This window comes from Salvelinus fontinalis, chromosome 17 (assembly GCF_029448725.1).
Source record: "Salvelinus fontinalis isolate EN_2023a chromosome 17, ASM2944872v1, whole genome shotgun sequence".
NCBI lineage: Eukaryota > Metazoa > Chordata > Actinopteri > Salmoniformes > Salmonidae > Salvelinus > Salvelinus fontinalis.
This window is the reverse complement of record NC_074681.1, coordinates 44,765,193-45,020,261: the sequence shown is the minus strand read 5'-3', so window position 1 is coordinate 45,020,261 and position 255,069 is coordinate 44,765,193. Positions and strand designations below refer to the sequence as shown.

At 42.2% G+C, this 255,069-nt stretch overlaps 1 protein-coding gene across 3 annotated transcripts; it reads right to left on the bottom strand.

The window, feature by feature from the left end:
• Positions 1 to 52,501: 52,501 nt before the first annotated feature.
• adcy8 (adenylate cyclase 8 (brain)) lies at positions 52,502 to 242,635 on the bottom strand. 3 transcript variants are annotated; one of them, XM_055867574.1, is made up of 18 exons: positions 240,583 to 242,635; positions 179,732 to 179,881; positions 161,127 to 161,257; positions 149,763 to 149,874; positions 148,876 to 149,003; positions 142,379 to 142,537; positions 135,438 to 135,705; positions 119,610 to 119,807; positions 112,799 to 112,899; positions 111,988 to 112,189; positions 101,123 to 101,212; positions 94,975 to 95,147; positions 86,993 to 87,071; positions 60,701 to 60,859; positions 57,050 to 57,196; positions 53,954 to 54,046; positions 53,518 to 53,632; positions 52,502 to 53,239 (listed from the first exon to the last, which is right to left on the bottom strand). In XM_055867574.1, exons 1-18 carry the CDS (start codon positions 241,450 to 241,452, stop codon positions 52,749 to 52,751), a joined length of 3,666 nt encoding a protein of 1,221 aa, XP_055723549.1. In that variant the 5' UTR covers positions 241,453 to 242,635; the 3' UTR covers positions 52,502 to 52,748. The 3 variants fall into 3 exon arrangements, with proteins under 3 accessions (XP_055723549.1, XP_055723550.1, XP_055723551.1); XM_055867575.1 differs by lacking the exon at positions 119,610 to 119,807 and having other exon boundaries at positions 240,583 to 242,632; XM_055867576.1 differs by lacking the exons at positions 111,988 to 112,189; positions 112,799 to 112,899; positions 119,610 to 119,807 and having other exon boundaries at positions 240,583 to 242,633.
• Between the last annotated feature and the right edge of the window lie 12,434 nt (positions 242,636 to 255,069).

Below are 255,069 nucleotides of genomic sequence, written 5' to 3'. Positions count from 1 at the left end.
CTAATATATGCATATTACTATTACTATTGGATAGAAAACACTCTGAAGTTTCTAAAACTGTTTGAATGGTGTCTGTGAGTATAACAGAACTCACATGGCAGGCAAAAACCTGAGAAAAAATCCAAACAGGAAGTGAAAATTCTGAGAGTGGTCGTTGTTAAAGTCATCGCCTATTCAATTTTGTGTAATATATGGATCTGTTTGCACTTCATACGCCTTCCACTAGATGTCAACAGTCAGTAGAACTTGGAATGAAGCGTATGCTGTGTTGTGGAACCGGATGGGAGGGGAATGAGTCAGTGGTCTGGCAGATTGCCAGTTCTTGGTCACGCGCTTTCCTCATGATATCGTCATGCGTTCCATTACTTATAGAGACTGAAAAGAATGTTGGAACATTATTGGATATATATGATAACAACATCCTGAAGATTGATTCTCTACTAAGTTTGACCAGTTTGAAGTTTTCGTCCGACGTTTGCCTGCATCTGCGCGAGCGCTTGGACACGTGTACTACACATGCTACCAAAATTAGCTAATTGGACATAAGTAATGGACATTATCGAACAAAAGAACGATTTATCAAAGGTAAGGGAATATTTATGATGAAAAATGTTGTTACTATCTGAGCGCCGTATCAGATTATTGCAGTTTATGATGAGTATTTCTGTTATTTGACGTGGCTCTCTGTAATTACTCCGGATATTTTGGAGGCATTTCTGAAGATGGCGCCAATATAAACTGAGATTTGTGGATATAAATATGCACATTATCGAACAAAACATAAATGTCGTGTGTAACATGATGTCATATGAGTGTCATCTGATGAAGATGTTCAAAGGTTAGTGCTTCATTTTATCTCTTTCTGGTTTTTGTTACTACTATCTTTTGCTGGGAAAATGGCTGTGTTTTTCTGTGGCTATGTACTGAGCTAACATAATTGTTTGGTGTGCTTTCCCCGTAAATCCTTTTTGAAATCAGACATGTTGGCTAATTTGGTGTCTTTCATGTGTGATTTCATGAAAGATAGATTTTTATAGTAATATATATGAATTTGGCGTGCTACCTTTTTTCTGCATTTTGGCCAAGTGGAACGCTACCGTCCCACCTATCCTAGAGAGGTTAATGAACATGCACCTATGTAACGGTCGTTAAGACACTAACAGCTTACAGACGGTAGGCAATTAAGGTCACAGTTATGAAAACCTACGACATCAAATAGGCCTTTCTACTGACTCTGAAAAACACCAAAAGAAAGATGCCCAGTGTCCCTCCTCATCTGCGGGAATGTGCCTTAGGCATGCTGCAAGGAGACATGAGGACTGCAGATGTGGCCAGGGCAATAAATTGCCATGTCCGTACTGTGAGATGCCTAAGACGGAGCTACAGGGAAACAGGACAGAAAGCTGATCATCCTCACAGTGGCAGACCACATGTAACAACACCTGCACAGGATCGGTACATCCGAACATCACACCTGCGGGACAGGTACAGGATGGAAACAACAACTGCCCGAGTTACACCAGGAACACACAATCCCTCCATCAGTGCTCAGACTGTACGCAATAGGCTGAGAGAGGCTGGACTGAGGGCTTGTTTGCCTGTTGTAAGGCAGACATCACCGCCTATAGGCACAAACTCACCATCGCTGGACCAGACAGGACCGGCAAAAAGTGCTCTTCACTGACGAGTCGCGGTTTTGTCTCACCAGGGGTGATCGTCGGATTCGCGTTTATTGTCAAAGGAATGAGCGTTACTCCGAGGCTTGTACTCTGGAGCGGGATCAATTTGGAGGTGGAGGGTCCGTCATGGTCTGGGGCGGTGTGTCACAGCATAATCGGACAGAGCTTGTTGTCATTGCAGGCAATCTCAACGCTGTGCGCTACAGGAAAGACATCCTCCTCCCTCATGTGATACCCTTCCTGCAGGCTCATCCTGACATGACCCTCCAGCATGACAATGCCACCAGCCATACTGGTGGCATTGTCAAGACAGGAATGTCAGTGTTCTGCCATGGCCAGCGCTGAGCCTGGATCTCAATCACATTGAGCACCGCTGGGACCTGTTGGATCGGAGGGTGAGGGCTAGGGTCATTCCCCCCAGAAATGTCCGGGAACTTGCAGGTGCCTTGTTGGAAGAGTGGGGTAACATCGCACAGCAAGAACTGGCAAATCTGGTGCTGTCCATGAGGAGGAGTACTGCAGTACTGCAGTACTTAATGCAGCTGGTGGCCACACCAGAAACTGACTGTTACTTTTGATTTTGACCCGCCTTTGTTCAAGGACACATTATTCAATATCTGTTAGTCACATGTCTGTGAACTTGTTCAGTTTATGTCTCAGTTGTTGAATCTCGTTATGTTCGTACAAATATTTACACGTTAACCTGTTTTGAAGGCATTTCCCAACGTCCTCAGGACATAGATAAACATCCAATTTCGACATCAATCTTGAACGACTCGGCTGGGTGAATAATGAAACAGGGCACCAATTTGTGTGTCACAAATTAAGTTTTAAGTTTGCGGAAAATAAACGCAGTTGACAGTGAGTTGACAGTGAGAGGACGTTTCTTTTTTGCTGAGTTTAGTTGTGATCCGCGGTAGATTGTTCTTTAACATTGTTCCACATTTTGGATGTTAATTTAATATTTTGTCTGATGCTTTGTTATGTACTGCAGGAACCTGATGCAGCATATAAGTGGGAAAGGAGGATGGTGATGTTTGTATATTTAATGTGTCTTCAGATTTTGTATCAACCAGTGCTGTATTTTCTGATTTAGGTGGAGGATAGTCATACATGGTGGCATTGATGGGTACAGCCGCCTCGTTGTGTTTCTCCGTGCTTCCAGCAACAATCGCAGCAGTACTGTAATGGATTGCTTCATGAATGCTGTCTCCAGATATGGCGTTCCCTTCAGAGTTAGGACGGACCATGGAGGAGAAAACAGCACTGTCTGCTTGTTGAATGTAATACATAATGAAACTATTATTTAAAAAATAGAGCTACATGCATCCTTAAAATGTTTTCTTGAGCTACACATTGATTACATTCTATAGTGAGTGATGCATGCGGCTACATTTTTTTCTGTAAATCCTTTTCAGAACTCAATCACCTCATGTTTGACAGCTTTATTGCTTTCTCCATGTTTATGAAATGTATAAGCCTTTAAATTACTTTTACAGACTACTTCTACAAACGAGGCTACACTATGGGGGCCTTGACGGAGGGACCCAGGAGTTGTTTAGCGGCATCCTTAACGCAGACCGCGTGGTCGAACACTTTTTCCCCCCATCTTCTGCACCACTTCTTGTGGTCCCACCTCCACCAGCGCAACTTCCTGTGCCCCCCTCCCTATACCACCCTCCTGTGGCCTCCCCTCCTGTAACGATCGTCGTAATCCTCCTCCTCGGACGAGGAGGAGAAGCGAGAAGGATCAGACCAATATGCGGAGTGGAAAGTGGTAATCTTTAATTAACGTAGAACAAACACTTATACATAACAAAACAACAAACGTGACAAACCGCAAACAGTCCCGTGTGGTACAAACACAGACACGAGATACAACCACCCACAGCCACCACGTGAATCACAGGCTGCCTAAGTATGATTCTCAATCAGGGACAACGATTGACAGCTGTCTCTGATTGAGAATCATACCCGGCCGAACACAAACAACCCAACAAGAAAATAACACCTCGACAACCCACCCCAACTCACGCCCTGACCAACTAAATAAACACAAGAAAAAGGAAAAACAGGTCAGGAACGTGACACCTCCACCATTTCCTGAGGCTTATTGTCCACCTTCACCACACTCGTCTGTTGATGTTGGTGATGATGATAACGAGTAAGTCATCCCTGTAAATAATTCAATGTCTTGTTATTACAGATCAATTGTGGGAAGTATCTCGGCTTTGTTATTCTGAATGTCTCTATTTTTAGTGTTGACCTCCAAACACTGCTGAAGTTAACTTCTTGTCAATACGGGGGCGCTGTTTTCACTTTGGAAAAAATTGTGGCCAAATGAAACGGCCTCGTACTCTGTTCTAGATCATACAATATGCATATTATTGTTACTATTGGATAGAAAACACTCTCAAGTTTCTAAAACTGTTTGAATTATATCTGTGAGTAAAACAGAACTCATTTTGCAGCAAACTTCCATACAGGAAGTGAAAAATCTGAAAACGAGGCTCTGTTTCAGGGCCTGCCTATTCAACTGGCTTTTATTTATCAATGTCACGTTCGTCGTTACGTGAAAGAGAGGACCAAGGCGCAGCGTGATATAAATACATTCTTCTCTTTATTAGAAGAAGACAAACGAAACGAACACTATACAAACTAAATCAAAACAACAAACCGACGACCGTGAAGCTATACAAAACAATTAAGTGCAGACACTGGCAACTTACACATAGACAATCACCCACAACCTACCAAATGACTATGGCTGTCTAAATATGGCTCCCAATCAGAGACAACGATAGACAGCTGTCTCTAATTGAGAACCAATCTAGGCAACCATAGACTTACATAAACACCCACAATGAACACAACCCCATGAACTCTACAAACATCCCCTAGACAATACAAACACCCTAGACGAGACAAAAACACACAAACATCCCCCATGTCACAACCTGACCTAACTAAAATAATAAAGAAAACAAAGATAACTAAGGCCAGGGCGTGACAATCGATATGCATGCACTTCATACGCCAGGCAGTGGAAGGTGGAATGGGGTGTCTAGCTTGATCTGAGGCCGAACAAGAGCTTTTGGAGTGACAGGTCCGGTATTTTCTTTGTGTTCGACGGCGCGCGAGGGACCTCGACATTGTCTTCTGAAAAGCGGTCGATATACACGGCGAATATCTTCGGCTCTGATTTTATTCTATACATATGATAATAACATCATAAAGTAGGTTTTTTCAACCGAGTTTTATCAGTTTATTTAACGTTTATTGGGACTTTTGGAGTTTTCTGTTCTTTGCACCAAGAGAGGATGGGAATGTTAGCAACCTTGGCTAGCATTGTGACGCGAATTCGACAGAAGAAATGGACATTCTAAAACCAAACAACGATTTATTCTGGAAATAGGACTCCTTGTACAACATTCTGATGGAAGCTCAGCAAAAGTAAGACAACATTTATGATGTTATTTCGTATTTCTGTGTAATATGTTGATGTCTATTCTCCGCTGTGTTGGTGAGCACTGTCTCACAATAACCCAACCCAAGCTGTATGTTGTGGTAAAGTTATTTTTTTAAATCTAACACAGCGGTTGCATTAAGAACCAGTGTATCTTTCATTTGCCATACAACAAGTATTTTTATGTAATGTTTATGATGAGTTCTTTGGTCAGATTAGGTAAGTGTCCAAAATATCTCCGGAGATTCTGGTGAATCGTTGCTACGTATTCACAATGTATAACCAGGATTTGTAGCTATAAATATGCACATTTTCGAACAAAACATAAATGTATTGTATAACATGATGTTATAAGACTGTCATCTGATGAATTTGTCCAAAGGTTAGTGATTAATTTTATATCTTTTGCTGGTTTTTGCCAAAGTTACCTTTACGGTGAATAAATGTGTTTGTGTGTTTGGCTATTGTGGTAAGCTAATATAATTCTATATTGTGTTTTCGCTGTAAAACACTTAAAAAATCGGAAATATTGGCTGGATTCACAAGATGTTTATCTTTCATTTGCTGTACACCATGTATTTTTCCTAAATGTTTTAGGATGAGTATTTATGTATTTCACGTTGCTCTCTGTAATTATTCTGGCTGCTTTGGTGCTATTTTTGATGGTGGCTGCAATGTAAAACTATGATTTATACCTCAAATATGCACATTTTCGAACAAAACATAAATGTATTGTATAACATGTTATAAGACTGTCATCTGATGAAGTTGTTTCTTGGTTAGTGACTAATTTTATCTCTATTTTGTCAGTTTTGTGAAAGCTACCTATGCGGTGGAAACATGGTGAAAACATGGCGTTGTGTGTTTGGCTATTGTGGTTAGCTAATAGAAATACATATTGTGTTTTCGCTGTAAAACGCTTAAAAAATCGGAAATATTGTCTGGATTCACAAGATGTTTATCTTTCATTTGCTGTACACCATGTATTTTTCCTAAATGTTTTAGGATGAGTATTTGGGTATTTCACGTTGCTCTCTGTAATTATTCTGGCTGCTTTGGTGCTATTTTTGATGGTGGCTGCAATGTAAAACTATGATTTATACCTCAAATATGCACATTTTCGAACAAAACATAAATGTATTGTATAACATGTTATAAGACTGTCATCTGATGAAGTTGTTTCTTGGTTAGTGACTAATTTTATCTCTATTTTGTCAGTTTTGTGAAAGCTACCTATGCGGTGGAAACATGGTGAAAACATGGCGCTGTGTGTTTGGCTATTGTGGTTAGCTAATAGAAATACATATTGTGTTTTCGCTGTAAAACATTTTAAATATCGGAAATGATGGCTGGATTCACAAGGTGTTTATCTTTCATTTGCTGTATTGGACTTGTGATTTCATGAAAATTATATTATATGATATCCCTGTCCTGTTAGGCTAGGCTATGCTAGTCAGCTTTTTTGATGAGGAGAATCCCGGATCCAGGAGGGTGATGAAGTAGAGGTTTGAGCAGCAAGGTTGACTCTGCTTTTGCCCCTGATTCCAACCAAATTAACATGATGAGGGACAATGTTTATGATTGTGCAATGAGGCTTTAAGAGAGCCCGCTTTAATCCGGAGGCAAAAAAAGACATGGTTTTTAGGGATGCTGACGGAAAAGGGGCAGCTGATGAGGGTGGTCCCTCAAGAGAATTTCTCCGGCTGCTAATGAGTGCCATCCATTCCTCTGAAATATTTGAGAGACCCGATTGGGAAAAATGCCTTTCTTGCAACTCTCAAGGTGAGTTACACTTACACCAACAAAGACATGTTTGTTTATGTATGTCTTGAGTAAGACATTTGATTTTTGCATGTTATGTAATGTGTCCTTTATTTACTGTTTTGTCTTTTGTGTGACAGCACGAATGGCGTATACAAGCAGGTGGGCCGCATGATTGCTGTCTGTCTGGTACATGGGGGTGCATAGCTACAATTTATTTCAGAGAGGCTATACAGGCAAGTGTGTGTCCTACAACCTCCTGTGCCAGAACTGAAAGAAATTGCGGAATATGACTTCAGAGAGAAGTTGGAGGAGGTAAGTATAGTTGAAGTCAGAGGTTTACATACACTTAGGGTGGAGTCATTAAAACTCGCTTTTCAACCACTCCACAAATTTCTTGTTAACAAACTATAGTTTTGGCAAGTCGGACATCTACTTTGTGCATGACACAAGTCATTTTTCCAACAATTGTTTACAGACAGATTAATTCACGCTATCACAATTCCATTATTGCTACCATGTGCTACACGTTCCAGTTTTCAAAATCGTCATCGACTGGGCTGCAGTGGAGACGGTAAGAAGCTTAAATATCATGGGGACCTAACTTCTAACATCCTTTCCTGGAACACCCACACAGACACTGCAGTCAAAAATGCCAACCAGCGGCTCTCCGTCCTACGGTGGCTGAAGTTCGCCTGACGTCAAACATTAACAAGTGTCGGATTGAAGTGTCCGAAAAAATGTAAACACAACCATAATAGCAGATTCCTTTTTTTATAATCTTTACTGGCACAGTGGTTTTGAAATAATTTCTAAGTGTAGGCACTTTCAATTGATTCATTGACTCGAAGAACCATAGATTGTTTGTAGTTCATAACATTGACACACAACTGACGTTAAACGTTGCTTGACCGTAGATTGGGTTACATGTTTTAATAACATTGGATATTTGATTGGGCTAAATGTTGAATACCTTGCCGTGTTGTGCATGCCAACCAGGTGAGAATTACCAGAATTAACTGTGATACTTGATGAATCAGGTCTTCTCTGCTGCTTTATCAGCCTCCCCTTGCCCACTCCAAGCTCCTCTTCATGGTTCCCTTCTGCAAGACACAATTGTGTGAAAATAAAGCAGAAGGAATCGGAACCCTATTCCATTGAAGCAGTACTATATAGTACTGGGTATATGCCTGAAGTTATTTTACCCTAATAGGCTTTTATGGAATGTCAATATTCCAAAAACGAAGTGATCGTGCACATTAACGTCTACCGTGTTCGAAAGCTGATATGTTGTAGATGTTAGGAAAGGTTTTACATGGTTGTCACTGGCCAAATTTGCTTTGTGAGCTTTTCAGTGTCTTCATGGTAGCGCGGCTAACTCTAGCATTGAAATGACAGCCAGTCAGGCTGAAGAAGTTGCCTACCTTCAGCTGTTGTTTTGCTTAAATACAAGGCTTTGGGCTAAAAGCGTAACTCAAAAACATGTCCTGCTTCAGTACTAGCTGATAAATCACATTTAGGTAGCTTGTCTTCCTTTAGTCAATAATAAAGCAAAATAGAGACAACATATTCCCAAAATCGACAACTACCAGGATTTTGAGCAGGATGTTATTGGAGTATCTCCGTTGTCTAATCTATGTACGCCTGACCCTGCATTCAAGCAACAATCTTGCTAGTATGTAATTTATCTTGTTAGTTTTAATATAGTCCAATGTGTTTCTGTGGCTGTTTACAGTTGTGGAAAAAACATGTTTTTTCAGCAGGGCTTTTAATAAAACACAAGATGGCGCCGTTTACTGCGGCTAGCAGTATGGCCGGGCAGAGTTTGAGGCTAACTATATGATATAATATGGCCGGGGTTCATTAGCTAGATTAGCTAGCCAGTATCTGACTTAGCTTATGCTAAGCACTGCTGATCCTGGTGCTAGATGAATGTTAGCTGAATTTTATAGCCAGTGATGAGAAACAGGTCCTTCCACTGTAAACTAGCTGATAAACTTTATGATTCAGTAACAACAATTTTCAAAGACAAAACCGTTACCTTGTGAAGGTTCATACTCTGCTTACAGTGGAAAACTGTGAAATCTGGTTGAAAAGAGGAGCTAGGGAAATTGGATAGTAAAATTAGCATATTAAACAACGTGTTAGCGTGTGTAGGGGTATATTTAGCAGCTGTAGGCATTCATTTGACGTGTGCAGGACCGCTTGCAGCCGTTTATTTAGCACATGTTGGACCGCCTGCAAGTACATTTGCACACGCTTATTTGACGCGTATATGCGTTAACTTAACGCGTGAATGCGTTAATTTAGCGCCTGCACTTGCTTACGTTACACGCGTTGCATTAAAAAGATTGCGTTTTGACCACATGCTTTAAGACCCAATCGGCATTCCATGTAGCCCAAATAAATGCTAACAGTAACAGACACATCTCAAGTAACAGACACATCTCAACATTAGCTGTTCAGAGGAGACTTTGTGAAAGGCACCAATAAGAAGATTCTTGCTTGGGCCAAGAAACACAAGCAATGGTCATTAGACTGGTGGAAATCTGTCCCTTTGTCTGAGTCCAAATTTGCGATTTTTGGTTCCAACCGCCGTGTCTTTGTGAGATGCAAAGTAGGTGAACGAATTATCTCCGCATGTTAGGTTCCTACCGTGAAGCTTGGAGGAGGAGGTGTGATGGTGTGGGGGTGCTTTTCTGGTGACAATGTCAGTGATTTATTTAGAATTTCAAGGCACACTTAACCAGCATGGCTGCCACAGCATTCTGCAGTGAAACGCCATCCCATCTGGTTTGCGCTTAGTGGGACTATTATTTGCTTTTCAACAGGATAATGACCCAACACACCTCCAGGCTGTGTAACGGCTATTTGACCAAGAAGGAGAGTGATGGAGTATTGCATCAGATGACCTGGCCTCCAAAATCCCCCAACCTCAACCCAATTTAGATGGTTTTGGAGGAGTTGGCCCGCAGAGTGACGGAAAAGCAGCCAACAAGTGTTCAGCATATGTGGGAAATTCTTCAAGACTGTTGGAAAAGCATTCCAGGTGAAGCTGGTTGAGAGAATGCCAAGAGTGTGCAAGAAGTCATCCTTACAAAGGGTGGCTACTTCAAAGAATTTAAAATATATTTGTTTAACACTTTTTTGGTCACTGCATGATTCCATATGTTTTATTTACTAGTTTTGATTTCCTCACTATTATTCTACAATGAAGAAAATTGTAAAAATAAAGAAAAACCCTTGAATGAGTCATTGTCTCCAAACTTTTGACTGGTACTGTATGTAATGGGGAATTGATTAAAAAAAATAAACAATCAAAGGACAAACAATTCACACATTTCAACAATTAATGCACAAGAATTGGCGGGAGACAGCTGAGCGCATTCTGGAGAGCTGAGTGCATGCATTCTGGAGAGCTGAGTACATGCATTCTGGAGAGCTGAGTACATGCATTCTGGAGAAAGACAATCCATATCTTTGCCACAACCAACCCGTTCTTCTTGTTGCAACATTTTAAATTATACTCAAGACACATTATCCTCAAACATATTTTAGATGCTTATCACTGACAGCCGCAATTGAATCCACTAGACCTATTTCCACATACACTACCTAAATTGCGGGCTTCCCAAGTAGGCATAGGCCCACACACTTCTGATTTCTTAACAAATAGCCCAATGATCCTCTGTTGCTAATCATGCTTCCTGGTAAAGTATTTTGAATGATTTTATTTAGACAGCAGTAATTATAACCTATAATTTTAGCGAAACATCAATTTACTTCCAGCATCCTAACAGTGCACTGTGCACCTGCCAACTTGGCTGAAACCAGAGATCTGTATATAATGACGAGATGCTCATGTCTCCACCCTAACAATGGAGACTCCTGAGTGGTGCAGCTGTCTATGACACTGCATCTCAGTGCTAGAGGCGTCACTACAGACATCCTGGTTTGATTCCAGGCTGTATCACAACCGTCCGGAATTGGGAGTCCCATAGGGCGGCGCACAATTGGCCCAGCGTCGTTAGGGTTTGGGCGGGGTAGGCCGTCACTGTAAATAAGGATTTGTTCTTAACTGACTTGCCTAGTTAAATAAAATTACTTATTTTTTTTTTAATCCCGAAGGTGGGAGGGCAGGCGACAAAGTCTGCATATTATGCCCATAGAAACGCATTGAGCATATTCTGGAGAGATATTGGCGAGAATGAGCCCTCTCACTTCGCCTCTTCCTATCTGCTGAAACTGTCACCGGAGAAAGCATCCGAGCCAGCGAAACAGCAACCCTCTATATGTAGCCCATGTATCTGATGCTGTCTGGACAGAAATAGTATGACATACATTACTCTTTTTGTCCAGACAGCATCAGATACATGGTCTTCACATACTGAGACAGAGGGGCGCTGTTTCTCTCGCTCGGATGCTTTAACTAAGATTGATGCATCTTTCAATATTTCTATATTTTATTTGGACGGGCAAGGAGGTAAGGTAGAGAGGACCAGGCAACCTAAGGCCCATAACGGCGGACCTGAGAAACACTTTTTTGTTTGGCTAGAGTTACGCTAATCCGTTTGCAATCCCTTTAGCTTTGCTTGGTAGCTTGCTGGCTAGCTACAGAGGTTAGCTGGCTAGTTAGTTGTTGTTGTGTTATTATAATTTTTGGCCTATTCTACCATTTGCATTCTGGCATTTGAATATAGCGCGGGAAAAGGGAACCCGGATACAAGTGGACATGGTGGACAAGTTTAAATGTAGGTATAGATGCATGATGTGTTTGGAATTCCATGATCAGAATACAAAAACGGCATTAACTGTCAAGTCTAGACATGGCCAAAGAGGGTGTCTTGTTTTGCTCCTGCATTCATCCCAGTCATTAGCAACATAGCATTAGCATAGGTACATGCCTGACATCACTGTGTGCACAATACAATTATAAATGAATATGGTCAATTTCAGAAAATGCTATATAACAAGCATACTGTTTACAAGTAGGCTATTATGTAATGGAATGGGTTAGCTTGTGTGGCAGGTTTTGTGGGTTTTGACACTTATATTTGACACACCAGCCATAAAATAATGCAATATATGTCACAACAGGTCTAAATAAATGTGTCATGACAGTGTTATGACCATATTATGACAGGTTATGACAAGTTATGTCAGCTGTTAAGACTTATGACAAATAAAGTGTTACTGCAACTCCTTACATTAAACCTCATTGATTTTAGGGAAATATGTGTCTGTTGAGTACTTAGCAAAACAAATTGGCAGGAGGGTAAAATTCATACACACAGATGGTGACCCACGGAACCCAACATGTTCATTAGCCCACACATATTCTCTCTCTCTTTCTCTTTCGTCTACCACACACTCACACACATTCATGCATGCATGCAGACACACTCACTCACTCACTCACTCACTCACTCACTCACTCACTCACTCACTCACTCACTAGAGAGAGAGAGAGAGAGAGAGAGAGAGAAAGGAGTAACACAGCTGAGCACATTATTGCCAGAGTGTTGTTGAGACCCTATTGCTGAAGCCATATTGCCTGAGTTAAATCACAGTGCATAGTAGCTGCAAGAACATGAAGGCAATCCTACACAAGTCATAAAAACACTTGTTCACCTGGTACTTGGATTCCCTTCATTATAGCTCTCTCCCTTTCCCCCGTTTTATGCTATTTCTGCCCCACCGCCCTCTTCTTGCCACAACCTCGAAGCATCGGTCATGTCTCCATGGCAACTGCCTCCTTCCCCAGAGTGGTTTCCTGGGGTGACCACAAAGAGCTGCATGCCATCTGCCATGGCAATGGTCTGAGGGATCACAGATTGACCATGCCTGCCTGTCCGCTCGCGCACGCGCGCACACACACACACACACACACACACACACACACAAAGATGCATACTGTCACGCCTGCCCCTGCTCCCCCTCCCTGGTGCTCGAAGGCGCCAGGCTCGCCAGCACTACGCACACCTGCCTTCCCCCCGTCACACACATCAGCGATTATTGGACTCGCCTAGATTCAATCACCTCTGTCATTACCTCCCCTATATCTGTCTGGTTCCCCGCTCTGTTCCCGGCTTCAGCATTGATTGTCATATGTCCTTGTATACCTGTGTGCTGACGCTGTCCCTGTCTTGGTTCATGTCTGTTCCTGATGAAATGTTTGACTCCCCGTACCTGCTTCTCTACTCCAGCGTTAGTCCTTACAATACTAACACACACACACACACACACACACACACACACACACACACACACACACACACACACACACACACACACACACACACACAGACACACACACACACACACACACGTATTCTATTCCTTTTAAATGGGCTTCTGTATAATCCCATGCTCTCTCTCACACATCTTTTACACACACACTTTTACCTCCCTGTATTGCTTTGCCATACATTCTGTCCCTTGCATCCCCACACCTGAACCCTTGGAACAACACACCCTCACAACTCCTTCCTCCTCTTGATCCTCAGGGAGATGGCTGTCAGTGTCAACGATCGGACTTCCCACTGGTCACAAACTGGTTGAATCAATGTTGTTTCAACTTCATTTGTCAACATGTTGTGATGGGTGAACTATTTGGAAGAAAAATTACAACTGAACATGTAACAATTTCAAAGATTTTACTGGGTCATAAAGAAATCGGTCAATTGAAATGAATTCATTAGGCCCTCATCTATAGATTTCACGTTGGCCACAGACACCTTAAAATCAGAATCAGAAACAGTGTCCGGTGTGACCACCATTTGCCTCATGCAGCGCCATACGTCTCCTACCGCGTAGAGTTGATCAGGCTGTTGATTGTGTCTGGTTGAATGTTGTCCCACTCCACTTCAATCACTGTCCGAAGTTGCTGGATATTGGAGGAAACTGGAACACACTGTCATGCACAGATCCAGAACATTCTAAGGTGGGACATTTTCAGCTTCCAGAAATTGTATACAGAACCTTGCGACATGGTGCCGTGCATTATCATGCTGAAACATGAGGTGATGGCGGCGGATGAATGGCACAACAGTGGGCCTCAGGAGCTCTTCACGGTATCTCTGTGCATTGAAATTGTCATCAATAAAATGCAATTGTGTTCATTGTTGGTAGCTTATGCCTGTCCATACCATAACCCCACCTCCACTATGGGGCACTCTGTTCACAATGTTGACATCAGCAAACTGCTTGCCTAAATGATGCCATGCACGTGGTCTGCAATTGTGAGGCTGTTTGAACGTACTGCCAAATGATCTAAAACGACTTTGGAAGTGGCTTATGGTAGAGAAATGACCATTAAAATACCTGGCAACACCTCTGGTCGACATTCCTGCAGTCAGCTCCCTCAAAACTTGAGACATCTGTGGCATTGTTGTGTGACAAAACTGCACATTTTCGAGTGGCCTTTTATTGTCCCCAGCACAAGGTGCACCTGTATAATGATCATGTTGTTTAATCAGCTTCTTGATATGCCACACCTGTCAGGTTGCTGGATTGTCTTGGGAAAGGAGAAATGCTCACTAACAGCGATGTACACAAAATTAGAGCGAAATAAGCTTTTCGTGCATATGGAACATTTCTGGGATTTGTTTTGAGTTCATGAAACACTTTACATGTTGCATTCATACTTTTGCTAAAAAAGTCCAACGTAAACTGTTTTGAGGGTGAAATTTGAACAACAGGATTATGTCATGGTATCCATTTTAATACAGACAAAGCTTGTATAACCTGTTGAATTTGTACCTTTCAAAAGTCAGATTCTGAACATTAAATCCACCTTCAGAAAAAATAAGCAGGGCAGCACCTCCTACTGGAGAGTTGATCTCCCATCCAAGGCTTTGACCAAGGCCAGCGCTGCTAAACTTTGGTACAAGTCCATGACAAATGTCAATGTGCTATTGTTCTGAGTACTTAGATATCTCTTACTAAATAGATTTACTGTTGTTGCCAAAGTCAAGGGTAGGTTTAACAGAACAAATAAAACCATACTTTATATCAGTTACCAGCCCTATATTCTGTAGAATTTGTTGAAATCAACAGCTATTGTTTCACTTTAACCCAGGGTTCAACTAAACAGACAATACAAGGTATATGGTTTCAAGCTTTGGTTGATTTAAAATCTAATCTTCAAGTTAATTTATATGTTGCATTCATATCTCTACCAAAAATCTAAGTTAAAGAATAAGTTAATATAACTTTTTATACAGTTACACATGTAGCATACAACACTCCTTTTAGTTTAAATATTTCTCAAATTTACCATTGATTTAACATTGAAGCCCAGCTGATATAATTTCATTATTTGAAGGACCAGACTTTGAAATTGGTTTAGAATATTTGAGGAAATGGAATGGATGTGAAGGATTATTTTAAATTGTATTTCACCTTTATTTAACCAGGTAGGCCAGTTGAGAACAAGTTCTCATTTACAACTGCGACCTGGCCGAGATAAAGCAAAGCAGTGCAACACAAACAGAGTTACACGTAAACAGACGTACAGTCAATAACACAAAAGAAAAATGAAAAAAAAAGAAGAGGCTTCAGGAGGGGAATGACAATGGACCAGAAAGCAAAAAACTGGAGCTGAAGGATCGAGGGGTTGGACTGTAGAGTGTGGCTTAGAGTCTCATCGTCAGGCCGTGGTAGTTATGCTGCTGTGGTGATGGCAATCCCCCTCAGAAGATACTTGGAAGAACCTACGAGATTAGATAGAAGGGGAGGATGAAGGATGCAAAAAAAGGCTAGTGCAGGGTTTCCCAAACTTGGTCCTTGGGACCCCAAGGAGTGCACATTTTGGTTTTGCCCTAGCACTACAAAGCAACTAATCATCAACCAAAAACATGCACCCCTTGGGGTCCTCAGGATCGAGTTTGGGAAATGCTGGGCTAGTAACCAACAGTGGCGTGCAAAGTGGCATGCACTGCAGAACAAAGCGGAGGAATGTTAATCTGGTCATGTTTAAGTGGCAGTGGCGATTACCTACAGTGAGCAGGCTGATAAGCAGATTGTGCTTTTTGAGGAACTGCGAAAATGACACTAGAAGTCATTTTGACTGCATATGAATTTCAATCTTTTTAAGGTATACCCCCCATCTGTCCTTGTCATTTCACAATACATTTATTTAACACACGTATGTTGTTAGAATTTTATTTCACAAACATAATGTCATGCCCTGATCTGTTTCACCTGTCCTGTGATTGTCTCCACCCCCTCCAGGTGTCACTACATTTTCCCCAGTGTACTTATTGCCCTGTTTCTCTGCACCAGTTTGTCTTGTATGTTCAAGTCAACCAGTGTGTTTTTTCTGTGCTCCTGCTTTTTCTATTCTCTTTTTGTTAGTCCTCCTGGTTTTGACCCTTGCCTGTTTTCTGGACTCTGTGCCTGCCTGACCATTCTGCCTGCCTTGACCTCGAGCCAGCCTGTCACTCTGTACCTCCTGGACTGTGAACTGGTTTTGACCTTTTGCCTGTCCACGACCAGTCTCTTGCCTACCCTTTTGGATTATAATAAATATCAAAGACTCAAACCATCTGCCTCCCGTGTCTGCATCTGGGTCCCTGCCTTGTGCCCTTATAGAATGTGTAATACGTAGTTAAGAGGACATGCAATTTTTTTCACCTGGAGTAAAAATACAAAATGATATTCCTCCTACAGAGTCACATGCAGGTAAGACATTGATTTCTATATATGGTATCAAATAGCAGATTGAGGTTTCCAAAATACTTACCTTTACCAAATGAACTAAATTGAAGAGGTGAGTTCTTTCAAAATTGCACTTTTTCTAAGAATAACCACTTCCATTGTGCTCCACCGGTGAGCACATGGCAGCAGATCACCCAGCTCTCGAGTCTTGGTGGTTCCAAACATATTCCATTTAAGAATGGAGGCCACAGTGTTCTTGGGTACCTTCAATGCTGCAGACATTATTTGGTACCCTTCCCCAGATCAATCCTGTCTTAGGGCTTTAGACAACTCCTTCGCCCTAATGATTTGGTTTTTGCTCTGACATGCACTGTCAACTGTGGGACCTTTATATAAACAGGTGTGTGCCTTTCCAAATCATGTCCAATCAACTGAATGTACCACAGGTGGACTCCAATCAAGTTGCAGAAACATCTCAAGGATGATCAATGGAAACAGGATCGACCTGAGCTCAATTTCGAGTCTCATAGCAAAAGGTCTGAAACCTTATTAATTGAAGTAATGTTTTTTTATTATTAATACATTTGCAAACCTTTCTAAACCTGTTTTCGATTTGTTATTATGGGGTATTGTGTGGAGATTGAGGATTTCTTTTATTTAATACATTTTTTGAATAAGGCTGTAAAATTACAAAAAGTGTAAATTCAAGGGGTCTGAATACTTGACACATGCACTGTGTCTACAGGAAAGTAACGTTACATTTCTATCACCTGAAGCATGCGCACAAGATGCATGCATACTTACCGAGCTCGTGCACGTATTTACATGGTTCTGCGCATGCTCAGGTGATAATCTGAACACACTAGAGGGTGTGGTTTGATGTGGGTTTGTTCCCATATCATACTCTGGCAGGTACTGTATGTCCCTCCTGAGTCACTGTAGCAACAACATAGCCCCTTCATCAAAATAGTCACTTCCATAAAGTAGTCAGAATTAGTCTAAGATAAATCAGAGGTCTTAGTCGCACAATTATTACATCTAGTGAAGGTGTTTGGTGCAGTTTCTCTCAAGTAAAAAAGTGCATGGAAAAACTAGTCAGTGCTGCATTCAGTATCAAGTCGGGGAAAGTCCGGCTGTGTGCTCAGGACTGATTTCTGGGAACAATAACATGTCTACAATTTCATCATCTGCAAGCTGCCAAACGATCTAAATGAAAGCACAAGCTCCATGCTGTCTATATGTTCCTATTACAACTGGAGCAGACCAACCCTGCTGTGTGTGCAGGATTCGGTTCCAGCCCAGCACTAACACACCTGCTGCAATTTATCAATCCTAATTAGTTGATATTTAAGTGTGCTTTTGCTGGGCTGGAATAGAAGTCTGCTCAGCCACTAGACAAGGGATCGATGGAGCAAGGCTGGCCACCTCTGGTATGCACTTTCTTTTTTCACCTGAAATTATGCTTAAGTATTAATAGCCAACTTGTTACTAAGATGTCTAACCTTTACATCAAATCAATTTTGTCACATGCATCGTAAACAACAGGCGTAAAGTAACAGCGAAACGCTTACTTACGCACCCTTCCCAACAAGGCAGATTGTTTTTATAATAGTAGAAGAAAATGTATAAATACAATAATAATAATAATAATAATAATAAAACAATAAATAACATTCTGAATAAATAGAAAAACAATAAACACAGGAAATAAATACTCAACGAGTAAGGATAACTTTGCTATATACACAGGTTACCAGTGCCGAGTTGATGTGCAGGGGTACGAGGTAATTGAGGTGAGTAGGGATACAGTAACTAGGCAACGGGATAGATAACAGTAACAGCAGTGTATGTGATGAGTCAAAAGAGATAAGTGCAAAGTGGGTCAATGCAGGGCCTCCCGAGCGGCACAGTGGTCTAAGGCACTTCATCACAGCTGTGCCACTAGAGATCCTGGTTCGAGTCCAGGCTCTGTCGAGACCGGGAGACCCATGGGGTGGCGCACAATTGTCCGGGTTTGGCCGGCAGGGATGTTCTTGTCCTATCGCGCACTAGTGACTCCTGTGGTCGGGCCGGGTGCAATGCATGCTGACATGGTCACCAGGTGTACAGTGCTTCCTCTGACGCATTGGTGCAGTTGGCTTCTGGGTTAAGCGGGCATTGGGTCAAGAAGCAGTGCGGCTTGTCTGGGTTGTGTTTCGGAGGATGCACGGCTCTCGACCTTCGCCTCTCCCAAGTCCGTATGGGAGTTGTAGCGATGAGGCAATTTGATACCATGAAATTGGGGAGAAAAAAAGGTACAGAAAAATATACACAACTGTTGGGGTCACTTAAATGTCCTTGTTTTCCATGAAAACATACATGAAATGAATTGGAAATACAGTGAAGACGTTGACAAGGTTATAAATAATGATTTTTAATTGAAATAATAATTCTGTCCTTCAAACTTTGCTTTCATTAATAACATTTCACAGGGAAGAGCGAGAGAACACATAACACTTTCACAACGACCTTGCTAAGAATGAGCTTGTTGTAAGGTTAGCCCAGGCTACAATCTACTGTCTCTCCTCACATTTTTAGGGCACAACTCTGTCTCTAAAAGCCTTGCCTTTCCAAATCATAATTATAACTATTGATAAATGATCCAAACAAGTGTAGAATGACAGTCTTTAGTGTTTCACTTGTGGTAATGACAGATTGGAATCTCAATGCATTCTTAGTCTAAATCGCTATACATTTCGCAGTGTGCAGACCTCCACAATCAACCTGATACCCCAAATAAACAATTTCGGATAAGCCTAAATCAATTACGAGCACAATTGACCACCCCCCCCCTTCACCGCACTCATTCTTCCATTCCTGGCATTTCATGTCCTTCTTCAGATAGTGTTTCAGTTCGTGTTTTTAATGGCACATGTTCAAAGTGGATGGCCCTTGATAATGTCTCTCACCTGAGACGACACTATCCTTTACAGTCCATTATGTCTTTGTCCATTTTCCTACAAGTACACAAGCAGCATGGGAGACGTTTGGACTGGATCTCTCTCCATGCGCACTCCACATGGACCCATGTCGCACTCCTGAGAGAAAAAGCATGAGAGAACAGGTGGTTGATAGCTTCAACTGCTTTGTACAGGTTGCTGGCTCGGACTCAGGTCTCACGGTAGAAGTGGTGAAGGACCATACTGAGCGCCATTTTCAGCCAGTTAGAGGGGGTGTTGAGGTTCAAACTCTGTTCTCGACCGAACTGTCTTTCATGCATCTAGAGACCATCTCGGGTCACCTTCGCCATAACCTCGAGAGAGGACAGACTAGAAGAATAGTTTAGAATAACAACACAGATGATGGCTTCATGAAGAAAGAAAATCATGTGGATATATTGAAGCAACATCTCAAGACATCAGTCAGGAAGTTAAAGCTTGGTCGCAAATGGGTCTTCCAAATGGACAATGACCCCAAGCATACTTCCGAAGTTGTGGCAAAATGGCTTAAGGACAACAAAGTCCAGGTATTGGAGTGGCCATCACAAAGCTCTGACCTCAATCCTATAGAACATTTGTTGGCAAAACTGAAAAAGTGTGTACGAGCAAGGATGCCTACAAACCTGACTCAGTTACACCAGCTCTGTCAGGAGGAATGGGCCAAAATTCACCCAACTTATTGAGGGAAACTTGTGGAAGGCTACCCAAAATGTTTGACCCAAGTTAATTAAATAATTTAAAGGCAATGCTACGAAATACTAATTGAGTGTATGTAAACTTCTGACCCACTGGGAATGTGATGAAATAAAGAAAAGCTGAAATAAATCATTCTATTATTCTGACATTTCACATTCTTAAAATAAAGTGGTGATCCTAACTGACCTAAGACAAGGAATTTTTACTAGGATTAAATGTCAGGAATTGTGAAAAACTGAGTTTAAATGTCTTTGGCTCCATGAACGCCCACCAAACCCGGGACGTTCCCTGGGGACCCCGATCAGAAACTATGTCCTCAGGCACCCCGTAGTGCAGGAAGATGTGAGTAAACAGGGCCTCCGCAGTCTGTAGGGCCTTAGGGAAACCAGGCAAAGGGAGGAGACAACAGGATTTAGAGAACCGATCCACAACGACCAGGATCGTGGCGTGGCGGAATATATCAGAATGTCATCTATATACGCCACCACACCCTGTCCGTGCAGGTCCTTGAGAATCTCCTCTACAAAGGACTGGAAGACTGCTGGGGCATTCTTCAACCCATACGGCATGACGAGGTACTCATAATGGCCGGATGTGGTACTAAATGCTGTCTTCTACTCATCTCCCTCCCGAATACGCACCAAGTTATACACGCTCCTGAGATCCAGTTTTGTGAAGAAGCGTGCTCCGTGAAATGACTCAGTCGCCATAGTGATGAGAGGTAGTGGGTAACTGTACCCCACCGTATTAGATTTTAGACTATAGTCAATGCACGGACGCAGACCTCCCTCCTTCTTCTTCACAAAAAAGAAACTCGAGGAGGCGGGTGACGTGGAGGGCCGAATGTACCCCTGCCTCAGAGATTCAGAGACATATGTTTCCATAGCCACCGTCTCCTCCTGTGACAGGGGATACACGTGACTCCTGGGAAGTGCGGCGTTTACCTGGAGGTTTATCGCACAATCCCCTCGTCGATGGGGTGGTAATTGGGTCGCCCTCTTTTTACAGAAGGCGATAGCCAAATCGGCATTTTCGGGGGGAATGCGCACGGTGGAGATTTGGTCTGGACTCTCCACCGTCGTTGCACCGATGGAAACTCCCACACACCTACCTGAGCACTCCTCTGACCACCTCTTTAGAGCCCTCTGTTGCCACGAAATAGTGGGGTTGTGAAAGGCCAACCAGGGAATCCCCAGCATCACTGGAAATGCAGGAGAATCTATGAGGAAGAGACTAATTCTCTCCTCATGACCCCCCTGCGTAACCATGTCCAGTGGAGCCGTGGCCTCCCTGACCACCCCTGACCCTAATGGTCGACTATGTAGGGAGTGCACATGGAATGGTTTCTCCATCTGAACCAGGGGAATCCCTAACCTATGCGCGAAACCGCAGTCAATAAAATTCCCTGCTGCACCTGAATCGACTAGCGCCTTATGCTGGGAATGGGGGGGGGGGGGGGGGGGGGACTCAGGGAAAGAAATTACCACATACATGTGACCAACAGGGGGCTCTGGGTGAGCCTGGTGCTGACTCACCTGGGGTGTCCGAACAGTACTCTGCCTGCCGTCTCGACTCCCAGACGAGCTCCTCCAACACCGGTTGGCAGTGTGCCCTCTCCGACCACACCCAGTGCAGGAGGTGGCTCCTCCTCCGATCATCCTCGCTGCAGCACCACCTAACTCCATGGGGGTTGGAGTGGAGCGCGGGGGGTGGAACCAACAGGACCCGATCCGGACGCCCGCGCGTAGCTGGTTGTCCAACCTGATGGACAAATCCACTAGCTGGTCCAGGGTGAGGGTAGCATCTCTGCATTCTAGCTCCCTGCGGACGTCCTCACGTAAGCTGCACCTATAGTGGTCAATCAGGGCCCTGTCGTTCCACCCTTCGACGGCGGCCAAGGTCCTGAACTCCAGAGCGAAGTCTTGTGCGCTCCTCGTCTCCTGCCATAGATGGAACAGACGCTCACCCATCGCTCGACCCTCAGGGGGATGGTCGAACACGGCCAGGAAGCGGCGGGTGAACTCTGGGTAGTGATTCCCCGAGTCTGGTCCACCCTAGCCCGCGTTGGCCCACTCCAGAGCTTTGCCTGACAGGCAGGAGACGAAGGCGTTCACGCTCTCACCTCCCGAAGGAGCCGGAGCAGGAAAGGGTTAGGGCTGGAGCAGGGTTTCCTGCTCCAGCCGGAGCAGGAAACCCTTGCACCCGGCAGCCGTCCCATCGTACTCCCTCGGGAGCGCGAGCCGAATACTGCTGGGGCCAGATGACGCCAGAGAGGGTGGTGGTACTGGTTGGAGTGTGGCTGGTGGAGGGGTAGGCAGCCACCCCTCTCCCATCTCTCCGTCGTCGCCATCACTTGATCCATGGCGGTCCCGAGACGGTGGAGAACGGTGGTGTGGTGTTGCACGCGCTCCTCCATGAAAGTGGAGAGCGTGTCAGCTCCTGCTGATTCCATAAGTGCTACGGGATTCTGTTACAGGAGGTGCAGGAATCAGGAGCCGGACAGCAAGGAAGTCCCAGTGGCACAATAGTTTATTCAGAAGTCCCAACTCAACAGCAACATGGGGGGGAATATGCCCAAACGAGATCGCCACACACAGGGAAATAAACGCTACACACGGAGGAGAAACCCTGTGGTGCAAACACGCACCCCTAACCAAGTAACCACAGCAAACAATCCCGCACAAAGACTAGCAGGCAGCGGAGTTAAATAAACCCACCGAAATCAACTAATAGGACACAGGTGTAAACAATACAGACAGACACAAACGAAAAGGAAAAATGGATCGGTGGCAGCTAGTAGGCCGGCGACGATGACCGCCGAGCACCGCCCGGACAGGGAGAGGAGCCACGTTCGGTGGAAGTCGTGACATTAACTGAGCTGGGATTGGGTCAATGATAAGTCATTGTCTCAACTCAGCCTTATAATGCTGTGAAAGGAACCCAAATGATTTTGTGGAGCCCAACCTTTTTATAAAACGAGAGTTTGTTTCCAGAAGGTATCAACATGGTCAATAAATGTTACACCCACAGAGTTACAATAGTCTTGTAGCCAGAGATGGAGGGCTAAAAGTCTACTGAAACGTTCAATGTCTTGATTTAGGGAGGGCACAGGACCAGATATTTTTTGGTGTTAAGCGACGACCCAGTCATTTCTTTCAAATCCATCTTCAGCTGTTCTGAGCTGCCCTTCATATAATTTCATTGAATCCCACATGAACTATTATAGACTCGATTTCCTGATCCAGGTTAAAAATGTTTGGATGCAGCTTATTGATGTCCTGTACTCATGCTCCTGGATAGCACAACGTTTTTGCTCCATTGACTGAGACATTTCTTACCCTTGAACTGCGCAATACAACGGCCTGGAGAAAGGGATGGAGAAATCCGGCCATTCCTGCCCCTCACACAATTCGTTGAACCTTTCACAGGTCCACGAGAAGCAGGATAGCATACGTCCGCTGCTCACGGCGATAGGTCCAGACCTCCCACAGCCGGCAGTGCCCTGTCAGATCCAGAGAAAGGAGCCAAACTCAACAACAAAGCCGCTGCTCGAGTCAGCGTAGTTAGAGTCAGTACAGACCCAAGCAATCCCCGAGAAGCGCAGTTAGATCAGGCACCAATCCGGCGACGCTATTCCTTATGTCAATCTGCTCCAAACCTATCGCAGACTCTCCAGTCTGCTTAGCAGCATGCCGCTGCCTTCTGTTTCCACGACTTGTGACAGGGGATTGGAACAATCCTCTTGCGGTTCTGCGTCCACTGCAAGATGGAGGAGGAGAAGCAGATGGAGACTACTTCCTTGGCAGGCAAATTCCAGGTAGCACACGCCATTCGGGTTAGGACAGATGACAAGGCAGGGATACATCCGTCAGGCACGACGGTGTCCAGCCAAAGGAGTTGAGAAATAGAAAGTTCCAATTTGCGATTTCACCATAAGTTTGAATTGAATTGAAATTTGCTTGCTAATGACAGCCACGTCCTTTTCTATAACCCTCCGCAAGAAAACAATTGCTGCATTGGAACTCCGGATTGTCAATATTGTCCCAGACAAGAATGTAAAAAACACAGCTTCTGCAGTGCTGGAAACGTTCACTAGCTATTCAACAGGGCTCCGGGCAGCCGAGCGGAAATGGGGGAAAACTCGCCTCCCTGCGGACCTGGCATCCTTTCACTCCCTCCTCTCTACATTCTCCTCTTCTGTCTCTGCTGCTAAAGCCAATTTCTACCACTCTAAATTCCAAGCATCTGCCTCTAACCCTAGGAAGCTCTTTGCCACCTTCTCCTCCCTCCTGAATCCTCCTCCCCCTCCTCCCCCCTCCTCCCTCTCTGCTGATGACTTCGTCAACCATTTTGAAAAGAAGGTCGACGACATCCGATCCTCGTTTGCTAAGTCAAACGACACCGCTGGTTCTGCTCACACTGCCCTACCCTGTGCTTTGACCTCTTTCTCCCCTCTCTCTCCAGATGAAATCTCGCGTCTTGTGACGGCCGGCCGCCCAACAACCTGCCCGCTTGACCCTATCCCCTCCTCTCTTCTCCAGACCATTTCCGGAGACCTTCTCCCTTACCTCATCTCGCTCATCAACTCATCCTTGACCGCTGGCTACGTCCCTTCCGTCTTCAAGAGAGCGAGAGTTGCACCCATTCTGAAAAAACCTACACTCGATCCCTCCGATGTCAACAACTACAGACCAGTATCCCTTCTTTCTTTTCTCTCCAAAACTCTTGAACGTGCCGTCCTTGGCCAGCTCTCCTGCTATCTCTCTCAGAATGACCTTCTTGATCCAAATCAGTCAGGTTTCAAGACTAGTCATTCAACTGAGACTGCTCTTCTCTGTGTCACGGAGGCGCTCCGCACTGCTAAAGCTAACTCTCTCTCCTCTGCTCTCATCCTTCTAGACCTATCGGCTGCCTTTGATACTGTGAACCATCAGATCCTCCTCTCCACCCTCTCCGAGCTGGGCATCTCCGGCGCGGCCCACGCTTGGATTGCGTCCTACCTGACAGGTCGCTCCTACCAGGTGGCGTGGCGAGAATCTGTCTCCGCACCACGTGCTCTCCCCACTGGTGTCCCCCAGGGCTCTGTTCTAGGCCCTCTCCTATTCTCGCTATACACCAAGTCACTTGGCTCTGTCATATCCTCACATGGTCTCTCCTATCATTGCTATGCAGACGACACACAATTAATCTTCTCCTTTCCCCCCTCTGATAACCAGGTGGTGAATCGCATCTCTGCATGCCTGGCAGACATATCAGTGTGGATGACGGATCACCACCTCAAGCTGAACCTCGGCAAGACGGAGCTGCTCTTCCTCCCGGGGAAGGACTGCCCGTTCCATGATCTCGCCATCACGGTTGACAACTCCATTGTGTCCTCCTCCCAGAGTGCTAAGAACCTTGGCGTGATCCTGGACAACACCCTGTCGTTCTCAACTAACATCAAGGCGGTGACCCGTTCCTGTAGGTTCATGCTCTACAACATTCGCAGAGTACGACCCTGCCTCACGCAGGAAGCGGCGCAGGTCCTAATCCAGGCACTTGTCATCTCCCGTCTGGATTACTGCAACTCGCTGTTGGCTGGGCTCCCTGCCTGTGCCATTAAACCCCTACAACTCATCCAGAACGCCGCAGCCCGTCTGGTGTTCAACTTTCCCAAGTTCTCTCACGTCACCCCGCTCCTCCGCTCTCTCCACTGGCTTCCAGTTGAAGCTCGCATCCGATACAAGACCATGGTGCTTGCCTACGGAGCTGTGAGGGGAACGGCACCTCCGTACCTTCAGGCTCTGATCAGGCCCTACACCCAAACAAGGGCACTGCGTTCATCCACCTCTGGCCTGCTCGCCTCCCTACCTCTGAGGAAGTACAGTTCCCGCTCAGCCCAGTCAAAACGGTTCGCTGCTCTGGCACCCCAATGGTGGAACAAACTCCCTCACGACGCCAGGTCAGCGGAGTCAATCACCACCTTCCGGAGACACCTGAAACCCCACCTCTTTAAGGAATACCTAGGATAGGATAAAGTAATCCTTCTAACCCCCCCCCCCCTTAAAAGAGTTAGATGCACTATTGTAAAGTGGTTGTTCCACTGGATATCATAAGGTGAATGCACCAATTTGTAAGTCGCTCTGGATAAGAGCGTCTGCTAAATGACTTAAATGTAATGTAAATGTATTCAAAGGTGAAGTGGGTTCCATTGCAACCTAGCTAGCTAGCTGGCTAGTTGGTAGCAGGTGTTGACACAAACAGTTATGACCAAAATAAAACAGGCCGAAACAACAGGTCGAGGTGCAGGCGGTATCCAAATTCATGACAGGAGTTAGTGGAGTTCGTGACAGGAAATGACGTCGACAGGGGAGAAGGAGAGCGAGTAGATGAAGGGAATGAGACAGGTTAAAATAGGATTTTAAAGCCTTGAGAAAATTGAGAAATGGATTGGGTATGTATGTCTTTCAGAGGGTGAATGGGCAAGACAAAAGATTTAAGTGCCTTTGAACGGGGTATGGTAGAAGGTTTGGTGTGTCAATAACTGCAAAGCTGCTGGGTTTGTCACGCTCAACAGTTTCCCATTTGTTTCAAGAATGGTCCACCACTCAAAGGACATCCAGCCAACTTGACACAACTGTGAGAATCATTGGAGTCAACATGGGCCAGCATCCCTGTAGAACGCTTTCAACACCTTGTAGTCCATTCCCCAACAATTTGAGGATGTTCTAAGGGCAAAACGGGGTGCAACTCAATATTAGGAAGGTGTTCCTAATGTTTTGTACACTCAGTGTATAAAACAGAGGGAGAGGGGAGGGAGGAGAGAAGGAGAGAGATAGGGAGATACTGAGGGAGAGAGAGAGAGAGAGAGATCAAGCTAACCTGTGGTCATGTCAAATAGATTTTGCCTCGGAGGCCGCATTCGGTCTTCAACGAGGTCCGGAGGGCCGCACTGAAAATGTATTATTATTATTGTATTTATACTCAAACCACCCGCAGGCCGGATTGGAGCCCTTCACGGGCTCAAGCTCTGTCAGAACTTCACTCTGTGACTCTGAACCCAGCTGGAAGCTGGGCAGTTCACACACACACCATTCTTTCTCTCAGATCTCATTTACAGATTTTGAAATGTTGTCGACAAACACACAACTGTCACAATCTCTTTCCTGTTGTGTACAATAGGTAAATGTACATCACATCTCACCAATGTGCATTAATTCAGTGTAGCTATTGACGGATCAGTGCATCTCCGCAGAGTGGTAAACCAGCATAGCAGCAGTAGTAGCAAGAATGTGGTTGCCATGGAGATCCGGCGGGCCAATGAAATTCACCGAATCCGAGCTAAAGACAAGCTAAAGACAAACGACGGAGCCAAAGCAGGTGGCTGCACTATGTTTGGGGAGAGAGACAGCTCTGAAGTGTAAATTATAACAATCCAGGCTACAATCCTGCTATTTTGGCCCTCCAAAACACTTCTCCCATTCTCTCTTTAAACAGTGGCCCCCTTGGTGTAGTAAAGGAAGTAAAAGTAGCTCAAATAAGAGTGGAAGTAAAATGGGGCATTAAAACTGTATTTGTCACATGCTCCAAATAAAACAGGTTTAGACCTTAGAGTGAAATGCTTACTGGGGTACAATTGATGTGCATACCAATGTTCCTAAAAATGTGCCACTGACTTTATCTGATTATGAATCCCTTGGTCCCAAATCAACCCCTACTCCCTAGGCATCTGAGAAGGTTGGGTAGATGTAAGCGACATTGTGGTAGCTCTATCTTACCCTCTGGTAGGCTAGGTGGAATTGTTGCCATATTGCAGACACCTATCCAGTCATACACATAATATGAACATGTGACTGGGGGGTCAAGGGGTTTATTTGGTTGATCACCTTTATCGTTCTAAATGTAATGCCATGTGATGCACATATGCTAGACCTACTGCTAGGCTTTCTCTTACACTGTCCATTGAAGTGTAGGCTACTTTAAGTAGGAAGAATAAAGTTTGGAGTGGCGATACAGTGCTTCTATGTTTTATACTTTTTTTTAAACACTTATAAGTTTTATATTGTTTAAGACACATATTATACCTTTAAAACGTTTTGTTTTAAGTGTTTTTTCATTTGGGTCCACGGTGTTAGTGCACACCATTTTTGGCTGGATTTTACTGTCTGCTGGAGATAATGTTAGCAGGCTAGTCCAGGCTAGGTCCGACTCACGTAGCCGGGACCGTCGTTTCTGACCCGAGTATAAGCATGCCAGACTCCTCTGATTTGGAGTCGAATCTGGAAATGGACATTAAAGCCATAAAATGCGAGACCTGTGCTATGTTCACCGTAGTGAAAGAGGGAGAATTATACACTTGGGAAGTGTACACAACTCGTTGCCTCAAAAGACTGGATAATTTAACTACTAGAGGAGAATAGCTTTAGCCTGACTCAACTGATTGCAAAACCCACACTAATGTAAAAAGAGTCCACAAAAATCCTCACTTATTGACCGAGTTCTGACAAATAGCCCGCACAAGTACTTGTCCAGTGGTGTCTATGCTGACGATTTTCTTCTAATTTTGGGTGGTGGATCTCAGTGATCACTGTCCTATTAGATACCAAACAGATGTACACTTATCCTCGTAAAGTATGTATTACTCAGACATGTCCTCTATCAGCTACCCTGAATTAGCTCTAGAATTGTTCTCATCTATTTTTATCTCTCTGGCAGACAAACACCTTTAAATAGAGCAAATCCCTGGTTTACTATAGAACTTTCAGATCTTGATATGATGAGAAATTAGCCCTGGGCCAAGCTTAGAAAAACTTGACTGATTGGCAGCAGCTTTTCAGGCAATTGAGAAATAGATGCACCTCCTCAATTAAGAATGCTAAATCATGCTACTTTCTAAGTTCTATCTCAGACTCTGCTGATGATCCGTCTCACCCTAATGCACTGAAGTGTCGAAATTCATCTCCCTCCCTGCCTAAGCAAGTTATGTCAGAGTCTAGCATCGTTACTGGAAAAAAAGGAGGTAAGTGATGCTTTTAATTAACATTTTATCTCTGCAGGCCCTTTATTTGAATTAAATTGTGTTTTATTTGACCCTGATCAGTCAATCGACTGCTCTTCCCTCTCTCAGCCTCTAGTTGGTATGATGGAATATCTGTCAAATTCTAGTGCATCTTTGAATCTCCAACACTGTGATTGGTCTAAATTTAGAACATGAGAGGAGGGCAATGAGTTTGCCGTCTCTTTAAAAAGAACAGTTGGAAAAAACTTAAAAAGGCTGCTTCTCAGCGTGTTTGTTGTGTAACACTGACTGACAAGCCTCTTTGCATTTAGTTTTTAATGCTAACTCTGTGTGAATGAGTCACGGAGAGGACAGTCTGAAACGATGAAGACCTCACCCGGGATGACAAATCCTCTTGTTGGGACTTTGAGAAAGTCACATTCAAGTCCCGCAAAATGTTTGAACGCTGTAGGGATACAAACAGGATTAAAACAATGCAAAGTCATTCAAAGGTCACGTGAAAATCTACGAGTCATTTTTAAATGTCCATTTAGCAGTTTGGTGTAATACCCTCACCCCCCAAAAAATGATTTTTGATTATTGAAAAAATATTTCACAGAGGTGTAAATGGTACAATGATGAGATGGTACAATGATTATCTATTTTGCTTGTGTATTGCTGTTTATTGCTTGCTGTGTCATATAAACTGAAATCAGGCAAATATTTTTGAATTTATGAAACTAGGAATTGCCTGAGGTGTTCGACATTTTGCTTCCTTTAAAATTGTAAAAATATGTAAAGGTGAGTTATTATGGGTGTGATGTTGAGATTGGAGTTCAACTCCCGACTGAAGAAGGGATGGAGTTGAGTTCCTCTCTATACCCCTCTGCCTCGCTCTGCTGCCTGTATCAGCCAGACCGAATACTAATGATGATGTCAAGTCAAGTGTTATTCAAATGTTAATCAAATGTTACGCTGCTGTGGCAGTACTATTATGGAAAGCCATTTTACCATTTTTAATGTCATTTTTATGTCAATATTTATATATTTTTTATCATCGAATTATTGATATCGATAAATTATACTAAAGTATTCAATGTAGTATTGTTGCACACTTTACTGTAGTATACTGTAGTATGCCTATTTACTGCAATGTTTTTGCAGACGTTACTGTAGTATGCTGTTGTGTTTTAGCGGACTATACTTACTTTAGTAATTTCGTTTAATTATCTTTGACATAGAAGTCGGGGCTTTCTCCTTGAGGAAACCTAATGGACAAATATTAAAAGAGCACATTTTCCATAACTTGTAAGTAGGTAGGTACATGTAGGAGTCTGAATAGATAGGTTCAACGCTTCTACTTTCTTTAATAACCTGTATTAAATATGAGCATCTATACAGTGTGTAGTATAGTGTTCTACAGTTTAATACAGTTTACTACAGTGTACTACATAATTCTAAAGTAAGTATTGTAGTATTCTATAGTAAACTATAGTATTTTTTACGTGGGTATGAGGGTGTTAAACATGATTTATTTACATACATAAAATGATCTTATTCATGGAATGATTTCCAGCTTTCCACTGTGACACACCCAATTTGTTCAATAGGTTCATATTTACAGTACAACACATCAATTTTGTATATGATTGTCATTGAACAGTAGAGAAATAAGTAAATAACTCATAGGCCTACCATAGTACACACCACAGTACACTATGATAAACTATAGTACGTACTTTATTTGTAGGCCTACCATAGTACACACCACGGTATACTATGGTAAACTATAGTACGTACTTTATTTGTAGGCCTACCATAGTACACACCACGGTACACTATGATAAACTATAGTACGTACTATAGTACACTATGGTAAAATTTGTTATTGGACAGTCTATTGCAATTTAGTGCAAAATTCTATAGTACAGTATGTGCTATTACAGTTTCTCAATCGTGCAGCAAAAAGAGTTCACAAGACACAGAACTCAGTGGCCTTGTGCAAAACGATAAATGCATTTTCAAAATGTAGTTGCCTTCTTGAAACATAAATACATTAATCGAAACTATATTATACCGTACAAAATAACACGACTGCCAGCAAAAATATTAACACAACCATACTTACAGATGTAGGATCTTAATTTGATCACTCTTTTGTTGCTGAGAATTTTCCTGCACAGAAGAAAATGCTAACTTGTAATATATTCAAGGTTTTAAAAGGATTTTAAAGTTTGTAATTTTCACTTTAAAATGTCAGACTTGATTTGCCCTAACGAAAACTGGATCAACCCCTGCAAAGAAATGTACATTAATTATAATCCACATAATAATTTATATTTCTGGTTTGCCGCAGGATTATTTTCCTGCTGTAGCAAACTGGTTCAAATTAAGATCCTACATCTGTATCTCTTGAGTCCAAGTAGACAAAACAGAAAGGAAATTAGTGTTTTAAAAATTCCAGGATATCAATACATTTTCTTTGCAGTCACTAAATCATGGAATAAAAATTGGAACTACAACTATTCAAAAAGGTGTAGACTTATGGGAAATTACTATTTTTTGCATATTTCACCAAACAATTTCCAACACATCAAATAAAATATTATTCCTGATATAAAATACAAAAGAAGCACATTAAGTGCAGGATTCATTCATAGGTATCATCACAATCCAATTCCAGGTATTCAATATAGTGATGCACCGATATTACATATTTGGCCGATACCGATATCTGATATTTTCCTTGCCCCAAAACCCGATACCGATAACCGATATTTACAATTTTAGTGGCCTTTTAAGCATTCTAGTACAGTTAAATAGTTAACACAAACACATGGACGCAGCGGTCTAAGGCACTGCATCTCAGCGCAAGAGGCGTCACTACAGTCCCTGGTTCAAATCCGGGCTGTATCACATCCGGCCGTGATTGAGAGTCCCATAGTGCGGCGCGCAATTGGCCCAGCGTCGTCCGGGCCGTCATTGTAAATAAGAATTGGTTCTTCAAACTGATTTGCCTAGTTAAATAAAGGTTACACACACACACATCACACTGACCAAAAAGTTATTTTGTTGGCATTTACGCATGTCCCCATTACCAGTAAAACATAATCAAAACCTATTTCTGTCACTTGCTGTGCTGTTTCGCTGTTCATTTGTTCAGTCGTTTCATTCTCAACCAGGATTTCTGTGGAACGCCGTTTGGGTCTTGGTATGTCAAAAATTATTATTTGGCATGTCAAATAACACAACATCTGTTTCAGTAGCTATAGTTAGCTAGCTAACTATATAGCTTGATGTCATCATCTAAAATAACCCTCATTTATAAGACAGTTCTTATTTGATTAATGGTGGTCGGACCCATCTATGTGAAGCTAGCCACAAAAAGGATTAGTCACAATAGTGGACTTTGCGGTTAGCCTTCAAAATAAAAGTGTGGCACAACGCTGTCAATTACATACTTTTATTTTGAAGGCAAACCACAAATTCCACTATTGTGCCTAATCCTTATTGTGGCTAGCTTCACAACACATAACACACAACACATACTTAGGAGTAACCCAAAGTTACGTAGAAGTAACCCTTCATTCTCTGACCTCAAAATAAAAATGGTAGACCTCCACAAGTCTGGCTCATTCTTGGGAGCAATGTCCAAATCCCTGAAGGTACCACGTTCATGTGTACAAACAATAGTATGCAAGTATAAACACCATGGGACCACACAGCCGTCATACCGCTCAGGAAGGAGATGCATTCTGTCTCCTAGAGATGAACGTACTTTGGTGCGAAAAGTGCAAATCAATCCCAGATCAACAGCAAAGGACCTTGTGAAGATGCTGGATGAAACATGTACAAAAGTATCTGTATCCCCAGTAAAACGAGTCCTATATCGACATAACCTGAAAGGCCACTCAGCAAGGAAGAAGCCACTGCTCCAAAACCGCCATGAAAAAGCAAGACTACGGTTTGCAACTGCACATGGGGACAAAGATTGTACTTTTTGGAGAGATGTCCTCTGGTCTGATGAAACAAAAATAGAACTGTTTGGCCATAATGACCATCGTTATGTTTGGAGGAAAAAGGGGGAGGAGGAACTGGTGCACTTCATAAATAGATGGCATCATGAGGCAGCAAAATGATGTGGATATATTGAAGCAACATCTCAAAAGTTCAGTCAGGAAGTTAAAGCTTGGTCGCAAATGGGTCTTCCAGATGGACAACGACCCCAAGCAAACTTCCAAATTTGTGGAAAAATGGCTTAAGGACAACAAAGGTATTGGAGTGGCCATCACCAAGCCCTGACCTCAATCCCATAGAAAATTTGTTGGCAGAACTGAAAAAGCATGTGGGCGCAAGTAGGCCAACAAACCTGATTCAGTTAAACCAGCTCTGTCAGGAGAAATGTACTTTTTGTGGGAAGCTTGTGGAATGCTACCCAAAACTTTTGACCCTAGTAAAAAAGATTAAAGGCAATGCTACCAAATACTAATTGAGTGTATGTAAACTTCTGACCCACTGGGAATGTGATGAAAGAAATAAAAGCTGAAATAAATCATTCTCTCTACAATTATTCTGACATTTCACATTCTTAAAAAAAGTGGTGATCCTAACTGACATAAGACAGGACATTTTTACTAGGATTAAATGTCAGGAATTGTGAAAAACAGAGTTTAAATGTATTTGGCTAAGGTGTATGTAATCTTCCGACTTCAACTGTAGCTCAAGTTGGGGAGGGGGGTTCACACCTAGCCTGGCTATTCGACAATTCTTTAGTAAAGGTTGAATAGTCTATAGTTCAGCTACTAGCCCATCCTAGAAACGCTGTTAGCAGAATTCACAGCCTGCTACTCGTGAAAAACTAATAATAATACTTTTTCTTTTTACACGTGTTAAAGATTCCAAATGATAAAGTGTTTTTAATTAAGTACAATCGGCCCCAACCCCAATAAATACATTTGGACACAGTCGATAGCGTACTGGACTTTAGGCTAGAATGTTGAGGGTTCGAAACCTGCTCCCTGCTTGTTTCATTACATTATTATGCCGGTCTCAGAGCAAATAGCCTGGATTGTTACTCCCATCTCATTCCTCGCCCTCTTCCACACATCATTTCCCGCCTGAGTGGCTCGCTTGTGGGTGTGCTGGCAGGATATGGCAGCACCTTCGGTTGTGTATCAAGGATTCAGCATAGCAAGTTTGTATGATGGTGAAAAGCAAACTTTGCTGCCCTGTTTTCAATCGTCCACATGGCTGGGAGAACCTCCTCAGATTAATGAAGAGGAAGGGAGTTAGATATGCATAGGAAGTGTAATGTACTGTTTTTTTCTGTATATATGAATTACAAATCAGCCTTTACTTAAATCATATTTCTAGTCCATTGCATAGTTACAATGTATAATCATTGATGTCCCAGGGGCGGTAAAACCTGTTGAAGTGTATAATTGTAATACATACATGCAGACACAGCATCATTCAAAGAATGGATGTCACGACTTCCGCCGAAGTTGGCTCCCTTGCCTGTTCGGGTGGTGCTCGGCGGTCGTCGTCACCGGCCTACTAGCCGCCACCGATCCCTTTTTCGTTGTCTGTTTGTTTTGTCTTATTAGTTGCACCTGTGTCTATTTGTGTGCTTGATTGGCTTCCTTATTAAAGTACTTTTACCCGCCCTTGTTTTGTGCGGGATTAGGTTCTCCTGCTCCCATCCCCATGGAGTTAGGGGTGGCTGCATCGAGGGGGACCGGAGGAGGAGTTTCCTCCTGCACCAGTTGTGGTCGGCGAGGACACACGGCCGACCGGTGCTGGGAGGGCGGGCAGGTGGAGCACTACTCGGTCACCCCAGGTGAGTCAGCACCAGACTCACCCAGAGCTTCCTGTCGGTCATATGTATGTGTTAACCTCTTTTCCTGGCTTTTCTCCCTCTCTACAGCATAAGGCACTAGTCGATTCAGGCGCAGCTGGGAACTTCATGGATCGTGGGCTCGCGTTAAGGCTAGGGATTCCCCTGGTGTCGTTAGACCTACCTTTCCCTGTGCACTCCTTAGATTGCCGACCATTAGGGTCAGGAGTGGTCAGAGAGGCCACGGTGCCACTGGACATGGTAACGCAGGGGGGTCATAAGGAGCGGATTAGTTTGTTCCTTATAGATTCACCTACGTTTCCAATGGTGTTGGGAATTCCCTGGCTAGCTCAGCACAACCCGGTGATTTCCTGGCGACAGGGGGCTCTTAGAGGGTGGTCAGAGGAGTGTTCAGGCAGGTGTCTAGGAGTTGCCGTTGGTGCGACTACGGTGGAGAGTCCAGTCCAGGTTTCCACCGTGCGCATTCCCTCTGAATATGCCGATTTGGCTATCGCCTTCAGTAAAAAGAGGGCGACCCAATTACCACCCCATCGTCGAGGGGACTGCGCGATAGACCTCCTGGAGAACGCTGCACTTCCTAGGAGTCACGTGTACCCATTGTCTCAGGAGGAGACAGTAGCTATGGAGACACATGTGGCTGAATCACTGGGACAGGGGTACATTCGGTCCTCCTCATCACCCGTCTCCTCAAGCTTCTTTTTTTGTGAAGAAGGAGGGAGGTCTGTGTCCGTGCATTGATTATCAAGGTCTAAATTATATCACAGTGGGGTTTAGTTACATACTACCTCTCATCGCCACGGCGGTGGAATCATTTCACAGGGCGCGCTTCTTCACAAAACTAGACCTGAGGAGTGCGTATAATCTGGTGCGTATCCGGGGAGAATATGAGTGGAAAACCGCATTTAGTACTACATCTGGACATTGAGTACCGCGTCATGCCATATGGGTTAAAAAATGCTCCAGCCGTCTTCCAATCCTTCGTAGACGAGATTCTCCGAGACCTGCTCGGGCAGGGAGTGGTAGTGTACATCGATGACATCTTGATCTATTCTGCCACACGCGCGGCGCACGTGTCTCTGGTGCGTAAGGTACTTGGGCGACTGCTGGAGCACGACCTGTATTGCAAGGCCGAGAAATGTGAGTTCTTCAAACAGGCCGTTTCCTTCCTGGGTTGTTGTATTTCCACCTCCGGGGTGGTGATGGAGTGTGACCGCGTTACAGCCGTGCGTAATTGGCTGACTCCGACCACGGTGAAAGAAGTGCAGCGGTTTTTAGGGTTTGCCAATTACTACCGGAGGTTTATCCGGGGTCTTGGTCAGGTGGCTGCTCCCATTACCTCACTGCTGAAGGGAGGACCGGTGCGCTTGCGTTGGTCAGCAGAGGCGGGCAGAGCTTTCAGTTGTCTGAAAGAGCTGTTCACCAATGCGTCCATGTTGGCGCATCTGGACCCATCTTTAGCGTTCATAGTGGAGGTGGACGCGTCCGAGGCTGGGGTTGGGGCCGTGCTGTCCCAGCGATCGGGCGCGCCACCAAAGCTCCGCCCTTGTGCCTTCTTTTCAAAGAAGCTCGGTCCGGCAGAGCGAAACTATGATGTGGGGGACCGGGAGTTGTTAGCTGTAGTCAAGGCTCTGAAAGTGTGGAGACATTGGCTTGAGGGGGCTAAGCACCCTTTTCATCTGGAATCTCGAGTATATCCGGGCAGCGAGGAGACTAAATCCGCGTCAGGCTGGATGGGCCATGTTTTTTACCCGGTTTCGTTTCACCATCTCGTACCGGCCAGGCTCCCAAAACACCAAAGCCGACACGCCTCTATGATACCGAGGAGCGGTCCGTTGAGCCGACCCCCATCATTCCACCTTCATGTCTCGTGGCACCGGTAGTATGGGAGGTGGATGCGGAGATAGAGAGGGCATCACGGTTAGAGCCGGCTCCCCCTCAGTGTCCAGCAGGGGCTCAGTACGTGCCGAGGGGGGTCCATGACAAACTAATCCGTTGGGCTCATACTCTACCCTCCTCGGGTCATCCTGGCATCGAGAGGACAGTGCGGAGTCTTAGGAGGAGATACTGGTGGCCCACGTTGGCTAAGGACGTGAGATTTTATGTCTCCTCCTGCTCGGTGTGCGCTCAGAGCAAGGCTCCTCGACACTTGCCTAGAGGGAAGTTACAGCCCCTCCCCGTTCAACAACGGCCGTGGACACACTTATCGGTGGACTTTCTTACCGACCTTCCCCCGTCCCAGGGAAGAAGTTGTGGATCGGTTTTCTAAGTCCTGCCATCTCATCCCGTTGCCCGGTCTCCCTACGGCCCTGCAGACTGTGGAGGCTCTGTTTACCCATGTCTTCCGGCACTATGGGGTGCCTGAGGGCATCGTTTCTGATCGGGGCCCCCAATTCACGTCCAGAGTTTGGAGGGCGTTTATGGAGAGACTGGGGGTCTCAGTCAGCTTGACCTCGGGTTTTCACCCCGAGAGTAATGGGCAGGTGGAGCGTGTAAACCAGGATGTGGGCAGGTTTCTGCGGTCATATTGCCGGGACCGGCCAGGTGAGTGGGCGAGGTATGTTCCTTGGGCTGAGCTCGCTCAGAACTCCCTCCGCCACTCCTCAACGAACATGTCCCCTTTTCAGTGTGTGTTGGGTTACCAGCCGGTCCTGGCCCCATGGCATCAGAGCCAGACCGAGGCTCCTGCGGTAGAGGAATGGGTACAGCGCTCAAAGGATACCTGGAAAGCCGTCCAGGAGTCGCTGAGACTGGCAGGTGAACGGCAGAAGAGGAGCGCTGACCAGCACCGCAGTGAGGCCCCCGTGTTCGCACCGGGGGACCGGATCTGGCTCTCGCCCCGAAACCTGTCCCTCCGCCTGCCCTGCCGGAAGCTGGGGCCGCAGTGTGTGGGGCCATTTAAAGTCCTGAGGACAATAAACGAGGTGTGTTACAGGTTACAACTTCCTAGGTATTATCGTATTAACCCCTCGTTTCATGTGTCTCTCCTCGGGCCGGTGGTGGCTGGTCCCCTTCAGGAAGGTGAGGTGCCTGAGGTCCCTCCGCCCACTCTGGACATCGAGGGGCCCCTGGCGTACACAGTACGTGGCATTCTGGACTCGAGACGCCGGGTGAGGGGCCTACAGTACCTCGTGGACTGGGAAGGGTACGGTCCGAAGGAGAGGTGCTGGGTACCGGTGGAGGACATTTTGGATCCTTCCCTCCTGAGAGACTTCCACCGCCTCCACCCGGATCGCCGGGCGCCTCGCCCTTCGGGTCGCCCTCGAGGCCGGTGGCGGCGCGCTGCGGGAGCCGTGCGTCTGGGGGGTACTGTCACAACTTCCGCCGAAGTTGGCTCCCCTGCCTGTTCGGGCGGTGCTCGGCGGTTGTCGTCACCGGCCTACTAGCCGCCACCGATCCCTTTTTCGTTGTCTGTTTGTTTTTTGTCTTATTAGTCGCACCTATGACTATTTGTGTGCTTGATTGGCTTCCTTACTTAAAGTACGTTTACCAGCCCTTGTTTTGTGCGGGATTATCCTTGTGATACGTGTGTGCGTTATTTTAGTTGTGTTCGTGTTATTGACCTGTGTTTTGGGTGGTCCATTCATTTTCCGCGCCCTGTGTTGTTGGCTTGTTTTTTGTGCGTTATTAAAGTGCACTTTTCCCTGTGGAACTCTCTGCTCTCTGCGCCTGATTCTTCCTCACACACCTAGTCCCGCGTGACAATGGAGTTTGATACACCTGGTATTGGATATGACTGAAAAAAAATATGCACAATCGATTGTCTCTACATTAACTAACATATTCTTTTCAATTGTAAATGTTTTGATTGACTCGTTATGACATTATAATAACTTACATTTGCTTCCACCGTAATGTTTTGTCAGCCATCTTTGCTGAAGAAAGTCCCCAGCAATGGGTGGCTCGCGTCAAATCCGTCATTGGAACCACTCGATATGATTAGTCATATAAAAACCTTAGGACCCAAATGCATAATGAGTGCTCTAACTTCCCCTTGCGGTGGTCTGGAGCAATGACGCCGTGACGCTGCGTACCTCTAAGTCCCGCAGTGTAAGCTCGCAACTTTTAAAGGAGGAACCACTGTATTCACGTCACCAAATAAATCATTTATTAAAACACACTGTTTTGCAATGAAGGTCTACAGTAGCCTCAACAGCACTGTAGGGTAGCACCATGGTGTAGCTGAAGGACAGCTAGCTTCCATCCTCTTCTGGGTACATTGACTTCAATACAAAACCTAGGAGGCTCATGGTTCTCACCCCCTTTCATAGACTTACACAATAATTATGACTTCCGGAGGATGTCCTCCAACCTATCAAAGCTATTGCAGCATGAACTAACATATTGTCCTCCCAATCAAAGCACTAGAGGATGAATCTAGTGTTCAAAGCATAAGCTACTGCTGGCAAGCACTGCAGGGCATAAAATGTGGTGAGTAGTTGTCTTAAAAAAAAGAGAAAGACAATTTCAGAACAGTTTTGAACAAATACCATTTTGATCATATTAGTCCAGTGCTAGCCTCTCTACACTGGCATCCTGTTAAGGCTAGGGCTGGTTTCAAGGTTTTACTGCTAACCTACAAAGCATTACATGGACTTGCTCCTACCTATCTTTCTGATTTGGTCCTGCCATACCTACACGTACGCTACGGTCACAAGATGCAAGCCTCCTTTTTGTCCCTAGAATTTCTAAGCAAACAGTTGGAGGCAGGGTTTTCTCCTATAGAGCTACATTTTTATGGAATGGTCTGCCTATCCATGTGAGAGACGCAGACTCGGTCTCGACCTTTAAGTCTTTATTGAAGACTCATCTCTTCTGTAGGTCCTATGATTGAGTGTAGTCTGGCCCAGCGGTGTGAAGGTGAACCGAAAGGCACTGGAGCTACGAACTGCCCTTGCTATCTCTGCCTGGTCGGTTCCCCTTTCTCCACTGGGATTCTCTGCCTCTAACACTATTACGGGGGATGAGACACTGGTTTACTGGTGCTCTTCCATGCCCACACTAGGAGGGGTACGTCACTTGAGTGGGTTGAGTCACTGATGTGATCTTCCTATCCGGGTTGGTTCCCCCCTCAGGTTCGTGCTGTGGGGGAGTTCTTTGTGGGCTATACTCGGCCTTGTCTCAGGGTAGTAAGTTGGTGGTTTGAAGATATCCCTCTAGTGGTGTGGGGGCTGTGCTTTGGCAAAGTTGGTGGGGTTATATCCTGCCTGGTTGGCCCTGTCCGGGGATATCGTCGAACGGGGCCACAGTGTCTCCCGACCCCTCCTGTCTCAGCCTCCAGTATTTACGCTGCAAATGTTTATGTGTCAGAGGGCTAGGATAAGTCTGTTACATCTGGATTATTTCTCCTGTCTTATCTGGTGTCCTGTGTGAATTTAAGTATGCTCCCTTTAACTCTCTTTCTTTCTCTCTTTCTCTCTTTTCTCTCTTCTCTCGGAGGACCTGAGCCCTAGGACCATGCCTCAGGACTACCTGGCCTAATGACTCCTTGCTGTCCCCAGTCCACCTGGCCGTGCTGCTGCTCCAGTTTCAACTGTTCTGCCTGCGGCAATGGAACCCTGACCTCTTCACCAGACGTGCTACCTTGTCCCGGACCTTCTGTTTTCAAATCTCTCTCTCTTCCTCAGTCTCTACTGTCTCGAACTCTGAATGATCGGCTATGAAAAGCCAACTGACATTTACTCCTGAGCTGCTGACCTGTTGCACCCTCTACAACCACTGTGATTATTATTATTTGACCCTGCTGGTCATCTATGAACGTTTGAACATCTTGGCCATGTACTGTTATAATCTCCACCCGGCCCAGCCAGAAGAGGACTGGCCACCCCTCAGAGCCTGGTTCCTTTCTAGGTTTCTTCATAGGTTCCTGCCTTTCTAGGGTGTTTTTCCTAGCCACTGTGCTTCTACATCTGCATTGCTTGCCGTTTAGGGTTTTAGGCTGGGTTTCTGTATAGCACTTTGTGACATCGGCTAATGTAAAAAGGGCTTTATAAATACATTTGATTGATTGATTGATCTTACACACCTTCTCAAAGGCTCTCAACTTAGCATACTTAATTGTCTGCTGATGGTTGCTGGGCTCCTAATTGTATTCAAACTGGTTAGATGTAGGCTTAGGCCACCAGAGCATTCACATGCCCCAATGGGGAATCAACAAGCAGTTGTCTGGACTTCACAGAGCCTCGGAGCCTTCTTTTTCAAACACTGGTGCACAAGTATGTGATACATTTTCACAAGTCTAAGCACAAATCATCAGAATGCTCATATTTCAAAACGGTAAGCACATTTTCAATTGACTGAGTACAACTGTCACGTTCTGACCATAGTTCTTTTGTGTTTTCTTTGTTTTAGTGTTGGTCAGGACGTGAGCTGGGTGGGCATTCTATGTTGTGTGTCTAGTTTGTCCGTTTCTATGTATGGCCTGATATGGTTCTCAATCAGAGGCAGGTGTTTGTCATTGTCTCTGATTGGGAACCATATTTAGGTAGCTTGTTTTGTGTTGGGGTTTGTGGGTGGCTGTCTTCTATCTTTGTGTTCATTGCACCAGATAGGACTGTTTCGGTTTTGCCACGTTTGTTATTTTGTAGTTTGTATAGTGGTCTTCTTTGTCGTCTTCAATAAATAGAAGAATGTTTTCTAACCACGCTGCGTCTTGGTCCGATCCCTGCTACACCTCTTCAGACGAAGAGGAGGAAGGCTGCCGTTACAACAACAAACAAATTCACAAAGTCACTTGTTGATGGCACCAAATCACTTTCAATTTGGATACATGTTCACTCTAAGTATCTGCAGATTTTCTTGTCATGTTGACAATAGAATTAACTATCACTTATTCAAACTGCTCAAAAACAGATAGCTACTGAACCCAAATGATGTGGTACCTAGTTACCGTATGTAGTTTGATAACTGTTGAACACTGTACATTTCTATATTTTATACCTCATAAATGTATTAAATGGACATCAATTTATGTTAATATTTTACACTTACATGAAATATTGTGCTGTTTGAGCATGCTTTCATTTATACATAAAAAAAAAGTTCATTCGCAGGTTAAATGTCAATATTAGTTTCAAGTTTCAATGTCATATGCACAAGTACAGTGAAATGCCTTTCTTGCAAACTGACAACCCAACAAGGCAATAATCAATAACAATGTATTACTAGAAAAAAAACACATGAGAAATAAGAATAGGAAATATGAAATACACAATAAAGTAAGTAATTAAGCATAGTATATACAGGAAATATAATATTTACACTGGAGTGGCAGCAGGATATCAGAATAACAGAGTAGCAGCAGCTTGCATGTGAGTGGGTGTGCGGGTGTGTAGAGTCAGTATAAATGTACAGTGGGGCAAAAAAGTATTTAGTCAGCCACCAATTGTGCAAGTTCTCCCACTTAAAAAGATGAGAGGCCTGTAATTTTCATCATAGGTACACTTCAACTATGACAGACAAAATTAGAAAACAATTCCAGAAAATCACATTGTAGGATTATTAATGAATTTATTTGCAAATTATGGTGGAAAATAAGTATTTGGTCATCTACAAACAAGCAAGATTTCTGTCTCTCACAGACCTGTAACTTCTTCTTTAAGAGGCTCCTCTGTCCTCCACTCGTTACCTGTATTAATGGCACCTGTTTAAACTTGTTATCAGTATAAAAGACACCTTTCCACAACCTCAAACAGTCACACTCCAAACTCCACTATGGCCAAGACCAAAGAGCTGTCAAAGGACACCAGAAACAAAATTGTAGACCTGCACCAGGCTGGGAAGACTGAATCTGCAATAGGTAAGCAGCTTGGTTTGAAGAAATCAACTGTGGGAGCAATTATTAGGAAATGGAAGACATACAAGACCACTGATAATCTCCCTCGATCTGGGGCTCCACACAAGATCTCACCCCGTGGGGTCAAAATGATCACAAGAACGGTGAGCAGAAATCCCAGAACCACACGGGGGGACCTAGTGAATGACCTGCAGAGAGCTGGGACCAAAGTAACAAAGCCTACCATCAGTAACACACTACGCCGCCAGGGACTCAAATCCTGCAGTGCCAGACGTGTCCCCCTGCTTAAGCCAGTATATGTCCAGGCCCGTCTGAACTTTGCTAGAGAGCATTTGGATGATCCAGAAGAAGATTGGGACAATGTCATATGGTCAGATGAAACCAAAATATAACTTTTTGGTAAAAACTCAACTTGTCGTGTTTGGAGGACAAAGAATGCTGAGTTGCATCCAAAGAACACCATACCTACTGTGAAGCATGGGGGTAGAAACATCATGCTTTGGGGCTGTTTTTCTGCAAAGGGACCAGGACGACTGATCCGTGTAAAGGAAAGAATGAATGGGGCCATGTATCTTGAGATTTTGAGTGAAAACCTCCTTCCATCAGCAAGGGCATTGAAGATGAAACGTGGCTGGGTCGTTCAGCATGACAATGATCCCAAACACACCGCCCGGGCAACGAAGGAGTGGCTTCGTAAGAAGCATTTCAAGGTCCTGGAGTGGCCTAGCCAGTCTCCAGATCTCAACCCCATAGAAAACCTTTGGAGGGAGTTGAAAGTCCGTGTTGCCCAGCAACAGCCCCAAAACATCACTGCTCTAGAGGAGATCTGCATGGAGGAATGGGCCAAAATACCAGCAACAGTGTGTGAAAACCTTGTGAAAACGTTTGACCTCTGTCATTGCCAACAAAGGGTATATAACAAAGTATTGAGATAAACTTTTGTTATTGACCAAATACTTATTTTCCACCATAATTTGCAAATAAATTCATTAAAAATCCTACAATGTGATTTTCTGGATTTTTTTTTCTCATTTTGTCTGTCATAGTTGAAGTGTACCTATGATGAAAATTACAGGCCTCTCTCATCTTTTTAAGTGGGAGAACTTGCACAATTGGTGGCTGACTAAATACTTTTTTGCCCCACTGTATGTGCATATTATGCGTTAGTGAGCAAATGATGGAGTGTTTGTGTGTGTTGGACTGACACTGTCAGGCCCTTGTGAGTGCAAATTTTGAAATAAAAGGTCAATAAAGACACAAGGTTAACTTTTGGAGCCACTTAAACATATTATTTTCTTATTTACAATAAGAGTGACTCTAAAATGACACACGACATTATTTAACATTAAATTCCATTGGGCACAAAATAATCTGAAAATGCATCCAACAATTTTGTAGAGTCACAAGCTTGATTTAGTCATTACATGCTAGGACATACTAAACTTAACAAAATGTTGGCTTGTTTTTTGTGCGTTATTAAAGTACACTTTTCCCTGTGGAACTCTCTGCTCTCTGCGCCTGATTCTTCCTCACACACCTAGTCCTGCGTGACAATGGAGTTTGATACACCTGGTATTGGATATGACTGAAAAAAAATATGCACAATCGATTGTCTCTACATTAACTAACATATTCTTTTCAATTGTAAATGTTTTGATTGACTTGTTATGACATTATAATAACTTACATTTGCTTCCACTGTAATGTCTTGTCAGCCATCTTTGCTGAAGAAAGTCACCAGCAATGGGTGGCTCGCGTCAAATTCGTCATTGGAACCACTCGATATGATTAGTCATATAAAAACCTTGGGACCCAAATGCATAATGAGTGCTCTAACTTCCCCTTGCGGTGGTCTGGAGCAATGACGCCGTGACGCTGCGTACCTCTAAGTCCCGCAGTGTAAGCTCGCAACTTTTAAAGGAGGAACCACTGTATTCACGTCACCAAATAAATCATTTATTAAAACACACTGTTTTGCAATGAAGGTCTACAGTAGCCTCAACAGCACTGTAGGGTAGCACCATGGTGTAGCTGAAGGACAGCTAGCTTCCATCCTCTTCTGGGTACATTGACTTCAATACAAAACCTAGGAGGCTCATGGTTCTCACCCCCTTTCATAGACTTACACAATAATTATGACTTCCGGAGGATGTCCTCCAACCTATCAAAGCTATTGCAGCATGAACTAACATATTGTCCTCCCAATCAAAGCATTAGAGGATGAATCTAGTGTTCAAAGCATAAGCTACTGCTGGCAAGCACTGCAGGGCATAAAATGTGGTGAGTAGTTGTCTTAAAAAAAAGAGAAAGACAATTTCAGAACAGTTTTGAACAAATACCATTTTGATCATATTAGTCCAGTGCTAGCCTCTCTACACTGGCATCCTGTTAAGGCTAGGGCTGGTTTCAAGGTTTTACTGCTAACCTACAAAGCATTACATGGACTTGCTCCTACCTATCTTTCTGATTTGGTCCTGCCATACCTACACGTACGCTACGGTCACAAGATGCAGTCCTCCTTTTTGTCCCTAGAATTTCTAAGCAAACAGTTGGAGGCAGGGTTTTCTCCTATAGAGCTACATTTTTATGGAATGGTCTGCCTATCCATGTGAGAGACGCAGACTCGGTCTCGACCTTTAAGTCTTTATTGAAGACTCATCTCTTCTGTAGGTCCTATGATTGAGTGTAGTCTGGCCCAGCGGTGTGAAGGTGAACCGAAAGGCACTGGAGCTACGAACTGCCCTTGCTATCTCTGCCTGGTCGGTTCCCCTTTCTCCACTGGGATTCTCTGCCTCTAACACTATTACGGGGGCTGAGACACTGGTTTACTGGTGCTCTTCCATGCCCACACTAGGAGGGGTACGTCACTTGAGTGGGTTGAGTCACTGATGTGATCTTCCTATCCGGGTTGGTTCCCCCCTCAGGTTCGTGCTGTGGGGGAGTTCTTTGTGGGCTATACTCGGCCTTGTCTCAGGGTAGTAAGTTGGTGGTTTGAAGATATCCCTCTAGTGGTGTGGGGGCTGTGCTTTGGCAAAGTTGGTGGGGTTATATCCTGCCTGGTTGGCCCTGTCCGGGGATATCGTCGAACGGGGCCACAGTGTCTCCCGACCCCTCCTGTCTCAGCCTCCAGTATTTACGCTGCAAATGTTTATGTGTCAGAGGGCTAGGATAAGTCTGTTACATCTGGATTATTTCTCCTGTCTTATCTGGTGTCCTGTGTGAATTTAAGTATGCTCCCTTTAACTCTCTTTCTTTCTCTCTTTCTCTCTTTTCTCTCTTCTCTCGGAGGACCTGAGCCCTAGGACCATGCCTCAGGACTACCTGGCCTAATGACTCCTTGCTGTCCCCAGTCCACCTGGCCGTGCTGCTGCTCCAGTTTCAACTGTTCTGCCTGCGGCAATGGAACCCTGACCTCTTCACCAGACGTGCTACCTTGTCCCGGACCTTCTGTTTTCAAATCTCTCTCTCTTCCTCAGTCTCTACTGTCTCGAACTCTGAATGATCGGCTATGAAAAGCCAACTGACATTTACTCCTGAGCTGCTGACCTGTTGCACCCTCTACAACCACTGTGATTATTATTATTTGACCCTGCTGGTCATCTATGAACGTTTGAACATCTTGGCCATGTACTGTTATAATCTCCACCCGGCCCAGCCAGAAGAGGACTGGCCACCCCTCAGAGCCTGGTTCCTTTCTAGGTTTCTTCATAGGTTCCTGCCTTTCTAGGGTGTTTTTCCTAGCCACTGTGCATCTACATCTGCATTGCTTGCCGTTTGGGGTTTTAGGCTGGGTTTCTGTATAGCACTTTGTGACATCGGCTAATGTAAAAAGGGCTTTATAAATACATTTGATTGATTGATTGATCTTACACACCTTCTCAAAGGCTCTCAACTTAGCATACTTAATTGTCTGCTGATGGTTGCTGGGCTCCTAATTGTATTCAAACTGGTTAGATGTAGGCTTAGGCCACCAGAGCATTCACATGCCCCAATGGGGAATCAACAAGCAGTTGTCTGGACTTCACAGAGCCTCGGAGCCTTCTTTTTCAAACACTGGTGCACAAGTATGTGATACATTTTCACAAGTCTAAGCACAAATCATCAGAATGCTCATATTTCAAAACGGTAAGCACATTTTCAATTGACTGAGTACAACTGTCACGTTCTGACCATAGTTCTTTTGTGTTTTCTTTGTTTTAGTGTTGGTCAGGACGTGAGCTGGGTGGGCATTCTATGTTGTGTGTCTAGTTTGTCCGTTTCTATGTATGGCCTGATATGGTTCTCAATCAGAGGCAGGTGTTTGTCATTGTCTCTGATTGGGAACCATATTTAGGTAGCTTGTTTTGTGTTGGGGTTTGTGGGTGGCTGTCTTCTATCTTTGTGTTCATTGCACCAGATAGGACTGTTTCGGTTTTGCCACGTTTGTTATTTTGTAGTTTGTATAGTGTTCTTCGTTGTCATCTTCAATAAATAGAAGAATGTATTCTAACCACGCTGCGTCTTGGTCCGATCCCTGCTACACCTCTTCAGACGAAGAGGAGGAAGGCTGCCGTTACAACAACAAACAAATTCACGAAGTCACTTGTTGATGGCACCAAATCACTTTCAATTTGGATACATGTTCACTCTAAGTATCTGCAGATTTTCTTGTCATGTTGACAATAGAATTAACTATCACTTATTCAAACTGCTCAAAACGGATAGCTACTGAACCCAAATGATGTGGTACCTAGTTACCGTATGTAGTTTGATAACTGTTGAACACTGTACATTTCTATATTTTATACCTCATAAATGTATTAAATGGACATCAATTTATGTTAATATTTTACACTTAAATGAAATATTGTGCTGTTTGAGCATGCTTTCATTTATACATAAAAAACTTCATTCGCAGGTAAAATGTCAATATTAGTTTCAAGTTTCAATGTCATATGCACAAGTACAGTGAAATGCCTTTCTTGCAAACTGAAAACCCAACAAGGCAATAATCAATAACAATGTATTACTAGAAAAAAACACATGAGAAAAAAGAATAGGAAATACACAATAAAGTAAGTAATTAAGCATAGTATATACAGGAAATATAATATTTACACTGGAGTGGCAGCAGGATATCAGAATAACAGAGTAGCAGCAGCTTGCATGTGAGTGGGTGTGCGGGTGTGTAGAGTCAGTATAAATGTACAGTGGGGCACGCATAATATGCACATACAGTGGGGCAAAAAAGTATTTAGTCAGCCACCAATTGTGCAAGTTCTCCCACTTAAAAAGATGAGAGGCCTGTAATTTTCATCATAGGTACACTTCAACTATGACAGACAAAATGAGAAAAAAAATCCAGAAAATCACATTGTAGGATTATTAATGAATTTATTTGCAAATTATGGTGGAAAATAAGTATTTGGTCATCTACAAACAAGCAAGATTTCTGTCTCTCACAGACCTGTAACTTCTTCTTTAAGAGGCTCCTCTGTCCTCCACTCGTTACCTGTATTAATGGCACCTGTTTAAACTTGTTATCAGTATAAAAGATAAAGTCCACAACCTCAAACAGTCACACTCCAAACTCCACTATGGCCAAGACCAAAGAGCTGTCAAAGGACACCAGAAACAAAATTGTAGACCTGCACCAGGCTGGGAAGACTGAATCTGCAATATGTAAGCAGCTTGGTTTGAAGAAATCAACTGTGGGAGCAATTATTAGGAAATGGAAGACATACAAGACCACTGATAATCTCCCTCGATCTGGGGCTCCACACAAGATCTCACCTCGTGGGGCCAAAATGATCACAAGAACGGTGAGCAAAAATCCCAGAACCACACGGGGGGACCTAGTGAATGACCTGCAGAGAGCTGGGACCAAAGTAACAAAGCCTACCATCAGTAACACACTACGCCGCCAGGGACTCAAATCCTGCAGTGCCAGACGTGTCCCCCTGCTTAAGCCAGTATATGTCCAGGCCCGTCTGAAGTTTGCTAGAGAGCATTTGGATGATCCAGAAGAAGATTGGGACAATGTCATATGGTCAGATGAAACCAAAATAGAACTTTTTGGTAAAAACTCAACTTGTCGTGTTTGGAGGACAAAGAATGCTGAGTTGCATCCAAAGAACACCATACCTACTGTGAAGCATGGGGGTAGAAACATCATGCTTTGGGGCTGTTTTTCTGCAAAGGGACCAGGACGACTGATCCGTGTAAAGGAAAGAATGAATGGGGCCATGTATCTTGAGATTTTGAGTGAAAACCTCCTTCCATCAGCAAGGGCATTGAAGATGAAACGTGGCTGGGTCTTTCAGCATGACAATGATCCCAACACACCGCCCGGGCAATGAAGGAGTGGCTTCGTAAGAAGCATTTCAAGGTCCTGGAGTGGCCTAGCCAATCTCCAGATCTCAACCCCATAGAAAACCTTTGGAGGGAGTTGAAAGTCCGTGTTGCCCAGCAACAGCCCCAAAACATCACTGCTCTAGAGGAGATCTGCATTGAGGAATGGGCCAAAATACCAGCAACAGTGTGTGAAAACCTTGTGAAAACGTTTGACCTCTGTCATTGCCAACAAAGGGTATATAACAAAGTATTGAGATAAACTTTTGTTATTGACCAAATACTTATTTTCCACCATAATTTGCACATAAATTCATTAAAAATCCTACAATGTGATTTTCTGGATTTTTTTTCCTCATTTTGTCTGTCATAGTTGAAGTGTACCTATGATGAAAATTACAGGCCTCTCTCATCTTTTTAAGTGGGAGTACTTGCACAATTGGTGGCTGACTAAATACTTTTTTGCCCCACTGTATGTGCATATTATGCGTTAGTGAGCAAATGATGGAGTGTTTGTGTGTGTTGGACTGACACTGTGTCAGGCCCTTGTGAATGCAAATTTTGAAATAAAAGGTCAATAAAGACACAAGGTTAACTTTTGGAGCCACTTAAACATATTATCTTCTTATTTACAATAAGAGTGACTCTAAGATGACACATGACATTATTTAACATTAAATTCCATTGGGAACAAAACAAACTGAAAATGCATCCAACAATTTTGTGGAGTCACAAGCTTGATTTAGTCATTACATGCTTGGACATACTAAACTTAACTAAATGTGATCCCTTACCCGAGAAAACAGGCTTCTGGGCAAACAGTTGTGCCAAGCTCCTATTTTCACATGCAAATTAGTTTTGTGGCAAACTGTTGCGGTACACTTTGCGGCAACTTGTGAACTTCTGGCAAACAATTCTGTATGAATATGCAAATGTGTTCAGGTTTTTGGCTACTATGTGTTAAACAACATTGAAATGTATCTACATAAACTAAATCACATACCTTTAAAATAAACATACTTTTTAGAGAAAAACACTAAACACACTAAATGTAGTAAATATACTAAACAACATGTATTCAATGTCTTTAACCGATTAAAATGAATCCAATACAATTTGAAATCATCAGCATGGTAATGAAGAAAATACTGGATATTTCCCATATAAATTGTTTAAGCTACAACATTTACATGACAGAAATGTGAACAGCATGGGGATGTTGACCTTTAATAACCCCTTAAGGTCCCAATGCCGGGACAGTTGTTGCTAACGTGCGCTAATGTGACTAGAATGACGTTGTAAGTTACAGCAATCAATGCAAGGTGTAACCACGGCTACAGAGTCATTCAGAAGAGTTGACTCACTTGATGGATTCAGAGGGATGGGAAAACACAAGGTATGTTTGAACAATGGCTTTATGGGCTTTTTTAGTGAGATGAGTGTGTACCATTGTCATAATTAGGCTACTTAATAATATCCCAATATGGAGATATTGAGATTGATTGACCTGAGAGAGATTGACCTGATTCGACTAATTAGCTGCTCACCAGGACTTTGGTTAGCTGAAGCAAGTGTATCTACTCCTCAGGTCCCTTCTCTGTCGGCTGTAGCTTGTGGAAAACAGGACATTTAGGATGTAAGAGAGGGCATTGGAGTGATCATCTACTGCCATCTAGTGGAATATTTAGGGTCCCCCTTCAGAATACTTCAGTGCTACAGGAGAAAATAAACTGGCATTTGCTCCCCATCATTATATATATCTGTGTATGTAGTAAAATACTGTATTACACTTGGAGTTAACACTTAACTACAAACTGTGAAAATAGACCATAATAAAGGAGCGGAGACAAGGCAAGGAAGCCACTTGAGATTGAACCGTAGACACCCAGACTGTAATAACCTTAGACAGCAAACCTGCATCAATAAGCTTACAATCATTGAGTACATTTACATGCACACTAATAATTCGATATTAAACTGATTATGGCAGTTTTCCAAATATTGAAATAACCTTAATCGGCGTAATTTCAAAATTGAAATAAGCATACGCTGATTAAAACACCTGGTTTTCTGAGCAATCTTTAAAATTTAAAATTATTAGGACATGTAAACAGTATATTAATCGGTGCTCCAGCAGTGTATTTGATTTGCGCATGTGACCAGCTTCGGTAGCGCAAGCCTCCCTCTTATGCATGAGTGAAGTATATTCAGAAAAACTGAAAGTAGGCATCTTACAAATAGTTTTCACATACAAACGTTTTCTGTCCGGAATCAAATAGCCTTCGCAAAATGAACATGGTCACTGTGGTAGAGCATTGATTTTGAATACCGATTTTCTTCATTTATTTAAGTCCCATCAGGTAGCTTCATTTCAGATGTGTCCATGTAAACAGGATTATTAGGGATTTTTGCAAAGCATGTAAACATTTTAAACAAACTATTACATTCATCTGACTATCCACAACACTTTTATTATCATTGAGCTGAGAATAATGTTCCCTGTGCACTCCTCTAGTGCTAGAATTTTGAATAAAATCAAGAGTTATTTCCCACTGGGAAACAGACAATTTAATGTCTATTCCACATTGTTTCATTGAAATGACGTGGAAACAACGTTGATTCAACCGGTGTGTGCCCAGTGGGTTGGGAGGTGATTCTCACAGGACTCATTTGAGTTGTTAATTTCCCTCATCACAATGAACTAATGCCTCACTATCATCAGAGACACAGCACAAACGGAACTCATCTATCCAATAGGTGGCTCAGACAGCAGCAGCCTCTTGCACTCTACGCCTCTAAACTAATTTGCAATGAAGTGATTGATCCTAGATCAGTTAGCCCCATTGCAGTGAATACAATTTGTGTTTTTAAAAGCTCTCAAAGCAGTCAAAACAATTAGGAGATGATATTTAGAGCCCCGTTTAAACCTGGTGCTAACAGGCACAATCAGAATGTGGACCAGGAAAGGTCAGAAGTTAGAACCAGGTATAAACAGGGATAAAATAAGTAACTCCAACATGCCAACTTGCAAGTGTTTCTATTTTCTATTGAAGTGATGTTTTGATCTTACCACCATTGTCAGACACATATTGAAAACCTGAACATTTTGGCAAAGAATTTTAGCAAAGTTAACGGATTTTTGCAACTCTAAATTCCTCTCCACGTAGCCAACACTCCTGGGAGATGGGTGTCATGCAGGTACACGGTCCAGCTACTTACGTCTGAGCAGAAAATAAACTACAAGGGCAAGGATTGTTGTATGAATGTCGAGCACTGACAAAATAAAAAAAGTCACCAGACACAAGTTATCTATAAAAAATTAAACTCCTTTATTGTGTTCTCTTATATAAAAGAAATACAAAACAGAAACATTGACACCAGGCAAGTGGTTAGGGGGTATAGTAGGCAGAACATTGAATTGTCAGAAGGATAGATAGATGGATGGCTGGACAGCTGGATGAATGGACAAATCGATGCAATGAGGGCGGATGAAAACAGAAAGCACAGTCCTGTCAAGTCCCCTCCCTCCCTTCCTTTTTGCAGCGGGCCTCCTCAGGGCAACTCAGTCTTATCTGCCACTTCGGCATGGCCAACCTCTGCACCCCCAGGGGCCAGCAACGTCCTCCTGTTGTAGTGGTGATGGCCCTTCATGATGCCCGAGTTGTTGTTCTCGTTCAGGATCTGCTTCTGCTTTTGTCGGTTGAGCGACTGGACCAGGCCCAGCACCACGGCCGCCAGCGAGTACTGGCCCTGGAGCTTGCGCGGCTGCATGATGAGCGGGTTGGGCTGCACACGGCCCATCAGGAAGTGTGTGCGGATCTTGCCCTCCTGCTCGCTGATGCCTTTCACGTAGATCTCGCCACGGTACTCGAAGGCGAAGCCTCGCTCCTTCAGGATCAGGTAGGTGTCCTCAGGCACCTGGATCTTGCCACTCACGCCTGTGCTGTCCATGCGGCTCGACAGGTTCACTGTCTTGCCCCAGATGTCGTACTGGGGCTTCTTGGCGCCGATCACACCCGCCACCACCGAGCCGTGTGCCATGCCTGAGAAAAAGAAGGAGGGGGAAGATGACGAAAATGAAGAGAAGGGGATGGAAAAGGAGGAAGAAGAAGAAAAATGGAATATGAGATGATTGAGTGGAGAAGGGAAATCGAGAAGAAAAAAGGGGAAGATAAAGGAGAGGAAAAGAAAGACGAGTGAGAGTTTTAGAAGAGTTAGCTCCACCTAGTGACAAAACTACAGTATGTTAATGAATTTCAAACACTTTCATAGTCTATTCATTTTGAGTGGTTGCCTGGGAGGAGCACATGGGATTTCTTACCAATTCTTAGCTCAAAGTTGTTGAAGGAGTGCTTGTTGATCTCCTGGATGCTCTCGTTCAGGGCGATGGCAAAGTCGGCCAGCTCACACAGATGACCCCACTTGTCCTCACATTGCTATGAACACAGAGAGGGACAAGAATCAGAGTGACATCAGAAAGAACCCAAACCAGATCGACAGTGAAAACTGAATCACAGATTGAGATTATCGTGTTACCAGTGTCAAATAGAGTCAGAATTATGCCACACATGATGATGTACAGATAAACTACCCCTTTTAGAAATAAGGGTCATGTTCTGCGTTTTTTGTCTTGTTACACCTTGTGCACAAATGTTACATACCTTTCTACTGCACCTACACATACAGCATGTACAAGGTACCAGCAAGTCAGGATATGGCCACGAATTACTAAACCACAAAATGTTGATTTTGCTCACTTGTTTTTCTGGTGACAGTCCGGAGACTGCCATGTAGGTGCTGCCGATAGTCTTAATCTTCTCAATGTCCTGGAATCGTTCCTCACCAAGCAGCTACACAAAGACAAAGACAAACAGGGGACAGAAGAAGCACAAGCAGTCCATTGTTAATTAACTGTGCTCAATATCGCATCACTACTACAAAGGGGTAAACAAGATTTGGTCAATCAATTGCGTGATTGATTGGCACAGTAAGCAACTCATTATACCAAACAACCCATTAGCAACTTATAAAGCAAAGCCATATCACATAAAAGTGTTTCTTCATCCATCCACTGTGCCACTCTGCAGCTGCTACCTAAGTATGTGCTGTATCTTGGGGCAAGTTTCAAGTCGGGAAAAGGCACGTCTATTCCTGTCCAAAGAGGCGAGGCATTAGTCGACTGCAGCTGGTTTGTGTCTTGTTCTGGCTTCGTTTGGTGACATTGACACCGTCCGTGAATAACACGGTTCTATGGCAGATTTAGAACAGAATCTCATTGTCAGATACCACCCATTCCACCAGGATACTCTGTAAAACGATATGCATAGTTTAGTGAAAGATCTCACACTAGTTTTTTTGTACTCTGTTGAAGCAAAGTGATACCTCTAATTTAAAACATTTCATACCATTGCATCTGACTAGCACAACTGTCAACTGTAAAATCACAACAACATTTTTGAGTGTCTGGCCTTCCCTGCTTATTTTGATAGTTTGACTAGTTTGATAGTCATCCAATATGTCATTCTGATGAGTGATTTAAATAAAACATATACAGTATGTTAGTGGGATAAAAAATGTGTGTGATATTTTTTATATATTTTTTTTATATATATTTTTTATTGCAAGCTGCACCATGAAGACCAAGGACCTCTCCAAACAGGTCAGGGACAAAGTGGTGGAGAAGTACAGATCATGGTTGGGTTATAAAAACAATCTGAAACCTTGAACATCCCACGGAGCACCATTAAATCTCTTATTAAAAAATGTAAAGAATATAGCACCACAACAAACCTGCCAAGAGAGGGCCGCCCACCAAAACTCATGGATCAGGCAAGGAGGGCATTAATCAGAGAGGCAACAAAGAGACCAAAGATAACCCTGAAGGAGCTGCAAGGCTCACAGCGGAGATTGGAGTATCTGTCCATAGGAACACCTTAAGCCGTACACTCCACAGAGCTGGGCTTTACGAAAGTGTGGCCAGAAAAAAAGGCATTCCTTAATGAAAAAAATAAGCAAACACGTTTGGTATTTGCCAAGAGGCATGTGGGAGACTCCCCAAACATATGGAAGAAGGTACTCTGGTCAGATGAGACTAAAATGTAGATTTTTGGCCATCAAGGAAAATGCTGTCTGGAGCAAACCCAACACTTCAAATCACCCAGAGAACACTATCCCCACAGAGAAGCATGGTGGCGGCAGCATCATGCTGTGGGGATGTTTTTCATCGGCAGGGACTGGGAAACTGGTCAGAATTGAAGAAATTATGGATGGCGCTAAATAAAGGGAACTTCATGAGGGAAACCTGTTTCAGTCTTCCAAAGATTTGAGATTGGGACGGAAGTTCACCTTCCAGCAGGACAATGACCCTAAGCATATTGCTAAAGCAACACTCGAGTGGTTTAAGGGGAAACATTTAAACGTCTTGAATGGCCTAGTCAAAGCCCAGACCTCAATGCAATTGAGAATCTGTGGTATGACTTAAAGATTGCTGTACAGCAGTGGAACCCATCCAACTTCAAGGAGCTGTAGAAGTTTTGCCTTGAAGAATGGGCCAAAATCCCAGTGGCTTGATGTGCCAGGACATACAACTGTAATTGCTGCGAAAGGTGGCTCTACAAAGTATTGACTTTGGGGAGGGGAGGGGGGGTGAAAAGTTATGCACGCTCAAGTTTTCAGTTTTTTTGTCTTATTTCTTGTTTGTTTCACATTAATTTTTTTTAGCATCAATCAAATGATACAAACACCAAAAAATCCATTTTATTTCCAGGTTGTAAGGCAAAAAAATAGGAAAAATGCCAATTGATTGGGGTGAATACTTTCGCAAGCCACTGTAGGTGTTCCTTTTTCCACTTTTTTATTTGCTGCTTGCGTCACTTTAAAAAATACATGTAATCCGTTAAACACTTAATACAATTTGTATGGCCTCACGTGTGTTTGTTGGGAAAGCAGTTGGGCTATCAACTTACCGTTGAGAGTTTGAATAGTAGCATAGCATACATCAATTATGGGATATTGCAACTAAATACTGTAGATGCTGGTCAGCCTTCCAAGTAAACACTTCTAAGGTAAGATAAGAAGGACTAAAATAATGTGCGTGCTAGCTTCAGCTGTTCATAAATATTTGTATGTTAGTGGGATAAAAAATACACATTAAAAATATATTTTTATTTGCATTATAGAAATGTTTAGTTAAAGCTACAATATGTACATTTTGGGCGACAAGACCAAATTCACATAGAAATGTGTTATAGATCATTCATTCTCATTGAAAGCAAGTCTAAAATGCGGTCGATCTGTTCAATGTGCACTATTTCCCGTTCTTACGTTTCATTTTTGCATCTTTTACTTTCGGTTTTGTACACCAACTTCAAACAGCTGAAAATATTATATTTTTGGTTATGGAAAATATATTTCACAGCAATTTAGATGGTACAATGATTCTCTACACTACTGTATATTTGCTTGTTTTGTCACATAAACTGAAATTAGGCAAACCATTTGAATTTTTGCAACCAGGAAATGGCAGAGTGATTTCTGTATACTGCAGCGCAGAGTACCTGGATGCGCAGAGTACCCTTAGCTGTGGTATATTAGCCATATACCACAAACCGGCGAGGTGCCATATTGCTATTATAATCAGGTTACCAACAAATTTGTATTTTTTTTGTCATACCCGTGGTATGCGGCTTTCAGCCATTCAGCACTCAGGGCTCGAACCACCCGGTTTATAATTAAATATATAGTCTCTTCACTCTGTCTAGCCCATTTACGATCAATGAAACAAAAAAAACAAAAAAAAACAAAAAAGTACTTTTTTGCGGGACAGTGAAAAGGACAATGTTGCAGTTCCCCACCTCATCAAAGTCGGCAATGATCTCGTTGAGGAGGCGCAGACACTCCACTCCTTGGTTGTTCATCTCTGTTTGGGAGTAGAAGTCGGCAAAGCCCGGGATGGAGGCGAACATCACACCCACAGCATCGTAAGACTGGGAGTAAAGCTCCTGTGGAACAAAACGTGGGCAATGTATGTTTAAAGAAAGTGGGGCAGGGAAAAAGCCATTGAACATTACATATAATGGAATTCTAACAACGTCAGGTAGTCATATACACTTATTTGGAAAAGGTCAAGGATGGAGGGGACATGTGATTTGCTCATATGATTTGAAAAACGAATCAGGAGTAGGCAGCACCATAAGTAAGCGAGTAAACTGAGATATGACTAAGGGGTTGATCAGGGCAATTTTTCCATAAATAGACTTTTACAACGGTAGAATTTTAATGGCACGTCATGCCTAAAAAATGGCTGTGGTGGTTCTTGTGTTAACATTTTACTGCAGTGGGTTAAATCAGGGTCAATCAGGGTTTCTTGGTAGTCTTCAACAAATCTACTTTGAAACAAAAGTGTAAACCTCACACACATGGTAATGGACTTCAAAAAAATAAGACACCCGTACCATGTCAGATATAGAGATATATACTAATTTTTGAGTTTGCATCCCAATATGACATTTTATATACATCACAGAAGACTGAAATATAACAAAACCGTTCGACAATGAAACACTGGATTTGTAATCATTATAATGATTAATTATGAAATCATGAAAAATATGAATGACATTCCACCCATGAGGCGATTTGGTGATTTGACTGCAGGAAAGAGGTCTAAGTTCATTTTAGTTAGTCTTGTAGATTAACAATACTTAGTCACACATCTAGGTCTTTTTTTTAATTTTTTTTTATTTAATGTTTAAAACATACAATATACTTGCAGTGAAGCCACTCAACAACTACACATTAGTCATCTAACAGACTATCACATTAGTCATCTAACAGACTCCCATCCAGAGCGACACACAGAAGCAACCAGGGTCAACGCCCAGCTCAAGGGCACGTCGACACGTCGAGGGAAAAAAAAAAAAAACGGGGACCTGAACCAGCGATCCATCAGCCACCGGCCCAAGCTCCCAACCGCCAGCCCTCCAAGATCCCCCCCCACAGTTCCACAAGAGCTGCCCCTCAACCATCCGAGCCCCCCCCCCCCCACAGAAGAAATACAAATAAATAATAATAATAATTCAAAAAATATATTCCATTCCCCACCCCCAAGACCCCCCCATGCACCAACGACCAACATTTTGTTGGTGGCAAGAATTCTATTTAATTATTTTAGCTGAAAAGCACGAAGTCTTGAATCTTGCGTTGTTTTATATATCAACTCATACTCATAAAATATCAACTCATAAAAATGTAAGCGTACCATGGAATCGGTACATCAAAAATTTATTCCCAACTATTTTGCTATCTATATGGCACAGCCGTCAACATCCTGGTCCTCAAATTAAACTGATATACTTTCCTATTTATGCTATTTTGTATTTGGCCCACCGACCATCCGCTCAAGAAAGAAAATTGTCTCGTGGCTGAAGCTAGTTGATGATCCCTGTTGTTGACCCATGCTGAATTTGACTATGGGAAGTAGCCTATACAAACTGATCATAACCAAAGATTATCTATGTATTGCCATAACCAGAATGTTATAACCTTTGTGTGTGTAGAGGTTTCGATGCATATTAGCTTTTTTGATTGAGTTTGCACAACCAATGTTAATATGTTAAAATTGCCAAAAAATTGCCGTCTATGACCCCCAACCTGGTCTCAGAGCATTTTGTATGATTCTGTATGTAAATCCGAGACACTCCATTTAGTATAATATGTTACGTTTCGTATGGTATGTATTATTTGTGGATGTTACAAATTACAATTTGTATTATATGTTACGAATTTACAAAACATACAATACGTTACAAATCTGGAAAACTTACAATATGTTACGAATTTGCTAAATGTATGATATGTTAAGAATTCTAGCTAGGTGGCTAGGTCGGTAACGTTAGCTAGCTCGCTAACTTTAACTAGGCTAGGGGTTAGGAGTTAGGTTAAAGGGTTAGGGGAAGGGTTAGCTGAAAGGTTTAAGGTTCAAGGTGAATGCACCAATTTGTAAGTCGCTCTGGATAAGAGCGTCTGCTAAATGACTTAAATGTAAATGTAAATGTTCGGGTTATCTAACATGCTAAGTAGCCTCAAAGTAGCTAAAGAGTAGTAAGAAGTTGAAAATTGCTAATTAGCTAAAATTCCAATCTCCCACCTTTAATTTTTGCCTTAAGTAACCATTTTATGTAACCATATGTAACATAAAATATATTAAATGGAGTGTCACAGATTTACATACAGAATGATATGAAACGCTCTATGACCAGGTTGTATGTGTTTATATGTATTTTTTTGTATGTGTTTAAGGTAAAAATGTAAGCGTGAATTCAGAGGTAAACCCTGTAAATAAATAAAAACGTATCTTCTTCAAAACTTTCCTTTCACATTCGGAAGCCTTCAAAACTGAGTCCCTGACTCATATATGGGGATGTGTAGAACAATGGGTTATCTCCCACCAACTGACATGTTATTACCATCAAATTAAAAGGAGGAAACATTAATAAAAGTGTCTTGTTTTATAAAGCTTTCAGGCTGACTGAATCTAACTCTCTCTGCACTTCGTGAAAGCATCCTGAAGGCCGACCGTTCATACCACCGCCACCCTCTTTCCACGTTTCGGTCTGAAGTTTGTCGGAAAATCCATTACGGCTCTCAAAGGGCATATGTAATTAGCATACGTTGAGGTTTATGGAACCGATTGTGAAGAATGTTTGACGACAGCTCTTGATAGGTAAATATGTCAATAGTGTCATTTTGGTTGAGTAAAGAAGTGAAAAGTCCTCTTAATGCTCCAAATCACAAATGTAACGTAACTTGAGTTTGGTTCAAGTAGAGGTAAAACAAATGAAACTGGGTTGTGTATGACCCCCAACACTGAAATAATATATTAATATAGATGCCATTTTTTTCAAAAGCAATTTACAGCAATGCTCTGCATATATTTTCATATGAGTGGCCCCAGCAAGAAATGAACCAACAACCCTAGCATTGCTGTAACGACTCCCACCAAAGGTGGCTCCCCTTCCTGGTCGGGTGGCGCTCGGCGGTCGTTGTCACCGGCCTACTAGCTGCTACTGACTTTTCCTCCCCCTCCCTTTTTGTTGAGTAGGTGCACCTGTTTGTGGTTAGGGTGATTTGTGGGGCTTTATTACCCAGCAGCCCGGTCTGTACATTCTTGTTGTGTCTGGGTATCGTGTTGGTTGGTATTTTCAGTGGTTCTCACTCTGTTTGGGGTGAAGCATTTGTTTTTTGAGTAGCGTCGTGTTTGCACCCGTGTGGGTAATTAAATTTTGAACGCTACTCTGAACTCTCTGTCTCCTGCGTTTGACTCCTTGTTCATCCACTACACCTCGGGCATTACAATTGCAAACACCATGCTCTAGCATCTGAGCTACACAGGACCACACAAGCCATTAGTTATTAAAAAGACCATAAATACGGTACATTATTAAGTTGAACATATCCCGAACAGTCTATCAGACGAAAATAAGGTAGATATAATTCCAGCTGACCTCATTATCCCGATCCTTCTCCAGGAAATGGCGGGCAACGTGACTTGGCAGAATATTCCGGAGCATGTTCTCGTTGTGTTCCCGGAGCTCCTTCATCTCGTTGATCTCCTCCTTGGCCTGGACACGCCAGAGGAAATCCAGCCGGGCAGTGTATTCCAGCTATGGGGTAAAAATATAAATATCAGGGCCACAATAGGTACAATGTTAAGGAAAGTTCAGATAAAATCACAAATTATTCTGCATCTTCATCAAACCTTGAATAATATTTAGCAGACGCTTTCATCCAAAGCGATTTACAGTACTGCGTGCATACATTTTCATGTGGGTGGCCCCAGCGGGAATCGAGCTCACGATCCATAACAGTCCATTGTTGCTCTACCAACTGAGCCACACAGTACCACAACTGAACTGAATTGTATTGAATAGAAACAGACTGTCTCCTCATTCTGTCACCATTTAGAAGGGAAAACTTGGTTTGTGGGGTTAGAGTTAAGGTCAGGATAGTTAGAATTTCATGTGATCATGCCATACAGTAGAACTGTGTTACGCCTCAAGAATACAGAATATCACAGAAGCCAGAAAAGAGGACAATATAAAATGAGAAATCACTATTAATTTGTGTGTGCAGACCTTTATGTAAGGCAAAGGTAAAGTGGATACCAAAAAAACAATTCAGGTAAAATGAAAATAAACATTTTAGGGTGACCCAAGAAATTACAGTTGAAGTCAGAAGTTTACATACACCTTAGCCAAATATATTTAAACTCAGTTTTTCACAATTCCTGACATTTAATCCTTGTAAAAATTCCCTCTTAGGTCAGTTAGGATCACCACTTTATTTTAAGAATATGAAAGGTCAGAATAATAGTAGAGAGAATGATTTATTTCAGCTTTTATTTCGTTCATCACATTCCCAGTGGGTCAGAAGTTTACCATACACACATTGCCTTTAAATTGTTTAACTTGGGTCAAAAACGTTTCGGGTACCCTTCCACAAGCTTCCCACAATAAGTTGGGTGAATTTTGGCCCATTCCTCCTGACAGAGCTGGTGTAACTGAGTCAGGTTTCTAGGCCTCCTTGCCAGCACACGCTTTTTCAGTTCTGCCCACACATTTTCTAGAGGATTGAGGTCAGGGCTTTGTGACGGCCACTCCAATACCTTGACTTTGTTGTCCTTAAGCCATTTTGCCACAACTTCGGAGGTATGCTTGGGGTCATTGTCCATTTGGAAGACCCATTTGCTACCAAGCTTTAACTTCCTGACTGATGTCTTAAGATGTTGCTTCAATATATCCACATCATTTTCCTGCCTCATGATGCCATCTATTTTGTGAAGTGCACCAGTCCCTCCTGCAGCAAAGCACCCCCACAACATGATGCTGCCACCCCCGTGCTTCACAGTCAAGATGGTGTTCTTCAGCTTGCAAGCCTCCCCCTTTTTCCTCCAAACATAACGATGGTCATTATGGCCAAACAGTTCTATTTTTGTTTCATCAGACCAGAGGACATTTCTCCAAAAAATACGATCTTTGTCCCCATGTGCAGTTGCAAACCGTAGTCTGGCTTCTTTATGGCGGTTTTGGAGCAGTGGCTTCTTTCTTGCTGATCGGCCTTTCAGGTTATGTCGACATAGGACTCGTTTTACTGTGGATATAGATACGTTTGTACCTGTTTCCTCCAGCATTTCACAAGGTCCTTTGCCGTTGTTCTGGGATTGATTTGCACTTTTCGCACCAAAGTACGTTCATCTCTAGGAGACAGAACGCGTTTCCTTCCTGAGCAGTATGACAGCTGCGTGGTCCAATGGTGTTTATACTTGCGTACTATTGTTTGTACATATGAACGTGGTACCTTCAACTTAGTGCATGTAAACTTCTGACCAATTGGAATTGTGATGCATTGAATTGTTGGAAAAAATACTTGTGTCATGCACAAAGTAGATGTCCTAACCAACTTGCCAAAACTATAGTTTGTTAACAAGAAATTTGTGGAGTGGTTGAAAAACGAGTTTTAATGACTGCACCCTAAGTGTATGTAAATTTCCGACTTCAACTGTAATTGTTATTTACATATTTACGGCCCGATTCTGACTTAAGAAATTATGCCTTTCTTAAGCATGCCTTTCCTACGCACTTCTCAGAAGTTGGTATTCAGACTTACCTTATGAAGGTGTGTCATGGGCCGTGTCAATGTAATTTAACCTCTAAAAATTCTCCTAGTTTTCATTCAATAGGGTTGTTTATTTTAAGCCATCCCTTTAAATATGGTGTAAATACGGTGCATTGAATCAGAAGGCTCATTCATCACACAACCCAATGATAATACTTTAATGATTTCTTCATTGGCAAGATTAGCAATCGTAAGCATGACATGCCAGCAAAAAACGCTGACACTACACATCCAAGTATATCTGACCAAATTATGAAAGATAAGCATTGTAATTGTTTATTCATACTGTGAGTGTGGAAGAGGCGAAACAATTATTGTTATCTATCAACAATGACAAGCCACCGGGGTCTGACAACTTGGATGGAAAATTACTGAGGATAACAGTGGACGATATTGCCACTCCTATTTGTCATATCTTCAATTTAAGCTTACTAGAAAGTGTGTGCCCTTAGGCCTGGAGGGAAGAAAAAGTCATTCAGCTTCCTAAGAATAGTAAAGCCCCCTTTACTGGCTCAAAAAAGCCAACCAATCAGCCTGTTACTAGGGCTGTGGCGGTCACACAATTTCATCAGCCGGTGATTGTCAAGCAAATAACTTTGGTCGCATGGTAATTGACCGTTAATTAACATAAATACGTTTAGCATCTCCTGGCTTCCACACATAGCCTACAAGCCTACAAATCCATGTAATATAGCCTACTCCTTCACAATAAATCCATTATTTATTTTAGACAGGTCTAAAGAAGCATGATATGAAGAAAATGTAGTCTATTTCAGAAGAACATAATAGCATACTCTGAGTACTGATGTGGCCAAATGGCTGTGGACTACACTAGTTAATTTAGCAGAAAATATTTGCTTAGAATTCCGTGGCATTATTTTATAGTATGAAGAATACAACTGAACAAAGCTGAATATAATATAAATATTTTCTCCAACCGATTTGAGGGAGTGTGCATTCTGTATTGAGCGGTTAACAAAGAAATAGGTACTCCAATATGCTCAATTTAGAGTTATTAATGAAACTTTAGCTGTTCTACAAATTATTAGATATATGTTTTGATTTTTAATACATTGTAAGGCTGCAGGATGAGACTAACGATGATTTGATTAAAGTCACTTGAAAGGCATGAGCCCTGCTTTGTTTTTTTTGCAAAGGCTCTACAGCCTTCAATTGTCTCTCATTCACAATTTGACAAGCACTTGATAATGCCTCGAATTTCACGGCAGCATCCCCCTTTTGGCCGTAATGCACCCTACAAAAATCCATGCCTTTTGCGGCCCGGAGTGCTGCATTGTGCCCTTCTCCCTGAGAGCTGAGCAATCCAAAGCGCCTCTCAATCACATGGCTCTCCATCACGTGATCGGTTCTTTCTCACAGGCTACAAGTGAAGACAGACACATCAGGGACGCAACCAATTCCGAGGTGCATATTAAAGATATTTACTTTTTGTCAGCCAACAAGATGAGTAGGCCTAACCAACAGCAAAAGCACCAGCTTATGTCAATCTACTATCCCCCATAATACAAAAGTCAACCTATTCTAAATCTTGATATGAATAATTCAGAAATTGAGCAAGTTGTGGTGACTAAACTGCTTGGAGTAACCCTGGATTTTAAACTGTCATGGTAAATACAAATTGATACAACAGCAGCTAAAATGGGGAGAAGCCTGTCCCTAATAAAGCGCTGCTCTGCCTTCTTAACAGCACTATCAACACAGGAGGTCCTACAGGCCCTAGTTTTGTCGCACCTGGACTATTGTTCAGTTGTGTGGTCAGGTGCCACAAAGAGGTACTTTTGCGATATTGCGAATATTGCGATTGACTCAGAACAGGGCAGCACGGTTGGCCCTTGGATGTATAAAAAAAATATTGGTCAAAAGGTTTGGACACAGCTACTGATTCAAGGATTTCTCTTTATTTGTACTATTTTCTACATTGTAGAATATTAGTGAAGACATCAAAACAATGAAATAACACATATGGAATCATGTTTTAATCAAAAAGGTGTTACATCAAAATGTCATTTTTGAGATTCTTCAAAGTAGCCACCCTTTGCCTTGATGACAGCTTTGCACACTATTGGCATTCTCTCAACCAGCTTCAACTGGAATGCTTTTCCAACAGTCTTGAAGAAGTTCCCACAAATTCTGAGCACTTGTTGGCTGCTTTTCCTTCACTCTGCGGTCTGACTCATCCCAAACCATCTCAATTTGGTTGAGGTCGGGGGATTGCAGAGGCCAGGTCATCTGATGCAGCACTCCATCACTCTCCTTCTTGGTAGAATAACCCTTACATAGCCTGGAGGTGTATTGGCTCATTGTCTTGTTGAGAAACAAATGATAGTCCCTCTAAGCGCAAACCAGATGTGATGGTGCATCGCTGCAGAATGCTGTGGTAGCCATGCTGGTTAAGTGTGCCTTGAATTCTAAATAAATCACAGACAGTGTCACCAGCAAAGCACCCCCACACCATAACACCTCCTCCGTGCATTATGTGGGAAATACACATGCGGAGATCATCCGTTCACCCACACCGAATCTCACAAAGACACAGAGGTTGGAACCAAAAATCTCAAATTTGGACTCTAGACCAAAGGATAAATTTCCACCGGTCTAATGTCCATTGCTCGTGTTTCTTGGCCCAAACAAGTCTCTTCTTCTTATTGGTGTCCTTTAGTAGTGGTTTCTATGCAGCAAATACACCATGAAGGCCTGATTCACAGTCTCCTCTGAACAGTTGATGTTGAGATGTGTCTGTTACCTGAACTCTGTGAAGACTTTATTTGGGCTGCAATTTCTGAAGCTGGTAACTCTAATGAACTTATCCTATGCAGCAGAAGTAACTCTAGGTCTTCCATTCCTGTGGCGGTCCTCATGAGAGCTAGTTTCATCATAGCGCTTGATGGTTTTTGCAACTGCACTTAAAGAAACTTTCAAAGGTCTTGATATTTTCCGTATTGACTGACCTTCATGTCTTAAAGTAATGATGGACTGTCGTTTCTCTTTGCTTATTTGAGCTGTTCTTGCCATAATTGGTATTTTACCTTAATAGGGCTATCTTCTGTATACCCCCCTACCTTGTCACCACACAACTGATTGGCTCAAACGCAGTAAGAAGGAAAGAAATTCCACAAATTAACAAGGCACACATGTTAGTTGAAATGCATTCCAGGTGACTACCTCATGAAGCTGGTTGAGAGAATGCCTAGAGTGTGCAAAGCTGTCATCAAGGCAAAGAGAGACTATTTGAAGAATCTCAAATATATTTTGATTTGTTTAACACTTTTTTGGTTACTACATGATTCCATATGTGTTATTTCATAGTTTTGATGTCGTCATTATTATTCTACAATGTAGAAAATAGTAAAAAAAATAAACAAAAACCTTCAATGAGTAGGTGTTCTAAAACTTTTGACTGGTAGTGTATATTTAACCTTGATTTAAACTAGGATGTACACAGAGGCCTAACGTCAAAGTCAATCTCTCTTAGCTCAAAGTGAAGGAGAGATTGACTTCATCGCTACGTGTATTTGTGAGAGATATTGACATGTTGAACTACTGGGACACAGCTCAGACACTCATGCATACCCCACAAGACATGCCACCATAGGTATCTTCATAGTCGCCAAGTCCAGAACAGACTATGGGAGTCGCATACTACTACAAAGAGCCATCACTACATGGAACTATATTCCACATCAAATAACTCATGCAAGCAGTAAAATTAGATTTAAGAAACAGATACAAATACACTTTATGGAACAGCGGGGACTCTGAAGCAACACAAACACAGGCACATGCATACAAACACACAATAACATAAGCACTATACACATGGATTTTGTGTTGTAGATATGTGGTAGTAGAGTAGCGGCCTGAGCGCACACATGTAATGTGTTGTGAAATCTGTTGTGAATGTATTTTAATGTTTTTTTAAATTAAATTAATTTTGCTGGATCCGAGGAAACGGCTATCCATAATAAATACAAATACCTTTGTTAGAATATTGTTAACATACTTAATAGGATATATTGAGAGAACGGGTTCACAATATTAGGGATCAATGAAAGAAAGACATTGAAAAATATACATCTTCTTCTCCTTTTCAGCATCAACTGGTAGATTTAAAAATAGTAGAATCTTGTAGATTATTTAGAGTTAGGAAAGTATTTATGAATCAAAAATAACTGGTTTAGAGTGCCTTTACGTATGAAAGAAAAACAATAGTTTGATTCATTCTGAAAATAGCCACATTCAGTTACCCATTATAACGTTGGAAGAGTATTGTACATATCATTTATAATAGGGATAATAGTGGTCAATAGTAGGCAATACCCTCGTCTATTGCCTGCACTAACCATGGAACTGTGTGATGACGCAGCCAAGTATTGCGCCATGTGTCGGGTTCAAACTGTTACGGCTTGGTTCTGCGCTCCACTCCATAGCAATTTAATTCGCATACATGTCTTTTTTATATGATCAACTCTTACTAATGATCCTCAGCAACAACCACATGGCCGTGATTGCTTTTACAGAGGACGCATATGAAGGGAAACAAAACATGTTTTTAAATGGAATGATAATGTAGGCCGGCTACTCCCAAACTGGGGGGAATAAAAGGGGTACGCGCAATGCTGTCGGTGGTACGCCAAATAAAAATGTGATTCACATTTTCAAACAGTCCATTTAGATTTTCCAACGGGCCTATACATTTGGGTGATGTTTTTTCCACACCTGAGTGTCATCGTTTCACTGCCAAAAATAAATTTTAACCATCTAGTGTTCAGCAAAATAACAACACAATGTCAATTACTGTTAAGGCTGTCGCTTTCCTCATCCTCAGATGAGGTGAGGAGAGAAGGATCTTCAGACCAAAATGCGGAGTCAGGGAAATAAGCCATCTTTATTACAAATACGACGGCCACTAAACAAAACAAAACACTTTCAAAACTTACACAAAATAACAAAACGTAACGAACGGAACCTGAACATAAACTTACATCGACAAACGGAAACTCACGAACAGGAACGTTACATCGAAACGTACGAACAGCCAAACAGCCCCGATAGTGAATAACATCGAACACAACGAAGACATCACAGGAGACAATCACCCACAAACAAACAGTGAGAATGCCCTACCTAAATATGACTCTTGATTAGAGGAAAACGCAAACCACCTGCCTCTAATCAAGAGCCATACCAGGCAAACCAAAACCAACATAGAAACAAATAACATAGACTGCCCACCCAAAACTAACGCCCTGACCATAAACACATAAAAACAACATAAAACAGGTCAGGACTGTTACAATTACAGGTAGCCTAGTCAAATAATTAACATCCAATCACATTAACCGTTACTCTCTCACGGGAAACCTTCACTCTTGCGCAGACATTTATAAATGAAACATGCCAATTTGAAAAATAATCCACGGGAGTTTTTGGAGTGAGAATTAAGATGACTTTTGAATAGTAAGACATGTATAAAAGCAACAGATACCATTAATAAGAAGGGGCTAGAAGCGTCTTATATGGTGAGCTACAGAGTGGCTAGGACAGGCAAGCCCCATACTATTGTGGAGGACTTAATTCTTCCTGCTGCTGCGGATATGGCTGAGACAATGCTGGGGAAAAAGGCCCAAAAAACTATACAGACAATGTCTCCATCAAACAACACTGTTTCACGAAGCATCAGAGGTATGGCAGGAGATGTTTTGAAACAATTACTGCTTCGCATACAAGCCAGTGAATTCTATGCGTTACAGCTGGATGAGTCAACAGACATGGCGGGCCTGGCACAGCTCCTGGTAAATGTCCATTACTTTTATGGGGGATCAAATAAGGAAGACATCCTCTTCTGCAAACCAGGACAGCAGGAGAGTATATTTTTAAAGTACTGGACAGCTTTGTGACATCAAATGGACTTTGGTGGTCAAGATGTGTTGGTACAGTGGTTCTTCTAAAAGTTGCGTCATACTGCAGAATAAAACCTTGCGGGCTGCTGCAGCATTCTATGGCACGTTATTTAATTGTCAGAAATATTTTACGTTAATGCAAGTTAGTTCTAGTTTGACCACCAGAGGGCATCTTTGAGAAGCATTTGATAGTCTCCCATATTGGCATTACTAGAGAATTTAAAACCTTTTGTGTAACAACATAGTACATAGGATTGATTTTAAGAAATTTGGCTGAATAAATTTGATGAATATTATGGTGCTCCTATTCTGAGAAAAATGAAAAAAGGAAACCCTCAGTGTTGGAAAATATGGAGCTGTACAACGTGATGGTTGGGAGTAGGCTACAGCATAAGAGGATTGGAGGATTATAAATTGTTTGCCTTCATTAGACAACTTTGTTCCAATATTTCTGTAAATCAGTGATATTTAATCCCATAGTAATTCGTTATGGATCCATAACTAAATCAACATCTGCATATTGAAAGAGTATTTTTATCATTATTTTATTAACGAAAGCATAAAGATGCTGATGAAGAAATACAGTACTGTACAGTATATGCTTTTACATTTGGATAATAAAGCATTTAAAGCCTTTTGAATATATATTACAGTACTGGGCTATTTAGCTAAAGAATCCCGTGTCGTGCGGGCAGGGCACGTGGGAGACCGGGGTTCAATTCCCCGACAGGGAGGAGGGAGTAGGCTGTCCTTGTAAATAAGAATTTGTTCGTAACTGACTTGCCTAGTTAAAGGTTGCACTAAGAGCATAACATTTTTGCACCCTAATTTTCTAATGATAGTGTAATACCCTTGTTTGAACTAGGTATTGAGTTTATTCTTGTTAAAACCAAATATTGAGTTTATTTGTTATAATTATACTTCGCTGAGGGAATTAACCAGGTCAACACTCCCATTGGCTGCAGCTTAACAAGCAACCTTACTGGTCAAAACTTAAACTTAAAAGTAAACCAACCTATTCGCGTATACATTAAAGAAATATTTATTCAAAAGAAAGGCATTAACAACATTACAATTCGGGAGTAATCCCATCACCTTTTAAATCTAACACCAATTAATTATAACAAATAAACTCAATACTTGGTTCTAACAAGAATAAACTCAATACTTGGTTCTAACAAGGGTATTACATGTGGAAAGGTAGATACAAATGATTTGTTGCAAGTTGGGGGGGTTCACACCTACGGTAGATCAAGTTGGGGAGGGGGGTTCACACCTAGCTTGGCTATTAGACAATTCTTTAGTAAAGGTTGAATAGTCTATAGTTCAGCTAATAGCCCATCCTAGAAACGTTGTTAGCAGAATTCACAGCCTGCTACTCTTGTGAAAAACTAATAATAATATTTTTCCCCTTTCCACATGTTAAAGATTACAATAGATAAAGTGTTTTTAACCACAATCGGACCCAACCCCAATTAATACATTTGGGCACAGTCGATAGTGTACTGGACTTCGGGCTAGAATGTTCAGGGTTCGAAACCTGCTCCCTGCTTGTTTCATTACATTATTATGCCGGTTTCAGAGCAAATAGCCTGGATTGTTACTCCCATCTCGTTGCTCGCCCTCTTCCATATGTCATTCTCGCTTGTGGGTGTGCTGGCTGGATGTGGCAGCACCTAAAGTTTGTGCGTCAAGAATTCAGCATAGCAATTTGTATGAAGATCTGGTTATTCACATATGCTCTAAACCGCTCTGGTGACAAACAAACTTTGCTGCCCTGTTTTCAATCGTCCACGTGGCTGGGAGAAACTCTTCGGATTAATGCAGATGAAGGGAGTTAGATATGCATAGGAAGTGTAGTGTACTGTTTTTTCCGTCTTTATACAGTGGGGAGAAGAAGTATTTGATACACTGCCGATTTTGCAGGTTTTCCTACTTAATAATTACAGACCTCTACATGCTTTGTATGTAGGAAAATCTGCAAATCGGCAGTGTATCAAATACTTGTTCTCCCCACTAAAACAAAAATCCAGAATATCACATTGTATGATTTTTAAGTAATTCATTTGCATTTTATTGCATGACATAAGTATTTGATACATCAGAAAAGCAGAACTTAATATTTGGTACAGAAACCTTTGTTTGCAATTACAGAGATCTTACGTTTCCTGTAGTTCTTGACCAGGTCTGCACACACTGCAGCAGGGATTTTGGCCCACTCCTCCATACAGACCTTCTCCAGATCCTTCAGGTTTCGGGGCTGTCGCTGGGCAATACGGACTTTCAGCTCCCTCCAAAGATTTTCTATTGGGTTCAGGTCTGGAGACTGGCTAGGCCACTCCAGGACCTTGAGATGCTTCTTACGGAGCCACTCCTTAGTTGCCCTGGCTGTGTGTTTCGGGTCTTTGTCACGCTGGAAGACCCAGCCACGACCCATCTTCAATGCTCTTACTGAGGGAAGGAGGTTGTTGGCCAAGATCTCGCGATACATGGCCCCATCCATCCTCCCCTCAATACGGTGCAGTCGTCCTGTCCCCTTTGCAGAAAAGCATCCCCAAAGAATGATGTTTCCACCTTCATGCTTCACGGTTGGGATGGTGTTCTTGGGGTTCTACTCATCCTTCTTCTTCCTCTCATCAGACCACATGACCTTCTCCCATTCCTCCTCTGGATCATCCAGATGGTCATTGGCAAACTTCAGATGGGCCTGGACATGCGCTGGCTTGAGCAGGGGGACCTTGGGTGCGCTGCAGGATTTTAATCTATGACGGCGTAGTGTGTTACTAATGGTTTTCTTTGATACTGTGGTCCCAGCTCTCTTCAGGTAATTGACCAGGTCCTGCCGTGTAGTTCTGGGCTGACCCCTCACTTATGATCATTGATGCCCCACGAGGTGAGATCTTGCATGGAGCCCCAGACCGAGGGTGATTGACCGTCATCTTGAACTTCTTCCATTTTCTAATAATTGCGCCAACAATTGTTGCCTTCTCACCAAGCTGCTTGCCTATTGGCCTGTAGCCCATCCCAGCCTTGTGCAGGTCTACAATTTTATCCCTGATGTCCTTACACAGCTCTCTGGTCTTGGCCATTGTGGAGCGGTTGGAGTCTGTTTGATTGAGTGTGTGGACAGGTGTCTTTTATACAGGTAACGAGTTCAAACAGGTGCAGTTAATACAGGTAATGAGTGGAGAAGAAAAACTAACAGGTCTGTGAGAGCCGGAATTCTTACTGGTTGGTAGGTGATCAAATACTTATGTCATGCAATAAAATGCAAATTAATTACTTAAAAATCATACAATATGATTTTCTGGATTTTGTTTTAGATTCCGTCTCTCACAGTTGAAGTGTATCTATGATAAAAATGACAGCCCTCTACATGCTTTGTAAGTAGGAAAACCTGCAAAATCGGCAGTGTATCAAATACTTGTTCTCCCCACTGTATATGAAATACAAATCAGCCTATACTTAAATCATGTTTCTAGTCCATTGCATAATTACAATGTGTAATCATTGACGTCCCAGGAACGGTAAATAATGTTGAAGTGTACAACTGTAATACATACATGCAGGCACAACATCATTCAAATAATTGCGTTTGATACACCTGGTTTTGGATGTGACTAAAAAAAACTTGCTAAATAGCGATTTTCGTAAATTATCTTTATGACAAAAAAATATGCACAATCGATCGTCTCTACATTAACTAACATATTCTTCTCAATGTATTTTTTTTGCTTGACTCATTATGACGTTATAATTAATTACATTTGCTTCCACCGTAATGTTTTGTCAGCCATCTTTGCTGAAAAAAGTCACCAGGGACGGGTGGCTCGCGTCAAATTCCTCATCGGAACCACTCGATATGATTGGTCATATAAAAACCTTGGGACCCAAATGCATAATGAGTGCTCTACCTCTTCCTTGCGGTGGTCTGGAGCAATGAAGCCATGACGCTGGGTACCTCTAAATCCCGCAGTGTAAGCTCGCAACTTTTAAAGGAGGAACCACTGTATTCACTTCACCAAATAATTTATTAAAACACACTGTTTTGCAACTGTACTGATGGCGCAAAAGCTATGACAGGGAGACATAGTGGAGTGGTAACGCGTGTGCAAACAGTTGCTCCTGACGCCATTTGGGTACATGCAGCATCCACCGAGAGGCTCTTGCTGCCAAGGGAATACCTGACAGCTTGAAAGACGTTCTGGACACTACAGTGAAAATGATTAACTTTGTTAAACCAAGGCCCCTGAACTATCGTGTATTTTCTGCATAATGCAATGACATGGGCAGCGACCATGTAACGCTTTTACAACATACAGAAGTGCGCTGGTTCTCAAGGGGCAAAGTATTGACATGTTTTTAAAGTTTTCTTTACTTACCGATATCTGAACAAGAGAGCCTCATCGAAATTGCAACAAGCAGTTCTGTGAAAATTGAATTTAATCAGAAGCCACTGCCAGATTTCTGGACAGGGCTGCGCTCAGAGTTTCTTGCCTTGGCAAATCGCACTGTCAAGACACTGATGCCCTTTACAACCACATACCTATGTGAGAGTGGATTCTCGGCCCTCACTAGCATGAAAACTAAATACAGGCACAGACTTTGTGTGGAAAATTATTTAAGACTGAGACTATCTCCAATACAAAACAAACATTGCAGAGTTATGTGCATCCTTTCACGCACACCCTTCTCATTAACCTGTGGTAAGTTATTCACAATTTTTGATGAACAAATAAGGTTTTATATGTAAGATTGCTAAATAAAGAGCAAAATTATTGATTATTATAATATTATTATTTGTGCCCTGGTCCTATTAGAGCTCTTTGTCACTTCCCACGAGCCGGATTGTGATAAAAACTCACACTCATTCTTCTGTTTTAATAAATGTATCATATAGTGTGTGTGTGACAGGCTTACAATGATGGGTCTAGAGTTTCAAGTTACTTGGTGTCCACATCACCAACAAACTATCATGGCCCAAACACACCAAAACAGTTGTGTAGAGGGCACAACAAAACCCCCTCAAGATTTGGCATGGGTCCCCAGATCCTCCAAAAGTTATACAACTGCCCCATCGAGAGCATCCTGTCCGGTTGCATCACCGCTTGGTATGGCAACTGCTCAGCATCTGACTGTAAGGTGCTACAGAGGGTAGTACCACTGGGGCCAATCTTCCTGCCATCCAGGACCTATATAAATAGGTGGCGTCAGAGGAAAGCTCATAAAATTGTCAGAGACTCCAGTCACCCTAGTCATAGACTGTTTTCTCTGCTACCGCACAGCAAGCGGTACCGGAGCTCCAAGTCTAGGACCAAAAGGCTCCTTAACAGCTTCTACCCCCGAGCCATAAGACTGCTGAACAATTAATCAAATGGCCACTAGACTATTTAAATTCACACCCCCCCCCCCATTTTTTTGTACACTGATGCTACTCACTGTTTATTAACTATAAATAGTCACTTCACCCCTATCTACATGTACAAATTACCTAATTAACCTGTACCCCCGCACACTGACTCTGTACCGGTACCCCCTGTATATAGCCTCGTTATTGTTAGTTTATTGTGTTACTTTTTATAATTTTTTACTTTAGTTAATTTGGTAAATATTTTCTTAACTCTTCTTGATCTGCACTGTTGGTTAAAGGCTTGTAAGTAAGCATTTCACGTAAGGTCTACACTTGTTGTATTCGGGCATGTGACAAATAAAGTTTGATTTGATTTAATTAAACTTCTGCATAATGGAACAGTATTTCATGAACTCTACAGTGGAATAAATAATATGTTGATATGCTTCAGTTTGCTGCCATATGACTGGTTTTACATTTGTCTCTAGCAATATTAAAGGTACAATACATCTATAACAAGTGTCATTTATATTTACAATTCCCTTATTCTAACAGATTACTCATTTACCTAGGTCTAATCAATTTATTGATTTTTTTAAATTTAGTTTACCTTTATTTAACTAGGCAAGTCAGTTAAGAACAAATTCTTATTTTCAATGACGGCCTAGGAACAGTGGGTTAACTGCCTTGTTCAGGGGCAGAATGTAACAACTTTCCTCTTTTTCTGACGAGGAGTAAGAGATATCGGACCAATTTGCAGCGTGGTAAGTGTCCATTTTAATATGTAAAACTGAACACTACAAAAATACAAAATAACAAAGTGAAAGAACAAACGAAAATCGAAACAGTCACGTATGGTGCAAACACAGCCACAGGAAATAGAACCCCCCCCCCCCCCCCCCCCCCCAACCACCCACAAAACACAATAGACAACCTAAATATGGCTCCCAATCAGAGACAACGACTAACACCTGCCTCTGATTGAGAACCATACTAGACCAAACACATAGAAATAGAACAACAGAACAAAACATAGAAAAAACAACATAGAATGCCCACACCAACTCACGCCCTGACCAAACTAAAATAAAGACATAAAAAAGGAACTAAGGTCAGAACGGGACACAGAACGACAGATTTTTACCTTGACAGCTCGGGGATTTGATCTTGCAACCTTTCGGTTACTAGTCCAACACTCTAACCACTAGGCTACCTGCCGCCCAATAGCGCTTATCAAGTTGTAAATTACAGTTAATGGAGAATGGTGTTATTTCTATTGGAAACATTTTTAGTAGATGCTTTTTCCACTTGGAACCGGCGCGAAGAAACCTTATTCATGGTTTTTTCGCGCGTAAAGGTGGTGGAAATATTAGAGAATTAAGTCAAGATCAGAAAATTGAGTATCTGTAGACACATCTCTGCCACACCTTAATTTATTAGATCTCCACCGAAAACAAATAGCAGGTGAATAGCGCGCTATTCTCATGCTAAAGTTCAAGGTTGGAATACGCATAGAGAGAAAAGTGCATAAAAAGGGAATTACGTACCATTTACACGCTCTTAACTCGGGTCGGAATCGGGCAATTCATGAATTAGTCCAAAAAAGATTTGATAAATTATTGGGGGAAAAAATCTCCAAGAGAACACAGAATTGATTCTAATGAGGAACACAAATTGCTTTTCCGAATGAACAATTAATGCTGAGTAATTTGCATTAATTTGTGACACACAAATTGGTGCCCTGTTTCCTTATTCACCCTGCCGAGTCGTTCAAGATTGATGTCGAAATTGGATGTTTATCTATGTCCTGAGGACGTTGGGAAATGCCTTCAAAACAGGTTCATAGGGGCAAATGTGAGCGCTATTACCATTGAGTAATCCAATACTCTGGATCAGAAGGTTGCGTGTTCGATCCCTGTCGTGGACACTGGTTTTACATTTTTGTTTTTAACACAAATTGTCACCATCTAACTGAGCAGCACCAGTAAGAGAGCTCCTCATAAAATGTGATTATTTTCTAATAAATTATTTAGTTTTTAGTGAACAGTTTTGGTTGTTTCTCCACATCTGGAGATATCAGTAGATTTTTTTTTTGTTGAGAAGATTGTTTAATGTTGAGAGAGATTTTGAGAGATTGATCAACCTGGCTCTGAAAGCTAGCTAATTCACTAAGGTCATCAGGGACATCTGGTAAGAAGCAACAAGGGCGTGATTGAGGGAAGAAGACATAAGGACAATGATAAGGAAAAGGGAATTGGAAGATTTCAAGAGGATTTCTAAAGGAAAGACAATACAAGGCATTAAAAAGGAAACAAACAGAGAAGCACATGAAGGTGAGGTAAGATTGTTCTGGACATTGTAATTGATGTGTGTGGTGGTGGGGGGGGGGGGGGGGGGGGGGGGGGGGTTCTATTAAACTATATGCTACATGGACTATAGAATTTTAAGACCCCTTCAAGTATCAGAAAAATATGAAACATTTTATTTGGCCTTACTACTTTTAGCTCATGCAAATGCATCTAATAACACATTCACTACATGCAACAACAGATTGTCGCCCCAAAACATATAAAAGGAAGTTTCTTCTTAAGTGTCTGTCCTATGTGAGAGACCTAAGATCAGGAAACGTGTTATTTGATTTGTACATGTATTTAACCCCCTTATTTTTGACACTACACAGTCTCTATATTTACAGTTAAGGTCGGAAGTTTACATACAGCTTAGCCAATGTAACAGTCCTGACCTGTTTTATGTTGTTTTTTATGTGTTTATGGTCAGGGCGTTAGTTTTGGGTGGGCAGTCTATGTTATTTGTTTCTATGTTGGTTTTGGTTTGCCTGGTATGGCTCTTGATTAGAGGCAGGTGGTTTGCGTTTTCCTCTAATCAAGAGTCATATTTAGGTAGGGCATTCTCACTGTTTGTTTGTGGGTGATTGTCTCCTGTGATGTCTTTCGTCGTTGTCGATGTGTTTTTCACTTACGGGACTGTTTGGCTGTTCGTGTGTTTCGATGTAACGTTCCTGTCCGTGAGTTTACGTTTATGTATGTGAGTTTATGTTCAGGTTCCGTTCTACGTCGTTTTGTTATTTTGTAAGTTTTGAAAGTGTTTGTTTTTCGTGTTGCCATCATTATTCAGTTTTGTCGTTTATAAAATAAAGATGGCTTATTTCCCTGACTCCGCATTTTGGTCTGAAGATCCTTCTCTCCTCACCTCATCTGAGGATGAGGAAAGCGACAGCCTTAACAGAATCACCCACCATCAAACAGTGACCAAGCGGTATGGGAATGCTCGACGGAGCAACAAGAACTTCTGGACTTGGGAGGAGATCTTGGACGGTAGAGGACCTTGGGCTCAACCAGGGGAATATCGCCGTCCAAAGGAGGAATTGGAAGCAGCGAAGGCTGAGCGGCGCTGGTATGAGGAGGCAGCGCGACGACGCGGTTGGGAGCCCGTGAGTCAGACCAAAAAATTTCTTGTGGGGGGGCACACGAGGAGTGTGGCAAAGCCGGGTAAGATACCCGAGCAAACTCCCCGTGCTTACCGTGGAGGTAGAAGGCGTCGTACTGGTAAGACACCGTGTTATGCGGTAAAGCGCACGGTGTCCCCAGTACGCGTGCTTAGCCCAGTGCGGGCTATTCCACCTTGCCGCACTGGGAGGGCTAGGTTGGGCATCGAGCCGAGTGCCATGAAGCCGGCCCAACGTATCTGGTCTCCAGTACGTCTCCTCGGGCCGGTGTACATGGCACCAGCCTTACAGGTGGTGTCCCCGGTTAGCCTGCATAGCCCAGTGCGGGCTACTCCACCTCGCCGCACTGGCAGGGCTACGGGGTCCATTCAACCTGGTAGGGTTGGGGAGGCTCGGTGCTCAAGAGCACGTGTCCGCCTTCACGGTCCGGTAGACCCGGTGCCACCTCCATGTACCAGTCCTCCGGTGGCAGCCCCCCGTACCAGGCTGTCTCTCCGGGTTCTCTCTCCTGCTGTTTCCTCCTCTCCAGCGCAGCCAGTGCCTAGACCACGCACCAGGCTGTCTCTCCTTCTCCTTTCTACAGAGCCATCCGTCTCACCAGCGCCATCTGAGCCATCCGTCTCCCCAGCGCCATCTGAGCCATCCGTCTCCCCAGCGCCATCTGAGCCATCCGTCTCCCCAGCGCCATCTGAGCCATCCGTCTCCCCAGCGCCGTCTGAGCCATCCGTCTGCCATGAGCCTGCAAAGCCGCCCGTCTGCCATGAGCCTGCAAAGCCGCCCGTCTGCCATGAGCCTACAGAGCCATCCGCCAGACAGGAGCCGCCAGAGCCGCCAACCAGACAGGATCTGCCAGAGCCGCCAACCAGACAGGATCTGCCAGAGCCGCCAACCAGACAGGATCTGCCAGAGCCGCCAACCAGACAGGATCTGCCAGAGCCGCCAGCGAGCCATGAGCAGCCAGAGCCGTCAGAGAGCCATGAGCAGCCAGAGCCGTCAGAGAGCCATGAGCAGCCAGAGCCGTCAGAGAGCCATGAGCAGCCAGAGCCGTCAGAGAGCCATGAGCAGCCAGAGCCGTCAGAGAGCCATGAGCAGCCAGAGCCGTCAGAGAGCCATGAGCAGCCAGAGCCGTCAGCCTGCCATGAGCGTCGAGAGCCGTCAGCCTGCCATGAGCGTCGAGAGCCGTCAGTCTGCCATGAGTGTCGAGAGCCGTCAGCCTGCATGGACCTGCCAGAGCCGTCCAGCCAGGACCTGCCAGAGCCGTCCAAACAGGACCTGCCAGAGTCCTTCAGCCGGGATCTGCCCCTTGTCCCGGTGCTGCCCCTTGTCCCGGTGCTGCCCCTTGTCCCGGTGCTGCCCCTTGTCCCGGTGTTGCCCCTTGTCCCGGTGTTGCCCCTTGTCCCGGTGCTGCCCCTTGTCCCGGTGCTGCCCCTTGTCCCGGTGCTGCCCCTTGTCCCGGTGCTGCCCCTTATTCCGGTGCTGGTCCTTATCCTGGTGCTGCCCCTTGTTCCGGTGCTGCCCCTTGTCCCGGTGCTACCCCTTGTCCCGGTGCTGCCCCTTGTCCCGGTGCTGGCTGTTTATTTTGGGGAAAGTGGTTTTAGGGTGGTCAGTGGAAGGGGTAGACAGAAGAGGGGAGTGACTATGGTGGTGTGGGGACAGCGTCCTGAGCCGGAACCACCACCGTGGTCAACTGCCCACCCGGACCCTCCCCTGGACTTTGTGCTGGTGCGCCCGGCGTTCGCACCTTGAGGGGGGGGTACTGTAACAGTCCTGACCTGTTTTATGTTGTGTTTATGGTCAGGGCGTTAGTTTTGGGTGGGCAGTCTATGTTATTTGTTTCTATGTTGGTTTTGGTTTGCCTGGTATGGCTCTTGATTAGAGGCAGGTGGTTTGCGTTTTCCTCTAATCAAGAGTCATATTTAGGTAGGGCATTCTCACTGTTTGTTTGTGGGTGATTGTCTCCTGTGATGTCTTTCGTCGTTGTCGATGTGTTTTTCACTTACGGGACTGTTTGGCTGTTCGTGTGTTTCGATGTAACGTTCCTGTCCGTGAGTTTACGTTTATGTATGTGAGTTTATGTTCAGGTTCCGTTCTACGTCGTTTTGTTATTTTGTAAGTTTTGAAAGTGTTTGTTTTTCGTGTTGCCATCATTATTCAGTTTTGTCGTTTATAAAATAAAGATGGCTTATTTCCCTGACTCCGCATTTTGGTCTGAAGATCCTTCTCTCCTCACCTCATCTGAGGATGAGGAAAGCGACAGCCTTAACAGCCAAATACATTTCAACTCATTTATTCACAATTCCTGACATTTAATCCCAGTGAAAAGTCCCTGTCTTAGGTCAGTTAGGATCACCACTTTATTTTAAGAATGTGAAATGTCAGAAGTTTACATACACTCAATTAGTATTTGGTAGCAATGCCTTTACATTCTTTAACTTGGGTTAAACGTTTCGGGCAGCCTTCCACAAGCTTCCCACAATAAGTTGGGTGAATTTTGGCCCATTCCTCCTGACAGAGCTGGTGTAAATGAGTCAGGTTTGTAAGGCCTCCTTGCTCGCACACGCTTTTTCAGTTCTGGCCACACATTTTCTATAGGATTGAGGTCAGGGCTTTGTGATGGCCACTCCAATACCTTGACTTTTTTGTCCTTGAAATATTTTGTCACAACTTTGGAAGTATGCTTGGGTTATTGCCCACTTGGAAGACCCATTTGCGACCAAGCTTTAACTTCCTGACTGATGTCTTGAGATGTTGCTTCAATATATCCACATAATTTGCCTTCCACATCATGCCATCTATTTTGTGAAGTGCACCAGTCCCTCCTGCAGCAAAGCACCCCCACAACATGATGCTGGCACCCCCGTGCTTCACAGTTGGGATGGTGTTCTTCAGCTTGCAAGCCTCCCCCTTTTTCCTCCAAACATAACGATGGTCATTATGGCCAAACAGTTCTATTTTTGTTTCATCATACCAGAGGACATTTCTCCAAAAAGTACAATCTTTGTCCCCATGTGCAGTTGCAAACCGTAGTCTGGCTTTTTTATGGCGGTTTTGGAGCAGTGGCTTCTTTCTTGGTGATTGGCTTTTCAGGTTATGTCGACATCGGACTCGTTTTACTGTGGATATAGATACTTTTGTACCTGTTTCCTCCAGCATCTTCACAAGGTCCTTTGCTGTTGTTCTGTGATTGATTTTCACTTTTCGATCCAAAGTACGTTCAACTCTAGGAGACAGAATGCGTTTCCTTCCTGAGCAGTATGACAGCTGCGTGGTCCCATGGTGTTTATACATGCATACTATTGTTTGTACAGATAAACGTGGTACCTTCAAGCATTTGGAAATTGCTCCCAAAGATGAATCAGACTTTTGGAGGTCTACAATTTATTTTGATTTTCCCATGATTGTAACGTCCTGACCAGAGTTCTTATGTGTTTTGCTTGTTTAGTGTTGGTCAGGACATGAGTTGGGGTGGGTAGTCTATGTTATGTGTTTTCTATGTTGGGTTAATGTGTTGCCTGGTATGGTTCTCAATTAGAGGCAGGTGTTTGACGTTTCCTCTGAGAACCATATTAAGGTAGGTTGTTCTCATTGTTTGTTTGTGGGTGATTGTTGCTGTGTCTGGGTTTGTTGCACCACACGGTACTGTCTCGTCTCGTTCGTTCGTTTTCCCTGTTCGTGCGTTCTTCGTTTCATGTAGTTCTCATGTTCAGGTCTGTTTAGTTCGTTTTGTTATTTTGTAATTTCTAAAGTGTGCTTTGTCATCGTTATTATTTTCTTCATTAAGTTCATTATGTATTCATCACCCGCTGCGCCTTGGTCCGCTCATTCACCAAAAGACGACCGTTACAATGATGTCAAGGAAATAGGCACTGAGTTTGAAGATAGGCCTTGAAATACCTCCAATTAACTCAAATGATGTCAATTGGCCTATCAGAAGCTTCTAAAGCCATGACATAATTTTCTGGAATTTTCCAAGCTGTTTAAAGACACAGTCAACTTAGCGCATGTAAACTTCTGACCCGTTGGAATTGTGATACAGTGAATTAAAAGTGAAATAATCTGTCTGTAAACAATTGTTGGAAAATTACTTGTGTCAGGCACAAAGTAGATGTTCTAACCGACTTGCCCAAACTATAGTTTGTTTACAAGAAATTTGTGGAGTGGTTGAACAACGAGTGACTCCAACCTAAGTGTAATTAAACTTCCGACTTCAACTGTATATTTAAAATAATATATATATATATATATATATATATATATATACTATTTTAAATATACAGTATATATATAAATGTACGGTATATATATATATATACACTGCTCAAAAAAATAAAGGGAACACTTAAACAACACAATGTAACTCCAAGTCAATCACACTTCTGTGAAATCAAACTGTCCACTTAGGAAGCAACACTGATTGACAATAAATTTCACATGCTGTTGTGCAAATGGAATAGACAAAAGGTGGAAATTATAGGCAATTAGCAAGACACCCCCCAAAACAAGAGTGATTCTGCAGGTGGTGACCACAGACCACTTCTCAGTTCCTATGCTTCCTGGCTGATGTTTTGGTCACTTTTGAATGCTGGCGGTGCTCTCACTCTAGTGGTAGCATGAGACGGAGTCTACAACCCACACAAGTGGCTCAGGTAGTGCAGTTCATCCAGGATGGCACATCAATGCGAACTGTGGCAAAAAGGTTTGCTGTGTCTGTCAGCGTAGTGTCCAGAGCATGCAGGCGCTACCAGGAGACAGGCCAGTACATCAGGAGACGTGGAGGGCAACAACCCAGCAGCAGGACCGCTACCTCCGCCTTTGTGCAAGGAGGTGCACTGCCAGAGCCCTGCAAAATGAACTCCAGCAGGCCACAAATGTGCATGTGTCTGCTCAAACGGTCAGAAACAGACTCGATGAGGGTGGTATGAGGGCCCGACGTCCACAGGTGGGGGTTGTGCTTACAGCCCAACACCGTGGAGGACGTTTGGCATTTACCAGAGAACACCAAGATTGGCAAATTCGCCACTGGCGCCCTGTGCTCTTCACAGATTAAAGCAGGTTCACACTGAGCACATGTGACAGACGTGACAGAGTCTGGAGACGCCGTGGAGAACGTTCTGCTGCCTGCAACATCCTCCAGCATGACCGGTTTGGCGATGGGTCAGTCATGGTGTGGGGTGGCATTTCTTTGTGGGGCCGCACAGCCCTCCATGTGCTCGCCAGAGGTAGCCTGACTGCCATTAGGTACCGAGATGAGATCCTCAGACCCCTTGTGAGACCATATGCTGACACATGCACAGTCAGTAACCAGACCAAGAACAACTCCTCCTCCCACAACAGCTCCTCCCCAAGATCCTCACATCACAGCCCCAGAGCACCAGCGCCAGCAGAGCCATGCCAGGAATTCAACAAAAGGCCACCTGTGGTCTCCACCCCACCATAAAAAACATCACTCCAGACACAGAGCACTCTATGGCCTTGATGTTATGAGAAATTGCTATTCCCTGGCATGTTAGTCAGAAAGCTATAGTGCCGAAACAGCAAGTGCCATGACAAGTCTGTCAAGCAACAAATGAAATGGGGCCAAACATATTATAATTCACACAGGTGCTTATGATTTGATGGCAATGAGAGGAGAAGTTGCTCCTGCAATGCAGCAAGTGGCAGCCCGAGGCGCAAAGATGCCCTTCCGCATTATACAGAGCAACAACGCTGAGCTGTCTAGAGGCTTTGTCACAGTGCTGTATCCCTCAGGGCAGTTGCCTTGGGCCGTTCCTCTTCTCTATTTTTTTACAAATGATTTGCCACTTGTCTTACATGAACCTAAAATGCTGAGGATTACACACTTTACACATCAGCACCTACAGCCAGTGAGCTCACTGAGACTCTTAGCAAGGAGTTACTATCAGAATGGGTAATTAACAATAAACTGATCTTAAATACATCTAAAACCAAAAGCAATGTACTTGGAACAAAGCATTCTCTTAGATCTACACCTCAACTGGAGTTGTGAATAAAGGGAGTTCCCATTGAACAAGTTGAACTCCTAGGAGTAACATTGGATGGTCAGTTATCATGGTCAAGTCATATTGACAAAGTTGTTGTGGAGATGGGGAGGGCTATGTTATAAAAAGATTTTATGCAATTTTGACACGAAGATCAACTTTACTAGTTGTTGGGGTTTGATCAAGTCCCATCTTAATTACTGTCATACTGTAATATGATCAGGTGCCGCAAAGAAAGACCTAGAAATGATGCAGCTGGCTCAAAACAAAGCAGCACACCTTTCCCTTAACTGCACACACATCACTAACATCAGCAACATGCATTCAGTCTTTCATGGTTGAGGGTCGAGCGGTTTCTTCACGGAAACCAAACTAAAAACAGATTTAATGCGTCGCTCAGTTATGTACTTTACAGAGCCATGTCATCGTGTAATACTCTGCCATCAGCGGTTACTCCGGCCAAAAGAAAGTTTAACATTAAAAACAGATAAAAAAAAAAACACATTGTATCACAGCGCCTCTCCTCTATTCTAAAATTCAAATTGAACAGTTGAGCTGACAAACGATTTGCACTGTTTCATTATGGCTTTAGTCATCAATATAGCAAAAGGGCAATATTTTATTAATGTAGTAGTGTGTCCGTCCCCCCTTAGAAAGCTATGACCTTTGGCTTTCACCTGGATTTGTTTGTCTGAGAAGAAAACTATTTTCAACCCATATGATCTAGTACACAATAAAAGTATAATAAAACATATACAAATATAAGGATATGATTATACACTTTTTTGGAATGAATAAACCTTTTCATACTTTATAAAATGTCCATACTGCATATAGTTAGGATCAGTGTTTGGAACATCTATTCAAAATATTTCACATTCTTGATACCAAACATATCATGACATTAGTAATAGTCTAAATTGATTAAAATTGTGAACGTTTAATAAATCAACATTTGGGCCATTTTAAACATCATGCGCCCCTCCTATAGATAAGGAGAGAAGGGCTTTGTAAAGAGCAATTTTTTTTCATTCTGAGCATAAGCAATGTGTCTGCAATGTTTAACTTCCACACAAAATGACTTTTTTATCGTAGAGCTATTAAAGTTTTATATTTAGATCTGCCTGCTCAAGACAAATTCAGTGATTGCTTTGACATGTCTGTATCGGGAAGCAGTTGAGCTGGATAAATGTTTTTCTATGGACCGCCCCTTTGATGTAACGTTGCAATGAAGCGCTATAAATCGATGTAATGATGTGGTCAACCAGAGGGATGCAAATACAAGTTTATTCAACAGAGGACCTTTAAATGGTCCTAGGAAGGTCTGAATAGCTGTCTTCTGACAAAATGGTGGGAAATCGATAAAATAGGTAATGTGAACATATACAGTGCCAGTCAAAAGTTTGGACACACCTACTCATTCAAGGGTTTTTCTTTATTATTACTATTTTCTACATTGTAGAACAATAAGGAAGACATCAAAACTATGAAACAGCAGCACACATGGAATCGTGTAGTAAACAAAAAAGTGTAAAAAAAATCTGAATATATATATTTGAGATTTGAGATTATTCAAAGTAGCCATCCTTTGCCTTGAGGACAGCTTTGCACACTCTTGGCATTCTCTCAACCAGCTTCAACTGGAATGCTTTCCCAAAAGTCTTGAAAGAGTTCCCACATATGCTGAGCACTTGTTGGTTGCTTTTCCTTCACTCTGTGGTCCAACTCATCCAAAACCATCTCAATTGGGTTGAGCTCGGGTGATTGTGGAGGCCAGGTCATCTGATGCAGCACCCTATCACTCTACTTCTTGGTCAAATAGCCCTTACACAGCCTGGAGGTGTGTTTTGGGTCATTGTCCTGTTGAAAAACAAATGATAGTCCCCCTAAGCGCAAACCAGATGGGATGGCGCATCACTGCAGAATGGTGTGTTAGCCATGCTGGTTAAGTATGCCTTGAATTCTAAATAAATTAGTGACAGTGTCACCAAAAATGTATAATTTGGACTCAGATCAAAGGACAGATTTCCACCGGTCTAATGTCCATTGCTTGTGTTTCTTGGCCAAAGCAAGTCTCTTCTTCTTATTGGTGTCCTTTAGTAGTGGTTTCTTTGCAGCAAATACACCATGAAGGCCTGATTCTCCTCTGAACAGTTGATGTTGAGATGTGTCTGTTACTTGAACCCTGTGAACCATTTAGTTGGGCTGCAATCTCAGGTGCAGTTTACTCTAATGAACATATCCTCTGCAGCAGAGTTAACTCTGGGTCTTCCTTTCCTGTGACGGGCCTCATGAGAACAAGTTTCATCATAGCGCTTGATGGTTTTTGCAACTGCACTTGAAGAAACATTCAAAGTTCTTGAAATGTTCTGCATTGACTGACCCTCATGTCTTAAAGTAACGATGGACTGTCATTTGTCTATGCTTAATTGAGCTGTTCTTGCCATAATATGGACTTGGTTTTTTACCAAATAGGGCTATCTATCTTCCTCACAACACAAATGATTGGCTCTAACGCAATAAAAAGGAAAGAAGTTCCACAAATTAACTTTTAACAAGAGTTAATTAGCAGGGGCTTTGCAAATGGTTTATTAAGCCCTGGTCTGTGGTCTTTGTGTATAAATATCCAGCTACCTTAATTATAGTGTCTAACGAAGCTGGTACATCCGACTACATTCTGTCCATATTGATTTCATCGACATGGAAGTTTATCTAGAGTTTGACAAAAGGTAATTTGATTTATTTCTATAACAATATACAACCACATACAGTATATCATTTTTCAAATACTGTTAATCTCTTTCTTATCAAAGATTCCTTTTCATTTGCCACGCAGACCACAACGATCATATGTATAACTTTACATGTGAATCCTTCCAGTTTTCCAGGTAGATGCTGTCCTGTAAAGCATCAATTCCGAACTCCCCACATCGTCTCTCTGCCTTATCCATGCATCTAAAAACGTAACAGACGCTTTGACTCAACAAAACCGACAAGGCGCTGAAATCAAAGAAAGCCATTGACAAGAGTGTCTCAATGACATTGAAGATCTTCAAATGGGGGCATTTCTTTTTTCACTTTCATATGGCTACAGTACAAAGGATGATGAATTATTCTCATCTCCCATCTGTCTCTGACCAGCGCAGACCAAGTGATGAAAGAGATCAAAGGATGCTATTCAGTAGATTGAGCTCAAAAGAAATGTGTCCTCCTCATCAGCTGCTGACTCTGTATATACCAGGAAGCACTTTTTTTTAACCCACATCTATCACACCCATAGTGCATTATTGGTTCTGTTACAAAACCATAACAGCTAATGTGTCTTTATAATAGGATTAGCTAATAACATAATGAATACATTAGTGAATATGCAACAATCATCGTACCTGCTGCCCGTGGTAAAATACAGCAAGGAGGAACATAGCCATCAGAAGCAAGGAGGTCTCTTTGGTCCCAAGGAAATTTCTGTGGAAACAACACAGTTTCTATTACAACAAAAAGTTTTCAAAATAATTCTACTGAGGGAAAAAAGTTACAGAATAGTTAAAGCAGAGTAGACAGAATGCAATCCAAGACGTATTGTAAAATAGCAAAAGAGTAGGCAATGTTCCCGACGTTCACAGAGAATCGCAGTCACAGTAAACACTATGCAGTGCGCTTCCCTACAACCCGCCTGTACATTTAGTGTGTTCACTCAGGCCACTACTCCACTATCACATATTTACAATACAACATCCATGTGTTTGTGTGTTTAGAGTGCTTGTCTTATTGCCTTATGTGTACGTGTGTCTGTGCATGTGTGTGTGTCTATTCACAGTCCCCGCTGTTCCATAAGGTGTATTTTTATCTGTTTGTTTTATATGATTCTACTGCTTCCATCAGTTACCTGATGTGGAATAGAGCCCCATATAGCCATGGCTCTATGTAGTACTGTGCGCCTCACATAGTCTGTTCTTGACTTGGGGATTGTGAAGAGACTTTTGGTGGCGTGTCTTGTGGGGTATGCATGGGTGTCTGAGCTTTGTGACAGTGGTTTAAACAGACACCTCGGTGCATTCAGCATGTAAACACTTCTTACAAAAAATAGTAGTGATGAAGTCAATCTCTCCTCGACTTTGTGTACATTTAAGGGCCAGCCATGCTGCCCTGTTCTGAGCCAATTGTAATGTTCTGAGGTCCACCTTTGTGGCACCTGACCACACGACTGAACAGTAGTCCAGGTGAACAAAACCAGAACATGTAGAACCTGCCAATCTTACTTCTCCCCATCTTAGCTACTGTTGTATCAACATGTTATCAGCATGACAGTTTACACTCCAGGGTTACTCCAAGCAGTTTAGTCACTTCAACTTGCTCAATTTCCACAATATTTATTACAAGATTAAGTTGAGGTTTTGGGTTTAGTAAATTATTTGTCCCAAACACAATACTTTTAGTTTTTGAAATATTTAGGACTAACTCATTCCTTGCCACCTATTCTGAAACTAACTGCAGCTCTTTGTTAAGTGTTGCAGTGATTTCAATAACTGTAGTTGCTGAGGGGTATAGTGTTGAGTCATCTGCATACATAGACACACTGGATTTACTCAAGGCCAGTGGCATGTCATTAGCAAAGATTGAAAAAGTAAGGGGCCTAGACAGCTGCCCTGGGGAATTCCTGATTCTACCTAGATTATGTTGGAGAGGCTTCAGTTAAAGAACACCCTCTGTGTTCTGTTAGACGGGCAACTCTTTTCCACATTATAGCAAAGGGTGTAAAGCCATAACACATATGTTTTTCCAGCAGCAGACTTTGATCGATAATGTCAAAGGCCGCACTGAAGTCTAACAAAACAGCTCCCACAATGTCTTCATCATCAATTTATCTAAGCCAATCATCAGCAATTTGTGTAAGTGCCGTGCTTGTTGAATGTCCTTCCTTATAAGTATGCTGAAAGTCTGTTGTCAATTTCTTTACAGTAAAATAGCTTAGTATCTGGTCAAACACCATTTTTCCCAAAAGTTTACTAAAGGTTGGTAAAAGGCTGATTGGTCAGCAATTTGAGTCAGTACAGAGGGCTTTACTATTCTTGGGTAGCGGAATGACTTTTGCTTCACTCCAGGCCTGAGGGCACACACTTTCTAGTAAGCTTAAATTGAAGAAATGACAAATAGGAGTGGCAATATCGTCCACTATTATCCTCAGTAATTTTCCATCCAAGTTGTCAGACCCCAGTGGCTTGTCATAGTTGATAGACAATAATTTTCCCACATCTTCCACACTTACTCTACAGAATTTAAAATGACAATGATTTTCTTTAATAATTTTATCAGTTATCTTCTACCGCCTCAGAAACCCGGGTCCGGGAGCACCCCCCACCTCCCCCACCAGTAAAAAAGCTGAATAGCATCGCTAGCATAGCGTCACAAGTAAATACTAGCATCTAAATATCATTCAATCACAAGTCCAAGACACCAGATGAAAGATCCACTTCTTGTGAATCCAGCAATCATTTCTGATTTGTAAAATGTTTTACAGGGAAGACACAATATGTAAATCTATTAGCTAACCACGTTAGCAAAAGACACCATTTTTCTTTGTCCACCATTTTTTCTCTCCACCAGTAGCTATCACCAATTCGGCCAAATAAAGATATTGATAGCCACTAACCAAGAACAAACCTCATCAGATGACAGTCTGATAACATATTTATTGTATAGGATAGGTTTTGTTAGAAAAATGTGCATATTTCAGGTAGAAATCATAGTTTACAATTGCACCCACCATCACAACTCGACTAGAATAAATACAGAGAGCAACGTGTATTACCTAATTACTAATCATAAAACATTTCTTAAAAATACACAGCGTACAGTAATTGAAAGACACAGATCCTGTGAATCCAGACAATATTTCAGATTTTCTAAGTGTCTTACAGCGAAAACACAATAAATCGTTATATTAGCATACCACATATGCAAACATTACCCCAGCATTGATTCACGGCAAAAAGAGCGATAGCTTTATCACCACCAAAATGTATTAATTTTTTCACTAACCTTCTCAGAATTCTTCAGATGACACTCCTGTAACATCATATTACAACATACATATAGAGTTTGTTTGAAAATGTGCATATTTAGCCACAAAAATCGTGGTTATACAATGAGAAAAGTAGCCAAGCTGATCAGAAAATGTCGGGCGCCATATTGGACAGTGATCTAGTCTAATGAATAAATACTCATAAACTTGACTAAAAAATACAGGGTGGACAGCGATTGAAAGACAAATTAGTTCTTAATGCAATCGCTGAATTACTTTTTTTAAATTATCCTTACTGTGCAATACAGGGTGCGCCAAAGCGACGCTACCCCAAAGAAAATGGCGGAATATGCGTTTAACATTTTTCGACAGAACAACGATTTATCATCATAAATAGTTCTTACTATTAGCTGAACTGCCATCAGAATCTTGGGCAATGTATCCTTTCCCCGGTCTAATCGTCTTTTGGTCGAAAGATGTCCTCTTGTCCCGTCGAAATGGCCACTAGCGTTCGGCATGTACTGGAAAAGTGCCCAACTCTTGGAGGTGCGTCACAAAGAAATGCCAGAAAATCGCACTAAACGGATCTAAATTGCTATAAAACGGTTTAAATTAACTACCTTATGATGTTTCTAACACCTATAACGAGTAAAAATATGACCGGAGATATATTACTGGCTAAACCTAAGCTTGGAAGGAGGCCAGTCCGACGTCCATCGTGCGTCAGGCGCAGAGAGGAAAAGAAATGTACTTCCGCCCTTTGGTCTTTTATACAGGCCCTGATTGCGCAATCAACTCCATTCAAATTGTCACCACTTACTGACATCTAGAGGAAGGCGTAGGCAGTGTTTGTATCCCCATAGCATTCACAGGGACCTTAAAACTGACCTGGGAACAGGGGCCAAGATTTCTGAAATCTCACTCCCTGTCAGGAAAAGTGCTTTAGAATGAGTTCTGTTTCACTCAGAGACATAAGTCCAACGGTTATAGAAACTAGAGAGTGTTTTCTATCCAATAATAATAATATTATGCATATTGTACGAGCAAGAATTGAGTACTGGGCAGTTTAATTTGGCAACATAAAAAAAAAAGTGCTAACAGCGCCCCCTATTGAGTAGAGTTTAAACTTGGATATGTAGTGTCAGGGTTTGTTGCTAGCATGACATGCCTAAATTTGCTAATATTGCCAATGAAAATATAATTAAAGCAATTTAAAATATCAGTGGGTTTTGTGATGAATGAGCCATCTGATTCAAAGAATGATGGAGCTGAGTTTGCCTTTATGCCCAAAATGTCATTTAAGGTGCTCCAAAGGGTTTTACTATCATTCTTTATGTAATTTATCTTTGTTTCATAGTGCAGTTTCTTCTTTTTATTCAGTTTAGTCACGATTTCTGAATTTGCAGTATGTTTGCCAATAGGTTCTGCAGCCAGACTTACTTGCCATTCCTTTTGTCTTATCCCTCTCAACCATACAATTTTAAAATTCCTCATCATTCCACGGGGATTTAACAGTTTTACAGTCATTTTTTTAATGGGTGCATGCTTATTAGTAACTGGAAAAAGCAATTTCATAAATGTGTCAAGTGCAGTGTCTGGTTGTTCCTCATTACACACCACAGACCAGCAAGTCATTTTTACATCATCAACATCAACAAAGAATCACTACAAAGCTTTACAGGAATGTGGTTCTGAATATAAACGACAACAACTCCACCTTTGTCATTTCTGTCTTTTCTGTAGATTGTATAACTATGTATTGCTACCACTGTATCATCAAAGGTATTATCTAAATGCGTTTCAGAGATTGTCAGAATATGAATGTCATCTGTTACTAGCAAACTATTGATTTCAAAAACATTGTTTCTTAAAACATGGCTAGGGGTTCCGCTAGCGGAATGTTTCGACAACATCCGATGAAATTTTAGAGCGCGAAAGTCAACAAAAAAATATTTGAAATATTTAACTTTCATACATTCCCAAGTGTAATTCACCAAATGAAAGCTTAACTTCTTGTTAATCTAGGCACCGTGTCAGATTTCAAAAATACTTTACGGGGAAAGCAAACCCCATCAAACAAACACATGACAATCATATTTCAAACCGCCAGGCACGACACACAACTCAGAAATACCGATATAATTCATGCCTTACCTTTGAAGAGCTTCTTCTGTTGGCACTCCAATATGTCCCATAAACATCACAAATGGTCATTTTGTTCAATTAAATCCGTCGTTATATCTCCAAAATGTCCATTTATTTGACGCGTTTGATTCAGAGAAACACCGGTGCCAACTCGCCTAACAGGACAACAAAATGTCTAATAAGTTACCTGCAAACTTGTTCCAAATATTTCAAACAACTTTCCTAATCCAACTTTGGGTACTTTAAAACGTAATAATCGATCAAATTTAGGATGGGATAAACTGCGTTAAATACCGGACGAAAACAAATTGAAGCGCGTTCCAGGTCACGCGCACATTAGAGTGCACTAGGCTGGACCCTTGTTCTGAATAGCCGTACTTCTTTATTTCTCTAAAGAAAAACATCAAACAATTTCTAAAGACTGTTGACATCTAGTGGAAGAAATAGGAACTGCAACCAAGTGCCACAGAAATGTAGGTTCCCATAAAAACCTAATTGAAAACACAGTGAACTCAAAAACAGAGGCCTCACAAGTCCTGAACTGGCAGCTTCATTAAATAGTGATGCTGGGATGCTGGCCTTCGAGGCAGAGTTGCAAAGAAAAAGCCATATCTCAGACTGGCCAATAAAAATAAAATTTAACGATGAGCAAAAGAACACAGACACTGGACATAGGAACTCTGCCTAGAAGGCCAGCATCCCGGAGTCGCCTCTTCACTGTTGATGTTGAGACTGGTGTTTTGCAGGTACTATTTAATGAAGCTGGCAGTTGACGACTGGTGAGGCGTCTGTTTCTCAAACTAGACACTCTAATGTACTTGTCCTCTTGCTCAGTTGTGCACCGGGGCCTCCAACTCTTTCTATTCTGGTTAGAGCCAGTCCTCGGGGGGCCTGATTGGTGTCACAGTTTTGCCCCAGCCCTAGCTAACACACCTGACTCCAATATTTGCCTAATGAGAATCTTCAGTTTAGAATGCAATTTGATTAATCAGCTGTGTTTGCTAGGAATGGAGAAAAGTGTGGCACCAATCAGGCCCCGAGGACTGGAGTTGCCCACCCCTGTTCTATGGGCCAAATCCCAAGTGGGTTGGTTCCTGTGAGCACCATAAAGTACAGGGTAAGTCCCGAAAGGTAAGCCTGAGCAGGGTAGTCCTTGCAGAGGGTAAATTCTAGGGGGTAAATCCCAGGCGGGGTTGGTTCCCTGCAATACTCGTAAGGGAGGGGTAAAAGTCCCAGCCGCAGTGGCCGTGAAGCTGTAGGGTGTGTGTGTGTGTGTGTGTGTGTGTGTGTGTGTGTGTGTGTGTGTGTGTGTGTGTGAACGTTTGAACATGATTCGTGTGTAGTAGCAGTAGCATTAAATAGATTGGTTTATGCCCTATTGGGGTGGGGAACCGTGACAGATTAGGTGGAAAAAGGTGGACAACTGTGAGTAATTTTGGTAATGAGGGTTGTTGGGAACAGTGGTATTTATTTAGAGAAATTGGACTAAAACTCCTTCCCATGCTACACATTACTCGTCCACAACTGGCTCTGGGGAATTGACAGTGTCGTCCAGCACCAAAAGTATACAGAGGAGTGACCAAATTATTGGTAGCCTAAGCTTACTACTTAACGCCGTTGGGGGGTGACGCCGAGTCAATAATAACTGATATGGTTTCTAGCGGCCAGGAGACTCCCGGAGTGGGAGTGGTTTTAGTGGGAGTGGGAGTGGAATTTTACCAAAGCATTAGAGGCACCAGCAAAAGGCATATAACCAGCACCAAGAACCAAATAAATGGTGGGGAAAATTTGCCAAATTGGACAAAATTGGTGCACATTATCCCGTAGAAGGAAAGTTTAAAACCAGCCAATAATGTATTGATGCAATAGTAGTATAGAATACTGAAATCAGAGTACAGTCCAGACCAAAATACCACGGCATTTTATCAGCAGTGGACAAAGATGGAAAAAGTGAAAAATAGAGACCTGCGAGGTAAAATGGAACAGGCAGTAGACAAGAACGAGGCTATAAGGTGACAGCAGGTCACATCTGGAGGCCACCATTATACCTTTCTCTTAAAGAGAAAAAAGAGCAGTATGGGTTGCGAGAGGCAGAGGACATGTGCATTAAGAGTCCAGATATAGTAGTCCTGTACTGGATAGTGGATCAGCATGATCTAGGAAAATCATAGAAATGTCTGCCAAGTACGAACACACGCGACCCCGGTTACATTTTATCCGGGACAAATAGTACCATGGGAGTACAACCCTATTCCCAATGATGCGTATCCCCAAGTACGGATCCAAATTCAGCATCATCAGCCACTGAGCACGAGCGAAATGCATAATATTATGAAAGACGCACCGGATCCAGTAAAAGAGGGACAGGGATTCATCAGTTTCCTGAGGAAACAGGGTAGAATTTTGAGGTTTCATGCTGGTGATTACGATCATATTGAATACTCACTTTGCCAAGAGCCGTGTTGCCAACACTTGCACAGGAATATCGAATGTCGGCTTGGTCCTCTGTACGCGAAGCATGTGACTCGGCGATAGCAAATTATGAAATTGAGGGATTCCTAACCACAGTTGGGAATATATTGTTTCGACCAGATTTGAGTAAAATTAGTAACTGTATTCAGGTTCCAAAAGAAGGAATGCGCAATTATGTGGATCAGATGGATGATGCGTTACGTACTAATCTGACAATGGGGGATAGATACGATCAAAATGTAGGAATATGTACGTCTGCTTTGATGGCAGGCTGTCAAACCTGTCATTAAAACAGCTATTGTGGGGTTAGTGGACCAACATAGGATGACATAGTACAGGCGGCATTGAGATGGGAATCGAATCCCGCTCACTTCGCAGCCGTGCTCGTGGTTAATACGGCCACAGTGAACGTCACCAACAGTGGATTCAAAGGCCAATGTAATACAAAGAAACAGAGAGAAAAGAGTAGCGAACGTGTGCTAAAACACAGGGGGTTAGCTCCCTGTTTTAGATGTGGGGCCATCAAAAGCAGTCTAACGTCAAGATAAGTCCAAGTACCACGACATTTGTCGTGCATCCATCTACGTACTGTATAACAAATTCCCAAATGGTTGGGAAAGGTACGCACCATCTTGAATGACTAAATTATTGTAGACGATGCCTATATTTGGGAGCAAACATTTGAAAGCATTTTGGTGTTAAGACACACTGTAATGTTACATCACTCACTCTGTGTTGTGGTGGACATAGTCGTAGCGTAAAAACAGGGAGGTGTAGAAGGCTTCAGTGAGCAGGGAGTAGATAGCAATCATGACCAGGAGCACGGCGAGCTTTAGGACCGAGTTCAGTCGCAGGAACACCGCGCACGTCACCATGGCGAGCACCCCCGTGAACACAAAATACTGTGGAGGAAAACATTGACACACACAACACTTAAAATGGGTAATCTGGAATTGGTACATACATTTTTGGACTTTTAAATAGATTTTATATAGCCATTAATTCTTGAAGAATACAGTATAACTATAAATGCCACATGAGCTTAGTTCGTGATGTTGTACTGCACCTCATCAAAGGGCAAAATATAAGCACGTTTTACTCCATTGTTTGTAAAAAGCCATAGCCGCGGGTAGATGTTTGGTGGTTGGGGTGCTGAGATAAAAAGCATTTTGCAGGACTAGTAAAGGCCCAGTGCAATACTTTTGTGATTAAAAAAACTATATATCATCAAATGATATATACAGTGCCTTGTAAAAGTAATCATCGCCCTTGGCTTTTTCCCTACTTCGTTGCATTACAACCGGCAATTTAAATAGATTTTTATTTGGATTTCATGTAATGGACATACACAAAATAGTCCAAATTGGTGAAGTGAAATGAAAAAAATAACTTGTTTCAAAAAATTCTAAACGGAAAAGTAGTGCGTGCATATGTATCACCCCCTTCGCTATGAAGCCCCTAAATAAGATCTGGTGCAACCAATTACCTTCAGAAGTCACATAATTAGTTAAATAAGTGTCACATCATCTGTCACATGATCTCAGTATATATACACTTGTTCTGAAAGGCCCCAGAGTCTGCAACATCACTAAGCAAGTGGCATCACCAAGCAAGCAGCACCATGAAGACCAACGAGCTCTACAAATAGGTCAGGGACAACGTTGTGGAGAAATACAGATCAGGGTTGGGTTAAAGAAACATTTCAGAAACTTTGAACATCCAACGGAGCACCATTAAATCCATTATTAAATAATTGAAAGAATTTAGCACCACAACAAACCTGCCAAGAGAAGGCCGCCCACCAAAACTCCCGGACCAGGCAAGGAGGACATTCATCAGAGAGGCAACAAAGATAACCCTGAAGGAGCTCCATAGCTCTACAGTGGAGATTGGAGTATCTGTCCATAGAACCACTTTAAACCGCACACTCCACAGAGCTGGGCTTTACGACGGAGAGGCCAGAAAAAAGGCATTGCTTAACTTCTTTCAGCTAGGGGGCAGAATTTTTATGTTTGGAAAAATAACGTTCCCAAGGTAAACAGACTATTTCTCAGGCTCAGATATTAGAATATGCATATATTGACAGATTAGAATAGAAAACTCTAAAGTTTCCAAAACTGTCAAAATATTGTCTGTGAGTATAACAGAACTGATTTTGCAGGCGACAACCTGAGGAAGTCCAACCCGGAAGTGCATTTCTTTTTTTGTATCCCTGTTCCATTGCTTGCCCGTCCTCCATTTAAAGGGGTATCAACCAGATTCCATTTCCAATGGCTTCCTCAGGCTGTGACCAGGCTTTAGACATAGTTTCAAGCTTTTATTTTGAAAAATGAGCGAGATTTATCAAAACGCGTCAGGTGTCCTTTGATTAGTTCCTGCGCAGGAGAGATGTGGCTCGACATTTTCTTTCTCTGTAGTATTGAACAGTTTACCGTCCGGTTGAAATATGATCGATTATGTATGTTAAAAACAACCTGAGGATTGATTATAAAAAACCTTTGACATGTTTCTAAGAACATTACGGATACTTTTTTGGAATTTTCGTCTGCCCTTCAGTACCGGAACAAGCTTGTGGTTTTCTGAACATAACGCGCAAACCAAATGGCGTTTTTTGGTTATAAAACTAATCTTTATCGAACAAAAATAACATTTATTGTGTAACTGGGAGTCTCGTGAGTGCAAACATCCGAAGATTATCTAAGGTAAGCGATTAATTGTATTGCTTTTCTGACTTTCGTGATCAAGCTAATTTAAGGCTAGCTGTTCTAGCAGTGATTGATACACTCACAAACGCTTGGATTGCTTTCACTGTAAAGCATATTTTCAAAATTTGACACGATAGGTGGATTAACAACAAGCTAAGCTGTGTTTTGGTATATTTCACTTGTGATTCCATGATTATAAATATTTTTAGTATTATTTTTAAATTTGGTGCTCTGTAATTCAACAGTTGTTTACGAAAATGATCCCGTAAAAGGGATCCGTGCGGCAAGAAGTTAACCTGTTGGGGATGGGGGCGCTGTTTAGACTATTTATGCTAATTTGGTAATTTTTTAAACGGCTTCCCACAAAATCCTTGATCGTACAATATGCATATTATTATTATTATTGGATAGAAAACAGTCTATAGTTTCTATAGGAGTTGAAATTTTGTCTCTAAGTGGAACAGAGCCCATTCTACAGCAATTTCCCTGACATGGATTCAGATTTCAGAAATGTTGGCCACTGTTCTGAAGTCAGTTAAAACGGCACTGATATTGCTATGACTATACGGACACTTCTTACGTCTTCCCCTGGATGCCTTTACGTGATGACGATTCCAATGGGGTCGATTGCGCGTTCACAGGCCCCACAAATGAAAAAACCGTGAAGCTAGTCATTCTTTTGGAGCTGCGTCATGCGCCTAGAGGACACCGGCCCGCTCCTGTTCCAAGCATTAGTGAAGGGGGTAATATTACTCGGGTCATGTTTCTACTCGTTATGGGAGTTAAAAACATAATAAGGTAGTTAATTTAAAGCGTTTTATAGCAATTTATATCCGTTTAGTGCGATTTTGGGACATTTATTTTTGCAACGATGTGAATAGTTGGGCACGCTTTTCAGTTCATCCCGAACGCAGTAGGCATTTCCACATGGCAAGAGGACAGCTTTCCACCAAAAGACGATTGCTCTCAAGAAAGGATCCTTTGCCCGAGATACTGATGGAAGAACAGCTCAAGGTAGGACATTTTTATTATGATAAATCGTGTTTCTGTCGAAACATTTTAGTGGCATAGGACGCCATGTTTTATGACGTAGCTTCGCTAGGCGCAAACTGTATTGAAAAGTAAGGATAAATTAAAAAATGTTATTCCGCAATTGTATTAAGAATTAAATTGTCTATCAATCCCTGTCCACCCTATATTTTTTAGTCACGTTTATGAGTATTTATGTATAAGAGTAGATCACTGTCTAAGTGGCGCAAGGACTTTTTCTTTACCAGCTTGTCTACATTTCACATTGTCTAACCATGATTTTGGTGGCTAAATATAAACATTTGCGATCAAACTCTATATGGAATGTGTAATATGATGTTACAGGAGTGTCATCGGAAGAATTCTGAGAAGGTTAGTGAAAAAATTAATATCTTTTGGCGATGTTGACTTTTATCGCTCACTTTGGCTAGAATCAATGCTGGGCTGCTATGTGCTATGTGTTACGCTAATATAACGATTTATTGTGTTTTCGCTGTAAGACACTTAGAAAATCTGAAATATTGTCTGTATTCACAGGATCTGTGTCTTTCGATTCGTGTATGCTCTGTATTTTTACGAAATGTTTGATGATTAGTAAGTAGGTAAACACGTTGCTCTAAGTAGTTTTTCTATTCCATTTGTGACGGTGGGTGCAATTGTAACCTATGCCATCTACCTGAAATATGCACTTTTTTCTAACAAAACCTATCCCATAGCATAAATATGTTATCAGACTGTCATCTAATGAGTTTTTTTGTTGGTTAGGGGCTATAAATATCTTAGTTTAGCCGAATTGGTGATGGCTACTGGTGTTGGTGGACAAATAAAAGATGGTGGATTATGCTAATGTGTTTTTAGGTAATAGATGTACATCTTTACATATTGTGTCTTCCCTGTAAAACATTTTAAAAATCGGACATGTTGACTGGATTCACAAGATCTGTGTCTTTCATTAGCTGTATTGGACTTTAATTTGTGAAAGTTAAATATTTTAAAAAAAATATTTTTTTTGAATTTCGCGGCACTGGTTTTTCAGTGGGGGGGGGGGGGGTGTGCCGCTAGCGCCACGCTGATCCTAGACAGGTTAAAGAAAAAAAATAAGCAAACACGTTTGGTATTCGCCAAAAGGCATGTGGGAGACTCCCCAAACATATGGAAGAAGGTACTCTGGTCAGATGAGACTAAAATTGAGCTTTTTGGCCATCAAGGAAAATGCTATGTCTGGGGCAAACCCGGCACCTCGCATCACCCCGAGAACTCCATCCCCACAGTGAAGCATAGTGGTGGCAGTATCATGCTGTGGGGATGTTTTTAATCGGCAGGGACTGGGAAACTGGTCAGAATTGAAGGAATGCTGGATGGCGTTAAATACAGAAATTCTTTAGTGAAACCTGTTTCAGTCTTCCAGAGATTTGAAACTGGGATGGAGGTTCACCTTCCAGCAGGAGAATGACACTAAGCATACTGCTAAAGCAACACTCACGTGGTTTAAGGGGAAACATTTAAATGTCTTGGAATGGCCTAGTCAAAGCCCAGCCCTAAATCCAATTGAGAATCTGTGGTATGACATAAAATTGCTGTATACCAGCGGAGCCCATCCAACTTGAAGAAGCTGGAGCTGTTTTGCCTTAAATGGGCAAAAATCCCAGTGACTAGATGTGCCAAGCTTATAGAGACATACCCCAAGAGACTTGCAGCTGTAATTGCTGCAAAAGGTGGAAAGTACAAAGTATTGATTTTGGGGGGGTGAATAGTTATGCTAGCTCAAGTTTTCTGTTTTTTTTTTGTCTTAGTTCTTGTTTTTTCACAGGAAAAACATATTTTGCATTTTCAAAGTGGTAGGCATGTTGTGTAAATCAAATGATACAAACCCCCCAAAAATCTATTTTAATTCCAGGTTGTAAGGCAACAAAATAGGAAAAATGCCAAGGGGGTGAACACTTTTGCAAGCCATTGTATTTATTTATTATTGTAATATTTTTATTCCAATTTTCCCGGGGTGTTAATAGCTGTATGAATTTGAAAGTCATTACATTTCTCCTACCCTTCCTTTCAGCTGTCCCAGATTTCCCCTTTAATGAAAATAATACAGTAAAAGGGCAAAAAAAACACTTAAATCCAGGAAATTATTTTATTTAATGAGCTGGAAATATATTGGGATTTTGATTTCAATGTTGTGCATTAAAGTCCTATTCATTTCCTGAGTTGAAATGGCATTGACGCAAGCCACGGACTTGAGTGATGAAAAGATAAACACTACATGACCAAAAGTATGTGGAAACATGCTCGTTGAACATTTTATTCCAAAATCATGGGCATTAATATGGAGTTGGTCCCCCTTTTGCTGCTATAACAGCCTCCACTCTTCTGGAAGGCTTTCCACGATATTTTGGAACATTGCTGCGTGTACTTGCTTCCAATCAGCCACAAGAGCATTAGTGAGGTCAGGCACTGATGTTGGGCGATTAGGCCTGGCTCGCATTCAGTGTTCCAATTCATCCCAAAAGTGTTCAATGGTTGAGGTCAGGGCTCTGTGCAGGCCAGTCAAGTTCTTCCACACTGATCTTGACAAACCATTTCTGTATGGACCTAGCTTTGTGCACGGGGGCATTGCCATGCTGAAACAGGAATGGGCCTTCCCCAAACTGTTACCACAAAGTTGGAAGCACAGAATCGTCTAGAATGTCATTGTATGCTGTAGAGTTAAGATGTCCCTTCACTGTAACTAAGGGGCCTAACTCGGACCATGACAAACAGCCCCAGTCCATTACTCCTACTCACGCTAACTGTACAGCTGGCACTAAGCATTCGGGCAGGTAGGGTTGTACTGGCATCCGCCTAACCCAGATTCGTCCATCAGACTTTCAAGATGCACTGCTAGCTATGAATTCTGAGGGTGTTTGTATGTTTAGGTAAAAATTCTAATAATGTCCCGTTTGGAATATTGGCAAGTAGAGGAGGCACACATGTGCCTACGTGGCTGGATAACATGTTATCTTAGTTTCACCCTGTTAAGTGTTCCCCTGAAATACTAAATTACTATATAATGCCATGTTAATACCATATTGTTAGTACTGTAGTTAGTGTTACTACACAGGTATAAGACCAACTTAATGTAAAGTATTACTGTCTAGTACAGTTACCTCAGGGTACAGGCAGATGTCAGGGATGGTGGTGGATGTGTTGAAGGTCTGGTTGCTGAAGGTGCTGGACTTGTCAAAATCACACCACAGCTGCAAGAGAGGAACAGAGAGAGATCAGTGGTGTACATTATTGTCTCTATAAATAATAAGTGTATGCATACTCGATCAGTGAATGAATACTCAAATACAGGCACATGCAGAGAGCACGAGCTCCTGCCCCACCATTCATCAAGTATATATATTTTGTATACCATTGTCATTGTTGTTAGGAACACACTGCCCCCAAGTCATCGTGACATTGTCAAGATCACCACCCACATCCCTACCCGGTCCTGGTCTGCCCTGAACGGAGCTCACATGCACCCGGTGTGCCTTTTTTCCCAGCTTGCCCTGTACGGAGATTACGGAGATATCCAAACATGCATGGCTTGATATTTTTATTTATTTTACCTTTATTTAACTAGGCAAGTCAGTTAAGAACAAATTCTTATTTTCAATGACGGCCTAGGAACAGTGGGTTAACTGCCTGTTCAGGGGCAGAACGACAGATTTGTACCTTGTCAGCTCGGGGATTTGAACTTGCAACCTTTCGGTTACTAGTCCAACGCTCTAACCACTAGGCTACCCGGCCGCCCCGATATGCGGTCACCGGTCAGGTGTCTGTAGCAAGCCACCTACAGTTGAAGTCGAAAGTTTACATACACCTTAGCCAAATACATTTAAACTCAGTTTTTCGCAATTCCTGACATGTAATCCTAGTACAAATTCCCTGTTTTAGGTCAGTTAGGATCACCACTTTATTGTAAGAATGTGAAATGTCAGAATAATAGTAGAGATAATGATTTATTTCAGCTTTTACTTCTTTCATCACATTCCCAGTGGGTCAGAAGTTTACATACACTCAATTAGTATTTGGTAGCATTGCTTTATATTTGTTTAACTTGGATCAAACGTTTCCGGTAGCCTTCCACAAGCTTCCCACAATAAGTTGGGTGAATTTTGGCCCATTCCTCCTGACGGAGCTGGTGTAACAGTCAGGTTTTTAGGCCTTCTTGCTCGCAAACGCTCTTTCAGTTCAGGTGATTTTAATTTGGACCCTCAAGTTCTAAGCAAAACAACCACAAAACAAATACAAAACACTGTAAAAACACCAGCAAATCATCTCCAATTCATTTTAATTTTGGAAATACGTTCAAATGTATGTGATAGTATACAAATGAAAGCAAGGTTTGACATTATTGTGTTTTTGTCAAATATATTTGTTTGGGCTTCTTGTGGTCAACTTCTTGCGGTCAATTTGCAGTTTACAAATTATTTGTAATTATTTTCAGGCCCCCTTACCATCCACTCAAGAAAAATGTTGATGATCCCAGATTTAAATCATCAATATTCGGTATGGCTGGCTGAGAGCCTACATGCAGCAGAGAGACAGAAAGACTTGGGGGGGAAATTCAGACCCGAGTTATGCGTGCGTAAAAGGAACTTCATTCCCTTTTTATGCACTTTTCTCTCTCTACACATATTCTGACCTTGAACTTAAGCAAGGGTTAACACATGTGCCAGCCAGATATTCAGTTTGGGGTGGAGTTTACAGAAATGGAGGTGTGGCAGAGGTGTGTCTACAGATATGCTGTGTTCTGACCTTGACTTAATTCTACCACCTTTACACATGAGGAAACCACGAATAAGGTTGAGTGAACCTGTTGGTTCCAAGTAGAAAAACATCTACTTGCTCCCCCCCCCCCAATATAAATTACACACACAGTAATTTATAAATTGGTAAGAGCTATTGATAAGCGCAAGGTAAATGAGTAAACAGAATATGTATTAGTTGTCCTGCTTCCCCTATTTCACCATGTTCATACTGCTTTTCTTTATTCTACAGCTACAAAAGTCTTTCTCAATCAGTTCACTGTTGAGTGCCTCTAGGCTGTAGGTGCTAAAAGCATACAGTACGTAGACCTTGCAACCTCGCAGACTAATGATGCGTATTTCACAAGCTTAGATGGAAGTAATGACTTGCAAGCAATGTTGCTCTGATCTTGAAAAGAGAAGAACATTGCCTCCAGAAGGTAAATTGGGGTCAGTAGGTTCAGCTGTGAATCTATTGCTGGGCAAAGAACCATTCGTTTAGATTAGGTATAGAAAGAGGGCCCTGTATTTCAGGATGTAGATTTGAACTGGCCCAATACCATTGAGAGATATTATCTACTATGTGAGAACCCCTTACCAAACCAGCTCTGACTGTGCTGTAAAGCTGTGATGTTGTGAGGTTGGACACAGGTGTAGAGAAGAGACCAGACAAGGAATCAGTGGTTAAGGATAAACATAAATACTTTACTGATAAACAGTAGCTGCAGGATCACAGTACACTGGGAAAAACATACACTAAGTCTTGAAAACTCACTCAGGAAACAAACACATATGGTAAACAATTCCAGCTTCTGCAAAGGAAACTAGAAAACACCTGTTTTAAAAGGGAAATCATAATGAGTAATAGGACACACCTGAGTGTCGTTAATGTCTCTAGCACGGTCTCTGCCGCCCTCTGGTGACAGGTGGAACAATGACAACCTGAGTGTCGTTAATGTCTCTAGGACGGTTTCTGCCTCTCTCTGGTGACAGGTGGAATCATGACATAAGGCATCTCATAATCACCTCTGGTTGTACTCACAATGTGCCCTTATTCTTGACCTCCTTTCCTCACTGACCTACTTTTGACCTTGTCTAGTCTGTAGACGACTTTGTGTTTTTAAAAAAAATGTTTATGTCTACCATGACCTGAACTTGTGAATCCCTCTCCCTTTCATCTTTGGTGATGTTTTTTGCCTATTGGGCACCATTGTAAATGAGATCTGGTTCCCAGTTGACCCACCAGGTTAAATAAATGAATAAAGAATTGGAAATAATCAAAAATGAATCCCATTTCTAATTGTCCTTTCCAGCACAATTCCTTCTGGGACATTGAATTTAATTTACTGGCGAACATGCATAAAGATAGAAGAATACAGATATAACATAAGCACAGAGTTTTTATACTATGGTCCGTGACATGGTTTTAATTCACCCACAAATCAGCACAATCATTTTTTTTTTCGTTTTTTCCAATCTGGAAGCTAGAAATGGGATCATGTACAGTTGTGGCCAAATATAGACACCTTTGTACTTTTCTCAAATAATTATCTTTCTTCAAAAATGGTCTCCACACCTTGTTATTGGATTTTCAACATTGCAGAACCAACTTTATTTTTTGTAAACTTTGTAAACTTAAGTTTATATAGTAGTTTTGCTCTTCTGCAGCAAACAGCTCTAATTCTTCAATGTTCGTGGGGTTCCCTCCACCAACTGTGGTTTTCAGCTCTCGCCATAGGTTTTAGATGTGATTCAGATCTGGCCATTCCAGATTTTTTTCCTGAACAATTCCAGGATGTTTTTTCTGTGTTTGGGGTTGTTGCCCTACCGGAAGACCCACAACCTTCAACAGAGACACTGTTTTTGGACACTGAATTGAACATAGCACTCCAAAATACCTTGATAGTTTGCTGATTTTATGATGTCTTGCACATCATTATCAAACCTCCCCCATAATTGATTGTAGGGAGAATTATTTTCTTTGAACTCTTCATTTTGTTGTTGGAGACACAAGAAAGCCTGATTGAACTTCTCAAAAACCCACCTAAATAAGCCTAAATCCTGGGGGAAATGTTATGTGTATCAATGAAACAACGTAAGATCTCTTTGGCATTAAAGATCAGTGCTGTTTACTGAAGACCAAATTAAGCATTCAATGAAAATAACACCTTCCCGACAATCAAACATGAGGAGGTTTGATAATGCTGTAGGGTTGCTTTTCTGCCTCTTGTACTGGGTCTCCATTGAATCTTGCGGGTCTTCCAGCAGGATAACGACCCTAAACACACATCAAAAAGCACCCAGGAATGGTTAAAAAGAGATGCTGGACTGTTCTGGAGTAGCCAGCGAAGAGTCCAGATCAGAATCGTATCCAAAACCTATGGCGAGATCTGAAAACAGCAGTTGGTGGAGGGATTCCCTCAAATATTGAAGAATTAGATCAGTTTACTGCTGAAAAATGGGCCAAATTGCCAGTAGAAAGGTCAATGATGACTACAAGAAGCGTTTGTCTGCAGTTATCTTGGTCAAAGGATGTGCAACCAAGTACTAGCTCTGGGGTGCCGAATAATTGTGTCCATGCCATTTCTCTTTATTTTCTTAAGTTTACAAAAATAAAGTTGGTTCTGCAATGTTGGAAATCCAATAACAATGTGTGGTGACCCACAATCCATAAGACTGCTGAACAATTAATCATATGGCCAACCCCCCCCCCCCCCCCCCCCATTGTTTTTTCCCCCTGCTACTCGCTGTTTATTATCTATGCATAGTCAGTTTACCCCTACCTACATGTACAAATTACCTCAACTAACCTGTACCCCCGCACATTGACTCGGTACCGGTACCCCCTGTACAGTTGTAGTCGGAAGTTTACATACACTTAGGTTGGAGTCATTACAACTCGTTTTTTCAGACACTCCACAAATTTCTTGTTAACAAACTATAGTTTTGGCAAGTCGGTTAGTACATCTACTTTGTGCATGACACAAGTCATTTTTCCAACAATTGTTTACAGACAGATTATTTCACTGATAATTCATTGTATCACAACTCCAGTGGGTCAGAAGTTTACATACACTAAGTTGACTGTGCCTTTAAACAGCTTGGAAAATTCCAGAAAATGTTGTCATGGTTTTAGACGCATCTGATAGGCTAATTGACATCATTTGAGTCAATTGGCAGTGTACCTGTGGATGTATTTCAAAGCCAACCTTCAAATTCAGTGCCTCTTTGCTTGACATCATGGGAAAATCAAAAGAAATCAGCCAAGACCTCAGAAAAAAAAATTGTAGACCTCCACAAGTCTGGTTCATCCTTGGGAGCAATTTCCAAACGCCTGAAGGTACCACATTCATCTGTACAAACAATAGTACGCAAGTATATACACCATGGGAACACAGCTGTCATACCGCTCAAGAAGGAGACGCGTTCTGTCTCCTAGAGATGAACATACTTTAGTGCGAAAAGTACAAATCAATCCCAGAACAGCAGCAAAGGACCTTGAGAAGATTCTGGAGGAAACAGGTACAAAAGTATCTATTTCCACAGTAAAACGTGTCCTATATCGACATAACCTGAAAGATCGCTCAGCAAGGAAGAAGCCACTGCTCCAAAACCGCCGTAAAAAAGCCAGACTATGGTTTGCAACTGCACATGGGGACAAAGATCGCACTTTTTGGAGAAATGTCCTCTGGTCTGATGAAACATAAATAGAACTGTTTGGCAATAATGACCATCGTTATGTTAGAAGGAAAAAGGGGGACAATTGCAAGCCGAAGAACACCACCCCAACCGTGAAGCACGGGGATGCCAGCATCATGTTGTGGGGATGCTTTGCTGCAGGAGGGACTGGTGCACTTCACAAAATAGATGGCATCATGACGCAGGAAAGTTATGTGGATATATTGAAGCAACATCTCAAGACATCAATCAGGAAGTTAATGCTTGGTCGCAAATGGGTCTTCCAAGTGGACAATGACCCCAAGCATACTTCCAAAGTTGTGGCAAAATGGCTTAAGGACAACAAAGTCAAGGTATTGGAGTGGCCATCACAAAGCCCTGACCTCAATCCTATAGAAAATGTGTGGGCAGAACTGAAAAAGCGTGTGCGAGCAAGGAGGCCTACAAGCCTGACTGTTACACCAGCTCCACTTATTGTGGGAAGCTTGTGGAAGGCTACCTTAAATGTTTGACCCAAGTTAAACAATTTAAAGGCATTGCTACCAAATACTAACTGAGTGTATGTAAACTTCTCACCCACTGGGAACCCACTGGACAGTAGAGTCTCACAACTCAATTGCTGGTTGAAAACAGTTTTCTGCCCCTCCCAAAAGATAGAATTTGTAGATAATTGGCCCTCTTTCTGGGACTCACCCACAAACAGGACCAAGCCTGACCTGCTGAGGAGTGACGGACTCCATCCTAGCTGGAGGGGTGCTCTCATCTTATCTACTAACATAGATAGGGCTCTAACTCCCCTAGCTACACAGTGAAATAGGGTGCAGGCCAGGCAGCAGGCTGTTAGCCAACCTGCCAGCTTAGTGGAGTCTGCCAATAGCACAGTCAGTGTAGTCAGCTCAGCCATCCCCATTGAGACTGTGTCTGTGCCTTGACCTAGGTTGGGCAAAACTAAACATGGCGGTGTTCGCCTTAGCAATCTCATTAGGATAAAGACCTCCTCCATTCCTGCCATTATTGAAAGAGATCGTGATACCTCACATCTCAAAATAGGGCTACTTAATGTTAGATCCCTCATTTCAAAGGCAGTCATAGTCAATTACCTAATCACTGATCATAATCTTGATGTGATTGGCCTGACTGAAACATGGCTTAAGCCTGATGAATTTACTGTGTTAAATGAGGCCTCACCTCCTGGTTACACTAGTGACCATATCCCCCGTGCATCCCGCAAAGGCGGAGGTGTTGCTAACATTTACGATAGCAAATTTCAATTTACAAAAAAAAAAATGACGTTTTCGTCTTTTGAGCTTCTAGTCATGAAATCTAAGCAGCCTACTCAATCACTTTTTATAGCTACTGTTTACAGGCCTCCTGGGCCATATACAGCGTTCCTCTCTGAGTTCCCTGAATTCCTAGCAGACCTTGTAGTCATAGCAGATCATATTCTAATTTTTGGTGATTTTAATATTCATATGGAGAAGTCCACAGACCCACTCCAAAAGTCTTTCGGAGCCATCATCGACTCAGTGTGTTTTGTCCAACATGTCTCTGGACCTACTCACTGCCACATTCATACTCTGGACCTAGTTTTGTCCCATGGAATAAATGTTGTAGATCTTAATGTTTTTCCACATAATCCTGGACTATCGGACCACCATTTTATTACGTTTGCAATCAATTGCAATTGCATCAAAAGTCATGCTATAAATTCACAGACAACACAAAAATTCCTTGATGCCCTTCCAGACTCCTTCTGCCTACCCAAGGACGTCAGAGGACAAAAATCAGTTAACCACCTAACTGAGGAACTCAATTTAACCTTGCGCAATACCCTAGATGCAGTTGCACCCCTAAAAACGAAAAACGTTTGTCATAAGAAACTAGCTCCCTGGTATACAGAAAATACCCGAGCTTTGAAGCAAGCTTCCAGAAAATTGGAACGGAAATGGCGCCACACCAAACTGGAAGTCTTCCGACTAGCTTGGAAAGACAGTACCATGCAGTACCGAAGAGCCCTCGCTGCTGCTCGATCATCCTACTTTTCCAACTTAATTGAGGAAAATAAGAACAATCTGAAATGTCTTTTTGATACTGTTGCAAAGCTAACTAAAAAGCAGCATTCCCCAAGAGAGGATGGCTTTCACTTCAGCAGTAATAAATTCATGAACTTCTTTGAGGAAAAGATCATGACCATTAGAAAGCAAATTACGGACTCCTCTTTGAATCTGCGCATTCCTCCAGGGCTTAGCTGTCCTGGATCTGCACAGCTCTGCCAGAGCCTGGGATCGGGAGAGACACTTAAGTTTTTTAGTACTATATCTCTTGACACAATGATGAAAATAATCATGGCCTCTAAACCTTCAAGCTGCATACTGGATCCTATTCCTACTAAACTACTGAAAGAGCTGGTTCCTGTGCTTGGCCCTCCTATGTTGAACATAATAAACAGCTCTCTATCCACCGGATGTGTACCAAACTCACTAAAAGTGGCAGTAATAAAGCCTCTCTTGAAAAAGCCAAACCTTGACCCGGAAAATATAAAAAACTATCGGCCTATATCGAATCTTCCATTCCTCTCAAAAATTTTAGAAAAAGCTGTTGCGCAGCAACTCACTGCCTTCCTGAAGACAAACAATGTATACGAAATGCTTCAGTCTGGTTTTAGACCCCATCATAGCACTGAGACTGCACTTGTGAAGGTGGTAAATGACCTTTTAATGGCGTCAGACCGAGGCTCTGCATCTGTCCTCGTGCTACTAGACCTTAGTGCTGCCTTTGACACCATCGATCACCACATTCTTTTGGAGAGACTGGAAACCCAAATTGGTCAACACGGACAAGTTCTGGCCTGGTTTAGATCTTATCTGTCGGAAAGATATCAGTTTGTCTCTGTGAATGGTTTGTCCTCTGACAAATCAACTGTACATTTCGGTGTTCCTCAAGGTTCCGTTTTAGGACCACTATTGTTTTCACTATATATTTTACCTCTTGGGGATGTTATTCGAAGACATAATGTTAACTTTCACTGCTATGCGGATGACACACAGCTGTACATTTCAATGAAACATGGTGAAGCCCCAAAATTGCCCTCGCTAGAAGCCTGTGTTTCAGACATAAGGAAGTGGATGGCTGAAAACTTTCTACTTTTAAACTCGGACAAAACAGAGATGCTTGTTCTAGGTCCCAAGAAACAAAGCGATCTTCTGTTAAATCGGACAATTAATCTTGATGGTTGTAAAGTCATCTCAAATAAAACTGTGAAGGACCTCGGCGTAACTCTTGACCGTGATCTCTCTTTTGACGAACATATCAAGACTGTTTCAAGGACAGCTTTTTTCCATCTACGTAACATTGCAAAAATCAGAAATTTTCTGCCCAAAAATGATGCAGAAAAATTAATCCATGGATTTGTTACTTCTAGGTTAGACTACTGCAATGCTCTACTTTCCAGCTACCCGGATAAAGCACTAAATAAACTTCAGTTAGTGCTAAATACGGCTGCTAGAATCCTGACTAGAACCAAGAAATTTGATCATATTACTCCAGTGCTAGCTTCCCTACACTGGCTTCCTGTTAAGGCAAGGGCTGATTTCAAGGTTTTACTGTTAAACTATAAAGCGTTACATGGGCTTGCTCCTACCTATCTTTCCGAGTTGGTCCTGCCGTACATACCTATACGTACGCTACGGTCACCAGACGCAGGCCTCCTAATTGTCCCTAGAATTTCTAAGCAAACAGCGGGAGGCAGGGCTTTCTCCTATAGAGTTCCATTTTTATGGAACGGTCTGCCTACCCATGTGAGAGACGCAGACTCGGTCTCAACCTTTTAGTCTTTACTGAAGACTCATCTCTTCAGTAGGTCATATGATTGAGTGTAGTCTGGCCCCGAAGTGTGAAGGTGAACGGAAAGGCTCTGGAGCAACGAACCGCCCTTGCTGACTCTGCCTGGCCGGTTCCCCTCTCTCCACTGGGATTTTCTGCCTCTAACCCTGTTACAGGGGCTGAGTCACTGGCTTACTGGTGCTCTTTCATGCCGTCCCTAGGAGGGGTGCGTCACTTGAGTGGGTTGAGTTACTGACGTGAACTTCCTGTCTGGGTTGGCGCCCCCCTTGGTTTGTGCTGTGGTGGAGATCTTTGTGGGCTATACTCTGCCTTGTCTCAGGATTGTAAGTTGGTGGTTGAAGATATCCCTCTAGTGGTGCGGGGGCTGTGCTTTGGCAAAGTGGGTGGGGTTATATCCTTCCTGTTTGGCCCTGTCCGGGGGTATCTTCGGATGGGGCCACAGTGTCTCCTGACCCCTCCTGTCTCAGCCTCCAGTATTTATGCTGCAGTAGTTTATGTGTCGGGGGGCTAGGGTCAGTTGGTTATACCTGGAGTACTTCTCCTGTCTTATCCAGTGTCCTGTGTGAATTTAAGTATGCTCTCTCTAATTCTCTCGTTCTCTCTTTCTTTCTCTCTCTCTGAGAACCTGAGCCCTAGGACCATACGTCAGGACTACCGGGCATGATGACTCCTTGCTGTCCCCAGTCCGCCTGGCCTTGCTGCTGCTCCAGTTTCAACTGTTCTGCCTGCGGTTACGGAACCCCTACCTGTCCCAGACCTGCTGTTTTCAACTCTTAATGATCGGCTATGAAAAGCCAACTGACATTTATTCCTGATTATTATTTGACCATGCTTGTCACTTATGAACATTTTGAACATCTTGGCATAGTTCTGTTATAATCTCCACCCGGCACAGCCAGAAGAGGACTGGCCACCCCTCATAGCCTGGTTCCTCTCTAGGTTTCTTCCTAGGTTTTGGCCTTTCTAGGGAGTTTTTCCTAGCCACCGTGCTTCTACACCTGCATTGCTTGCTGTTTGGGGTTTTAGGCTGGGTTTCTGTACAGCACTTCGAGATATTAGCTGATGTACGAAGGGCTATATAAAATAAACTTGATTGATTGATGAAAGAAATAAAAGCTGAAATTAATCATTCTCTCTATTATTTTGACATTTCACATTCTTAAAAAAAAGTGGTGATCCTAACTGACCTAAGATTGGGACTTTTTACTAGGATTAAATGTCAGGAACTGTGAAAAACTGAGTTGAAATGTATTTGGCTAAAGGTGTATGTAAACTTCTCGACTTCCACTGTATATAGCATCTTTATTGTTCTTTTATTGAGTTACTTTTAACTTTTATATTTTGTTTATTTAGTAAATATTTTCTTAACTCTATTTCTTGAACTGCATTGTTGGTTAAGGACTTGTAAGTAAGCATTTCACGTTAAGGTCTACACCTGTTGTATTCGGGGCATGTGACAAATAACATTTGATTTGACTTTTTTTTACTTATTTGAGAAGAAATTGAGATTTATTTAAGTAAATTGCAAATGTGCCAATACATTTGGCCACAACTGTATACTGTGCAAGTGCAGATCCTTTTTTTTATAGAACAGTAACGGAGAGCAAGCTACAATGCACCTAACTTAGGAAACAAGGCATTTGTAGTTAGAGAATGGAGGCCGGCCACCATCTTTGTGTACATCTGCTGTGTAAATGTCTGGCTAAACTCACAATGTTGATCATGGCCGCCAGGAAGTTGATGAGGATGGAGACAAAGACGATGACGTTGCGGGCCATGTAGGTCTCATTGATCCAGCAGCAGGACTTTCGCAGGACCAACGGCAGACACTTGTAGTCCTCCGCCGTGGTCACCAGGACTAGGAATGAGTGCAGGACGATGAGCACCGAAAACTGGATCACCATGGTAACCATCCTGCAGAGATGAGCAATGGAAGGTAGATAAAGTGATCCAATCGCAGCTCTGGACAATAGCACTAAGGCCGCTGAAAAATGTATGGCGACAGTATAATGTTTCAATTAAATACAGGTGAAAACAGTGAAAAGAGTTGGTGATGTGACCGTTGCAGCAACGTTGAAGGTGGGAGAGCATTAATCACATTATGGGATTTGATTGAACTATAGACGACTCCTGACAGTTCGAGACTGTCAAGACTATGTGCCATTGTCTCTTCATTCTTACTCAACCGCAGTGCCATGGGTGGAGTCATCACTCTATCTGACGTAAGACAATAAACCAGTGCAACAAACTAGAGCACGCCATTATCCAAACCAATTAAAAATTATGTGGAAAACTGTAGCGCACTTCAAATGAGTGTGCACTTATAAGTAGTGTCCTTATTCTAAGTGTATTTATCAGGAGTCGACCTCATCCACTTTCCCCCACCCCTAGGAGTTCAGTGTTGCAATATTCTGGTAACTTTCCAAAAATGTACAGGTTTTCTAGAAATCCAGATTGAACAATTCCTGGAAACTTTAGGAATGTTACCGGAATTCTGCAATCCTACAGCTGTCCCTCTATTACCTGGCAGAAGGCAGCAGGCTCTGAATGGCCGTGATGAAGATGAGCACGATGAAGGAGCACACCAGGTTGGACTTGAACACTTCGTCCCTCATTTGGGAATACTGCACAGTGAGGGGAAGGGAGTACAAGAAAAGGAAATACAAGAAAAGAAGAAAGAGGGGTTTAAGAGACACACAAGGCCATACGAAAATCTCTAGCTCCACATTTCAATGCCACGACAGACACAGTCACGTCACAGTTCCACCACAAGCGTTAGAGAGATAGAGGTAGAAATAGGAGAGCAGAAGGAGGCTAGCTGGGGATTCTGGGGATGAGGCAGAGGTTGGGGACTGTAAAGTGATTATTCAAGAAGCAAGATACTAAACCACCACAACCACAACTAGTTAAGGTCACTGAACAAAGAGGAAAACTCCATGTACGAATGGTGTTTGGATTTTGCGTGTACAGCTTGTTATGTTTGGCAATACTGTCAAAACAAACGCATTTGCAAGTGCTGTTAGCAGTAGCAGCGGTGGCAAGTGATGCTAGATACTAGTAGCATCTGCTAGCTAATATATTCCAAGCCTTCACATATCGTTGCCGGCGAGTCACCATGCAGAGCTGGCTGACATGTATGAGAAATCTCTGTCCTTTAACGACTGGATTTGCCCTTTGACATCTCGCACCATGACACCCTATCCAAGGTTATATTAGTTAACTATTAACTATACCGAACAAAAATGTAAACACAACATGCAACAATTTCAATGATTTTACTGAGTTACAGTTCAAATAAGGAAATTGAAATAAATTCATTAGGCCTTAATCTATGTATTTCACATGACTGGGCAGGGGCATAGCCATGGGTGGGCCTGGGAGGGCATGGGCATAGCCATGGATGGGCCTGGGAGGGCATAGGCCCACCCACTTGAGAGACTGTCCCACTCACTGGGGATTAAGGCCCAGCCAATCATAATGAATTTTTCCCCAAAAAAGGGCTTTATTATAGACAGAAATTCTCCTCAGTTTCATCAGCTGTCCGGTTTGCTGGTCTCAGGTGCAGATGACGCCGGGTATGGAGGTCCTGGGCTGGCGTGGTTACACGTGGCCTGAGGTCAGTTGGACATACAGCCAAATTCTCTAAAACGATGTTGGAGGCAGTTTATGGTAGAGAAATGAACATTCAATTATCTGTCAAATTCTGGTGGACATCCCTGCAGTCAGCAAACCAAAACAACTTGAGACATCTGTGGCATTGTGTTGTGTGACAAAACTGCACATTTTAGAATGGCCTTTTATTGTCCCCAGCACAAGGTGCATCGGTGTAATGTTCATGCCGTTTAATCAGCTTCTTGATATACCACACCTGTCAAGTGGATGGAATACCTTGGAAAAGGAGAAATACTCACTAACAGGGATGTAAATAAATTTGTGCACAACATTTGAGAGAAATAAGCTTTTTGTGCCTATGGAACATTTCCGGGATGTTTAATTTCAGCTCATGAAATCATGGGTCCAACACTACATGTTGCGTGTATATTTTTGTTCAGTATACAACTGAAACGAAAAATAATTTTCAAAATTTAAAAAAACAACATGTTCAGTTTAAAAAATAAACATTTATTTTGAGCAAAATTCTAATGGGGTTTTCTAACTATTTTTTGAATGGGATTTTCAGGCTTCAATCTGGCACGTCCTATTGAGATTGGACGCGTTTGAATGATAAGGCTCAAGCAACCGTCTGTAAACGAAAGTTGAGGAGTGAAATCGGGGGAGGTGCGACAGCCAAAGTCGGACACTAATGTGGTTTTCCAACAGCAAAGCTCTGAACAAAATGGTAGTGTTGCCATTGTTTATAAAACTATTTTCCCTTCTTCCTATGTCTCCAACCCCCATATCACACACTCACAAACTGAAATAATATGTGTGTACATTTTACAATCAATTAGTGAGAGGGAGAAAGAGAAAGAGACTCAAATATCATATTCATTTGTATCTATCCAGACACAATCACAAACTAAACCCTAAATCCTACTCCCTATGCACTTGTGGAGATTATTTGTCACATGCTTCCTAAACAACAGTATAGAGTTAAAGATAAAGACTTTGTTAAAATCATAATTTCTTTCCGCAATATTAAGCTGATCCACCCCTAAAAAAAAAAATTTAAAAAAAGAAAGTGACAAGGAATAAATACACTGCGAATAACGAATAACAATAACAATTAAAAATAACATGGCTATATAGAGGGAGAACCAGTGCCGAGTTGATGTGCTGTGGTACGAGGTAATTGAGGTAGCTATATACATATATCGTAGGGGTATAGTGACTAGGCAATAGGATAGATAATAGACAGTAGCAGCAGTGTATGTGGTGAGTATGACAGTGTGTGAGTGTGTGTGTGTGTAGCGTCAGTATGCATGTGTGCGCGTGTTGTGTGTGTGGGTGTATGCAGTGTGTGGGTGTATGTGTGTGTGTGTGTATGTATGTGTGTGTGTGTATAAGCAACATGGTGAAACTTCCACATAGCCTATCAGAGGGCTATTACCATATTTCTTACACCTGTCAAATCCTCTCAGAACTCCACAAGTGCAAAAGGCGTAGGGTTTAGGGGTATATTAGGGATTGGGCCCATGTCTTTGATCACATTTGCGTGGGTCAAACAAGAAAACCCTAATGATTGGTTGACTACAGAACCTCCCACAATGTAAGCCCTGGCTGCAGGATGAAGTTGGTGAAGAGCAACTGCAGAAACTTGACCTTTGATCACATGGTTTTTGTAAAGTTCATACAGTCGACATGTAGGCGCAAGTATCTCCATAATGCAACTCACTTTGAAAGGCGGTGACCGATTTGTCAAAAGTGATCTGCTCGAAAGCGCCAAATGACTTAATACATTTAAAGGTAGACTCAACAAGATGTGTCCAAGAGCAGCAAAGCAGATATTGGGCAAGTTCGAGCGGACATATTTTGTCTAGTCGGTGACCATTGTTGGTCACTGCCTTTCAAAGTGTCTTGTATTATGGGGATAAACATTTTCCAATTTGTGCCTACATGTTGACTGCATGAACGTTACAAAAACCATGTGATCAGGTCATGCCATTTTTGATGACGTCGCCCTCAAGTCACTGCAGTTGCTTCTCCACCAACTGCACCATGCAGCCAACGCCTGGTTAGTGAGCGACATTATCTGTCAAATCAATACTTAGGGTGTTTTCGGTTGACCCACGTGACCAAAGACGTGACTGAAACCGTAACCAACTTTTCTGCAATTCTAAAGCTACAGGCAGAACGGCGGATACAAATGAAATTATATTTGAGACCTCTCTCGAACCAATTAATTGTACACACATTATGTTTTCAGTTTGTGAGTGTGAGTTTATTTCTACATTTATAAAGAGCAACGTTTATAAGCAATAGCAGCGATGTTGACACTGCCTTGTTGATCCACACCTTGCTGCTGGAAAACCCCTACAGTGTCCGACTTTTGACTGTCGCAGATGCACCTCCCCCGATTTCACTCCTCGACTTTTGTCTAGAGTTGCCTTCATTTGCGTTACTACTCGAACACACCCAATGAGTTGAGCATGACACACGGCTCTCACAGTCACACAGTATCTGCGCATGTGGAAGGGTGCGCTTCGCGCCGTTACAACACGGTAGCTCCGGGACCAAGAGAGTGGAGAAGTTTAGCCTCTTACTGTGGAAATTGACTCACTACTACTGTTTACTTTGTGCATCTACGTCATCTCGCTGAGTCTACCTTTGAACCTAACCTTTGACCTGACAAATCCCCTTATGCATTACTGCCCCACAGTGGCAAGAAGTGACATCCTCAAAAAAACAAAAACACATAAATGGCTCCTAGTCACCCACACAGGCTACTTTCTGTCCCTAACACTAAAACTAAATAATATAAAAATGAAATAGATTTTTTTTTAATAAAACGTATACTAAATAAAAATGAGTAAATCAGATCTGAAAACAAAATACTTTGTAAATCTTAAAATGAATAGAAATAAAAACTAATATAAAAACACAAAACTATAATAACCTTGACACACTGCCCCCTTTCTCTGTCTCTTCCTCAAAGGGTGCTGGGGAAATTAGCAAGAGGATGCTTCATGTTTGTCACGACTAGACCAAAAATAAACACATTCAAAAGCAACTCACTGGGCATTGGGTAGATATGAACCGAAAAGGGGTGGGGACTTGAAATGTTTAACTTAAGATGGTTGCACGATAAAAGGGAAACACAGGTAAGGGGCAAAGGTCAACTCAAAGGTCAAGGGTGTAGAAAAGTGGCTTTAGTCATGGAACAAAAAGTAAGAAGGAAAAATAAACAGCAAAAAAGCTGAACATGTCAACTTTTTCAACAAGGTTTTAAAGGAGAACAGGTCCATGGCATGGATATTTGGTCATGAGTAAACTTAAGGGGATTCTTCATTCTTGGAAAAGTCAATCAGCCTTTTGGTAAAAAACACTTTAATTAGCGACCTACCCTAAAATTATCAGTAAAAAAATTATCAAGTTATTCTCTGAATTATTTAAATTAGATATCAGTCATTGATCCAAATGCACTGTAAGTATAAGATCTGTGCAGTTTAAAAAGTATTTCTGAATTAAATGTTATTAGCCTTTAGGATAGTTTTCAAATAAGGTATGCAGATGCTAGATCTGATCTAACAGAAGCCAAAATATGCCATCCTGCAAAATGAGGACTAAAGGCCTGTATTCAAACCAATGCAGATCAACAACATTGCACAGCAATTGAATATTTATACTATATCGGAAGTATAACTGCGGTAACAGAAAACCAATCCCGACTCCTACTTTCCCTGGCACTGTTTCCAAATGGAAACGTTTAAGAATTTGTGGCACAAATCCCATTCAAGTCATGGTACTGATATTAGCATATGTAGAGCATCATGTCCAAATCCTACAAAGTACCTAAAATTGATTGTGAAGCTCGACAAAATCACGTACAGATTATTTGAACAGAATCTGCGAAAAATTCTAACATCGGTACCAGGACTTGAATGGGATTTGTGCCACACGTTAGCGTTTGGAAACAGCAGTTTGTAAATTTAGGGCGGCAGGTAGTCTAGCTGTTATGGTGTTGGGCCAGTAACTGAAAGGTTGTCTGTTTGAATATTCGAGCTGACAAGGTGAAAATCTGTTGCTGTGCCCATGAGCAATGCACTTAATCCTAAATTGCTCCTGGGTGTGCTGACCTACGATGGCCGACCCTGTAAAACACCACGTCACTGCACCTACAGTTGAAGTTGGAAGTTTACATACACCTTAGCTAAATACATTTAAACACAGTTTTTCACAATTCCTGACATTTAGTCCTAGTAAAAAATCTCTGTCTCAAGTCAGTTAGGATCACCACTTTATTTTAATAATGTGAAATGTCAGAATAATAGTAGAGAGTGACTTATTTCAGCTTTTATTTCTTTCATCACATTTCCAGTGGGTCAGAAGTTTACATACACTCAATTAGTATTTGGTAGCATTTCCCTTAAATTGTTTAATTTGGGTCAAACGTTTCGGGTAGCCTACCACAAGCTTCCCACAATAAGTTGGGTGAATTTTGGCCCATTCCTTGCTCGCATACCTTTTCAGTATGCTTAGGGTCATTGTCCATTTGGAAGACCCATTTGCGACCAAGCTTTAACTTCCTTACTGATGTCTTGAGATGTTGCTTCAATATGTCCACATAATTTTCCTGCCTCATGATGCCATCTATTTTGTGAAGTGCACCAGTACTTGCGTACTATTGTTTGTACAGATGAACGTGGTACCGTCAGGCGTTTGGAAATTGCTCCCAAGGATGAACCAGACTTGTGGAGGGCTACGATTTTTTTCTGATATCTTGGCTGATTTCTTTTGATTTTCCCATGATGTCAAGCAAAGATGCACTGAGTTTGAAGGTAGGCCTTGAAATACATCCCCAGGTATACCTCCAATTGACTCAAATGATGTCAATTGGCCTGTCAGAAACTTCTCAAGCCATGATGTCATTTTGTGTAATTTTCCAAGCTGTTTAAAGGCACAGTCAACTTAGTGTATGTAAACTTCTGACCCACTGGAATTGTGACACAGTGAATTATAAGTGAAATAATCTGTATGTAAACAATTTTTGGAAAAATGACTTGTGTCAGGCACAAAGTAGATGTCCTAACCGACTTGCCAAAACTATAGTTTGTTAACAAGAAATTTGTCCAACCTAAGTGTATGTAAACTTCCGACTTCAACTGTGTATATATATATATATATTTGTTAGCTGTTACCGCAGTTACACATCTGAATCACAGGTTCACAGTCAATCGTAGTGCGATGTCATTTATCTACATTGGTTTGAATCCCAACCTATAAGACTACTGCTGTGTGTTGTACTCATCAATCCAACTTTAAGCAATATAATAATCATTGTGGCGTGACTCCTAACTTCAATTTAAATAACATTTTCACTTAGTCTCCCATTGACATCAATGCATGACTAATAGACAATTGTACTTAAAAGTAGAAGTTAAAAACTTGCCGAAATTTGAATACAAATAGATTTATTTTATAAATAAAATATTTCTCAATGTATTTATGTTGCTTTTATTTACTGTTCTCTCAAAAATGAATGTGACATGACCCATGCAAGTGTGCAGTTTTGTGTTTGTTAAGAAATGAAAAACATGCTTCTATATTAGTGAGGGATTTGGTAGGTGAAGTTCCTTTAGCTTACTCATGATAAAAATACAAATAAATTATTTGGAAATTGATATCTAGTATAGATATTAAATGAAAAAAGGAAATCTGTCTTAACCCCAGCTACCTTTTCTTCCAGGCTGGAGTCTTTAAACATCAGTGAGAAATGCTTGATATGCTCTCTTCTCAACTTATCACCACTCCGTAAGTCGATGGCACTCTCTATTCCTTTGTTAATTTCCTCAGGACCAGAGTTGATATGCAAAGCTTGTGCAAGATGGTTTGGAAGCAGATTTATAGAATTTCTTGTTAGGGCAGCCAGAGTCTAGGGGAAAGCACATGCAAATATAATACATCTACCTGTCCTGTTTTAATTTGGTTACAAAAATAAGAACATACATACACAAATTATAAAAACTCAAACTAAACCAAAATGCAACAGTCTCGATTAAATAGACAAAATCAGAAGTGAATGCATCTCAAACGCATTCATTTCAATTTTTCTGTGATGGCAACAGTTGTGACAACAACATAAAAAGCTCACGTACACACAGGTAGAATACAGTTGTCTAGAATAATTCATGATCAGTATATTGCACATAATACAAAAGAAACAAGAAAAAACGAATCTGACCAAATTAACAAAAACACTGTAAAAAAATGTTGAGTGACAAACATGAAGAGATAGCATACACACCATTCAAAACTCCACCACATTCTTTAACAAAGCTTCTACTGACACTGACTCAACATCTGCTGAATAAACTCCTACTGATACAACTTCTACTGAGAATGACTCAACTCCTAACCCTTATTGAGACCGACTCAACTCCTGCTGACTCAACTCCTACTGAGAATGACTCAACTCCTACTGAGATTGACTCAACTCCTACTGAGATTGACTCAACTCCTACTGAGATTGACTCAACTCCTACTGAGATTGACTCAACTCCTACTGAGATTGACTCAACTCCTACTGATTGACTCAACTCCTATTGACAATGACAACAACGCAATTCTTATTTAGACTGAGAGTGAACTGGTCAGGACGAGACAGACAGCTTTTCTGGTACTGGCGAAATTATGCATCAGCATCATTTTTATGGATATACTGTATATCCATAAAGGCAATCTCAACGCTGTGTGTTACAGGGAAGAAATCCTCCTCATGTGGTACCCTTCCTGCAGGCTCATCCTGACATGACCCTCCAGCATGACGCATTTTATGTACGTGATTCCCTGCAAGACAGGGACGGCAGTGTTCTGTTATGACCAGCGAAGAGCCCGGATCTCAATCCCATTGAGCACGTCTGGGAACTGTTGGATCAGAGGGTGAGGGCTACGGCCATTCCCCCCAGAAATGTCCGGGAAGTTTCAGGTGCCTTGGTGGAAGAGTGGGGTATCATCTCACAGGAGGAGATGCACTGTAGTACTTAATGCAGCTGGTGGCCAAACCAGATACTGACTGTTACTTTTGATTTTGACCCCCCTTTGTTCAGGGACACATTATTCCAGTTCTGTTAGTCACATGTCTGTGGAACGAACTTGTTCAGTTTATGTCTCAGTTGTTGAATGTTGTTATGTTCATACAAATATTTAAACAACTTAAGTTTGCTGAAAATAAACGCAGTTGACAGTAAGAGGATGTTTCTTTTTTTGCTGAGTTTAGGAAGAAGCAAGGAAGAAGCCACTGCTCCAAAACAGCCATAAAAATGCCAGACTACGGTTTGCAACTGCACATGGGGACAATGTCCTCTGGTCTGATGAAACATAAATAGAACTGTTTGGCATTAATGACCATCGTTATGTTAGAAGGAAAAAGGGGGAGTATTGCAAGCCGAAGAACACCATCCCAACCGTGAAGCACGGGGGTGGCTACATCATGTTGTGGGGGTGCTTTGCTGCAAGAGGGACTGGTGCACTTCACAAAATAGATGGCATCATGAGAAAGGAAAATTATGTGGATATATTGAAGCAACATCTCAAGACATCAGTCAGGAAGTTAAAGCTTGGTCACAAATGGGTCTTCCAAATGGACAATGACCCAAAGCATACTTCCAAAGTTGTGGCAAAATGGCTTAAGGACCACAAAGGCAAGGTATTGGAGTGGCCATCACAAAGCCCTGACCTCAATCCTATAGAAAATTAGTAGGCAGAACTGAAAAAGTGGGTGCGCGTATAGAGGCCTACAAACCTGACTCAGTTACACCAGCTTTGTCAGGAGGAATGGGCCAAAATTCACCCAACTTATTGTGGGAAGCTTGTGGAAGGCTATGTTTGACCCAAGCTAAACAATTTAAAGGCAATGCTACCAAATACTGCCTGTTCACCCCGTTACCATCCAGAAGGCAATGTCAGTACAGGTGCATCAAAGCTGGGACCGAGAGACTGAAAAATATAAGCTTTTCAAGGCCATCAGACTGTTAAACAGCCATCACTAACGCTGTGAGACTGCTGCCTACACACAGACTTTAAATCATTGGCCACTTTAATAAATGGATCACTAGTCACTTTAATAATGTTTACATATCTTGCATTACTCATCTCATATGTATATACTATATTTTTTACCATCTATTGCATCTTGCCTATGCTGCTCGGTCATTGCTCATCCATATATTTATAAATATATATTCTTATTCCAATACTTCCCTTAGATTCTTTTGTGTACTACTGTAGGTAGTTGTTGTGGAATTGTTAGATTACTTGTTAGATATTGCTGCACTGTCAGAACTAGAAGCACAAGCATTTTGCTACACTCACAATAGCATCTGCTAACCATGTGTATGTGACCAATAAAATGTGATTTGATAAGTCTGGTTCATAGAGATATGATTACTGCGTACAATAGCTGTAGGATCAGCAAAAGCATTCATGGCAGTAAGAGGGACATACATTTGGCTACTAACATTGTGTCTTCCAGCGCCCCTGGGATAATGTACATTTGCTGAAGCATTATGACAACTAAGCGACACAATGGTAGGGATTAACTGAGCTATTCTTGGGTAATTGATAAGTCATCGTCTCAACGCAGCCTTATAATGCTGTGTAAGGATACAGGAACCCAAAGGATTTGGGTGGATCCCATCCTCCTTATAATATGAGCTCTGTTTCCAGAAGGTATCAGAATTGTCATTAAATGTTACACCCACAGAGCTGCAATAGTCTCGTAGCCAGTTATGGAGAGCTAAACGTCTGCTGAAACATTCAATACCACAATTGAAGGAGGGCAGAGGGACAGATATTATGGGGTGTTTGTTGGTGTCAAATAGTGACCCAATCAGTTTGTTAAAACCCATCTTCAGCTGTTCTGAGCTGCCCTTCATAATGCCATTCGACCCCACATGAGCCGTGACAGTATTATCTCCCAGTGACTGACTCAGAGCCTCGGGAAGCAACCTGGTGATATCCTGAACTTTTGCCCCAGGAAAACAGTCTTTTCCCCAGGTACAGATATATGCCTCACCATCGAACTCCCTATCACAATAGCCGTAATGATCCGGCCTCTGCCGTGTCTCGAAGCTGACTGCGGGGCCAGAGCCACATAACTCGCCTGAGAGGAGGGCTGCTGAGACGCCGGCTGCGTGCAGGCCACAACAGCCAAAGGGACAGAAGTCTGATCCAGAGAGCGCGGCCGCCGTGGTCCAGGCTGTGCCCAGGCAGTTGATTGATTAGGACAGGGAGAGGTAGCTGGAGGAACATCCACATCCAACCCTGAGAGTCTTTCTTGGGACTGGAAATATATGTCTATTGCGCTGCACACAATTTAAACTTAGTCTTGAATGTTGCATGCCGGGCTATACCAGAGATAAGGGATTGTTGATATTCTCTTTTGTTCATTTTGTTGGTGCTTGGGGATGTGGTCTTCGGGGTGGGGACTAGGGGGGGGACTTGGAGGGCTGGTGGCCTGGCGGTTGGGAGCTTCAGCCGGTGGCTGATGGATCGCTGGTTCGGGTGCCCGTTTTTGACCTTGTGGGAGATCTGTCGACGTACCCTTGAGCAGGGCGTTGACCCTGGTTACTTCTGTGTGTCGCTCTTTATGTAGATGTTGAGCGGCTTCACTGCAAGTATATCGTATGTTTTGAATGTTACATTTTTAAAAATATAAATATAAAAGATATGAGGGGCAGCACCACTGTTTTTTATTTTTTATTTAACCAGGCAAGTCAGTTAAGAACAAATTCTTATTTACAATGACAGCCTACTGGGTAACAGGGGGTTAACTGCCTTGTTCAGGGGCAGAATGATAGATTTTTACCTTGTCAGCTCGGGGATTCGATCCAACAACCTTTCGGTTACTGGCCCAGCGCTCTACTCACTAGGCTACCTGCCGCCCCAACTGAGAAGAGGGCTGTTGTGGCATCGCTACAGCCTGGGGTTAGATCCCAGGTTGTGTCACACAGGCCGTGACCGGGAGTCCCATAGGGTAGCGCACAGTTGTCGCAGCGTCGCCCGGGTTAGCGGAGGGTTTGTCCGGGGGGGTGGCTTTAATTGGCTTTTCGTGCTCTAGCGACTCCTTGTGCTGGGCCGGGCACCTGCAGGCTGACCTTGGTCATCAGTTGAACAGTGTTTCCTCCGACATATTGGTGCAGCAGCTAACGGCGGCAGCTAATGGAGATCCTTAATAAATATGAATACAAATATCAACCGGTTGTAGAATAAAGTTTTAACCAATATGAAAAGTCAGCCAGTTGTCATTGGTTTAAGAAACAGATATATGAAATGCAACATTTCCTGTTGTGTATGCAAAATGACTGCTAACCAGGGACAGACTGGGACCAGAGATCGGCCTGGGTATTTCTGACTCTCTGGTTCATTTTCCTTAAGCCCCCCCCTTTAGACAGGCCCACTGGGCTAAAGATGGGCCAGCCTATCTTGCATTTGCCTGAATTGCCCTATGGCCAGTCTGTTTCTGATGCCAACTGCTAAAATACTTTCTACTAACTGCTGGGTGGCTCAGTAAACGACATCTGTCCTGGTAGAAAGAGATGATTTATGTGAAGTTCAATATTTATGACTCACTTAACTTCTCTAAGCACCGCACATTAGCTTTCCATCATTAGCTATCTAGAAAACCTGACAACGGATGACACCCATGAACAAATTACCTTTTGTGAAGCCATTAACGTGGTTGACATGTGGAGTCATCTCTGAGTTTGTGTGTGTGTGTGTGTGTGTATGTGCATGTGGACGTGTGTGTGTGAGTGCATGTGTGTGTGTGTCTGTAGGTGTGTGTGTTCAGTGAAACGTCTGACCAATTGATCGTCATATTCCAACAAATCCCTCATGCCATCACCGCACTTCAACTGAGTACTTGATGTGGCTATGGAAATCCATTACATTGAGAGACTATTAAAAGTTAATTCCTGGAGGCTGGCTATTGCTATGTGTTCTAATGGGCCCCATTTATTTCATAGTACCTGACAATTCTTCTCGTGACAATCATTGGCGATCATTATAAAATGACTGAATGTGTATCAGGCTTAGCTCATGATCTAAACGGCACAGACTGCATGGGCACGTAGCTGTCTAGCTATACCCAAAATGGCGTTAAATGATAGTGCTTTGAAACTTTAGCACAAAGGTGAAGATATTTGACTTTATGAGATATCCAGACACATTTCTACAACCATTATGCACCCATTCAATTCATATCATTCATTAATCGAGTCATACATTTTACAAGGTCTAACTTTACCATACAGTCGTGGCCAAAGGTTTTGAGAATGACGCAAATATAAATTTTCACAAAGTCTGCTGCCTCAGTTTGTATGATGGCAATTTGCATATACTCCAGAATGTTATGAAGAGGGATCAGATGAATTGCAATTAATTGCAAGGTCCCTCTTTGCCATGCAAATGAACTGAATCCCCAAAAAACATTTCAACTGCATTTCAGCCCTGCCACAAAAGGACCAGCTGACATCATGTCAGTGATTCTCTCGTTAACACAGGTGTGAGTGTTGACGAGGACAAGGCTGAAGATCACTCTGTCATGCTGATTGAGATCAAATAACAGACTGGAAGCTTCAAAAGGAGGATGGTGCTTGGAATCATTGTTCTTCCTCTGTCAACCATGGTTACCTGCAAGGAAACACGTGCCGTCATCATTGCTTTGCACAAAAAGGGCTTCACGGGCAAGGATATTGCACCTAAATCAACCATTTATCGGATCATCAATAACTTCAAGGAGAGCGGTTCAATTGTTGTGAAGAAGGCTTCAGGGCGCCCAAGAAAGTCCAGCAAGCGCCAGGATTATCTCCTAAAGTTGATTCACCTGCGGGATCGGGGCACCACCAGTACAGAGCTTGCTCAGGAATGGCAGCAGGAAGGTGTGAGTGCATATGCACGCAGAGTGAGGCGAAGACTTGGAGGATGGCCTGGTGTCAAGAAGGGCAGCAAAGAAGCCACTTCTCTCCAGGAAAAACATCAGGGACAGACTGATATTCTGCAAAAGGTACAGCGATTGAACTTCTGACGACTGGGGTAAAGTCATTTTCTCTGATGAATCCCCCTTCTGATTGTTTGGGGCATCCGGAAAAAAGCTTGTCCGGAAAAGATAAAGGTGAGCGCTACCATCAGTCCTGTGTCATGCCAACAGTAAAGCATCCTGTGACAATTCATCTGTGGGGTTGCTTCTCAGCCAAGGGCTCACTCACAATTTGCCTAAGAATACAGCCATGAATAAAGAATGGTACCAACACATCCTCTGAGAGCAACTTCTCCCAACCATCCAGGAACAGTTTGGTGACGACCAATGCCTTTTCCAGCATGATGGAGCAACTTGGCAAAAGGCAAAAGTGATAACTAAGTGGCTCGGGGAACAAAACATCGATATTTTGGGTCCATGGCCAGGAAAATCCCCAGACCTTAATCCCATTGAGAACTTGTGGTCAATCCTCAAGAGGTGGGTGGACAAACAAAAACCCACAAATTCTAACAAACTCCAAGCGTTGATTATGCAAGAATGTGCTGCCATCAGTCAGGATGTGGACCAGAAGTTAATTGACAGCATGCCAGGGCGGATTGCAGAGGTCTTGAAAAAGAAGGCTCAACACTGCAAATATTGACTCTTTGCATCAACTTCATGTAATTGTCAATAAAATCCTTTGACACTTATGAAATGCTTGTAATTATATTTCAGTATTCCATAGTGACATCTGACAAAAATATCTAAAGACTCTGAAGCAGCAAACTTTGTGGAAATTAATATTTGTGTCATTCTCAAAACGTTTGGTCACGATGTACATCAAGCCTCTGCCACATATGCCTGTTTTTGACTCAGACACATTGCCCTAGGCCTAGACATACAACGACAATAGAAAAACCTAAAGAAAACCTAAATTTATGTAAATGGTCATCTTTTTGCAGTTCCAAACCAGCTTCAGAAGATGTGTGACTACCATTTAGATCAAAACAACTATAACCTGTATGATAGCAGCAGCATACTGTAGCTTCTATCACAAAATACGTAATACTTTTTCACTAAGTTAGATCTCTCACAACGATCAATTTGAGCAAAATAACAAGAGTTCTATGACCGACAAAGATTTGCTAAATCAAGGGAAGCTGTTTTGTGAGGCCTCGCAGATGAAAATGTAAGTCACCAAAGTGAGAGGGATGAAGGGAGCCGATTGAGGACGGGAAAGGAGAGTGAACAAATGAATAATGACTTCTCAGTGGCACAGTAAACATGACGGGTAGCCTCCTGATGGCTTCTCTTTGATGACATTGGAAGCAAAGATGTGTAATTCAGAATACTATTCCCTAGTGTTCTTATCTCTATCTGTGCAGGGCTGCTCCAACAACTAGGCCTACACCACATCCTGTAGAACACACAACGCCTGTCAGGGAAGAGCCAATCAGACTGCAATGCACACTATAGCTGTCAGAAGCAATCCAATCAGCCAAATAACTGTCAAAGAACAGCCAATCAAAAGAAAAGAGCCAACAATATCAGTCCAATAAACTAGCAGAGCATGCAAATAAACCTCAACGTTCACCAAAAATGGAAACATAACATGTCGATGACGTGTCAAGTAAATGTAGAGCAGACTAACAATAGTTTCAGTCATTGAGCACAAGCATGACAAAAGGCTGCGTTTAGACAGCCCAATTCGGATATTTTTCTTCTTCTTCACTAATTGGCCTTTTGACCAATCAGATCAGCTCTGAAAAAGATCCCTTTCACTATTGGTCCATTACACCAACATCAAAAGAGCATTGCCAGACTCTGAAGTCAGGAGGACTTCGAGTTCGATATCAGCCAGACTACTTTTAGTCAGCACCTCTATTCAGAACACTATCTTCATTTGATTCAGCTCCTAACATTTGTGTGTTGTCTTTCTACCACTGGTTATGTTACCATGGTTGTAAATAGCTTCCCTTCCATGTCTTCTTTCTTTCACAACCACAGATCTGAGCAAACGTGGTTGGTGGCAACAAATGCATCCTGTCCTTCCTATCAAAGGCCATGAGGTAAATAAGAAAGGCAGGCAGGAACACTAAACGTAAAGCACTACCACAACAACACATCCACTATTGCATTGTTTCTCAGCGCAAAACAAAGAACCAGACAATTAGTAACCGACTGGTAAACAGTGTTTTGGTGCGCTTCTCACCGATGTGGCGGGAAACACTGGCCACCTCAGTTTGCAGTGGTGAATAGCAGGTTGTGTCACACAAAATGCAAGCTCTTTAAGGTGAAAGCCTTGTGACCGTAGCTTTCGTCACGACGAGCCAATAGAGAGGGCGAGGCATGACATAGGGCGTGGAGAGTCAGAGTCGCTCGGTCGACATCGGTGGACGGTGAAAAGGGGAAAGGAATCTTGTGTCACAACTTGGGGACATTCTTGTAGCTATCGATCCGGAGTTGTATAGGGATGTTTTGTATGGAAAAGCAAATGAGATTGAACGTAGACAAACAAAATGTAAGGATAGCCTGATAAATCTAACATTGTTATCAGCAAATATCTGTAAATGATCAGTAAATATTACAAGCATTTCGTTACATTCGCAATAACATCTGCTAACCATGTGTATGTGACCAGTAAAATGTGATATTTCAAAAGTATGAAAAACTGTTTATGTGCTGCCACTCCATAAGGGCGGGGATAGTAGACATCTTGATCATTATCGTCCCATCTCCTGGCTTTCACGTCTAGCCAAGATTCTCAAACCGTTGGTAAATAAGCAACTTTGCTCTTTTTTTAATCTAAGCATGGTATTTTGAATCTAAACCAATCAGGGTTTAGGCCAGGGCACAGCACAATTACAGCAACCACATCAGTTGTTAATGATATTGTCAATGCTTCGGACGTAAAAAATGAATTGTGCTGCCTTGTTTGTGGACCTGTCAAAAGTGTTTGATGCTGTCGATCATGTTATTTTATTGAACGAGTTGTCCTCGATTGGCCTGGGCTCTGACACCTGCTCTTGGTTTCCTGATGATCTTAGTGACAGAAGTCAGGCTATCGTGATTGATGGGGTTAAGTCCTAATTTCTTGAAGTAAATAAAGGTGTTCCATAGGGGGTGATACTAGCACCTTTTCTTTTCACTATTTATATAAATGCTATTGGTCAATCTGTAAGAAGATGTGAATGTGAATGATACTATTACGTACTGTGGCGTACAGCAGGTCAGCCACCAGGGGGAGACTCGTCGAGGCCTGGTGACAGACGGATTATACATCACGAGGCCATGGCTCCCTCTGCTGGCCATGCCAGGTCTCGACGGGCTCTCCGGCCAGGACTAATTGGGGCTGGTGAGTAATCAAGGGCTGATTTCACACCAGCTGTACGAGTCCCATAAAGCTGCCAGAAGGGCAGCACACAGGGGAGAGATTGGGGGAAGAAAGGACTCCCGTATAGCTGGTGACGGTAACAGGAGGGAGTTCAGTTTTTGATCCCCACAGGATACAGCAAGACCCGGAGCCCAGAAGACGGTATCCCAGAGAGGGTCTCATGGGGGAGACCTATCCTTTTTCTTTTGATTTATTAGTTTAATAAACACCTTTGAAACTGAGCTAATCCTACTCTGTCCGTGTCTGATCCGTGTAAACGTTTTGACCCAACCCCCTGGTCTGCCACAGTACGCAATTACCTGGCTGTGACAAGGCTATAGTCTGAGTTTGCAGTTGTGCAGGAAGACCTTACTGATTTTAAAACTCATGCGTAATACAGGCAAACTAAATGCATGTTGTTTTCAAGTTCTCGTAAGATTGTCTCAGATGGATTACATCTTCACTCATCAGACGGTTCTGGAATCAAACGAGTCCCTGCACACAAATACCTTTTTTATTTTATTTTTTTATTTTACCGTTATTTTACCAGGTAAGTTGACTGAGAACACGTTCTCATTTGCAGCAACGACCTGGGGAGTAGTTACAGGGGAGAGGGGGATGAATGAGCCAATTGTAAACCTTGGCATTTGGATTGAGAATTATTTATAATTTTAAACATACGAATGAGCTTGTTAAACCAAGATTTAAAGTGGACTTTTTTTTAACAGAAACCGATCTCGTCTCTCTCTAGTCAGCAGTAGGCAGTTTGTGCAGTCAACCTTTCTATCTTGATTATGGTCATACTTTTTATCAAAATTCAGACGCCTCTACTCTTAAACCTCCGGATGCCATTTTTGATAGCACCCTTCATTTTATCAAATGATAGTTTAATTACCCGTCACTGTATTCTTTACCAAAAGGCTGGCTTGACCCTCTTTGAAGTCACGTAGATCACATCATTGTGCTCTCTTTGTTAACAAAGCCCTGCTCCACAAGCTTCTGACTTACCTCACTGTTAAGATTAAAAACTACAAGTTATCAAACACGTTCACAGGGTTGGTTAACTGTGGAGACTCCTTTGGTGTCTAAATAGTTAAGTCAGCCAGAAAATGTTTGGAATGATCTCCAAAATACATGTAGAATAGTGTCCATAGGGCAGTTCAGGAAGCAGACAGAGAATATAATAAAGAATGTGTGTTTTAGTTGACTGTGTACTGTATATATTTATGTTTTGTCTGTGCAATATGTGTTGTGTCGTATTTAGTTTTATATTGTATTAGATTTATGTATTTTAGGACATTTTATATACAGGGCTCCCTGCAAGAGACACTTGTTTCAATGGTGATCCTTGATTAAATAAAAATTGACAACAGCTCCAAGCCATTTCTTAAAAATGAAGCATGCTCATAATGTATGCCAAAGCAGTGATATTGATATTGGGATTTTCCTGGATTTTTTTAGACAACCTACTGTGTCTTGTGTACAAAATGGCATCGGTGACATGACAAGCACGTAATTGCACTGTCGCAATAAGGCAGGGTGTCAGAGAGCAGCCAGTTAAGCCACTCTTGTAAGGAAAGCAAGTACAGGATCAAGAGAACATGTACTTTTGAGTACACACACACACACACACACGTTCTTTCCCCAGCAGCATATTCAGCCAGCTCAGACTCTCAACCCAACCACGCTGAAAACAGAATCAGACAAACTAACGGAGGAAGAGTGGGTGAGAGCCCGGAGGATAAACATCACATGAGAGGGATAACTTCAGCCCATAGCGAGAGACGTGACAACATAAAAGACACATCAAGTTGCAGCAGAAGAGCCTTTGATATGCAAAGACAGAGCCTTTTCAAATGACTGTCCTGACAGCATCTCATTGTGTGAGAAACAAAGGAGTCAGATCTTATCAGAAATAACATTCCATTGAATTGAAATGCAGCCATGATGGTTACATCATAAAAACCACCTCCACAGAGGTACAGTACAGTACTTTGATCTAAAGTCACTGTTGAAGAATATAATCTTCTGCATAGAATTTGTACATTCAATGTGCAAAGTGGAATACTTGACGTTCTGTCCTATGACAGTATGGTGTCGTTCTGTATTCTCACCGTGTGTCCTTCTGTTCAACCGAGCTTAAGGCTGGTCTAGTGGGTAACGCCGCCTGCAGCACATAGCCATCAACCTTAGCGTGGGTAGGAATCCCAGCCTCACCACTACTCTACATCTCCCTCCCTCTGTTTCCCTTCTCATTTCAATCTATTAATAAAATAAAATGACAACAATGAAATGTATCAATAAAATACTCAAAGAGATCTCCTTACAGCTGGTAGTTCTTACATGCTGGCCCCATCAGCATAGAATGTGTGTGACATAGCCTACAGGTGGTCACTTGTTAGGGATGAGACCGATATGTATGATAATATAAGCCTTTAATGCATGATGTAACAGTAGATTATACGGGGGATATGAGCAGGTGGCAACAGCTAGATCTACTGTAGATCTGATTCAATTGATGTTTCGCTGCCGAACAGACAGAGCGGCCCCACGCAGTTGCGCAAGAGCCAGTAAACTGCCTGTGTGTGCGCGTGTGCTTGGGTGTACACTGTGAGGAGTTGCTGGATTACATTTTTGCAATCTTCTTCATTATTCATGCAACAAATGGCCCAGTCAAGCAAAACTATGACATACTGGAACCCCAGCATTGAGTTACAGCCAGGTGAACCTCCGTAGGGTATTACAGCACTACACGTTTAACATGACATACTGGAACCCCAGCATTGAGTTACAGCCAGGTGAACCTCCGTAGGGTATTACAGCACTACACGCTGAATCATTCTGTTTTTTGGGTGAGGTATTCTGTAATGAATACTCAGGGAGAAAAAGGTGTAGATTCACACACAGAGCGCGGCAGGTGTTTATCTCGCCTTCCCAGAAGGCAGGAATCTTGGTCACGGTCATGCAATGGTCATACACATGTAGGCAAACAGGCAGGTGAATTAAAACTAGGACTGAAGGCTATAACTGGTTCTCACAAACGAGCTGGGAAAAGGCTTAGTAGAGTCAAAACGAACAACACCTCAAAGGCACAAACAGAATGAATTGAACTAAATAAGGAGCTGATGAGACCAGGTGAGTAACTAACACAGGTGAAATCAATAAACAAAAATGAAAGACAGGGCTACGTTCAAGAACACAAAGAAATAGGGCTACGTTCAAGAACACAAGGTTGATTAAGAAAATAAATGCAGAACCCTACAGGTAGAATCTCCTCAGGGGGAATAGGTGTTTTTGAATAGGCGCTGAAGTGCCCTTTTCACAACGGTCTTGGTGTGTTTGGACCATGATAGCTTGTTGATGTGGACACCAAGGAACTTGAAGTTTCACCCTGCTCCACTACAGCCCCGTCGATGAGAATGGGGGCGTGTTAGGCCCTCCTTTTCCTGTAGTCCACAATCATCTTGTTTGTCTTGATCACGTTGAGGGAGATGTTGTTGTCCTGGCACCACAGTCTCTGACCTCCCTATAGGCTGTGTCATCGTTGTCGGTGATCAGGCCTACCACCGTTGTGTCATCGTCAAACTACCTCATCTCTTTACCCCACATATCTGTAATGTCCCTCAGTCGAGCGGTGAATTTCAAACACAGATTCAACCACAAAGACCAGAGAGGCTTTCTAATGCCTCGCAAATGCGGGCATCTAATTTGAAGATTGATAAAAGAAAAGAAAAAACAGACAAGACATTGAATATCCCTTTGAACATGAAGTTATTAATTACACCTTGGATTGTGTATCAATACAAACAGTTACTACAAAGATACAGGCATCCTTCCTAACTCAGGAAGGACACTTTAAAACAGTTACAGAGTTGAATGGCTGTGATAGGAGAAATCTGAGGATGGATCAACAACATTGTAGTTACTCCGCAATAATAACCTAATTGACAGAGTGAAAAGAAGGAAGCATGTACAGAATTTAAAAAAATCCAAAACATGCATCCTGTTTGCAACAAGGAACTAAAGTAATACTGCAAAAGAATTGGCAAAGCAATTCACTTTAACAAAGTGTTATGTGTCACGCTGGTATGAAGGATTTGTAGACAGGCACAGGAATACACAATCTGGGTTTTTAATACACCCAAAACAAACACGTATACAAAACACTGGGACGTACCCAAACAAAAGAGCGAGGGAAACCTCGAAGACGACACGGGACGAGACCCGTAATGGACAAAGCACAAAACACGCAGCACAGGCTGAGACAACACATAGGTACTCACACGACCAACGGACATGGGAACAATAATCGACAGCCCGATGGGGAAACAAAGGGCACATTTATACAAACACAATCAGTGAGGAATTGGAAGCAGGTGTGCGTAATGACACAGTTCAGTGCAACCTAAAAGACCGGTGACGTCGACCTCCGGAACTGGTGAGCAGAATGAGCAGCAGTACGGGGGGATCCATGACATTACGTTGGGGCAAATCCAATACTGAACTCCACACTCCATATTTTTAATGTTATGGGTATGCTTGTAATCGTTAAGGACTGGGGAGTTCAGCATAAAATAGAAACAGGCAAAATCCTAGAGGAAAACCTGGTTCAGTCTGCTTTCCACCAGACACTGGGAGATGAACTCACCTTTGATAAGGACAATAACCGCGTTACAGTTTTGATATAAATCTGCTTGAAAATCTATGGCAAGACTTTTAAAAAAATGGTTGTCTAGCAATGATCAACAAGCAATTTGGCAGAGCGTAAATTATTTTTGAAAGAATAATGTGCAAATACTGTACAATTCAGGTGTGCAATGCTCTTTCAGAATTACCCAGAAAAACTCACAGCAGTAATCGTTGCCAAAGGTGATTCTAACAGGTGTGTGAATACATATGTAAAATAGATATTTTCAATAAATTTGCTAAGATTTCAAAAAACATGTTTTAACTTTGTCATTATGGGTATTGTGTGTAGATGGGTGACAAAAATAATCAATTTAATCCATTTTGAATGCAGGCTGTAAGACAATGATGTGGAATAAATCAAGGGGTATGAATACTTTCCGAAGGACCTCTACATTCTGGTTGTCCATTCTCGAAAACATACAGGCAATGAGACAAATGACAAACTTACCACAATACATGGCTCCTAGGGGTGTGAACGTTTAAACACTTTAACAACATAACGTTTAGAGAAAATACCTAACTGAAAAACATTTATCTTTCACGTTTAACAAATAAAAATCATAGTGCACTTATCACAAAACGACCACTAACAAGCCTTAATCATCATAAAGAGAAACATTTCATTAAACAAATAGTTGATGCAACAATGCTGTAACATTAGTTGGAGGAGATATGCAGTAAAGGTACAATGCTGAAAGGGATGACCCAACCCGTTGCTGGCAGGACGGAGTGGGAAAAGCACAGCGCTGATTACAGAAATGACTGAAGTTGATATGTAGCCATTGTCATTGGTAGAGGATGTTGTCTTCAATACTCATGTCTAGAACCAGACTTGTTGTCTATGAACACACTGTCATACATTACTGCATCAAGCCATCACATTGATGAGAAGTGGGACATGAAGTACGTACTGACAACTGAGAACATTGAGTAGTGTAAGGTGAGCACCGTCTGGTACAATTTCCACTAGTTACCACAGCCACAAAGTCAAAAATAGCTATATCGTAAAACAAGTGGTCTTAATTTAAGGTTAGGGTTAGGCATAAGGTTAGCAGTGTGGTTAATGTTAGGGTTAAGGTTGGGTTTAAAATGACATTTTAAGGAGATAAATTGTAGCAATATAGGCAGGATTTATGGCTGTGTGGCTGTGGTAACTAGTGACGACCGGTAATTAGGTAGTAGTCAAGAACACGGTAAATTGAACTGCATTGCCCCCTAGCAGTCATACACAGAACCACATCTGAATTTAGAACTCGAGTCAATTTTATATTTGTTTTTAAAACGTTTGGGGAAAAAACTATATGGCAGTTTAAACGTTAAGAGAAATTTGACATTTCTCACATCCCTACCACCATGGCTACCAACACATACATTCTGCTTGCTCACTCTCACAAAACAAAAAAAAGGCAGACAAACAAATTGAGCCAGTAATTCCCACAGACAGCTAGCTACATGAACACGGTTAGGGAACGATCAGGACTTACATTCTGCTTGCCCACGATGTTGTCGAAGGGCAGCTCGGGACTCCAGGAGCCCTGGTTGAAGGTGGTGCTGCTGACGCGTCGGTCGGTGCTGGTCGCCTCCTTCATGATGTCCTCGGGCAGCGTGAGTAGGCTCTCCTCGGGCTGCTTGATCAGGTACGTCTCAATGTTGTGGCGGCGCAAGAATTCGTTGCGGTCCTTGCCATGGCCCTCCTCTACCTCGTAGTCACCATTCAGGCAGTCCAGGGACGCCTTGGAGATGTGGATTCGTCTGAGGACGAGGTTTTCATTAGGTGGCCAGTACATACACTTTATTTTTGATGTGGTCTATGCTGCTCAAACTGTCAACAAACTACCAACTGAACATCTGTTGACATGAAATTGCGTGCAAGGGTTACAGTTAGGGTGAAGTTAAGGGTAAAGGTTAGGGCTATGATACATTTGTAAGGTTAGGGCAAGGGTTAGGGTTACTGTAGTTGACATTTTGTTGACAGAACAAAATCATCAATTTGGGACTATCAAAATAATGTGATACCGATGACCATGCTGTCAAGTCACACTTGTCTCTATTGTTACATTTGATGAGCAATTCAATTACATAGGTTATTAACAATAAATGTAACAGTAAGGTCCAGAATGTTTGATGTGCCTGCTGGAGGCAAGGAAAACACATTTGACCATTATTTGGTTGTAAAATGATCAGCTCCTGAACAATACAGTCAAAACGACTAATTTCCAATTATTCCATTCAAAACAATTGCACACATTTAAGTTTATCATCGTAGATGTCACACTCTCATCTGTTTCACCTGCCCTTGTGCTTGTCTCCACCCCCCTCCAGGTGTCGCCCATCTTCCCCACTTATCCCCTAGGTATTCATACCTGTGTTTTCTGTCTGTCTGTGCCAGTTCGTCTTGTTTGTTCAAGTCGACCAGCATTTTCTCAGCTCCTGGTTTTCCCCAGTCTCACTTCTTCTTGCCCTCCTGGTTTTGACCCTTGCCTGTCCTGACTCTGAGCCCGCCTGCCTGATCACTCTGCCTGCCTGCTGTCCTGTACCTTTGCAGCTACTGTAGATTATCGAGCCCTGCATGCCTTGAGCTGTCGTTTGCCTGCCCCTGTTGTTGCAATTAACATTGTTACTTCAACACGAGTGTTTGGCCTCCCTTGATAAAAAAAAAACATAAAATAATAGCCAATCAGTGTTGAGCTACATTGAGTGAGCTCAATTGTGAATGGTCCTGGTGCCCCCCCCAAAAAATTTCGCTTTGGCTTAACCACTAATCACATCAAAAGAAAAACCTAATTGACAGAAAAAAAGGTCTTGTTGGAATCTCATTGTGTCGTTGTCCTCCGGTGGCTAGCTAGCTAGCTAGCTAAAATCGCCACTTTCCCAAATTAGCCATGGATGGAGATAGAGATCTGTACTTGTGGTTGTACTTAATTCCCTGTACTGGCCATTAATTATAATGCAAATTTGGATCCAACCATAAACTCATACATTTTGCCCTGGGCCTGAGAGGGTGGAAGTTCATCATGAACCTAAACTACATGACCAAAAGTATGTGGGAACTAATATGGTGTTTTTTCCCACTTTGCTGCTATAACAGACTCCACTCTACTGGGAAGACTTTTCACTGCGTGGACCTTCAGCCATAAGATCATTAGTGAGGTTCGGCACTGATGTTGGGCGATTAGGCCTGGCTCGCAGTCGGCATTCCAATTCATCCCAAAGGTGTTCGATGGGGTTGAGGTCAGGGCTCTGTGCAGACCAGTCAAGTTCTTCCACACCGATCTCGACAAACCATTTCAGTATGGATCTCGCTTTGTGCACGGGTGAATATTCATGCTGGAACAGGAAAGGGTCTTCCCCAAACTGATGCCACAAAGCTGGAAACACAAAATCGTCTACAATGTCACTGTATGCTGTAGTGTTACGATTTCCCTTCACTGGAACTAAGGGGCCCAGCCAGAACAATGAAAAACAGCCTCAGACCATTATTCCTCCTCCACCAAACTTTACAGTTGCCACTATGCATTGGGGCAGGTAGCGTTTTCCTGGCATCCACAAAACCCAGATTTGTCCGTCAGACTGCCAGATGGTGAAGCGTGATTTATCACTCCAGAGAACGCGTTTGCACTGCTCCAGAGTCTAATGGCGGCGAGCTTTACACCATTCCCCCCGACGCTTGGCATTGCGCATGGTGATCTTAGGTTTGTGTTAGGCTGCTCTGCCAATGGAACCCATTTCATGAAGCTCCCGACGAACCGTTTTTGTGCTGACGTTGCTTCCAGAAGTAGTTTGGAACTCGGTAGTGAGTGTTGCAACTGAGGACAGACAATGTTTAATTTACGCGCTACGTGCTTCAGCACCCGGCAGTCCGGTTCTGTGAGCTTGTGTGGCCTACCACTTTGCGGCTGAGGCATTGTTGCTCCTAGACGTTTCCACTTCACAATGACAGAAATTACAGTTGACCGGGGCAGCTCTAGCAAGGCATAAACTTGATAAACTGACTTGTTAGAAAGGTGGCATCAATATGACGGTGCCACGTTGAAAGTCACTGAGCTCTTCAGTAAAGCAATTCTACTGCAAATTGTCTATGGAGATTGCATGGCTGTGTGCTCGATTTTATACACCTGTCAGCAACGGGTTTGGCTGAAATAGCCGAATCCACTAATTTGATAGGGTGTTCACACAGTAGCCTAGGCTAACGTTAACTAGCTGGCTCATCGTTGCCCATGAAAGGAAGTTAGGCAAGCAAGTATTTTAGTCAGGTAGCCTAGTCTAGGACATCACAAACTAACAGTGTGTACACTGTATGACCAGACTGATCGCTAGGAATAGACAGCGATTTTGGACGTTTGAAAAGGTCCCCAGAACGTCAATATATGCCTTCCTCAGTGCTCACAAAATAAAATAAAAACTATTGCCCAACACTGGGAGCGATCTTGTGATGCCTGGAGCCGGAGCGCACTGCTTATACCACTCCACTAGGAAACCCTGGCCAGCCAAACCCTTCCGATGCTGGGCCAATTGTGCACCACCTCATGGGTCCCCAGGTCACGGCCGGTTGTCGCTGGATCAAACCCAGGTCTGTAGTGATGCCTCAAGCACTGCGACGCAGTGCCTTAGACCGCTGCGCTACTCGGTAGGTCAAACCTCGAGAATACTTGATGATACTTGAGGGTAATTGCACGTTGTTTTGAATTGTTTCGTTTGAAGCCTTCTCCAAACCATAGCCCTAACCTTAACCACTCAGAATTAATAGCTTCATTTAAGCCTTTGAATTGGTTCTGTTTTAATCCTGTAACCATGCAGAATTAACACTGTAACCATGCAGAATGAATGCATAAAAAAAATAGATGTTCGTTCATAGTACTTCAAATTTCGAAGGGAAACTATGAAATTGTGTTGGTATGACAGTTTTGGCAACATGGCATGCCGTTCTTCTACAAGTAGGGTGAGGCAACATGTTTTTTTATACTTACGCACACACAATCGCGCTCACACACACACACACACACACACATAAAATCAGTGTCACGGACAGCCACGTGATATTTAGCTTAGGTTGATTAGGCAAAATCGTTTTTGATATCTTTAAGTTGTCACTGTATTAGACTAAGCATAGGCGACTTGAATCCTTTGAGATGTTGAACTTGAAATGGTGCTGGAATAGCAGATTCTGTTTTCTTCGCCACTTGCAGTAAACCTCTGTGGATCTAAATCAATAGTTGTTGAGCAGTCCGAAAATATCGGAAACATCAACTTGACCATGCTGTCGGTCATCTAAATACAATATATTGTGTGGACTTCATCGGACAGATGTAGCACTCCGGTTTTGTGATGAAACAAACACAAGATTGAATTTATTCTGCCACTGTGCGTCTGTTGTCTTCTTGTTGTCTCGGCCTCATATATGACAGGGACATATGAACTAACGGGTCATGGTTAAACAACGCAATTATTATTACAACTCCGTTAAGTTATTTTCCTGGCTTGGCTTCCCCATTGATTTTACCCACGCATCAATACTGGGTTTGAGACAGAATGCTGTTTTCTAGAATGCAGTAGCAAACCATGTTTAACCTGTCTAGGATCAGCGTGGCGCTAGCGGCACACCCCCCCCCCCCCCCACTGAAAAACCAGTGCCGCGAAATTCAAAAAAAATATTTTTTTAAAATATTTAACTTTCACACATTAAAGTCCAATACAGCTAATGAAAGACACAGATCTTATGAATCCAGTCAACATTTCCGATTTTTAAAATGTTTTACAGGGAAGACACAATATGTAAAGATGTACATCTATTACCTAAAAACACATTAGCATATTCCACCATCTTTTATTTGTCCACCAACACCAGTAGCCATCACCAATTCGGCTAAACTAAGATATTTATAGCCCCTAACCAACAAAAAAACTCATTAGATGACAGTCTGATAACATATTTATGGTATGGGATAGGTTTTGTTAGAAAAAAGTGCATATTTCAGGTAGACTTCATAGTTTACAATTGCACCCACCATCACAAATGGACTAGAATAATTACAATGAGCAACGTGTTTACCTAACTACTAATCATCAAACATTTCGTAAAAATACACAGCATACACGAATCGAAAGACACAGATCCTGTGAATACAGACAATATTTCAGATTTTCTAAGTGTCTTACAGCGAAAACACAATAAATCGTTATATTAGCTTAGCACATAGCAATTAGCAGCCCAGCATTGATTCTAGCCAAAGTGAGCGATAAAAGTCAACATCGCCAAAAGATATTAATTTTTTCACTAACCTTCTCAGAATTCTTCCGATGACACTCCTGTAACATCACATTACAACATGCATATACAGTTTGATCGAAAATGTTTATATTTAGCCACCAAAATCATGGTTAGACAATGTGAAATGTAGACAAGCTGGTAAAGAAAACGTCCTTGCGCCACTTAGACAGTGATCTACTCTTATACATAAATACTCATAAACGTGACTAAAAAATATAGGGTGGACAGGGATTGATAGACAATTTAATTCTTAATACAATTGCGTTATTACATTTTTTAATTTATCCTTACTTTTCAATACAGTTTGCGCCAAGCGAAGCTACGTCAAAAAACATGGCGTCCTAAGCCACTAAAATGTTTCGACAGAAACACGATTTATCATAATAAAAATGTCCTACCTTGAGCTGTTCTTCCATCAGTATCTTGGGCAAAGGATCCTTTCTTGGGAGAAATCGTCTTTTGGTGGAAAGCTGTCCTCTTGCCATGTGGAAATGTCAACTACGTTCGGGATGAACTGAAAAGCGCACCCAACTTTTCACATCGTTGCAAAAATAAATGTCCCAAAATCGCACTAAACGGATATAAATTGCTATAAAACGCTTTAAATTAACTACTTTGTGATGTTTGTAACTCCTATAACGAGTGAAAAGATGACCGGAGAAATATAACAGGCTAAACTAACGCTTGGAACAGGAGAGGGTCGGTGTCTTCCACGCGCGTTACGCAGCAAGAAAAGACTTGCTAGCTAAAGGTTTTTTTCATTTGTAGGGCCTGTGAACGAGCAATCGAGCCCGTTGGAATCGTCATCACGTAAAGGCATCCAGGGGAAGACGTAAGAAGTGTCCGTATAGTCATAGCAACGACAGAGCCCTTTTAAATGACTTCAGAAAAGTGGCCAACGTTTCTCAAATCTGACTCCATGTCAGGGAAATTGCTGTAGAATGGGCTCTGTTCCACTTAGAGACAAAATTTCAACTCCTATAGAAACTATAGACTGTTTTCTATCCAATAATAATAATAATATGCATATTGTACGATCAAGGATTTTGTGGGAAGCCGTTTAAAAAATTAGCCACATTAGCATAAATAGTCTAAACAGCGCCCCCATCCCCAACAGGTTAACCTAATAGACAGATCAACTACAGGCCCTCACCTAAGAGTCTAACGCCATATAACCATTTATCTAACCACTTCCCATTTTGCATTTGATATCTATTCCTGTATCTCCGCAGTGCACCGATATATAGAATATTTTGAGGAATAATCGTCATTATAAGCATATTACGCAGTTGAATTACATTAAGCGCGCAGAGGAAGGGTAAGGATCATAACCCGCTGTCATCATAAATTCCAACAGCAGATGTTGCCTGCAGCTTTCGATTCAACAACGATAAGGATAGCCGCATCACATTTCCTTGGCGAGGAGCAAAATGTCACAATATAACCCTCGGCTTGACTTCCCCTTTAAATTGTAGATTTGATCAACAGCAAAAAAACATCCACCCAAAGCCAATCACATCCAATGTCCCTTTGTTTGTAAACCAATCACGGTAAAAGTCTTTCTAAAGGGTGATTTGGCACATGGATTTCATCCCCACTGTAGGACGCTCATTTGCTGATGGACTTTCTCAGAGGTTGGGATAATCGCAAGCTGCAGGGTATTCCCTCGAGGCCGGCCAACAGGGATGCACTGTATAGAGTATTCACAGAAAAAGGTCACCTGGTATTTACCATGAAATAACTTGGCAAAAAATTATACTTTGGACTCATACTGACATTAGACCACTTTTGAGACCTGAACCCCATCCCCCCCCCCCACACACACACACACACACACATTCTATGATGCATAGAACCTAATACATCGTCGGACAATAGGCCACAGAGACTTTGAATACGTGAAAATGTAAATGTGTGACTTGTGTACTAACTTTCCAGTTTTTCCTACTGCATCTAATATATGTGTTGTGTTTGTGTATTTGTATGCTGATTATTACAAAAGGAATTTCCATGTAAAAAGACAATAACGTATCATATGGAATTATAGAGGGAAAGTCATCTGTGGTCATGGAATAGCAGATGTCTATGGATGTTTATAGGTCGAAATTCAATTTGAAATGCAAATTGAATATAATACTTTCATAGTTGTTAACTCACCCAGGGATCCCCCCTGACTCCAGCTTATTGGCGATGTCCACGTCCCACGACCACACGTCAAACTGCCACTTTCTCAGTCCCAGCACCCCACACAGGACCGATCCCGAATGGATCCCGATTCGCATGTCGATGTCATGCTTTGTGCGTGATCTTACATATCTAGAGGGGGTACAGATAAACAATATGGTATCTATTTATTGGTGTACCTTCTGTACTGTTGTGTACCTTCTGTACCTTCTGTACTGTTGTGTACCTTCTGTACTGGTGTGTACCTTCTGTACTGTTGTGTACCTTCTGTACTGTTGTGTACCTTCTGTACTGGTGTGTACCTTCTGTACTGGTGTGTACCTTCTGTACTGTTGTGTACCTTCTGTACTGTATCTTTTCCAGTAGACTATAAAGACAATATTATCCCATATAATCGAATCACAATTGATTTCAAGTGCATTTAAACAGTCACAATGCACTTTACTGAAAATATGAAATCATAAATATAAGGTAACAAAGTAAAAAACTGCAAACTATTTATCTCTGATATTTTGAATTGTGTTGTGGGTAAATATAAGAAACTAAACCTTATTTTTCCCGTATTTAGCAAACCATTTGATTTGGCAAAATGACTGTGACTGAAACTACATCATTTAAAATGATCAATGGAAAAATAAGATAATTTATTGTGTTCCAAAATTCACCGGGAAATAGTCCCATTTTATGTTGTATACGGTGATAAAACTGAATAAAGTCCACAATAATCGATTTGTCCAGCACTATCTCACCTTCTAGTGTCTTTGTTTATAATTTCATACGCCATATAATTGTACATTAATGCATTACTAAAATGTACAGTTTCCACCACAGGGTGAAAAATAACAATATATTTCCAAACCCATTTCCATACAATTACAATTTGGCAAGTCTCATTTCATCCTATTTCATGCCATATAATAACTATGATGAATGTGAGCTGACAGGCGCTCAATGATATTCAGCCGAGGTGCATCAAATCAATAGGTTTTGAAGTTCACCCTGCCATAGACACTGATGAAATTGTTGTAGCTGTGGCTGCTGAGAGAGTTTGAAAAGGCTTGGACTGTGTCCCAAATGGCACCCCTATTCCCTATATAGTATACGTCTTTTGACCAGGGCTCATAGTGCACTACTTTTGACCAGAGCCCAATGCGGGGAATAGGGAGCCAATTGGGATGCAATGTCACCACAGTGGCACTGATGCTGCAGTAAAGGGGCCATCAGCCAAGAGGCTCTTAGCGAGCACCCTGCTTCTTGTTTGCGCTCCATTCTCTAAAAGGACGGTTGGCTGATTCATTCTAATGGTCTACTACATCACTTTAGTAGCTTAGCTCACTCTTAAACGCACACGCGGACACACACACACGGACACGCGGACACATACTGTACACACACGTGCATATCTCTTTCTCCATTTCTTTCTTTCCCCTCTCTCTCTCTCTCTCTCTCTCTCTCTCTCTCGTTTCAAACACTATCTCTTTTCACATATGCTCTAGCAGGACAATATCAAACAAGAGGACAAACAAAGTGCCTATTTACCAGAAAAACTATCTTTAGCCTTAAAAGTACATAGTGGCCATCGTTATCCATTAAATACGCATAGTCAACAAAAATGTTGTAAAAGCCTTTGAAAATACTACTACCACTATGTGACAATCATTGTAAGACTCAGTATTATATATTTTTTCATTATTATTTCCTATTTTTCATTCCAAATACAAACAACAATGTTACAGATGTACACAAAAAACGACTACTTCTCATCTGCCCAGATCCGCACGCTCACACCCCCATCCTTAGTGCCTGCATTATTGTTTGCCACTTGGCCTTAAATTGGAACAATTCGTTTTTCTCGGTCGCCCATGCAATTTCAACATTTAAATAATAAATCATTCAATTTTATCTTTGTATAAATGATGGCAGATTAATTGATTTCCACGTTTTTAGTATACATTTTTTTCAAGATGAGTGATGAGAAGAGAATCGTCCAGCCCATTGGGAATTGTTCTTTAATGAGTTGGACGAGAGGGATTTACTCCAGACACCCGAACAGGCCCTCATCCCCGTCATTACCAGGAGAAGGAGACAGAGGTTTCGCAGAAGGAGATCGGGGTGCCTTGTAAGGATCAGGCGACGAGTGGCTAATCTGCCTTTGCCATCGGTACTATTGGCCAACGTACAATCGCTGGAAAATAAAATGGACGACCTAAAAGCATGTATATCCTACCAACGGGACATTCAAAACTGAAACATCTTATGTTTCACCGAGTCGTGGCTGAACGACAACATGAATAACATACAGCTGGCGTGTTATACCCCGTACCGACAGGAGAGAACAGCAGCCTCTTATCTAATTTCTACCAGCATGTTAAATGTGCAACCAGAGGGGAAAAAAACTCTAGACCACCTTTACTCCACACACAGAGACACTTACATAGCTCTCCCCCCCCCTCTCCATTCGGCAAATCTGATCATAATCCTATTCTCCTGATTCCGGCTTACAAGCAGGAAGCACCAGTGACTCGGTCAATAAAAAAGTGGTCAGATGAAGCAGATGCTAAGCTACAGGACTGTTTTGCCAGCACACACTGGAATATGTTCCGGGATACTCCCGCTGGCATTTAGGAATACACCACAATAGTCACTGGCTTCATCAATAAGTGCATCGATGACATCGTCCCCACAGTGACTGTAAGTACATACCCCAACCAGAAGCCATGGATTACAGGCAAAATCCGCACTGAGCTTAAGGGTAGAGTAGCCTCTGATTTCTCTCTTTCTTTCTTTCTTTTTCTTTCTTTCTTTCTTTCTTTCTTTCTTTCTCTCTCTCGGAGGACCTGAGCCCTAGGACCATACCTCAGGACTACCTGGCCTGATGACTCCTTGCTGTCCTCAGTCCACCTGGCCTTGTTGCTGCTCCAGTTTCAACTGTTCTGCCTGCGGCTATGGAACCCTGCTACCTGTCCCAGACCTGCTGTTTTCAACTCTCTAGAGACAGCAGGAGCGGTAGAGATACTCTGAATGATCGGCTATGAAAAGCCAACTGACATTTACTCCTAAGGTGCTGACCTGTTGCACCCTCGACAACCACTGATTATTATTATTTGACCCTGCTGGTCATCTATGAATATCTTGGCCATGTTCTGTTATAATCTCCACCCGGCACAGCCAGAAGAGGACTGGCCACCCCTCATAGCCTGGTTCCTCTCTAGGTTTCTTCCTAGGTTCTGGCCTTTCTAGGGAGTTTTTCCTAGCCACCGTGCTTCTACATCTGCATTGCTTGCTGTTTGGGGTTTTAGGCTGGGTTTCTGTACAGCTGATGTAAGGAGGGATTTATAAACAGATTTGATTTGAGTTGCCGATTTCAAGGAGCGGGACATTAACCCGGATACTTATAATAAATCCTGCTATGCCCTCCGACGAACCATCAAACAGGCAAAGCGTTAATACAGGACTGAGATCGAATCGTACAACACCGGCTCTGACACTCGTCGGATGTGGCAGGGCTTGCAAACTATTACAGGCTACAAAGGGAAGCACAGCCAAGAGCTGTCCAGTGACACAAGCCTACTAGACGAGCTAAATTACTTCTATGCTCACTTCGAGGCAAGTAACACTGAAACATGCATGAGAGCATCAGCTGTTCCGGGAAGACTGTGTGATCACACTCTCCGCAGCCGATGTGAGTAAGACCTTTAAACAGGTCAACGGATTACCAGGACGTGTACTCCGAGCATGCGCTGACCAACTGGCAAGTGTCTTCACTGACATTTTCAACTTGTCGGAGTTTGTAATACCAACATGTTTCAAGCAGACCACCCTGTGCCCAAGAACACTAAGGTAACCTGCCTAAATGACTACCGACCCGTAGCACTCACGTCTGTAGCCATGAAGTACTTTGAAAGGCTGGTCATGGCTCACATTACCACCATCATCATAGAAAACCTAGACCCACTCCAATTTTATACCTCCCAAACAGATCCACAGATGAGGCAATCTCTATTGCACTCCACACTGCCCTCTCCCACCTGGACAAAAGGAACATCTATATGATAATGCTATTCATTGACTACAGCTCAGCGTTCAACACCATAGTGCCCTCAAAGTTGATCATTAATCTAAGGATCCTGGGACTAAACACCTCCCTCTGCAACTGGATCCTGGACTTCCTGACGGGCTGCCCCCAGGTGGTAAGGGTAGGTAACAACACATCCCCCACGCTGATCCTCAACAAGGGGGCCCCTCAGGCGTGCGTGCTCAGCCCCCTACTGTACTCCCTGTTCACTCATGACTGCACAGGCACAAATCCAACACCATCATTAAGATTGCAGATGACACAACAGTGGTAGGCCGATCACCGACAACGACGAGATAGCCTATTGGGAGGAGGTCAGAGATCTGGCAGTGTGGTGCTAGGACAACAACCTCTCCCTCAACGTGATCACGACATCGCAAACACACTACACACTGCCCTAACCCATCTGGACAAGAGGAATACCTATGTGAGAATGCTGTTCATCGACTACAGCTCAGCATTTAACACCATAGTACCCTCGAAACTTGTCATCAAGCTCGAGACCCTGGGTCTCGACCCCGCCCTGTGCAACTGGGTACTGGACTTCCTGACGGGCCGCCCCCAAGTGGTGAGGGTAGGTAACAACATCTCCACCCAGCTGATCCTCAACACTGGGGTCCCACAAGGGTGCGTTCTGAGCCCTCTCCTGTACTCCCTGTTCACCCACGACTGCGTGGCCATGCACGCCTCCAACTCAATCATCAAGTTTGCAGACAACACTACAGTGGTAGACTTGATTACCAACAACTACGAGATGGCCTACAGGGAGGAGGTGAGGGCCCTCGGAGTGTGGTGTCAGGAAAATAACCTCACACTCAATGTCAACAAAACAAAGGAGATGATCATACACTTCAGGAAACAGCAGAGGGAGCACCCCCTATCCACGGGACAGTAGTGGAGAGGGTAGTAAGTTCCTCGGCGTACGCATCACGGACAAACTGAATTGGTCCACCCACACAGACAGCGTGGTGAAGAAGGCGCAGAAGTGCCTCTTCAACCTCAGGTGGCTGAAGAAATTCGGCTTGTCACCAAAAGCACTCACAAACTTTTACAGATGCACAATTGAGAGTATCCTGTCGGGCTGTATCACCGCCTGGTACGGCAACTGCTCCGCCCACAACCGTAAAGCTCTCCAGAGTGTAGTGAGGTCTGCACAACGCATCACCGGGGGCAAACTACCTGCCCTCCAGGACACCTACACCACCCGATGTGACAGGAAGGCCATAAAGATCATCAAGGACAACAACCACCCGAGCCACTGCCTGTTCACAACGCTATCATCCAGAAGGCGAGGTCAGTACAGGTGCATCAAAGCAGGGACCGAGAGACTGAAAAACAGCTTCTATCTCAAGGCCATCAGACTGTTAACCAGCCACCACTAACATTGAGTAGCTGCTGCCAACATACTGACTCAACTCCAGCCACTTTAATTATGCAAAACTGTATGTACATTTTTTTAATACTGATACCTGTTACATTTGGGTCCTGTCTTTCTACAAACTGTTCATTTGCCAGTGCCTTTCTAAAGCAATTTCATCAGATAATGTATTATTTGTGCATATTTCTGCTTTAGAACATTTACACAATATTTTTATGCCATTTTTTATTTCAGCTGGAAAGTTGAAAGCTTCCAAAGTTTTGAATAGACAAGGCCATTCAAGACGGTGGAAAGCATTTTCAGCATCAACAGACATTGATAATACTATATCTATTTTTTTTGGGCATATTGTATTAAACTGAAACCCTGTTTTATTGATACGTATCAAGTCTGGTACGACTTTTGCCATTCTATTGCTTATTATCTTTGTTATTATTTAATTGTCACAATTTATAAAACTTATGGGTCTATAATCAGCAGGGGACTCTCCAGATTTCCCTGGTTTTAATCATATCTGAAACAACAGTTTGATACATGGAACTAGGAAGTACTGAATTGAGTGACGTTTATTATTATTTGTGTACTTTGACCCAAAATGTTGAATAGAGTTCTATGGTAAAGCCATCAACTCCTGATGTTTTTCTCAGTGTGAATGTCTTAACAGTATCCGATATTTCTTCTTGGGAGGACCTCTGTTTCTAGTGATTATTTTTTGTCTGATGATAGTTGCTTCAGATTATTACAGTATTATCAAGTTTTTTTTTTTATAGCACACAAGCCTACGGTGTATCAGGAACCATTATGTTACAGATCCAGAAAAGGAGGAAGCTCCAAACAGCTTCGAGACAACTAGAAACATCAACCCAGCGTGCTAGAACACAATACTTGCCACACATTAAACTGAAAAAACCTATAGGTTCCTCGAACCTTTGCACAGATCTTCCACTGACAACCGGAAACTAATAACATCAACGGCAACAAGTGTAGCAAGGCCTAAAAGTGGGGATTTTTTTTTACCTGATTGTCTTAATCATGCTGAGGCCCATCTCTACACAGCAATGAGCGTGGTCCTGTCGGGGTTCAGGAAGACCGGACACACAGTAGTAGCAGTCTCCTAAAATCTTAATCCTCAGACAATGGTGCTCCTAGAAGAGAGTGAGAGTGAGAGAGAATGGAGTTAGACTGGAAACCATGGGAAACTCAGAATGATCTTGATTTGATCAATACCTCTTGCTCCATGAGAATGCTTGAATTATCATGGAATCGTACACGAGTGTACTGTGTACTCAGGCATGCATTTGTTCACGGCAACGAGCAAGTTATTTTGTCTTGCACCAGAAATGTCTGGACAACAGCTTTGACATTATAATAAAGAGACATTATAGGCCAAGCAGGTTCTGTGCGTCATGCACAAGGATATTGACTCAACTCTGAATTCATTCCCTGAATTACGTTAAAATGACAAAGACATTCACATAAACATTACGCATGTCCATTCAGCTGCACTCTATCTGACCTGTTTTTCAATCCAGTCATTGGATTTAATTACGGGTATTACCCTTTGAAAGCATTGCATGTTCCATTTAAATTCAGCCTTCTACACTGTATTTGTATCATGAATGACAGCTCTGGGGTTTGAAAATGAAACCTTAGCCAGAAGTGCAAAACATATTTCTATAATTGCATAGCACCATACCTGCACGGCTGTCATTCAATCATGCTATCAATATAAATTGGGACCTGAGAGTATTACCGCCTTTGCATTCTACTGTGGTATCTTAGCAAATTCTAGAACAAAGCGTGATTATTCATGTCTCCTTGCTCGTCGATTTTTTTTCCTAAATGTCAGTTATTTCCGTCATAAAGTCACGTTTGAAAATGAAATTAGCATAAAGTAAACTCACGTGGGCTAGACGGTCGAAGCGTGCAAAGAGCTCGTTCAACATCCGCACCAGCTCTTGTGCCGATAGCGTCGTCGAGAGGTTCGTGAATCCTTTGACGTCTGCGAAAAGTATGCTGCAGAAAATATGGAGAAGTCACATTGTCACCATTACACTTCGACATCTACAGATCATGTAGTGAGAAAATAGTCAACAGGTTTAAAAAAACATGTAGTCCAGATTAAAATGGTCCTTGCTTTTGGATGAAACATCAAGTCAAATCTAAACGGACTCTCTGCCCCTCCCTAACTCCAGGCTATGCTCAAACCCTACACCCCAACCCAAGTACTCCATTCTGCCGCCTCTGGTCTCTTGGCCCTCCCACCGTTATGGGAGAGCAGATCCCGCTCATCCAAGTAAAAAGCTCTTCTCTGTCCTGGCACCCCAATGGAACCAGTGGAACCAATTTCCCCCTGAAGTTAGGACAGCCGAGTCCCAACCCCTCCTCACCCCTGCCCCGTACAAAAATATATAAATATATATGCCCTTTGTGAACTAAAACTCACACTTTACTTTTTTCCCTCCAGCACTGACTTTTCTGATAGCTACGTTACTGAGGAAAAATGTACTTACTATGACTGAGATATAAGGTTGTCTCGCCTAGCTATCTTAAGGTGATTGCATTAACTGTAAGTCACTCTGGATAAGAGCATCTGCTAAATGACAAAATTGTAAATGTAAATGACACCACATTATAAACTACAATCAAGATCACATTTATATGATCTCATGTTTATATGATTGATTTGGTTGAGATATTGCCTTCCTGCTTCTTTTTAAAAAATGAAGGGGAACTGAATCTAACTGGTAACATAATTGAGACAACACAGGAGCATTATGGAACTGATAGCATTTTAATTATACTGAACAAAAATATAAACGCAACAGGTAAAGTGTTGGTCCCATGTTCCATGAGCTGAAATAAAAGATCCCAGAAATGTTCCATAGGCACAAAAAGCTTATTTCTCTCAAATTTTGTTCACACATTTGTTTATATCACTGTAAGTGAGCATTTTTCCTTTGCCAAGATAATCCATCCACCTGACAGTTGTGACATATCAAGAAGCTGATTAAACAGCATGATCACTACACAGGTCCACCTTGTGCTGTGGACAATAAAAGGCCACTAAAATGTGCAGTTTTGTCACACAACACAATGCCACAGATGTCTCAAGTTTTGAGGGAGCGTGCAATTAGCATGCTGACCGCAGGAATGCCAGAGTTGTTGCCAGATAATTGAATGTTCATTTCTCTACCATAAGCCACTGCCAAAGTAATTTTAAAGAATTTGGCTGTTTGTCCAACCTGCCTTACAACCGCAGATGACGTGTAACCACACCAGCCCATGTCCTCCACATCCGGCTTTTTCACCTGCAGGATCGTCTGAGACCAGCCAATGGGACAGCTGATGAAACTGTGGGTTTGCACACCTGAAGAATTTCTAGACAAACTGTCAGAAATCATCTCAGGGAAGCTCATCTGCTTGCTCGTCGTCCTCACCAGGATCTTGATCTGACTGTAGTTTGCTTCATGGAGGATTCCTGGTTTCAACTGTGCTGGGCAGATGGCAGTATGACATACATTATGGCGTTGTGTGGGCGAGCGGTTAGCTGATGTCAACGTTGTGAACAGAGTGTCCCATGGGGCGGTGGGGTTATGGTATGGGCAGGCATAAGCTACAGACAACGAACACAATTGCATTTTATTGATTGCAATTTGAATGCACAGAGATACCGTGGAGAGACCCTGAGGCCCATTGTCGTGCCTTTCATCCGCCGCCGTCACCTCATTTTTCAGCATCATAATTCACGGTCGCACGGTCCCACAATTCCTGGAAGCTGGAAATGTCCCAGTTCTTCCATGGCCTGCATATACCCCTTGCATCTGCACAAACCCCAACTTCATTGATAATTCTGTACCACACAAATGGATTTAATTGTTTGTTTAATAACTAACTAAATGATAACACAGGATACACACACACACGGTATAGGTTATTGATTAGAAACGTAATACAATGGAAACAGGTCCCTAGTGCACTAACGACAACATGACTGCTTAATTATCAAAAGAGGGAGGAGTAAAGGGAGACAACACTTATACACTTGTAACTACGCTCACAGTAATCCTAATACTTTGGCCCGAACCACCGCTCGTTTGGGGTAAAGAAATAATTCATGTATTTACGAGTTTGAATGTCTTTCTTCGTCGCGTATCTCTGTTGGACCCAGGCCTTCGTGAAAAGTGTTCCATTGGGCATTCTCTCAATTTAAGTGTAAGGCTCTGATTGTCCACACGAGGTCACAATGTCCTTCTTCTTAGTTGTCCATGGCTTCAATGCCTTGTCCTGTAGTCTTAAGAAGGACTAACAGGATGATGTTTACTTTCACCCATTCTGGAAGAGTGGTCCTCTGAAGACATCTAATCAGCCATGTCGATGATCCCCAGTGGGGTGATGAGAGCAGTGTAGTCGACAATAATTTGAAGAGAGTAACAGGATGGTCCTACTTAAATGTACTTTCTTAGATACTGTACTTAGAACAGCTACTCAGCCGTAACATCGATTGTTAGAGAGGCTACTTTGTCGTCCTCACCTCGTGTTGATTTTCAGGGTCGTACCCAATCGAGACCTAAGCTGCAGCTTGAGTACTTCTGGTCTGATATGTTCATTCTTAACTCATCCTTTATACACTCTGGTAAAAAGGGAAGTTTCCATCATGCTAATGTAACGGATGTGAAATGGCTAGCTAGTTAGCGGTGGTGCGCGCTAATAGCGTTTCAATCAGTTACGTCACTCGCTTTGAGACCTTGAGTTGAAGTAGTGGTTCCCCTTGCTCTGCAAGGGCCGCGGCTTTTGTGGAGCGATGGGTAACGATGCTTCGTGGGTGACTGTTGTTGATGTGTGCAGAGGGTCCCTGGTTCGCGCCCGGGTCGGGGCGAGGGGACGGACGTAAAGTTAAACTGTTACATTGATGCTGTTGACCCGGATCACTGGTTGCTGCGGAAAAGGAGGAGGTCGAAAGGGGGGTGAGTGTAACGGATGTGAAATGGTTAGCTAGTTAGCGGTGGTGCGCGCTAATAGCGTTTCAAATCGGTTACGTCACTCGCTTTGAGACCTTGAGTTGAAGTAGTGGTTCCCGCTTTTGTGGAGCGATGGGTAACGAAGCTTCGTGGGTGACTGTTGTTGATGTGTGCAGAGGGTCCCTGGTTCGCGCCCGGGTATGGGCAAGGGGACGGATGTAAAGTTAAACTGTTACACTAACACGCTATCTGAGCTCCCTCGGGCATGGCTACTTACTGGATAAAGTATCATCAAAACTATGATCTCGTTAGGAATGTGTTTTTAGTTTTTAGTTTTCTATCTTAAGATAACTATTATCATCTTTGAAATTTCCTACACAACATAAAGGATAAAAACCTGACATATATTATCGTTTATGTATGCTGTTCAAGTTACAATATTTTCATTATAAACATGTTATACCATTTTTAATGACATCACAAAATCAACATTACTTTTCCATAGACCATCTCTCATCATTCCCCACATCCGGATGCTAGAAATATTGTCCCAGTTTTCTCTTTTGGACGTTAGAGTTTTTGGGGCGGCAAAATGTCTCTGTAACAAAGAGACATTCCAATCACCACTACTAAAGACCAGAAAGAGTCCTCTGCTGCATACAATTTACGACCGGGCGTGAGGTGTCACAAAACACCCCACATCAATCCCTCCTCCCCTCTGCGGGTGAAAAGGATCTGGTAGACGATGATCCATTGTAACCTGATCTTCAAATCCTCACAGGAGAGTCATGACAAATTTATAGTGTACGCTTGACAAAAAAATACAAATAAAAGAGTCATATTCTTCCTGGGGGTGTATATAAACAGATTCTAATAAGATGTAATGTTGCTAAAATGCTGTCACTTCCACTTTAAATCATTTGACAAATGCAGGGCCCAGAGCATTTAAGATTCACACAGAGACAAGGTCCAAAACTATAAGGAAATCATTTTCTTCCCTTAAGTGTAAAATTTGTAACTGATACACATGCTACAATGTTCTACTCATACCGTGACATAACCTGGTGATATTACGGTGGTTGGTTAATCATAACTCTATTTGTATAACTGTTTTTCTGGATATGAGCAAAAGGCATAGACCTTACAAAGTTCAAAATCTTACCATTTTATTATTATCGTTTATGTTAGAGTTTAGGCAATGAAATGCTGCAGTTCTCCAAAATATGTCCTTGTTTAATGGCATCTATTTCTACGTAAATTGTGAGTGATAGTTTGAAGTTTTAACGTCGAATGCAGAAGCACAGTGAAATGCCATTCCTGCAAGCTCCCAACCTAACAAGGCAGTAACCACTGTCATTGTAAAATAAACAATGAGATTCGGTAGAGCAAAAACGAGAAATAAAATTAAGAAAAAATAACATGAGAAAGTAAGAGTAGTTCCGTTCCAATACCATATTTATAATGTGCAGGGATCCAGGAATGATAGAATTAGGTACAGTGCTTTCAGAAAGTACTCACACCACTTGACTTTTTTCACATTTTGTTTTGTTACAGCTAGGGTTGCAAAGGGTCAGAATTTTTCCGGAAATGTTCCATGGGAATTTGGGAATTTTGCTTAAATTCGTTGAAAATGTGTATCCCTTTTGTGGGATACATGCAGAGTGCATTCCATCATCACATGTGCAGTGCACTCTTCCATCACATGTATAGCTGATTCTCAAGATCTTGCACACGAATGAGATGCTATTGAGCACACACTACTACACTGTCTGAGCCAAGGACTACAAGCTTTCTGGTAAGTTTTGATTACAATACTGGGTGGGGTGAATATATTTTATAGGACATACATGATTTTTTGTTAACTAGTAAATAGTTGCCTACAACCAAGTGTGTTTAAATCATTTCTAACTTGTTAACAATTTCTGCTAGTTAGTTTTTGCTACCATGTGGGTTTTAGCTTGCTTGAGCCTGCTAACTGAGGAGCGTTAATTCACCTGTTTCCATACATGTTTCATTTTAAAACATGGTTGTTTAATCTAACTGCTTAACTATTTATCTGTACATGGAATTGCATTTGTTTGGTTTTTACAAAAACAATAATAATCTTTACAGGAATCTTTACTGCAGCTAATGTAAAAGGAAAAGCTGTGTACATTTGCAAATACTGTGCCAAATCATATGTGAAGAATGAAACAAAGATGTAGAATCATCTGGCCAAGTGCCAGATGACAAAAGTCCCTCTGCTTCTATTCAAGGTGAAAATAATGAATCAGACACCTTATCGATAGCAACAGCTCATGGTCCTCCTGGAATCAGACGTTTTTTTTACTCAATGGAGGAACGTAGTCAGAGAAATGCTGATGAATGTCTTGCTCAAGATGTGTATGCAACTGGTTCACCTCTGATGCTCACAGGCAATGTGTATTGGAAGAGATTTCCTAATTTTCGTCGCCCAGCATACACCCCTACAACCAGAGACATGCTTTATTTACTCATTTGCTGGAGTTCAACAGAGTTCAAGTGAAGGTCAAGCAAATCGTAGAGAAAGCAGACTGTATTGCAATCATCTCTGATGGCTGGTCGAATGTTCGTGGGCAAGGAATAATTAACTACATCATCTCCATCCCTCAAACAGTATTCTACAAGAGCACAGACACAAGGGACAACAGACACACCGGTCTCTACATTTCAGATGAACTGAAGGCAGTCATCAACGACCTTGGACCACAGAAGGTATTTGCACTGGTGACAGACAATGCTGCGAACATGAAGGCTGCTTGGTCTAAAGTGGAGAAGTCCTACCCTCACATCACACCCATTGGCTGTGCTGCTCATGCATTGAATCTGCTCCTCAAGGACATCATGGCACTGAAAACAATGGATACACTACAAGAGAGCCAAGGAAATGGTTAGGTATGTGAAGGGTCATCAAGATATAGCAGAAATCTACCTTACCAAGCAAAGTGAAAAGAGTACCACATTGAAGCTGCCCAGCAACACCCGTTGGGGTGGTGTTGTCATCATGTTTGACAGTCTCATGGAGGGGAAAGAGTCTCTCCAAGAAATGGCCATATCACAGTCTGCCGATATGGACAGCCCCATCAAGAGATTTCAAAGATAATTCGTAAAAATGTAAATAACTTCACAGATCTTCATTGTAAAGGGTTTAAACACTGTTTCCCATGCTTGTTCAATGAACCATAAACAATTAATGAACATGCACCTGGGGAACGGTCGTTAAGACACTAACAGCTTACAGACGGTAGGCAATTAAGGTCACAGTTATGAAATCTTAGGACACTAAAGAGGCCTTTCTACTGACTCTAAAAAACACCAAAAGAAAGATGCCCAGGGTCCCTGCTCATCTGCGTAAACGTGCCTTAGGCATGCTGCAAGGAGGCATGAGGACTGTAGATGTTGCCAGGGCAATAAATTGCAATATCCGTACTGTGAGACAGGACGGACAGCTGATTGTCCTCGCAGTGGCAGACCATGTGTAACAACACCTGCACAGGATTGGTACATCCGAACATCACACCAGCGGGACAGGTACAGGATGGCAACAACAACTGCCCGAGTTTACACCAGGAAAGCACAATCCCCCCATCAGTGCTCAGACTGTCCACAATAGGCTGAGAGAGACTGAGAGCTTGTAGGCCTGTTGTAAGGCAGGTCCTCACGAGACATCACCGGCAACAACGTCGCCTATGGGCACAAACCCACCGTCGCTGGACCACACAAGACTGGCAAAAAGTGCTCTTCACTGACGAGTCGCGGTTTTGTCTCACCAGGGGTGATGGTCGGATTCGTGCTTATCGTCGAAGAAATGAGCGTTACACCGAGACCTGTACTCTAGAGCGGGATCAATTTGAAGGTGGAGGGTCCGTCATGGTCTGGGGCGGTGTGTCACAGCATCATCAGACTGAGCTTGTTGTCATTGCAGGCAATCTCAACGGTGTGCGTTACAGGGAAGACATCCTCCCCCCTCATGTGACCCTTCCTGCAGGCTCAAATCTGGTGCAGTCCATGAGGAGGAGAAGCGCTGCAGTACTTAATGCAGCTGGTGGCCACACCAGATACTGACAGTTACTTTTGATTTTGACCCCCGCTTTGTTCAGGGACACATTATTCCATTTCTGTTTGTCACATGTCTGTGGAACTTGTTCAGTTTATGTCTCAGTTGTTGAGTCTTGTTATGTTCATACAAATATTTACACATGTTAAGTTTGCTGGAAATAAACACAGTTGACAGTGAGAGGACATTTCTTTTTTTTTGAGTTTATGATAAACAGAGTAGCAGCATTATAAATTATGACTGTGTGTGTGTGTTGAGTCAGTATAAATGTGTGTGCATGTTCTATGTTTTGCTGTGTCACTGTGTGTGAGTGAGAGAGTAGAGTCATGTGAGTGTGCATAGAGACAGTACAAAAATAAAAAATTATGTACAAGGGTATACTCAGACAGTTTTATGACTTGGGGATAGAATCTGTTCAGGAAACTGTTGGTCAGACTTGATGCACCAGTATCACTTGTCGTGAGGAAGCAGAGATAACAGTCTATGGCTTGGGTGGCTGGAGGCTTTCCTTTCACACCGCCTGATATAGAGTTCCTGGATGTCAGGGAGCTCGGCCCCAGTGATGTACTGGGCTGTTAGTATCACCCTCTGTAGTGTCATGCGATCGAGGGCAGTGTTGTTGCCATACCAAGCAGTGATGCAGACAGTCAAAATGCTCTCAATAGTGCAGCTGTATAACTTTTTGAGGATTTGAGGGCACATACCAAACCTTTTCAGCCTCCTGAGGGGGGAAAGGCACTGTCGCTGACCTCCTCCCTGTAGGCTGTCTCATCGTTGCCGGTGATCAGGCCTACCACCGCTGTGTTGTCAGCAAATTTTATAATGGTGTTGGAGCTGTGCGTGGCCACGCAGTCATGGGTGAACAAGGAGTACAGGAGGAGACCAAGCACACACCCCTGTGGGGCCACCGTGTTGAGGGTCAGCGCAGCAGAGGAGATGTTGTCCTACCCTCACTACCTGGGATCGGCTTGTCAGGAAGTCCAGGATCCAGTTGCAGAAGGAGGTGTTCAGTGCCATCCTAAGCCTGGTGACGATGGTGTTGAATGCTGAGCTGTAGTCAATGAACATCATTCTCACCAAGTATTCCTCTTATCTAGGTGGGTGCAAATACAATTGCGTCGTCTATGGATCTCTTGGGGCGGTTTACAAAATAAAGAATTTGAGTTCTTGGGAACAGGAATGATGGAAGTAATCTTAACATACTTACAGACTAGGACAAAGAGAGGTTTAAAATTACCGTGAATATGCCTGCCAGCTGATATGCGCATGCTCTGAGAATGCACCATGGAATATCGTCCAGCCCAACAGCCTTGCGAGTGTTGACCTAAATAAAGACCTGACTCATGTTGATGTCGGAGAGCGAGATCACCCAGTCTTCTGGGTCGTTTAGGGCCCTCATGCATGGTACGTGTTGTTATTATCGAAGCGTGCAAAATATGCATTGAGTTCGTCTGGAAGAGATGCATTGTTGGGCACATGCGGCGGGCGGCGTAATAACAAATGTGAATGAAGATTTGGAAGAAATTAAGTTTATCCAAATAGGCCTTCTCGTCTGATATTCCCTTGTCATCACAGTCCCTAAGGACAGTCTTACACTTTCAGGATGAATAACGGCTGTCCTAGTCTACAGTTGAAGTCAGAAGTTTACATACACTTAGGTTAGAGTCATTAAAACTCGTTTTTTAACTACTCCACAAATTTCTTGTTAACAAACTATAGTTTTGGTAAGTCAGTTAGGACATCTACTTTGTGCATGACACAAGTAATTTTCCAACAATTGTTTACAGACAGATTATTTCACTTATAATTCAGTGTATCACATTTCCAGTGGGTCAGAATTTTACATACACTAAGTTAACTGTGCCTTTAAACAGCTTGGAAAATTCCAGAAAATGATGTCATGGCTTTAGAAGCTTCTGATAGGCAAATTGACATAATTTGAGTCAATTGGAGGTGTACCTGTGGATGTATTTCAAGGCCTACCTTCAAACTCAGTGCCTCTTTGCTTGACAACTTGGGAAAATCAAAAGAAATCAGCCAAGACATCAGAAAGATTTTTGTAGACCTCCACAAGTCTGGTTCATCCTTGGGAGCAATTTCCAAATGCCTGAAAGTACCACGTTCATCTGTACAAACAATAGTACGCAAGTATAAACACCATGGGACCACTCAGCCGTCATACCGCTCAGGAAGGAGACGCGTTCTGTTTCCTAGAGATGAACGTACTGTGGTGCGAAAAGTGCAAAAGAATCCCAGAACAACAGCAAAGGACCTTGTGAAGATGCTGGAGGAAACAGGTCCAAAAGTATTTATATCCACAGTAAAACGAGTCCTAAATCGACATAACCTGAAAGGACGCTCAGCAAGGAAGAAGCCACTGCTCCAAAACCACCATAAAAAGCCAGACTATGGTTTGCAACTGCACATGGGGACAAAGTTCATACTTTTGGGAGAAATGTCCCCTGGTCTGATGAAACAAAAATAGAACTGTCTGGCCATAATGACCATCGTTATGTTTGGAAGAAAAAGGGGAGGCTTGCAAGCCGAAGAACACCACCCCAACCGTGAAGCACGGGGGTGGCAGCATCATGTTGTAGGGGTGCTTTGCTGCAGGAGGGACTGTTGCACTTCACAAAATAGTTGGCATCATGAGGCAGAAAAACTATGTGGATATATTGAAGCAACATCTCTAGACATCAGTCAGGAAGTTAAAGCTTGGTCGCAAATGGGTCTTCCAAATGGACAATGACCCCAAACATACTTCCAAAGGTGTGGCAAAATGGACAACAAAGTTATTGGAGTGGCCTTTACAAAGCCCTGACCTCAAGCCTACAGAAAATGTGTGGGCAGAACTGAAAATTCACCCAACTTATTGTGGGAAGCTTGTGGAAGGCTACCCAAAACATTTGACACAAGTTAAAGGCAATGCTACCAAATACTAATTGAGTGTATGTAAACTTCTGACCCACTGGGAATGTGATGAAAGAAATAAAAGCTGAAATAAATCATTCTCTCTACTATTATTCTGACATTTCACATTCTTAAAATAAAGTGGTGATCCTAACTGACCTAAGACAGGGAATTTTTTACTAGGATTAAATGTCAGGAATTGTGAAAAGCTGAGTTTAAATGTATTTGGCTAAGGTATATGTAAACTTCCGACTTCAACAGTAAATCCCAAATGGCACCCTTATTCCCTATGTAGTGCACTTCTTTTGACCAGGGCCCACAGGGTAGAATTGACCAGCGCAGCTGTCTAGGCCCCTTACTTTTTTCAATCTTTACTGATGACATGCCACTGGCTTTGAGTAAAGCCAGTGTGTCTATGTATGAGGATGACTCAACACTATACATGTCAGCTACTATAGCGACTGAAATGGCTGCAACACTTAACAAAGAGTTGCAGTTAGTTTCAGAGTGGGTGGCAAGGAATAAATTAGTACTAAATATTTCAAAAACTGTTTTTGGGAAAAATCATTCACTAAACCCTGAACCTCAACTAAATCTTGTAATAAATAATGTGGAAATTGAGCAAGATAAGGTGACTAAACTGCTGGAGTAACTCTGGATTGTAAACTGTCATGGTCAAAACATATCGATACAACAGTAGCTAAGATGGGGAGAAGTAATGTCCATAATAAAGCGCTGCTCTACCTTCTTAACCCCACTATCAACAAGGCAGGTCGTGCAGGCCCTAGTTTTGTCTTACCGTTTAGTCAAGTGGTCACGTGCCACAAAAAGGGACTTAGGAAAATTGAAATTGGATCAGAACAAGGCAGCACGGCTGGCCATTGGATGTACACAGAGAGCTAATCTGAACTGCTGGCACACAAATCGGACACCCGTGCTTACCCCACAAGACATGCCAGAAGAGGTCTCTTCACAGTCCCCAAGTCCAGAACAGACTATGGGAGGCGCACAGTACTACATAGATCCATGACTACATGGAACTCTATTCCACATCAAGTAACTGATGCAAGCAGTAAAATTTGATTTAAAAAAACAGATAAAAATACACCTTATGGAACCGCAGGGACTGTGAAGCAACACAAACATAGGCACAGACACATGCAAACACACACACACGATAACATACGCACTATACACACACGCACACATGGATTTTGTACTGTAGATATGTGGTAGTGGTGGAGTAGTGGTGCAGCCCAAAACTTAGCTATTCCCATAATGTTGAAAAGCACCAATTTAAGCCAAAATAGCCACAGCCTTACCTGACATTCTCATAGCGATGGATATAGATTCTGTGAAACTGGTGCTGGAGGTGCTCGTCATCCACATTTGTCATGTCGTTGATCATCTCCAATACCACAAACCGGGGTAAAACGGACAACACCAGCCTTTCCTGTAAAGAAAAGGAGCATCCTGGTAAATATACGTAGCTTTTTGGGCATAACCGGGGGAGAAATGTAACCACTCAAAAAAATTAAAAACAGAGCTACAGATGCAGGGACTGACCATCCATGATGTTAAAATTAGAGTTTTAATCATGGTTTTAGGCTATACAGTGTTTCTTTACATTTACTTTGTTTACAAACATTCGAGTAAAACAAGGTTATATTTGGGATTTTGATAGGGTACAAGAGCTGAACTATGATCATGGGGTATTTATAAGTTATATTCTTCAAGAATTAATGGGTGCACATCATTAATTTACAAGTAAAAATAAATAAATGTAGCGACTGCTGATTTCCCTTTTAAAAAACAGCATCCAAATAAAAAATAAAAACATCTAATAGCCACCCGCCTTATAAATGCTATAAGCATGTATGCATTTAAGTATGCTCTCATAAGAAACCATGGGCCTTTAATATACCTTTAATATATGCATTATAAATGCATCATACATTTTTCATAATGTACTTTGATACAGGTGTGTGATGCATTATGATTCATGGATTTATAGCATTTATATGCAATTAAAAGAGACATTGAGCTTTTATGAATGCTCATAGCAAGTCTTATAACATACTACGGCGTGATATATTTTCATTTAAGGATCATATCACTTCCACCTTACCTGTCACCCTAGACCCACTTCAATTTGCATACCACCCCAACAGGTCCACAGACGATGCAACCGCCATCGCACTGCACACTGCCCTGTCCCATCTGGACAAGAGGAATACCTTTGTAAGAATGCTGTTCATTGACTACAGCTCAGCCTTCAACACCATAGTAGCCTCCAAGCTCATCATCAAGCTTGGGGCCCTTGGTCTGAACCCCGCCATGTGCAACAGGGTCCTGGACTTTCTGACAGGCCGCGTCCAAGTGGTGAAGGTAAGAAACAACATCTCCACTTCACTGATCCTCAACACTGGGGCCCCACAAGGGTGCGTGATCAGCCCCCTCCTGCACTCCCTGTTCACCCACAACTGCGTGGCCATGCACGCCTCCAACTCAATCATCAAGTTTGCAGATGACACAACAGTAGTAGGCCTGATTACCAACAATGACAGCCTACAGGGAGGAGGTGAGGGCCCTGGCGGAGTGGTGCCGGGAAAATAACCTTTCCGTCTTCATCAACAAAACAAAGTAGCTCATCGTGAACTTCAGGAAACAGCAAAGGGAGCACAATCCTATCCACATCGACGGGACCACAGTGGAGAAGGTGGAAAACTTAAAGTTCCTCAGCGTACACATCAGTGACGATCTGAAATGGTACACAGTGTGGTGAAAAAGGCGCAATAGCGCCTCTTCAACCTACGGAGGCTGAATACATTTTTCTTGGCCCCTAAGACCCTCAGAAACCTTTACAGATGCACAATTGAGAGCATCCTGTCGGGCTGTATCACCGCCTGGTACGGCAACTGCACCGACAGCAACCGCAGGGCTCTTCAGGGGGCGGTACGGTCTGCCCAACGCATCACTGGGGGCACACTGTCTGCCCTCCAGGACACCTACAGCACCCAATGTCACAGGAAGGCCAAAAATATCATCAAGGACAACAACCACCGGAGCCACGGCCTGTTCACCCCGCTATCATCCAAATGACAAGGTCAATACAGGTGCATCAAAGCTGGAACTGAGAGACTGAAAAACAGCTTCCATCTTAAGACCATCAGACTGTTAAATAGCCATCACTAGCTGGCTACCACCCAGCTACTCAACCCTGCACCTTAGAGGCTGCTGCCTTATATACTGTACATATACATGGAATCACTGGCCACGTTAACAATGTTTACATACTGCTTTACTCATCTCACATGTATATACTGTATTCTATTCTACTGTATTTTAGTCAATGCCACTCCGACATTGCTCATCCTAATATGTATATATTTCTTTACTCCATTAATATACTTTTATATTTGTGTATTGTTGTGTATTGCTAGATACTATTGCACTGTCGGAGCTAGGAACAGAAGCATTTCGATACACCCGCAAGGACATCTGCTAAATATGTGTGCGTGACGAATACAATTTCATTTTATTAAATGCATAACGCAAAAATATAAACGAATGCTCCTTAGAAAGTATAACCAAAAGTATTTCTCTGCTACAGGCCTATGAAAAGAGCAAAAATAATAATGATTGTTATGAATTCCCTTCCAGTGACTGTTATCAGCACCTCACAGCCCTGAGCTGCACTCCACTCCCCTACCCCCATGACTGGAGCCTGAGAGTGTAGGGGGTACCATAAACCTGCCTCTCTAACTCTCTCTGACCTGTGTGACCTGGGCCCTGATAGGTTGCTAAGGGTCAAGTTGTTAGGGGGCAGGACACCTGACAGCTGTTCTGACTGTGCAAGCCAGTGTCTCTTCACTCCTCCGGAGTGGACTTGTGGGATGGCGTGTGTGCAAAAGTGAGTTGTTGTTATCGTTTTAACTTGTTATTGTTGTTGTGTGTTTACTATTTACTGTTCGTAGTTAATGATAATTGCCTAGTTACATTATTTATTTATTTTAAGTCTGCTTTTCTAGCCTTGATTTATACAGCACTTACCAGTGCTCTTGCTGTGCTATTGTATTGGATTCATGCTCATGCTATGCTAATTGTGTACAGCCTATTCATTACTGTTTATCTCCTGTATTACAGAACCACATCCTTCCCACATCTATTCCCTGTCTGTTGCGTGTGTATGGCAATAAAGTTTTCTTGTGTGTAACTATGAGGTTGCCTCATTTCCCTCTTAACAGCGGAGGTGCTAGCAGGTCACAGATCAGTGCTAACAGAGTCACTCTCTTTCATTGCTTCTTTGCGCCAATTGCATCAATTCATTTACAACACAATATAAACTGGTGGTTCATTGAACGTGTTACCATTCTAAAAGCATGTGTATGCTACAGACCTTAGCAAATTGTGCTTATTTGATAGCGTCATTTCCCTCTTGCGATTCGAAGGCACAACGATGCATGTTGAGAGCGTGGAAAATAATGTTGAGCATAGGTGGAGAGAGGTAAGAGTTCAGATAAAAAGTCTTGAGGGTGCAGAAGATCATGTTGAGGAGCTGACAGAGAGCAAAGAGCTCAGACAAAAATGCTGCATGCTAAGAAAGTGGAATTGAGTGCAAGATATTAAGTGTCGAGCACAGCATCTCCCTGTTCAAGGTATACTTCCCTGCGCTCTCTCAAATTGCAGCAGCTGTAAGCTGTGCTACGCGATATGATTTCTGTGTGCTCGCAAATCTACAATGACATGCTGGCTTGCTATAATAAGCAGCTCTAGATGCGAGGGGAAAACAAAAATATTTCTATTATCTATTAAGATGATAAAAAGGTCATTAGGTACCAAAACATTTCACAATTGATAAAAAGTCTTACTAAACATTCTGGTTGATACATATCGTACCAATATATTGATTCACTTTATGACCGGTTGGTTCTATGTTAAAATTATAAATAAAATGTTATTAAAAAAATTAAATAAAAACTTTCAGTTGTTGAGAGCAGGGAGATAGAGCCATTGAAAAAAAGCATATTTTTATTTGTATAGAAAAATCCACATAACATAAATGTGATATTGCAAAAATTTCAAAAAAACAGTTTTTGCTTTGTCATTATGGGGCACTGGGTGCAGGCCGAGGAAAAAACTATTTAATCCACTTTAGAATAAGGCTGCAGCGCAACAAAACGTGGGGGAAAAATCAAGGGGTCCGAATACATTACGAATGTACTGCATGCATGTACAGTTGAAGTCAGAAGCCTACACACACTAGCTAGCTTAAAAGCAATAGGTTCATGGTCTGGGTCAGGCTGGGCTGTTTCACTGCAGCTTAAGCCTGTTGGATGAGCCTAGCTAAATTGAAACTGCTTGGTAAGAGCATACTTCCACCATCAGGTGAGTTCATTTTGGAAAAGAAAAACTACATATTTGCTAGCTATATTTTAAAGACTTGCTACTGACTACTGAACACTTTTTTTCCAAACAAGTTCATCCCCTGACTGTTTATTGATGAATTGGCAACTGAAAAGTTGCAAAGAGGCTGAGGTTTTGTGGGTAATAAAGAATAGACTTGTACATGTACACATTAGTGTTTCATTAGTTAGTTAAGTTACTGAGTAGGCACATTGTTATTCCTGTTTTTGTTGATATTGCATTTCAAGTGGAGAGGGAGTTAGATCACTAGAAAGGATCATGATGACAGACCAGTATGAAAGCTGTTGTTGCACTCAATACTTATGAACTGAATATTGTGTGTGAATTGCCCATTTATATAAGTGGTACTAACAAAGGGAATGGCTTGTTCAGCAACATGAGCAGTAAATGCTAACACGGCTTTGGTGACGAATGGTATGTCACGGAGGTGACTATGTATAGTGCCTTCATAAAGTATTCAGACCCCTTGACGTTTTCCACATTTTTTCTTACATTACAACCTTATTCTAAAATTGACTAAACCGTTGTTTTTGAGCAGTCTACACACAATACCCCATAATGACAAAGCAAAAACAGGTTTTAAGAATTGTTTGCTAATTTAATAACAATTAAAAACATAAATATCACATTTACATAAGTATTCAGACCCTTTACTCAGTACATTGTTGAAGCACCTTAAGCAGTGATTACAGCACTGAGTCTTCTTTGGTATGATGCTACAGGCTTGGCACACCTGTATTTGGGGAGATCCTTTCAAGCTCTGTCGGGTTGAATGGGGAGCGATGCTGCACAGCCAATTCCAGGTCTCTCCGGAGATGTACGATCGGATTCAAGTCCGGGCTCTGGCTGGGCAACTCAAGGACATTCAGAGACTTGTCCCGAAGCCACTCCTGCGTTGTCTTGGCTGTGTGTTTAGGATCGTTGTCCTGTTGGAAGGTGAACCTTCCCCCAAGTCTGAGGTCATGAGCGTTCTGGAGCAGGTTTTCATCAAGGATCTCGCTGTACTTTGCTCCGTTTGTCTTTGCCTCAATCCTGACTAGTCGCCCAGTCCCGGCCGCTGAAACACATCCTAACAGCTTGATGCTGCCACCACCATGCTTCACCGTGGGGATGTTGCCAGGTATCTTCCAAACGTGATGCTTGGCATTCAGGCCAAAGAGTTCAATCTTGGTTTCATCAGACCAGAGAATCTTGTTTGGCATGATCTGAGAGTCCTTTAGGTGCCATTTGGCAAACTCCACTGAGGAGTGGCTTCCGTCTGGCCACTCTAACATAAAGGCCTGATTGGTGGAGTGCTGCAGAGATGGTTGTCCTTCTGGATGGTTCTGTCAGAGTGACCATTGGGTTCCTGGTCACCTTGCTGACCAAGGCTCTCCTCACCCGATTGCTCAGTTTGGCCAGGCGGCCAGCTCTAGGAAGAGTCTTGGTGGTTCCAAACTTCTTCCATTTAAGAATGATGGAGGCCACTGTGTTCTTGGGGACCTTCAATGCTGAAGACATTTTTGGTACCCTTCCCCAGATCTATGCCTCCACACAATCCTGTCTTGGAATTCTATGGACATTTCCTTCGACCTCATGGCTTGGTTTTTGCTCTGACATGCACTGTCAACTGTGGGACATAATATAGACAGGTGTGTGCCTTTCCAAATCATATCCAATCAATGGAATTTACCACAGGTGGATTCCAATCAAGTTGTCGAAACATGTCATGGATGATCAATGGAAACAGGATGCACCGGAGCTCAATTTGAGTCGCATAGCAAAGGGTCTGAATACTTATGTAAATAAGGAATATCAGTTTTTTATTAGACTTGAATATTTTTGTATAACTGTTATCTTGATACAGTCTGAACGTTTGTTTAAATTACCACAGTAGTGGGTAAAAATGTGAAGACCAACAGGCTACGAAAAAGTTATTATTTTGTAACCTAACTATTTAAAAAACAATGACATGCATAGTTTAGACACAGCTTTATTTCATTTAGTCATCCCCCACATTCAGCTATTGAAAGCTTTGACCATTATGTCCTTCCTCACGGAACGGCCTGCTGACAACAGGGTTTGTTTTGATCCATATTGGGCTTTACAATCATTTACAAAAAGACTTAGAAATCTATTTCAAATTACAAAAAATAAAATGACAGTAAGGATCTTTAATGTTTTGATGTGCTGCTCTAGAGTTCCATGGCCCAGCAGACTAACCTGGTGACGGGGGAAAGACGCATGTTAGTTTGGGAGATCTTTAGAGGGAGGAGAGAGCATACGTTTTGAAGTGAGTAAAGTAAATCTAACCAGTGACCCTTGACTATATGCTCTATAACACAGGTAGCAATATTGAAGGTGCCATACGTATACTATTACGAGCAGAGCCTACTTCTCTGTGCTCTGGAGAGATTACAGGTAGTTGGTCAGAAGGCTCTGGAGGTCCTTGAACCATTCTGTCTATGTAGCACCTGGAGAGGGATGGATAGAAGTACTGAGTGTGGTTTAAAGAAACAGCAAGAGAGTTAACGTGTAAAAAGTATTACATTGTTGATTATTGAGGACTAAGGGGGCCTTCAAATCAGACAAATGCATGTGTAAAAGACGCAGCAACTCAATGGTTTTCAATTTCAGGAGTGTGTTGGGGGTGGCGCTAGCATTGTGTTGCGCTGTCTGTCAGAAATGTTGCAAAGACGTATCCATTGGTTCAAGTTGTATCTTCATGTCTAACTTACCCCCTTACTGGGCGACTTCGTTTAGCATGGCCCGTTGCCCCGGGTGGGTGAAGATTTCACTTAAGGACCAATGGAATGGTCTACAAGTGCAAACTCCATCCATCCGGGGCACTGGGCCATGTTAAACTAACTGACCCACTCTGACCCCTAAGCCCTCACCCGTGACCTCCCCTTGGCCCAGGGCATCCTGTCTAACCCTCTAATCACAGTCTCTGTGATTATTCTAGTAGACAGGTTTATTGTGCATAGGGTTTCTCCACTCCTCATATGAGTTGAGTATTAGTTCTTCAAATAGTATCGGTAGGGAGCTCAAAAAGGAGGGAATTGATCTGTCAACTGGAGGGCTGCTGGGTTCATGTCCTAAAGATATCCCCTACTGTTGGGCCCTTGAGCAAGGCCATTAACAGCACAACATGCTCTCAGTCCAGTGCTGGTCTCAACTGTGAGTGATGTGTCCAGTCATGACACTAACATGGGTTGCTCCATGTTCCTGCTGGTAGCAGGCCTTAACCTGGATGGTGGGAAATGCCTTGCCTTGGAGTATGGTTGAATCTATCTCCACCAGGCTCCTTGGAAATCAAATGACAAACCTGCATGGATTAGCAAGAAAGTTGTACCTGTATTTAGACAATTGTAGTCAAGACAGAGACAGATTTTTTAAAACCGGACTCCACAGGTTTTTGTTCCAGCACTCTACTAACACTTCACTCAACTAATTGTGGACTAAATTTAAGACCATGATAAGTTGAATTAGATGGCTGTGCTGGGCAGGAAGAAAAAATGTTCACAGAGTTCAGTCCACTGGGACTAGGGTTGCAAAAATCCACTTTCCCAAAATCCCCAGGTTTTCCAGAAATCATATTTGTAGGATTCCAGAGTTCCTGCTTATTCCGGGAATATTCCAACCGAGTTTTCTGGTAAACCTGGGGATTTTGGGAAAGTTACTGGATTTTTGCAACCCTAGTCCCAGTGGACTGAACTCTGTGCACGTTTTTTCTTCCTTGCGAAAGTTAACAGATTTTTGCATCTACCTGGGACAGAAATCATCCACGTTTGTATTATAGAACAAAATCACTAAGTAAGAATGAGATGACAATTCTGCATGATATAGACAATAACATGTGTGGATCTACTGGCAATTGCAACAGTTACCTGTTTTTCTATCTAGGGCGGCAGGTAGCCTAGTGGCTAAGAGCGTTGGGCCAGTAACCAAAAGTTTGCTTGATCGAATCCCTGAGCTGACCAGGTGAAAAATCTGATGTTCACTTGAGCAAAGCACTTAACAATAATTGCTCCTGTAAGTCGCTCTGGATAAGAGCATTTGCTAAAATTCTGTCTGAGTATTATGTGCTTAAGACTTTAAAATATAACTAGCAAATATATTGTTTCTTTTCTAGAAACCTATCATTAGCTATATTAATGAACTCAGCTGATGGTGGGAGTTAGTTAGCAAGCAAACTAGATTAGCAAGCTCTTCCCCAGGAGTTTCCAACCTAGCTAGCTAGCTACCTAATTTATGGACTTTTTAAAACCTTTATAGATAATATAAAAATAGACATTTTGCACTCATATCTAGAGCTGGCTAATATAGCAAGCCAGAGGATAGTACAGTAGCTAGGATGTATACAATGTGTGACAGTAGCTATATGGTAGACATTTGCTAGATAATTGAGTGATGAAATCCAAAGGAAGGACATCAGAATTTTTTTTATAGCGGAACTGGAAATTACTGAGTGTACCATTACAGGTATCCCACTGGCAGGCAAATCTTTAAATAATGAGATCATCAAAACCCTACTGAAATAGCATTAGGTGGAATTAGCTATCTAGCTCTTACCTGAGAAGAAGCGACTTCCTGGGAGTCCACCATGTTGCAATGTGACAAATGGCTAGGTACCAACCTGGGGATGTAACCACCACGTTGTATGGGTCCTGGCTTCCATTTAGCTAGCCAATCAATGGCATTATAACACAAAACGGCACTATGATTGGTCAATAAGTGTGCCTATCATATTTTAGTAACGTGAGAGCAGAGCAGGGAGATGTGTGCTCGACATGTGATTTCTTGCTCTCAATTCCACTTTTTGGGCACGCAGCATTTCTCTCTGAGCTCTCGACTATCTCTCAGCTCGTCAACATGATCCTCTGTGACCTTGACAAATTTTCTCCGATTTCAACTCTCTCCGCGCACCTTCAACATTATCCTCCACGTCCTTTGACATTCCTCCATGCTTCTTTGAATTATGAGATGGAAATTACGGCATATTCTTTGCAGTGCGCCAGTGTCACATTTGATGAAGTATAACACAAGGCCATTGAAAGACAAAATGCGGCACAATATTAAACCATTAAGTATTCCTCTCATGGTAATGACTGGGTCCCTTTCTCTAAAACTCAGTGTCCACTTGAATTGCCATAAACTCTACTGATACAGTCTTAGTGTTTCCAGTAAAGGAGCTAAAACTCAGTCTCCACTTGAATTGCCATAAACTCTACTGATACAGTCTTAGTGTTTCCAGTAGAGGAGCTAAAACTCAGTCTCCACTTGCATTGCCATGAACTGCTGGCACAGCTTGAGTGTTTTACTGTAGTCGCAAAGAGCTCTCAACACATAGAGAACCTGCGGAGAGAAGAGAGAGAGGAGGGAGAACGAGAGGAGGGGAGATGGTATGGAAAAGAGAGCTATGGTTTCGTTAAATTTATTAGGATCCCCATTAGCTACTGCCCACGTACAGTGACTTGCAAAAGTGTTCACCCCCCTTGGCATTTTCTTATTTTGTTGCCTTAAAACCTGGAATTAAAATTGTTTTTTGGGGGGGGGTTGCCTCATTTGATTTACACGACATGCCTAACACTTTGAAGATGCAACATATGTTTTTATTGTGGAACAAAAAAACTGAAAATTTGAGCGTGCATAACTATTCACCCCCCAAAATCAATACTTTATAGAGCCACCTTTTGCAGCAATTACAGCTGCAAGTCTCTTAGGGTATGGCACATCTAGCCACAGGTATTTTTGCCCATTATTCAAGGCAAAACTGATCCAGCTCCTTCAAGTTGAATGGGCTCCGCTGGTGAACAGCAATCTTTAAGTCATACCACAGATTCTCAATTGGATTGAGGTCTGGGCCATTCCAAAACATTTAAATGTTTTTAAAATTACAAACTTTTCCGATATACATATTCATATAGGAGGAGGAGAGGCACTATGATAGAATATGTTGTTTATCTGTTTTGTAAAGCTAAACTTGGTGGCAGAGCATGACATGATGACATGGCTCTATACATAACTGAGTGACGCATTAAATCTGTTTTTGGTTTGGGTACCATGAAGAAACCCATTGTGGGGTGTCTGGTGGGGAATGTAACTTTTTTTTTTTTTACCTTTATTTTAACAGGGAACATATATTGAGACCTAGGTCTCATTCCTAGCATTGTACAATACAACATACACACACATACTGTACCAGTAAAAAGTTTGGGCACAGCTACTTATTCAAGGATTTTTCCTTATTTTTTACTATTTTCTACATTGTAGAATAATAGTGAAGACATCAAAACTATGAAATAACACATGGAATCATGTAGTAACCAAAAAAGTGTTAAACAAAATATATTTTACATTTGAGATTATTCAAAGTAGCCAACCTTTGCCTTGATGACAGCTTTGGATACTCTTGGCATTCTCTCAACCAGCGTCATGAGGTAGTCACCTGGAATGCATTTCAATTAACATGTGTACCTTGTTAAAAGTTAATTTGTGGAATTTCTTTCCTTCTTAATGCGTTTGAGCCAATCAGTTGTGTTGTGACAAGGTAGGGTTGGCATACAGAAGATAGCCCTATTTGGTAGAAGACCAAGTCCATATTATGGCAAGAACAGCTCAAATAAGCAAAGAGAAATGACAATCCATCATTACTTTATTTTTTTTTTCACCTTTATTTAACCAGGTAGGCCAGTTGAGAACAAGTTTAAGACATGAAGGTCAGTCAATCCGGAACATTTCAAGAACTTTGAAAGTTTCTTCAAGTGCAGTTGCATAAACCATCAAGCACAATGATGAAACTGGCTCTTTTGAGGACCGCCATAGGAAAGGAAGACACAGTTACCTCTGCTGCAGAGGATAAGTTCATTAGAGTTACCAGCCTTAGAAATCTGTAATTAAAATCAAATAAAATGTTATTTGTCACATGCACCAAATACAACAGGCGCCGAATTTCCTTACAGTGAAATGCTTACTTACAAGCCCTTAACCAACAATGCAGTTTTAATAAAGTACCTAAAAAAATGTAAGTAAGAGAGAAGAATAACAAATAATTAAAGAGCAGCAGTAAATAACAATAACGGGGCTATATACGGGGGGGGCAAAGGTGTTGAGGTAATTGATGTAATATGTACATGTAGGTAGAGTTATTAAAGTTACTATATATATATACTGTACATACACACACACTAAAACACAGTCATGGGAAGCACAAATAACTAATAACAAATCCCCCGGAAAACAGTTACAGTCCTTCACAAATAAGTCCCCAATCGATACTTTAAATTGCCAGAATGGCACCAGACAATTGTGTTCCAACAATACGATGCAGTAAAAAAATGTTTTTTATCTAGCTCGGAGGAGACTCTAGGAACCTCAAGAGTTAACCAATCCTGTGAAGGTGTTAGGCAACTCAGGTGTCTCTACTTTAACAGAAAAGTTAGATAAGATGGAATGAAGTCAGGCCCTGTGTAGAAATCAATGGGTCTTTAGCAAAGTCCAGCCAACCTTTTGATACAGGTTGCAGTGATGAGTGTCAAAACTGTCACCTGTAACAAAACGAAGGGCACCAAGAGTAGTAGCAGCTGCACCTTGACAAATAATATGACCATAATCAAGCACAGATAAAAAGGTTGATTGAATAATCTGCTTCCTATTGCTTAGAGAAAGGCACGGTCTGTTTCTGTAGAAATGGCCAACTTTAAATCTTAGCTTGTCCGTTTTTAAATGTACGCAAATTGATTATACAAGTGGTTTGGCATTTTCAACACACGAATGTTTCTTAAAAAGATTACAAGAGAAGAAGTACATTACTCCTCAACCCTCAACCATGAAAGACAGTCATGCATGTTGCTGATGTTACTTCTGTGTGTGCAGTTAAGGGAAAGGTGTGCTGCTTTGTTTTGAACCAGCTGCATCATTTCTAGGTCTTTCTTTGCTGCACCTGATCATATTACAGTATGACAGTAATTAAGATGGGACTAGATCAACTAGTAAAGTTGATCTTTGTGTCAAAAAACTCAGACTGCATGGTCAAATTGCTATAAAGAAACCACTACTAAAAGACACCAACAAGAAGAAGAGCCTTGCCTGGGCCAAGAAACACGAGCAATGGACATTAGATCGGTGGAAATCTGTCCTTTGCTCTGATGAGTCCAAATTAGAGATTTTTGGTTCCAACCGCTGTGTCTTTGTGAGACGCATAGTAGGTGAACGGATGATCTCCACATGTGTGGTTCCCACCGTGAAGCATGGAGGATGAAGTGTGATGGTGCGGGGGTGCTTTGCTGGTGACACTGTCTGTGATATATATAGAATTCAAGGCACACTTAACCAGCATGGCTACCACAGCATTCTGCAGCGATACGCCATCCCATCTGGTTTGCGCTTAGTGGGACTATCATTTGTTTTCCAACAGGACAATGACCCAAAACACATCTCCAGGCTGTGTAAGGGCCATTTGGCCAAGAAGGAGAGTGATGGAGTGCTGCATCAGATGACCTGGCCTCCACAAATCACCCGACCTAAACCCAGTTGAGATGGTTTGGGATGAGTTGGACCACAGAGTGAATGAAAAGCAGCCAACAAATGCTCAGCATATGTGGGAACTCCTTCAAGACTGTTGGAAAAGCATTCCAGGTGAAGCTGTTTGAGAGAATGCCAGAGTGTGCAAAGTTGTCATCAAGGCAAAGGGTGGCAACTTTGAAGAATCTCAAAAATAAAATATATTTTGATTTGTTTACCACTTTTTTGGTTACTACATGATTCCATATATGTTATTTCATAGTGTTGATGTCTTCACTATTATTCCACAATATAGAAAATATTAAAAAATAAAGAAAAACCCTTGAATGAGTAGGTGTGTCCACACTTTTGACTGGTACTGTATATTACAGGAGGTTTACTTGCCACTGAGCTGCCTGTAAATTACTGTCAAATTCATGGTAACCCCTTTAAAGTGTAGAGAAGACAAAGGGAGACAGAGGGAGAGATAGAGAGGAACAGTGAGGGAGAGGAAGTACGGAAAGATGGCTGTGGTGGATGAGACAGTGGAAGTGGGAGAGAGACAGACAGTGAGAGGGAGGTTGCTATAGTTAGAAAGAGTGAAAGTAGAGAGAGGGAGGGGGATGGTGACTTGGCTTTCAGTGGCAAAATTAGAGACGATGTCCACTAGAGCACGCGGAGCTTACTTCTCCAACCCACCCCCTTTCCCCAAACCCTGGAGCATTGCAGATGCAGTGGACCAAACATTAGCAATGGTTCATTGCTAAAATGCCTAGCTGTCTAGACCAGTGGTTCTGAAACTGTGGGTCACGGCAAAGGTCCAGGTGGGTAGCGGGTTGACATTTTGTGTGTTTTTTTGTGTGCTTACCACTCAACTCTTATGGTGGGTCACGACTCAAAAGACACCTCAATTGGATATTACTGTGTTATTTTTTCCTTGTTTTTATTTGCAAATTTCTTACTTTTTAACTCTGCATTGTTGTAAATAGGCTCATAATTAAGCATTTCACTGTAAAGTCTACACCTTTTGGATTTGGCGAAAGTGACAAATTCAGTTGCTTTGATTTGGTTTCCACGGTTGCTATGTTAATGGTAAAAACAAATGTCACAAGCAAGAGTGGGAAAGAGTCGCCAGAGTAAAAAAAGACCAATCAATCCAGCGAGATTTAATAAGTGACAAATGGATTTTGCAACCCTCAAACACAGGAAATGGATGACTGAAAAGTAGAGATCGTCAGGTGGGCAGGGCATGCACATTGCTAGCCCTTGTGTCCTTAAGAGTACATTCACACCGAAGAGACACTTATTTGTTCACGTTATCTGCGGTGGCTTCCAAGGATGGCTTTGTTTTGCTCTATTAAAAGATCCAGTGGTTTATCTTGGGCAGCGTAGTTCCAGGAAATACTATGCCTTAAAAGCTTTCTGCGGCTATCTCTGACCAAGCAATGATGGATCCACTATCTGTACAGTAAACAATAATCGGAATATGTGTGTATATGTGTGTGCCTGTGTTTATGCATAATGTGAGCGAGTGTGTGTGTGCGTGTGTGCATGCATGCATATGTGAGTGAATGTGTATATATCTTGGTAACTGATTTACCACAGTGGGTGTGTAGACATGGCTCATTAGAGAGCTACTTGTCTATCCTCTTGTATGTGCTGTATTATATCATACTATGTAAGTAGGGGCTTACAGAGCAGGGAAGCATACATTACAGTTTTCTGGTATGACCCTGTCACAATTTAAGTACTGAACTATAAGTGATTGCGTTCCAAGTTCGTAGTTATCAACAGCTCTCTAATCGTTCCAGATGAATCTATCTGCACTCTCCAGTCTCTGCCTCTGGTTTCCCAGCCAGTCAGGTTATAGTTCCCTGTTTATCTGGTTCTCATTTCCTGCTTGTCTAGTATCTAGACAACATTCTCATGGTCTTCCCTGTCTCTGTCTCTATCTCTATCCTTAATGGTTTCAGTGATCTTACCTGTCTCTGGTTCTCTCTCTACCCTGACTGTTCTCCAATGGACTAATTCTCTTTGGCTCCTATCCGACAGTCTGAATGGTCTCCAGTGTACATTTGACTCTTTAGCAGACACTTTAATCCAGAGCGATTTAAAGTTAGTGCATTCATCTTAAGACCACCACAACCACTCGTCCCCGGCATGCCGTCATGCGCACGGTAGGCATAAAAGTTGTAAGCAGGAAAGAATCTGGTGAAAATGGGCCTATTTGTAAGGGGGTCATATAAACATTGACAACAAAAACCCACACCCACACATACACCCCCTACTTAGACACAGGCAGTAGTGTTGACACATAACATTGGTAGTACAATACAGCATTTCTCAACCATTTCTGTACCAGTGACTGGTGAGACATGGTCCTCATCTTTTTTTTTAACCAGCTCATGTTTAAAACAAATACAAAATGTCAAAACACCACTGGAGATGCAATAAACCACTAGAACTGTAGCCGCATTATAAAAGCCAAGCTAACGACATAGGCAATATTGCAAATAGTACCCTAAGTACCTTACCCTAAGTGTTAATTCCCACAGCGCTTCAGACTAACATCATCCCCTGATCTCACTGGTGCCACTAACTTTTACAGTTTGTGGCACTAGTGCATGATTTGGTAAGGTGATTTGGTCGGACCCAAATCATGAGTAATCATCGTATTAAGTTATTCGTAGTGCTTAATAATTAAGTGCAATAAATAAGTGGCTTCATCTAACACATCCAATCAGGAATGCATGACTCAAAATATTTTGAGGTGCAACCTTAACCAGTGATTGACATACATTTTGGGTTGATAATTAGACTATAGTTGCTATATTGTACTGTCAAAATAGGACTGCAGAATTTCCAGATTTTTTGTTGTTGTTCAATAGAGATTAATTACATACATCGAACTAATATCATAGGCTAATTAATTTAATTTGATTCACAAGTGATAGGGTAATATTGTCACCTATTATTCTATTCTTGATGTAATCTTGTTTTTGATAAATTCAGCAAAAAATGAAACGTCCTCTCACTGTCAATTGCGTTTATTTTCAGCAAACAAAATGCATGGATTTGTTAAGGTGGCATTAAGGCCAAACAAAGGGGATACAGACGGGAAATTTGAGGCATTATCAAGTGATTGTCAAATTGTGAATGAGAGGCTGATGTAGTGTGTACAGCATGAACAAAAAACCTTTCATGCGACTTTTTCCAAATCATCATTAGTCGCATCACGCAGCCTTAGAATGTATTAAACATCAAAACATATAGCCCAAAATTTGTATCACAACTAAAGTTACATAACTAACTAAATTAAGCATATAGGAGTACCTGTTTCTTTGTTAACTGCTCAACACAGAATAGCCGCATGTGCGCGTTCCCTTTAGAGAAAATATAATTTATATTTTATTCAGCTGTGTTCAATTAGATTATTCATACTATAAAATACACTGCTCAAAAAAATAAAGGGAACACTTAAACAACACAATGTAACTCCAAGTCAATCACACTTCTGTGAAATCAAACTGTCCACTTAGGAAGCAACACTGATTGACAATAAATTTAATATGCTGTTGTGCAAATGGAATAGACAAAAGGTGGAAATTATAGGCAATTAGCAAGACACCCCCAAAAAAGGAGTGATTCTGCAGGTGGTGACCACAGACCACTTCTCAGTTCCTATGCTTCCTGGCTGATGTTTTGGTCACTTTTGAATGCTGGCAGTGCTCTCACTCTAGTGGTAGCATGAGACGGAGTCTACAACCCACACAAGTGGATCAGGTAGTGCAGTTCATCCAGGATGGCACATCAATGCGAGCTGTGGCAAAAAGGTTTGCTGTGTCTGTCAGCGTAGTGTCCAGAGCATGGAGGCGCTACCAGGAGACAGGCCAGTACATCAGGAGACGTGGAGGAGGCCGTAGGAGGGCAACAACCCAGCAGCAGGACTGCTACCTCCGCCTTTGTGCAAGGAGGTGCACTGCCAGAGCCCTGCAAAATGACCTCCAGCAGGCCACAAATGTGCATGTGTCTGCTCAAACGGTCAGAAACAGACTCCATGAGGCTGTTCTCACTGTTTGTTTGTGGGTGATTGTTGCTGTGTCTGTGTTTGTGCACCACACGGTACTGTTTAGTTTTGTTTAGTCTGTTCGTGCGTTCTTCGTTTTATGTTAGTTCGCATGTTCAGGTCTGTTGACGTCGTTTGTTGTTTTGTAGTTTGTCTTGTATTTTCGTATTCGTTATTATAATTCAATTTCATTATGTCTACATACCTCGCTGCGTGTTGGTCCGATCCATGCTCCTCCTCGTCTGAGGAGGAGAACGACTTCGACAGCCGTTACAATCACAATGTACGTGTGTGTAGAGTGCGTGTGCTATCGCTTGTGTGCATATACGTGTGTCTGTACTTTTGTGTGTATCTCTTCACAGACCCCGCTGTTCCATAAGGTGTATTTTTCACATGTTTTTAAAAATCTCATTCTACTGCTTGCATCAGTTACCTGATGTGGAATAGAGTTCCATGTAGTCATGGAACTCTATTATATGACTACTATTCCATGACTACTGTGCTCCTCCCATAGTCTGGATTGTGAAGAGACCTTTGGTGGCATGTCTTGTGGAGTATGCATAGGTGTCCGAGTAGTTTTAAACAGACAGCTCAGTAAAATTCATCTTGTCAAAAACAAGTAGTGATGAAGTCTATCTCTCTTCCACTTTCAGCCATGAGAGATTGACATGCATATCATTAATGTTAGTTCTCAGTGTACATTTAAGGGCCAGCCGTGCTGCCCTGTTCTGAGACAATTGTAGTTTTCCTAAGTCCCTCTTTTTGGCAACTGACCACACGACTGAACAGTAGTCTAGGTGCGACCAAACCAGGGTATGTAGGACCTGCCTTGTTGATAGTGTTAAGAAGGCAGAGCAGCACTTTATTATGGACAGACTTCTCCCCATCTTAACTTCTCTAGGGTAGGGGGCAGCATTTTCACATTTGGATGAAAAGCATACCCAAATTCAACTGCCAGTTACTCATCCCCAGGAGATAAGATATGCATATTATTAGTAGATGTGGATGGAAAACACTCTGAAGTTTCTAAAGCTGTTTGAATCATGTCTGTGAGTATAACAGAACTTATTTGGCAGGCGAAACCCCGAGGACAAACCATTCAGATTTTTTTTTTTGAGGTCACTGTCTTTTCAATGAGATTTCATTGGGACACCAGATTTCTAAGCAAATTGCGTGCAGTTCCTACGGCTTCCACTAGATGTCAACAGTCCTGAGAAATAGGTTGAGGTTATTCCTTTGTGTAATGAAGAAATACGGCCAACTTGAAGTCGAGGCACTCCAGGTGTCCTGGAGAACAACTCCACAGAACCGCATTTGTTTTGGCGACAGTTTTAGTTTTGCGACGAGACTGTCGCTGAGAAAACAGGGAAGACTGAAGAACTAACACTAATTGCTAATGGCCTTGCAGAGGTGAAGAGCACACCCCCCAGTACTAATTGCTGATTGCCTAAGAGAGGATAAACCACTCCCCCTCCAATACAGCCACGGATTATGAAGACAACAACAGTCATAAATTGCCCTGCCCCTTAATCCTGGTTAATGTGTCAACAATCATCTACGAGAGAATAGCAGTCAGCAGTTCACCCACCAAGTAGGCTGCTTGGAAGGCAGGCAGCACCGAAAATAGATTTCCCTAGCTAGCAAAAAGACAGTACTAGACGACAACAGATTAAGACACAAACTATACTTATCACTCCTGGAGATAGAGTTATTTGGCTGGTTAACCATAGGTAACACAAAAGGATTCTACCTGGAACCAACAAGGTTTCTTCAAAAGGTTCTCCTGTGGGGACAGCCGAAGAACCTTTTAAGGTTCTAGATAGCACCTTTTCTTCTAAGACTGTATGGTTACATGTCTTACAGTGACTGTTTTCTTTCAGTCACTTGTTTCTTCAGAGAACCATTGTTACATACATAATCCTTTCGGTTGACCAAGACCAATGGTCTTACCTGTCTCTGGTTCTCTGTCTCCAGACGGAGCCTGGCCTCGATGCACCTCCTCGTCTCCAGGAAGGCCTGGCGCTGGGCACGGTCCGACAGGTAGCTGATGAAGATCCCAGCCGTGTTCATACACATGAACAACACTGCCTGGGCCACCACCTGAGGGAGACATAGAGAAGAACATTGAACATGGCTAAACAGGCTTATTAGTTGTAACACACATCACTTTTCATGGGGTATGGGTTACAAAAATCCATGTAACGGTGAGGTACACACTTACTGTTGGTTTACAATACAGGCTTCTGATGTTGATCAATGTGCGATCAAAATGTTTTTAACCAATAAAGGTATTTGTTTGAGCATATGAGTGTTTACTTCCAACACTGAAGAAGGCACCATTGCTGCAGCATATGTGCATGCGGGCTCCCGAGTGGCGCAGCAGTCTAAGGCATTGCATCTAAGTGCTAGAGGCGTCACTACAGACCCTGGTTTGATCCTGGGCTGTATAACAACCGGCTGTGATCGGGAGTCCCATAGGTTAGGGGAAGGTTTGGCTGACGTAGTAAAATAAGAATTTGTTCTTAACTAACCTGCCTAGTTAAACAAAGGTTAAAATTACACTGGACACAATAAGAAAAAAAAGTATTAGATTAGGTACTGCAAAAATACTTTACTAATGACTACTAACTTGTTAATTAATGTGGGATTACCACACCAGTTGGTGTTACCCCTGTCCATAGGCCCTTGGACAGAAAGAGCCATCGTGGACACCGGGTCATCAATGAGAAGCTATGGAAGGAGGTGAGAATGGTACACAAGACAACATGAAGCCTTGGACAGAAGGTCCATTGTATCTGGCTGATGTTGAGGCTAAATGACCACACGGATGGGGTGAAGTTAAGTGCCACCTGTTTAACCACTCCTATAGGATTCCTTCTGTTATTCTGCCTTCCAAGACCCTTGCTTTTCCTGTCATGTTGGGAATTGATTTCATGTACTTCAGTGGTATCCAGATTGACAGAGCTCACCCAAAACTGACTTCCCCATCTCTGATGAGGCCATGTGGAAGGCCCAAAAGGATGATCAAGAAGTACAGGCTCTGTACCAGACTATCCTGGAAGATGGAGAACATGCTGCAACATTTCCATGAAGACCCGTTAGCTGGTCATTTCAGCAAGTTCAAACCCTACAAGTGGTTGCAAACACTATTGTGCTGGCCAAATCAGAGCCTGGATGTAAAAGTCACACATCCGAAACTGTCAGGTTTGTCAAATGTACAAAACAGAAGGACAGAAGACTGCCGGCAAGTTGCAGCAAACAGTGTTTACCCTGCCTTTGTAAATGTTAAGGAGTAGATTTGATGGGTCTATTTCCTAGAAGCTCCAATCAGAATGTGTACATGCTTGTTTTTGTTGTTTACTTTTCCAAGTGGGTGGAGCTTTTTGTCCTTCACCGGGCCACAGCGAGGACAATCTCTAACATCCTCACGAAAGAGATCCTGACACGCTGGGGAGCGCCTAATCACATCCTGTCTGACCAAGGTTTCCAATTCCTGAAACATAATTTGACCACGGCCTATCACCCACAGACCAACCTCAACGAGACGGTAAATCGAACCTTGAAGATGATGGTTGTAGGGACCCAGCACAAACACTGGGACAAGCACCTTCACGAGTTCTGAGTTCTTGCTGTGCAAGAGTCCACTGGAGAGCTCAACCTGAGTCGTCCCCTCCGAGGACCCTTGGACATGATGCTACAACCACAAAAGGTTACTCCGGACTCGGCATGCTATGACCGGATCCAATAACAATTCCTAGTATTACCATTCAAAGCCAAGTCTCTGGAGTTCTAGTGACAGACTCAACTGACTGACAACTTTTACCATAGGGTATTTCATTTGATTTCCTTGTGATTTACACTGTATCGTGTGGGTTTTTACCAATTTGATGTTACAGTAGGCCTATTGTGAATCCAAATAATGTGTATTGTAGTGTGGCCAGGAGCGTTTATGGTGCTGAGTTTGGTATGGTACTTGTTTTACACACTGTTTATTGAGGACAATTGAGTGACTGAGGTCACTTGGGGTTCACTCAACCATTTACCAGGCTGGACAATTTTTTTAAGCCCGAGGTACGGGACATTTACAAGTGAACCTTTTTTTTGTATTATTTTGAGACTGTCTCAAAAAAATATATATATATATTATTTGTGTGATCATTTATTTTGGTAATACAACCAATATATATATATATACACACATTTACACAGTTGAAGTCGGAATTTTACATACAATTAGGTTGGAGTCATTAACCTCTAATTCCTCCAAAACCCGGATCCGGGAGCACCCCCATCAGTAAAAAAGCTGACTAGCATAGCCTAGCATAGCGTCACAAGTAAATACTAGCATCTAAATATCATTAAATCACAAGTCCAAGACACCAGATGAAAGATACACATCTTGTGAATCCAGCCATCATTTCTGATTTTTAAAATGTTTTACAGGGAAAACACAATATGTAAATCTATTAGCTAACCACGATAGCAAAAGACACCACGTTTTTACTCCACCATTTTTTTACTGCATCAGTAGCTATCACAAATTCGACCAAATAAAGATATAAATAGCCACTAACCAAGAAACAACTTCATCAGATGACAGTCTGATAACATATTTATTGTATAGCATATGTTTTGTTAGAAAAATGTGCATATTTCAGGTATAAATCATAGTTTACCATTGCAGCCACCATCACAACTCTCACCAAAGCAACTAGAATAACTACAGAGACCATCGTGTATTACCTAATTACTCATCATAAAACATTTCTTAAAAATACACAGCGTACAGCAAATGAAAGACACAGATCTTGTGAATCCAGACAATATTTCAGATTTTCTAAGTGTTTTACAGCGAAAACACAATATAGCGTTATATTAGCTTACCACAATAGCAAACATCACAACAGCATTGATTCAAGCCAAAAATAGCGATAACGTATAAACCACCAAAATATATTAATTTTTTCACTAACCTTCTCAGAATTCTTCAGTTTACAGTCCTATAACATCATATTACACAATGCATATAGAGTTTGTTCGAAAATGTGCATATTTAGCGGCACAAATCGTGGTTATACAATGAGAAAAGTTGCCAAGCTGCCCAGAAAATGTTGGGAGAAATCTTTGGAGAGGCACCTATTCTAATCAATAAATAATCATAAACTTGACTAAAAAATACAGGTTGGACAGCAAATGAAAGACAAATTAGTTCTTAATGCAATCGCTGTGTTACATTTTTAAAATTAACGTTACTACAACATACAGCGTGCGTTAAAGCGAGGCTACACTGAAATTAATGGCGGCTTATGCATTTAACATTTACATTTACATTTAAGCCATTTAGCAGACGCTCTTATCCAGAGCGACTTACAAGTACATACATTCATACTTTTTTTTTTTTATACTGGCCCCCTGTGGGAATCGAACCCACAACCCTGGCGTTGCAAGCGCCATGCTCTACCAACCCAGCCACACGGGGCCCCAGCCACACGGGGCCCCATTTAACATTTTTCAACAGAACAACGAATTATCAGCATAAATAGTTCTTACTTTTTGATGAACTCCCATCAGAATCTTGGGAAAGGTGTCCTTTGTCCAAAAGAATCGTTGCTCGGTTGTAGAATGTCCTCTTCAACGTTGCAATTAGCAGTAAACATTAGCCATGGGGTCCAGACATCACCAACTCCCTAGAACACTAATAAATATCCGAAAATCGCAATATACTGACATAAACCGATATAATTCGGTTTAAAATAACAACATTATGATGTCTTTAACACCTATATCGAATAAAAACACAGCCGGATATTTCTAAGAGTTATAACCGAAGGTTCTAGTACGATATGCCAAGCTCCTTCCTGCGCCAGAGCGAAGAGGGAAAAGACCAGTACTTTTCTTCCCAAGCCATTTATAACCTTTCAGATCTGCCTAGAGACTCCATTTCAAGTCTCACTATTCACTAACAACCAGGGGAAGGCGTATGCAGTGCATCTCAACCAATAGAAGACAGGCAGATTTATAAACAGATCTGAGAACAGCCAGCAAAATTTTGCATTCTCACATCCACATAGGAAAATTGCTCTAAGTCCAGTTATGTTTCACTCACAGATATAATTCAAACGGTTTTAGAAACTAGAGAGTGTTTTCTATCCAATAGTAATAATAATATGCATATTGTACGAGCAAGAATTGAGTACGAGGCAGTTTAATTTGGGAACGTAATTATTACAAAGTGCTAACAGCACCCCCTATAGACAAGACTCGTTTTTCAACCACTCCACTAATTTCTTGCTAACAAACTATAGTTTTGGCAAGTCGATTTTGACATCTACTTTGTGCATGACACAAATCATTTTTCCACCAATTGTTTACAGACAAATTATTTCACTTATAATTCACTGTATCACAATTCCAATGGGACAGAAGTTTACATACACTAAGTTAACTGTGCCTTCAAACAGCTTGGAAAATTCCAGAAAATGATGTCATGGGAAAATCAAAAGAAATCAGCCAAGACCTCAGAAACAAAATTGTAGACCTCCACAAGTCTGGTTCATCCTCGGGAGCAATTTCCAAACGCCTGAGGGTACCACGTTCATCTGTACAAAAAATAGTACGCAAGTATAAACACCATGGGACCACGCAGCCATCATACCACTCAGGAAGGAGACGCATTCTTTTGCCTAGAGATGAACGTACTGTTTTGCGAATAGTGCAAATCAATCCCAGAACAACAGGAAAGGACCTTGTGAAGATGCTGAGGAAACCGGTACAAATGTATCTATATCCACAGTAAAACGAGTCATATATCGACATAACCTGAAAGGCCGCTAAGCAGGGAAGAAGCCACTGCTCCAAACCCGCCTTAAAAAACCCAGGTGAAACAAAAACAGAACTGTTTGGCCATAATGACCATCGTTATGTTTGGATCAAAAAGGGGGAGGCTTGCAAGCCGAAGAACACCATCCCAACAGTGAAGCACGAGGGTGGCAGCATCATGTTGTGGGGGTGCTTTGCTGCAGGGGGGACTGGTGCACTTCACAATATAGATGGCATCATGAGGGAGGAAAATGAAGTGGATATATTGAAGCAACATCTCAAGACATCAGTCAGGAAGTTAAAGCTTGGTCACAAATGGATCTTACAAATGGACAATGACTCCAAGCATACTTCCAAAGTTGTGGCAAATGGCTTAAGGACAACAAAGTCAAGGTATTGGAGTGGTCATCACAAATCCCTGACCTCAATCCTATAGAAAATGTGTGGGCAGAACTGGAAAAAGCGTGTGCGAGCAAGGAGGCCTACAAACCTGACTCAGTTACACCAGCTCTGTCAGGAGGAATAGGCCAAAATTCACCCAACTTATTGTGGGAAGCTTGTGGAAGGCTAGCCGAAACGTTTGACCCAAGTTAAACAATTTAAAGGCAATGCTACCAAATACTAACTGAGTGTAGGTAAACTTCTGACCCACTGGGAATTTGATGAAAGAAATAAAAGCTGAAATAAATCATTCTCTCGACTATTGTTCTGACATTTCACATTCTTGAAATAAAGTGGTGATCCTAACTGACCTAAGACAGGTAATTTTTTACAAGGATTAAATTCAGGAATTGTGAAAAACTGAATATAAATGTATTTGGCTAAGGTGTATGTAAACTTCTGACTACAACTCTATATAATTTTGTTCCCCCAAGTGGATGGGTTGGGTCAGGGGGAGAGGGGGGAACATATACCTATACCTCCTTTTGTATATATTGATTATATATATATATATTGATACTATCCTTCAAATATGCATATTGCATAAGATACCTCAGAAAACTGAGGTGGTTCCCTCCAGAATCCCTTCCCTAGGTGTAAACTTAATTATGTTGGCCCTGGATAGATCTCTACTGAGGTTCAGTTTAACATGGTAGCATTTTGCTCTAGTCTAGGAGAGGTAGATGCAGCCTTTCAACAGGGGGAAGGCCAGCATAGGGGTCCAAGCTTTTCTTCTGGGTATTTTGTTGTTTTGAGCTGTTTTTTATTTTCCTAATATTTTATTACTCTGACCTTTCAGCACACTGGCCATGTGAACGTACTAACATTCATTTCTGATTACTATGAGTATGTCTAATTCACTGACTCTAGGCTCCACATGCTTTATCAGCTGGAACGTCAAAGGAGTTAACCAGGTGGTCAAGCGTAGCCGAGTGTATGCTCATCTCAAGTCCTTAAGTCCGGACATTGTTTTTCTCCAAGAGACCCATCTCTGGTCCAGCGACCTTGATAAACTAAAGAGAGGATGGGTAGACCAAATATTTCACTCCAACTTTGGTGCTAAGGCCCGAGGGGCAGCCATCAGAAAAGGCACCCTGTTTGTCTCCTCCAAAGTAATTTCAGATACTAATGGAAGACATATTAAGTGATGGGGAAATTGTTTTAGCTAACCTCTATAATTGGGTTGACACTCAATTTCTCTCTGACCACGTCGCAACACTTCACGACCTAAAATCTCATCAATTTATATTGGGCGGAGATTTCAATTGTGTATTGCATCCAAGTCTTGACAGATTCAGACTGAAGCCCAACAATGTCATTTCTAAATCAGGTGCAGTAATCAACTCATTTCTAGAATCATATAATTTGTCTGATCCATGAAGGAGGAGCAATCCCACTGCTAAACAGTACTCCTTTTTATTCTCCAGTCCACCGCTTATACCCTAGGATTTACTTTCTCCTGCTGGACAATATAATTCTTCCTTTAGTAACTAATGGCCAATTTTACAGCATCGTTATCTCAGATAATAGCCCTGTCCAGCTAGATATCCGCTTTCCGGCCAGTACTGTGTCACGACGCGTGTGGCGACTTGACCCACTACTACTACTAGTGCCTTTAAAAAACTCACAGATGGCTTTTTACAGATCAACTGCACCCCTGACGTGTCTCACTCTACTGTGTGGGAGTCGTTAAAAGCATATCTAAGGGGCCAAAATATTTCATACACAGCATATGACAACAGAGCATCAGATACAGTGGCTGCAAAAGTTTTCACCCCCTTGGCATTTTTCCTATTTTGTTGCCTTACAACCTGGAATTAAAATTTTTGGGGGGGTTTGTATCATTTGATTTACACAACAGGCCTGCCACTTTGAAGATGCCAAATGTTTTTTTGTGAAACAAACAAGAAATAAGACAAAGAAAACTGACCATGCATGACTTTTCACCCCCCCTCCCAAAGTCAATACTTTGTAGAGCCACCTTTTGAGGCTACAAGTCTCATGAGGTATGCCTTGGCACAACTAGCCACTGGGATTTTTGCCCATTTGCCCAGGCAAAACTGCTCCAGCTCCTTCAAGTTGGATGGGTTCCGCTGGTGTACAGCAATCTTAGTCATACCACAGATTCTGAATTGGATTGAGGTCTGGGCTTTGACTAGGCCATTCAAGACGTTTAAATGTTTCCCCTTAAACCACTTGAGTGTTGCTTTAGCAATATGCTTAGGGTCATTGTCAATGCTGGAAGGTGAACCTCCGTCCCAATCTCAAATCTGTGGATGACTGAAACAGGTTTCCCTCAATAAGTTCCCTTTATTTAGCGACATCCATAATTTATTCAATTATGAACAGTTTCCCAGTCCCTACTGATGAAAAACATCCCCACAGCATGATGCTGCCACCACCATGCTTCACTGTGGGGATGGTTATTTTCAGGGTGATGTGAAGTGTTGGTTTTGCGCCAGACATAGAGTTTTCCTTGATGGCCAAAAAGCTACATTTCTGTCTCAACTGACCAGAGTACCTTCCTCCATATGTTTGGGGAGTCTCCCACATGTCTTTTGGCGGACACCAAACCTGTTTACTTATTTCTTTCTTTAAGCAATGGCTTTTTTTCTGGCCACTCTCTGTAAAGCCCAGCTCTGTGGAATGTACGGCTTAAAGTGGTCCTACGGACAGATACTCCAGTCTCCGCTGTGAGCTTTGCAGCTCCTTCAGGGTTATATTTTGTCTCTATGTTGCCTCTGATTAATGCCCTCCTTGCCTGATCTGTGAGTTTTGGTGGGCAGCCCTCTCGGCAGGTTTGTTGTGGTGCCATATTCTTTCCATTTTCATGGATTTAATGGTGCTCCGTGGGATGTTGAAGATTTTTTTATAACCCAACCCTGATCTGCACTTCTCCACAAATTTGTCCCTGACCTGTTTGCAGAGCTCCTTGGTCTTCATGGTGCCGCTTGCTTAGTGGTGTTGCAGACTCTGGGGCCTTTGAGAACAGGTGTATATATACTGAGATCATGTGACACAGATTGCACACAGGTGGACTTTATTTAACTAATTATGTGACTTCTGAAGGTAATTGGTTGCACCAGATCTTATTTAGGGGCTTCATAGTAAAGGGGGTGAATACATATGCACACACCACTTTTCAGTTTTACATTTATTTATTTTTTAAACAAGCAATTTTTTTCATTTCACTTCACCAATTTGGACTATTTTGTGTATGTCCATTTGTTGAAATCCAAATTAAATCCATTCAAATTACAGATTGTAATGCAACAAAATAGGAAAAATGCAAAGGGGATGAATACTTTTGCAAGGCACTGTATGACTCTTCTACGACTCCTGAACTCTACAAATGGAGACTGCTACACCAATCAGAATTTGACAATCTTTCCACCAAACAAACTGAGAAGCTTCTGTTTAAGTCGAGGCAATGCTATGAACACGAAGAGAAAGCTGGCAAAATGTTATCTCACCAGCTTCGACAATCCGTTGATAGCAGCACCATACCTGAAATCTCTGTTGTAGCAGATTTAACTTCTACCAATCCCAAAGAAATCAACAATCAATTTAAGCAATTCTACTCTACTCTTTACTCGTCAGAAGCTCTTCCTGACACATCTCGTATGCATGCATTTCTAGACAATCTGGACATCCCCGGTCTCAATTCAGATGAACAAACCAACATGGAAATTCAGATGAACAAACCAACATGGATGCCTCAGTAAGTGATGAGGAAGTTACTCTGGGTCTGATGGCTTCCCTATTGAATTTTATAAAGCATTCTCCCCGACCGGGTTGAGTGGGAATATCTATTTGCAGTACTAGAGAGATGTGGGTTTGGTCTGTCATTCCTTTCCTGGATAAAGATGTTGTACTCTTCCCCAGTGGCTGTTATGTTACCTCCAGCTAATTCCCTCTCCACAGGAGGGCCAGGCAGGGTTGCTATTTATCCCCTTTCCTATTTGATATGGCTATTGAACCTCTTGCTATCGCCCTGCGGACGGAGGAGAAGATTAAGGGAATATTAAGGGGCAGCATAACTCACAAGGTGTCCTTATATGCAGAAGGTCTTCTTTTCTACATCTCTAACCCTGTGGAGTCTATACCCTATCCCTTGGACATGCTACAAGGTTTTGGGACATTCTCTGGTTATAAGTTAAACCTAACAAAAGGCGTGCTCCTCCCCATTAATCAGTTAGCAGAATAAATTGGGTATACCAATTTCACATTTAAGTGGAGCATCAGGTCTTTACTTATTTGGGGATAAAGACCACATGCTCATTTAAGGCTCTGTTTAAACATAACATCGAAAAACTCCTTGAGCGCACTAAGCGGGATTTCATAAGGTACCCGTCTCTTCCCTCTTCCCACAGCAGGTCGCATTAATTCTGTTTAGATGATTGTACTACCTAGGTTTTTGTACTTGTTCCAAATTATTCCCATTTTTTCTGCCAAAGTCGATGTTGAAACAACTGGACAGCTACATTTCCAAATTCATTTGGAATATGTCAAATCCACAAATGAGAAAGGTACATCTAGAGAGACCTAAGCCGGCAGGCATTTTACACTACTACTGATCAGAAAATATATCTAAATGTGATTTTTTGGGGTTTCTACATTTGAAAACACGGATGGCCCAACATGGGCCATTATGGAGTTACAGTCAAACCTTCCAACTTCTCCAGTCTCACTCCTGTGCTCCCCAATGCCCATGAACCTTGGCACCCAGGTTTTGAACTCCATTGTTAAGAACTCCCTTAAATTCTGGTGCCAATTCTGATATCACTTTAGCCATAAACAAGCAAGCGGCTTCTCTCCATTAACATCTAATCATCTATTCCCTGCGTCGCAGATTGACATGGCATTCCAGTTCAGGCATAGGAGCGGTCTGGTGTTTTTTTGTGACTTATTTGTTGATAACACATTTGTCTCATTCGATAAATCAAATCAAATCAAATGTTATTTGTCACATACACATGGTTAGCAGATGTTAATGCGAGTGTAGCGAAATGCTTGTGCTTCTAGTTCTGACAATGCAGTAATAACCAACAAGTAATCTAACCTAACAATTCCACAACTACTACCTTATACACACAAGTGTAAAGGGATAAAGAATATGTACATAAAGATATATGAATACTCTGAGGGTTCACCATAATATTCCCAATACCCACTTTTTTAGATACCTGCAAACTCGCAGCTTGCCAAAAAACATTTCCCTTCATTTCCACTCGAGCCTACTAAGTGTCCAGTCGAGAGGTGCTTAGATCTTAACCCTTATCTGAAGGGCACAATCTCCAGAATACACGACATAATACAGAACATTAAATCGGCCTTCCTTTGCAAATACAAAATCTGCATGGGAGCAAGACATAGGTGGCGAGCTACCCGATGATATATGGCAACAAAGTATTTAGCGTATCCAAACATCATAATTTTGCATAAGGCATGTGCTTATTCAGTTTAAGGTTTTGCACCGTCTCCATTACTCAAATGACAGATTGGCAAAAATATACCCAAATGTTGACCCCAAGTGTTTGAGATGCCACCAGAGTCCAGAAACTGTGGGACACATGTTTTGGTCATGCCAATCTTTGAGTGGCCTCTGGGACCCCATTTTTGAGGCATTCTCACATAAGTGTAATACAACGATTAGCCCCAACCTGGTCACTGCCATTTTTGAGGCACTTCCCCTAGACCAGAAAGCTACCACGCAAGCTACTTCTACCTCACCGCCTTGTCCTCTTTCACTGGAAGTCTGCAAAGCCACCCTCCTTTATGCAGGGGGTTAAGGAGGTGATGTCATCTCTGCCTCTGGAGAAGGTTAGGTACACTGTGCATGGGTCCCAACAAAAGTTAAACCGAACCTGGTCCCCATTAATACAAAACAGGGAGAGCCAGTCTTTTACTTAGGGTAACTTGCATATTTTGGTAAGCAGTTATGTCTGTTCTAGTGGCCATTTGTGCTGATAAGAATGTTCCGTTGCTTTTGTTTCTATTAATGATTTAACTTACTTTTATAGCTGTCTTAGCGGGTGGGGGTTTTTGGAGGGAGAAAGGTTGGGAGGGAGGGGATGGATGGATGGATGGGAAAATTAGTGGTTGGGGTTGTACTGTTTTTGTTGTTATATCTGAAATTCTATAAATAAAGCTTAAAAAAAAATTTAAAGAGAGAATTCTGTTCAGTTATAGTCACAGCTGTGTATATACCATGACGGACCTCAAGGAACTACACTGGGCTTTGTGAAAACAGTAAACCACATATCCTGAGGCCGCATTCATTGTAACTGGGGATTTTAACAAAGCAAATTTGAGGAAAATGGTTCAATAAACGCATTGTTTGTAGCACTCAAAAACTCTACCATTGTTACTCCCCCTTCGGGGTGGCTAAAATGCTGTCCACCTCCCTCCCTACAGCAAATCAGATCACGACTCCATCCTGCTCCTCCCTTCCTATAAAAGGAAGTACCTGTGCTAAAGTCTATTCAAAGCTGGTCAGAACAATCGGAATCCATGCTTCAAGGTTGTTTTGATCACGCGGAGTGGGATATGTTCCGGGTTGCCACTGAGAATAACACTGATATATACACGGACAGAGTGACTGAGTTAATCAGGAAGTGTATAGGGGAGGTTGTTCCCACTGTGACTATTAAAACCTAACCAAACCAAAAATCGTTGATAGATGGCAGCATTCGCACAAAACTGAAAGCACGAACCACCATATTTAACCATGGCAAGGTGCCTGGGAATATGGTAGAATACAAACAGTGCAGTTATGCCCTCCGTAAGGCAATCAAACAGGCAAAACGTCAGTACAGAGACAAAGTGGAGTTGCATTTCAACGGCTCAGACACCAGACGTATGTAGCAGGGTCTAGGCAGTAGATGACCAGGGATGTACTCTTGACAAGTGCGTGAATTGGACCATTTTCCTGTCCTGCTAAGCATTCAAAATGTAACGAGTACTTTTACGTGTCAGGGAAAATGTATAGAGTAAAAAGTACAGGTATTGTCTTTAGGGACGTAGTAAAGTTAAAGTAAAAGTTGTCAAAAAAAAATAATAGTAAAGTGAAGTACAGATACCAAAGAACCGACTTAAGTAAAAATACTTTCAAGTACTACTAAAGTACTTTACACCAGTGCTCAATTGAGATAATTTCCACACCGCGTAGGGCTGCACGATATGGGCAAAAAATCTTGGACTTATTTTTAACCAAATGTTGCAATTGCGAATTAGAGCAAAACTGTTGGAATCATGGAAATAGAATGACCATTCTAATTCTATAGTTAGAATATAATAGTCGGCACTTTGAATGCAGTGTTGTTTGAGATGACAACAAATTAAAATGCCAGGGAGGAGTTATTGTGACAAGGTAGGAAATAAAGTGTTGATAAGTGTTTCCTAGGGGACCCTATAACCTTTGGTTACATTGCATGTATTCTCTTAGCTACTTCATGTAGCTAACATATTCTTGCTTTGCATATTCCTATTTTATTTAGAAGATACTGTTGCACAAACAACATGCTGATTTAGGTCTACACCATCACTGGTATTATCAGGCTGTATTAGCTAGCTACGTTTGCTCTGACTCAGTACATTTATTAGCTAGCTAGCTAGCTATTAGCATTAGCGGCTAACAATTAGCATCTCACAAGATTTAGGGCAATTTGCTAAGAAAAGACAAACTAGCTGTTTGCTGATGTAAGAAACACAAACTAATAGAGTCATAGAACGCTAGTGGCTAGGTCAGTGTGGAAAGTGGCACGGAGAGAAAGAGCGGAGAGAGGTGACTCAATTAGCGAAGTAAACTATCAAAATTGACATTACACATGGCGTATCACATTTAACAAAACAAACATTAAAATACTGTTATTGAAGGTAAAGTAAAAACCCAAGCCAGTCCCTGAATCAATACCGGTATATCATAAAATACTGTATACCATCCCGCCCTAATCAGGACACAGGTGCACCTTGTAATGGGGACAATAAAATGCCACTAAAATTTGCAGTTTTATCACACAAAAAAAATGCCGCAGATATCTCATGTTTTGAGGAAGCATGCAATTAGCCGTTTTAGAGAATTTGGCAGTAAATCCAACAGGCCTCACAACCGCAGACTACATGTAACCACGCCAGCCCAGGACCTCCACATCCGACTTGTTCACTTGCGGGATTGTCTGAGACCAGCCACCCGGACTGCTGATTCAACTGAGGAGTATTTCTGTCTATAATAAAGCCCTATTGTTGGGAAAAACTCATTCTGATTGGCTGGGCCTGTCTCCCCAGTGGGTGATTCCCACCCACGACTGCACCACTGCCCAGTCATGTGAAATCCATAGATTAGGGCCTAATGAATTCATTTAAATTGACTGATTTCATTATATGAACTCTAACTGAAATTGTTGCATGTTGCGTGTATATTTTTGTTCAGTATATATTCAACTATTGCTGTACATATAATATTCTATCCACGTATTCTTCAGATATACTAAATATTCTATCCACATAATGTCACAACGTCTAATATCCATAATGTCTATATATCACATACACACACAGTGTATATATATTTATTCTCTGGACTTTGACATTGCTCGTCCTTATATTTCTTAATTCCATTATTTTACTTTTAGACGTGTGTATTGTTAGATATTACTGCACTGTTGGGAGCTAGGAACACAAGCATTTCGCTACACTAGCAATAACATCTGCTAAACATGTGTATGAGACCAATAACATTTGATTCGATTTTTCCCTTTACGGTGTATCTACTTTCATAAGGATATTGTCTTGTAATTTCACTCTGGTCCGATGTCACTAGTTCACTTTCATCATCATCTCAAATTAGCGTAAAGTCTACAGTAGGTGTTCAATCGACAAAACATGTATTTATTTAATAACAATAGATTAAAATAGACACACACACAACCTCAAACTACAACATATCACATTAATTGTGATTCAAAAGGAATGTGTGCATTCAAAAAGAATGAATCAGGTTAAGTGGTGTCAGATGGAAATTGATTGTGACATTGCCTGCCTTTCCACTTCATCCATAAGCAATTATTTGTCATAAAACGAATTAACCATATGCAATTATACACTGCTGTGAAATATCTAAATTTACCACTCTGCTTTGTTGAGTCAGGTGTTCATGAAATAAATTAAGCTCTCAACTTTCACACAACAGGAAATATCCGAGATGCCAGAAATAAATAGAGACTTCAAAACGCCCCCATAGATGAAAACAAAATCCTGATGAAACCTGATGCCATCATTAATACATTTTAACCATTACTGGTTGTATACAATGTGAGCCAAGTGCTTCTCAAGAGACTGGGTATCTATCCCCCAAAGCAGGCATTGACAAGCCTGGACAAGCACCAACACCTGCTACCATCTCTCTCTTTTCCTGTTAAAGACAAAGAGGAAGGACCAAAACAACATGACAAGGAAAGTCTTCTTAAGATAGGGCACATGACGTACATGTGAATGGATGCCTGAGTGTGCACTTGTGTGTGTGTCTGCACACAGTGCACAGACTGTTTCAAGTGTTTTTTTGCAAGTTTGTGTATGCTCACAAGTTGTCTTGCATGGACACAAACCTTTAGAGTGAGCCAAACGTAAAATACAACATTTAAGAACGGGAAGCATAGAAATAGCGCACATAGAATAGATCATTCACCATTCAGTTAGTATTGGGCAAGACATGACCTCAGACATACCCAAAACAGACTAAAAATGGATCCAAAGAGTTTGTAGAGTCACAAGCTTCATCTAGCCAAATCATCTAGCTACAATCAGTTAATTTGTCCGAATACTTATGACTTCTTCAAATGGGGGGACTAGAAACATAAAATGCTATTATGTCTGACTGGTAAAACATACAGTGGCTTCGGAAAGTTTTCAGACCCCTTGACTTTTTCCACATTTTGTTACATTACGGTCTTATTCTAAAATGTCAGCAATTTACACACAATACCCCATAATGACGGAGTAAAAAACATTTTTTTGAAATTTTAGCTAATGTATTAATAATAATAAACAGAAATACCGTATTTACATAACTATTCAGACCCTTTGCTATGAGACCCGAAATTTAGCTCAAGTGCATCCTGTTTCCATTGATCATCCTTGAGATGTTTCAACAACTTGATTGGAGTCCACCTGTAGTAGATTCAATTGATTGGACATGATTTGGAAATGCACACACCTGTCTATACTAGGTTCCACAGTTGACAGTGCAGGTCAGAGCAAAAACCAAGCCATGAGGTCGAAGAAATTGCTCGTAGAACTCCGAGTCAAGATTGTGTCGAGGCACAGATCTGAGGAAGGGTACCAAAACATTTATGCAGCATTGAAGGTCTCCAAGAGCACAGTGGCCTCCATCATTCTTAAATGGAAGAAGTTGTTTTTTTCTTCCTAGAGCTGACCGCCCAGCCAAACTGAGCAATCGGGGGAGAAAGTCCTTGGTCTGGGAGGTGACCAAGAACCCGATGGTCAGAGATGGGAGAAACTTCCAGAAGGACAACCATCTCTGCAGCACTACACAAATCAGGCCTTTATGGTAGAGTAGCCAGACGGAATCCACTCCTCAGTAAAAGGCACATGACAGCCTTCTTAGAGTTTGCCAAAAGGCACCGAAAGACTCTTAGACAATGAGAAACAAGATTATCTGGTCTGATGAAACCAATATTGAACACTTTGGCCTGAATGCCAAGCATCACGGCTGGAGGAAACCTGGCACCATCCCTACGGTGAAGCATGGTGGTGGCAGCATCATGCTGTGGGGATGGGAGAATAGTCAGGACTGAGGCAAAGATGAACGGAGCAAAGTAGAGAGATAAAAAAGGTTTTATCCTTGATAAAAAAAACTGCTCCAGAGCGCTCAGGACGTCAGACTGGGGCAAAGGTTCACCTTCCAACAGAACAACGACCCTAAGCACACAGCCAAGACAACGCAGGAGTGGCTTTGGGACAAGTCTCTGAATGTCCTTGAGTTACCCAGCCAGAGCCCGGACTTCAACCTGAATGAACATCTCTGGAGAGACCTGAAAATAACTGTTCAGCAACGCTCCCCACCCAACCTGATAGAGCTTGAGATGATCTGCAGAGAAGAATGGGAGAAACTCCCCATATACAGGTGTGCAAAGCTTGTAGCGTCATACCCAAAAAGACTCGATGCTGTAATCACTGCCAAAGGTGCTTCAACAATTTACTGAGTAAAGGGTCTGAATACTTATGTAAATGTAATATTTGCTTCGTCATTATGGGGTATTGTGTGTAGATTAATGATGGAAAAAAACAATTTAGGCATTTTTTGAATAAGGCTGTAAAGTAACAAAATGTGGAAAAAGTCAAGGGGTCTGAATACTTTCCGAAGGCACGTATTTAAATTGTCATTCTGGACTGTCGCCTCGTAATTTGATCTTAAATTTAAAAAAATGCTGGAGTGCAGAGCCAAAATAAAATGTTAGTTTTACTGTTCAAATGCATATGGTGAGGACTGTAGAATATTTCCAAAAAGACACTTATTATGAAAGACAGCTAGCTATTGGTTTGTGTAGGCAGGGTCACCACTGCTGACAATGCAATGCATTCACAAGAGTTTGTCTTTCCTAAGGATGTTCCGCCACCACTTCTGGCCATCTTCAACTCTGTCCTTGTGTACAAAACTCCTCTTCAGAAAACCAGCACCTAGCAAATGCAATCACACACACGCACACATACACACACTCAAGGCGGCAGTATGACATAAACAGCACCAAAAAAATAGAGTCTTTTAGCATGTTGTTGTGATGCGCCCGAGGGAGCCGTCATACATAAAATTTGCTACTATTATTCCCTCATGATCACCCCCCCCCCCCCCCCCCCCCCAGAGAGGACAGAATTAAAACCGTCCATGCCATGGCAATTACAGCAGCGGCCATGTTATTTTGGAAAGAGCATGCCTTGTCTCTTGCTGCAAAGGCCAACAGCACAGATACCTTCATTAAAGGATAATGCCAGTGATCTGGATGTCTTGTTAAGCTTTTGTACACATCATACATGCGCCTCCTTCTGTGAAGGCAAGACCAGGATGTTTCCATCTCGCAACGTAGCATTAGCAGCTAGCAACAAGGTAACATTTTTAACACCAATGATAAACTGTGAAAAGAATGGTCGTTGTTTTTACAGGTGTGAAACTAGGCCAGCTCAGGTGTTACAGCTCGTGTCCAGTGTTATTCTAGCTGCTAGCAGGTTGTTGGCTGGCTACACTAGTGCGCTAATTATGAAGTCGCTACCTTTGAGATGAGAAGCTTAGGCAAACTGCCAGTTCTGTCAGGGAATACAGACGATCTCCCATCACATCAATATTTCAGCGGTGTAGCTTACCATTGCAATCTGCCATTAGAGTGCTCAACGGACCAGACAGACTGCTATTTGCATTCTACATGAAATGGTTACTGGCTTAACTTCCACTTAACAGCTTTGCCCAATGAAAACTGTCAAGAAAACTGCAAACCATGTCTCCCAGCCAGGTTGCAGAAATACACAGTCTGTGCCTCAAATGGCGGCATATTCCCCATTTAGTGTGTAACACGCGGGATATGAAGGGGAAATGAACCAATGTCTTAGACCAATAGAATAAGTAGATATTCCCCTTTGGGCCGAGGGCAGACACTGCTTTTGATGTTCGCAGACAGGACTCTCATCACGTGACCATAAACGGCTGATGTCCGCTACAAGTGCACTACTTTTTGACCACTACTGGTCAAAAAGTATTGCACTATAAAGAGACGCTCCTCCAATAAATCTTCCATTCCATTTTCACATGAGTAACATGCGCTTCATCTATAATTGATGAATGATGGATGCAGATACTATATGAATAGCAATTTATTACTGTGATCAATAATGATGATTACGCAGCTTCTACAAAATCCTTACTAGCCTATAGGTCTGTACCACTCCAAATAAAAAGCTCGCCAAACACTGAGACATTTTAGGATTCGCAACATGTTGCAAGGGCAATTCCCATTGTCAGAGCTCAAGAAACAGCGGAACTATATGCCAGCCTGGCCTCAGAGCCATTAAAACATACTTTATGTATTTCTGAGCACCTCCAAGACCTTTGATACCTACTAATGATGTAGTTACTTTGGACAGAAATGAAAGTAGGGAGGTTGTTTGAGGAGGATGGGTGAGCAGAATTTGCAACCGTCTAGCAATCCAAAGGTGCAGGTCGCCTCGGAGACAACTGTAGCTAACCCTTCAATTTAACCCAATCCTAACCTGCTACGTAAATTCACCTAACCCTTGTTGTTTTATTTCGCCTAACCTTTCACGTAAATTATTCAAACCTTTCTCGTTAGTTCACCTAACCACCAACGTAAATTCTCCCAGTAATCCTTTGTTGTTACAACGCAACAAGCAACTTGGTCTCAGAGAAAGATGTATAATACTATATGGCATCCAAGCTGTATGATAACTGACATCATCCAATTCATATGCTATTTGCGACCAGGTAAGACGTATGATACCAAACGTCCTCTAATTCGTATAACATTGCGAGGCCCTTGCAATCATAATGTAACCTGACACAACATATACTAAATGTAGTCACAGATTTACATACAGAATCATGCAAATTTCCCTAAGACCACGTTGTCTATGCAGATGATGGTTACACTGTTGATGTAGATACCATCCTTGTATTGCAGTCAAATCATACAGCGGTGGTACTGCCAAACTGTGTCCTGACATTCCCTGTATTCCAGCCTGGCTTTGTCCCAGGCCCACCGCGAATTGGATTGACATCTAAGCTGACAAGAAATAATCAATAATGATACAAATGCCTCTTAATCAGTATGTTAATGCCAACACATTTTGTGTAAGCAGCGATGCAAATGGAAATGCTTCACAATGTGCTCCAATTGCATTATTGTGATCAACTGTATGACGAGGTATGCTGAGCAAAATTCAGCACATCATCTGCAGACTACGGACAGGCCATTTTATACCAGAACAGAACACAACCAAAAGCTAGCTACGGATAAGGTTTATTTGGGTGGTAAAGTTAGGAAAAGATCTATCCATATGCAGGGTTTTAGATGTTTTCGGAAAGATGGGCAGGGACTCTGCTGTCCTAGCTTCACTAGCTTCTCCAAGTACACTATGATCCATTTTTACACAGTACACCGATGGGATTTACAGTGGCTATTCAAGTTGAGAGCCCTGCTCAGTATAGCATTACTCCCAACCTGGGAATTCAAGCTAAGATTTCAACCCTAGTTTATGACCACCCTTTTCCATAGGTCAGTGGTCTTACATTTCCCCTGAAGCATATCTAGCAAGGGCTGTAGCATTTACTCTAGTGAGATTAGGTAGAGCTCACTCGCTCCACCCATAGGGTACACTAGCTCACTTAGGGAAAGTAGTGCTAATACAGTTACATGAGGGACATAGGCCTATAGAAATGCACGTTGGCTCTGTAGACATGGAGGGTTTCCCATCCCAAGAGAGCCAAGCTAAGCAAGCAGGCTGTTGCAGGAGTGCTATATGGTGAAATTGATTGGCTCAGGGGAGCTGTGGTGTATCTGATCTGGCCAGTTACAGCTCTGCAAGCTGATTGGCTCACTTGTCCCTGGTGTATCTGGGGTGTGTTCAGTGTGGTGAAACATTCAGAGAGCTTCAGGTAGACATTTAATGAACAGAGCTGTTGAATTGTTTCTATATCATTCTATTGGTTTAGGGGTGCTTAGAGACTTAGGGGTGCATATGATTGGCTTGGGAAAGACAGATGTTGGATTAAACATGATTAGCGCTGAGATGTCATATTGTATATCTTTTTTAAATATTTTATGTATTTATTGATGTATTTTATATATTTTTTTTTCAGGGGGTGGATCAGGTTTAATATTGCGTATAGATTGTCGCTTCCATCAATGTAATTGTCTGCATCATTTCCAAACTCCCATATATCTTTGGGGTAAATATATATATTTATATATATATACATACAGTATATATATTTTGGAGATTATTTCATTTTCAAATAACTGAAAGTGAGCGGTTGTAATCTGAATAAAGGGAAAAGGCTATTCTTGAGCATGGGGTGAGACATTTTTACTAATTTACTAGAGAACAATTTTGTATTTAAGTATACATTTTGTATGACTGATGCCTTTAGTGAGAGCTTTAATGCTTTAATGTTTAATAATTTCTGCCCTCCAAATTCATATTCATTATATAAATAGGCCCTTTTAATTTTGTCTGGCTTGCCATTCCAAATCAAATTGAATATTTTTTGCTCAAATAATTTAAAAAGCTGGTCGCTCGGTGTAGACAAAACCTTAAGCAAATAGGTCAACTGTGATATGACTAGAGCTAATCAGGGTGAATTCCCCAGAAATAGGCAGGTATTTTCCTTTCTATGGTAGCAAGATCTTATCTATTATTACAAACTTTCTATAAAAATGTATTGGAGTGAAATAATTTCTTTCTTTAGGGATATGTATACCGAGTATGTCCACATCCCCGTCAGTCCATTTTATTTGTAAACTACACGGTAATGTTTAGGTACCTTTTTTTGTGATCCAATACGTAATATAGTACACTTTATCATAATTTGGTTTTAATCCAGAGAGGTTAGAAAAATTATCTAGGTCCTCTATGAGGCTGTGGAGGGATTCTAATTGTGGATTTAAAAGAAAACATGAATCATCAGCATACAATGAAACCTTTGTTTTTAAGCCATGGATTTCTAATCCCTTAATATTATTGTTGGATCTCATTTTAACAGCTAACATTTCGATGGCAATAATCAATAGATATGCCGATAGTGAACAACCTTTTTTTACTCATCTTGACAGTTTTTGAGATGTAATTATTTACTATTTACTATTTTACACCTAGGGTTACTACACATACGTTTAACCCATTTTATAAGAGATTCTCCAAAATTCAAATATTCCAGGCATTTATCTATAAACTCCAGTTGTACTTTATCAAAAGCCTTTTCAAAGTCAGCTATGAAAACCAGGCCTGGTTCCCCAGATATTTCATATTGCTCTATTGTTTCCAGTACTTGTCTTATATTATCTCCAATGTATCGTCCATGTAAAAAACCTGTCTGATTAGGATTGGACTGGATCTTTATATTTACACCACTTGGATCATGTTTCAGTAAAAATGAAATTAGACCTTGTTGAGTGTCTGATAATCTACCATTTATACAGGAGTGTTTTAAAACATGCTAAAAATGGTCCTCTGAGTATATCAAAAAAGGTATGGTATATCTCCACTGGTATGCCATCCAGCCCTGGAGTTTTCCTATTGTATTAGATGTGTCAATAGGGGTTCAATTACTGCTAACAACTCTCGGGAAAACTATTGCACAATACTGTTGCTGTAGCTACTGTGAATATTTTAAATTAAATACCCAAGAGAGGGTATTCCATAGGGCCCTGATCAAAAGTAGTGCACTATATAGGGGATAGGGTGCTGTTACGTTCCCCATCAAGAAATAAATAATGTTGCTCAAAAAGAAGGGGAACTAACAGAGTCACTGACAACAACCAAAACAAAATAGGTGGGGTTTTAGGAGGGTTTCTGAAAAACATGGGGGTAAAACACCTTTCCGACTAACGAGATGGACAAGCCAGCACAGTTGTACCACATAGTGACTAACAAGGCGACGCAAAGCAGTGCGCTCTATGTGCTTACGTGCACATAGGGCGCACAGTCCAACTTCAAAACATAAATTGAAAAACCAAAACCTGTAACAGGTGCTATTTGGGACGCAGGCAAAAGAAGGCGAGTGTGTATCCTTTCAAAAAGATAAATTAATCAAGCATTTGATCGGGCCAGGGCGAATATGGATATCATAAGAAAAAGATCATTATGGTATGGTGATTAAGGACAACACAATATTAAGAACAGTCAATTAAAGACATGCAGTCAACAACTAATACTCAACAAGAGCACTTATTATGTGCGTAGGCACACAAGGTTTTCGGCCTATTTTCAAATTGGCTCTGAAAATATGTCTTAGTAAACTATAAACATTTAATGCTTAAGAGTGGATTGGATGAATTGAGTGCTTTACTAGATGCTCAATGCATTTCAATTGTATGGGGAGGGGACTCATTCACTACCAATGTGTGACACCCACCTGGGTGATGCCTTGTCAACCAGAAAGCTCACCACACACGAGCTATCACAGTGAAGGGGTTAAGAGTAAACTAGGCCCATTATCATGTATAAACTCATAACAACAATAGTGCTTCAATGTGGCTCCTTTAATTTTTTTCAAACATGAGATCAGCCATATCATTCTGAAATGCAATATCTAGAAATGCACCTAAAATCTACACAGAACAAACAGAAACACTAAGAGTGATTTAAAGAATGTTCTCCGAGCAACATAAATAGATAATAAAGTGCATTTCTTATCTAGATCCTTAAGCAATACACAAATAGTAGGGCCCCTGAAGCAACATCTGTGACTACAAAGACCATCACCAATGGATTTCAAATTTTTCTGGTGGAGGGCAACAGAGGTAGACAAGGGAAAACAATAGGAACAGTACTGTCAGAAACGTTTCATACTCCTTGACTTTGTCCACATTTTGTTGTGTTACAGCCTGAATTCAAAATGGAATAAATATATTTTGGTTTACCTCATCCATCTACACACAATACTCCATAATAACAAAGTGAAAACATGTTTTCAGAAATGTCTGCTAATTTATAGAAAATGAAATACAGAAATATACAATTTACATAAGTATTCATAGCCCTGAATCAATACTTTGTAGAAGCACCTTTGGCAGTGATTACAGCTGTGAGGCTTTCTGGGGAAATCTCACACCTGGATTGTGCAACATTTGCACATTACTCTTTTCAGAAATCTTCAAGCTCTTTCAAATTGGTTGTTGACAACCATTTTCAGGTTTTGCCTAGATTTTCAAGTATATTTATGCCACTCAGGAACATTCACTGTCTTAATGACAAGCAACTCTAGTGTAGATTTGGCCTTGTGTTTTAGATTATTGTCCTGCTGCAAGTTGAATTCATCTCCCAGTGTCGGGTGGAAAGCAGACTGAACCAGGTTTTCCTCTAGGATTTTGCCTGTGCTTAGCTCCATTACGTTTCTTTTTTATCCTGAAAAATCCCAAGTACTTAACGATTACAAGAATACCCATTACCGAATGTAGCCACCACTATTCTTGAAAATATGGAGAGTGGTATTCAGTAACGTGTTGTATTGGATTTGCTCCAAATATAACAGTTTGTATTTCAGAATTTCTTTAGTTCCTTGTTGCAAACAGGATGTTTTGGAATATTTTAGTCTGTACAGGCTTCCTTCTTTTCACTCTGTCAATTAGGTTAGTATTGTGGAGTAACTACAATATTGTTGATCCATCCTCCATTTTCTCCTATCACAGCCATTAAACTCTAACTGTTATAAAGTCACCACTGCCTTCATGGTGAAATCCCTGAATGATGTCCTTCCTCTCCGGCTACTGAGTTAGGAAGGACACCTGTATCTTTGAAGTGACTGGGTAATACATAACTTCACCAAGCTCAATGTCAGATTTGTTTAACCCATCTACAATTAGGTGCCCTTCTTTGCGAGGCATTGGAAAACCCTTCCTGGTATTTTGGTTGAATCTTTATTTGAAACTCACTACTCGACTGAGGGACCTTACAGATACAGTGGTTCCTCCTTTAAAAGTTGCAGCGTACTGCGGCGCAGAATTCTATGGCATGTTATTTAAGTGTGAACCACTGGTACCATTAATGCTAGTTAGTGCTAGTTGAGACCCGGGAGACCGGGGTTCAATTCCTCGATGGGGAGGAAGGAGTAGGCTTTCTTTGTAAATATGTGTTATTTCATAGTTGTGATGTCTTCACTATTATTCTACAATATAGAAAATAGTAAAAAATAAAGAAAAACCCTTGAATGAGTAGGTGTGTCCTAACTTTTGACTGGTAATTGCTTCATTAATTTGATTAATATTATGGTGTTTCTATTCCAAGGAAAACGAAAAACCCTCTGGGTTTCTGTTAGGTTGGAACGGAAAATATGGCGCTGTACAACGTGAAGGTTGGAAATACAGTACTGGTCTATTTAGCTAAAGAATCCAGTGTCCTGCGGAAGACCGGGTTTCAATTCCCCAACGGGGAGGAAGGAGTAGGCTGTCCTTGTAAATACGAATTTGTTCTTAACTGACTTGCCTAGTTAAATAAAGGTTTCTGTAAGAGCATAACATTTCTACAGCCTAATTTTCTAATTCTAGTCTAACTAATACCCAAATGGAGATTCAGTGAAAATAAGAATAATTGATTTATCAAGACCAGTCCCCATGCTTGTCTCAGAGCAGCGCAAACAGTGCTAAAATAGTTGTAGGCTATTACTTCAAATCTTATTGCTACTAATTTCAAGATCCTCTTTAAATAGTCTCACAATTCAATGGCTTTTTCTTTGCAACTCTGCCTAGAATGCCATAATCCCGGAGTCCCCTCTTCACTGTTGACGTTGAGACTGGTGTTTTGCGGGTACTATTTAATGAAGCTGCCAGTTGAGGAATTGTGAGGCGTCTGTTTCTCAAACGGGACACTCTAATGTACTTGTCCTCTTGCTCAGTTGTGCACCACCCACTCCTCTTTCTATTCTGGTTAGAGACAGTTTGCTCTGTTCTGTGATGGGAGTAGTACACAGCGTTGAAAGAGATCTTCAGTTTCTTGGCAATTTCTCGCATATAATGGCCTTAATTTCTCAGAACAAGAATAGACTGACGAGCTTCAGAAGAAAGTCCTTTGTTTCTGACCATTTTGAGACTGTAATGAAACCCACAAATGCTGATGCTCCAGATACACAACTAGTCTAAAGAAGACCAGTTTTATTGCTTCTTTAATCAGCAGTTTTCAACTGTGCTAACATAATTGCAAAAGGTTTTTTTAATGATCAATTAGCCTTTTAAAATGATAAACTTGGATTAGCTAACATAACATGCCATTGGAACACAGGAGGGATGGTTGCTGATAATGGGCCTCTGCACGCCTATGTAGATATTTCATTAAAAATCAGCCGTTTCCAGCTACAATAGTCATTTACAACATTAACAACGTCTACACTATTTTTCTGATCAATTTGATGTTATTTTAATGGACAATAAATGTGCTTATCTTTCAAAAACAATGACATTTCTAAGTGATCCCAAACTTTTGAACGGTAGTATATATTGCCCTGCTAATAACAGGGTTAATAATATATCTGTGAGAATATCCAACGGGCTTTTATATAATTATAAACTAATAATAATAATCGCTTTGTTTAAAAAATAACAATATTTTGGAGATGATTAGGTTTTCAATAACGTAAAGTGAGCAAGAAAAAGGACATTCTTGAACATGGGGTGAGACATTGTTTCTAATTTATAAAATAAAGCCAGTTTTCTATTTAGAATGATTTATTTCTGTTTTTAGAAGGAGAAAAACCAAAAACCTGTAGTCATCTCATGGGTCTCCCAGTCAAGCCCACCACAGGTATTGAACCAGCATATATAGCAACACAGCTTGCACAGTGTCTTAGACCATTGCACAATTCAAGCTCTATACAACATGACTGGTCGGGAGTGGCCTACAGTACTACAGTAAGAGCAAAATAATCCTAACAAAATAAAATAATAAGAACCTTTGTGTAACAACAGTTTTAGTAAGTAATACTGAAGTCGTGCACAATTATCAGTTTCTATTTAGGTTTATGTCGCCCATTCATTGTCAGTTAGAGACCCAGTAGGACCCAAAAGCATAATCAGTGCTCTAACTCCCCCTTGCGCTGGTCTGGAGCAATGAAGTGGTGACGCGGGGTACCGTACTAAACCACAAATGACCTCTAAATCCCGTGGTGTAAACTCGTAACTTTTAAAGGAGCAACCACTGTAACTGTATGTGTGGGGAACAGAGATGAGGTAGTCATTCAAAAATAATGTTAAAGAGTGAGTCCATTCAACTTATTAAGTGACTTTTTACTCCTAAACTTATTAAGGCTTGCCATAACAAGGGGGTTGAATACTTACTGACTCAAGACATTTCAGCTTTTCATTTGTAAAACTTTTGAAAAGCATAATTCCACTTTGACATGATGGATTATTGTGTGTAGGCCAGTGATAAAGAATGATATAAATGTAATCAATTTTAAATGTAGGCTGTAACACAACAAAATGTGGAATAAGTCAAGGCCAAGGGTAGTGAATACTTTCTGAAGGCACTGCATAATATGACCTAGGAAAGATGGTCCTTATTTCTTCAAAAAACGAACAACACAGTCTCTTAAAATTCCACCTAACCGTCATACTTTCTATATGACGGGTTTGGGAAACCGCTTTCTTACTCTGTTCTTTGGTTAAGGTTTGTTTTCTGAATTAACAAATGCCTTTGTTGTAAAGCAGAATCATTCGGGCTCATCTGCAAAAGAGACTGTGGTCTCAGCATGACTCCCTGCTTAAATAAAGGTAAAAAATATAGACCTATATACTGTTTAACTAGATGTCCTTTGAGAATCCTTGCCCAAATTCTGCCAACAGACAATAACAACTGACTTAACTGAAAACAAACGTGTTACGTTCCCCAGTTTCTGTTCTGTTTTGTATTTTAGTGTGTGTGTTTCAGGAGATGGCTTCTGGAAGTACTCCCCAACCAGCTGATTGGTCTACCCCCAGGCTAATTGGTGATTGGAGCTGACCCCGCCCCCTCGTCAAGAAGCAGCTGACACTAATCACCATTGCCACCTGAAGATAAAAGCCAGTGTTCTGCCCAGAAGAGGAGAGATGAGGAGAGATGAGGAGAGAGGAGAGAGATGAGATAAGGAGTAGAGATTTGGAGTAGAGATTTGGAGATTGAGAGAAAGAAAAATTAGATTGTGATATAGTGTTGGTTGTGTATCAGAAAGTGTGGTATGTACTGTTGTTGTTGGTAGCAGTTTGTGAGTGTTTGTCCTGTGTTTGTGAGTGTTTGTGAAATCGTTAAAAATTACTCTGTTTCGTTTGTTCCCAGGGGGGAAGGAGAAGGCACTTTGGGAGTGCTTAGGCAAGAGGCCCGAGGGCATACATATACCCGTAGTATATTTACTGTCTAGGCACACTAGGTAAGACCTGGGCGGACCACCCCCTGTATTTTGTTTAGGGCACCAGGTGGTGCTAAGTTAGGTAAGTTAAGTGGGTAGGCAGGTTAGATAGGAGAGGGGGAACTTTGATATTTACTTTCTTTGCTTTGGTTCCGTCCAGCCCCTTTTCCCCATATTACCGTGTAACAAAATAAATTCTAGTAAACGGTAAATTCTGCTTTTGTGTCATCCTTACTCGCACCTACAGTCCATACCTCTTGCACTTCAGAGAGTTGAGTTGTAGCAGGGAGTTGCGTTCCCTCTTCTCAGAGGCGTGCGTAACAAAACGTAACTGTTGATATTTGTGCTATCATTGTGTTCCTGGTGGGGAAGGCATGTTGGTCATTTACTGTTACAGACCCACACCCTCCCCCTCGAAATTGACATACAAATACATATATGTTGTGTTTCAAACCGTGGCTTCTCAGAGTCATCCTAAAGGCTAAATATGTCCATTTTATTTTCAGCTAAAAGTGCTGACCCTGCACAGTTTGTAAACTGAGAGGCGTGGGTCTTGGTGAACTGCCACCCATCCCCACAGTCTATAAGCAAGAACGGTTGTCCGCTTAAAGAACCACTAAACACGGCGATTGGCACGTGTGTTTTTTTTTGTTGCTCATTCAAAAAACTAGATTTCAGTCTTGGAGGTGTGTTTACTGACTGAGTCTGCATTTGGTTAATGATGTTTGTCCCCATGAGACACTGTAGAAGCCTATTTCACTTCCTCAAAATCCGCAGAATGAATCTAAGGTAACTCAAGAAATCTGTATTACATTTTAACGTTTTGGCTGAGGATGTTTCAGTTGTGCAATTTTACATCTAACTAAGGTGTTTGGTGCAGTATTTTTCAAGTAAAATAATGCACAACATTTTGTCTTATGTACAGTCAGAGTTGCTGGGCAGATCTGTCTCACTGTCAATGCTATTGGATAGAGAGCAATCACTGCAGCTGTTCACCCCGTGTTAGTGGGCAAATGGACATCGTCAAATCAAAACCCAACCTTCATTTACCCGGTGTGATGGACGGATGTTTCAAACTCAGTTTTAGAAAAGCTGACAAATGATTCTATCTACACTTTGTAGTCAATTTTGACATTAGAATAACTGTGTCTGACTCATATCACATAGGCCGATTTCAAAGGGATGTGTTGCTTTTTAAAGGTAATTCCTAAGATTGTATGTAGGTTTTTCCCAAGTGCTACTAGAGATTATTGTTTGAGGGTTCTTTAGAGATTGGACAGATGACTCTCTATGTAGACAAACACTGGATGGAGACGGATTACTCTTTTGCATATTTAATTTAGAACTGACCATATTCATCAACCCCCATACTTCCTGACTTTTCTCTTCCTACAATGAACTGATATCTGAACAATCAGAATAGAGAAAAGTCATTTCTATGTAGATAATCAATTACCGTTACAATTCCGAACAACTGATTCACCACATTTTAGAACTACACAGCATTGACTTAGAAAAGAATAATACTGGATCTCTCCTAAAATAATCATGCAAGATCCACATACAGTTATAGTACCGTTGTGAAAGGGGAGTTAGTCGTTCCACTACTAAGTCCTTGATCATATAGTCCACCCTTGGGCCTTTGTTCCCTCATTCTTCCCTGTGCTCAAAGTGTTGGTAGTGGTAGTAATTGACCTGACCTAGGGTCAGTTTTGTTTTCATTCACTAAGCTTCAGGATGAGCTAGCTAAAAGGTTCAAATCTGACGAGAGCAGTGCTTAGGGGCCACCCCTGAGTTGATTCTGCCGGTGGAGATGCACTCTGTGTGGCAGTGGGTAGAGGAACATTGTCCCTATAAACCCTAAAGTCTCTCTACACCCCAGTAATCTCATTAAACGCTGACCCCGAGGAGCGGGCAGGCTGACGTTTGCGAGTGGCTATGAATAGTCCGCTTGGGGGTAATCCAGCCTCAAATCGCCCTCAATGTAAAATAAGCCTGAAATCATTCACTCTAAGCCTAAAACTACACTCAATATGTCCTGAACTGTCTTTTACTATAGTACTGAAATCAAACCTCACCTTGAAATAGGCATGAAAAACACCCACTATGCACCTAGACCATAATCAATGTGTTTTGAGATAAAGAAAATAATCACTTAAAAACTCCCTATAATAGTGAAATATAATATCAGTGTTTAAATCGTGTGCACGGCAAAGAAATACATTTATCAGTTCCTGCTGAAAATAACCATTGAAATTACAAAATTATACACTGCATGCACATTGATTTTAAAAAACTATGTTGAATTGAAGCAATCACTGCATAACAGCATGGTTCAGCTGCTCATAATAAACACACTAGAACAATTGTTCTAAGATCAGCCTATAAGAGTGGTTGGAGAGTAGGCTACTCAAAAGGCTAAATTTGGCATGGGACATCATAATAACATGATTTTCTGGTTGAAGCAGTTAGTATACAAAACATTAGGAACACCTTCCTAAACCCTCAGAACAGCCTCAATTCGTTGGGGCATGGACTCTACAATTTATTTTTTTAATTGCCAGGATAACCATGTTGGCTGGATGCCCATGTTGACTCCAATGCTTCTCACAGTTGTGTCAAGTTGGCTGAATGTCCTTTGGGTGGTGGGCCATTCTTGCTACACACGGGAAACCGTTGAGCGTGAAAAACCCAGCAGCGTTGCAGTTCTTGACAAACTGGTGTGCCTGGCACCTACTACCATACGCCGTTAAATCTTTTGTCATGCCCATTCACCCTCTGAATGGCACACATACACAATCCATGTCTCAACTGTATCAAGGCTTTAAACACTTCACTTCTGTCTCCTGCCTCTATGGGTCGGTGTCCATAAACCGGGACGGTTGTTGCTAAAGTGTGCTAATGGGATAGAATGACGTTGTAAGTAGCAGCCAACTTTCCAGGACATAGACATGTCTCATATGGGCAGAAAGCTTAAATTCTTGTTAATCTAACTGCAGTGTCCAATTTACAGTAGATATTACTATTACAGTGAAAAAATACCGTGCTATTGTTTGAGGAGAGTCCACAACAACAACACACTTTTATCACGCCAACTGGTTTGATACATTCACCTCTGAAGGTAAATAATGTACTTACATTCAGTCATCTTGCTCTGATTTGTCATCCTGAGGGTCCCAGAGATAAAATGTTTAAATCAAATCCATTTTTATGTTCCAATGTAGGAACCGGGTTCTGTTTTTTAGTTTGTATTATCTTTTACCAGAACTAATGTATTATATTCTCCTACATTAATTTCACATTTCCACAAACTTCAAAGTGTTTCCTTTCAAATGGTATCATTTGGAAAAGGAGATTATTGTGGACTACAGGAAAAGGAGGACCGAGCACGCCCCCATTCTCATCGACGGGGCTGTAGTGGAGCAGGTTGAGAGCTTCAAGTTCCTTGGTGTCCACATCAACAACAAACTAGAATGGTCCAAACACACCAAGACAGTCATGAAGAGGGCACGACAAAGCCTATTTCCCCTCAGGAAACTAAATAGATTTGGCATGGGTCCTGAGATCCTCAAAAGGTTATACAGCTGCAACCTTCGAGAGCATCCTGACTGGTTGCATCACTGTCTGGTACGGCAATTACCCTACAGAGGGTAGTGCGTACGGCCCAGTACATCACTGGGGCTAAGCTGCCTGCCATCCACGACCTCTACACCAGGCGGTGTCAGAGGAAGGCCCTAAAAATTGTCAAAGACCCCAGCCACCCCAGTCATAGACTGTTCTCTCTACTACCGCATGGCAAGCGGTACTGGAGTACCAAGTCTAGGACAAACAGGCTTCTCAACAGTTTTTACCCCCAAGCCATAAGACTCCTGAACAGATAATCAAATGGCTACCCGGACTATTTGCATTGTGTGCCCCCCCCAACCCCTCTTTTTTAGACTGCTGCTACTCTCTGTTTATCATATATACATAGTCACTTTAACTATACATTCTTGTACATACCACCTCAATTAGGCCGACCAACCAGTGCTCCCGCACATTAGCTAACCGGGCTATCTGCATTGTGTCCCATCACCCCCTCCTTAACGCTACTGCTACTCTCTGTTCATCATATATGCATAGTCACTTTAAGCATATCTACATGTACATACTACCTTAATCAGCCTGACTAACCGGTGTCTATATGTAACCTTGCTACTTTTATAGCCTCGCTACTGTATATAGCCTGTCTTTTTACTGTTTTATTTCTTTACCTACATATTGCTCACCTAATACCTTTTTTGCACTATTGGTTAGAGCCTGTAAGTAAGCATTTCACTGTAAGGTCTATCTATACCTGTTGTAATCAGCGCACGTGACAAATAAACTTTGATTTGATTTGAATAATATGCATATCCTTGCTTCAGGTGCTCCAGGCGATTAGATTTGGGTATGTCATTTTTGGCGATCCTTAAGAAGAAATCCTTAGTCTCCTCCCCTTCATCTACACTGACTGAAGTGTAGGGATCATAGCTGTCATGGAAAGAGCAGGTGTTCTTTATGTTTTGTATACGCAGTGTATATCCAGAATACAACCAGGTAAAGATGTCCATTTTCTGGTCACTAAAAATATGTCTAAAAATCTGTATATAACCTGACCATGACATCAGCCTGACGTTATTGCAACTAGTCTCAACATGACATTGAGTCTGATTCCTTCCCTATACAGAGCATGTCAATGGCCCATATTGACATTGATTAACAAAGGTTAGAAAGTTAGGCCACCACCATGTTTGAATAGTTGATTGCTGATAAGTGCAGTTCGCATAAGTGAAAACTCAGTTTAAGTGGAATTCAGTTTTCCAATCCCAATTAAATTCGATTATTTTTCATTGAGCCTGATAACTGCATACTCCAGTTTAATTCAGCCGCAGGGTCCTAGGTTTGAGTCCCACACGGGCTTACCCCCAGAAAACCTTTTGGGAAAAAATTGTATTTAAAATATATTTTTGGGATTGTTTTTAATTGGGTAAATAATATATTTAGATAAATATAATAAATGTATTTAATACATTTAAATACATTCTGTAATACATGTTGAAATGTATTTCAAATGTGTATATATAAATGTACATTACAATGTACAGTACCAGTCAAAAGTTTGTAAATCTACTCATTCAAGGGGTTTTCTTTATTTTGACTGTTTTCTACATTGTAGAATAATAGTGAAGACATCAATACTATGAAATAACCCAAAAAGTGTTAAACAAATCAAAATATATTTTATATTTGAGATTCTTCAAAGTAGCCACCCTTTGCCTTGATGAGCTTTGCACACTCTTGGCATTCTCTCAACCAGCTTCACGAGGAATGCTTTTCCAACAGTCTTGGAGATCCCACATATGCTGAGCACTTGTTGTCCACTTTTCCTTCACTCTGTGGTCCAACTCATCCCAAACCATCTCAATTAGGTTTGAAGCCGGGTGATTGTGGAAGCCAGGTCATCTGATGCATATATGGTGGTGGCATGCCTAGTGCCTAAAATGTAGAAAAGAGTCAAAATAAAGAAAAACCTTGGAGAGTTGTGGACTCAGCCTAATAACTTTTGGCATTAATTTCCTAAAAAACAGCAAGCATTCAACATTCCTTTGCCATTCACCTGCCCATCAACCTTTCACTAATCTATTAAATAGTTGTACATTTTTCTTTCAAAAGCAACTTCTGCAGTGGAAATACAGGACCAACAGAGACAGATGGCCAAAGAGGGGGAAGTCAGACAAGAGGATAGAGAACATGAATATGGGAAAAGTCAGAAGAAAGAAGATGAAAAGCACAGGAAGAACAAACACAAACCAAAAAAAGAGAAAGTATGAAAGTCAACGATAGTGAAATAAAGTTTTATTACTCTTCAAATTGTGCCGTTTTAAATCATTTGTCCGATACACCTGTCTGATCTTTCGAAAAAGTCTGTTGATATTGTAAAACCAGGGCATTGTCAGTAATATGTTTTTTTATTCACTCATTAATCATGTTACTGTAGTTTCGTATTTGTTTTCACCCTTACCTATACTTCGTTTGGTCCATCCTTTCTTTATAAAGCCTCTTCCAAGAAGTTACTCCAAAAAAGGTAAACATATTCTCATAATTTGCAACTAAGCAAATGTTTGAGCCGATTACCCACTGCAACATTAGTCTTATGCATGCACTGCATAAAGCTGCAATATGTAACTTTTTGGGCAACCTGACAAAATTCACATAGAAATCTAAGTTATAGATCTGTCATTTGGATTGAAATCAAGTATAAGAAGTGGTAGATCTGTTTTATGTGTGCTATTTCTATACTTCTCGTTCTTAAGGTTCGTTTTTGCATATTTTACAGCAGCAGCTTCGAACAGCTGAAAATACAATATTTTTGGTTAGATAAAAAACATTTCACAGCGGTTTAGATGGTAAAATTATTCTATACAGTATGCTAGCTTGTTTTGTCACAAACTGAAATTAGGCAAACTATTCTAATTTTAGCAACCAGTAAATGGCGGAGCGATTTCTGTATAGTGCACCTTTAAATATCATATTTGTCAGGACATTTCAAAAGCATGAATCAATACATTTTACTGCAGTGATCCCTAATAAATACAAAATACGAGTACAATCAAATGACAATGAAGGGTATTTTACAATGCCCTTTTTTAAGGCAGGGTGCAGTGGCAGATTGGGACCAGAATTTGACCCTGGTATTTTATCCACACCAGCCAACATCACTCCGCGCATTGTGTGTCTGCTTAAGCCTGGTACTGTATGTTATAAAAGCCAAGTTAATGACTTAGGCTATATTGCAAAGTAGTGCCTGTCATACTGTATGTATGTGGATGACTCAACACTATACACATTAGCTACTCCAGCGACTGAAATTACTGCAACACTTAACAAAGAGCTGCAGTCCGTTTCAGAATGGGTGGCAAGAAATAAGTCCTAAATATTTCAAAAACCAAAAGTATTGTATTTCAATTTTGTAATGAATAATATGCAATTTGAGCAAGTTGAGGTGACTAAACTGTTTGGAGTAAGACTGGATTGTAAACGGTCATGGTCAAAGAATGTTAATGCAACAGTAGCTAAGATGAGGAGCAGTCTGTCCATAATAAAGCATTGTTCTGCCTTCTTAAAAACACTATCGACAAGGCAGGTCCTACAGGTCATAGTTTTGTCACACCTGGATTACTAGCTGTCTATTTAAAATACTTGCACACAGCTCGGACACCCATGCATACCCCACAAGACATGCCACCAGAGGTCTCTTCACAATCACCAAGTCCAGAACAGACAGTGCGAGGCACACAGTACTACATAGAGCCATGACTAAATGGAACTCTATTCCGCATCAGGTAACTGATGCAAGCAGTAGAATCAAGATTAATAAACTGATAAAAATACACCTTTATGGAACAGTGGGGACTGTGAATAGACACACACACAGGCACAAACACACACATGCTAACACACGCACTCTTTTCACACGTACACATGGTGTCACGACTTCCGCCGAAGTCGGTCCCTCTCCTAGTTCGGGCGGCGTTCGGCGGTCGACGTCACCGGCCTTCTGTCACGTTCCTGACCTATTTATGTTAGTTTTTGTGTGTTAGTTGGTCAGGACGTGAGGTTGGGTGGGCATTCTATGTTATCTGTTTCTATGTTGGTTTCGGTTTGCCTGGTATGGCTCTTGATTAGAGGCAGGTGGTTTGCGTTTGCCTCTAATTAAGAGTCATATTTAGGTAGGGCATTCTCACTGTTTGTTTGTGGGTGATTGTCTCCTGTGTCCGTATGTTATGTTCGTACCACATAGGACTGTAGCGTTTGTTTGTTTCGTTTTCGTTTCGATGTCGTCTGTTACCTGTACGTAAGTTTATGTTTAGTTATGTAAGTTTATGTTCAGGTCTCGTCAACGTCGTTTTGTTATTTTGTAGTTTTGCAAGTGTTTGTTTCGTTTCGTGTTGCCATCTTTATCGTTGTGTTAATAAAGATGGCTTATTTCCCAAAGCCTGCGTTTTGGTCTGAGGATCCTTCTCTCCTCACCTCATCTGAGGATGAGGAGAGCGTCACCCGTTACAGAATCACCCACCAACAAGCTAAGACCAAGCGGCAAGGGAAAACGAAACGGAGTAAGGGACAGGAGAGAAAGGAGCAATGGACATGGGACGATGTTTTGGATGGAAAGGGTTGCTACACTTGGGAGGAGATCCTGGCTGGGAGGGATCGCCTCCCATGGGAACAGGTGGAGGCATTGAGGAGAGCAGAGGCTATCTGGGAGAGGAACCGGAGCTATGAGGGAACGCGTCTGGCACGGAAGCCGAAAAAGCCCGTAAGTAATTCCCAAAAATTTCTTGGGGGGGGGCTAGGAGATAGTGGGCCAAGGGCAGGTAGGAGACCTGCGCCCACTTCCCAGGCTTACCGTGGAGAGCGGGAGTACGGGCAGGCGCCGTGTTACGCAGTAGAGCGCACGGTGTCTCCTGTACGAGTGCATAGCCCAGTGCGGGTTATTCCACCTCCCCGCACTGGTAGGGCTAGATTGGGTATTGAGCCAGGTGTCATGAGGCCGGCTCAACGCGTCTGGTCTCCAGTGCGTCTCCTCGGGCCGGCATACATGGCACCTGCCTTACGCATGGTTTCCCCGGTTCGCCTACATAGCCCGGTGCGGGTTATTCCACCTCCCCGCACTGGTCGGGCAACCGGGGGTATTCAACCAGGTAAGGTTGGGCAAGCTCAATGCTCAAGAGTGCCAGTACGCCTCCACGGTCCGGTATTTCCGGCACCACCTCCCCGCCCCAGCCTAGTACCTACAGTGTATACACTACGCACTAGGCTACCAGTGCGTATCCTGAGCCCTGTTCCTCCTCCACGCACTCTCCCTGTAGTGCGTGTATCTAGCCCGGTGCCTCCAGTTCCGGCCCCACGCACTAAGCTACCAGTGCGTCTCCAGAGCCCTGTACACACTGTATATTCTCCCCCTACTAATCCTGATGTGCTTGTCCTCAGCCCGGCGTCACCAGTGCCGGTACCACGCATCAGGGATAGAGTAGGCTTTGAGAATACAGTGTGCCCTGTTCCTGCTCCCCGCACTAGTAGGAAGGTGCTTGTCATTAGCACGGTGCCTCCAGTTCCGGCACCACGCACCAGGTCTACAGTGCGCCATATCCGGCCAGAGCCATCCGTCTCCCCAGCGCCATCTGAGCCATCCGTCTCCCCAGCGCCATCTGAGCCATCCGTCTCCCCAGCGCCATCTGAGCCATCCGTCTCCCCAGCGCCATCTGAGCCATCCGTCTCCCCAGCGCCGTCTGAGCCATCCGTCTCCCCAGCGCCGTCTGAGCCATCCGTCTGCCAGGAGCCTGCAAAGCCGCCCGTCTGCCATGAGCCTGCAAAGCCGCCCGTCTGCCATGAGCCTACAGAGCCGTCAGCCAGACAGGAGCCGCTAGAGCCGTCAGCCAGACAGGAGCCGCTAGAGCCGTCAGCCAGACAGGATCTGCCAGAGCCGCCAACCAGACAGGATCTGCCAGAGCCGCCAACCAGACAGGATCTGCCAGAGCCGCCAACCAGACAGGATCTGCCAGAGCCGCCAACCAGACAGGATCTGCCAGAGCCGCCAACCAGACAGGATCTGCCAGAGCCGCCAGCGAGCCATGAGCAGCCAGAGCCGCCAGAGCGCCATGAGCAGCCAGAGCCGTCAGAGCGCCATGAGCAGCCAGAGCCGTCAGAGCGCCATGAGCAGCCAGAGCCGTCAGAGCGCCATGAGCGTCGAGAGCCGTCAGCCTGCCATGAGCGTCGAGAGCCGTCAGCCTGCCATGAGCGTCGAGAGCCGTCAGCCTGCCATGAGCGTCGAGAGCCGTCAGCCTGCCATGAGCGTCGAGAGCCGTCAGCCTGCCATGAGCAGCCAGAGCCGTCAGAGCGCCATGAGCAGCCAGAGCCGTCAGAGCGCCATGAGCGTCGAGAGCCGTCAGCCTGCCATGAGCGTCGAGAGCCGTCAGCCTGCCATGAGCGTCGAGAGCCGTCAGCCTGCCATGAGCGTCGAGAGCCGTCAGCCTGCCATGAGCGTCGAGAGCCGTCAGCCTGCCATGAGCGTCGAGAGCCGTCAGCCTGCCATGAGCGTCGAGAGCCGTCAGCCAGCCATGAGCATCGAGAGTCGTCAGTCAGCCATGAGCTGCCCTTCAGCCTGAAAAGGCTAGATACCCAGAACTGCCCATCAGTCCAGAGCTGTCTCTCTGTCCGGAGCTGCCTTTCAGTCCGGAGTTGCCCCTCTATCCTGATCTCCCTCTCTATCTTTATCTACCTCTATAGTCTTATCTATCCCTCTGTCTTGGTTTATCTCTCTGTCCCGGTATTGTCATTATTAGATATGTTATTAGGAGGATTTTGTGGGGGAAGTAAGAGGGTGGACATTCTTGAAGGGAGGGGGCTAGGATGGATTATGGTGGGGTGGGAACAGCGGCCGGAGCCTGAGCCACCACCGTGGTTAGATGCCCACCCAGACCCTCCCCTAGACTTTGTGCTGGTGCGTCCGGAGTTCGCACCTTGTGGGGGGGGTACTGTCACGTTCCTGACCTATTTATGTTAGTTTTTGTGTGTTAGTTGGTCAGGACGTGAGGTTGGGTGGGCATTCTATGTTATCTGTTTCTATGTTGGTTTCGGTTTGCCTGGTATGGCTCTTGATTAGAGGCAGGTGGTTTGCGTTTGCCTCTAATTAAGAGTCATATTTAGGTAGGGCATTCTCACTGTTTGTTTGTGGGTGATTGTCTCCTGTGTCCGTATGTTATGTTCGTACCACATAGGACTGTAGCGTTTGTTTGTTTCGTTTTCGTTTCGATGTCGTCTGTTACCTGTACGTAAGTTTATGTTTAGTTATGTAAGTTTATGTTCAGGTCTCGTCAACGTCGTTTTGTTATTTTGTAGTTTTGCAAGTGTTTGTTTCGTTTCGTGTTGCCATCTTTATCGTTGTGTTAATAAAGATGGCTTATTTCCCAAAGCCTGCGTTTTGGTCTGAGGATCCTTCTCTCCTCACCTCATCTGAGGATGAGGAGAGCGTCACCCGTTACAGAATCACCCACCAACAAGCTAAGACCAAGCGGCAAGGGAAAACGAAACGGAGTAAGGGACAGGAGAGAAAGGAGCAATGGACATGGGACGATGTTTTGGATGGAAAGGGTTGCTACACTTGGGAGGAGATCCTGGCTGGGAGGGATCGCCTCCCATGGGAACAGGTGGAGGCATTGAGGAGAGCAGAGGCTATCTGGGAGAGGAACCGGAGCTATGAGGGAACGCGTCTGGCACGGAAGCCGAAAAAGCCCGTAAGTAATTCCCAAAAATTTCTTGGGGGGGGGCTAGGAGATAGTGGGCCAAGGGCAGGTAGGAGACCTGCGCCCACTTCCCAGGCTTACCGTGGAGAGCGGGAGTACGGGCAGGCGCCGTGTTACGCAGTAGAGCGCACGGTGTCTCCTGTACGAGTGCATAGCCCAGTGCGGGTTATTCCACCTCCCCGCACTGGTAGGGCTAGATTGGGTATTGAGCCAGGTGTCATGAGGCCGGCTCAACGCGTCTGGTCTCCAGTGCGTCTCCTCGGGCCGGCATACATGGCACCTGCCTTACGCATGGTTTCCCCGGTTCGCCTACATAGCCCGGTGCGGGTTATTCCACCTCCCCGCACTGGTCGGGCAACCGGGGGTATTCAACCAGGTAAGGTTGGGCAAGCTCAATGCTCAAGAGTGCCAGTACGCCTCCACGGTCCGGTATTTCCGGCACCACCTCCCCGCCCCAGCCTAGTACCTACAGTGTATACACTACGCACTAGGCTACCAGTGCGTATCCTGAGCCCTGTTCCTCCTCCACGCACTCTCCCTGTAGTGCGTGTATCTAGCCCGGTGCCTCCAGTTCCGGCCCCACGCACTAAGCTACCAGTGCGTCTCCAGAGCCCTGTACACACTGTATATTCTCCCCCTACTAATCCTGATGTGCTTGTCCTCAGCCCGGCGTCACCAGTGCCGGTACCACGCATCAGGGATAGAGTAGGCTTTGAGAATACAGTGTGCCCTGTTCCTGCTCCCCGCACTAGTAGGAAGGTGCTTGTCATTAGCACGGTGCCTCCAGTTCCGGCACCACGCACCAGGTCTACAGTGCGCCATATCCGGCCAGAGCCATCCGTCTCCCCAGCGCCATCTGAGCCATCCGTCTCCCCAGCGCCATCTGAGCCATCCGTCTCCCCAGCGCCATCTGAGCCATCCGTCTCCCCAGCGCCATCTGAGCCATCCGTCTCCCCAGCGCCGTCTGAGCCATCCGTCTCCCCAGCGCCGTCTGAGCCATCCGTCTGCCAGGAGCCTGCAAAGCCGCCCGTCTGCCATGAGCCTGCAAAGCCGCCCGTCTGCCATGAGCCTACAGAGCCGTCAGCCAGACAGGAGCCGCTAGAGCCGTCAGCCAGACAGGAGCCGCTAGAGCCGTCAGCCAGACAGGATCTGCCAGAGCCGCCAACCAGACAGGATCTGCCAGAGCCGCCAACCAGACAGGATCTGCCAGAGCCGCCAACCAGACAGGATCTGCCAGAGCCGCCAACCAGACAGGATCTGCCAGAGCCGCCAACCAGACAGGATCTGCCAGAGCCGCCAGCGAGCCATGAGCAGCCAGAGCCGCCAGAGCGCCATGAGCAGCCAGAGCCGTCAGAGCGCCATGAGCAGCCAGAGCCGTCAGAGCGCCATGAGCAGCCAGAGCCGTCAGAGCGCCATGAGCGTCGAGAGCCGTCAGCCTGCCATGAGCGTCGAGAGCCGTCAGCCTGCCATGAGCGTCGAGAGCCGTCAGCCTGCCATGAGCGTCGAGAGCCGTCAGCCTGCCATGAGCGTCGAGAGCCGTCAGCCTGCCATGAGCAGCCAGAGCCGTCAGAGCGCCATGAGCAGCCAGAGCCGTCAGAGCGCCATGAGCGTCGAGAGCCGTCAGCCTGCCATGAGCGTCGAGAGCCGTCAGCCTGCCATGAGCGTCGAGAGCCGTCAGCCTGCCATGAGCGTCGAGAGCCGTCAGCCTGCCATGAGCGTCGAGAGCCGTCAGCCTGCCATGAGCGTCGAGAGCCGTCAGCCTGCCATGAGCGTCGAGAGCCGTCAGCCAGCCATGAGCATCGAGAGTCGTCAGTCAGCCATGAGCTGCCCTTCAGCCTGAAAAGGCTAGATACCCAGAACTGCCCATCAGTCCAGAGCTGTCTCTCTGTCCGGAGCTGCCTTTCAGTCCGGAGTTGCCCCTCTATCCTGATCTCCCTCTCTATCTTTATCTACCTCTATAGTCTTATCTATCCCTCTGTCTTGGTTTATCTCTCTGTCCCGGTATTGTCATTATTAGATATGTTATTAGGAGGATTTTGTGGGGGAAGTAAGAGGGTGGACATTCTTGAAGGGAGGGGGCTAGGATGGATTATGGTGGGGTGGGAACAGCGGCCGGAGCCTGAGCCACCACCGTGGTTAGATGCCCACCCAGACCCTCCCCTAGACTTTGTGCTGGTGCGTCCGGAGTTCGCACCTTGTGGGGGGGGTACTGTCACGTTCCTGACCTATTTATGTTAGTTTTTGTGTGTTAGTTGGTCAGGACGTGAGGTTGGGTGGGCATTCTATGTTATCTGTTTCTATGTTGGTTTCGGTTTGCCTGGTATGGCTCTTGATTAGAGGCAGGTGGTTTGCGTTTGCCTCTAATTAAGAGTCATATTTAGGTAGGGCATTCTCACTGTTTGTTTGTGGGTGATTGTCTCCTGTGTCCGTATGTTATGTTCGTACCACATAGGACTGTAGCGTTTGTTTGTTTCGTTTTCGTTTCGATGTCGTCTGTTACCTGTACGTAAGTTTATGTTTAGTTATGTAAGTTTATGTTCAGGTCTCGTCAACGTCGTTTTGTTATTTTGTAGTTTTGCAAGTGTTTGTTTCGTTTCGTGTTGCCATCTTTATCGTTGTGTTAATAAAGATGGCTTATTTCCCAAAGCCTGCGTTTTGGTCTGAGGATCCTTCTCTCCTCACCTCATCTGAGGATGAGGAGAGCGTCACCCGTTACACCTTCTAGCCATCGCCGATCCACCTTTCATTTTCCATTGGTTTTGTCTTGTCTTCCCTCGCACCTGGTTTCAATTCCATGTTGTGTATTTAACCCTCTGTTCCCCCCATATCCTTGTCCGTAATTGTTTCTTGTAGTGCTTGTGTACGTAATGCTGGTGGATACTGGGTTTTGTTTGACCCATATGTCTATTAAACGACACCGTTGTAAATCAGTTTTCGCTCTCCTGCGCCTAACTTCTCTGCCGCCAGTATGCACCCCGTTACACATGGATTTATGTTGTAGATATGTGGCCTGAGGCCTGACCAGACCGCAATGGTTTCAAGTGATTCCTCTCATCAACATGAATTTAAAAAAAATAGCATTTTTTTATGTTCCATTAGCTAAATGGTGACATTCAACTATAAATGTTTCAACTGGAATAATTCATCCTCAACTTGTGGAAACAGGAATCTCATAAAATGTGTCCAGTTGCATGGGGTAAGTTTGAATTTAGAAAATTTAGAAAACTCCGTTATTAAAATAAATACTTTTTTTCTCTCCATGAAGTAATCCAACAATGTATGCACCACCATTTTGTCTATTTCAAGTCTTCTCTCATTGATCGAGACAGGTGTCTGTCATCATGGCGCCACTTTGGGGTGGACACTTGAAGACTTGAAATAGACAAGATGGTGGTGTACACTTTGTTGGATTACTTAAGGAGCAAAACAAATATCTATTTTAATAACATAGGATTTTCTCAATTCAAACGGACCCCCCTGCAACCATATTTATTTTATGGATGTTCTACATTAGGAGTGTCAAACTCATTCCATGTAGGACCTCTAGTGTCTGCTGGTTTTTGTTTTTTTCCTTTCAATGAAGACCTAGACAACCAGGTGAGCGGAGTTCCTTACTAATTAGTGACCTTCATTTATCAATCAAGTACAAGGGAGGAGCGAAAACCCGCAGATACTCGGGCCTCCGTGGAATGAGTTTGACATGTATTCTACATGGTCTTATGCTCAGCCACATTGGCTGCATTTACACAGGCAGACCAAAACCAAATGTTTTCCACTAATTGGTATTTTGACCAATCATATCAGATATTTTCAGAACTGATCTGATTGGTCAAAAGACAAATTAGTGAAAAACTATGGTTGCGTTGTAAGACTCTTCCAGAAGTGGCGTAGGGCTCGTAGACCTTAACCACCAACTGTTTGGTCCTATTGCAGAATATTTGCTGGTACTACACATCTCCTGGAAAGACATGGTTGTGGTGTTACCATTTGACACTTTTTGTGGAAGAGACGTAAGGGCAACATGCATTTGTTGGTAATGGTGTCAACTGATTGGGACCGAAGTGTTTAGAGACCGACTAGTGTATTGTTTATTGTAGGGACATTGGGAGCTGCTTTTGAGAGAAGATCAGTCAATGAAGTGAATGGGCTAGGGGGCTGCAGAAAAGTGTGTGAAACATCTTAGGAAGTGCTCCATAACTACAAGGTGTGTCCCCTCCCTCATGGTTGTGTACCCAAAAAGGACTCCAGATAACATGAGAAAAGGTGTGGACTAAATTGATTACAAAATCAATGTGGGCCCCTGGGCCGTAATTCAACCATGATTACTACTAAGTTTAGATAGCTAGTTACCAATCTTTTTTTTTTTTAGCTGACATGGGCTTTCAGTGACTGTAACAATAACAATATATTATTTTTCCTCTTCTTTTTGTCTTTGGACATTGTTCTGCGGGCCTACAAAAGGGGGGCCGTGGTGATGCCAGTTGCAGATCCCTTTTCCAGGGGAGATGACACTTATAAATTGAATAGCTGGTATGTGGGACAGTGGATGCACATTGATGAATCTAACGGATGAATCAATTTCTTCTTAAGGATTGGATCCTTTTTTTCAATGCTCGCCTAAAATGACATACCCAAATCTAACTGCCTGTAGCTCAGGACCTGAAGCAAGGATATGCATATTCTTGATACCATTTGAAAGGAAACACTTTGAAGTTTGAGGAAATGTGATATTAATGTAGGAGAATACTACACATTAGATGTGTAAAAAAAAAAAAAAAGTTCCATCTTTGAAATGCAAGTGAAAGGCCATACTTTCATATTGGAGTCTATGTATAATTTAGATTTTGGCCACCAGATGGCAGCAGTGTGTGCACAGTTTCGGACTGATCCAGTAAAGAATTACATTACTGCACAATATTTTGTATCAAGTCTGCCAGGAGTTTGGCCAAATGATACATTTTCAAGTACATAACTATAGAGAACATACAAAAATGCTATGGTAATAAAAATGTCAATTAACACACTCCCAGGAATGTCATACATGATGGATCATTATCTTATACACTAACTTCACACATCTAGATAGCAGGGTGGGTGTGGAGCCAGAGACAGCAGTGGGGTCAAACTGTAAACCCCAGTTCCTACATTTTATATATAAAACTGGATTTGATCAAACAAAACTATGCTACATTTTATCTCTGGGACCCTCAGGATGACAAATCAGAGCAAGATTACTGAATGTAAGTACATTATTTACCTTCAGAGGTGAATGTATCAAACCAGTTGCAGTGATAAAAGTGTGTTGTTGTTGTGCACTCTCCTCAAACAATAGCACGGTATTGTTTCACTGTAATAGCTACTGTTCATTGCACACTGCAGTTAGATCAACAAGAATTTAAGCTTTCTGCCCATATAAGACATGTCTATGTCCCGGGAAGTTGGCTGTTGTATACAACGTCATTCTAGTCACATTAGCGCACGTTAGCAACAACCGTCCCGGTTTATGGACACCGATCCGTAGAGGTTAACAGGCATTACTCGTGGAATGTGGAGATTGGCTGATAGCAAGGAGGTATAGCACCACAATCAGCATCCAGGATCCAAACAATCCATTTTATAACTGTGCATATGGATGTTATTAGAAATTACCATGAAACAGTGCCTGTGCTATATCTAATGTACTATATTTTCTCATTCTCAGGTTGAGGAGTGCCCAAAGTGTCAACTCTACAATAACATGAGAATGCAGACACCTGTGATGCATCCTATCGAAGTTAGACAGGCATGGTCTTTCCTGGGCATCTCATAATCCCTTTTGAGAAGAGAACCAACAACTGGTAACCAGTATGCCCTAACCAGGACTGACTTCTTCAGCAAATGGGTGATTGCTGAACCCTTGGAGGGCAAAATTTGGAACAGAGATTGCTTTAATAGTGAAACTTCCTGATTTTGGACTTATGGACAAAATCATCACTGACCGGGGAGGGGAGTTTACAAATAATGTACGTAGTCTTACTGTCACTGATGTCAAACATTGGTCATGAAAAGTCTAACACTTTCGAATCATAGCCATGCAAGTGCTGTTTGTCACTTTTTATTTTCCAGAAACTCCCCAAATACAGTTTTGCCAAGCTTTGTGACAGGGGGAATGGAAGCTTGTTGTGTGCAACTATTGAATGCAAGATTTTTTTTAATTGTTAAAACATTTCTAGCCTATCTAACAATGTTGACGGGTTGTTTATTTGGATTCCCATTTGCTTTTGCAGAAGCAACAGCTCGACCCCGGTTACACTCGACTGTCACGATCGTTGTAATGAGGAGACCAAGGCGCAGCGTGCATAGAGTTCCACATATTTTGTGGCTTTTGGCGAATGCGTTCAAATGAACTTAACTCGCACTGTTGATACTACCTGTAAACACACAGTCCAGTTCAAAGTGTGTGATGGCAGGCCCATGTGACAAATGGCATGTTTCTATAAAGGCCTACTGTAGCTCTGATTGGCTATAGCGCACCAGTCTGTGTAGATTCCAGTCCTGGACAAGACAATGTTTTTATTTATTTTGTATTTTTTTTTACTGCAGTGTCTTTTAATTGTCCAACCGTTCAAATGCTTTCCCACTCCATATTGCTATCCAATTTTCACAAATGCCTTAGAAAGGTTGAAAATTGTGTCTACTAAGTGACTTGCCTTGTTAACTTGCCTGTTGGCATACTGATTATATGGCTAGATGGCTAGGTTAGCTGGCTGGATAATTATTTGGTTCAGGCTGCAAATGTTAGCTAAAATATTAATATTATTGTTCAACTCCAGCTGTCATAGTTTGTTCACAAATATGTATAATGGTACACACTTTTTTTCTGTTTATATTGAAGTAGGTGTTTATTGCATTTTTGGTGATTTTTGTCATATTTATCCATACATTCTACATGACAAAGGTTTTTAATGAACCGTGAGCTCATTGTAATGTCATTTAATCCGATGGCTTGAATTCTGCTATCAAGCCTACCAAATGCTTAGAATACGTCAGGCACAAAAAGGTTGATATCGCCCGAATACAAGAAACCCACCTAAAACATTCTGATGTCTATAGATTCCAAAACAGACACTATTAATGTGTTTTTCACTCCTCAGCCTCTAACAAAACAAAAGGTGTTTTATTATTATTTGATAGAAAACTTTGTTCCGGTTGATGGTTCTGATAATGATGATGCAGGACATCTTGCATTTGTAACTACCGTTATAAATCACACTAAGATCTGTGTCGCCTCAATCTACTGTCCAAACATACCTGATTCTAATTTCCTTCGTTCTATCTCGAAAAGACTATTAGATCTTTCAGAATACCAACTTGTTGTGGGAGGAGATTTTAAATCAGGTAAGTAATTCTCAGTTAGATAGGTCTCATGTTTCATCTCACTCTCAAACTGGTCAGGCCTTTGATCTTATCTACTTTGCTGCAGAGCTTAATATTTCAGATGCCTGGCGTCTAAGGAGTTATACTTTCTTCTCTTCAAGACACAATACATTTTCACCGATAGACTCCATATTTTAATATCTCTATATAAACAGGTGTATTCAGACAACTGAGCTGCTCCCCATAATCATTTCTGACCATGGAGCTGTCCTGTATAGTATCTGACTTGACAGCTCCAAACAGAAAGGTGCCAGAAGATGGCGATTTAACACAACTTTGCTGCAGAATAAATCTAAAAGCTAGTAGAGTTTTGGCTGCAAGCCTTTTCTTGTAACAATACAATTCAAACCTCAACTGGGAAGACGACCCGGCAGAAAATTAATGCAACGTTTAGGCAGTTTTATTGCCAATATATATGTCAGAGGCAGACCCTGGTCATAGTAAGATGACGCACTTATCATTGGACCTTTCCAAACTCGATAGAGAGCAATCTGGATTCCTTGACTCCCCAGTCTTGAAGAACTCATGAGTGCATTAACATCTATGGAAAGAGGCAATGAATGAATCAGAAATCCATTTGCATTGCTAGTTATAGCCTAATGTTAGCCAGCTAACATTGAACCTAGTTGGTTAGCTCTTTAGCTACCTGCAGATTCATACTACAGCTATGAAAATGTTTGTATTGGTAGTAGTATGAGTTGGGATTATCCCGGTTCATTGTTTAGCTAGCTAGCTAGCTACATGTCTAAACAAAAGACTCCACTTCACCAGATGATTACATGACCCATCAAGTTATCCAGGTGTGTCTGGGGGTGATTACGGCCATGTATTGTATTTCATAAACATGTGTACATGTGTAGACAATAGCAACCCATCGACTTAGCTAGCTGTGGGTGGGGGGTGGTTGTAGCATTTTCTTCACATGACCCATCAATTTAGACAAGTGTGTCAGGTAAGCTTTATCTAATAATTATTAAATATATATATATTTTCTAAATTATCTTGACATTTTCTGTTTTTGACATTATTACTATGGAAGTAACCATTTCCCTGTACCCTTTACACCTTATGTATCGTGTGCATGTGACAAATAAACTTTGATTGGTAAACACACACATCAAATACAGAGACGGTAATGTGAAGAACATGACTTGCACCAAAGTCAGACTAGGATATAGGCCAAGGACTAGATTGTGTATTTTTACCTGGAGTTTTTTCTTATTGTAGGCTCGTACTTTTACCGCTTTTAGTCTTGAAATCTTTGGTTGTTTACTAAACTACTCAAGTTCTTTAGCACATGGCCTCAGATGTGAATCCTTAAAGAGATAGGTGGGCCTAAGGCTTAAGAGGGTGTGAAAAAAGCTGAATGGTGTAGACAAAGAAGAGCTCTCCAGTGGTGTACCAAAACATTCAAGAGCTATTTTCTCAAAAGTGGGGTTACAAGTTTATCAACTTTCAAAGCATAATTACTTTCCCATTGTTCCTCAACTACAGTGTATGATATACCATTTTCTAGTCTTTTATCCAATGTAAAAAACAATATTTCAAATGTTGCTACATAAGACTGAATTGTGGCGGTCGGTCACATATCATAGCCATGCATTTATGGAATACATATGTACTATATGTATTTTAAATTAATTTGATGTTAAGTTAAATATACTTAAATGGGAGGGGGGGTGTATGGGAAGGTTTCCATCATATTAGTCTTCCAGATTTAATCAAATCTGATCTGTGATTATCTTAAAAGGGAAAAGGATGAGACACTTTTAAAGGTATCAGATTGCCTGGGCAGGGGGACAACATTTAATTAATAGACCATGGCTTTACATGTTTTACTTGCTGAGCAAGCAATTTTACCTCCTCTTCCACCACATATTTACTTACACTAAACCCAACAAACTGCACCGCTCAGTGCCATTTGTTGAACGTGACACAAAGGACACCTTTAGATGAAATGAACGTGTAGCCGGAGCCAAACTGGTAATAGAGTGACATGCTGTGTCAGCGTTTGGCAGAAAACAAAAATAACTCGGCAGGTAACTTGAAGGTCAGTCAACAGGGAGAGACAACACACAGGCAATGGTGTCAATATGTACTTTTTTCAAAAAGTGGTTTTGGGGGGACGTGTATTAAACTGTACCGTCTGCACCTAAAACCCTTGAAGAGCCAAGAACTGTCAGGAAATGTAGAAATTAACTGAGAAAGAGTGTCTTTTTTATTGATCCGGCCAAGGCTAGGATATTTTATAATGCTATCTGGCTGGGAGGTTGATTTTATTTGGGAGAGGTTGCCAAGGTTGCCAATGGCAGTTAAAATTATTAACCATTGACAAACCTCTGTCTTGAGTTGGTCCATTGTTGAAATCATGCTGGAGCACTAAAACCAGTTTTTCTCAAATATGTTACCATTATTAACTTAAACTGATCTCAGAGGTGGTACTGTTTTATTGTACCCAGCACAAGGTGCATGCTCTGACCTGCCTGTGACAGCCTAGGAACAGTGGATTAACTGCCATGTTCAGGGGCAGAATGACAGATTTTTACCTTGTCAGCTCAGGGATTTGAACTAGCAACCTTTCGGTTACTGGCCCAACGCTCTTACCACAGCCGTCATACTGCTCAGGAAGGAGACGCGTTCTGTCTCCTAGAGATGAACGTACTTTGGTGCGAAAAGTTCAAATCAATCCCAGAACAACAGCAAAGGACCTTGTGAAGATGCCGGAGGAAACAGGTACAAAAGTATCTATATCCACAGTAAAACGAGTCCTATATCAACATAAACTGAAAGGACGCTCAGCAAGGAAGAAGCCACTGCTCCAAAACCGCCATAAAAAAAGCCAGACTACGGTTTGCAACTGCACATAGGGACAAAGATTGTACTTTTCAGAGAAATGATGAAACAAAAATAGAACTGTGTGGCCATAATGACCATCGTTATGTTCAGAGGAAAAAGGGCGAGGCTTGCAAGCTGAAGACCATCCCAACCATGAAGCACGGGGGATGGTCATGTTGTGGGGGTGCTTTGCTGCAGGAGGGACTGGTGCACTTCACAAAATAAATAGCATGACGAGGAAGGAAATCTATGTGGATATATTGAAGCAACATCTCAAGACATCAGTCAGGAAGTTAAAGCTTGGTCGCAAATGGGTCTTCCAAATGGACAATGACCCCAAGCATACTTCCAAAGTTGTGGCAAAATGGCTTAAGGACAACAAAGTCAAGGTATTGGAGTGGCCATCACAAAGGCCTGACCTCAATCCTATAGAAAATGTGTGGGCAGAACTGAAAAAGCGTGTGCGAACAAGGAGGCCCACAAACCTGACTCAGGTACACTAGCTCTGTCAGGAGGAATGGGCCAAAATTCACCAAACTTATTGTGGGAAGCTTGTGGGAGGCTAAACGTTTGACCCAAGTTAAAAAAATTCAAAGGCAATGCTACCAAATATTAACTGAGTGTATGGAAACTTCTGACCCACTGGGAATGTGATTAACGAAATTAAAAGTGAAATAAATAATTATCTCTACTATTATTCTGACATTTCACATTCTTAAAATAAAGTGGTGATTCTAACTGACCTAAAACAGGGAATTTTTACAATGATTAAAGGTCAGGAATTGTGAAAAACTGTATTCGGCTAAGTTGTATGCAAACTTCCAACTTCAACTGTAGGTAATAGGGTGCTATTTGGGATGCACAAATTTACAGAGCCTTCGGAAACTATTTAGACCCCTTGACCTTTTCCCGATTTGTTACGTTTAATTCTAAAATAAATAAAAAATCCTCAATCTACACACAATACCCCATAATAACGAACAGAAAACAGGTTTAGATTTTTTTGTAAAAAATACCAATAAAAAAATGGAAATACCTCATTTACATAAGTATTCAAACCCTTTGCTATGAGACTCGAAATTGAGCTCAGGTGCATCTTGTTTCCATTGATCATCATTGAGATGTTTCTACAACTTGATTGGAGTCCAACTGCGGTAGATTCAATTGATTGGACAGGATTTGGAAAGGCACACGCCTGTCTATATTATGTCCCACAGTTGACAGTGCATGTCAGCACAAAAACAAAGCCATGAGGAATTGTCCATAGAGATCCGAGACAGGATTGTGTCGAGGCACAGATCTGGGAAAGGGTACCAGAAAATCTCAGCAGCATTGAAGGTCCCCAAGAACACAATGGCCTCCATCATTCTTAAAAATGGAAGAAGTTTGGAACCACCAAGACTCTTCCTAGAGCTGGCCACCCCGCCAAACTGAGAAATCGGGGTGGTGACCAAGAACCCTATTGTCACTCTGACAGAGCTCCTCTGTGGAGATGGGAGAACCTTCCAGAAGGACAACCATCTCTGCAGCACTCCACCATTTAGGCCTTTATGTTAGAGTGGCCAGACGGAAGCGACTCCTCAGTAAATGACAGCCCACTTGGAGTTTGCCAAAAGGCACATAAAACAAGATTCTCTGGTCTGATGAAACCAATATTTAACTCTTTGGCCTGAATGCCAAGCGCCACGTATTGAGGAAACCTGGCACCATCCCTATGGTGAAGCATGGTGGTGGCAGCATCATGCTGTGGGAATGTTATTCAGCGGCAGGGACTGGGAGACTAGTCAGGATCGTGGCAAAAATGAACGGAGCAAAGTGCAGAGAGATGAAAACCTGCTCCAGGACCTCAGACTGGGGTGAAGGTTCACCTTCCAACAGGACAACGACCCTAAGCACACAGCCAAGACAACGCAGGAGCGGCTTTGGGACAGGTCTCTGAATGTCCTTGAGAGGCCCAGTCAGAGCCCGGGCTTGAACCCGATCGATCATCTCTGGAGAGACCTGAAAATAGCTGTGCAGCAACACTCCCCATCCAACCTGACAGAGCTTGAAATGATCTGCAGAGAAGAATGGGAGAAACTCCCCAAATACAGGTGTGCCAAGCTTGAAACGTTATACCCAAGAAGACTCAAGGCTGTAATCGCTGCCAAAGGTGCTTCAACAAAGTACTGAGTAAAGGGTCTGAATACTTATGTAAATATGCTAGATTTTAATTTTTTTAACATTTGTATGAAAATGCTGTTTTTGCTTTGTCATTATGGGGTATTGATGGGAAAAAATATATGTATACATTTTAGAATAAGGCTGTAACGTAACAAAATGTGGGAAAAGTCAAGGGGTCTGAATACTATCTGAATGCAATGTAGCTACGAAACTTTTAATAACTCTACCTACACGTACATATTACCTCAATTAACTCGACACCGGTACCCCCTGTTAATTGCCCCGCTATTGTTATTTACTGCTGCTCTTTAATTATTTGTTATTCTTATCTTTTTGTATTTTCTTAAAACTGCATTGTTGGTTAAGGGCTTGTAAGTAAGCATTTCACTGTAAGGTCTACACCTGTTGTATTCAGCGCATGTGACAAATACAATTTGATTTTAACTTCCCTATTCACATGTGTTTTGACACCAAGATTGAGCATTAGCGTAGCTAGCTAGCTACCAAAGAGCCTCAACTCTTCACATGTTGGCTAGCATTACCAAAAAAATCTTTGGCTTAACTTTTACTCTCTAGTCGGTCAAGTTTGCTGTCTAAGAAGCTATTTATGTTCAATAGTTACTAGTAGCTATGTTAGGACCAAAACACTGTCTCAGCTAGCTAGTTAGTTAACTTAGCAAACTTTTTAAGGGTAGTCATTATAAGGGTAACTGGTTAAGACTGTGTAAGCCCGCTGTGCTAAAGCCTAGGCATTGGTCTGGTGACTTGGATGGGTCTCTTCAAGGAGGAGGTCAAAGGGGGGTGAAGTGTTACATAGGTGTGTTACCACGCTCACGTGATAATTGAGTTGTCTGAGACCGGAAAAGTTGCGTTGTCTGGCGCACCGGAGACCTGGGTTAGAACCCAATCGGTCAAACTAACATTAAAATGGGATGCACAGATCATTCTGCCTGATTATGAACACAGTCAGCTATATTTGGTGCTGTGAGCTCTGAGTATGAGGTCAAACGGGCGTGAAATGTGACCGAGGTGGTTCAATGAACCACGCTCTTTTGATGAGTAACCTTTAAGACTTCCGTTAGCTTCCTGAGCTCCTCCCCATGGGGTTCAGCTAAGTGGGATACCACAGTCTTGTGACATGCAGGAGACCTGGTTTGAACACAGTCAAACATGAGCAAGATGAAATAGGCAGTGGAAAGGCTATCATTAGAATGGCTATGATATTTAACAACTAATGGAGGCCAAATTCTGTTTTTGTGACACATCCTTCTAGCATTTCAAGCGCGGCCTATGATCACCATAGAGGGGAACGGAAGGCATGGCCATGTTCCAGAGAGTCTTAGCTTTCAGGAATGGGGGAAACGGTTCAAACGCTACAGCCAAATTCATACGAAGACAATACATTGAACATGCCACAGAAACTGACTTCAGAAACATCTAGAAGCTTCGGTTAACCACAAAGAGCGTTTGATTCTATCTGTTCTCGTCTACCTTTGCTGGCTGGCAAAGTACCAGGATGTGGTACTGAATCTGAATTCTGAGAATTTAAATATATTAAATATTAAACTTTGAAATGATAGTTTGTAAACTTGATACACAGACAATGAATGCAAAATCGACCATATCGAAAGGGAATACAGTGCCTTCACACCCCTTGACTTTTTCCACATTTTGTTATGTTAAAGCCTGAATTTCAAAAGTATTAAATTGAGATGTTTGTCACTGGCTTACACACAATACCCCATAATGGCAAACTGGAATTATGTTTAGAATTTTTTACAAATTATACTGAACAAAATATAAACGCAACATGCAACAATTACAAAGACTTTACTGAGTTACAGTTCATATAAGGAACTCAGTCAATTTTAATTAATTAATTCATCCGTAATCGATGGATTTCACATGACTGGGAATACTGATATGCATCTGTCGGTCACAGATACCTTAAAAAAATAGGTAGGGGCGTGGATCAGAGAACCAGTCAGTATCTGGTGTGACCACCATTTGCCTCATGCAGCGCGACACATCTCGAGTTGATCAGAGATGTTGATTGTGGCCTGTGGAATGTTGTAACACTCCTCCTCAATGGCTATGTGAAGTTGCTGAATATTGGCGGGAACTGGAACACGCTGTCGTACATGGGTGACATGTCTGGTGCGTATGCAGGCCATGTATCTGTACAGCACTTTGAGATATCAGCTGATGTAAGAAGGGCTATATAAATACATTTGATTTGATGGAAGACATTTTCATGTTCCAGGAATTGTGTACAGATCCTTACGACATGGGGCCGTGCATTATCATGCTGAAACATGAGGTGATGGCAGCAGATGAATAGCACAACAATGGGACGAAGGATCTCGTCACGGTATCACTGTGCATTACAATTGCTATCAATAAAATGCAATTGTGTTTGTTGTCCGTAGATTATGCCTGCCCATATCATAACCCCACCGCCACCATGGAGCCCTCTGTTGACAACGTTGACATCAGAAAACCACTCGCCCACACGATGCCATACACGTGGTCTGCGGAGGCCGTTTGGACGTACTGCCAAATTCTCTAAAACAACATTGGAGGCGGATTATGATAGAGAAATGAGAATTCAACAGCTCTGGTGGATATTCTTGCAGTTAGCATGCCAATTGCACGCTCCCTCAAAACTTGAGACATCTGTGGCATTGCAAATTTTAGAGTGGCCTTTTATTGTACCTGTGTAATGATATTGTTATCATTACAGCTTCTTGATATGCCACACCTGTCAGCTGGATGGATTATCTTGGCAAAGGAGAAATGCTCACTAACAGGGATGTAAACAAATTTTTGCACAAAATGAGAGAAATACGCTTTTTGTGTATATGGAAAATTTCTGGGATCTTTTATTTCAGCGAATGAAACATGGGACCCAAGATTTACATGTTGCAATTAAAAATGAAAAGCTGAAATGTCTTGAGTCAATAAGTATTCAACCCCTTTGTTATGGCAAGCATTTCAGCACCATGAAATCTTATTCAAATCTGTTCTTATACACCCCAAGGAAAACTATGACTTTATTTATTTATTTTTTACATTTTCTGACTAGCGAGCACTTAGATATGGTCATTTTCACGTTTTCATAAATTCATAGAATGTTTGGGAATGGTAGTAAGGCATTTGTGAAAATTCTATAGCAATATAGAGTGGGAAAGTGGCCGTGCGTTTCGACCCTTAATATTCACTTTAGTAAATAAAACTGGATAGAAACATGTGGTTAATACCATTCCATTGACACCATTCCAGCCATTACTATGAGCCGTCTTCCCCTCAGCAGCCTCCACCTAATCATCCCTAGCTTCAAATTGGCTCATTCATCCCCCTTTCTGTCCCCTGTAACTATTCTCCAGGTTGTTGCTGTAAATGAGAAAGTGTTCAGTCAACTTACCTTAAATAAAGGTAAAATAAATGTAAAAGACTGTTGTGCACTCAGTGTATATGAGGCTAATCATTATACTACATTTTGTACATGCCTTGTGCTGACATGAAATTGCCTAGTGCAAATCCAACCCTTCTTATCTAGGTAGTGAAATGTCTGGAAGCAGGGGACGATGGGATCCTTAGCTTCAACATTACACACACACATCTTCTACCACCAATATCAATGCCGGATAGACCTTCTGGGAGAAAAGTGAGTGGCACTTGGAAATGCTACTGTGATGATGAAGATGGTGTGCTTACATTGTAAACCTACACAGTACAGTAGGTTTACAATATCGTAAACAATTGTCTTTTACATGTGTTTCAATTTAAATTGTATATATTCTTACAGTTTAAGGGGGCACTTTTGTCATAACGACAAGGTGAAGGTGCTCTCTACTCAAATGGCACAACAGAATCATTCAGATTGACCAAAGCACAGCATATGACAACCATCTTGTATAACTGAGGGATGTTTCCTGTTTCATATCTGAAACAGGACAAAGTAGTAGAAGTCAAAACTTCTGCGTCGCTCATCTTCACAGTGGGAATCCAGTCGACATGGGTGTCTTGATAGAGGTCAACGGGTGAACCTACAGTACATCAACAAATGAGAAGCAGACCTGATGTTAGAATATCACTTCTTCCGGTCACCTATACCATCAGGGCTTTTGATTGTTTGGTTGTGTTTAATTCACTAAGGTGTTTGTGTCCTATAAAAGATCAAATCTATTCTTGGGCTGGAACAACCAATAGTCACCACAGCAGGTTGTCCTATCTCATTGAGGCCTTTGTCCTATTCTGTAATGTCCATACATTTTCCCACCTCTTATGAATAAAGTTCTCAACAAATTATTATCTGGTCAGTGCCAATGGAGTTTTTTGGGACAATAATGTCCTCCTCCAGGCTATATGGACGGCATATTGTACAATTTGTCTCCAGCCTTTGTCAAATGAATGTCAGATTTGACTTTTCGAAGCAGGTTAGGAGAACTTGCGCAGAAGGTTAGAAGAATTAATGTAACAGGTTAGGAGATTTACTTTAAGGTAAAGAAAAGGGTTAGGGTTAGCTCAAATGCAAAAAAAAATATTTTGCAGTTCATTTTACAAAAGCTGGATCCCTTCTGGCAATGACCCCTTTTCATAGGCCTCGATTTTGATTAATCTGTCGTCAGTGTCAGCTGAATAGGCCTATGTTACCGGCCTATACTACCGTCGTATTAAAAAAGATTCTGCTAATGTCTCCAGTCATATAAAGTGTAGCCACATTTTTCCCATGCAAAGGAAATAAATGTCTCTGATATAGGCCTATGCCACTACACACTCATTAATAGCATAAATTATGATCCAATCTACTCATCACATTAGGAATAGTAGGTTTACATTAGTCTGCAAATTTGATGATCGATGCATACAATCCTTTATTATAAAGGTGCACTTTTATTGTGAGAAAATTGCTTCCCTAAAACTTAACTCACGTGCCACCTATGTAAGAGACACATGCTAATAGCTAGACTACAAGCTATCTATCTAGTTAACGTAGTCTTGTTGTTAACACCTGGTTAGCATAATAGTTCAACTAAACTCGAAATTGATCAGACTTACCAGTGATGAAACGATCGGAGTAGAACCTGTACTGACAGCTTTCTGAGTGCTGGTCTTGACGGGCAAAAGGTTCTTTGCTTATCTGACAGTTCTTGAGTCTTATCTCCTTGGTGTTTCATGATTGCAGGTAATCCTGTTGTCTTTCCTGCCTCGTTAGAGCAGCCAAAAAAAACACAGAAATTGACCGTGGTGATGAATTAACTCATTTTAGGCACTGTTATCACGCAGCTTGGGGTAGCCACTCAGCTGTTGTTGTCGAAAGAATTGACGCAGTGGTCTTTCAACATGGCTGTCAGGAGGCGTCGTACGTCGACTGCAATCCTGCTATTGTTGTTTACGTCTCCACAGCAGTTAGCAATCAATGCACTGTAGGCCTACTTCTATTGTGTATCCATATATGAGGAAAGTATGTATTCTGTTTTTTACCAGTCATTGTGCAATGAGAACGCAATAGTGCAGAGATATTGTATAGAGTGAAACTAACGTACCGGTACACTATATTTAGGTAGTAACCTTACATCCCGGTTGCCATGTCTAGCCGCACTACCTGATAACTTTGAACTATAGACCTCCCATTTTAGTTTGAGCTCAGAGCGACACAAGTGGACCAACCCTTTCCCTGACAGCATTGTCAAATCATCACAGAGATTCAGATGACTCATATGACTAAAGGGGCGAGTTAACCCAATGCAAACTTCATTGAGGCAGCAGCCCTTTCCTACAGTCAAATGACCAAATCACCTTCTAGTGACCTCATGGGTGGAATGTTAATATTTTTCATAATCAATCAACAATTTTTATTTATACATAAAATCTGGTGTTTCTATGTGAAACAGTTTTGTTATACTTCAGTCTTATGTGATGTACATAAAGTGTCATATTGGGATGCAAACTAAAAATGTAATATATTTCAACTCTATCTGACATGGCACAATGTCTTATTTTTTTTAAGCAAAGAAACTTTTGTTTCAAAGTAGATTGAAGTCTATCAAGAAACCCTCTGTGTGACTGATTTAGCCCACTGCAGTCAGTATAAATCATTATGCATTACTAATATTCGGACACACAGCTATTTCGGATAAAAATGCATTTTCGCAAGTGTAGCCTAGTCTATTTGGCATTAAGTTTGATGATAACTCAAGTAAAAATGCAACAAAAAACCCAGTTAACATCCTTTGAATGAGTGACTCGTGAATTGCAATGTTTTCATGATGGGATTTCATTTAAACCGCCATTGACATGAGTTTAGTGTATCTCCAAAATTTGCGTAAATATGACCTTTAGTGATCTCCATAACAGCCTGATACTGAAGCACCAGTCCAAGGAAAAAGCATTGCACATTTATTAGGTCATAAACGCCAGTAGGGGACGCAAAACCGTTGGAGAGGATGTCATTTAGCTGTTGCTTTTAATAAATTACATCCTCTCCAACGGTTTTGCGTCCCCTATGGACAGATTTGGATATGGAAAGCCATTTTAACATATTCATTGATTTCTTTTATATCAATAATTGAATTTGTTCATATAAAAAAGTATTTATCGTTATAAAACAAGAACATTTATATAAAAAAATAAAATATACATCTTTTTTTTCAATAACACATTCTATGATAATGACCTTCGTGGGGGCGGGATTACATGTGCATGCTCCTACATAGACTGTCTGCTCCCACAAACAGATAGACAGGAAGACACAGGTGAGCAACATGTCCGCATGTGTACTTCTCCAAGTTGGAAGGAGAAATTTAACAATTCTCCATCTTAGTTTGGCAAAATCTTTGCTATGCATGGCTCTTCTCTCGCTGTCGAGGATCCCGCCAATCTGTGATCCGCGGCCCACCACTTCTTTATAAATCAAGGCACTTGAAGATCATTGGGTTTCAGTCTAAAATAATGGTAATATATGCTAATATATCCGGAATGGTATAAAGAAAATATATATTGATACAAAAATTCAAATAACATATGTTAAAATGGCTTTCCTTGGATTTTAGACTATAAGAGAATCGGATATTTAGAAGTTGGTGCTTGAAATAGACCAGAGCTGTGTTCGAGTACCCATAATAACATACTGTATACTACATAATTCATGAGTATATACTACATACTAAACTCAGCAAAATAAATAAACATCCCTTTTTCAGGACCCTGTCTTTCAAAATAACTTCACAGATCTTAATTGTAAAGGGTTTAAACACTGTTTTCATGCTTGTTCAATGAACCATAAACAATTAATGAACATGCACCGGTGGAACGGTCGTTAAGACACTAACAGCTTACCGACGGTAGGCAATTCAGGTCACTATTATGAAATCTTAGGACACTAAAGTGGCCTTTCTACTGACTCTGAAAAACACCAAAAGAAAGATGCCCAGGGTCCCTGCTCATCTGCGTGAACGTGCCTTAGGCATGCTGCAAGGAGGCATGAGGACTGCAGATGTAGCCAGGGCAATAAATAGCAATGTCCGTACTGTGAGACGCCTAAGACAGCGCTACACGGAGAAAGGACGGACAGCTGATCGTCCTCGCAGTGGCAGACCACGTGTAACAACACCTGCACAGGATCGTAACATCCGAACATCACCGCTGCAAGGCAGGTACAGGATGGAAACAACATCTGCCCGAGTTTACACCAGGAACGCACAATCCCTCCATCAGTGCTCAGACTGTCCGCAATAGGCTGGACTGAGGGATTGTAGGTTTGTTGTAAGGCAGGTCCTCACCAGACATCACCGGCAACATAGTTGCCTATGGGCACAAACCCACCGTCGCTGTACCAGACAGAACTGGCAAAAAGTGCTCTTCACTGACACGTCGCGGTTTTGTCTCACCAGGGGTGATAGTCGGATCCGCATTTATTGTCGGAAGGAATGAGCGTTACACCGAGGCCTGTACTCTGGAGCGGGATTGATTTGGAGGTGGAGGGTCCATCATGGTCTGGAGCGGTGTGTCACAGCATCATCAGACTGAGCTTGTTGTCATTGCAGGAAATCTTAATGCTGTGTGTTACAGGGAAGAAATCCTCCTCCCTCATGTGGTACCCTTCCTGCAGGCTCATCCTGACAAGACCCTCCAGCATGACAATGCCACCAGCTATACTGCTCGTTATGTGTGTGATTTCCTGCAAGACAGGAATGTCAGTGTTCTGCCATGGCCAGCGAATAGCCCGGATCTCAATCCCATTGAGCACGTCTGGGACCTGTTGTATCGGAGGCTGAGGGCTAGGGCCATTCCCCCTAAAAATGTCTGGGAACTTGCAGGTGCCTTGGTGGAAGAATGAGGTAACATCTCACAGCAAGAACTGGCAAATCTGATGCAGTACATGAGGAGGATATGCACTGCAGTACTTAATGCAGCTGGTGGCCACATCAGATACGGACTGTTACTTTTGATTTTGACCACCCCCTTTGTTCAGGAACACATTATTCCATTTCTGTTAGTCACATGTCTGTGGAACTTGTTCAGTTTATGTCTCAGTTGTTGAATCTTGTTATGTTCATACAAATATTTACACATGTTAAGTTTGCTGAAAATAAACGCAGTTGACAGTGAGAGGACGTTTCTTTTTTTGCTGAGTTTATTTCTATTAGTTCCTTTTAGTATGCTGTAAGCGAACCGTATCGTTTCAGGATACCCCGGAGTAGCGTTGATCCGAGCGTTCTGACCTCACAACGGCAGTCAAGCACCCAAGCTAACTGGCTAACGTTGGCTAGCCACTTCCTTAGCAGCTGGTTAGGCTGTTTTCATGTCATTCAGAGCATTGGTGATTGTAACTGTGCTGCTGGCAACAATTTAATGATGCTTTTTTTGCCAACATTTACTGACACAGGTCACATTCAACTGGTGTCGAGCGTTCATAAATTCATCAGTTATTCTGTGCGAGAGTGCTCTGAAATCAAAGTAGATAGCCAGAATTAACAGTGTCCATTGAAACGCACAACGACTATACCCCTTAGCTAAGAATGGTGTGAATAATCAAGTCACAAAACGTTGGGTAGTTAGATAGCAGATAGTTAATATACTGCCTGGCAAGTTTGATGTATTAGTAGCCAACTACCAGTAGGTAACTAGCTAACATACCGGTACATACTGTAATGCTATGTGGTTCGTAAGGATAGGGTAGCTAACAAATTGTCAGCCAACATAACATGTAACGTTACTTAATTGAAAAGTCATTACTTTATTACATTGCTCAACATTGTCTTAACATTTGTCGTAATTAGTTAAAGCAATGAATATGTATCCGCTCACATCTGACCTCGGCTGCATATTTTCTGCCATTTTATTCAAATCTGAAAATGTTGTGAAGCCACGCCCATTTTCTGAAGAATTGCATTATGGGCCCTAAAAGCACGGAAATAGTATGGTTAGTGCGGTTAGTATGAGTATTCGAACACAGCTCAGGTTTTTGTAATAGCACTTACTGTCTAAATAATATTAAACTAGGTCTACTCTAGAATACTCATAATACTCAGTCGACTATGATATGTGAAAAACAACTGTTAAAATAGGATGATAACACCTAATCTACATGTGCGGTGACAACATTGTGATTGACTTATTATAAAAACATACATTTTCATTTTTTTAAAGTGTAGGGAGGGAAGCCTTATTCCTATTTCACATACCTGATTTGTGGAGAGCTGTGCATTTGGGGAGATGAATAGCTGTACAACAATGTGGAGGGTTGAGGTGGCCAAACCAGCCAGTATAGCCCAAGTGAGAGGCAAGGGAAGCATACTGTAAGTGGCAAAGAGGGTGAAAAGCACGTATCCGACTCCGTCGCCCAAAAGTCCGTAGCCCAATCCAGCCGCCAAAATCTGCGTGGCCATGACCACCCACGTCACCACGCCGCTGTATTGCAGATAGCTGTGAGAGGTCGTGTCTTTTCGGACTACCACTAAGGCACAAATGACCACTTCGATGCCAGTGAAAAAGCCCAAGAGCATTCCTTTGATGGGATCCATTGGCGAAGACGCAAGAGTTAAATGTAAAACCAACAGGGTTAGTTTGGTCACCACATCCAAAATGTTCATCACCACCACTGATTTGCGCCTCTGGCCCAAAAAGTAGCGTTGGTACAGATGCTCGAGGTCCCGAGATTTGAAAGAATTGCGTAGAGTGGGGAATATTACGCCTCTGTATGTGTAGCCCCAGTTCAAGAAAAAGTCTGAGTTGCTCGGAGCGCAATCGATTTGGAGAAATCCTAGGTCACTGCTCGCACGCTCGGGGAAGACTTTGGTTCCCCCATTGTTGTGTCTGTCGCCTACCGAGGTCCTACCCGCAGACTGTTTCCGTAGGCTTTGGTCGTAGTGCTCATCTGGTGTGATGCCTTTCGCTTCGCTCTGCTCATGGATGAACCTCTGCTCAGTGATGTGTCGAACCGCGTTCTGCCACAACAACCTTTTGGGTCGCGTGCTGCTGTTGCTGGTTGGCGTCCTGTTGATGGTGTAGAGTTCTTCGCTTGCACTGGAACATCGAACTTCAGACAATTCCATTGTTTTCAACGGTGGTTGGTGATTTACCCCTGCTTTTTAGATGTTAGCCAAGCTCAGCAAATCTGGGGACATGTCTTGTGCACATAGAATCGAGCTGGCATGGTTTCCTTGGGGTGTGTCGAGATGAATTGAAAAAGTGCACTTGTTGGTCCTTGTCACGCACCCGGCAGTCACGTAAAAATTCAAGAAGTGGTCTCTTGAATAAAGATACTTTTCATCACTGTCAATGCAGCTCAATCGCACATGCATAATTAATTAGGCAAGGTGTCAGAAACTACAGTGCCTGCCACCATGTGCCAACGGTCCGCACCATTATAACAGGGCACCGTTGTCAGTGCATTCTGAAAATGAACATCTGCAAAATGAACAGTATTCACATCCAAAAAAAAAAGCTATTTTAACACACCTGTGCACTCATGTTTGCATATGAGAGGACACAGAATATAGATCATGCTGTAATATTGTTGACGTGTATTCAAGTGTGCTTGCCTCATGCGTCTCTAACGCAGCATGTCCTCCTGCGCCTGGTTTTCCCATTCGTTTAACAATGAGTGTTCCATGGAATGAAACCGAAATCTTGAAGCATATTTTGTTTTTCCTTGCATTAAGGTAATGGTCCCGCGTGCCCAGTCAACTGAAGAGTGGAATGAATATAGTCCAGGATTTTCCGTAATCTTCAACATAACCGGACGCCTCGCCTGAATGATTTGGGCATCACATTGAGAGGCTCTGATGAGAATAGATCAACGTCCAGAGCTGGAGACCCTGCGCGCAACGCGCCCCTCCCCCATCATCATGTCGGGCTTGGTGGATGAGTGCAACACCTGGTGAAAGAAGCGTCGGATGGCGGGAGAGGCAGAAGAAGACGCAGAAGAAGACGCAACTCCCTCGCGCAGGGCATAGACTGCCTACCGCAACAGCTGCAGTCTGCGTCTTTCCATTTGAATATAATTCCTCCGTTCAATTTAGATGGAAAACACCAACGAAATGGGGTTTTACCCAGCAGAAATCTGACGGTTATCAAAATAGAATCGGTAGGCTTTGGGGAAAGAAGACTGTCGCCCCGTCTTTCCTCGTGTGGTTGATATGGTACTAGGGCTGAGTGTGCAGTGTATGAAATACATTTGCAGAACGCAAAGCTGCTGGTCAGTGGAGGTAGGGCGAAGCAAGTCATATGTGTCTAGCTGACGTCAGACCATCCTCTCTCTATTGCGTTCCTTTTGTCTCATCTGACTGCTGCAGCAACAGACATAAGGCACAGACTGCAAAGCAAGTGGAGCGAAGCTGAAAGGATTAGGGCAAGAATTGAGGAGCAGACTGGAAGGGGAAAAACAACGTGTAAAAATAAGAATCAATTATACTCTTCCCATTTGTCATGGGATTAGGCGAGGCTAGGTGTGATGAGTCCCCTACAAATATAGAAGAGGATTTATTGATAACATGTATTCTAATTTATAATATTATATTCTAATATGTTATATTATATTCAATACGTATGAGGACAGATGTGTTTAAATAGATGCGAAATTAGACATTTTATATCACTCACAAACCTAATCCTGGCTGTGATGATGATATCAATAGAGGGAAAGATCAATAGCAGTTGGCCTAACGCTAATACATGCCTACAATTTGCCCTAGAAGTCGACAAGTCACAACTAACTCATGATAGGGCAGGCTATGTGTAAGAAATAATTTAGTATCAGGGTGTCAATATCAGGATATGGGGATGAAAGCGTCTGCGAGTTGAGCAACACAGTGAGTCATCTCTCCCTCGTTGTCCCACCTCCCTTTCTATAGATACATTGGAATGTGAACATATAGTGACTTCAGGTCTGTGTAGTGCGTGTGTTCAGGAGAAGCTCCCAGTTAATGAGGGGCTATTTTGGTTCTTCTCTAGGATAGGATGTCACACTTGCTGTGAATACACAGGACGGGTGGCACATCAATTAAATTATGCCAAAAGTGGCCAATTAATGGGCTTCCGTTATTGGCTGCCGCTTCTGTTTGCTGAGAATGTGTGTGTGTGTGTGTGTGAGACGTCACATACGTTTTTCATGATAGAAATTTGAAGGAGAGAAAGATTGTGTGTGTGTGTGTGTGTGTGTGTGTGTGTGTGTGTGTGTGTGTGTGTGTGTGTGAGAGAGAAAGAGAGACGTCACATACGTTTTTCATGACAGAAATTTGAAGGAGAGAAAGATTGTGAGTGTGCACGTGTGCGTGTGTGTGCGGGTGTTATGGTGTGCATTTTTTTTACGTCACCTACTCATTTCCTTATAGAAATATGGAGGAGATATTGTGTATGCATATATATGCAAATAACTGCCAGTCTCACGGTAATTGATCAATAATGAACATAAACAGGTTTAGCATCTCTGGGCTTCAATGCATAGCCTACAAGCCACTGATGCTAACCTTTGGAACATCTAGGGCTACATTTGAAAAAGTCTGATAAATCAATGTAATATATCCTACACCATCACAATAAATCCATTATTTATTTTAGTCAGGTCCAAAGACACATTAGGATATTAAGAAAATGCAGCCTATTTCAGAAGAATGTTAGGCCCTGATCTGGCTACGCCATATGGCTGTGGGATACACTAGTTCATTTAGCAGACAAGATTTTCTTACAATTCCCGTGGCATTATTTTAGATTGTTTTATAGTTAGAAGAACAGAGCTGAATAAAATTAGAAAGGTTATGTTTCCAAAAAATGATTTTCAGCTATTCTGTGTTGAGCGGTTAACAAAGTGATCATTTGAAACAGGTCTTCCTATATGCTTAATTTTGAGTTATTTGTGCAGCTTTAGTTTTGATCAACCTTAGGCAATATGTTTTGATTTCTAAAACATTCTAAGGCTGCATGATGCGACTCTGATGATGATTTGAAAACAGTTGAAAGGCATGTGTTCTGCTCTGTTTCTTGCGCAGGCTGCGCACACTGCATCAGTCTCATTCACAATTTGACAAGCACTTGATAATATTCTCACCCATCAGACTATGTAATCTAGTCTTTACATATAGCCTACTACTATAGACTGTTTGTGGAATTAGTTTTGTGTTATTGTGTGTGTGTGTCTGTGTCCGTGTGTGCGTACGAGCATGTGTGAGTTTGAACATGTGCATTCTCTGTCATCCCAGAACTGCGTGTAAAGTTGACCATATTGGACAGCATGCTCTCTGGAGCAGAATAGGAACAGACAATGAGTAGATGAGAATTGTGCTACAAAGTCACCACCCACTGCCACAACCAAGTATGCCAAATATATGTTATGATGACAATGCATGTAATCCATTTTCATGTGACATTTTCCATAATATTTATATATGGTTTATTAGCTTAGCTTTAAATGATGTTCACCTTATAAAAGGCTTCATAAAGCTTTCAGGCTATCAATCAAGCTACTAAATGTACTGAATGCGACTCACTTTCCTTTCAATCTTTTTTCCCCAGATTTCAGCAGTGAAGCATAGTTTTTTTTTTTTTTTATTATATTTTTTTTTAGAATCACCAGTCAGGATGATGCAGACAGCTCAAGAGCTATGCTTAGATATGCAGAAAAATAATTGGTTTAAATGTAATCTGGCACTTTATGATAATATCACGATATTTGTGTATTAATTATGATGCCATGATACTGTATGTGCCTGTATTGACGATGTGTGCAAAGATCCCATGTACTGTGTTGTAATATTCTAGGTATGTTAGTGCAGTACATTGTATAACTGTCAGAATTGCACTCATTAAAATTGCAATTGAACAGGTTAAGAGATATGCTGAGATAACCTCTGCAGAAAAATATAGATCTTCATTTACATAGAATTAGATGATAATGACTATTGCTCTAGATTGCAGGAAAAAGCTGTTTCAGATGTTTTAACAATGCCAAATTCTCCATCTTCTGGATGGTGGCTGCACAGGTACTTTCATGCCCCCTCTAAAATAATGGGTGTATGATACCCCTGATTGAGGCTTTACCATATCGGCTAAACTAGATAAATGTATCTACTTATGGTAACACAACAACATTATCAGCGAAAGATGATTGGAGATTTTGATTGTCCTGCTAACATTCAATCAAAGCAAAAGCCTGTAGATGCCAATTTTGAAAGAGAGCGAGTTGAACAATTCATATTTATTTCAAGGTAAGGTGTTGAAAAGGGTGCACAAACATGCATTTACAGTGCCTTCAGAAGGTATTCCTACCCCTTGATTTATTCCACATTTTGTTGTGTTACAGGCTGAATTCAAAATCGATTAAATCAACAAAAAAATAATCACCCATCTGCACACAACACCCCATAATGACAAAGTGAAAACATGTTTTTAGAAATGTTTGCAAATTTATTGAAAATTTAAAAAAGAATCTAATTTCCATAAGTATTCACACCCCTGAGTTAATACTTTGGCGATTACAGCTTTGAGTCGTCTTGGGTATATCTGTTTCAGCTTTGCACATCTGGATTTGGGGATTTCCTCCCATTCCTCGTTGCAGATTTTCTCAAGCTCTGTTAAGTTAGATGGGGAGCGGCAGTGACCAGCAATCTTCAAGTCTTTCCTCAGATTGTCAATGGTATTCAAAACTGGGCTTTGGCTGGGCCACTCAATGACTTTCAGATTCTTATACTGATCCCATTCCAGTGTTGCTTTGGCTGTATGCTTGGGGTCATTGTCTTGTTGGAACGTAAATCTTTGCCCCCAGTCCAAGGTAATTTGCACCCTGAAGCAGGGTCTCATCAACAATTTGCCTGTATTTGGCTCCATTCATAATTCCATCTATCCTTACGAGTCTCCCAATCCCTGCCGCTGAAAAGCATCCCCATAGCATGATGCTGCCACCACCATGTTTCACAGTAAGAATGGTGTTAGAGTGGTGATGAGTTGTGCCTGGTTGCCAGACATAACGCTTTGCATTCAGGCCAAACAGTTAAATTGTTGTGTCGTCAGAACACAGAATCTTTTGCCTTATGCTCTCAGAGTTTTTCGAAGGCCTTTATGCAAAGTCCAGGTGTGCTGTCATATGCCTTTTTCTCAGGAGTGGCTTCCGTCTGGCCACTATCCAATAAAGCCCAGATTGGTAAAGTGCTGTAGAGACTTTTGTCCTTCTGGCAGGTTCTCCCATCTCAGCCAAGGAACTCTGCAGTTCTGTCAGAGTCGTCATTGGGTTCCCTGACAAAGGTCCTTCTTGCACGATTTGATCGGACGGACAGCTCTAGGCAGAGTCTGGTTAGTTCAATATGTTTTCAATTTCCTAATGATGGAGACCACTGTGCTCTTGGAAAATGTCAGCATTCTAGAAATAGTTTTATACCCTTCCCCAGATACAGTTGAAGTCGGAAGTTGCGTTGGACACTTGGGTTGGAGTCATTAAAACTTGTTTTTCAACCACTCCACAAATTTCTTGTTAACAAACTATAGTTTTGGCAAGTCGGTTATGACATCTACTTTGTGCATGACACAAGTGATTTTTCCAACAGTTGTTTACAGACAGATTATTTCACTTATAATTCACTGTATCACAATTCCAGTTGGTCAGAAGTTTACATACACTTAGTTGACTGTGCCTTTAAACAGCTTGGAAAAGTTCAGAAAATTATGTAATGGCTTTGGAAGCTTCTGATAGGCTATTGACATCATTTGAGTCAATTGGAGGTGTACCTGTGGATGTGTTTCAAGGCCTACCTTCACACTCAGTGCCTCTTTGCTTGACATCATGGGAAAATACAAAGAAATCAGCCAAGACCTCAGAAAAATAATTGTTGAACTCCACAAGTCTGGTTCATCCTTGGGAGCAATTTTCAAAACGCCTGAAGGTACCACGTTCATCTTTACAAACAATAGTACGCAAGTATTAACACCATGGGACCACACAGCCGTCATACTGCTCAGAAAGGAGACGCGTTCTGTCTCCTAGAGATGAACGTACTTTGGTGTGAAAAGTGCAAATAAATCGCAGAACAGCAGCAAAGGAGCTTGTGAAGAGGCTGGAGGAAACAGGTACAAAAGTATCTATATCCACAGTAAAACGAGTCCTATATCGACAAAACCTGAAAGGCCGCTCAGCAAGGAAGAAGCCACTGCTCCAAAACCACCATAAAAAAAGCCCGACTACGGTTTGCAGCTGCACATGGGAACAAAGATCACACTTTTTGTAGAAATGTTTTCTGGTCTGATGAAACAAAAATAGAACTGTTTGGCCATAATGACCATCATTATGTTTGGAGGAAAAAGGGAAAACGCTTGCAAGCCGAAGAACACCATCGCAACCGTGAAGCACGAGGGTGGCAGCATCATGTTGTGGGGGTGCTTTGCTGCAGGAGGGACTGGTTCACTTCACAAAATCATTAGGCAGGAAAATGATGTGGATATATTGAAGCAACATCTCAAGACATCAAATCAGGAAGTTAAAGCTTGGTCGCAAATGTGTCTTCCAAATGGACAATGACCCCAAGCATATTTCCAAAGTTGTGGCAAAATGGCTTAAGGACAACAAAGTCAAGGTGTTGGAGTGGCCATCACCAAACCCTGACCTCAATCCTATAGAAAATAAAGGAGCAAGGAGGCGTACAAACCTGACTCAGTTACATCAGCTCTGTCAGTAGGAATGGGCCAAAATTCACCCAACTTATTGTGGGAAACTTGTGGAAAGCTACCTGAAATGTTTGACCCAAGATAAACAATTTAAAGGCAATGCTACCAAATACTAATTGAGTGTATGTAAACTTCTGACCCAATGGGAATGTGATGAAAGAAATGAAAGCTGAAATAAATAATTCTCTCAACTATTATTCTGACATTTCACATTCTTAAAATAAAGTGGTGATCCTAACTGACCTAAGACAGGGAATTTTTACTAGGATTAAATGTCAGGAATTGTGAAAAACTGAGTTTAAATGTATTTGGCTAAGGTGTATGTAAACTTCCGACTTCAACTGTATGTGCCTCATCACAATTATATCCCGGACCGGGACAACCAGGCAGGATACAACGCCACCCACTTTGCAAAGCACAGCCCCCACACCACTCAAGAGATATCAACAGACACTAAATTACTACCCTGAAACGAAGGTAAGTATAGCCCACAAAGAACTCTCAAAACGCACAGAAAGGATGGAAGAGCGCGAGCAAGCCAGTGACTCAGCTCCCGGAATAGGGTCAGAGGCAGAGAATCCCAGTGGAGATAGGGGAGCCGGCCAAGCAGAGACAGCAAGGGTGGTTCCAGTGACTTGCCGTCTGGGCCAGATCACACTCAAAGGACCTCCTGAAGAGATGAGTCTTCAATAAAGACTTAAAGATTGAGACCAAGTCTGTGTTTCTCACATGGATTGGCAAACCATTCCATAAAAAAATTGAGCTCTATAGGAGAAAGCCCTGCCTCCAGCTGTTTGCGTAGAAATTCTAGGAACAATAAGGAGGCCTGCGTCTTGTGACCATAGCGTACGTGTAGGTATGCACGGCAGAACCAAATCGTCAAGTTTGGTAGGAGCAAGTCCATGTAATGCTTTGTAGGTTAGCAGTAAAACCTTGACATCAGCCCTGGCCAGTGTAGGGAGGCTAGCACTGGGGTAATATGATCAACTGTTTTGTTTCTAGTCAAGATTCTAGTATCTGTATTGAGCACTAGCGGAAGTTTATTTAGTGCGTAGCCAGGTAACCGGAGAGTAGAGCATTGAGGTAGTCCAATCTTGAAGTGACAAAAGCCTGGATTCGTTTTTCTGCATCAAATGTGGACAACAGTTTCAGATTTTTGCTATGTTAAGAAAATGAAAAAAGCCTGCTTTTGAAATATTTTTTATATGTTTGTCGAAGGAGAGATCAGGGTCCAGGGTAAGGCTGAGGTCCTACACAGTTTTATTTGAGACGACTGTACAACCATCGAGATTCATTTTTATGTCTGACAGCAGATTTCTTTGTTTCTTGGGACCTAGAACTAGCATCTCTGTTTTGTTGCCATCCACTTCTTTACATCTGAAACACAGGCTTCCAGGGTAGGCAGTTTTGGGGTTTCACCCTGTTTCATCGAAATGCACAGATGTGTGTCATCCGCATAGAAGTGAAAGTTGACAATGTGTTTCTGAATGACATTACCAAGAGGTAGCATATATAGTGAAAACAATAGTGGTCCTAGAACTCAACCTTGAGGAACACCCGAAACGTACCATTGATTTGTCAGAGGACAACCATCCACAGAGACGAACTGAATCTCTACTGCACATGCTGCCACTGTTTTGATTACCAAAAGTTATATTTTTAGAACGAGCAGCGCGCAGCTGACGAGTGTTCGATGACACAAGCATAGGGAAAATGCAACAAGCACAAATGCGACAAGTGAAAACAAATGATCTAACTGGGGATAGCTAGCTAGCATAATGTCACAAGCATGAATAACTCGCCAATAACTTTAGTTAGACTTGACTTGATCAGGGGTCCCTGCAGGATCAGACAGCCAGACAACCAGTCTATGTAGCTCAGGTGAATTTTGCAATAGGCTGATATTAACAATATCAGTGAATGATACAAAGTTCCATCTTGAGTTGATGGGTAGACCTACAGCAGCTACAGGACAGCAGCCTCAGCTTAAAGCTAGTCTGGGATCTAGGAATAACGGTAATTACAATTATTGAACCATTGATTATATAATGTATAATGGATAATATAATGTATAAATGTACACCAAGGTAATTATTTGTCATGCATCATTTTAGGAGGATCAGATGATGACCGGGGTCTCAGCAGGGTCAGGCAGCCAGGGAAGACCAGTCGGTGATGAAGGTGAGGTGAACACTGGACAAGTCAGATGCTATTTTAACTGACAAACCTCTGAAGTTCATTTCCAAACTGTATCAAGAGTTGATCGAGGCTTTTCTTGATGAATGGTGAATGCACCAATTTGTAAGTCGCTCTGGATAAGAGCGTCTGCTAAATGACTTAAATGTAATGTAAATGATGACACAAAACATGTAAAACAAAAATGTAAGGAATACCTGGAAGAAGCTATTGATGATGGAATGGATACAGATACTGTATGTTTGAATGCCCAGACATGTTCATATCATCTCAGACATACATTACTGCAGTTTAAGGCCATCCGTAGAACATACTACAGTTGAAGTCGGAAGTTTACATACGCCTTAGCCAAATACATTTAAACTCAGTTTTTCACAATTTCTTAATCCCACACAAAGTAGATGTCCTAACCAACTTGCCAAAACGATAGTTTGTTAGCAAGAAATTTGTGGAGTGGTTGAAAAACGAGTTTTAATGACTCCAACCTAAGTATATGTAAACTTCCGACTTCAACTGTATATGCCAGTGAAACTGAATTACATACACTCAGAAATGTCTTTCCTTTGCTGGAGGTGTAAAAACTAAAGGGACATATTTGCATATGTTATGGTCTTGTGAAGGCTGGCTGAATTCTGGAAAAGACAATGTTCTTTTTTTGGGGTGTGTTGGTTTGGGGCGCTGCAGGGTACCCCTAGGGACAGGACTGGGCAACCCAGCTATATTGTGTGCAAGTAAAAAGAGCTCTACAGTACTATTAGTCCTATGAGATTAATTATATGGAGGATTTGTTGTTGTCACGCTTGTTTAAAGGATTTGGAGACAAGCACAGGAATACATCATCTGGGTTTTTAATACACCCAAAACAAACACGTATACAAAACACTGGGATGTACCCAAACAAAAGAGCGAGGGTAAACCTCAAAGAATGACACAGGACGAGACCCGTACTACACAATGCACAAAACACGCAGCACAGGCTGAGACAATGCCTGTGCTGCGTGTGTATGTTTGCTTATCCCATGTGTAACACTGTGTTGTTGTTTGTGCCACACTACTTTGCTTTATCTTGGCCAGGTCGCAGTTGTAAATTAGATCTTGTTCTCAACTGGCCTACCTGATGATTAAATAAAGGTGAAAAAAATATATAAAATAAACCCACATAATAAATACCCACATAGGTACTTACACAACCAACAGACATGGGAAAAATAATCGACAAGACCATGGTGAACAAAGGGCACACTTATACAATTACTAATCAAGGAAATGGGGACCAGGTGTGCGTAATGACACAGTTCCAGACAGCTATTTCTGTGTGTTACTGTATATTTGAGGTTGGTGTTTATTTAGTGAAGGAGGCTACTCCTCATGCTGCCAAACATACCCTTGTAAAACTGACTAGCCTACCGATCCTTGACTTTGGAGATGTCACTTACAAAATAGCCCCCAACGCTCTACTCAGCAAACTGGATGTAGTCTATCAAGGGTCCGTTTTATCACCAAAGCCCCATATACCAACCACCACTGCGACCTTATGCTATCGTTGGCTGGCCCTCACTACATATCCGTCGTAAAACCGACTGGCTCCAAGTCATCTATAAGTCTTTGATAGGTAAAGCCCCACCTTATCTCAGCTCACTGGTCACCATAGCAACACCCACCCGTAGCACACGCTCCAGCAGGTATATTGCACTGGTCATCCCCAAAGCCAACACTTCCTTTGGCCGCCTTTCTTTCCAGTTCTCTGCTGCCAATGACTGGAATGAATTGCAAAAATCTCTGAAGCTAGAGTCTTAAATCTCCCGCTCTAACTTTAAGCATCAGCAGTCTGAGCAGTTTACCGATCACTGTCCCTGTACACAGCTAAACTGTAAATAGCACACCCGACTACCTCATCCCCATATTATTACTTACCCTCTTGCTCTTTTGCACCCCAGTACCTCTACTTGCACATCATCATCTGCACATCTATCACTGCAGTGTTCATGCTAAATTGTAATTATTTTCGCCTCTAGGGCCTATTTATTGCCTTCCTCCCTACTCTTCTACATTTGCACAAACTGTACATAGATTTTTTCCATTTTGCTTTTATTTTGTGTTATTGACTATGCGCTTGTTTGTGTAACTCTGTGTTGTTTTTGTCGCACTGCTTTGCTTTGTCTTGGCCAGGTTGCAGTTGTAAATGAGAACTTGTTTTCAACTGGCCTACCAGGTTAAATAAAAGGTGAAATAAAAGTCAATTAATTAACAAAAAAATATGACCTTTCCCTTGGGAATTAAAAAAAACTAAAGGTGTGAAACTGGAAGGAAATTGTGTTGGGAGAGAGTTGAGTGATTGACTAGACTGGTGGGGTTGGACTTGCAAGCGGCTCGGGCTGGTCAGTCTGGCTGAAATTTTATATAGAGAATGTCTTAATGATAAAGACAAAGTCTTTGTATTCTTTCAAGAGTTTTTCATTTCTTAGGCTATTGGGGGTAAATCACAATATTTATTATTGAATTACCTTTGATCTAGTTCAGTCTTATTAATCCCTTAAACATATTTAGTAATGATCTCTTACCTAGCTTGATGACTGTGGACATTTTTGCCTACTTTTTGTTCTAAATGGAGACGGCATATTGGTTTGTGTAAAAATACATTAAATTAGCGTTAGATACGCAAAACATTTCTGGGGGAGGACTCTGGAGCTTTTTCAGAGTGATCATCGGGTTCTTGGCCCATCTCCCCCAATTGCTCAGTTTGGCCGGGCAGCCAGCTCTGGGAAGAGTCTTGGTAGTTCCAAACTTCTTCTATTTAAGAATAATGGAGGCCACTGTGTTCTTGGGACCTTCAATGCTGCAGAAATATTTGTCAACTCTCAATGTCAACTGTGGGACCTTATATAGACAGGTATGTGCCTTTAAGAATCATGTCCAATCAATTGAATTTACCTCAAGTGGACTCCAATCAAGTTGTAGAAACATCAAGGATTATCAATGGAAACAGGATGCACCTGAACTCAATTTCGAGTAAATGTTCGAGTAAAGTAAATGTTACTGACCGGCTTAAATTTGGTTTTATGTAGCAACATTTCAAATTGTTTTTTTTATATTGGATAAAAATAGGGACTCAGAGCTGGTCTAAAATGCTGGCCATATCAATATTTCAAATGTTGACGTTTCTGGAACGATATTTGGTTGCGTTCAGACTATTATTATTTAAAATATCAAAACAAACTCTGAACCAATGACATTCATTTGGGGACAGGTCGAAAAGCATTAAACATGTATGGTATTTTAGCTAGTTAGTTTGCACTTGCTAGCTAACGTTAATTTGTCCTGTTTAGCTAGCTTGCTGTTGCTAGCTAATTTGTCCTGGGATATAAACCTTGAGTTGTTATTTTACCTGAAATGGACAAGGTTCTCTACTCCGACAATTAATCCACATATAAAACGGCCAACCGAATCGTTTCTAGTCATCTCTCCTCCTTCCAGGCTTTTTCATCGTTTAAATTATATGGTGATCGCATCTAAACTTTCATTGTATTACCACGCATGACCGGTTTGGCGATGGGTCAGTCATGGTGTGGGGTGGCATTTCTTTGTGGGGCCGCATAGCCCTCCATGTGCTCGCCAGAGGTAGCCTGACTGCCATTAGGTACCGAGATGAGATCCTCAGACCCCTTGTGAGACCATATGCTGACACATGCACATTTGTGGTCTGCTGGAGGTCATTTTGCAGGGCGCTGGCAGTGCACCTCCTTGCACTAAGGCGGAGGTAGCGGTCCTGCTGCTGGGTTGTTGCCCTCCTACGGCCTCCTCCACGTCTCCTGATGTACTGGCCTGTCTCCTGGTAGCGCCTGCATGCTCTGGACACTACGCTGACAGACACAGCAAACCTTTTTGCCACAGCTCGCATTGATGTGCCATCCTGGATGAACTGCACTTCCTGAGCCACTTGTGTGGGTTGTAGACTCCATCTCATGTTACCACTAGAGTGAGAGCACCGCCAGCATTCAAAAGTGACCAAAACATAAGCCAGAAAGCATAGGAACTGAGAAGTGGTCTGTGGTCACCACCTGCAGAATCACTCCTGTTTTGGGGGGTGTCTTGCTAATTGCCTATAATTTCCACCTTTTGTCTATTCCATCTGCACAACAGCATGTGAAATTTATTGTCAATCAGTGTTGCTTCCTAAGTGGACAGTTTGATTTCACAGAAGTGTGATTGACTTGGAGTTACATTGTGTTGTTTAAGTGTTCCCTTTATTTTTTTGAGCAGTGTATGTTCAAAATTTTCTTTCAAGACTGCCCAAATGTGCCTAATTTGTTTATTAATAACTTTTCATGTTCAAAATTATGCACTTTCCTCAAACAATAGCATGGTATTATTTCACTGTAATAGCTACTGTAAATTGGACAGTGCAGTTAGATTAACAAGAATTTAATGTCCTGGGAAATTTTCTTGTTACTTCCAACCTCATGCTAATCGCAAAAGCCTACGTTAGCTCAACCGTCCCGTGGAAGGGACACCGATCCTGAAAATTTTAACCTGCGTGTCGTCATCGCGTTTGGTGTGGGGGGGGGGGGAGAAATAAATTTATGCACAATGGCGCACGTGCGCAGCCGGTTTGGGCAAGGTGTAAGGTCATGCTCAGCATTGAGTCCGTTTCTGTACTTGTTTTTTAAGTACGACAGAGTTGACATCCCGGACTCGCATAGGTATGTGGTGCCAAACTGGATCAGAACATCTACTGCTTTCCCAGTCAGGCAGGAGAACGCTTCCTGCTGTTTGAGAGCGTTTGCCTCAAAAAACATCTTGCTTCGATCAGTTTATCCCAGAGGCCC

What these genes read in the sequence shown, in the direction of transcription:
- adcy8 (XM_055867574.1), bottom strand. Translation starts at nt 241,452, where the DNA reads ATGGAATTGTCTGAAGTTCGATGTTCCAGTGCAAGCGAAGAACTCTAC. An exon ending in GCTTCGACCGTCTAGCCCAC is followed by an intron (nt 149,004 to 149,762) that starts GTGAGTTTACTT and finishes ACTCTCTTCTAG; the next exon opens with GAGCACCATTGTCTGAGGAT. An exon ending in AGAAGGATCGGGATAATGAG is followed by an intron (nt 57,197 to 60,700) that starts GTCAGCTGGAAT and finishes TTTGTTCCACAG; the next exon opens with GAGCTTTACTCCCAGTCTTA.